The 265,407-nt window shown below is 40.1% G+C and overlaps 2 protein-coding genes and 2 long non-coding RNA genes across 7 annotated transcripts; 3 read left to right on the forward strand and 1 right to left on the reverse strand.

The window, feature by feature from the left end:
- Positions 1-14,665: 14,665 nt before the first annotated feature.
- LOC133170643 (plexin-A1-like) lies at positions 14,666-178,895 on the forward strand. The gene is made up of 33 exons (XM_061303721.1): positions 14,666-14,829; positions 43,333-44,624; positions 61,136-61,318; positions 102,747-102,878; positions 113,695-113,795; positions 113,918-114,041; positions 114,503-114,656; positions 115,115-115,214; positions 121,497-121,611; positions 131,417-131,617; positions 139,320-139,416; positions 143,279-143,502; positions 146,561-146,712; positions 147,707-147,827; positions 148,251-148,387; positions 149,835-150,002; positions 152,858-152,951; positions 153,422-153,658; positions 154,342-154,485; positions 159,664-159,898; positions 160,820-160,968; positions 165,710-165,807; positions 165,916-166,074; positions 166,592-166,658; positions 168,989-169,135; positions 169,467-169,626; positions 170,192-170,295; positions 170,380-170,476; positions 171,950-172,140; positions 172,825-172,994; positions 173,756-173,968; positions 175,483-175,633; positions 176,555-178,895. Exons 2-33 carry the CDS (start codon positions 43,470-43,472, stop codon positions 176,648-176,650), a joined length of 5,676 nt encoding a protein of 1,891 aa, XP_061159705.1. The 5' UTR covers positions 14,666-14,829; positions 43,333-43,469; the 3' UTR covers positions 176,651-178,895.
- LOC133170650 (uncharacterized protein K02A2.6-like) lies at positions 66,110-70,673 on the forward strand. 2 transcript variants are annotated; one of them, XM_061303742.1, is made up of 2 exons: positions 66,110-66,343; positions 66,665-70,673. In XM_061303742.1, the coding sequence occupies exon 2, from the start codon at positions 67,077-67,079 to the stop codon at positions 70,314-70,316; it is 3,240 nt and encodes a 1,079-aa protein (XP_061159726.1). In that variant the 5' UTR covers positions 66,110-66,343; positions 66,665-67,076; the 3' UTR covers positions 70,317-70,673. The 2 variants fall into 2 exon arrangements, with proteins under 2 accessions (XP_061159726.1, XP_061159718.1); XM_061303734.1 differs by lacking the exon at positions 66,110-66,343 and having other exon boundaries at positions 66,355-70,673.
- A 20,531-nt stretch (positions 178,896-199,426) lies between the features above and the next one.
- Positions 199,427-202,383, reverse strand: LOC133150355 (uncharacterized). The gene is made up of 3 exons (XR_009713758.1): positions 201,214-202,383; positions 200,673-200,816; positions 199,427-199,850 (listed from the first exon to the last, which is right to left on the reverse strand). It is a non-coding gene; the product is annotated as an uncharacterized LOC133150355 (long non-coding RNA).
- A 48,297-nt stretch (positions 202,384-250,680) lies between these two features.
- Positions 250,681-257,436, forward strand: LOC133150457 (uncharacterized). 3 transcript variants are annotated; one of them, XR_009713773.1, is made up of 6 exons: positions 250,681-250,792; positions 252,554-252,629; positions 254,124-254,194; positions 254,318-254,517; positions 257,042-257,095; positions 257,300-257,436. It is a non-coding gene; the product is annotated as an uncharacterized LOC133150457 (long non-coding RNA). The 3 variants fall into 3 exon arrangements; XR_009713772.1 differs by having other exon boundaries at positions 254,318-257,095; XR_009713771.1 differs by lacking the exon at positions 257,042-257,095.
- The last annotated feature ends 7,971 nt before the right edge of the window (positions 257,437-265,407 follow it).

Raw genomic sequence — 265,407 nt, forward strand, 5'->3', positions numbered from 1 at the left:
GGTGGACTGTTGAAGCACAGTGCAAGTTTCCCCTGTTTTGCTGGCACATTTCTGTGACAATACAAAGAAAAAACAATACAAAACAGAAAAAGCAAAGCACAAAGCGACATGAGATTTGCCAATGTCTTGTGCTTTCTTTTGCTGGCTATTTTTTTGCCCTCCCCTGCTTCTGGTTTCCTGCACAAGGTTGAACATCACTCTGGTTCAAAATGAAGGCATTGTTCCAGAAAGAGAAAGCTGGCTTTGCGAAGAGGATTACATCTCAGTGTTGAGCGGTGGGATTCCATTCCTTCTGGCTTATGGGCTGCATCACTACGCTTTTATGATTGTTTCCGGCACAGGACTTCTGAGGGGGAAAAGTAAGCTAAATAGAAGGAAGTAGGAATAAAAAAAAATAACAGAAATGAAGTCGAACTTAAACTAAAAGAACTCTGAAGCAAATGATGCTGTGATTATTTAGTACTGCAAATATAATAATGTCAAGGAACGACCATTTCAATACATTTCTTTATTGCCAATAATTGCATTAATTATTTAAAGATATGATTAATCACAATAAATTCCACACCAATTTCTGAAGGATATATTAATCCATTATAATGCCCATCCCCGATTTAAAGTAGCAGTCATTATTTAACGATGTTAAAAAAGAATAAAAAAATATACATATGCGTGAAAATAAAATAAAAATGTGATTGGTGCAACAACACCGACAAATAAATAAAACAATATACTGGTAGTTTTATTTCTTTACTTTTGTTGTTTTTGCAGTTGTCACATTTTCAAAATTGCATACCTATTTATTTTTGCTAGCTTTCTGACAAACCTGCCGAAATTCAAGCAGATCTGGACAATAACTCACCTTTTAGAACATCACAAGCTTAGTAAATCAGAAAATGCTTGGGGAACACAATAATAGGCACAACAGCTTGGGTCAGACTCACATTGACTCAATGTGAGCAGTAGAGTGGGCAGAGCTCCCAAAATATTTGATGAAATGTTGTTAAATTATCATGCTGCAAAATGATACTGAGGTAAATGATGTGCATTTGACCGTCGGAGCGGTTGGCCGGTGGACTCGAGTGCTGCTTTATTCATCCTATTCCCGCTCCAACCTGTCAGCGGTTTGACTGGAGCTGCTTCAGGTACTGTACTGTGCTGACACTGATGGCTGCACCATGCACCTCCCATCCACTCAGGCTGAAAACACAACCTGGCATTTTCCTGGAGCTAATGGGAGACAAGGAAGACAGAGCTCTTACCTATTTTGACAGGGCGCCTCACTGCCTTACTTAACAGTGGCAGTGGAAATTGTGAGGGACTCAGTGCTTGGGAAGTTACAGCAACATTTTCATACGTGTGTTGCCCTCAATGTCCCTAGCGTCGGAGAGTGGCTTGGTTTTAATTCCCGGTTGGCATTTTGCTAACCCCTGCTCGCTTCAGGTACTATTTCTAAGTCCAACTTTCGGAACGAAAGCTTTCATTGTGCACTCTTTGAAAACTTGAAGAACTGTAGTAAACAAGAATAAAAGAAAGAAGTGACTCGAGTAGGGCTGTCACTATCGAATATTTTTGGACTCTATTAGTCCATCAATTATTCCACTGATTACCTAATCAAATATTTGGATACAATTTGTTTGCATTAAAGTGTAGTAAAAAACACTCCCATAATTGAGCAATAGATCACTAGATTTTAGTCGATTACATTCCCTTGAAATTTGAAAATGTTTATGCACAACTCATTGCATGATGTGGATCTAAATTTCAGGAGCGTCATCCTCGATGCAGTTTGCAGTAAGTAAAGTTCAGTAATGCTTTTTCTCAGGATCAAATCAAAAGAGGAAAAGGCCACATATCTCCTCCAGGGCAATCGCCAGCCACATCGAACAAGGTTTAAGATAAAGTTATGAGCGATCTGCTGTAGTGCACTGGAAAACCTTAAGCCCCTGACCCTGATTCTTTGTCCGTGAAAGAGTTTGATTAAAAAAAAGATCAATGTCAGAATGTTTGTATCGTTCAACTTCTGGACTGGACTCAATCTTCAAACAAGTTATATACGTAGCTTCTCACCAACCCCTCTTTTTTGCGTCTTTCATGTTCATCACCTCTACAACCAAATCTCCTCACCTCACCTTCAAGTTTTCTCTATCTTTCCACTTCCTGTCATCTCTCATCTACAATCTTGCTCTTGGAGCACACTCTCTCTTGTGTTAATCGTGGCTTTTCCTTCTCGCCATGGGGGAAATGTCCATACTGTAGCTCATCTGGAATTAATGTGGAGTGTCGCTGAAGGATCGGGGGCCTCTAAGAATGGTTATTGTAGTTGGTGTAATATAAGGGAGGGCCAATTCTACCTGTGTCCTGGATTCTCGGAACCACAATATTGTTAGAGCTTCACTCTTTGGTGAGCAGGCAAAATCTTACATAAAAATCTCCCATGATTTTCAGAGGAGCCATATCATACCAAATCAACTTTTACACAAGTTTAAAGGCACAAACTGTAACCAATCACACCCAGAAAGTATTTTGCCATCTCTACTTGTGTCTCCTTCAATCTCTAAAAATACCAGACAGATCTCCCTTATAGTTAGGATATTATAGACAAAACGTTTTCCTCATTCACTTAACATTCACAAAATCAAGAATATTTTAAAGGTTGACGCAAGATAAATTGACATGTCAATATGAATTTTGGTGACGATTGGTAACATTAGGTGACATGTTTTAATTACGATAAGTGTTTTAAGACGGTCCCTGGCACTATCATGTGAGTCGGTAAATGAGTAGTTTACACTAAAAAGCCAATTGAACCCATTCCGTGCAAAAAAAACAGCAGGTGCTTTTACAAACCCTTTTGACATCTAAATTGCAGATTATGATTATTTTCCTTTTTTCTTGTTTTTATCACTGCGGCAGACCCAACATCACCCAACACGCCGCCTGGGTTTTCCGGGCAACATGTTATTGTGTATGTCATATTGGATGTGTCCTTCATATTATCCATATAATTTGTAAATTATATTCATAAAATTACGTCATTCCTTTCAAACTCGGATGGCGAGTCTGGACATGACGTGAGGACATTTTATTTGTTCTTCCTCTCCTTTGCTAGTTGAGGCTGATCTTCCTCCTTTGTGTGACATTAGGAGTAGTAGTGGTTTAAACACGCAGGCCAATTTTTTTCGGAGAATACAACTTGTACAACTTGAGACAATCCACGGTACTACTTGCTTCATTTCCTAAGGTCCCGATCGTCATTTGCGTCCGTCATACTCCTTCCCCATCCACCACCTATGCCATCCTCCCCTCATCTTCCTCACGTGTAAAAAGGGCAAGCCTGTCACAATGCTTTAGCCGCAATGCATTGTTTTCTCTAAGGCACAGACTGGGTCAGCTGATCTTGACGCTGCACTCACTGTCAGGCGGAAAAGTCCTGAAACAAAGATCCAACAGTGGGCGACATAAAAGTGGTGGAAAGTTCTGAATGCTTGTTTGAATCTTTTCATGCTTAAACTACAATCCGGAACAATAGAGCGACCAAAAGAAATGAAAAGAAAGCATTGTCAAAAAAGGTTTGAGGAACAAGAGGCAAGGCAGCAAATGTAAGACATTTAGAGAATAAAATATTTTAAGATGTTTAAAAGCAATGTAAAGAAATAGAGTAGATTATTAAAAAAATCGTATAATGCAAGAATATAATTTGGGAAAATGTTATTAATAATACAGATGGAAAATAAAGAAACTTTTTTACACAAACCTCACTTGTGTTGGAAGCTTATTTGATATTTGTGCAGCAGAACAGCTAAATGCTGCTTCACCAAATCTTCGTCGAACTCTGTGCTCTACTAATTGACGCTCTGCACCCTACTGGGTTTACAATGTATTCTATAATCATTATTTTAATGTCTTCAGGACCTAAGCCATTAAGTGATTTTATGGACCAGTAGCCTAATTTCAAAATACATTCTACAGCGGACTGAAATCCAGCGTGAAGTCTTTTGGACCGGACTAATATGTTCTAATGTCTTTGTTCTGGTAAGAAGCCCAGCTACAGTGTTCTGAATGAGCTGCAGCTGTTTGATGCTCTTCCGAGGCAGCCCAATCAGAAGACCACGACAAAAATTAAGTCTAAAAGCATGAATATGCTTCTCCTGGTCTGCTAGAAGCATGCAAGTTTTCAGTCTGGATAAAGGTTTCAGCTGGTAAAAGGCTGTTCCAGTGATTGATTGTGACTGCTGAAAGACAGATCTAAATAAACCAGCACACCAAAGTTTGGGACTTGCTCTTTAGTGTTTACTAACAGCAGTCCTATTTTCTTTATTGCTGAAAACAATTACCTTAGTTTTGTTTTGGTTTAGTAAGTTCACCTTGGAGTTCACCTTGGCTTGTTTCTGTCCAAGGCTTGGGCATCTTAATTGAACTGTTGTCATTGTTAGCAAGATATAAATCAAGTTTATCCGTCAAGGTTATCTTATCTTCTAATGTTCATGAATGTTTGTGAGTAGTGAAAACATCTTGAAAAATGTATCTGTAATGAGAAGAAGCAAGAGTATAAGTGTAACTCTGTTCAGTTTGCAACTGATTCAGTGCACTGGGGCGCACTATGGCCTGTGCCAGAGCTCAAATCAAGCTTGTCCTTGTTAAATTGCATAAGAGGCTGAACTGCTTTTTGGCTAAATTAAGTCCCTCTGTTGCGCTGCAGTTGACTGACCCAATCCTTTGCCGCCTTGTTCACACTCAATCCTATGATTCTGTTTCCTTAAGGCACTCTCTAGCCCAAATGCCGTTTTTTCCCTCCCTTCTGGAACAAAATGTACTCGCGACGAGCCAAGCAGGGGCTGTCTTGGCCCACCTGCTTGCTGTGATAGTAAGGGCTTTAATGAAAACACAGTTTGAGGAATGTGAATTGAATTTCATACTTGGACGCTTCAACACTACATGTGGTTCTCTTTAATAAAGACAGGAGAGCGAGCGAGAGAGAGAGAGAGAGCGCAGAGCCACTCGGGCAAGGGAAGATATGCTGAGGCTTTTCTCATTGCTGCTCCCATTCCTGCATCCTTAAACTCGGCTGTGTGCTTGTTGTTGCATGGACGTAGGCGGGCCTTGTCAATGAGGGGCAATTCTACACCTTTTCAAGATAACACTGACTGTTCATCCGATTCCAAACATTCCTCTCTCATTTATTTCCTCTGTCCCTGTCTGATACCCTTGGAGTCATCTTAAAATGACTCGAGCTTTTACAATCACACTTTCCAAAGTTTGTTCTGTTTTAGAGTGATGCAAAGCTTTAGTACGGTTTACTGGGTCTACAACCCAGGCAAAATTGACTCAGCCCAATTCCTTTAGGGATTATTTGTGTTGTCATGTTACTGGTAATTTTTTGTAATGAACGGAATAGATTTTGTTGTACCAGTAAACAAAAAACTGAATTTACCTTATTGTCAGCTGCATGATAAAAACAGAAAATCCATTTCTAAACCATGTCTGTCTGGGATAACTGCATGTCAAATGTGCTCTTGCTCCTCGCAGCATGACATTTCTTGGAATGATTGCGGTGGTGGTGGTTCTGGTGAGGTGTTGGAGTGGGATAGATTTGTTTTTGAAAATACAGTTAAAAAAAAAAAAAAACTTCACTCTTATTCACCCCGGTTCGAGTTTTCAAAAATGTATAAATTCCAGCTTGCATTTCCAGAGAAGGCCAAATTATTTCAAAACAAATAAAATACCTTGAGATTACTGCTTATGATTTAGAGCTGTATAAAGAAATGATGGATTTTAATTTCAGCACACATTAATGTTTTTTATTTTTTTTATTTAGTAGTTGTCTTTGGTCATCCAAAGAACTTCCCCATACACATTTGTGAAGAAAGTTCATCCCATATTTGAAAAGATATAATTTTGATCGAGTTGATTAATCACCACTTGTGAAGGACACAGGAAGCGATTGAATGGATATTTATGAAATAGGGAGTAGTCAAAGGGGGCGGCTCGGTGGGGCACTGGTTAGCACGTCCACTTCACAGTTAAGAGGGTGCGGGTTCAATTCCACCTCCGCCTGTGAAGTTTGCATGTTCTCCCCGTGTTTCCGTGTTTTTTTGCCGGGCACTCCGGTTTCCTCCCACATCCCAAAAACATGCTTGGTAGGCCGATTGAGCGCGCTAAATTGCCCCTAGGTGTGAGCGAGAGTGCGGATGGTTCTTCGTCTCTGTGTGCCCTGCGATTGGCTGGCAACCAGTTCAGGGTGTCCTCCGCCTACTGCCTGATAACAGCTGGGATAGGCTCCAGCACGCCCAAAGCGGTACAGAAAATGGATGGATTGATGTAGCCAAAGGAACTTGAGCATTTTCCATATTTCATGACAGAGGCAGACAAAAAGAGACTTTGAAGGAAAAAAAATGCAGCAAAAGAGGTCGTGTCGACAAATTGCAAATGTTCCCTTGCAGCTCTGACTGACAGAGCAATCATCTTGCCGGCGCATCTTGAGGCAACGCCTGGCTGACTGTTGTTAATTGAAATGTAATTGGAGAAGAGTGTGTTGCTGGGATGGCCGTGATCCGCACATCTTATCCACGTCAGAGCAATTAATAACACATTCACTCCTCTACTTGTCTCGCCACTTCCATCTGCATTGATATTTCCAGTGGGCATGAGGAATTAGAATGGAGGAAGAACTAATGGGAAAGGGATTATTCCAAAAAAGGAAGCTAGGGGCAAAGCCTGGAATTGGGCAAAATACCTGTGAGAGGATTTGGTTTAATTGTCTTGGTAAAACTTTGTCTTTACTAGTTTTGTGCACAGGGAAGCATTCGGTTTTCAAAAGTAAGAATATAATACACAATAATTGGCTTAAAACATTGCAGGAGGATGTCACATGATATTTTGTGCCAAATTTGCATCAATTATAGATAGATAGATGGATAGATAGATGTAATTCTGCTGCTCTGTAATGAAAGACATGCATAGTTTATTTCAAACCACCACTGTCAAGTGTCAGGATAATCATCCAGCATCATTAGTTGTCAATGTTGCATAGTGAAGCATTGCTGCAAGCGTAAAGTTCCAATTAAGAATGCACAGCAGGGTGAAAAAGTGAGATTAATGGCTGCCAATGACTGAAGCAAATCAATGTGCCCAAGCACACACGCACACACGCGCACGCATGCACGCACACACACGCACACACACGCACACACACACACACACACACACTATTGAGTACAACATATCTTAACGTTCCTCAAAGTGGCATTTAAGGAAACTAACCTGAGTGAGAGCTGTTTGGGTTAAAGTCAGGGAGGGGATTTGCCTCTAAAATATATGCCTAAACCTATACTGTATGGAAGTGATCCCTAAACATTTTATAGAACACAAATAGACGAGTGACTATTAGCTTTAAAGGACACTTAAATGTATTGGAGAATAGCTTGTACTTTTATTTTACATTTTTTCTTTTTATAAAAAATGTATTATGCAGACAAAAAATGATACTGGACCTAAGATAACGTTTTATCATGGCAAATGTGAGCCTCCAAATTATGTATTGCAATGACGGTAACATTTTTCTACACAGTTGACGAGACTGAGAACTCTGTTCCTTCTGGTACTGTGTCATCATTGGATGAATGAAGGTAGCGTTCAAGTGCTTTTGGTACCTTGGGAATACAGAAGTGCTTTTCAAATGAAAACCCATTTTCCATTTCTATAGAGGAATAATTGTTAGATTAATACTTGTTTAAAAACAACCTAATGAGACATGTTTTCATTTGTTCATTTGCTGCATAATCTTTACAGGACATGCCACATTATTTCATAAGTGGATTTGTGTCATCAGATAGCAATGGTTGCTTTCTGAGCTAAATAAAAGCACTAAACTAATTTCCACAAGACTGGTAGCTCACAGATGAGTCACTTTATTATGTTGATTTCCGGGGCTTTAAATACATACAAAAAAAAAGGATGGGAGGAGCTCTATACGGTATACCTGCACTGGTACCTATAATGGTACCAGTGGTTTTAACTGTAGATTTGTTTGAATTCACTTTCTATGATTTCCCCAGCAAACCAGTTGATTTCTTACGTTCTATCCTTTCCTTTTGTTCCCCTGTCTCTCTTAGTCTTTGCCCCCACCTCCATCACTTCTCCTGTCTTCTACCCATCTTCTATTCCGTTTACCTGCCGTTTTGCTTTCATTCGTTTTCCTCCCTCCCCCTCCCTTTCTTTCTCTCTTTCGCTCATTTTTGCTTTTCAAAAAAGCCCAATCTTCTCTTTCTCCGTATGTACATGCATCCCATTTCCATCTCCAGAGACCCCTCCTACCTCCGAATCACCCTTCATCCTCCCCTCCATCTCCGGGTCTTGCCAGGCATTTATGCCTCTTTGGTGCATGCTATTACAGCATCCCTATTACAGCATCACTTTGCATTTAGATAACCATCGCCTCGCCACTAAATTGGTCCAGAGCAGGGGGGGGGGGGGGGGGGTTAGATTAAGAAAGGAGGGGGGGGGTTAGATTAAGAAAGGAGGATGGAGACAACGAGGTAGAGGAAAAGGAAGAGTAGGATTTGATATCAAAGTTCACCCAAATCCTTTCCAGAGAGATAATTGCAGATGCTGAGCCTTGACACCTAAGGAAATTTCAGATGAAATACACACCGGCAATTTCACAAGCAATTATGATCAGCAGTGTCTTTTTTTTTTTTTTTTGCATTCACATTTTCATTCAACTCATCCACACCCACGCCACCACCAGCTGTGCCAACAACATCTCGAGCGCCACGGTGATGCATTCATTAGTAAACGAGTTGTATCCCAGACCATAGACGTAATTGCGTTCTTAAAATAGTAGCCTTAACTCAAGTAAAAACTCTGGTTCGATCGGGTGCCAGTTGGGTCGTTGACTTGAATAAATGATGCTACTGGCTAGCTGGATTGTGTTTACTGTAGCCATGTCTCCACATCACAGTTTTTTTTGGGTTTTTTTGGTACGCTGGAGTGTTAATGTTTGCATTTAAGCTAAAGAACAGTCAACAGTTGCAAAAGTAAGAGGATATTCTTGAAAAACAGCAGGTTTATGTGCATAATATAGCCAATTTCAAATATTATTTTACTACTGTTATTTTGTAACTATAAACCACACCAGCTAAAATCGTTTAAAAGTGTTTTGTTCATATATAAACCGCACTGTAAGCCGCAGGGTTTTTTAAATGAAATATCTTCATTTCTATTACCTGTATTACCAAAACAAATCCTCTTACAATATCACAAAAATTATAAAAAAAATTAGACAAGCCGCACTAGACCATAAGCCACAGGCTTGTGCAAAAAGTAGCGGCTTATATTTCTATGCACTACTTGACATAGTGGCGCAATTAATTCTTTGGTTGCTTGTCCAGTTGAATCAACAAACACTGGTCCTCAAATATGCCTCATTTAATTATACTGAAATCCAGAGACATTACCATGTGTCTTTTTTGGGGGGAGGGGGGCTGTCAATCAATTTATATGAAATATAAAATATGTAAAATGTATTTTTAGACTTTTGGACATTTTGCCAGAGGTAACAGTATAGTTTTCTTTATGTACTCAGTAGTTGTTTTTTTTTGTTAGCGTAAAATCCTCACTACATGCGCACACACACACATGTACACACACACGCACAAACACACACACGCACACACACACACACACACATTATTGCACATTCAAAGGCCAAAAGCCCACAGCATGCTATAAAATTAGGAGCTTCCCCCTGTGGATCATTAAGGGCCGAGCTGTAATTACGGATGCATCCAGAGGAGACGCAAGCGGAGATCTTAAAAGAAGACGGGCCTTTCATCCCTGTGTGTGTGTGTGTGTTTGTTGCACCTTTTGTTAGATGTGTGACAGAAAACAAGCAGGGACAAAACAAGTTCAGATGACTAGATGTCCCTTTTAAGCTGCAAAATACAAAAAAAGAAACACATGGTTGGCTTTCTTGCTTCTCTTCCAATCATCCGCTCCTGCTTTTTTTCCTCTCTTCCGAGCATCGCTGCTTGTATCAGTAATGGTGGGTTGGGGCAGTTGCTGTCAGAGTTTGCTTCAAAAACACAAAGAACCCTCTGATTTTGTCATTGAGCCCCCCAAAAGGCTAGTTGTGACCTTCCTTTAGGGTTTTTGACAAATGCATAATATTGTTTTAAGACCAATATTAGAATTAATTGAGTTTTGAAAATAATCAAAATAAAAAAATGAATTACCTTTTGGAGTGTTGGGAATTTGCGATCTGGTATCATCAGGTGTTTGTGAGATAGAATGAATGCTGTTGGTTAATATTCTGTCCACTGTCATTTTGCCTAACTACCAACCACACACATATGTACACTATTGGAATGGCTGGTTCATGTTTCAGCCAATCAGATTGTAGATTCACCTCCGGAAGGTCATCCCATGCTCACCATTTTGCCTCCTGTGTGTGTAAATGATCCTCTGCGAGGTGACATTCTATATATTCAAGGGGAGCTTGTAAAAAAACATGTTATGACATGTTAATCAAAAAGGGACGGAATTGTTTTAATTGGTATTAAACTGTTAAACTGTTGGCCGTGGAACAGTGGAACAGTCCACATGTGTTTTGTGGACTTGGAGAAGGCGTTCGACCGTGTCCCTCGGGAGGTCCTGTGGGGGGTGCTTCGGGAGTACGGGGTACCGAGCCAACTGATAAGGGCGGTTCGGTCCCTGTATCACCGATGCCAGAGTTTGGTCCGCATTTCCGGCAGTAAGTCGGATTCGTTTCCAGTGAGGGTTGGACTCCGCCAAGGCTGCCCTTTGTCACCGATTCTGTTTATAATTTTTATGGACAGAATTTCTAGACGCAGCCGAGGCGTTGAGGGTGTGCGGTTTGGGGACCTCAGCATCGCGTCTCTGCTTTTTGCAGACGACGTGGTGCTGTTGGCTTCTTCAGGCCGTGATCTCCAGCTCTCACTGGAGCGGTTCGCAGCCGAGTGTGAAGCGGTCGGGATGAGGGTCAGCACCTCCAAATCCGAGTCCATGGTCCTCGATCGGAAAAGGGTGGAATGCCCTCTCTGGATCGGGGATGAGGTCCTGCCCCAAGTGGAGGAGTTTAAGTATCTTGGGGTCTTGTTCACGAGTGAGGGGAGGATGGAGCGCGAGATCGACAGGCGGATCGGTGCAGCGTCGGCAGTAATGCGGACTCTGTACCGGCCCGTCGTGGTAAAGAGAGAGCTGAGCCAAAAGGCAAAGCTCTCAATTTACCGGTCGATTTACGCTCCTACCCTCACCTATGGTCACGAGCTATGGGTCGTGACCGAAAGAACGAGATCCCGGATACAAGCGGCCGAAATGAGTTTTCTCCGCAGGATGTCCGGGCTCTCCCTTAGAGATAGGGTGAGAAGTTCGGTCATCCGGGAGAGACTCGGAGTAGAGTCGCTACTCCTCCACGTTGAGAGGAGCCAGATGAGGTGGCTTGGGCATCTCATCAGGATGCCTCCTGGACGCCTCCCTAGGGAGGTGTTCCGGGCATGTCCCACCGGGAGGAGACCCCGGGGACGACCCAGGACGCGCTGGAGAGACTATGTCTCTCAGCTGGCCTGGGAACGCCTTGGGATCCCCCGGGATGAGCTAGATGAAGTGGCTGGGGAGAGGGAAGTCTGGGAGTCCCTCCTGAAGCTGCTGCCCCCGCGACCCGACCCCGGATAAGCGGAAGAAGATGGATGGATGGATGGTATTAAAGTGTGATGGGGAGACTTAGTAAGTGGAGCGCTTATTTGTCCCCTCCCCAGATATGTCCCTGCAATCATTACCCTAGCAACGCTCAAACTCTCTCTTTCTCACATTACATTTTTTTCCTCGCTCATCCCCTCAATGCGACAGTGTGAAAGTGGCCAGACTCTGCGACGCACACATTTATTATGAAAATATAAAATGAATATTAGTAGTAATATTTAGGCACGGTAGTTTGATCTCCTATTCAGTGACAGTGTGGATTTGGGTGACAATTATTTGTCTCTACAAGTGCTGTGTGATTGACTGGCGACAAGACCATAGTGTCGTTGACCTTTCACTTGTCGGCTGTCAACATGGGGCACAATATCAATACCACAATACACAATATCGCTTAATAATGGCCCCTTACCCCCTTATTCAAAGAAGAAAACTCATTATACACTAGCAGGCTTGACTTAGCATCCATCCACAAATAACAATAGAAACCTAAAGCATCTGTATGTTTAACTGTACATGTAAAACTATACAACAAAAGGACATGTATATTACATTAATGATTTGATGCATTACAAGTGTGAAAAAAGGAAAATTATGTCTTTTGAAAAGCTTGTTTTATGATGCCCACAGTTGATATGACAACACAATGTTGTACCGTATTGCCTGTCTGTAGAACGAACGGTACAGTATTAACAAGATGTTATTGTGCTGGGACTTCCCTTAAGGAATGTGCATGATAGAGAGTGAGCAGCAAGGCTCTGAGACTCTGATTTACTGGAACAAGCTCTTTTCTGTGTGTTTTATTCTTTATTATTTTTAGAGCTGGAAAGGTTGGTAGATACTATGAGATATTACCTACAGCGTCAAGTGACTGTCACATGGAAAAAATCTCCATCTACCATTCAGTAAATGATTAAGATGATGCGAGAGCAGATAACCCATCCATCATGCTGAAGAACTGAATGAATTATTCGTACGATTGTAGCTTCAAGGTGCAGATTGGAGTTAATAAAACAGAACACTTCGACTGAAGATGTTCTCAAATAAGACACACAGGTCACACGCTCACCAGTAGGGTATCACCCGCTTACCACATCCTCTCTCTTCTTCCCAAAGAGGAGGAAAACTGTAGAGTCATCACTCTACATCGGGCTTGGATATCAAGATGATATCCACATGGCGGCCTCAAAGGTCATTCCAGGATCACATGATGGGTGAATCTTTGACCAATTCAACACAGTATGCAATTTATGTTTGAAGAATGTGTCACAGCACATTATTATGGGTTTAATTCTTTCATTGAACACGCAAAGAAAGAAAAACACTTCAGTCTCAAATTGTCTTTACCCATTGAATGAATGACAATGCCATGACTCTGTTCCTCGGTATGCGCCCTGGGATTGGCGTGTTGGGACCTGCAGTTACGCTTGTACTGAGTACTTCTCGCGTCTGTTGTGTGCCACCGGTCGGTGGTGTGAGTCTGACGTAGTTTGTGATGCACTTAATACCTTTCAAAATGCTCACGGGGCCTGGATTGGTGGGTGGGGTGTGTTACTATCTCCCGCGTTGGTATAGCAACACGCTGGTGAGAACTTGGGGGAGTGTCCATCAATTTGATGTAGTTAAAATCACAAATGAAAAATTCCTGCCTTTTTAGGACCAACACATTTCAGGATAGTTCTTGCATTTCACTCTGCGGAAAGGGGTTACCAGAATCTTGCTTCTTTTTGTGTTACAAAGGAATGGCCAGACTGTGAGAATAATAATTGAAACAGCTCCTATTATGATGAAGTGCGGTTGTACACCTCTGCAAACTACAACTACAAAAAATGAACATAGCCTTACATTAATATTTTACGTCTGCTTGGTTTCTTTTTCACATAACCTGAGGCAGAGTCTTTTGTATAATATCTCATGGGACTGTGTGGATATAAAAGTGAAGTGAAGCAGTTTTATATCAAGTCTATGGTAGGAGTCAATCAATGTATTTTCTGTTGGGCTTGTCCATGTTAAGGTTGAAAGTGGATTGGAGGCTACCCCCTGCTTTATAAATCTGGACTGGTTGCCGGCGAATCAGTGGGCTCACACTTATTGACAAAAACAATCATGCTCACATTCCCCCATATGTAAAATTTTGTCTTAAATGATGCAGGATTTGATATAATATGGGAACAAAGCATTCTGTGGAGCATCCTTATTACAGAATGGGTGTTGGAGGGGATTTTATATTTTCATACTTTACTGTTTGTATGATCATAAATGATTTTTATTAAAGCAGAATGTCAATTTCATTTTTGATCAGGTCATAATTTAGTTTTCCCCCAAACGGTTGCGGTGATTTTGAAGAATATTTTGAAGAACAAGCACATTTTAAATAACCTTATCATAAGGTGAATTATACACATATGCATAATTAATTGGATTGTTGTACTATATTCAAATGTAATATATTTAAAGATGAAATGAGAAGTCAAAGGAAAATAGTTTCAACCAAATTTATATAAAGAAAGGATTTGTTCATAAAGTGTTTGTAATGTCTGCTAATTAAAATTTTGCTACAGATTTTCTCCAAACTGGAGAAAACGCTTCTAGTCTGAACTTGCCTGTATTGGCTCCATTCTACCTGCTACCCAAACCAGGACAACCACTGTAGAAAGTAAATAGCTGGGTGAATTATACTAAAATCATACAATTTAATGTGCAATTTAAATCTAAAGCAGACAAATGTAGCAAATTGATTCTATGGGTCCAATGCTGCCACTCTCAGGCCTAATAGAGAGGCGCGCCTGGCAATGCGCTGTAACACAATTCTGACGCCAGGGGGCGCCCTTCTCTCTCTCGCTTCCTCCCTCTTGTTTCTCTCTCTCTCTCTCTCTCTCTCTCTCGCTCTCTGGATTATTGGATGTCTGAGCCGAACAGCCTCGCTCTCGTTCATGTTGACTGCTGCTCTCCTGTGCGCAGGAAGCCGCGGAGCTGAGCTTTAGGACGGGTGCTGATTCTGCTGCCGCCTGACATCTCGGCCGGGAATTTAAACGACGGCACCACCGCTGCCTCCTTGACACCTTTTAAAGAGTTTTGTCTAGGCAGAAATAATAAGGACTGTGTTAACCAGTAAGTACAAAACTTTTCCCCCGTGCTTGTTCCATCCATAAACCCATCCATGCATTTAAAGTGTGCACGATGGTCATTCCAAATTTCCCGAACCTCTTCTCACATTGTCCGGTTTACACAAATGTCGGGTCTGCGGATGAGCCATCCCTTCTCTTTTCATCCTCTGGATCAAAATGTGTTTGTGTGTGCGCACATGAGAACGCAAAGGCTTATGCATCGACTGACACTCCGTGTTTCTGCACAAGTTCTTTTAAGGCGGGAGTTGGCTTCAACGCACCAGCGCAAAGGCTGTGTGTTGCGTCTCGTACATTGCACTTAGAAATATAAGAATGTGGAATTATTTCATGCACTCCTGCAACGATTTCCACAAAGGTTGCACTGCAAAGTCTCATCTCTCTACGCACCCACCCACTGGCCACGGTATTAGGTACACCTGCACTGTCTCATGTCATCCAATGCAAGTTATGAACAATAAAATATATACATATATATATTATTCATAACTTGTAATCATATAATAATAATAATAATAATAATAACACGCGAATATTATTGCTCACTTCTGAATGACACTGCAAAGAGGTAAATGATTTAACAAGCTACTAATGTAGTGCAAGGTGGCCAAAATGCATAGTGACGCGTCTGAGTGTGATGCAGTGCAGCAACTTTAACTGGTGGATGTGTTTATTAGGGTTCACTTGCTCATAGGTGTCTAACTCAAGGCTTGCGGGCTGGATCTGTCCTGACATATCGTTTTATATGGCCCCTAAAAGCTTTCCGCAGTCTTACTTTGACTTAGAAATTTATAACTCACCATAAGGAATTTAACTAACAAAATGCGGGGGCAATTATGAAATATGGGATGAGTATTTGGGTTTGTGGGTGGGCATTCTGGTCCTCTTAAAACAAGTTTGACACAAAAAACACTGGGGTATCTAATGCTATGGCCACTGTGCATATGTAAAGCTTGTTCACGTGAAGAAAAAAACTATAAGTGTTTCCAGCACACAGACACATTTTTTTAAACTTGGAAAGTGAAAATGAGGCAAGCACTTTTCATGTGCCAAGCCTGCTCGAAGGTAAGTGTGTGTGTAAGTGTGTGCTTCTTTTTGCAAATGTACACAGAACGCCACCTTGGCATGCAAACTAGTGTTGCATAGTGATGTAGTGATGCTGATACGCCGCTGTTAGACTTGCAGTTGTGCGCACAAAGTGAGTCAGGATCTGACTCTGATTTTGCGTCTGCTTCTGGCAGCCTGTAACCTAATTACCTAATTTAGTCCCGCAGTCTTTATTATTAATTTGATCCCACTCCTTTCTAGTAGTGTGTGAGTGTTTGGTGCCATCACAGTTCAGCCTTTAGTTAAAAAACGGGGCTTTGAGGATCTTGTCGGTGGTCTCTAAATTCAAGCCCTAAAAAAACTTTATTTTGCCTTGGTTACATCAAGCAGCCAGTGTTTCCAATCGTATGAGTTTGTTAACAGGATTTTCCCAAGAATAATTTTGCATCAACGTTTATTGATCTCCCACTCCTTTACGCATACATCAAATGCACTTCACTTTCTTGCTAATTGCTTTTACTGTTAGAATTCTGTGATTTCTTTCATTCTTTATTTTTAGTACTGTATTTCATTACACACTTAGTCACAATAAGCAATGTACATGACTGCCTCCTACAGGACAGGAAAGGAAGTGTATGGCCCCTAGCCCTCATGGTCACAGATGTGACAAATGTTTCCGCTTTGGTCCTCTTGTAAAAGAAGACTGGTCAAAAGCTATTACCCCCTTAGAATACCCAAACATAATATTTTTGTACTTATGGCATACTGTATTTGTGGCTAAATGTGACTGCTTCGGTGTGGCATGTGGGGAAATTGAATCAGTGAGTCAGTTATTTGGAATGGGCTCGGAAAATCTCTGAAGGTACTGAATGCTGTATAGAATTGCATCTTTGCCAATGTCATTGGAGGAGTTTAATTCAGTGTGGATAAAGATAGACTTCCCACAGCTGACGTCACGTTGTTCATCTTCAGAATGCAAAGTAGTTGAGACTGAATTGATTCCTTTCTGGCACAGGTTATGGGCTTTGTGACATTAATGTTTATGGTTTGAGTATTTTGGAATATCATTAACAGTTTCCTTGATTTCCATTGACAATGACTGAACAAGCACATGGTTCAATGTTGGCTCCTCACCACCTTGCTTAGCAGGAACGTGCCTTGTTTTGACCAAATCACCAACTGCTTCAGCTTTGGTGTGTCTGCTGAGGGAGGAGGGGGGTCGGCACTCTCTGCTGACACTCGACCACGCACCCTGCGGTGTGTGTGTGTGTGTGTGTGTGCAGAGCGGCTTCAGACTTGAAGGGCCTGCAGCGTGTTGGACGGCAATGTCGCTGCTCGATAAAGCCGTGGCGGCGTGTGCTCCTTGTAACACGTCGCAGGATGTCATAGATGGAACGTTTTCAGATTTGACATTAAAATGCGGCTTGGGTCGCCGCAGTGGCAGCTTGCTCACCATGCGGTTCTACTCTTCAGCTGAGATGTGAACCCACATGGCCCTACAAAACACCAGTTGAGGTCACAATTGGAACAAGATGTTTGGAGGACATTGTTTAAATCAAAACTTTTATCACCCAGTCTGGGTTGACCTACACATTCCATTTAAATGTAGGCTATGGAGGTTAAGAGATGGCCTTTGATTGAGATGTCAGTGGTGGAGTAAAAATGAAGTAATCGCTTCAGACCCATCATTTTCAGGCCCAATTACACAACGTGGTTTTCAACTAAAAAAAAAAAAAAAGGAATGTGTTTTGTGGACTGAAGTCTTGTATATTTTTTTCTACATTTTAAAACGGGTCTAAAATGTGGAGGTCTGCCATTCCTGCATTTATTACCATTTTTTTGGGGGGTGAAAACTGTGGCTTTTACTTGGTTGTTACCATGTAAGTTGTGGATGGTTAACATAAAAAAAACTTGAATTTATTCAGTTTTGTTTAAAGTAGGGTCTGTCTGACAAAGATCTTTTGAAACAAATTCCAATATTTGGCAGGAAAAAAGTCCCATGATTATTTACCAAAATATATTTGGAAAAATATAGTTTTGGTCCCTTAATACCTAAAACAAAGGCATGAATTAGGCGGAACCATTAGTATTTTAGCTTGATATTTGTGCCATAAATGTATGCTGCACATAAGCAACATCAGTGACGTCATTGCAAAACGCGATTTCTGCCTGAAGCCCTTTAATGTTAAATCCCATTCTTTGAACTCCAACTTTGGCAAAATATAATAATTTCAAACTAAAAAGCAGATGAACCTTTGTCACATGCCATCTTTGAGAAAGATGCATCTGAAATGATGTACACAGAAATCAACTTAAGCGAGAGCCAATTTTATCATTAATAATGCACACCAAGCATGAATATATTATAAACCTTATCAACATGTATACTTACAGACTTTGCATCTTAATGGCCATGTGGAGATTGGAGAAGGATGTTTGGTCCAGTTTTTACTGGATGGGACATGATGAGTTTTCAAGGAATGCTGTAGATGTAATCTTTTGAAATTTTGAATACTGGCAGAGATGCATAAAGATAATGACATTTGTTGATCATTTTCTTTTTCCTCATTCATGAGAACTCATTAACATGATTGGTGTCATCTGATAAATTAATTCATTATTCACAATAAGATTTAATCATATCATCAAAAGGTAATTTGAGTCAATTGATAATTGTTTGATATAGAAGAACCAGTGAAGTAATTGAAAAAGAAAAAACAAGATGAACCTAGTACAACTATTGAGTCAATTCATTTCAGAAGGGTGTATCAAACTGCATGGTAGCACTTCACATGAATTTGTGCCCAAGAAGTAGCTGTCACTTTCAAAAATGATAGTGACCCTGCATGGACCCTCCCTCCTTGGTCTTTTTTTCTTTTTTCGTTCCTCCAACTTTTCCGATCATGACAGTAACTACAACGCTCTACTTTAATATGAAATAAACAGGAGACAAGGGCGAGGATAAAATGAAGTAAAAAGAGCTTTTTAAGTTCTTGCTATCATTTTGCTGAAAGGTCGTGCACATCAAACAGAGCGGCCAGATTGAAATAGTTCCTCTTGTAAGAGTAGACGCGTGCTCTGATGTGACTGCTCAGTGCAAGACCCTTTTACTCACTTCCAAAACGCAAACACTTCCCAAGATGAAACTATCAACTTGTAAAGGAACCTTATGACGTTAACACCTGCTCTGTAGTCAGATGAATGGTGCCTAAACTCTTGTCCTTGTGTTTGATTCTGTTTAGACAGTTCCACTGTTGTTTAGTCAGCGATTAAAATAATTTTAGCTTCTTTTTTTTCCATCGGCTGAGCATACAGCTTGTGCTGTGAAGTCCCTTAGGACCAATTTAGGCCTTATGCTCTGCGCAGTCTGAACAGTTGAGGCAGCAGAATAATCAGTGCAGCGAGGGTATCTATGCATGTGTGTGTGTCAACGCTTGCATAGACAACAGTATAGTGTACCAGTGGTCCCCAACCATTTTTCATGGTAATACAGATCTTTGTGCAAACTGGCAAGCCTATTACGGAGTAGAAATGAATTAATTGGTAAAGGTGATATTGGGAAAAAAAAACATTCCCAAACATTCGAGGAATATACAATAAAAGCCACACATGCGTGTGTTCTGTTCGCAGGGGTGATACGGGGTCACTCCTCACTTTGTGATGTCAAAAAGTGAGAACCTGGTTGGAATGAGCAGGAACACTCCAAGATGAGTGGATGGATGAAAACACCACTCTGAGGGGAGTTTTAGTTAACATCTTAACATGGCTGAAAACTTGATTTAGCATGATATGCCTCCTTTAATGATGTTAATTTAGTTTGACACCGTGGTATTAAAATATGGTGGTTATCGTTTGTAGCACTGTACTGCAGTCTTCTGAGAGCTGCGTCTCCTTCGTTGCAGCCGAAAAGTTGTGGCTTTTACAATTTTCTGTCTAGGCCTATTAATATGAGGTTAGGTAGAGATTTTAATGATCTAGCAGGAAATTCTGTAGTCTGTAATGACATATATCTGGCATCACATATATGATCCAAGATAAGGTCACTAGAGCTTATTTATCCGTTTCAGAGGGAGAGCCCAACTTATTCTAAAAGATAGCTGATCCAGGATTTGCGGTAGCTGAGGTCATACAGTTAACATTTTTGTTGGAGCTCTAGAGGCGTACATTTTCAACACATACTTCGTCTTAATTCCTCAGCGCTTCCTCTGGTAAGGAGAGAAGCGACGGTAATAATTTTGTCTTGCAAAAATATTAGGTGGAATGTTTTTGAAAACATCCACTTGTGCAACTTAAGAATTTTTGGGAAACATGTTCAGTGTAATAATGCCCACACATCTAATTACACAAATGCATGACCTCTAGAAATTATGCAGGTCATGTATTGCTTGTGTCGGTCCTTTCTTCTCCTTCAAATGCAGGTGTTCAAATAAGTGGCCGGAGAAGTATGATTTCCTCAAACGAGCAACGTCCTTGAGGAAAACAAATGAGGCGGGAGATGAGGAAAAATGTGAGAAAGTGAAGGAAATGATATAGGAGGAGGGGGGAAAAGCATCTGTAAGGAGTGAGGCAAAAATGAGTGCGTTAAGATGAGTGAATGGGAGCATGGTGACAGTGAGTTTTGTTGATTTAGTCCTGCACAAGCCCGTTATTGTTCCTGTTCTAGTTGTGATGGGGGGGCTCTCGGGAGTGAGTACAAGAAGGTGCGATGCAATGCAAACATCAACATTGGATTGCATGCGGGATGACATCATGTCAGTCAAGACTCAAGAAACATTTCAGGATTTAGATTGGAGATTTATGATGTGGTGTGCATTAAACATTGGCAATATTAAGCTGCTAATATAATTTAACATTCACACCAAATATCAACTTTCTATCAACATTCAAACATTTGTCAACTTTTAGTCGTGCAAATTTTCGACCATCTGATTAGTCGCTGGGAGAATAAAATAAAAAGTTATCTCAACATGTATTAAATCAGCTCCAGTGCACTGCATGCTCTCTGCTTGACTGGTCCTTAACACAATGCTAAATTAGACCAAACATTGAAATGTGGCAACAAGGTAGATGGAGCAAAATAAGTTCTTTTCCTCATGTTGAAAGCCGACAGAAGCTCACTTTGCAGTCAATGTTGTGTTTTAAACATCTGCGAAAAGCCTCCTGGCACTGGCCCACTTGGCTCAGTGTTGAGGATGAAATAAATGAAGGTGCTATCATAACTGCTGAGTCAGAGAGAACAGTGACCCGCCCTCTGATCATCTCACACACAAATTGAGGCTCACCTCATTTTGTTGAGTGCTCACTCAAACAAACGTGTGTGTGTGTGTGAGAGAGAGAGAGAGAGAGAGAGTGAGAGAGAGAGAGAGAGAGAGAGAAAGAGAGAGAGAGAGAGAGAGAGAGGTGACTGTAAGGTTGTGTCTTACTTTGAGGAACAGGATTAGTGAACCGTGGGGTGCATCCTCTCATCGCTCATGAAAAGTGGAGTGTGTGGGTTCAGCGTATTACACAAGGACAGGCAAGAAGGTATGCTCTCGAACTCCCTGAAGCCGCTGACTGCAGCATGCGGCTTAGGTTCTCTGGTCTGTTGTCAGAGATGGTGATGACTTATGAACTGATTTATTCGTTGGAACATTTTGTCAAAACCAGTAGTTTTATCTTGGCACACATCTTGGCTTCTTCAGCACATTTGACTTATACATGTACAAAAGTTGCTCAACTCTGTGCACCACCACAGTAGTTGTAGAACACATTGATGACATGAGACCAAGCAAGCCTCGTGATGAAAATAAGTTCATAATGAGCAGGAACTAATGTATGGCCCAGCAGCACTGTGGACAATTGCTTAGCACAGCTACCTCAAAGTTCTGAAGTTCAGGGTTCAAGTCTTGGCCCCATATGTACACACGCACAAACACACACACGCACACATATTTGTTATATATACATAAGTAAATATCATAAATATTTGTCAATATGGCCTCATCCAAATTCCCGCTCCTTTTCCTCTTCTGCCATTATGTGCGATTCTGTCACCTTCAAATTCCCCAGCACGCAAGGATAAAGGCAAGGATATGGATGATGGAGCACATAAGCGTTGTGCTGTTGATAGTAAATGCTTCCATTTCTACCCCTGAAGCAAAGTGGAACAGTGCAGGGTCAGAAAAATGATGAAACGTATCCAATGCACCTTGAGGTTTTCAGCTGGAAAGTATTGCGACTTGGACGTTGAAATTGGCCCATGAATCACTAACTTTACAAGCCGGTGATGCATGGGGAACCATTGTGAGGTGAGACGGACATGGTGCTTGCAAATGGATCAGAAATTGGAGTGAATGCGTCGAGTTTTGTGGAAGTGGCACCAAAAGCTTTTTTTCCCCCCCCAAGTGCAACGAAAGCCTTCAATGAAGTCTGCCTAATGGGGCTTACTGTGATTCCCTTTTTTCTTGTCCCGATTTGTCTTTCTTCTTCCTTTCTCCACACTCGGAATTGAGTGCCATTATTTGGTGTGGGTTTTCCTCCCTTGTCTCTGTATTCTCTGTCATATTCTCTGTTGTATTTGTCCCTTAGTCTCTATACCCAAAAGAATGAAAGGAATAGCCGTTTAAAAGTTTTACTTTGATTTTATTGGTCTCGCTCTTCCCCTCAAGGATGCAATATGAGGGACATTTATGAGACTAATATTTCATGGTAACACATGTTAAGTGATGGGCCTCCACAGGATTTGGGTCTGGGCTGCCGCGTCAGATTATTGTTCCGGGTTCAAGCAACTGAGGATCAGTTCATTATTGCTCTACCAATCATTTTGAATCCTACTGTTGAAATACAAAGGAAACTTTCCACCGCTGAATGAAATCAAGGAAATAGAATAAACATTTTGCAAACTTTATTACTGTATATAATATTCAAAATTATGTTTTAGTGTCTTTACACTTGAATCCACTCATCCATTTTCTTTAGCGCTTATCCAGTTCAGGTTTGTGGGGAGCTGGATTCTGTCCCACCATGCACCTTTGGAAAAAGACAGATACACGCTGGGCTGCTAGCCAGTCAATGGCACGGCACATATAGATGAGGACAAACATTTATTTTCACATCCTCACTGTCATTGAATGGGAAGGAAATCCACGCTGCCTACACCAAAAACAGGCAAGTGAACTATGACACCAAACTTAACCACTGTCAATGAGCACAAATGCCTTTGTTTTAACTTTTAAAGCATAATGAAATATCCGTGTAATTTTTCCAGCTCTCGGAATGGTCAAAGTATGAAAATAAGTTAACCATTTAATTAGTAGTAACAACACTTTTGCTTCACAACATCTTTCACTACGTATTTCTAAATGTCAGACCGAGAAGCTTCTAAGTTTGAATGTGTGACTGACAGCTCGGACTACTTTACATCCTGTGTTTATTTGTCTGTGTGGACTGATTGTGTGTGTGCAGAACAGCATGCCCGTGCGTGTGTATAAAACTGTGAAATTGTTGATGTGACTATAACGTGTTTGAGTCAGCGTGTTTGTGTGTTTAGCCATTGGGGTCACTGGCTTGCTTTAAGCACATTCTTTCTTCTGAGCAAATAGCAGAAAGGGAATTGTTTCAACGTATTTCATTTTTCCTTGTGGACTTGACTGGCTCCTGCAGGAGTTCAAGCCATGTTTTTCTTAAGTAGCATAGATTTACTGTGGAATATCAAACATTCCAGTCCTATATTTAAAAAGGGTCAATTTTACTGCCATGAGAGGAATCTGGGTTTGGTTCTGGCGTGATTGTAAGTGGTAATGGTGCATTAGGATGAAAAAAAATATCTGGCCATGATGCCAACAGTGAAAATGAAAAATATTTCCTCAGCGTGGATCTGAACTTTCTAAAATCTTCATCTTAAAGCAGTCGTACATTTATTAGCGTAATGCTGCACCTTGCAAAAGACATATTTTTTGTCATGACAATTTTTGTAAGATTTTGACTTCAATACTGTAAGACAAATGCAGCTTTACACTTGTGGCGATAAGGGAGCTTTGTTGAAGAGGTTCACCTGTAGGGAACGATAGCGGAGCTACATGATGTACATTTACCTTGACCTATACATCAAACACATTGTCGTGCGTGTCAACATGAGCACCTTTAAACCCGGGGATGCGTATTCTGCATGTTATTGTCTATGTGCGTGACCTATAACTACCATGGGGGTGGGAGAGGAGGCAGTCGATGAGATTCTGGCTGCATGCTGATGCTCCAAAGCATGACAGGAAACATTGCAGAGGGTGGAAATGACCATCTAGATAGGATGGCAATGCAAACATGGAAAAGTGATGAAGTGCCACTCAATCTGTGATTTAAGAGGGACTAATTGGCAGCACTCTGTGGATGAAACATCATCTGCGACTTTGTGACATTAACATTTTATGCAGTGCGTATAAAGAAAATAAACCAAGTGTACTGTTTGTTTATAGCAAGCCTTGCCTTTCACTTTTATAGTGAACATTTATATTCCCTGACAGAAAAACAGGAGTCTGATTTTTATCTTTTCATCAACATCACAGTCATTTTTTTAGGCAGCCCTGTCTTTTCCAGTGGCTCATACCTCTTATCAACTTGGGACCCACATTTTCTGATTGTTGCGGAGTAGTGACCCATTTTGTTAAGAACAATTGCGCATTTTCCTTGTTTAAAAATAACATCTGAAAAGACATCTACAGTATGTTACATTTATAAACACAGTTCGGACTGAGATTAGCACACTATCAATGCCTATAGCTAGCTATGACATCTGTTAGCCAAAGGCTGAGACGCCCCATAGTATTTGTTTATGGAGTAGCTAGAGCACATTTGTAAAATGGGTCTCCAACCCGCTTTTGGGTCTTGATCCACCAGTGGAGAATCACTGGTCTAAAAAATAACCAAGATCGAAAATGATCTGTCCATCGAGCCCTCCATTTATCCGTATTGATCATCTCTTATTCACTCTCCACCAGTCTGTATTGTAGCAACATCAAGATTTGGATTTCACCGTTCACTCCGTATTCTGTTTGTTCAAAATGAAGTTTCACCAAGCTTGTTGAATTTCTGTTTCAATTTCAAGTAGTCAGGCCTGAATTCGTTTAGTAAGCATCAACATGGTGTCTCCATTAGATTGTCTAAGCTGGAGTTTTAACACAGACAGCCTGTGGAACTTCCAAACAATCTTGTTTCTTGAGCGCCATTCGTTCCCCTCCATTCATTCTCAGTGACCCTGTTTGGGTTCTGGAAACGATTACTGTGCCAGACGGCCCAATCAGATAAGGCAGCAGCAACTGCAATGGGTCATGGGCAAGGGTTATGGGTCGAATTCCTCGCTCCCTGATTAAAACCACCCTTTGCTGTGTTACATGCTAAACTGTCACTGCTGTGTGGGAGCGCACAAAACCGAAGTGTTGCACTTGGAGGATGATGTCACATTGACTCATTCACTGTGTTGTGTGTCCTTCACTTTTGTTCAACAGAAACAAGAAGGGATGTTTTGGGTGTTTTTACTGAACCACAGAAAATTGCAATTTTATTTTCCAAATTTTCAGGGTTGAGCGATTCTTAATGTACTGCGCCCTGTTGACATCAGTTATTAAAAAATAAATCTCTAGGCTGTAAATGTGTGCCAAAGCAACAGGTGTTGCTAAAACTCTGACCAAAAAGGCTATTTTAGCCCACCAGGATGATGCAGAAAGTCATTTAAGAGAAAAAGTGTTATTGCTTGAAGCAGAAAGTCACTTTCATAAAGACTGTGAATTCAAAATCAAGTTCATAAAACAGTAAAAACATGTTTTAACAAAGGGGGAAATGGTGACGAAGAAGGCATGCTCTTCAGAACAGTTTTTGTTATGCATAATTTTTAAATATCAGTTTTTGTGTAGCCATCCTGACTATGCCTCATATGTAGCTGCTTTGCTCTCAATGTCAAAACCGCCCTGGGGCAGTTGTAGGCCAAGCCAGAACATTGGTGATGCCTATTTATATAATTCCTGTTTCAATATTTCTGGCACTATCTTTTACACTGGGATCCACAGCTCTGGTTTTTTTTCTTCATATTTTGTGGCTAGGTAAGAGCAGCTCAAGAGAGCCGGGACAAGGAGCACATGCCTCATTCATGTCTGGGCCTCAGGTTGACGGTGTTATCTTAAACTGTATCACCTTAAATGTTCACACACCCAAAACCATTTGTATGTTGATGATGTGTGGACTTTTAAGTCCTGTTTAAAAGAACCAAGCCTGTGGTGAAATCTTATATGGGCTACATTGAAGGGGATTATTTCTCAACTGCAATGAGTATATCAACTATGCTTAAACATCTGCGCGTGTGTGCGCTACCCTACTCCAGAAGTCCTTTGGGGAAATGAATTGGGCTGATGCTGAGAGGGGCCGGATTAACTGATTTTATCACCACAAATGGGACTTGTTTTCACAATCTTAGGTGATTTCCTTCTCATTTCACTCACTCGCTCTCAAACACATACACACAAACACATGCACAAACACACACACCATTATCATGCATGAGTGTGATTCTACCTGTTTACATTTTGTCACTGTTTAAGGATGCACCTTTTTAGTTAGATGTTACGAAAACGGTATGTAACATTTGTCCTAGGCAATGGAAGTCTCTTGTCCATTTTCCCGTCATGAGTAGGCATGCATCTGTTCTAGGTGGTAGGCGATCCATGAGTAATGACATTGGATATCATTCTTCAGCTCCTAAAGGAAAGAATAGTCAGTGAAGAGATATACAAAATTGCCAGGTTGACCAGAAATTGAAAACTTGACCTATGACTCAAACTGAGATCTGTAAAACTTGCAAGAATACAGGTATGCAATCTCACAAATCCTTCTTGCACACTTGGGACTACTACAATTGCAAGCTTCCATAGGTAATAATGATAGATGGGTAAAACAAGGGAAGAGTGTGTGTGTGTGTGTGTGTGTGTGTGTGTGCGCGTGTGCGTACGTGCGTGCGTGCGTTTGTGTATGAAATGCTCAACCAAAATAACTGATCAAGATGGAGCTTGATGGAGCTGTTGAGCGCTGTCAATCTTCCCATGTGAAGTGAAGAGTTCAGCATCCCGTGGGGCTTTGTCTCCCGGTTTGAAATTGACATCATGTTTACAGTATTAGATTGCTGCCTCCGAGCAGACATGCTGAGAGACATTCTCAGTCTTTCTCTTGGCGCGAGGCCTTTGGATGATCTCACGGCCCCGCTGACCTTCAGGCCCACGGGTGCTCTCTCCAAATGCCTGAAGGAAAACCGTTTAGTGGCAGAACTTTTACAAAGACTGAAGCCTTGTGTGACTAAATATTTCTTCAGCGGCAGCAGCAGCAGCAGCAGCAGAAGGTTTTCAACTGTGAATGAATGATATGACATATGATGATGATTCACGGTAGGGCGGTATTTATTTGTTTTCTCGCTTGCCCTTGGCAAGAACCACAGAAGCCGGGAAACATCAGCAGCACCTTGGGTGTGTTGATTTTCCCCATCTGTTCATCATCAATATGTTCCAAAATACAGATTTATGCTGAATTCCTGCTGCTCACCTCATTGAACCTGTTATTGCTTTTCTGTACTAAGAAAGTATTGAGACTAGTCTTCATCGTACCAATTGTGTACTTCCTGCTTTCATTACAGCATGACTATGATCAAATGCTAAAAGAAGGTCCATAAAGGTGTGCTTGTGTGTCTGACTTCATAACACCAAGTCGGGTTGTTGTGATGCGTCTAGTGTGTTGGTGGAGTGCCCAGTGCATGTCACTTCTCACTGTCAACCCTCACCGCTGGCTAGCAGTATGCGAACGGGAGAGCCGAGTGCGTAAGTCTCTCCCTGCCAGTACACAGCCTCTCTAACAGCAAGCCCTATGTAGTGCCTCCACGCGGCGACACATGGTAACTGGGTACAACACGGACCCAGGCTAAACTACAAGGGACTCGGAGGAGGTTTGGCCCCTAGACGTGCGGCACGCAGGCCCACCGGTGTGTGGACACGCCCTGGTGCCCACGAACCAGCCCCCAACTATGGGTTAAATAGTACCACTGCCCAGTGGGTTCCTCGGGAGAGGAATGGGCTAAGGGAGTCAACCCCTACAAAAAATCAATTTCCCCTTGGGTTGGTGTCAGGAAGGGCATCCGGCTGTAAAAAGTTTTTGCTCCAAAAATTCTCAGTATGGCTAGACAAACACAGGAGAGGCGGGGTACAGCCTTAAGTACTCCGTGGGCATTTTCATCAGCCTACGACAAAAAGAATGATGGAAAAGGAGGCCAAACCGCAGGTAGATTATATGACGGCCCTCAGCCCGATGGACTGCGGGGAGGCCTGAACCGGAAGAGAGAGGGGCAGGAGGCACGTGTTAGGGTGGCTACATGGAACATCGGCAGCATGTCACACCGATCGGGGGAGGTGGCTGATGCTCTACACAGGAGAAGGGTGGATGTCTGCTGTGTCCAGGAGTCGAGATGGAAGGGTGGTAGTGCAAGGATGCTGGGTGCAATCGGCAGAAGGTACAAGTTCTTCTGGCAAGGCTGCAACGAAGGGACTGGTGGTGTTGGTGTACTTATTGCTGAAAAGTGGATAGATCAAGTGCTAACTGTTAGCAGGGTAAATGAGCGGATCATCGTTGTGAAGTTGATCGTTGGGAAGCGTCTGACAAACATAATTTCAATCTATGCCCCTCAAGTTGGCAGAAGTCAGGACGAGAAGGATGCGTTCTGGGACAAGGCCATCATGGTGCTGTCAGGGATCCCCCAGAATGAGGTTATAATTCTGGGAGGTGATCTGAATGGACACGTGGGGAGGGAGTCAGATGGCTTTGAGGGGGTACATGGGGGACAGGGGTACGGCATGCGGAACGCAGAGGGAGAGAGGATCCTGGAGTTCGGCGACGCACTGGAGCTGGTGCTGTGCAATACGTTTTTCAAGAAGGACGAAGCCAAATTAGTAACATACAGTTCAGGTGGCTGCAAGAGCACAATAGATTACATCATGGTCAGAAAGGAGGACCGCGTCCTGGTTAGGGATGTCAAGGCAATCCCCGGAGAAGAGTGTGTATCTCAGCATCGCCTAGTCATCGGAGACCTAACTCTGTGGATCAAGTATGTGGGGGCTAAGAAGTATCCTCCCAAGTTGAAGGTGTGGAAGCTTCATAGCGGAGGGAATAAAAACGAGTTTAGGGAGAAGATTGAGTATATAGCAGAAGAAGTGGAGGAGATGATGGAGTCGGGTGGTGTGGATGGCAAGTGGCAGGCAATAAAGAAGGCTCTGCTTGAAGCCACAGAGGAGGTGTGCGGATGGTCAAAGGGTAAAGCAAGACAAAGAGAGACATGGTGGTGGAATGACAGCGTCGAAAGAGCGGTGAATGAGAAGAGGAGGTGCCATAAAGTATGGAAGAAATCTAAAAGGGAGGCAGACCGAGTGCAGTATGTAGAGGCAAGGAGGGCATCACGGACAGCGGTGTGGGAGGCTCAAGAGACCAAGAGGAAAGAATTTGCAAGTGAATTGGAGAGTGAGAGAGGACAAAAGAGCTTCTTCAAGATAGCGAAGCAAATGGTTAAGGAGAGGCGTGATGTGACCGGTGCAAACTGTGTGAAGGACGAGGATGGCAACATCGTGACAGACAACAGAGAAGTGAAGGAAGTATGGCGGAGGTACATGGAGAAGCTGCTGAATGTGGAGAATGACTGGGATGGTGAGACAGGATGCGACGAAGTGGAGGGTGAATGTGACCCGATCACACGGACAGAAGTGGGAAAAGCCATGAAGGCCATGAAGGATGGAAAGGCAGCTGGACCATCTGGAGTGGTGGCAGAGATGCTAAAGGCAGCAGGAGACGTCGGTGTGCAGTGGATGACCGACCTGTGTAACAGTGTCATCGCTGAGGGGCACGTTCCGGAGGAATGGACAAGAAGCGTCCTGGTGCCTCTATTCAAAGGGAAGGGGGACCCACTCGCATGCGGGTCATACAGGGCTATAAAGCTGCTGGAGCATGGAATGAAGTTATTAGAGAGGGTGTTGGAAAGGAGGGTGAGGACACGGGTAAAGGTGGACGAGATGCAGTATGGCTTCATGCCTGGTAAAGGTACAACAGATGCAATTTTTGTCATCCGACAGATGCAAGAGAAACATCAGGCGAAGAGGAAGAGGTTGTACTTTGCTTTTGTCGACCTGGAAAAAGCGTTCGACAGGGTGCCAAGGGAGGTGGTGAGGTGGGCCCTAAGGAAGTCGGGTGTGGAAGAGGGACTGGTAAAGGCTGTGATGGCTCTCTATTGCAGAGCCTGCACAACTGTTAGAACAGGAGTTGGCGACAGTAATGGGTTTGAAGTAAGGGTAGGGGTGCACCAGGGATCAGTGCTCAGCCCATTACTGTTTGCTATCGTGATGGATGTGGTATCGAGGGAAGTGAGGGGTGGACTACCATGGGAGCTGCTCTACGCGGATGACCTGGTATTGATGGCTCACAGCCGAGAAGACCCAGCTAGCAAGCTAGCGGCTTGGAAGACATGCCTGGAAGTGAAAGGAATGAAGGTGAATGCGGCAAAATCAAAGGTCATGGTCGGTGGTGCTGGCCTGGGAGTGATATCGCAGTCAGGAGCATGGCCATGTGGAGTTTGCGGGAAGGGAGTGCAAGCTAACTCTATCCGGTGCAAGGGTTGCCAGAGATGGGTACATCGAAGATGCAGTGGAGTAAAAGGCAGCCTACTAGCTGCAAGTGAGACCTTCCATTGCAAGCGGTGTAGGGGAGAAGTCGCCCAAGCAAACCCAGCTGAGCGAGAGGGGCTCGTGGTAGATGGGGAGATGTACGAGGTGGTGGGCAGCTTCTGCTATCTTGGAGACATGATTAACGCTGATGGGGGGGTGGACCTAGCAGTGACCACAAGGGTGAGAAGCGGGTGGAAGAAATTCAGGGAACTCATGCCCTTTTTAACATCTAAGGCCCCATCCCTGAAGATGAGAGGCCAAGTGTACTCAGCCTGTGTTAGAGGTAGTATGACGTACGGAAGTGAGGCATGGGCCCTGAAAACAGAACACGAAGACAAACTAAACAGAGCAGAAATGAGAATGATCAGATGGATGTGTGGTGTTTCAATGAGGGAAGAAAAGAGCAGTGCAGAGCTGAGACAGAAGATGGGAGTGGAGGCCATAGTGGATGTGGTGAGGAGAGGCAGACTGCGATGGTACGGACATGTAGTGAGGAAGGACGAGAACGACTGGGTGAAGAAAGTTATGTCGTATAACGTAGAGGGAACAAGACCCAGTGGCCGACCTAAAAAGACCTGGCAGGTGACCGTGGCAGCCGACATGGAGGCACTCGGCATCAACCACGAGATGGCCATGGACCGTTCCCGGTGGAAGAAGGCCATATCGAGAACCCAGTCCAACCCAGCGGCGCCTGGAAAGCGGACTTTAAACCGATGATGATGATGATGATAAAGGTGTGCTTGGGAGAGTTTGGTGTGGAAGCACTTGTGAGCCCCGACCTAAATCGGATCAATCACATGTCAACAAATATTATGCCGACTGACTGTATTGTCAAAATTTGTACAGACACACTCTAAACTGTTGGTGAGTCTTCTTAGAAAAGAGTCGAAAGGTGAAGTTTGACTTTTCTTTCCACTTCCCCAAGCCGGAATGACCAGATGTCCAAATGCTTTTGTGTCCAAAATGATTAACATTTCTGAGAGATCTCCTATATTTACCGGGACAGCTAAATCACTGAGGTCATAATTTCAGAAACTCTTATGGCCTGCCAAATTCTGGACCACGTTCCTGCCCCCACTCAGCTGAATTATTGCTTGCAAGCATTTGCCTCAAGGTTTACAACAGCAGTGAATGAATATCTGTTACATAAAAAAGATGAGAGGAATAAATTCAATAAGTAACATAACAGAAGGAACTGTTTCATAATCTACTGTAATAATTGTCTTCTCTTCTTATTATTAAACATTGATGGGCTTCAGAAATGAAAGTCACACTTTTAGTTTACTTTTACCTTAGTTGACATATCTATGAATGTATGTGTTAGGAAAGGCAACTCAGAGAAGGGAAAGATCACTAAAGAAAGCAATGTTTTTACAAGGATAAAGGTACAGGGATAAGAATGTGCTGCATTTGTGGACCAAAGTTGAACTTGTCAAGATTTATTCCCTCTACCCCCTCTCTGCTATCTTTATTCCTAACCTCACCTTGAATGTCCATCTTACAAGGATTTTTCATCACACATAACACATCACATTACAGTGGTGGATGACAGCCATCAATCAATGATGTGGAATTTTAATAGATTGTCGTAAAACAAAGTACATTATTAATACAAGTTTAATTTCCATTAAAAATAAAATTCAGCTCTGGTACTAGAAACAGACACCAAACACCACCCCTGGTCATCAGTTTAACGCAAGCGGTACACATGTTGGCACACACGGCAGGAAACAGTCAAAGAAATTTCTCATTTGCTGATTACACTGTGGTGACACTCTTGTAATAGTTTGCCATTCCTCAGAGGGAAATTGTCTTTGCATTTTTGCTGGCCTACAGGGAGGTCAGAAGTTAGGTTCAACTGCAGGCCGCCTGCACACATAAGAGGCGGGTTAGACCTTCTTCCCCCGCCCACCACCCTCCAAGGCTGGGGCCTTGTATGCTGTCAGTGCTAACGCTTGTTAATCACAACCAGAGTCAGCAAGCTGCATCATCCCATCCAACTGCAAATGGTAGGGCCATAACAATCTTCCCTGTTCCTCTGTGACCAACCTTGTTTTCACATTGGGTCCAGCTTTTATTAGCTGTGGAGTTACACCATATAACCAAAGCATGTTGTTCATTTAGTATCATGTAGCAATTCTAAGTGTCTGTAATGTCTAGAGGAGAGGTTATTGGTGAGAGACAACCTCTTCAGAAACATTACAAACCGGCTTGCATTATGATGAATGACATTATTTTATTTTTTTTTAAATGTACTGCCAAGTCATCAAAAGGCCTTTTATTTTTTTTTTACCACAGATACATACAAAGCAGTCATTGTTAGTTAACCAGATAATTCTTTGTCCACAGGGATTTTTTTGGAACTATGTATAAGAAATAAATTCTGTGAGGAGATACCAACAGTTCAGCTTTTATTTCATGACACATATTAGTAGGAATCCTTATGCGCAGATCCAGGAAAAGCAAAGGTGGTTGGTTTTAAAAGCAGCCAAGGAGAGGTGTGATAGGTTAAACACTTTGGATTTAGTCAATCTGATCTTAACATCGGCATGAACTTTAATAAGCACTTTCATTTATATTAAAGATGCAAATGTAGCCTTTGCAAAGAGATTGATATGCATGAAGGAAAGTGTGTGTGTGTGTGTGTTTTCCTGTGTGTGTGTCAGGGTCCTCTGTTCATTAGCCCAGTGTAATTGTGTTAGCAGTGTTGCTTGCAGGCCGGGAAGAAAATATCTGTGTTTAAAGGTCACATCAGAGTAGCTATGACATACGAATAGATGACACATGCATTCAAACCCGGAGACATTGTGGCACATGAGCGTGCACGGGCATAAACACACTCGCACGCACATACGCCAACACTGTCCCTCCCTGTGATGCACATGAAGACACATTTTACCAAATTTGTGAGGGTGAGTGTGTTGCATATGCCCCATCTTGCCTTAAGGTATGCATATGTATTTGTGTGCATGTGTAGGTGTGCGAGGGCCCGATTGGAGCGACACTGTTTAATCAAGTGTAATATGGCTTGGCATCTGTGTTAAGGCCGCTGAAAGAGCAGTTGCATTATCTCCTGTGTACGTGTGTGTGTGTGTGTGTTGACGTTATTGCTCTGCATGTGCTTTGCAGCATTTGATCTTATAACAAGATGAAGGCAGGATATGCAAAGAAAGCGCTCTGACATACAGGCTTTGAAGAGAGATTAGAAATAAATAGCAACATAAAGCACTGCAAAGGTACATAAATACCTAAACTGCAGTTCAACGTCTGCCACACTGGAGGCATGTGAACCGCTTGCTCCTCATTGACAAACAATTTAACAATCTGGTTTGAATAACCGTTGACTTGTTGCGGTCATGTCAACCTGTGCTTGTTGTTTTGGGTTAACGTAGGGTACTCGTGATGAGAGCTGCTAATTATAGCCCCCTAGTATTTTATTGTTACAAATTATTGCATCAATAATCTGATGCTTTATATACAAATACAGTGATGGAATCGCTCCATGTTTCTCTCGTCATTTTGTATTTGTGTTTGACTGTCCCATTATAAACAGCTAAAAGTGCATTGGTGCGTGGGCCGCTTCCCGTTTTTTTTTTCTTTGGCATATTCGGAGCTTGCTTGTAAGTCAAATTTTAGCTCACGACACAAAGCTATAAACTCACGAAAAACTTGCAAATAAATAGAGAATTTTCATGTGTGTGGCAAGATGGCTGAAGGAGCTCTGAGGTCAAAATGGGGTCAAGAATAGCTTCTTGTTTTATTAAAGGCTTTATCACAGCAGCAACAATAAGTCTCCTGTAGATGTGATCACTAAAAAAAGTTCTGCTACTTGTATTGTGTACATATCAGTACATCATCCATTTTATCTGCAAGATTTTTATTGCTATTTATGTCGCAATATAGCTTGTCCTCATCCGGCTCACGTGATTTAATCTGATGTCGTAAAATGAGAAGGATATTGGTCGTTAAAGGCGGCTTGGCTCCAATGTCTCGCAGATCAGCCGTTGTCAAATTAGTGTGTTTACGTCTTCGCCTTCCTAATGGTGGCTGAACATTTGTACTGACAGCTCACTTTACAGCCAGCATCGCCGCCGCCACAATAAAACAGGCATCTAATGCAACTCCACTATAAAGATGGATGGGATGGATCGCTAAAGCCTCCAAATAGGTGGCCCTTGATTTTCACGCCGTTTTGGAATTTTATTCATCAATTTTGTCATTGTGTGTTCTGGTATTGTTATTATTTTTCTGCATTTACAAACATACAAACAAAAACACTGTGGAGTTTAATGCAGATTTAGAATAATGGACTGCCATTTTTTCCCCCACATCATCATCCCCCAATGCCCCCTCCTAGTACATCCTTCATTGTTCCCTCCCTCTCATTTTCTTAAACTGCGAAATTGCTGTTCTGTGGTTAGCAGCCAGCTTCGATTATCTACGCCAAATTCCCTGATAAAGAAGTGTGGTTTTGGCCTATTCAAGCACTTAAAGCCCCGCTAAATGGCTTTAGCTCCAGGGTCCCTGCTTTGGAGACTCTACACGCACACGCACACGCACACACACACACGTATCCACACTCATTTCGACACTCCTCATGGGAGCTATTGCTGTGTTGATGATTTGTCAGCACATATTTAATATACAGTAGTGTCAGTTTTACATGTGCAATGTGTCTAAAAAGCAACAATAACAACAAAATATATCTTGGTCTGCCCCAGGACAGCTTCAATGTTTAATTTACTTTTAGAACAATGACAAAGGTGTACTTGGTTTCAGAATTTGAAGCTTACCTGAACGAAATGTGCAAGCCCAAATATCAAGTGGCTAGGAAGCACTCTCTAGTACCACAAATGTTTATCCTAACAAAGGGGAGGAAGCACTAACGTGGACAAAAGTTGCTATTGACATTTAGATAAAGGACGCAAACAACACCATCAGCCACTCAACACCACTCGTGAATTTAAGGTCTGAGGCAGTTATTAGACACGTTGTTTTAGCACTGCTGTAATGACTGTAAGCAGTTTATTCCAGAGTGATTCATTCCCTGGCCACATTTTTCACTAAAGTGAGCTAAAAATCATATAAGAAAGCTGCAAAGGACCTGACAAACAAGGACATGTCAAAATCATTCATGTCAAAGCTTAACGCATTGTTTTCTTCCAGTGTTTATTGAGAAGCACATTTTACGTGTTTAGGTTGCTGAAACATACTTAACCCTTTATCTTCTCCTTTATAATTCCAAACCTCGACACAACAATATCAATTGGAGCAGTTCTTGATCGGTATGAATATAAAATGACAAAATCCTGAAAACTTCAAATACAATACATCATACTCACATACAGAGATTATTTATTGACACTTGTCCCTCCCTTTGAGCAAGCTGTCTACTCTGAAGTGTCAAATAAATCCTTTTCTGATTGAAACAAGCCTGCCACCAAGTGTTGGCTGACCTATGCTCACAATGGCCACGGAAATGAGTTTTTAATAAAAGTCTGGCTTACATGTTAAGAGCTCTTACACATATAATTGCTGTCAGGATTGAACTGTATCTATTAAATCCTTAAATCCCTTTCCTGATGGAGGTCTCTGAGACGGAATGAGTATATTGTTGGGGAGACTCGCTCAGATTACAAATGATTAGGACTCAACTACACAGCTCTCTGTGAGTTAATGATGAGTTCACCTATCCTCGTGGGCGTGCGTGAACATTATTGGTCTGGAAACGTTATTACTACTGTGTAGGTATGTCATCTAACTAGAGAATACAGGATCTAATATGAAGGTCTAAAGAGCAGGTGTCCACCTGAAGGCCACAATGTCATGTAATGATACATGGCTAGCAAATGCTTGGGACATTTTCCTTTGACTTCTGTTAAAAAAGTACAAGTAGAAATCATAAAAATGATATTTATCAAATGCAAGGCCAACAAAACTAGCATTGTAGACAAAGTCAGAGCAGCTTTGCTTCTGGCAAGTGAACATACTGAAATGGGTGCATAGAAAATGAGATTTTTGTTTGGATTTTGTTCCATTTCTGCACTGATTTTTGGGGTCCTCTTACACCGCAAGCAATTTTACATTTTTACTGTTACAACAGGTCGTCTGAGGGCCGCCGTAACTCCGATATAGCCGATGAAAACAAGTTTGAAAGCCCTGTTTTGACAGCTGCGCTGTCATCACTTCTCCTCTTTAGCCAATACAATGAGTTGCAATAAAAGTGTGGGCGAGTGTGCAGTAAATGTAAAAAGTTTAAATCTGTGTGTTTGTGGGTTGAATGTTAAACTGCTGGTGTATTCATATGGTGGAATATGACCGTAAAGGCACCACTATGTTGCAGCCGCGTGGTACAGAAGCCCACGCCAACTCAAACACTCCATACCACATTCCCTTTATTACATTGGACAATGGAGGAGTTATTATTGCGAGTATCGTATGATTACTTTGTCTGTAGCATGGAGGTGAAGTAAAAAGTTGTGAATGTACTGATAGAATTTGCTGTACAATTTTGGTACGACACAGGGATGATTAATTCACTTTTAAGAGGTAGACCCACCTCTAGAATGCGCTGATCCAATTTAGGATGTTTTTCCAATGGAAAAGGTCTGCATTCTCCTCAGTGCCATTGCAGTTTATTAAGCTTTCTTTCTAAGTGATGAAATTATGACAACATAATTTCATCAGTTTTGAGTCAACATAATTTCATCAGCCACAGAGACATTTTCACTTCACAAGACCACAAAACGGCTGTAGTCATTGCTGCTGAAACAAAGAAAGGACTATTGCAAAGAAGATGCATAGCATTATTTCTGATAAAGACTATTTAAATTTACTTTCTCACCTTGTCCATTATCCTTCCTGCTTTCAATAATCAACTAAATTTTTGTAGGCAGTGCAGTGCACTCTGGCTTTAAAAGCTGCTGCATTTTGATTTTTGGACAGGTGCAAGTTTCCTTTAGCATATTTGAGAATTTGTCCCCATGCCAGAGTAAGCATTTTTGTGGGCAGAGGGTGTTTTCTATTACTGACACCAGCTAAAGCATTGTAGCATAATTTTGGTGGATTTTATTGAGATGCAGACATCTTCTGACATGTGTGGTGGATGTCATTGAATTTCATTTGATTCACAAATATGACAATAGTATTCGGCAAAACCCTCTGATTGAGGATCCGCTTCCACTGACCTGGAAGCAAGTCGACTGTGTTCACTCCCACCATGGTGCAAACACCCGTTTCTACCTGCACTCTAACTCCACCCATGTCCATCCACCCCTGTAAAGTAGTTGTTTGGGAGATGCAACAATTTCTCCCGACAGGACCATTATTCGTGTAATCAGTCACATGGCTGATTTTGCGTTTATAGCCAATGTAGCTAGTGTAGGCTTGATTCGTGGTCAAGACCCCAATACCTTTGTGACTCACTGCCGACAAGTCGACTTGTGCAAGTTAACGTAAGTAAGCTGGGACTTCATCAACCCTCTCCATGACTCTCAACATTATAAACAGTCAAGAAAACGGATAGCTATACAGACAGACAATGCCTAAATTCTCAGGAGAACACACTTGTTCATCAAATTATTTTTATTTATTGAACATACATAGAACGACATAAAATATTACGGTAAAGTGTGCAGTAGGAACTGAGGCCCTTCATTTTGTCCTGTGTATGCGTTCATGACAGGCAATCCAACATTATTTCATCATAAGACAGCGTTAAATATGAAGGACATCGGTTAAAGTTGTCTATGTCCAGAAAAATAGCAGCTTATGGTCACTGGTGGAGTGGTGGTTCATTCATCTGACTTCCACTCAGGCAGCATGATTCAGTTCTCATTCAGTGATAGCACGGATGTGAGTGTTAATGGTTGTCTGTCTCTATATGTTCCTTGTGATCGACTGCAACCTGTCTAATGTGTCGTCCACATTTTTCCCCACAGTCAGCGAGGTAAGGCTTCACCTCCCATGTGGCGCTGAACAGTACAAGTGGTACAGAAAATGGCTGAATGGCTAGATGGATGTATCAGTACGTCTAATCATGTTGGACAAATGTTCAAATGATGTTTTTGCTGGCAGCTTGTGTGACTATGGAGCTATTCAACAAATTCCCCATCCATTCCGTCTCTCATCCAGAGAACCAGAAGTGGAGGGTGTGAGTGGACTCCATCTAGCCGTATTAGCAGCTAGTCAAAATGTCTTTTCAAAAATGGATTCCAAATCAAAATCTCCTCACGTTCAAGAGTCTGTACGCTTCCAGTGCCTCTTTGCAATCCTCTCCTGACCTGTGCTGTGACTTTAACTCCATCTGTTACACGGTGCATGATGTTAAATAAAACAGATCAGACTCAGATATTGAGTGGCAGTGCATGTACATTTTTTTTTAAAGTGATAAACCTTTGCAAGTGCCCCAAAATGCATAAAATGAGCAGAGCAGCACGTTTCAGAACAAGCGCACCAAGCAAGCATTGAGTCCCACTTGTGTCAACTATTTCTTATGCTGCTGATCATGTGTTGCAAGCTTAAGGGTAACTTCACGTGATTCACATTCCGAATGACCCATGACAGAGCAGTTGCTAAGAGGTAAATACGGTTCAATCCGTGTAGGAATTTCATATTTAAGCCACAACATCAGAAAAAAAATTGCAATGCATAACATACTTTATTTGGTCTTGTTTCGATGTTTTTACAGTTCAATTTGTCAAGACAAAGTGGAAATGTTTGCAATGTAAGCTTTTATGCATCATGTGATAATGTTACTTTAAAAATTCTGCTTTGTGTTGATCAATATCAATGCATGGACTGATATTGAGATGCGCACAGTATAGTAAACAAGATGGTGTGTAACAAAAATTTATTTTGAGCCAAATTGTAACATTTATGATTCACCTCCTTGAATTGTATCGCACCCCGTGTGTTAGGGTGGTGCTCACTCCAATTTATTTTGCAAGAACCACACTGGAGACAAGTTAGGCACCCCGTGTATTGAGATGCGTATCAAATCATAATTTACGAGAATTGCGTTCCAGATATAAATCTGTTTCACGTTGATAATTTGTAGTTTCCTTGAACTAAACTTGGACAGACTGGATTTCGAGACCATTTACATATTGCTGCATATTAATAACCATGACAAAAGCTACAGCCGTACCATATTGAATCCAATCTTAATCCCACTGAATCAAACCGAATCAAATGGTTCCATTTTAAAATCTTTCTATCCTTGGATTATGTAGTACCCCATGTATCGAGAATCATATTGAATCATCTAATGTGGAGAGATGCACAACTCCTAGTAAACAAGATTAGATAGAGGCAGGATGTCCACTCACATGTTCGCTATGATTTTCGAAGGTAATGGATGTTGGCTTCATGCTCAAGAAGTGCTTTGTATAAATTAGTTTAAGTGTTTGGCTAAGGTCAGACACTCGCTGGCAGCTATTAATCAACATTGAACAGACTTCAAGTGTTCCGCAGCTTTATTGAATGTGTCAGATGAGTTGCGGCATGTCCTCGCATGCGCAGAAACAATATTTCAAGGTGGAGATCACGTCATTTAAAATTTGATTACCGTATTTTCCGCACTATTAGGCGCACCGGATTATAAAGCGCACCCTCAATGAACGGCCCATTTTAAAACTTTGTCCATATATAAGGCGCACCGGATTATAAAGCGCACCGGATTATAAGGCGCATAAAATAGAAGCTATACTGCAACAAACTGAGGTTGACTAGGGTTGCGGTATGCATCCACTAGCCAATAACCAACGAGCTCTCTGTAAACAATCGCGTTTCTCAAACGATCTCCTGTAAAATGATCGGAACTGACTAAAGTTTGGTCTAACGCATTGGTACTACTTACCTATGTTTCCCTTCCATATCGATCCGTAGACTTACTCGAAACATTAACAGAGCAGTCTATTTTGACATGAAATAGCCTCGCGCGTATAGCAGCTATCGTTATAGCATTAGCCATCCGCAATTTCCCATAAGCCTCAGCTCGCAATCTCCCATGAGCCTCAGCAAAGTGTAAACAATCGCGTTTCTCAAACGATCTCCTATAAAATGATCGGAACTGACTAAAATTGATCTAACACATTGGTACTGCTTACCTATGTTTCCCTTCCATATCGATCCGTAGATTTACTCGAAACATTAACGGAGCAGCCTATTTTGAAATGAAATGGCCTCGCGGGTACAACAGCTATTCGGTGACGCCCCCTGACTACAGTTGCTGTAATGTTGGGAAGCGATGCGACCTTGTAATTTACTAGTCGTACTAAAACGTACTGAAACATTTTGGCAGAGCACTGTGTACAACCAGTATGGATCAACAAATTCATCAATTGATCCATATATAAGGCGCTCTGCATTATAAGGCGCACTGTGTTTTTTAGTAAAATGTAAGTTTCTAGGTGCACCTAATAGTGCGAAAAATACGGTAATAATGACTTTAAGAAATGTTAGCTTCAGGTTCAAGAAAAACTCTAAAACTGAGTCAAACTCAGAACGCCTGTGCATGGCAATAATTCTCTCACTTGAAATGTCATATAGCTCTGCAAAATATTGTTGAAATTGTAAGATAAATGCTATGGCTAACAAACATGAGGGAAATCCACAAATATTCTCATTTATGAAGTCAATGACCGGGGGTTACCATGGCTACCGCAGGTATTTTATTCTGCTTATCACATGGCCATACTGCTATTTCATTTCAAAGCTAGTGCTGAAATGACGCTGAACTGATTTAAACTAAGCTAAAGAGCAAATGCAAGTTTTGCAATCAGTGTATAATGTATCTTCTTAAATCACATACAACACACTATTAAGAAATATTCTTTATTATTGACACAAATGAAGACATGCAATTGCTGTCACTTATCTAAAAGTTTTTTCTTTATTTTTATCTGGAAATCTTGTCCCATTTTCTCTGCAGCAGTGTTCATATAGTAACTACATCTGTAAACTCTGTAAAACCTCGGTCTAATTTGGTCATTAAACAACTTTTAAATTAAAAACTTCTTTTGTTCTACTTCATAGACATTTCAGTTTTCTCTTCATCTTCTTGTCCCACTTTTGTCAAACGTTTTACTCACATCTTTTCCTGTACGTGTGCTCCGTTTTCATTTATTTATAGAATTTGTTGAGGACAAGATGATGAAAATAGGTATCCTGTCAAATAATTCTTAAACCTGCTATTTGTTTTTAGTTTTGTGAACGTGCAGGGGACTTGTGGGCAATAATGACGCATGAGTGAGTGCGCGTGTGTGTGCACGCGTGAGTGTGTCTGCGCGTATGTGGGCCGTGTCGTAATGTCACATGTGCATATGATTGACTTAGTTCGTGTCAGAGGATTGTGAAGTCAGTGGGATGGGTGCGCGTGATTGTGAAAAGACGCTCCCGACCACATACTTACAGTATGTGTTGTCTGCTCGCATTTTGTCTGTGTGTTTGCCAGGGACTCTAAACAGGGTCTGTATTGTCCTGATAGGGTTGGCAACAGCGCGGTGATCTGGACCACTGTAATCACGGCTGGGCCCGGGATGAAAGACACTATTGACAGAGTGAAGTGTCTGAAGGGAAGCGAGAGAAAGGAATGTGTTGAATTAGAGAATGGGAAGCACCGAGTGAGAGAAGAGACATTAGTGCACTTTATGAAATTCATTTTGGCTAGCAGGTTTGAAATGATTTTCAGCCAGGTTTCCATCATGTGTTACAAATCTATAAAGATTAGTGTGCAACAGTTTGGAATAGTAAAATTTGATTTGCTAGCATTATAGCTATTTAATTAGTTTAACATCATAGCGACCTAACAGTGTAATCAATGGATAGTAGTAAAAACATTTTTTGTTTGTCACCTTCCTGGTATAATCGAAATAAGCGTGCTGTTTGTTCTTTACATTCTGCTGCATTTTCTTATCTGTATGCCTCTGCACACATTAATTCATTTTATATACACACACAACTAATCACAGAGTACAATATTGAGCAACAGCCTAAACATTTAGACAGCCTGTGAATATGCAGAATTTCAGTTGATTTAAGTGAAGGGGATGAAAAGTTTCTTGACCTATTGCGGTGGAGACAAAGCAGGTTGTTGAGGTGGAGGGAGATCTGTATATGGAGCAGTTGAAAGCTATGCTGATCTGGGTGGGTGGAGTCAGATAAGTTAGTTTATTAATACAAGTGTTTTCCCCCTGGAGATCCGATAATGATTCGTCAAAGTCCTTTTTTAGTTCTTGGTGGTCAGAAAGCTTATATCAGATGGTTATGGAGAGAGTGTAATAGTGTTTCTTTAATGTAGAGAGGAGGAGACACATTTTTATAAAGGATAGTTTGAAGATTTCTTGGCTGTTTTGGAGATGATATCTGTGTTAGCGGAACAATTGAGTATCCATTCCCGGCAAGAATGAAATCCTCCGTGCCAAATGAGATAACTATGCTCTGTCAGTCTATCAACGGGCGGAAATGTTTATGGTGACATCCCATTCGCTCAAATAATTTCATTATAATTTGGTTGCTACTCAAATGAAAGAAACATAAAAACTGGGTTATAATATGGTATGGATTGTTGGTGAAAAGTATGGTTACTTTGAGTGGCAACTGGAATTCATCAATCACAATTCATTATGTTCTCTTCTTTAACCCAAGAAATGTATCCGTTTACCAAGAAAAGTGTGTGAAAAGTGCATCTCATGATATTTTTGATAATAGTGGTGTTTCTTTCTTTTTCACAGACCTCGAGGCGGTTGAAGTCAAAGAACAGGCCATGAAGTTGTAAAAAGCGACCCATATAAGAAGAGCAGCCACCTCCGGTTCTATAACGCCTGGAAGAGGCACGAGGAGACTCAAGGCCTCCTTTCCCATTACAGTCATGCCCTCACCTCTCATCTTCCCCATTTCCCTCATGCTCCTCGCCTTGTCCATGAGCTCCTCCTCTTCGCCCTTATCGCTTCTCCAATCTTTCTCCCCACCAGAAGGTGGGCTTACACATTTGGTGGTTAATAATAAATCAGGCGAGATTTACCTGGGCGCAGTCAACTGGATCTACAAGCTGTCGAGCAACCTCACCAAGCTACGGAGCCACGTGACCGGCCCAGTGACGGACAATCCTCGCTGTTACCCTCCGCCAGGTGTCCAGTCGTGCCCTCATGAGCTCGTGCAAACTCCCAATATCAATAAACTTCTGCTGCTTGATGATGCCCACAACCGCCTAATTGCCTGCGGGAGTACTTCGCAGGGAATTTGCCAGTTCCTCCGTCTGGATGATTTGTTCAAACTGGGCGAGCCCCATCACCGAAAGGAGCATTATCTATCCAGTGTTGCTGAGGCAAGCACAATGTCCGGGGTAGTGATCTCCCCAGATGCTTTTGGCGGGGGTGGGAAACTTTTCATTGGGACTCCCATTGATGGCAAGTCAGAGTACTTTCCAACACTGTCCAGCCGAAAATTAATGTCCAACGAGGAGAATGCGGACATGTTCAGCTTTGTCTACCAGGATGAGTTTGTATCGTCACAGCTGAAGATTCCATCGGACACACTCTCCAAATTCCCGGCATTTGACATCTACTACATCTATGGCTTCAACAGTGAGCAGTTTGTCTATTATTTCACTTTACAGCTGGACACAAAACTCACTTCGCCCGATGCCGGCAGCGAGCAGTTTTTCACCTCCAAGATCGTACGGCTTTGCGTGGACGATCCCAAGTTCTACTCCTACATTGAGTTCCCTATTGGCTGCACCAAGAATGGCGTGGAATATCGCTTGATCCAGGACGCTTATTTGGCTCGACCGGGGTCCCGTTTGGCTCAATCACTTGGTATTCAAGAGCACGAGGAGGTTCTTTTTGCTGTATTTGCCCAGGGCCAAAAGAACAGAGCCAAGCCACCCAAGGAGACGGCTTTGTGTCTCTTCACAATGAGACAGATAAAGGAGAAGATTAAACTAAGGATTCAGTCGTGCTACAGTGGAGTGGGCATACTCTCCCTGCCCTGGTTGCTCAACAAGGAGCTGTCCTGCATCAACTCGGTAAGTGTGTGATCCTGACTGTTTCAGCGCTGCCTGTTTGCAGCTGTGTCCACATGTGTCTGTTTGATCAAGCTGCTTCTTAGTTCCCGTATCAGCTTAATGGAGGTTCTACAACACCGTTGAAGTGGTCACATATCCAAGCATAGTGTTTGAAATAAAATTGGGCATCTTAAGTGGACGACAAATCATGGGAAACTTACTATAAAGTAAAGTGGGTATAGAAAGTATACCACCTAGATCCCTTTGTCTTTCACCAATGTTTTTCCAAGTACTAGTTGCTATCTTTAAGCTTCTCTAAAATAACTGATGTCAACACTTTCAGTGCTACTTTGTTTACAATTTATCCAGAACCAGAAAGCCAAGTCCGACTCAACAAAAATAAGTTGTACTTTTACGTCTGGATTGAACTATCAAATGGAATTGTGGCTATGATTGTGAAATTTGACCACTGTTCCATTCCAGTGGTCTAATTTAACAACCATAGCCACAATTCTGTTTAATAGTTCAACCACAAGCCAACAAATGCCTTACATTCCCCATAATTGTATGCTTCAAATATATAGAAGTAAACATGCAATACAGTGTCATATGCAACAAATATGCTATTAGGGATCATTTCATATATACGTATATTTTGAATGTTTTTCAGTAGTGTCTGTAGTCTCCCTGACTCTTGTCTAATTCATGCAGTAACTTGCACGGGACCTGCAAAAAAAATGAAAAATAATAATAGTTGTAATAGAGTATATTATGGAGAAGAAATTTGGGCCGCTGTAATCCCTACTAGGAATATTCCACACAATCCACAATGTCTTGTCTTGCCCTTTCCTCATAGATGAGCATTATGAGTGCCCTGTATCCTCATGAATAATTCAACTGGTTTCACCTCCTGTTATTCAGTCGATTCTCCGTAACAGCCTGCTATAAATCTCTGAACTATTCTCCACCTCTCTGTCCCCATCATATCTTTCCTCCTGTGCTCTTTTTGCCCTCCCATTCTCTTTAGTGTCTTCCAATCCAGCCTCATTATTTGCATGAAGATTTCATTCATTTAACCAGTCTCATTCAACACTTGCCTGTTTTTGACCTCCCCAATTCATCCTTTGACTTCCTCCATCTTTAATATAGCAAACTTAAACATCATTCATAGCGCCTTTTACTCCTTTTGTGCCTGTCTTTGTCGTGCTGCTACCACCGCATCCCCTCGTTTTATCACCTACTCGTTCTGACCTCGTCTTGACTTTCCGCTGAGTGATGAGGTAAAGAGTGACTTAGTGCGTAAGCCGGCGTGCGAATGTGATCTGAAAACACAATGCAGGGAGAACAGCTGATGCAATGAAAGAGGGGAGTGGGTTGATAGAGACTGATGGAGACTGAAAAGAAGTTGATAGAGAGGGATATCGAAGGGGAAGAGGCTACAACTGCTGAATTATTATTGAGATGGTGCGTGGAGAACAGAGTGAAGGATTGAATGTTAAATAGGTGCATGAGCATGTAAAGACCAGAAAGGACTCATATTATGCCATTTCTTTAAACGAATTAGAACTGTTCCCAGATGTCTCTCGAGGGGCTCTCCTGTCATGCAAATGAGTCACTGCTTACCCCACCCTCTTCTACTGCGAGGTGTGCCAGTGCTACTGTAGATTTTTCTTACTCTAACAACTACATGAATCCTAGGAAAAACACTAAAGAGCGTCACATACACAAGAATGTCATTGAATGTTCAATTACTTTGAACTTTGTCGTTTTCCAATTGCTTTTTTGTTGTACGCAGGTAAAATAGTCACGCGTTTCTGAGAAAGAAAACACATTACAGCCATAATATATTTGTAATGTTGCAACTGCAAGCTACGGTATAATATATTCATAATATATACATAGCTTGTGTTGGGTGGAATCCTCGTACACTAAAAATGAGACCCCGAAAATGGCATGTTTGTTAAACTATCAATATTGCCACATCAAAGAGAGCAGGTAATTTTTTTAATACATACAATACAACATACCGTTATTTATGCAGTGCTTTCACACCAACTTTGACTGTAACAAAGCACTTTACAAAAACATAAAATAACAATGCAACAATCCCATAGTGCTTAATTTCTGTTTTATTTGCTGCAAAATCTTCCACTATACCCAACAGGTCACATTTGTGTTATGTGGTCAGAATATTCCTGCTAATTTCATTTACATTTGAAGAGCGTCATGGCTGACACAGGGCAATAAATGCTTTACATCTCTGTCACGAGCTCATTGGTGATGTGCAAGCTCCATGTGGCCTTGTAGTCTGAAGCGTACTTGTATGCTTGCAATTATGCAAATAAGCTTACAGTTACATGATTGTCCTTTATGGCCATCTGTCGTTTTGCCTGCGATCGATCAAGGTCATGTCAGACGCACTCGCTCGGGGACACGGCTGTGACAAATTTATCATCTTAAAGGCATGTTCAGACATTCCTGAAGAGAGATGCTAGCCTGACAGCTCGTTGCCTCTGTCGTCATGCCAGGTGGAAACTTTCAAGCGGGCCTTTTTCAAGAGACAAGGTCGTGCTCAGTCAGATAAAAATCCTCCCTCTTCACAAACTGGTCCCCATCAAATGCAATCAATATTATACATACTGTAAGACATTTTCTACACAACTCATTTTATTAGTACCATTTATCTGTTGGCACGAGTATTGGTGTTCTCAATAAGTTTTATAGTCCCTCAGCAAAGCAAAACAACAATAAAAACAACAAAAACAACAAAATAATAAAGATATAATGTAATTTTAACAATTTATTGAGCAGATATCCAAACCTAAAATTGAAATTCGACACTCTTTGGTGTCAAACATAGTTTTGTGATGGGCCACTTAATAGTTATGGCCTTCCTCATTGAGCCCTCATCAAGGTGAAACCAAATAAATGTTTAATCATCTCATCCTATTATTACATCTACACAACAAATTGATGGCCTAGTTGTTTTGAAATCAGAAGTCAAGAATAATTGTTTGATTATTGTACAAGTTACTCTAAAAAGGCTAAGAAAAAGTTTTTGCAAAGTCACAATATCGTTGTTTATTACATATGAGAGTTCAATATTTTGAGAAAGAGTTTAACGTGAGTCATGGAAGTTGACACACACAATTTGCTTTTGCTGGCCACATAAAACTATGTGGTGGGCTAGATGTGGCCCCTGAGCCTCGAGTTTGACACCTGCCTCCAAGAACATGTCAATATGTCAAACGTCCTTGATAGACACATATTGTAAATTACATTTTTCTGCTCACTATCCAACTTCTTTTTTTTTTAAATCGAAAGCCCGTCCAAATCACTGATGCAGCAGGTGCTGGCAGCCGCTCCAGCTCCATGGTCATGTGCTTTGAGCCATGGTCATGTGCTTTGAGCCATTTTCACACTGAGGCAGTAAGCAATAAGCATGGTCACAATTGAAAAGGCAATATCAGCTATCCCTTTATTTGTCTCTGAAATTCCAGAATCTAGTGTCAGTACATAAATTGGGTACTGTTGCGGACATGCATTTGAAAAATAATAGAAATAAAATGATGATATAGTAACAGTATGATTTGTAGATTTAGATTTTACTGGATGGAGACAAAAGTGAGTTCAGCAAATTCAAAACAGTTTTTGTCCCACAGTCTGGCAAAATTAAGAATGGCTTGGTCATATTTTTGGAAATAGCTCACAGAAGATTTATTTGGTTCTAATTGGTGATTGGTTCTAATTGGTTCTAATTCTACTTGGTCTAGTTTCACACTTGATAGGCAGGCAGGCACACCAGAGTCCCAATATTTTTTATACCATCCAATCAATAAAAAAATAAATTAAGATAGTCTACTAAGGGACTTTGGATATAAATTAGAAGCCCTACAGAAAAATATACACAAAATTGGAGACTGGAGAGACTCTACATTACTATTGTTGTCCCACCTACACTTAACCGTACAGAACACACAGTCAAACATGTATGATCTTTAATAATGTTTGTGTTTATCGCATACTTAAGTTTTTTAACCTTAAAACTAATTACATTTCACAACCTAGGGGGAGCCAACCCACAAAACAACCCATTGTCTGTTGCCCTTTCCCGAGGTCTCAACGGACGTATTTTTGTAAAGGCTATTTCACAAAGCTATAGGGTTGTGTCTTTCATTTTTCAAGGACAAATAAAGCCATTCACATCACAACGCTGTGAGAAGTAATGATGCTTGTGATGCATTCGTATTACGCTTCTCAGATTGAAACCTCTCAGTGTAGCATTATCTTCATTTTGAAGGGCAGCCTGCTCTTGGAACTACTTGCTGACTGTTCACTGAACTTGTTTTTGAATAGCGGCTCATCTATTGTTTTGTTTTAGTGATGAGTTCCCCATACATGTTCTCTAGTGAGCTGTAACACCTTGATTACACCCGGGGGGGGGGGGGGGGGGGGGTTGTCCATTTAATTAATTGCATCCATTCCATTTTGGTGACCTCACAAATTTAATCAGTGTTAGTGGTTATCAATTACCGTATGGTACTCTCGCTTACAATAGGCTGATTTGTTTTTGTGCTTTTTTTTTTTATATGATGTCATTTACACCACATTGTCACATAATTATTGTTAAGTGATAGATACTTTACTTACACTTTATTAATCATTTGTCAGTTATGTTCCATAGGAACGTTTGCGTAACAACGGCTCAGTAAATTGTGCTCAACGTCAACGAGTCAACCCAAACAAATTTGTTGGAAAATCTCGACTTTTCTTTTAAAATCACGAGATACTATATTACAAAATACTCTTTCAAACTCCACTGATTGAAATTGGCTATGAGATTTCTTTTAATGATCAAAATAATTCACAAAGGTTTTCATAAATCTTTTAAAATTTGTTATAAAATTTTGAAAAGAAGAATGTGCACTCCTCTATGTTGAGTTGTTAAAAACATGCTGCAAAAAACATGCAAGCTTACCCCCTAAGTACCAAATTTGATACAGAAAAATTATGAGAATTTTATTTTAACCAGCTTCTTCTTCTTCCAATACTCGACACAATGAATTACGATTACTCTTGAAAGTATCTCTTGTTTGTCAAGATATACAAACAACAATGATCTGAATGATGTACTAACTACAGTTGTAAGGGCATTGAACTTAAGAGTTTCAGTGAAGTTGGTGCCCTAATGGGTGTGGCTCAAAAGGCAGGTCTGTCCCTTTTGCCTCCTCGTGTTGCCTCGTTATTGAAAAGAGGCCAGTGTTGCTCTGCTGGGAGTTAAAGTGCCGGGTGACCTTCTCCGGCTGTGGGCCGCCATCCAGCTCTACAGCTCTTTAAGCGGGCAGACGCGGCTGCAGCCAAACCCACTCAGAATGTCAAATGAGACGTATTCAGAAATGGCGATGCTATCTTTTTTCTACGTATTTGCTAACGGTTGTCTGTACCTCCTATTTTGTGTGCCTTTTAAAGAGGCCATGTGCAAGACAAGCAAGAAAACAAACTATCATTGGTTACTTCCTTATTTGCTCTGGATTAGTTTCCTTCTCTTCTACTCCTTCTATTAATATTTATCAGTGTTGATTACTGTTGTTCAAGATTACCGTCTATCTTAATGGCCTTTTTGTATATGCCGCCTTCCTGGCAGCTGACAAGTGTTTATGTGTACAAGAGTGCACGTCAGTGTTTGTTTCCATCTGTTTCATGCTTCGTTCTTCCCCTGTAGTTCCTACTTTATCTTCGGTCTCATTAGAGTTGTCTTGTGCCGCAAAGGATGGATCACCCACATTGCATCATGCTTTGGGCCTCCTGGGTAGGGAATATCATGGCTCCAATGGCTGAGTTTACATCATGCGGGCTAATTTTAATTTTGATATCTCCCACTGCGATATTGTGTTTATGAGTTAAGTTACAGTCCAACTTGTGAAAAATTTAAACATAACAGTGGAACACCTTCGAAAGTGACATGTTTTCCGGTCGGCATTGTTTTCCCATCATCAGCAGACGGAAGTCAGTAGTCCGTGGGCAAGATGGGGAAAAATGCTGAATGGAAATAATGCAGTGCAGACATAAAAAACAAAATGAGGGAAAATAAACGTTTACCTAGTTTTTAAACGTATTGTTATAATTTAACGGAAATGACAAAAAAGCGTGCAGTCTTTGTTGGGTGAGTGATTTGAAATCACCTTTTTGTGCTTCCCATGTGGCACTTCACACATTTAGATAAAGATTTCAGACAAGATTCCAATTAATTTTCATTGGTCCCATATAATCTAATCCATAATTTGTCTTGCGTCAGAGTAGGGTTAGGTAAATTGTCAAAACATTTCTATAGGGTTCTATATGTTTTAATGAGATGTTGTTTTCTCTTCATTGTCTTGAGGGATATCGCAGCATGACACTGCAAAATGTTACACAATGTGAGGCATTCTAATGATGTCCGCTGTGACATGCATGGGTTTCTCTTGTGATTTGCGTATTTTGTGTGAAATTGCCCCCATTTGTTGGTGATTCTCGATTGGACCATTTATGAGTAGCGCCTGTGGAGCAAATGTTTGGCACACTGTTGTTTTTTTGTTAACTCAAGCACATGACAGCATGGATTAATGGCCACTGTTGATTTACAAAAATCTCAGCTTGTTGTGCATTTTGAGTATTTCAGCACTTAGAAAGTTAATTACACACGAAAAATATTTCTCTCTCGAGATTGGTAACTCTGTAAACATAACGACCTTTTCTAAACTTTCTAAATTATTGAATAATGTGTGATGACTAATACAGTGTATAAACATTTATTGACAACTAACAGTATAAAGTGCATTTCATATACAAGCTTATAAACAACATTAAAGGCCATAAACAACATTTAAAGGCAAAATAATATAAGATATTTAAAAACCAGAAAGACTTAAGACATTTAAAAGCAAAGTAGAGGACTACCGTGACTAAAAGACCATACAGCGCAAGAACATGATTTTGGAAAAATAGATTAGAGATGTAGCCTATATCATTCAAGGAAATGGCACCTTTTAAGGACTGGCAAGTTCATTCATGTGTATGTAAAATGACTGGTACTTCTTGCATCATACCATGTCAAACTCGGCCATACCATATCAAATTGAATTTAATCCCATTGAATCGATCAGAATCGAGTCATTCCATTTTAAAATCGAACTGTCCTTGAATCGATCACATTCCGTGTATTGAAATACGTAGCAAATAAGCTTATATTGGTGAGATGCACAGATGCTCTGCTCTGATGTATTACTCACAAATTAAGCTTTTGATATTCTGTAATTGAATCACACTTAATCATCTTTTAAGACTGGTGCAGACAAGGCGTTGTCATCAGCGCTCGGTACCATCAGCCCTGGTCAGCATTGGCCAAACGATGTTCTACAAGGCCCTACTTAAACTGCCTGCAGCCCCTAGGGGGCGTTTTTCCCTACTATCTTGTCATTCTGCTGTGTTGAGGGAAATGCATTTGTGATTTAAAAAAAATAAGGCATTTGCCTTTATAAACATAATAAATCCGCTAATCCTTTTTCGTCTTAATCAAGTGTGATCCCAATATAAGAAATAAATAGACTTTCATTCATTAAACATTTTGTGGTTATAGGTGCAAATGTACCAAGCTGCAGAGTTGTATGTACCTGCGTGTTAAGATTGTCTGTGGAAACTCTTCTGTGATTGCAGATTTGAGCCTCACACTTTTGGGTGAGCTCCCGTAGTGGTCTGTTGTAGTTGTAATTGGATTATGGCTGTCAGGAATGGCTTTAGTTGCGATTACACAGATTACGCTCTGCTGTGCTCGGATGGGCAGCACAACTTTAAGAGCATCATCTGGTTCGTGTTACAGTGCATAGAAAGAGCAATTTGGCTTAAGGGAAGCTGTAATGCAAGACGGTATGGAGTGTCATTTCTGTTTCTACTCTTTGCACGAGACAGCGTCTGGCTCAGTTTTTGTTGTTGAATTTATCCCAAAGGTTTTAGACAGGATGGAGGTCAATTTCTTTGACACCAAATTAATTCAAGCATGCCTTTAAGGTTCTTGATTTGTGCGCGGGGTCACAGTTGTGCTGGAACAGAAAAAAAAAACTTCCATACCTGTTTTTTACACTTGGAAACTGGTTTAAAATATTATAATAGTATCAAAATATACAGAATAATTATTGATTATGATCTAGTGTATAGTTTCCCATTACTTTTGTCCATATGATTCCATTGTTGCAACTCCAAAGATGATGGCCACGCCTGTTTCTAGGCAAGAGAAAGAAGAAGGAATTGAAGAGAATAGAAAGATTGTGAAACAATGAAATAGATAAAATATGTAAACACTTACATCACGGCTTGAAAACAGTGGAATACATCAAGCTGCAAAGTAAATGCTGAAATGCTCTCTCGCACTTTTGCCTGCAGCTTTTTATGTCCCGCCATAACTCTCCCGATTTGACTCAAAACAAATCAACCAAAACAACTTGCTGAAATGTCATTGTGCCTTCCTTTTAGTCTTGAGCTATAATAAATTAATAAATATGTTCTTTCCCAAATTGGATGGCACCACTGAAGTACCTACCTTATTTCACATTTGTCAGCCTCCATGAACCAGGAATCAGCCACCATTTGAGAAAATAATATAACGCAAATAAAAATTCTCCAGTTGTTTTTCCCACTTATCTTCTGTTTGACGAGCACTGCATATTTTGAAAGTCAACCAGTAGACTTTTAAAATATGCAAGGTATTTTTATGCAACACACCAAGTGAGGGCCCAAGGATTTTGCACAGTACTGTATGTTATGTTGCATGCTTAGTAAATATACTTCTGCTAATCATGTGCTTTGGATGCCCCGATAGCATTAAAACGTCAGTCAATTCACTTGGTGTGCACAGAACAATGGTTCGCTAATATTAGTTAATTAATACAAATCACTGTTGATGTGCGTTATCCGCTGCTTGTATTCAATATACGAGATGTGCATGTAATGTGTAACGTAGCCTAGTTTTAAGATGCAGACACATGTTATATAGATGTGGATATTAAGTTGAAGCAATACACCTTTGTCTATTTAATTCGACACACTTCTCTTGGACATACTCACAGGCACGCACACGCACACACACACACACGCACACACACACACACACACGCACGCACGCACGCACGCACGCACACACACACACACGCACGCATACATTTTAAAGCGCGTGTGTGAGTTGGGAGCTCAAAGCCTCAAGTGCCCCCCATCTGTTAGACAGATGTTTAACATCCCTGCTGCACCTCCTGCCCTGTCACACATGTGCAAACATACATAGACTTCCTTTACACCGCACACGCACGCGTGCACGCACGCATGCACATACTTTCTTCATCAGTAACCAATTAAAGAGTAGATCTTGGCTCATTGGGGCGAACCGAAGACCATCACTTCAGTTGTGTTCTCCACCTGCAGTGCCAGGTCACAACAAATAGCTGGACAAAAGTATTTTGTATGTTTGCCCGTGTGTGTGCACGTATGTGTGCATGTGCATACTCATGCGTGTGTGTGTGTGCGTGTAAGTGTATTTGTTGTTGATGTATTTATCCAGTTTGTCAGCACACCCTCTTCTATATTAGAAAGGAGGAATCAACATACCGTAATTTCCGGACTATAAGGCGCACCAGACTACAAGGCGCACCTTCAATGAATGGCCCATTTTAAAACTTTGTCCTTATATGAGGCGCACCGGACTATAAAGCGCACCATTAATGCATCATGTCAGAGTTTTAATCCAAATCAAATCATTCTCCATTTTCGCTTTTTTATTTCAACTTCAGACGCAACAAATTACTTAATAATCACAAAATAATGATCCATAGTCTTTTTGATTCATGATTCATAGTCTTCAGCGGGCCACTTATGATTGATTTCATGACACAATGCTTCGGGCCAGTTTAAATTTAGGAATTTGGTCCATATATAAGGCGCACCGGACTATAAGGCGCACTGTCGGCTTTTGAGAAAATTTTCGGGTTTTAGGTGCGCCTTATAGTCCGGAAAATACGGTATATTGAAATGCATAATTCAAAATATAAGTCTCATAAAATATGCCAAAGTCTTGATTTTTTTTTCTGAAAATAATATTCAAATTCTGATTTGTGTATGCATTTTTTTATGTTCCCTCCTCTAATACAACTGATTCAAATCAATTAGCCAGATATTTTACATAATACATTGTTTATTTGTTTACTGACGCTCTGCTTTACAAATGACACAATTTCCAAATCCTCTATGGTTGGATTGTGCAAATATGATTGTGCACAGTACTGGCCATAATAGATCTGATGTGTTTTGCGCAGAAAACTATAGCAAGGTCAGTGCTGCAGGCAACTCTTAGGACTAAATCGAAACTCTTTCTTCATTGAATCTAATTAGCGACGACAAGTGCACTGTTGGCCCTTCGTCTTATTCCAGGTTTCCCCTCCTTGTTTCCCGTCTTCACCCACTCTCAGTCTATATCGCAACACACATTCATCATTCAAGACTTTGGTAAAGGCTCTGCGCATGTGTGTGTTTGAGTTTGTGTGCGTACGAACCACGTGTGTGAGAGAGATGCCTGGGGCTACGCTGTGGCTACATACAGCAGCGGTCTTGGGCAAGGACAACACGAGGGACTCTGTCCTTGTGTCACCAAAGGTGTTCTTGGTTGTAATAATGCTGTGTATGGCTAAAGCTAAAACTAATAATAGCACCATCAGCCCACGGGGACAAGTGACATAACATAGGTGGACACTACAGTTTTTAATGGGTAGCGTCCTTCCACTGGGCGAGGTTGGTGGTCAATTCAGTTTGCATGTGAGTGAATGTGAACATCGATGTTTGCCCAAAGAAAGATCACCTCAAATCTGTCAGCATCTAGACTCTGTTTACAGCAAGGGTTCTCAACCTGATCTTGGGAGTATGCAAAATTAGTAAATAATGAATAATTATGTAATATTAGTTAAATAGGCAGACTGCCAGTCAAACAATCAGAAAACAAACCTTACTCCTCCCTACCTTAGCTTTGGCCAATTATAGGCTGATATGTACATAATGTCATCACATAAATCTAACATCCCTGCATGTACAAAACATTTTTAACTAGTAATGATGAACAAATATTTCATAAAATTCAAATGAATCTGAATTCCCTTTCTATTAAACCGATAATGAATATTGAGGATGAATTAAATAATTCAAATTCATTTCAGGGGCGGCTCGGTACGGCACTGGTTAGCACGTCCGCCTCACAGTTCGGAGGGTGCGGGTTCGATTCCACCTCCGGCCCTCCCTGTGTGGACTTTGCATGTTCTCCTCGTGCCTGCGTGGGTTTCCTCCGGGAACTCCAGTTTCCTCCCACATTCCAAAAACATGCTTGGTAGGCCAATTGAGCACTCCAAATTGCCCTGAGGTGCAGATGGTTGTTCTTCTCTGTGTGCCCTGCGATTGGCTGGCAACCAGTTCAGGGTGTCCACTGCCTACTACCCGATGACTGCTAGGATAGGCTCCAGCACGCCCGTGACCCCCGTGGGGACAAGCGTTACAGAAGATGGATGGATAAAAATTCATTGCATTCATTAGTCATTTTTCAAGAGTGAAAAGAAAATGTATAGTATTAATATAAAGTGCTTTTGGGGCATTTAACAAGAGGTGCATTATTACGTAAGTTCATTTTTTTGGGGGGGAAAACAAAAGGTGCTTCTTTGTTTGTATGTTTTGTTTGATAAGAATATACACTGTAGTAATTTTTGGAGGCTAACAATGTCCTTTTCAGAAGAATGTATTGTAATTTTATTTTTTTTCTTGAAAATTGGCAACTTGGTTGTAGAATGTTTTTAGCCTTTTTTTTTCTTATTCCCATGAGAAATATTCAGTTTGGCTCTGAAATATTGGTTAACTTCTATTAATTTTTTCCTAGTCATCTCCGGATGTTTTTGTTTTTCTTGCTTGACTCCAGTCTCATGACCAAGCCCACTTGATTACCATGAAATTCTGACAATGGCCTGCTGAGTTCACACATGGGCTTATAGATGTTGAACGATGAAGCTGGCAGGGTAAAGTTTGTTTTATGTCTGATCCTCCCGGTTCTCTTTACTGCCTCAAAGTACAGGCGGATTCTTATCCGTCATCTCATCTCACAACATCAGGGAGACGTTTTACCATGCCAAATTCATTCTGGAGCATGACAATCACACTCCAACAATGCTGCCAGAGTCCTACAGTACGATAATCGGTGAGAAAGAGAGCAAAGGGTCCTGCAGCAGATGGTGGAAACCCCCCCCCTGAGCCTTGATCTCAACATTGTCCTGCCTGGCAGATTATAGGAGCACTTTTTGGCAAACGGATATTTTTGTAGGCTTTTTGCACTCTAGAACAAGCATAACTAATATTTCACACATCCATTCTTTATTCTACTGATTCAAAAGGTTCATGCAAATGTCTTCCAAAATGTTTAAATCGATTCCTGTTATAGAGGTTCAAGCAAAAAAAAAAAATCAGTATTCTCAAAGCGTGCCTCAGTAGAAACTGTTAGCAAGGATTGATCACAAGGTTGTGCATTGCCTAATTCTATAGATACCTACTAACCGTGTCTTTGTTAGCACTATCATATCCCTCATGAAATACCATAAAAACAAACAAATTAAAATAATGATTATAATGTAATTATTGATCACTTTATTTCACACGTAGAGTTGAATGATTGGTTCAACGAAGGGTGTAGATGGTTTTAGCAGCAAAAATGTGAACATGTATGACTTACGCCATTACTTTAGGAGGGTGACCATGTTTACATTGTGGTCATATTTTCACAGTTTATACTCAAAAGTTGAGTACATGCAGGGGATCTGAAAATATTTGTGGGGGCTTCTTTCACTGTCTGTTGTTCAAATATTACCTGAGGAGTCAAGTAAGGGTTGCTGCTGTTCGCCTTTAGCGTCATTTGCGAAACTGCATTCGGTGTTTTTCCTGTATGTTTTCCCCACTTTTGTTTGTTTTGTGAATAAAATGAGAGAGTGGCATTCCGATTTTCACTTTATTCTCAACAATGAAAACTTCAAATTTCTGCGCAATTGAAAATCTTTTATATTGGAGAGACTAACACACTGAATTTTTTTTTTTCATCACCTTGAAATTAATATTACTCCTGACCAAGGTTAAAGCAAATGGAAGACAGTAAAGAGAAACAAAACAAAACAATTAAAGAGAAGCTAGGGACAAATGAACCGATATTATTTTAGTAACGCAAGGTGTACACCAAGATCCTTCCATCTAATTTCTTTTCCACTCAAATGCTTTTTAAAACTTGTATCTCACTGAACAGTGAAGCTTTGCACACGTAACAAATGTTGATATTCCTTCAGGGTTCTTAAAAGCTTGATAACAATTGCAAACAGATTTTGTTGAACTTGCATAAAGATTTTACCAGAAGAGTTGGCATCACCATTCAAAATCAATCATTTTGTTTTTGAAATCCCAAAACAAAAAGGCACTCATTTGTTTGAACTTAAATCTACAATCTCTATCCCCAAACAATTACAATAATCCAAGAAATATGACATTTTAATCCACATCATGATACACACAATGATAATTGGTAAAGTGACAGTGGTCTAATGGATTGTTGTGACACATGACATGCATCACATGTAGGATTTGATTTAAAATAATAAAATTGACCCTGGTGGCTGAAAGTGTTGCAGTATGTCCTCTGTGAGTTAGTGAAGGGCTAATGATAGAGCGCGTTGGCTACAGGAATTACACGTCTACACGGCCCACAACTGTGAGCAGATGTCAGGTCTGTGTGAGGCCACATTTGTCTGCAGACACGATGCCTGAATGCTCCGCTGTGCCTCGGTCTGAGCTGTTGACTCTATGGTAATGATGCAAGTCAGTCTAAACATAACAAACCATTAGCATCCTCAGCATGCCGGCCAAAGTGCTGTGAAGATGGCGATCGCACTCCTGTGTGTGTGTGTGTGTGTGTGTGTGTGTGCGCGCCGTTGTGTGAGTGAGCACGACAGACACCGGGAATGCAGATTAGTTTACATGTCTGGCTCCCTGCAGTTCATTAAAGTGATTTTATAGATGCACATACATAAATGGTTTGGAAAAAAGGTTTGGAAAAAGGAGGCCTGGGTTTAGAGCTGCAGACTCTTTATTTCAATACATATTTGTGTGCATGTAGAGACAAGCTCTCAACATTCAAATATACATCCAACAATGTTAGTCTTGTTGCTGGGATTGTAGGGCACACTAGAACCAGCACCTTGAAGAGCCCTCTGCAGTTTCGTTGTACCTCCAGTTTGTTGTTGTACAATGATGATTGACTTTTTGCTTGGGAAAGAGTCTGTGCTGGCCCGTGAAGAGTGCAAATCCTCATATAAATGAAGTGCATTGAAATGCATTTGAGGAACTGAAAATAATGGGAAAATTGGGATGAATTTAGAACTTAGAAAACCTTACCCTAACTAATAATAATAATAATAATAATAATAATAATAATAATAATAATAAATAAATCAGTAAATTTTTATTTTTTTTAAAAGTGATTCCGCTGAATCCTGCGGGCTATGTGGAAAGGAGACATGACAGCCGTGTGGAGAATACTTTAAGCCATGTATGGGAATTATAATTGCCAATTATGTTCCCAAAATGGATTATATACTCTGGCTGCTACAGAAGCTGCGGGCCTACGAGTTGTGCTGGAAGGGGCAACCTGCAAGTTTCTTGAGGCCTGTTGCTGCTGCTCGGCTTCGTCTCAGCCAACGGCACTCCCGTCAGGAAGTCGCTATAGCGTAGGACGTTGAGTAAAGTTCTATTTCACAACTTTCCAGATCTATTTTTCTTTTTACTCACTTTATTTTGTAGTTTAGACACGGAGATCTGCCATCCAAAGGAAAAAGTCAAATATAAGTAGTTAGAATGAAAAAAAAAAAAACAGTAGTGTGAATGTGAATACACACAGTATTCATCCTACTACTATACCAGTTTAAACTCAGTATTCAATATTAGATCCTCCTTCAATAGTTAAATCTGTTCGAGACAGCCACAGTCAAAATAGCACCCATCTATCCATTTTCTTCACTGCTTGTCTTTATTTGTAGCGTGGGTAAGGTCAAAACTACAGGGTCGGGCAAAATGATTTGACACATTTGTAGGTTTAATAAAATGCAAATAAATTAAATAAACAAAAACGTTTTTTTTTTTTTTAAAGTTAATTTATTTCCATTTTATTAAACCTACAAATGTGTCAGATCATTTTGCCGGACCCTGTAGATCAGTGACTGTAAGTCAATCACATATTGACAAATAACGATTCACACTTGTGTGTATAGGCAATTTGGACTCTTCAAAAAACCTAACGTGCATGTTTTAGGAATATGGGAGGAAGACTCAGACTTGAACAAAACCAACACAACCACAGCAGTGAACATACAAATGCCACACAAGAAGGCCGGAAATGAGCTTCAAGCCTTGGAGTGCTCATCTGCGAGAGAGCTGTGCTAACAATTACCTCAACCTGCTGCCCAGTCCAAATAGCAGCATCATATATGTTTTTCCTTTTGGGAAATGTTACTTATTCATGTCTTGCTATTTATACTTTCACTGTGCATGATGTACGTGCTCGCATGCCATGTGTGTGTCCACTATAACTACCAGAATAAATCCAATTACCATTGTATCACTGTTACATTTGTCATTTGTCCCCACGAAAACACCGATACAGTTGATTGTCAATTACTCATGTTGGAGTCAAGCAAACATCAAGCTATCACCTTCTTTAAATGATATGCCTATTATACACATGCCCACATGCCAAGGTACGCACACACGCACGCACGCACGCACACACACACACACACACACACACACACACACACACACACGCACACGCACACGCACACACACACACACAATCTTTCAAGTAAATCAGCTGTGACATAGCATCGCACTTCCCCGTCAATGGACATATACATGTCACACTGTGATTATAATATGCTAATTTGACCTACAATTTTACTTCCTGTCATTTGCACCTCTCTTGATTGTGTGTTCACAGTTGCCCTTTTATTTCATGCACTACCAGATTGGCTTGTTTCTTACCGAGAACTACATTGCCAATCCAGGGTACAAAAAAATCAATACAACATAAAGTAATTTCTTGCTAATGGCACTTTAGTTGTTTTGACATGTTCATATCACTGACTGCTAAAATACTCAAAATAAAGCAGGCTAGACTCCCCCCATCAATAAATAATCACAAAATTAATTTTCTTCATAATTGTCTTTGTCAATACAAGAAAAAAAAAGTTAATTTTACTAACAATGATTTTTAAATTCACATTGCTCCTCATTAAGTTTGCCATGTTTTGCCTTTGCTCAAGTTCTATAAAATGCCTTGTAGGTTCTGGCCACACTGAAAGGCTCCTGCATCGTTCATAAAATGTGTCATTTTAGTGAGACAATGGAGTTAAAAGCATGAGTCGTTCATTGGTCTTTCTTTCTGTCCCACCTAGCCGTTGCAGATTGACGATAATTTCTGCGGCCATGACTTCAACCAGCCTCTAGGGGGGACCACCACCATCGAGGGCGTTCCACTGTACGTGGATAAGGATGATGGCATGACTTCAGTGGCAGCCTACGACTACCGTGGACACACCGTCGCGTTCATGGGCACTCGTAGCGGGCGTATAAAAAAGGTAAGCCCAGTAGGTAGGATACAGTACATGTCATCATTTCCCCCCAAAAAAACTTTGGGTTAGTACCCAAAATGTGATCCAAGTAAGTTTATATTGGATTCTTGACTGTCGTATGCATGACACTATTTTTATAATAATAATGTTACATGCTGGAGATGCACCAAATTGGTTATTACCATTTTGGCACAGTGTGTGGAACAAGCGATAAGAAGTTTTGTGTGAAGTAACATTATGTTGGGAAAAGTGTGGCATGTTGCCAGGTGAGAATGTAAGCACTTTTTGGTATTTTTGTAAGAGTGTTATCATGAAGAGTTTTTGGAGCACTGCAGGTAAGTAGACCTATTTAATGTGTTTGTGCATGTGTGCGATTTGTGCCTCTAAATCTCTCCTCGGTCCCAGGCAAGCAATGACTTTTCATAATAATGCGCACAGTGTGGTACCTTAAAGTTTGTGTAAATCTTGTTCACATAGCTTTATTGAGTAGATGTCACGTTGTGAGTGCCAATCAGCATTTTATTTTTTCATCTTATATCCAGCTGAGCTGCCGCTGTAATGTCACATTCCTTGGCAGGGCTCATCTATTTTGGTGTCAAGACTGGAAAATTTGTGGGTTAAAATTCCAAAATGTAGCTGCTGTTATTTGTGAATATGCATTCTACTGAAAATCTTGAAGGAATTATATGAAAAGTTAAGTCAAGTGCTTTGTGTACAGCTGGGCTGTTTTTGAGAGTGATTCACACCCTTCGCTTGCTGCAATGCGCTGGACGAATAATTGCTAGTCATGCCACAAAAATTGCTATGTTGAAAACGTTTGTCCATAAGAGCGTCAACATCTCTCTATAAGTGCAGGTGTGAAACCTATTGATGGTAAAGTCACTAGGTTCCCAGAATGCACTTGGCTTGTAATCCTTGTGAAGGAACACATTCTAAAAAATGTGGCACTTCCCATCTAGCAGTTGGACATGTGTCATATTTAACTTTCACTTTTGTTTTTGAACTGTTTTTATTTTTTTATTTGTAAATAAACCATGTGATAAGCGTGTGTGAAAATCCTGACATCCAGGTTAATTCCTACTAAGCATGATACTTAACAGAAATTGCATCAATTGGTGCGATGACCTGGTCTCATTACTGTCTGGCTGGTTGTTTGTCTATGACTACCCTGCCTTCTGCTCGAAATCAAAACAGGATGTAAATAATGAAATCAGGAGTGTAAAGATCTGCAAAATAACCTGCACTTTTCACAAAATCTTGCTAATCTAATGACACACATGGTTCATAATTTAATAAATCTAACCGTCAGTGCCTCAACAGCCATGAACCTAACCAAACGTCACCGGACATAACAGAGAAAACTAAGTAGACCAAAATATGCCAATTTACTGCTTGTTACATGTTATTGTTTTAATTTGTTATTCAGAGACACCTGACAATTTAGTGGTTTGGTTGGTTAACAATTAGCCCTCTGTGAACTACGGCCTAACTTATTAGCATTTTTATCAGCATTGAACACTGAATTGCCCCCCTCGTCGCACACGCACGCACACACGCACGCACACACAGGCGCACACACGCACACACACACACACACACACAAACACTAACACAAACATGCCTCCTTACAGTGTTTCCTGTCTCTCTGGGTTTTGCTAAGTCGACTGAAACCTTGCCCACGAGTCCTTGTGCTTGACCCTTTGGTATGCGTCTTTGTGTCTCTGTCTACGCACATAAACACACATTAACACACATAGATAGCCACACAGACACACACACAGACGTGTGTATATGTATATATATATATTACAATAATATATATTGTATATATACAATAGTAATATTGTAATATTACAATAGTAATATTGTAATAATATTACAATAGTAATATTGTAATAATATTACAATAGTAATATATACGGAAGTATATATATATATATATATATACACGTCTGTGTGTGTGTCTGTGCATGTGTGTCTATCTTATCTATCTATCTATACACATATGTATATATGTGCGTGTGTTTTTGTATGCAGACAGATGATCTATGTGTCTCTGAAGAGTGAGAGGGGCCAATAGCATGATATCCCATTCATTGGAATCCTATTTCCTCTCATTTGCTGCACGTCTTTGCTTGGTGCTAGAGGGATGCAGGATGTGGTTGCTGCCAATGTTTTGACGCACATCAATGCAACTGGATGCGCTCACGTGCTGTCATCTATAAAAGAGAACAGAGCTGGCAAGATGGGACACCAACTACAACAATTCAACCAATATAAGATCACTAAGCATAACAAAAGATAAGGAAAAAATAGTCCTTACGTATGAGAAATTAATAACTTTGACTTAATTTCGAAGAAAATAAGTGTATTGCCATCAAATGTAGAACTAGGAAATAAAAGTAAGATGCAATATGTGGGAGACTCGCTGGGATCACAAAGGAAGTGAGTTCTGCAAAGGTGAAGACAGATTGCATTGGTTGAGTAGCGTGCATTTTAATTGCCATTCATTGGGGGGTTAACCTGTGCTGCTAGGCTCATATATGCAGCGCTGCGGTGTATCGATGTCTACACGTACACTAGAATTCATGGTGTGACGGACTGTGCATTTGACTCCATTTATTGATCAATCTGTGAATACATAATCACGAGTTGATCTTAAACTAGATAGTACATTAGAGGCAGGAGGTGTCTGCTGCTTAGTGAGGGTGTTTGCGTGTGAGGAAAAGATTCACTGATGCATTAGGGAAATCTCGCAACGATACATTCTACAACTGGTCGAATCAGAATTCCAAGACTTCACAAATTGTATGGATATTATTTGTAAAACAATTATGGGCATTTCGTTTCATGTGCCGCTCACTTTGATACATTTTTCGAACAATTTTTCAACAACATAGCACGTCACTTAGCATAGAAACTAGATTTTGCTAGTGTTCCAATCGTATAAAATTACTCAATTTGTTGACTTCCGAGCCATTTGCCAGAAACATCCTTCGGGGCGAAAAGCCCTCAGATCTTAGTAAAACCCTGAAAATCCTATCATACGCTTCATTTCATCTACTCTTTGGTCTACCTGGGAGAGCAGGACACTCATGGCACATCAAGCAAGATGAAATGGACCACCCACCAACCAACGCAAGTATTTGAGACATTTGGAAAAAAAACAAGGCTGCAAGTAAGAAAGACCAAAACTGATGAACGTGTGCACTTAAGGTGTGTAATGGGTGATGTGAATGGTTTCACACCATTTCATCATTTTCCTGTGAACAGGAACTGAAGTTACTTGGGCTTTTTTTCTTTCTATTTTCGAAGATACGCTGAACGTAATGATTGGCTGGATTACACTGATGGTGAGGTAACCATGGCAATCAGATGATTGACTCCATGCTGGCACTACAATACTCAGCAGCAGGGGGACTATTCAGAGCTCCAGGGCATCAGAGGTGGATGTTCTCCTGTTAGGACCATGACATGTATACCCTTGCTTGACTATTCTGGATCAGGTTAAAACTTTATCAAGTATATTCTCGTCCTTTTGTAATCTTGTTCGTCTTTCCGGGTACAATGTCTTATTCATCATGTCAACATTTTTGCAATATTCCTCTCATCTTCTCAACGTGTCAGTTTCCCATTTCAAATCTTTCTCTTTCTAATCGCCTTTGATAGACTCTGAGCTAGTGGGCACTCGTAGCTATAAAACTGGCTGTCAAAATGATTAAGCCTAATCAGGGAACACGGGATGGGAGGTAATTTAGCATGGGAATGCTAATTAGCACTAGCATTTAGAATGTCAGATGATGATTGAAGCAGTGTAACGGCAGCTCAGTCTGCTTAAATGGCAAAAACGCCAGCCGGGCAAAGATGATTGATCATTCTGAGTTGAAACTCTGCTGTTTTCCATGTTGGTATCTTGAGTGGAAGCGACCCATAGTGTCTCTTCCATGTGCAAACTTGTAATGAGCAGATGTGCGCAACACCTGAGCACACTAATTCTACCTTGATTGAAATAACTGATTAGTGGGATGATGTCCTATTACTTTCATGTTTTCAGTATCCCTGTCTCCGCCATTTTCATCAGTAATCACATGATTGGTAGGTATTCTCTCAAGGATGTCCCCAATAAATGTTTCCATCATGCCATTTAAATACAAGAGTTTATACAAAATGATATGAAGTAGTATTTTTTCTGGCATAAATATTCTTGAGCCCCGATACAGTCATTCCGCTTTCAGAAGCAGGAAACCTCAGGACGGAGGTTAATTGGATGCAGTTACTGTGCCATTGCGGTTGTGGGTTTAACTCCCAAGTGGGCTATCACTTCTTATGTATTACCCCCTGTGTCCTTGAACGAGGCATTATCTCAGATGTCCCAGTGGAAGAATATGGAGCAGTGTTAATGGGGGGTACTGATGTGCATGGAGAACTGGATGGATGTGTTAGGGAACTAATGAATCTTTGATAAGTTGGAAGGCATCCTGGTGTGATGGGAGGCAAAAGGAGTCATCACAGTTTAACCTATCCGATGTTAGGTGGTGGTAATTCACATGATACACATGAGATTTTCCACAGCCTTCTTCACACTATTCGTTTACTGTTTCATCGTGAGTCCCAAATCAACATACACATTTATTTGCTTTTGTCAATGTTATGTATTGACTTGGAAGTGTTGTTTCTCGTTTGCATATTGCATTGTTTGGTATGCTCTACTTTTTGTTGCCCCTCTCCGTGCGGTGTGGTGTGATGGGTCAGCGGATGAATATCATTGTGATGAGGCTTGTTCAGGAAATAAAAACACGCTAACAAAAGTAACGTGAATCTGTGCTCTTTACAAAGGTTATGTAAGAGAATAAACATAACAAAATTGGCGACGAGACTTAAAAAGGACCCTACAAATGCGGAGGTGGACCGGACACAAGTGAATAGTGCTTCATGGACTTGGTTGTGTGGACGTAAGTTTCGTCTGCTCGCCCCGAATTCTGCTCTGATCAAGCAAGCCGGAGGTGAGGACGGGTGTCGCTCAGGACCAAGGTAAAAGTGAACGGACGCCAAGAAAAGTGAAAAAAAAAATAATAAAATGTCCGGAATCTTGGGAAATATGGACATATTTGACAGTTCGGTAGAAGACTGGACAACTTATGTGGAAAGAGTTGAGCAGTACTGCCTAGCTAATGAGATACAGGACGAAAGAAAAGTAGCTGTCCTACTCAGTGTCATGGGCGCCAAAATGTATAACTTACTCCGCAGCCTGGTCGCCCCAGCTAAACCGGCAGACAAAACATTTGATGAAATAATGCAGATAATGAAAAGTCATCTAAACCCAGCTCCATTGGTGATTGCTGAGCGCTTTAGATTTCACAAGAGAAACCAGTCAAGGACGGAGACGGTGTCAGAGTACATCGCAGAACTGAGGAAACTGGCCGAACACTGTCAGTTCAGAGACGGACTTTCAGATGCTCTGAGGGACAGGTTCGTGTGCGGGCTGCACAACGAGAGCATTCAGAAACGGCTTTTGACGGAGGACAAACTCACCTTGCAACGAGCAGTGGAAATAGCTGTTTCAGCGGAGACAGCAGCAAGGGATGCGACGGAGCTTCAAGGTAAAAACGCAGCCACAAGCTCTGTGTTTAAACTGCACACCAAACGGCATAATACCAAAGCAAAGCCCTGTTTCAGATGCGGTAAACAGTCACATGACCCCGCAGAGTGTTGGTTTAAGGATAAAGACTGCCGACAATGTGATAGAAGAGGGCACATACAGAAGATGTGTAAATCAAAGTACAGTAATGCAAAAGATAAACACAATATAAGAAAAGGACAAAAATTGCACAAAGTAGCACAGACAGATTCTGACAGTTCAAGTGAGGAAGAATTGGCTTGTTTAGGGCTGTGTGCTACAGAAGAGAATGACGGTGATGTGATTTGGCTGACACCAAAAATTAATGGAGTGCCATTAAAAATGGAACTGGACACAGGGTCAGCACTGTCGATCATATCATTCAACGACTACAAGAAAATGTTCCCAGACACTAAACTGTCACGCACCAGTGTAAAACTGAAGACATACACAGGAGAAAAGGTTGCACCACTGGGAAAACTCAAAGTGAAAGTGAAATACAGAAACCAAAAGTGCAATCTTGAGCTGTTCGTCCTTAAAGAGGGAGGTGTACCACTATTTGGTCGTAGATGGCTACGACAAATCAAGCTTAACTGGCATGAAATAAAGTCCATGCACATAGCCTCCAAACAGCTCACAGACATGAAGTTAACTGAGATACTGGATAAACATGCACATGTGTTCAGCGAAGGCATAGGAACAATGAAACACATCAAAGCACGTCTCGAGCTGGAAGAAGGTGCAAAAGCAAAGTTTCATAAAGCACGCCCTGTTCCATATGCGCTACGCCCAAAAGTTGAAGCTGAGCTGCAAAATCTCATGGATCAAGGAATAGTATCCAAAGTGGACTGGTCTGAGTGGGCTACACCAATCGTACCTGTTGCCAAGAAATCTTCAGACAAAGTGCGCATTTGTGGTGATTTCAAAGTAACTGTTAACCCTGTCATGCATGCAGACCAGTATCCACTCCCTCGCATCGATGACATTTTTGCATCTCTAGCAAATGGTGAGCACTTCACAAAGATTGACCTCGCACAAGCATATCTACAGATGGAAATGGATGAAAGTTCACGCAAGTACCTCACCATAAATACTCACAAAGGACTATACCAATACAACCGGCTTGTATTTGGTATTACAAGTGCCCCTGCGATATGGCAACGTGCAATGGACCAAGTGCTACAAGGAATCCCAGGTACTCAATGTTACTTGGATGATATTATTGTTACTGGTTGGGACAAAGAGTCACACTTGCAAAACTTGAATGCAGTTCTAACGAAACTGGAAGAATATGGTCTAAAAGCAAACAAAAAGAAATGTGAGTTTTTCAAGGAGTCCATTGAGTATTGTGGACACAAAATAGACAAGCACGGACTTCACAAAACGCAAGACAAAATTGAAGCTGTAGTAAATTCTCCACAACCAGAAAATGTCACCCAGTTACGCTCATTTCTTGGCCTTGTTAACTATTATCACAAGTTTTTGCCAAACCTTTCCTCTGTGCTGCACCCACTGAATGCACTACTGCACCAAAAGGCAAAGTGGGACTGGACTAAAGACTGTGAACAGGCATTTACAAAGGCAAAGGAACTCATTATTTCAGACAAGGTGCTCACACACTTTGATCCAAAGCTTCCCCTATGTCTAGCCTGTGACGCTTCACCTTATGGCATTGGTGCAGTTCTATCTCACAAAATGACTGATGGCTCTGAACGCCCCATTGCCTTTGCATCACGCTCTTTATCACCAGCAGAGCGTAATTATGCACAGATTGACAGAGAAGCTTTAAGCTTAGTGTGGGGTGTTAAGAAGTTTAACCAATACCTGTATGGAAAACACTTCATGCTGATTACAGATCACCAGCCTCTTGTTTCCATTTTCAGTCCAAAGAAAGGTGTTCCTGCTATGGCCGCCGCTCGTTTACAACGTTGGGCTCTCTTTCTTGGAGCACACACCTATACCATAGACTATAAAGGGACGAAACTACACGGAAATGCAGATGGTCTCTCTCGCCTTCCTCAACCACTGACAGAGAAGGCTACTGATCCTGCTTTAAATCTTCACATGCTGCAAATGGAACCACTTCCGGTGACTTGCGCTCAAATAAGCAAAGAAACAAGAAACGACCCTCTGCTATCTCGAGTGTATGACTTAACTGTTAATGGCTGGCCAATGCATGCAGATACTGAACTTAAGGACTATTTCACCAGAAAAGACCAACTTACTGTGTCCCAAGGATGTGTCCTGTGGGGGTCACGCGTTGTTGTACCTCCCAAACTGCGATCCAAAGTTCTAAACTCGCTGCATGATGGGCACATGGGGGTAGTTAAGATGAAGAGTCTTGCTAGAAGTTATGTGTGGTGGCCTGGCCTTGACAACCAAATTGAAACTCTGGTCAAAACATGCAGAGGATGTCACCAGACTCAGCGCTCACCTCAGATTGCCCCTGTCCACACTTGGGAATGGCCTGTTGCCCCATGGCAACGCATTCACATTGACTATGCTGGACCTTTCATGGATCACATGTTCCTTATTGTGGTCGACGCTCATTCAAAATGGCCCGAGGTTTTCACTGTAAAAAAAGCAACTACAACTGTAACAGTGAACCAGTTACAGATGCTTTTTGCACGTACAGGATACCCTCTTCAGCTTGTAAGTGACAATGGTACCCAGTTTACTAGTGAGGAGTTTCAGATCTTCCTGAAAAGCAACGGAATAAAACACCTTACTTCTGCTCCTCACCACCCTGCGACGAATGGACTTGCTGAACGTTTTGTACAAACTTTCAAACAGTCGATGAAAGCCAGTAGGAGGGAGGAAGTTCCACTACAGCAGAAAATCGCCAACTTTCTGCTAGCCTACAGAAACACTCCACATACTACTACTGGACAGTCACCTGCAATGTTGTTCATGGGAAGAAACCTAAGATCTCGTTTAGATCTCCTGAAACCTGACATCCGAGAACATGTTTCAAACAGACAATGTTCACCAACTCAGTTACAAAGGAAACTAAGATCATTTGACATCGGACAAAAAGTATTGGCAAGAGACTATCGTAACCAAGGCGACAAGTGGCAACATGCGGAAATTTTGACACAAACTGGACCACTCTCATATACAGTGAGTGTTGAGCCTAATGTCGTCTGGCGCAGACATGTTGATCAACTTTTGGACGCATCACCTGGAAATGCCGCTACTCAAACTACCACACCTACTGTCCCACAAAACCCTAAGGACAGTACTCCAGCCTCTGACATCACACCTGAGGAAAACATGTCCACACCGGAGATAATGGACATACACAAACCAATGACAAACCTACCTGATCCTCCTGGACGCAGATATCCTGAGAGGGTTCGCAAACCACCAGACAGACTTGATTTATAAATGTTGAAAGGAAACAAATGTTCTTTAAAAGAAAAAAAAAAAAAAGTTGTTAATATTTGATGTTGAAAATTGTTGTGAATTTTGAAATGCCTCTAAAAAGAAAAGTATACACTTAATAGCACATAGAAACATAGTACTTATATTTTTTTTATTTGATGATTATTGGTGCATCAAAGCTGGAAGAGAGGAATTGTTATGTATTGACTTGGAAGTGTTGTTTCTCGTTTGCATATTGCATTGTTTGGTATGCTCTACTTTTTGTTGCCCCTCTCCGTGCGGTGTGGTGTGATGGGTCAGCGGATGAATATCATTGTGATGAGGCTTGTTCAGGAAATAAAAACACGCTAACAAAAGTAACGTGAATCTGTGCTCTTTACAAAGGTTATGTAAGAGAATAAACATAACAGTCAATTAACCAAAGAAGTCGTGCAGGGTGCCATATTTGATTGAATAGTTAAGTAATCATAATTTATAAATGACATTTCTCTTTCAAATAAACTTAGCAAGAGAAACAAAAGAAATACTGCTGCTCTTTTAATTTCATATCATGAGGATATATTATTTACATTATGCATACAAAAATTTGCAAGATGTGTAATGGTTGTGGTTTTCCACACCCCTGCTGTTCTTTTTAAGCAACTCATATCAACTTCATCATCGTTACTGCAACCAAACAACCATTTGAGACCATGAGCCAAAACAACCTGTATAAGAACAAAACAATATTGTTAGTAACCCGTCCGAATAACTGAAGGAAAACTTCACTGGGGCATTGTCAGGAAGAGCTTTGTTTCATTGTGCATTGAATCACCCTCAATCACAGATTTCTGTTTTGTGGGCCCGGTCTTTCTAAAATGATACATGTTTAAAAGTGTTTGTATCATGAAGGAGTAGAAAATTAAAATACCTTCTGGTGGTTTAAACCATCAGCCACATTGACAAACTGGAATTGTTTCTGAGGCAGTGCGTGTGTGCGCGCGTCTGTGTGTGCATGTGTGTGCGTGTGTGTGCGTGTTGCTTAAATAGTACTGAGAGGTCTTGTGGGATTAACTCACATGACTCTAACTAGCATTAAAGATTAGATTACTGTCAAAACAAACTCGCTCTGTCCCTTGGGCTTTTTATCAGTTAACAGTTAATTCTTTCCCATTATTGTCCTGGATGCGCTATCATATTTTTATTGGGTTTTGGAGCCCAACTTTACTGTTCTTTATATTAGTTCAAAAAGTTAATTTTGTTTGTATGGAATCTCATTGAACCAATGGGAGCAGATGTGTGCAGCATAGATGTGTGTTTTTAAAATCCACACGTGGATTGACAGGCTCGGTTTACAAATAAACATGGTGCCAATATAGGTTTTGGTGTGTCTTATTTTGATTGCTGCAGAGGGGAAAAGAAAGGGGCAGCTGCAGTCTAAAGCCTTCCTCAACTGTTCCTCGAGACTGCCCCATCTGTCTCCCCATTTATTCCTACACATACACATGGTCCGTCTGTTAAACACACATGGGGTGCTTCAGTCTTTTAGAACAAGTGCGTGGTGTCATTTATTTCTCATCAAGGCTACAGCCTTCACACAATAGTAATAATTATACATGATAAAAATGTTAAAGGCAGAGAAACTATATTAAGTTTATGTCAAGGTGTTTGTCAGGCAGATAGAGTCAATTGATTCTACAACTTTGCATTTGCGTTGTCATGTTAATGACACAAAGACACTGGTAATAATGAATGTTCATTCAGATATAATAAAATATACAAAGGGTCAGTGGAATGCCCTTGGTTATGTTTATACGTAGTATTGATTGGTTCATCCCCAGAAGAGATCTACTATGGACACTAGCGATTGTGATTGCACCAAAGAAGATCTAATGTCTTGAGTGGCCTCTGCAATCAAGGACAACAACACTCAGCGGCACTGTATTGCACAGGCTTCCTCTTTCACACACATTTAGTTGTTGGTGTAAAATTGTGGTCTGCAGGATCTAGCATTTAAAAGAGAACATGACCATGACCCATCTTGACGTGCTTCAATTCAGGTGATGAAAAATGAAAAGAGAACTACAAGATGAGGGGCACCCCAAAGATTAATTATGATCTCTTCCCGGACAATAATTAACCTGCCGTTTGTTTGGATTTGGATATATTTTTCCCAACAACAAAAAAACATTCAAGGATCAAAAGTTTGTATCACAAAACCTTTAATAACTTTACAACTGTATTTCAATTTTCAACTTCAAAGCATTTGAATATTCGTATCCATAATATGACTGTAAAAATATGTTAAGCATGGTAACTGGTAAATTGAAATAAGACAGTCACACTTTAACTACAGTTATGTAAAGGCAACAGATACACGTCAGACATTCTTTTTTTCTAGCATTTTAATGTCAAGTGTAAATGGGATGTCAACCACTGTTAATACTAGGTGAGCGTTAAACAATAGTACACTTTAGGGGTCACCAAACCTTTAGAAATTTAATATCTAAATATCTATGAATCAGGCCTATGTTACTTAGGTCCTATGTTAAGGAACCTTGCTTTCCATTGCATGGTGCCTTTATGCTGTTTATTCCTTTTTGTTTCTTCTCCTCTTTTCCTCCTTCACCTTTCTCTTCACCTCTGCTATTCTCACCCCTCATTTTCCTTCCCTTCTTTTGCTGTCCCCAAATCGCAGTATCGCACAAACATCAGTCTTTGTCTCTTCAGGCTGTAACTGTCACATCGTCCTTGATATTAGGTGTTCCACGTCTACTAATTTTGTTTACTTACTCCTTTGACATCTTGTCGCTTTTAAACTATTCAACTCCTTATTTCCTCAGGGTCTGCTTTCCCCCAACTTTAACTGATTGGGAACACCAGAAAAATCCTGATTATTGTTTGAGAAATTGCTCGACTGCATGCCTGGCGGGCAGCTAGCTATCACAGTAAAAAGTCTGACGTTTTGAAAGTGACTTTTTCAGTACTACAACAAACACAACAACTCTATACACACACACCCTCACACACACACACTCTCACACACACTCACAAACACACACACGCACACACACACACACACACACACGGGCACACAAACTACATGAAGACAGACGTACAAGTGAATACAATGAATGGGGCCAAGCACCCTACTGCAGCTGGCACATCTGTTGTATGTGAAAGACTTAACTCCCCGAGCCTTATATCAAAGCTTTAGTTAAGGACAGGCTCCATTCTCAGGCTTGCACACATATGAGCATGGTTTTAAACATGAAACTCATGGACAGGCAAATGTGTGTGTTGAGCTAATGTAATTCTAATTGTAACTGACGCATGCTCCCAATTGGCAGGGTGCCTGATCTTTAGAATCACACAAGGGGGAGAATTTAAGACATTAGGGAGAAACGGGCATACCAAGGTAGAGCTGAATGACTTGCAGAAGCTTATGATGATGGAACTGTGGAGAGAAAAGAAATATGATGATGGAAGTGTGCAGAAAAAGGAAATGTGAATGTGAGTTACGTGTAGATCTTTGGGAGATGGAGGAGAAAGTGAATAAACTAGTGATGGAGAGAAATTAGTAAATTGAATTAAGCATTGTGCTAATGATTCATAAGGGGGCCCAATTCTATTTTTTAATATGTTGGAATATTATCTGTGAAAATGGCTCAGACGTGTTGGATGTTTTAATTTCTTCTATCATTGGGTCTCAGTTGCTTTTCTGGCCACAATTCTAGCAGGATGGCGAAGAAGTAGGTTCCTTCATTAAGAATGCTGAGCTGTATAAGATGTGCACCATGTGGTGGGATACATTGACCTCACAACTGGAAGAGCCTGTGATGAAAGCCATGAATGTTAACTGATGATGTAAATGGGTCACATGCTAGATACGGTCATGTATGAAAGTAAGGAATTCACAACAAAACGTTTTTGTTTTCAGTTTTTGTCACTTCTGTTCCAATACATTTGCTGTTCGCTGTGATAAGACTACGTATGTTGATTCAGGACAGAGGTGTCAAACAAATTTTTGATGCGGGCCACATCGTCGTTATGGTTTCCCTCATGGAGGCAATAATGACTTCTATGATCGCATACACATAATAAAATTCAATTAAAAAAAGTTCACCAATTTTGTAATTCACTTTGAAAGTGTGGTTTTAACAAAAGCTTATTGCAATATCTCAGTTATTAAAAGGGAAGACAATTTACAGTTTTGGTATTTTAACAAGAACAATTAAGTTGACAAATTTGTTGCTTTTGCGGGCCACATAAAATAATGTGGCGGGCCGGATCTGTCCCCCGGCCTTGACTTTGTCACCTGTGATTTAGGAGAAGCCTTTGATTGATAACCCATTTAAAACAGATTTACTCATTTTTTTTACTGGGTTGATTTGCTAAATTCATAGTTGTTGTCATAATTGTAAGGAGATAAATGAGGTTCAGTTGACCTTTATTTGTCAACAAACAATTTTTGCTAATATACAGCGTTTATGCACAGAAAATTGAGACATGACTTCGGAAAAATACTACTAATAATGAGTTATAATGAGAAGTCTTTAATTAATGCCCAACAAAGGCCAATTCTTGCAGACAGTCGTAATCCTGATCACCTTCTTTGCCAAGCAGGAGTTATTCAGCTGCGAAAGTGAACATGATCTTAATGGCAAGAAACTAAAGGGCTAATTGCACTGCAGAGGGCAGGTGGGCTGACTTCCAATGAGCCCAGCAGAGGAGCGCTAACATAAGAGCAGGGCAAACAGAACACCAATATCTAAAGACCACAAAGATGACTTCATAAGTAAAGAACCCAATAAAAATGCATGATGACCATCTTTCCATTCATTCATGGTCAATTTAATGTTGACCCTCTAAAAAATGTTCAAGTCATCATTTTGCTAGGACAAAACACTCTTGGAAAGACTGGGACACCAAAAAAGAATATAAACTTAACAAATGTTATTTTTGCTCAATTGTAAATGAATACGTTTGAACAGTATGAACAGACAGATTCTGTGACTGTGGGGATAGGAGATTAGAGATGTGAGGGCTGTCCACAACCCCCTGCATCGGCCCAAACACCCTATACACGGCCGCCAAGAGTCTAAAATTCTCTCCTTTTCCATCTCCTGCCTTCTCTCCCTTTGTCTGACTCTGCCAGACAGATGACAGAATGTGGAGAGAGGGATTATGGAGGAGAGTGAGAGACAGAAGGACAACAGATTTTTGGACAGCATGCATTTGTACTTGTGCCTACGAGCTGGTGCACTTTAGAACCAAAACTCTGTGGACACCCAAACATAACCGCCCACATTCAGTGTATAAAATTTAATTTTAGACCTGGGGACTTTATTATACACAAGTGAGAGCTGATGAAGTTTGGATCGCAGTCCACATTCCAGTTTTTCCCCAAAGGTTCTGCTTAGGGCTGAGGTCAGCGCTCTTTGCTGCAAGCAAGTACTGCAAGAACCTGATGAATCATTTGTTTTGGGGCTTTGTGCAAAGATCTTAAGAGTACTTTTCAGCGTGTTGTTTATGACTTTGACTTACAATAAGCCTTAATTATGTTCCCATCCAAAGGTGTAGTTGTGAGGAAACACCTTGGCAAACTCATCTGCTTAAGTCAGCGAGTGCGCAGCGACGTGCTTTTTTGGCTGTGCTGGTCATCAACAAATGATTCCCGAGCGCGGCACCGCTGCTGCTCACTGCTCCCCTCTTCCCCAGGGGATGGATCAAAATCACACGGGGCTGGGTGAAATCCAGAGGACAAATTTCACCACACCCAGATGTGTGTGTGACGATCATTGGGACTTTATTATTATTATTTTATTTATCCATCGACTTAAATACCAATGTATCGTATCGACATTTGCACCTTAATGAAGTGAGGGAATTCCTTGTCAAATTTGGTGAAGTGTGCAGTCTCTCAGAGACCCAAGAAGTTTTAATAGTGGCGATGACGATTTATATTTTGAATATGTTTTTTTAATTTGATCTATTCAGCTCAGGGATGGCGTGACAACCAGGCTAAAGCGCTGTCAAGCCTGGCAAGAATCATCTTCAATCATCAATTTTGAAAAACAAATATATATATACTGAATATAATTCTAAATACGGCATGGTGAGGCACTGGTTAGCACATCCACCTCACAGTTCTGAGGGTGCTGGTTCGATTCCACCTTCAGCCCTCCCCATGTTCTCCCCGTGCCTGAGTGGGTTATCTCCGGGTTTTCTCCCACATCCCAAAAACATGCATGGTAGGCCGTTTGAGCACTTCAAATTGCCCGTGAGTGTGAGTACGAATGGTTGTTCCTCTCTGTGTGCCCTGCGATTGGCTGGCAACCACTTCAGGGTGTCCCCTGCCTACTGCCCAATGAGTGCTGGGACAGGCTCCAGCACACCCGCGATCCCCGTGGGGATAAGCGGTACAGAAGATGGATGGATGGATGGATGGATGGATGGATGGATGGATGGATGGATGGATGGATGGATAGATGGATAGATGGATGGATGATTCTGAAGACTGAATGGTGCACCATTACGTTTCCCCCTTGTAGTTGCTAAGTTAATTCTTGGTGTTTGTACATCAACTTACTATATGTTGTTACACTGCAGCACCATTATAATTCCAGTTCGCTTAAGGGGAACACATTTTATGCCAAAGCGCAAATTGGCCGGCAAATCACGGAGTGGAGGAAATGTGACTTCGACTACTTGGCATCAAGCTCTATTAAAGCCCGTAGGGGACAGCAGTGGGTTTGTATGTATAGCTCCCCCGTCTGATTGTTTATTCGGATTGAATCTGCAATTTGCTGTGTCGCTCCCAGGTCGGTCATCATGAGTTGTTTGGCTCTGCAAAGAATGGAAAAAAAAAAACGTTATATTTTTTTACATTGTCAGTTAGCCTTAGGGAAAAAAACTTTGACTCTGCGTTGAAAAGGGAAAACAAAATCATTTCTCCATTCTTAAGCTCCCGTAGAGCTGGGAAAAACGAGGTCAAAGGGCAACAAAGAGGAAGTTTAATAAAGCAAGAAAGGGAGGGAAGAGGGGTCGAGTTTGATTGATTGCTTCCTGTCTTTTCCTTCCTTGCCAACTCTCTCCATTCACTCATAACAGACTGCACCGCTCATTTAACTTGTATTTTTGGCTTATTTATTACAAGCCATATTGTCACACAGCAAATAAAAAGCAATTGCAACATTTGTCATTCATCACGTTCTAGATGTGGATTTCAGGTTGATTGCCATACAAAGAGTCGGGCAAATATTCTTTCATGTAATTTTTCTTTTTTCTTTAGTCAGACTTTATTATGCACCGTTGCCGAGTGAAATGATGACAGCTTATCGGATTTTGGATCACTGGATAATAAATAACCTTGTTTGATTTCTACACTCATAGTCCTTAAGTTGATTACTGCTCACCAATGGTGGCAAAGCGTCACATTACAGCACATTGCATCGCTCTGCAGTTATTTGTACAGTGATGTCCAAGGGGACAGATACAGAGATGCATTAGCGTGTCACTGTCTCCTACTCTATTTCCGGGGACTCATGAAAACTTTTTGCAGTAATGTGTGAGAAGGTACTTGCTAATGAAAACATAACATTGTGTTTTATTCTTATACTTAATTGATTCAAAAATTCATTTTCCCAGTGCTGTATTTGTTATATTCATTCAATGCCACATCCGCGTGTGTGTGTGTCCACAGTATGTATTGTATGTCATTGTTGCACCGTTCCAGCCAAAGGGGAAGTGGTGACCCGCATGAATAAACGACATCATCCCCACTAAGACCTAAAAACACATTCTGTGTGTTTGCATGGCTGTGATATGCACTATCATTGTTTCTCTGACCACGGTGACACTGACCAGATGCTACGACTATCTGTATGTGTGTGTGTGTGTGTGTGTTTGTGTGTGTGTGTGTGTGTGTGCGTGTGTTAACGTGTGCAGCAAGTATAGTTTATGTATAGTATCAGTGTGTGATTGTACTGCATATATAAGTAAAGAACATAGGGGTGGCAGGCACTTTCTGAACTCCTGACCTTGTGGTGAACTTAGGCCCATTGCCATTCAGCAAGCATCACTGTGAGCCTGCTAGCAATGTTGGCTAATTACAACTGTGATGCTTGTTGCGCCCTGCACCCCCTCCTCCTGCCCTCGATCTCCTCAGAGCCCTTGTGCAAATGCATGAGTGTGCGCCTGATGCCTTTAGCAGGACTCAAAGGAAATAAGGTCTAGACAGACACCATCTCGGATAATCTCATGCACAAACTCTTTCTCAACGGAGAACTAAAACCTTGTCTGGCAAGCACAAGTTTCATGCTCGTCTAACTCCAAAGTTTTCACGTTTCGTTTTTAATCATGCTCGTTCCAGTTCTAGGGAATATGCGTATAATGAGTGTAAATGGTGTCAAGGGGTTGTCCTGTCCGGGAAGAACTTCTTTTGTGTGGCCAATAAATACTGTATGGAAACAATTATTTTAACACATAACATGAAAGAAGAGATTACCATCTACTCTTCTGGTAAGATTTGGAAGATTCTCAGATTTTTATTTAGTTTTTTGTTCATTCATCCAGACAAATAGCAATAAGGCATTACACTCTGTTGTACAGGACATAGTTGAGGTCAGGATCTCCACCTGTGATCTTGTCCAAAATAATACAATGTTGTCATGGTATTTTCTTGTATCGACTGTTTTTTATTTGTCTTTAGCCCCCTGAAGTATAAATATAGCGATAAATGTTTTTTGCGTCATTGCACTGGTGAACTGAGTTCAGTTGATGAATTTTAATTCGCTATGCTGAAAGCACGCTGAGCGCATCAGAAGTATGGTAAACAACCTTGTTGGATGGGGCTGCAAAGCTAACTGTGAAAAAGAAAGCTCCTTGTTGCAGTCCAAATGACCAGCATTAAAATAAATAAATAAATACATTTGGTTCATGTGTTCATCATATTCCCTTATGCTAATATTTTGCAAGAGGTTATGTTTTTTTAAGGACACGTCTCACTGTGTCCTATTCTTAAACCTGGCACAAAAACTGTTCATGCATATTGTTTCATTTTTAATCATACATTTTTTTTGTGTGTCACAACCTTTACTTAGAAGCTACTTATATTACATATGTCCAAAATAGTTTTGTGTTTTGGTATGTTTGATGTATTTGAACCTATCAACCCGTCTGCTAACATGATTAACCCCCAAGCCTTTATACACACACACATGCCTGGCTCCACTGGCTGGGTGTCCCAATTGGAAGGCCCAACAGGAACAGACAACACCAGAACATCTCTGCAGGGTCCCCATGTCAACACTAGCAGATGCAGCATTAATTCAATAAGCCATGCAAAGTCACTAAGCGGAATGGCTGCGAGATGACCAACATAGCAGAGCTGCAGTGACACTTTTTAGGACACTTGAGGCTCTGAATTTTTTGGGGGGGGCAGTAGCCTAAAAAGGGCAGTCATTTTAATAAAAGCAACCAGATACTATGACCAGCATGCGGATTGTTTCGCAGCCCAAACAGTAGTGATGATGTTGCAACATTTTATGCTTGCATTGTCTTCCACAGTGTCTAACTTAAATAGTTTTATGACACTGTGATCTGTGAAATATGATCATGTTGTGAGATTTATGATCGCAAGGGAAGAGCACTTGACAGAAGATCAAAACTTGTTTTTTACGGAAATTAATACTGCTACAGAATTTTCGGGCATTGTTTTATTCAATGAAGAAATAATATTCCAGCAGTCCTTTTCATACAGCACACTTAAACATTAAGAAATAAAACTGCTGCAAATGATGTAACATTATCAACATCAAAATGGCCCCACAGCAAACATAGCCAAACGTAGACATCTCTGTTAGATTTATTTCTACATTGGGCCAATTATTGAACAGACATCTGGACCTTAATTTAACTGACAGGGTGGTGCCACGTTGCGGAATCTATTCGTGCTTACATTGTTTTATTTTACTTATAAAATTAAAATAATAAAAAATAAATTGTCCTGTCTGCCTTATACCAGACGTGCCAGTAAAATATTAATACTAGTAGATTAGAGAGATAAAAGTAGTTACTGAGCTGACACCAAAACATGTCTCCTGTTTCTCCACCAATTCTTACCCGTTATCTTGCCTTCTCTCAAGGGATTCTAAACCGGCTTTAATACTTGCACAGGGAGTATTTGATGACCCGTGACATAGAAACAGGTTGTTCTGTGTTTGTCCAGCTAATCTGTGGAATGGAGACCAATCTAGAAGCAGACTAAACAAAGTGCACAGGCTCTACTCTGCTTCATTTTTAATGTATGAAATGTGCATTGCTGTTTTGTAAAGCTAATGAAAGAACAAGTTCAACTATTCTAGGCTTAGCCATTTTATTTCTATTTTATACTACAACCCATTTTGAAAAGTGCTTTACTTGCTCCAAGTATAAAGAAACAAACAATATACAGCTAATAGAAAAGAAACCCAAACAATGACCTCTTCCTGGATGCCTGCCTAAGCAAAATGCCAGCAAGATAGCTCTCAGTTAAAATGGAGGCAAATTCCCAGGCTCCTTCACCTTTCAATTTCTATTTTGTATGAGATTGTAAAATTCAACCCCTAAACCACCATGATCCAAATAACTTTGTAAAGGATATTGTTTGAACAAAAGCATTCATTTTAGAACAAAAAACACCAGTAACTGCCGGTATCTCTTAAGCATACAGCATACTGTATTTTGTAATCCCCTTTCATCCTTATGGTGCCATTTACATAGAACCAGTAGTGCTGTATACTGAAATTGAGCTGACTTCAGCATATGCTGCCATCTAAGTCCTCTTCTTTACCTCATAACTCACGACACTGACATGGAATGAACCACTGACATTAGATTTAGTAGCTTTACAAATTTAAACAGAATGGTGTCTTTGCCATTAAATTAGCAGGGTGACATTAAAAAACTGGCAAATTGGTATTCCCTCATTAATCAGTGATGATTAATAGTCCAGTGTTAGAAGATTTGATACAATACCTCTCATGTCCGGGTTTCATTAGAGCAACAATTTTAAAATCAACAGACTGCAGCTGCGGCTTCATTTACGTATCAAAATAGTTTCAGATAAAAATGGGGCCTTGTAGAGAGGTGACAAGGAACGTACACTAATTTGAGTGTTGACATGTACCTCAGCTACGTTGTGTTGAATATCCCACAAAACTAATCGAGAACATCAGCAAGGAGAATGTTTTATTTACCCTCTGCTTTATCAATCTTAGGTTAGATGTTCCCTTCAAAAACCCATAGAGCCCTTGCCTTGACATTGAGAAATAATCCTTGAGACTTTATAATGTTCTAAACTTCATAAAATATCACTTCAATCTACTATTAAATATCCCTACAGTTGAGTAGCCGGGTTTGATCACTACTTGGTCAGTAGTTCGCTGCTAGCACAGTGGACAATGAAACGTTGCTGATTATCACCGAGCTTCACTCCTCCCAGGGAGAAGGTTGTAATTCCAAGCTGCTGAGCTAAATGCCTACAACGTACAAGGTTGTGATAAGGATAAGTGTAAGAGGATGAGGTCAGAGGGATGAATGGTAAAGTGGAGTGAGAACGAGGAATTGAGTGGCAGTAAAAAAGCTCGAGGGAAGATCGGGGGATAAAGGCACAGATTGAGAGATGAAGGGGGTGAAAGAGGCTGAGGGGAAAGGGGCATGAGGAGGCGAATGGACCACTAAGCTGCAGTGGGATAAAGAGATGGGGGACCAAGAGAGATTCCTGGAAGAAAAAAAAAAACTGATTATACAAATCCTCCAGGACCCCCTCATCGTAGATTTGTGCCGGCACAAATGGTCACGCACACACCTTCTGTTGCCCCAACACATGTTGATTTGCCCTGCTCTTTGGCACCCCATGGCCAAAACCAAATCCCACACAGATTGGTCAAATTCACAGCCAAGACGGGAGAAGATTCTGAAGTCACTTTTCTGTTCAAACACAGCTTATTCTGTGATGCAATTTATCAAAATCTAGTTTTGTTTTTAAATGACATTGGTCATTGCTGCTATAAAAATCATTGCATGCATTGATACCATAATAGTGCTACTGTCAATGAATATACTGTCGTTGCTTGTCATTGCCATGAGCCACAATATTCTCCACTGATCAGATTCAAAACCATCAACATGAAAAAACGTTTGACTTTGAACACATTTGGATGAAATTTGGTGTGTAGCTCCATGATATCCAATCAGCTGATTTGATCATGATCTTGATGATGTCACCTGGTATGAGATCAATTCCTGCTTAGTGACTGGACTGTACATAGGTGTGATTCATAGCTAGCCAATCCTGGATTTATTCTGTCTTTCTGGAAATATATCTCATCACGGTTGTGACCCAGAACAGGATAAACAGTAGAAAATTGATGAGGATTTGGCTCAGAATACAATATATGGACCCAAAATATTTCTGCAACTCCGCATACTAAAATTTGAGAATGAATTTGCACAAAACTTCCAGTGTCAGACGAATTAAATGCACTTTTGATCATGATCTGAATCTGAGTAGTTTTATGATCTGGAAATTATACACTTCTCAAGATAAAAAATGTAGTGTGTAACCTTTGGAATATAAATAGAGGGCACTGCAAGTCATGGTCCCAGTATGAGAATAAAAGTGTAAAAAACGTTTAACCCTATGTTACATTTCAAGATGGTAAATTTTCCAGTGCTGTGACGCGAAAAATGATCTCACCAATACACTTCATTAACTTGGCAGGCATTCTGTGCAGAAAATGTCTGCGTTCACCTCCAAAACACTTTTTGTTAAAAAAAACAACAACAACAACAAAACATGATCCAGGAATTCATATGGAGGTGAATTCATTTAAGGGGGCATTTGTTCAGTTTGATACCCTCCTGTGTTCCTTTCCCAATCTATGCAGTATATCTTTTAAAATGATCCAATATATCCCACCCACTCATCCATGCGTCTTACTCCCTCTGTCATCCACGTCATTACTTCAGACCCTGGGCCTGACACTATAACTCACCTGAAACCTTTTTAAATACGATCACACAGACTGGCTGTTTTGCGACATTAAAAGTGAGGCCACCCCAAAAAAAGTCTCCCACCTTAAGAAAAGGAATCACAAACCATATAGCTACACTCATACATACATATGATGCTTACAAGACACATTGAAGGATGGAAATTGTGTATTTATTAATGTATTTATTGTTTGTTTGTGTATGTATTTATTCATTTATTTCAATTATTCATTCATTCATATAATTTGGGTGATTATTTGGAATCTGTTTTGCTTAATGTGAGGCGATTAGGAGAAACTGGAGTGCACCCCTTGGCTGTAACCAGCAGAGGCATTGGTCATTTAGTCTAAAATACAAGTACTAGTTGTGACAAAGAGAAACATGACATGTCAACTCAGAACAACACACTTTCTGAAGTGTCTTTTCTTATTTAATATGAAATGTTTAGGTTACATTCACTTGGAAAATTGTACCGGGAACCTTAAAGAACAAGAATGAACAATTAACCAAGATTACTAATTTTTCCAGTAGTCAACCAAGAAATGTAGTCTGGTGCTCGTCCCTACAACCAACCCAAACTGCCAAATTTGTTCTTTCTCCCTCTCTCACTAAATGGCACAGACCTGGTGTTGTCTGTCTCCTATCCAATACACCCATCCCACTTGGACACTTGAAGGGAGAATAACGATACATTCCTTGAAAATGTAGGTAAAGGGAGTTTATGGAAATGCATGAAGAGGAGGAGGCAATGATAAAAGGAATGACAGCTCTTCCAAAAATAGCAACAGAATGCGTTAAGAGAAAGAAAGGCATGTTAAACCTTCTTTTTTCATCTTACTCTTCTGTTTAGATTTTGGAAGAAAAGATTCGAGGCACAGTGAGAACTCATGATAAATAAAGTTACGTTTGAATTCACAGAAGTTTACTTAATTTTCTTCATTTTTTATGAGGTGAAAATATATAATCTCACCAAATTTACTGGAAAAGACCAATGAACAATGTTTGAGCATTGTGCAAATCTATGCATGTGTGTGTGTGTTTTGTTGTGAGGGTCAAAGCACTGAATGTGTGTGTTTGAAGCCTTGGTGTTTTTCACATGCAGATCAGCCACATAAGCCTCTTCACACATGCATTCATGAGGACCTTCTATAGTCTTCAGTGGCTCAACACAAGCCATTGGCCCAGTACAGCTGGCTGACTGACCACCAGTTCCTTTCAGTGAAAGCAATGCTAGCGGGTGTGCTTGTTGACTCACCCGATAGCATTGTGTGTGTGAAGCTTCAAACATGTATTCACACTTTTCAAAAAGCCTGTTTGCTTCAAGTATACCCTCATTTCTGGAGTATAAGCCAAACACGAATAAAATCCTGTTTTTATATTTAAGCTGCACTGGACCATAAACTGCAGGTGTGTTAATGTTTAATTTCCATATTTAGGAGAATATGCACAAATCATACAATATGATAAAACTTGAAAAATCCATAGATAAACCGCACTGGACTATAAACCGCAGGGTTCAAAGCTTGTGCAAAAAGTAGCAGTTTATAGTCCGGAAAACACGGTATATTTACCCCATGCAGTTTTTTTCACCACTGATTTTTTGATTTTAAAGGAAGTCCACAAAGTTTGAATTTTTTTGTTCATGTTACTTATAACTAATGAAATGGAACAAAATTAAGTCAGTTACAGTTTAGTATCCAATTAAATTTGCACTTTAAAAATATGACGCATACTGTACAGGTATATGAATAGTATATCGGATGGCCGCAAGTTCTCTCTTCCACAGCCGACTTACGTTTAGTGAGTTTCCCCTCAGTGACAATGTATGAGTTGTGAATGGTCCGTTGTCTCTGTATGTGCCCTGTGATTGACCGGCCAGCATCATGCCTTCTGCCTGTTCTCAGGTGGGAAAAGGCTCCAGCTTCCCGTGACACTGAGGAGGATAAGGGGTGTTCAAAATAAACAAATGGCTCATTTTAAATTGATATTATCATTCTTTTCACGTCATCTCTTATGTACTTTTTGTAGCCGGCATTCATATTGGATAGATTGTACTGTCTGTCCCCTCAAGCCACAGGCTGCAAGTAGGGCTTGTGACATTCCACTGGTGAGTTTTTTTTGGTTGGACCACATGACTAGGCTTTAGTTAAAGTAAGCTTTTGCGCTGACTTTGGCTTGATAAAATCCTTGGAAATTTAAATAAACTTTGAAGTAACCCAGAAGAATAATGGCTTTTGATTTTGGGTTTATTTTTTTTCTCATATTTTCAGCATGTTGAAAAGCCAATAATTTACTGCCCATAATTGTACTGGTGACCAAGCAAGATTCTTCATCATTAGCTCACGTCATAAACGTGCTTATTTTATTGTTGCCAGTTGATCTGAGCCTCATTAAATTCCCTTACAGGGTCATGCTGGATGTGTTGGCAAGAAGAAAAGTATAATACAGCCTAATATGCCGACTCCAATCTTTTTCAACTAGAAACTAAACTTTCAGCTAGACTCCTGTGGACTCCTTAGATTGAGGTCTCACTCCTCTTCCTCTCATCTCATTAAGTTGCTGTGCCCGAGCTGTCCTTCCAGAAGTATAATTGAAAGCAGGGAGAAAGGCAAATGTTGCTTTAATCTCATTTGCAGGGGAACAATGGGCCGGGGACTATGCGAGATTCATAAAAGTGGCTTTAATGCAGTGGAATTTAATGAGGTAATTTGCGACAGAGCGAGGTGGTGTCCTGCTGCTCGGGAAGGCATACACAAACATATATACACACACACACATGCGCGCACACACGAACGCACACAGATACACACAACCACACGTAAATATCTGGTGTAGAGGAACATTATTACACCCAAAAGAAATAATATTTAGTGGGTTAATCGTGTAAATTTCAAGGGCAGACTTGTTTATGTTATTCACGTCACAATGGTGTCATGGCATGTCTTTATTATAAGCTTAATACATTCAATCCACTTGCTTACTGAAACCTATCGCAAATAAAATGTGGATTCAGTGTTTAAGCACTTCACTGCATGTCATTACTCCATTTTCTGTACAGCTTAATCTTACTCTGGAGTATTTAGGAAAAGAAGTCTGTATCCTAAAGGCAAACTACCAACTAGACAGTTCGCTAGGCAATCAGTGACTCATCTTTCCTATGTCGTGGCTACCAAAATATATGCTTTTATGACACACTCAAAGCAATTTAATTTGGATGGAGAGATATTAGTTCATCATAATGCTTGTTGTGAATTTAGTCTGCAGTAGTGTAAAATCGCACTACATCATACTGTGAGCTGATTATACAGTAAGTGTGTTTGTTATGATGATGACACAATTCATCCTCTTTGACTGAATGAATGGTTTTATTTAACTTCTGTGTCAGTGTTTATAGCCAAAATCCCTGGCGCACTCCTATAATAAATGCTGAAATCTTAACAACCGCATTAGCCAATGGCGGCCTCCGTTGGTAGAGTCATATGACTTAATTGTGAATGACTTTGTAGAACAGCAAGACAATGGGTCTCCTGTGTGGAACATGTGCCCATGTCCATGAGGGGTAGGTCTAGCGACAAAGAATGGAGTTACTACAGTTGTGTTTGCAATCTGGCTTCTATGTGTCATGGTTAGATTCTTCAACCCGTACGTAAATAGGCTCTAAACTGAGGTTATGGGTTCTCCTCTCTAGACTTTTGTGGCACAATCACCAGCAGAAACTGCTTTACAGAGGCGGTGCTGCTTCGCTTCCTGTGCAGAAGCCAATAAGAGTTTAACTGTGCTGTCACTCAGCCTTGGCCAGCTGGAGGGAGGGATAAAAGTGAATACTGACTGGGAGAGAACACAAGGAAAAGAGGGAGAGATTAAAAGCAGACGGATGGATGAGACAGTGAGGAGAGGCATGGGAATGAAGTAGATGAGAATGCCGGAAGAGAGACAGGTGTGTGTGTTTGTGTTTGAGAGAGAGACCTCTAGCTATGTAGCAGTGCAGCTTTACATTAACAGGTTTAGTTAGCTCTTGAAGTGTGGCAGTTATCCTTGCATTGCAAGACACCGCTGGCTAAAAGTACCTTGCATGAGGTTCAGCTAACTCCCAAAATCCACTTGGATGGTAGAAACTTAGTGATGTCAGGTCTTATATGCATCTTCCTCAAGTATGACCAATCATTATTCTAAGTACGTTTTTATTGAGCTAGAATTCAAGTAGGTCATCTGGTAAAGAGGGATTTTTATTCCTCAGATTTAATATCCAGTCGTGCATCAAGCGGGCGGGGCCTCACGGTTTTATTAGCTCAGAGATGAGCTGACATTAGTTTGACGGAGGTGACTCACACTTCCCGCCAGATCCATGGGGTTAACGATACTCCCGTCTTTCCAATAGCATGATGTACATCATCTGAGCACACAGATATGATATTTGTGTGTTCATGCATGGCAGGCCATCAGTTGGAGTCACTCTGGGGAGCAACCGAGCAGTAATTGAAATCCCGTGCGGTAAATTGATATTGCGCAGTGGGGCGTCGTGTCAGTTTCATAAATGAGGATTTGTTTTTTTGTGATACATGCAATCAGTCTGTTCATGTTATTGTAAGATTATCAAATCGATCACTTTTGTGGAGAGATAATTGACAATTACAAGAATATGATTAGGTTGATATAATTACTTAATTAAACAAAAGAAAACCCAGAAAACATATGCTTCTGTTAATAATTAAAAACCTATTATATTACAGTTCCCATTGAATTAAAAAAAAAGTGTGATCATGAATAGTGTCTGAAAGAAAATAGACTTGGATGGGTGTAAATTTGGCCTAACTGTCAAGAGATTACCGAACATTTAGCACAGTTGATTGTCATGTATGTACTGTGCAAGTGTAAGTGCAAACATTTTTACCCAATCACTTCAAAATTAGAACCAATCTAATCTTTACTGACTACTGATTCTTTGATCAGTTCCTTTATTGAGTCTAATAGTAGTCCAAAACATGTTCGTATAAATATATAACCTTGGTCTTTCACTGTAAACTTGACTACCTGACAAAAGTTGCCTGCACTTCCCTCTTCAACATCCCCAGTCGAAATCCTTGCAGTCCATCAGCGCTGAGGCCCGGGTTGTTCCAGACACCTTTTTCCCATTTAACTGACTCCGCCGCTGATCTCACCCACTGATATAAAGTGAAGCTAATGGAGCGTTCCATAATCTGCTCCATCCATCTATCTATAGGTAATAAGATGTGCTATCAATCCAGAGCAGTTGAGAGGAAGTGATGGGAGAGAAGAGGGTGGGGGCGATGAGAGCACCTCAAGTCATTTTCCCCGCTCACAATTCCTCATAAGGATTGGTAATAACCATTGGCATGAGTGTAATCTTTGCCGTGATGAGACAGCCTACAGCCAGCCTTGACCCCTGCGACCCTACCGCTGCCACTGCTGATGATGTCATTTCCTCAAATAGGCCTTTTGTCTTTAAGTGGATGTGTGGGTTTGGTGAGTTGGAGGTCAGAGCTCGGATCTCATCTGTCTCTCAGTACACTGATTGAATCCAATGAACGAAGTGTGTTACAAGCGGTCTTCAAAGTTGGGTGAGCCTTCAGTGTGCGTGTGTGCATGCGTGTGTGTGAGTGTGTGTGTGTGCGTGTGTTAGCAGGAGATTTCAGCTCCTTCCAGGTTTTTGGTATTAATGAGCGGGTTCCCGCGGGGAGTGCCAGCAGTGTTGGCCAGCTCGTTTTTGACTGCAGTATTTTATCATCTCAATAATGCAGACGGCATCCCATCATCGCTCAGTACACAAGCTTTTGTCTGCTTGCTTCATTGGATAATATGTGCCTCAAGAAACTCTGAGCAAAGAAATAAAAGATGACATCCTTGAACTTTGCCTTTTTTTCCTCTGCATATATGAGGAACCACAAACTATGTTCCCTAAACACATTAGTGCTGGATGTATAATCTCCCACTGTCCTTTCTAATATATTTACCAACATGAGTAGAGCAAATATTTGAAGCAACAGTCAGTGTGATATAGTGGCGGTGTTCAGCCTTGTTTAAGGATGATACTGCAGATATGTCTGAAAGTAAACATTGCTCAGCGCTGTTATGGTTGGAAAGTGATGAGATGGTGGAGATATTCCTGGAAGTTAAAATTAAACAACTCCTTTTTTTTTTAACTATGAGTCACTGTGAGCTCTCAGTTTAACATTCAGTCATGTTAAATCAGTTATAAAGTTGTTGACTGAAAGATGATATATAATGACAGTGTTAATGTGCTCACTCTAGCTTTAAAGGATTTTCCGCCTTCTGCGCAGTTTACAAATTGAATGCAATCCAAAGTCTAAATACACTTGAGATGTGTTAAATAATGATGATATTTTTGTTTAACATGCAGTGCTTTTCAACTTTTTGGTCTTTAGTTTTGCCCAATTTCACAACCTTGGGGTCATTTGAATTTTTAGGCTTCACTACACGGTATATTTATGTTCTGCAATTTTGGACACACACTCATAGTGGAGGGAACGAGTGACAATAAACACAATGTTCCCTGCAGCAGCGGTGATTATTTATTTAAAGTAGAGAGGGCTTTTTTGCGTGTGTGCGTGCTCACCGCTGGCGTCTGCATGGTGCCAGTGAGAGTGCTGGATGGTCGCACCTCACTAATCATGACATCATGGTTTCCACTAGGTCGTTTCCATCCTAAGCTTGTTCAAGCTTTTGTCCTCCTCCCCCTGTCTCCTTATTGCTCCGCTTGATTTCTGGTGACTCTAGAGTCAGATGGGGAAAAAGTAGCTGCACACTTTTTTCTTGCTTAATTCGTTTTATTTGTCACAACAAAACAAGGAGAAAAGGGAGGGTCGAAGTGAAAAAAATAAAAGGATGATGGAGAGATTAGAGCAAAGTCCTGAGAGCAGGATCGGTGTCTGTTGATGCCAGGCACAGCACATGCTATGGGGCCCACCCACAGCAAAACATACCCACATTCCTTCCAAGCTTACTAAGCAAATTAAACCTGTCGTGTTATTGCGGTGTTTACCAAAATGTGTGCACACATGTACATTTTAACAAGCATATTTGTTTCTGAGAACCTCAAAACATTAAGGCGTATGACACAAAACTCATGAATTAACCGGCGGGACAAAAACAGCTGCAGTTAATTGTTGAGACTGGTCATGTGTAAGTCTTCAAGTGGTTTGCTACCAACCCCTCATTTGCAAGTTCAATCCCCAGACTTTGTTTCCTGTTTGTTTCATCCTCTTACCGACTTTGCATTCCACCCACTAAATATCCTTTTCTGTTTTCTGCTAGCTCACGATCTGGCACATTAAACGCTTAAGACTCTTAGTGCAGCTTGTCTTTTAAAGCAACAAAATGTATCTGTTTCAAAGCTTTCCATCCAAATTTAACATTGAATTAGAAATGTGAAGGAGAGAGTTTTTGAAAGTCACACTCGGGTGACATTCATTTCATTTCATTTGAGTTGGACTATTTGACACGAAATATTGCAGTGGTTTCTTCCCCTCCTTTTCATAGTTCTTTATTCCTTCACCCAGTCAGTCTTCTTGTTGGCATTTTCTCTGGTAACTTGCAGTAATAGGGTCCTATCTGGGACTACATTCTGTTTAGATTTTCCCATCAAGTGTTGAATGTTCTATGAAAACATCATGTCGAAGCTAAAACTGTTTTGCCATTATGGGGTTTATGATGCTTTTATTGTGTGTGAAGCCGATTAACAGTGGTGAGAACACATTTAACTGCACTGAAAGCGAGTGGCGGTGAACATTCTGCAGAGCCGCACATGGCATAGGCAGCGACCAATAAAAAGCTGTCAAAAATGAGCAATGGTTTGTACTCGTTTCAGACAACCGCACTGCATCTGGTATTTGTGCACAAATCACAACAGAGTGCGGCAACAGTTTACTGTATCTCATTTATAGAGCGCATATTCACTCCTTTATTTGGAATGGGTCTATAATTTCAGTTGTTTGCCTCCAACATGCATTTATTCTCATGTTTCATGAGTGCATGATGGCAAATTCAACTAATAATTAAACCACCACTATCTTTAAAGTCATATTTAGAGACAAATTCAAGATCTTATTTGTCTCGCTTAATTCCATTGATTAAAACAAAACTCTCGGTTTGGTTTCCTCAAGGTTTGTTTATTTGCTCACGGCTAACAGGGCGCAGACAGTATTGCGTCTGCTGAATAAAATGGTGCATAGCTTATTTTGCGCATCTCTGGTGAGTAAATGATGGACTCTATTAGAACAATAATGCTAAAATATAGAACCTAAAATGAGACTGATCAAATCTGAGATGGATTACAATGATTTTGCATCTTTAAATTGTGAATATGAAAGTCATATTCAGACTAGCATAGTGAAGCTGTAGGTAGAATGAATGTTTTCTGCTCATGTGCACATTTTTAAAATGCCACAAACAAAAATTATACCTTGAGAGCCGACTTAAACTCACTTGCTCAAGCACTTGCGGGCTCAAACTTAACACTTGCATGAGGCTCATTTTCATCTGAATTTTTTTTTGAAACAAGACAAAACTCACCTTTATTCCAAATCCCACCAGCGTGTGAGCAGTAATAGTCCAAAATAGTAACACAAATCTATGAAGGAAAATCAGTGCAAGGTATCCATAAATAGCATTGTCACAATGATGGCCCACCTTTAATAGTATCACTTTATGTCCATTCCTGAGGTTTAGAGTTACCCATAATCTGCAACGATGTTGCAGTGAATAAAAAAAGATAATAAACTATTGCAGATGGCTGCAGTATAAACAGAAATCAATTTTCACAGAAACATAGACTTTATTTTGCCTCTAAACATATTTGTCCTCGAATAGCTTGCGTCAGCTTCTGCTTGAATTTTGTTTCATAGAGATTTTTAGGTTGCTAAAGGTTGCTAACACCCATGTGTGCATTAGGAAAATAAAAAAAAAAAGAAGAAGAACAAGAAGTTTGATAGGGTTAACGCTGTAGGAAACATTGTTGTGGCTAGAGTCTCTGGGACCATAAAACTTTACAACAGAGTTGGAAAGTATTCTGGCAGTATTCACTATTGCTTAAGTGGAAAGTTTTGAACGTGGGTGGGAACCCAATGCTTTGTGAAAGCTAACAGTCGAGCGTTCGTAGTACGGTCTGCGACTTATACTCTGGAGCGACTTATATATGTTTTTTTTTTCACATTTTTGGGCATTCTATGGCTGGTGCGATTTATACTCCGGAGCGACTTATAGTCCGAAAATTACGGTACTTATTTTCTTACAGTAAGAATTACTATGATATGTTGTAAAGTGTCCCATACCTTTCTGCCAAAAAGAGAAATGATCTCCTGGGACCTAATAAATAAACGTTCATAATTTGTGGCTTAACTGGACATTAGGGTTAAATATCATAAGTACATTCATTACAACAAATATGAAGTCTTTAATTAGTTACATGAATTTTGATCATCAGTTTCATCAGAAAGTTACATTTCTTATTTAACAAGGTTGTTTGTTGCATTAGGGGCTGAATTCACACTGACAACATAATTTCTATGCTTGCTGTTCTCAGTCATGCAATTTTCCCAGCATGCAAATGGTTGTGTTCTGAGTGCTACCTGCTGTTGGTTACAGATACAACTGGTGGCCTGTTACCTCCCCTGTTACTCACTTTACATTGATGGACCGGAGTCCGTCCCACACTTGCCCGCATTCATGTCTATCTCTTCATCCATCCATACATCCATTCATTATCTGAACCGCTTATCTGATCCATGATGGTGTTTAATTAACAAAAGTTCCGGGTTATGTGTACCCAGAGGGAGCCTTGTCAAGGAACAGACTCAAAGTTGGGGGCAGAGGAAGGATAACAAACACGCACGACCGCAAGCACACACACGCACGCACACACACACGCGCACACACACACACACTCTGAAGCAGTTACGAGGGAAAAGGGAGCAAATGAATCAATGGTATTTTGAGAGCATTTACTATTTACTTGGTGATTTTGAATAACAAATTTCTAATTGCGTGAAGGCCCAAGGAAGTGCACAAGAACTGACTTTACACCTAAAGTCGTGCTGTGGGAGATGATTTTAACATACTGTCTGTACAATTTTCTAAAAACATAACACTCCATTTTATAGCATAAGTGTCTCATGGCAAGCCATCTTTGTTTTAGGGGAAAAGAGAGGACAATGAGCCCCCTCGGTGTGTTTAAAGTTTAATTCCTGTGTGTGTTGGCAGCAACCCTTCTGTCAAAGCACATTCCACCACAGGCCACAAAATCGCTTCTTGTCCTTTCTCTAGCCTTTCCTTGGACTTTCTCTCATCATATTCTTTTGCCTTTACGAACATTTCTCTTTTATTACCAGCCAGTCTCCACTTCCCAGCATCAACCTTCTTAAACACAGTCTCTCAGTCTTCACATTGCCTTCTGTTTTAAAAGTAGAAAATGTATCTGACTTACTTGCAATAATTGTGTTTGCTTTAATAATGAAAATGGGGGTTTCAAAAACTTTTTGATGTATGTTTATTTAAATTTAACATTGAGGCTGCCTTTCTTCTCTGAGCTTTTTTTATAAGGGTATTTGGGTTGCCAGATAAATAAAAGCACTGCTACTTGTGGAAACTGATTAATTTCAACAGTGTACTATTAATATGACTCACATGAACAACATGGTACATATAACTCAACAAAAAGCAATGTCAGTGAAATCTGTTATCTTCAATCAAATGGATGGATGGATGGATGGATGGATGGATGGATGGATGGATGGATGGATGGATGGATGGATGGATGTTTTAGAAGCAGACACACATGCAAATGTTGTGTTTCCTGTACTGTGAGACTTCTTTGCGTTCACACTTTCTGCACAGCAATGACACACCACCAAGGGCGTTTGTTATTGTCTTCCACCGTATGGCTGTTTAAATGGCAATTTGAAGCTCGGCTGACTCTATAATTAGCCGTGAGCTCCCACAGGATAAGAGTACAAAAAAAAGTCTTATCATATACCCCTTGTAATTACATATCCACAGTAGGATGGCAGACTGCACAGACAAACTGTAGGATGGTTGTTAATGCCTTGGCATCTACGTGTACTGCTGTAGTTACACACCACCTGTGACTCCTCAGACAACGTCAAAGATAAATAACAGCGCAGCAGAAAAGAAAGTCCAAAATATGAGTTCTCTAATTTGTTCTCTCTCCGTGATTTATCCCACACTGCTGACATGAAGCTCCAATAAAGCAGCAGACTGATGTTCAGAGGGAAGCGGTGTGCGTTCGAGGGTGAGCGAGATCATAAATCTAACTGGCCGTCCTTTGTTCTCTTTGCACCAGACACAGCAGAATGTTGAGAGGGAGCTGCTGTCCCAGAGAGACCCTCTTGTACTTATCAATGGAAGGCTTTCTTAAAAAAGGTTTCTTGATTCAAGTTGTTTTGGTCCTGTGCAGCATTTGTCAGGCTTATTAACAACACACTTTCCATGATCTTTAAAGGTAGTGCTAACAAAAGAACAAAACATTAAACTCTTATTAAAATGAGCTTTAGGGAGAAAAAAACCCACCCCTCATTGGCCTCATCTCATGCCTCTAATTTAGTTTGATGAATTGTCACAGTGTGACAAAACTATCCAAGAAGAGACTGAAGGGACAGGGGTCGTGACCTAAGTCTATCATTGCTTCCCGTGTGTGCACAAGACGTCATGCTGTCTGCTAGCTTCTGCCGCAAAGCGCCGTCGTGCAGATTGTTCTCTTGGCTGAATTTGTTTAATCCCTTGTTAGCAGCTATTAGTTAGCTGTTAGTTAAAAAGAAAAAAAAATGTACAATGTATGTGGACATGTTTGTCAGGGGTGAGTTTTAAATCTTGCTAGGATCTTGAGCAATCCATCAGTCATTGCAAAGTATTGACTGCATTCTAATTTTAATTGTGATTTTACTGCAAGCTTGCAAAATATGATGCTATCATGTCATTTGGAAGTCATAGGATCTCTGTTCTCCAAACAGGTCATCTGGTGTTTTTCCGTTCCCTCTCTTTCATAAGGCCAAATGAAGCAACATGATTATTTGATGCCTTCACTCATACAGCTATTGTTAGCAGATGAATGAATAGCGCGTGAGTGATGTCCCGGTATAAATATCACGCGTGTGTTGTTGTCTTACGCTTGTGGCCTTTGACGCGAGGCTGTCCAAGATGTGTCCCGCTCATCAGTCTCTTGCCCTCTCCTCTGCAGCCAAGAATTAATAAACAGCGGCAATTCACCACAGAAGGAAAGCGAAAGGCAGAGACATTTGTCATTCACTCAGTAAATTCAGCTCAGTGGCCTAGTGGTAGAGTGTCCGCCCTGAGACTGGAAGGTTGTGGGTTCAAACCCCGGCCGGGTCATACCAAAGACTATAAAAATGGAACCCATTGCCTCCCTGCTTGGCACTCGGCATTAAGGGTTGGAATTGGGGGGTTAGATCACCAACTGATTCCCGAGCGCGGCACCGCTGCTGCTCACTGCTCCCCTCTCCACCAGGGGATGGATTAAAATCACATGGGGATGGTTAAATGCAGAGGACAAATTTCACCACACCCAGGTGTGTGTGTGACGATCATTGGGACTTTAATCTTTAATCTTTTTAAACGTTCAAACCGTCGGACGCGCCAAGACATTGTTTTCTTGATCTGGCTCGTCCGGGTCAGGTTGCACTCATTCTGAGGCAGAGCATCTTTATTAATGACTCGTCGTCCAGTGGGGCGGTGCCCTTGTTTACTGACACACACATTAATTGCTGAGTCAACACAGAGGTCTTGACTGCACTTTATCGACACTCACAAACACTGAAGGAGCATCATTCCATTCTCGTATTTTCTTTAATCAACTGCATAATGGGATATTGGGAATATTGGTATTGACCAAGTGTGTGTATGTGTGCGTGTGAATTCCCCTTCTTTTCCTTTTAAACCTTCTCTTGTCGCCTTGTCGACAGCTGTCCGTGAGCCCTCGAGGGCCGCACCTTTCTGCTTTTGACAAATTGAACTCGTTTAGTTGTACTTTCACCACTCACTGCAGGGCAAAGGAAGGAAAACACACACAAACGTACTGGGGGAGTACACGAGCTGCAACGCTGCACTATACACAGCCAGTGTGTTCTGCTTGGCTGCTCATGTGTGTCAGCTGTGGTGGTGCATCAAGGAATGCAAAAGAGCAAGTGACAAGTAGAGATGGATAAAGGAGTACAAGAAGAGAGAAAGAGAAAGGAAATAGATTTACACAAAAGGAATTCGAGAGATGACCATTTTCTTCGAATGGTCCTCATTCATCTCAGCTCTGTCAGCATAAAGCCGTTATGGCGGCACTTTGAAAACAATAGCTCAGGGCTTTGGGTCCAAGTGCCTATCATGTCATTCACTTTGCGTTACCCTTGAACTTTTTAGCCCGACACGCTGCAGTGTATGATTTTCTACATTGTCGAGAGTATTGCATGCCTCATATGTAAGAGTGTCACTGTGGAATATTTTTAAAGCTATTATTCTATTAATTATTTCATTGATTAATCAAATAGATTTATAATACAATTTTGATTGCATTAGTCTATTTAAAAAATCTGATTACTGATTATTAACAATATTTTGTCTATTTGGTATTATTTGTGATTAAGAAAAAAAAAAACTAACCAGGAGATAAGCAATATCACACAAAAAGTATAGACGGTCATTTTTTTTCAAAGTAGATGTTTGCAAATGCCTTATTTTGATTAAACACAAAAGATAAGTCTTCTATCACAAAGGATCTGAGAAATCCACAAATTATTACTTTTGAGGACCAAGAATCAGAAAATTTTGGACAACTTTTAGTTAAATATATATGTGACGTGTGTTTGTGTTTAATAAAGGGGCATTATTATTGTTGAGATCGTTGCTCTTGACAAATGCAAAGAGTACCCTGTAATGTACACACAGAAAGATGTTTTTCTGAGACGCAGGTTACCTTTTCCCAGCAACTTTCTCACCAACTTCCAAACAATTACATGAAATTTTGCAGCAAGTGTGTGGATTTCATTATGGCCACATTGCAGATTCTGTCTGTGGGAAGAATATAGAGCTGCTGTTTTAGCGTTGTCTGCCTTAGTTGTATCTCCACACTGAGGGGTGGAAGGAAGAGGAGCCTTAAAAAAAGACCTAATTGAATTTAGTCTCAACCCTAACATGTGACAGTTCCACTTGATTTAAATTCAAATCTACCAATATCAAGACGTGAGTGATTTTTCTGTTTTGTCACTTAATTAAGTAGCACATTATGCAAATGTGGTCTCTATGTAGGAGCCCCCAAAGATCCCACTACTCAATTGTAAATGATTAAAATTTGTGAAATGATAATAACTGATTAACATACAGCACAAGAATTGGCAAGTTTTAGGAACGATTAATTGTAGGAAATGAAGGCGTCGCTATACTTTCGTAGTCTTTTACACAAACAGATATCAAAGGAACGTTTACATTTTTTCACCAATTCCAAACATAACCCAGATTCTTACAGCACATTTGAATGTGTAATACAAGGAGAAAAGAAAACAAACATTTGTTTAATCCCAGTCTCGAAATTTCCATCTACGGTAAATTGTTTTCCTCAAGGATGAGTGACAATACTAGAGTTGTCTGTCATATTGCTTCATTTGAAAATCCTAAAATAAACTTCTGTCACTGTGCCTCTGAGTTAAATACAAATGCATCGTTCCCATTAATCGACTCTGTTGGGAAAGTGTCATCCCGTGCATGATAGTTAAGGGAATATGTAAAGGGATAATGACTTAAGCTCCCTTAAGTTTAAGTGACAAACTTTAACAGCGCTAATAGTCTGAGTGAGGCATGCAACAAAAGGATAAAAAAAATCCTGCCAGTGTAATTGTATCACCTTGAAACTGAAGCAAAACATTTTTCCTCATTAATAAAATTAATCAGTGAGTGTTTACAGTTTGTTTTGATGCTACAGTTTTGAAGTTTTTAATTGTTTTCCCAAAAATATTCTTGCCCCAAATCATAAAGATTTGTTTCAGCAAAGCAGATTATTAACTGTTGTCACGGGCCAGCTGTTTGCTTGTCACTCTTTTGACTGGAAAAAATGTGTGCACATTTGTGTGCGTGCAGGTGTGTGTCTCACCGTCGGCTATCTTCTTGTGAGAGCGGTGGTGCGGCAGAGGAACAATGATTAATTTCACTACAAGTCACCTGTGTGGCCAGTGCATGTGTGTGTGAGAGAGAGAGGGCTGTGCAGACATGTAGTCAGCAGGTATGCTGTGATACTTTGGATGCCCTCCAGTCAGGGTTAGACACATGCGCACTTGCACACACACTTAAGCATTCAGACAGATCTCTGGCTTTTGATTCTAACTTTCTTCATCCAGCCATTTTCAATAGTGCTCACCATGGCTGGGCTAGAGCCTATTCCAGCTAATGGACGAGTGGCAGGTTATACCCAGGACTGGTCACCATTCAAATGCAGTTCACATACAGGCAACCATTTTCATTTGCACACTGACAATTTAGAGCAGTGTGTAAAACTCATTTTTGTTGCAGGCCACACTGTAGTTACGGTTTCCCTGTGTGGAATGATACATCTGTGAAATCATATAAACGTTTGATTGCTATTTCATGACAATTGGAATTGCGGTAGATTTTAGCAAAAAATGTGGAAGTTGATGCACAAGATTTCACAGCACTTACTCATAGAATGGTGTGGCAGGTGCGATCTGGCCTGTGATTTAGTCTTCGATTCTTCAAACTGACAAACAACATGCATGTTTTTGAAATTCGGTTTTGTTTGTAGTATTCTCATAGATCACCATTGTGTGTGTGTGTTTGTGTGTGTGTGCGCAGACATGAGCATTTACCAAAACCCTCATCAATGGATAAGCGCAAAATCAATTTTAATAGAGATCACGCATGCATGCACGCACACACACACACACAACACACACACACAAACAGCAAATTTCATTAAGCAAGTGCCTCCTTTTGTTCGCTCCATCATCAGAAAGCTACTTGAATATTTTGGACTATGCATCATTACTCTTCTTCACTGGCCAGTTTAAACATTGGTTTCCATGAGAAACGCTAATAAGGTTAACAAATACTGCGGCTCCTATATTACCTTCCCCACTTTTCCCTATTCGCCATCACAATCCCTTCACCGCCCTTTTCCACCCTCTACTTGTCCAGTCACGTAATTAAGTGCATAGTTCACTGATAAGGTCACTAACATATAAGTGGGACAAAGAAGTGTGTGACTAACGGGGGGAAAAAAAACAGATGAGGAGATATTGAAAATGAGGCGTTAGTGATGCCACAAAATGGGCTATGAAGCGTGGGCTATTGATTGATAATGTTGAATATGAATAGGTAAATTATGAAATATTTATTTGGCTTCAAAACCTTTTATTACTTTCAAAAATGAAATAAATGAAATCATCATGTTTTGATGATTTACAGAGGGGAAGTTCAGGTGTTTGGAAGTCGCAAAAGCAGAAACAGAGCAGATTGCTTCAAATAATGATTAAAAAAATGGAACAGAATAAAATACAGTGTAAAAAAAGTGGTATATGTAGTGAATCACTTCAATGTTTTGAGGTTGGTAGTTCGAATCTGGGCATCGATTTCCCTGTTTGAACTTTGTATGTCCTTTTTATCCTCTGGCTTCCTGCTGCATTTAAAAAAACATGCATGATTAAATTTCTAAAATTAAATTTAAGATTGTAAAATTGAGAATGAATGTGAATGCGGCTAGTTGCTTGTCTTGCCTCTCTGGGCCTTGTACGTTGTTATGCACAAAATCATTTGGGCTGGGCTCCAGCACACCCTAAAATGGATAGAGGAAGTCGTGTTGTAACACAATTTCAGGCACAAACAAACGCAGATTGCTGATCATAATGTAGTGTTTCTTTTTCATCATTTTTCATCCCACATTTTCACTGTCGCATTCATGACACTCCTGCAGGTATTGCTACCAGATTTAAAAGTATGCCAACCCTGTCAGGCTGGATTTGGTTGCCTTTGATAATGGCCCTCAAAATAGAATGCTCGAAAGATCCACATATCATTTGTAGTCTCTATTTGGCTGCAAGCAGAAAAATAAGCTCTCTTGATGACACGCAGCATGGCTCGTACATGAGTGGTGAGACGCTTTTCACGCGGCTGCTTCAGTATGTTAAGGTGAATGAAAAAAAAATCGTTTTGCACATGTGTCTCAAGCGTTTCTACAGAGGTTGTCAAGACTTCTTACCTGTCCTCTAATAATTTACTTACGTTAGCTAATTTCCCCAGACCTGTGAAGGTATGGAAGCATCTCGGGGAGACGTGGTTGTGGAGTTTTTGACCAGAGTCCAAAATAGAATTCTACAGGGTGAGAAGCCTGATGAATATAGGAAAGGTGTACTGGTGCCCATTTACATGGGTAAGGTGCAGAGTTGTTGGAACTACGGAGGAATTAAAGGCATGAGACACACAATAATATTATGAGAAAGAGTAGAGTAAGCTAGACTCAGAACAGAAGTGAGTATTTGTCAACAACAATAAGGTTCCATGCTTATAGGAAGAGTACTACAGATGCAGATTTTGTCAGATGGAACTGCATCATATCTGTCTATCTAGAGAAAGCCAACAAGAGTGTTCAAGGAGGCAGAGAAGTGTTAAAATAGTCCAGGACATGTGCGACGAGAGTATAGCAGTCATGCGGCGTACTCTAGGTGTGACTGAGGAGTTTAAGGTGGATGTGGGGTTGCATCAGGGATCAACTCTAAGCCCCTTCTGCTTTGCAATGGTGATGGATAGGCTGACAGATGAGGTTAGACTGGAATCTCCATGGACCATGTTTGTAGATGACCTTGTGATCTGCAGTGAAAGCAGGGAGCAGGTGGAAGAATATTTAGATAGGTGGAAGCATGCAATGGAAAGGAGTGGAATGAAAACGAGCAAAAGTACTGCGCGGGTTTTCTCCAGGTGCTGCGGCTGGTACATCCCACACCCCACGTTAGATTTGATGAGGATTTGATATCTTCCCTAAATGTGCTCTCTGGGTGACCAGTCCCAGATGAGCATTATCTCTTGCCCAATGTCAGCTGCGCTTCAGCTCATCCGCAACCCTAAGAAAGTAAAAGCATTATAGCAAATTGTCGGACCTAAATTCATCAAAAACTGAGAAAGAAAGATGAATAAAATAAAGAGTATTACAGTTTGATGGAAATGGAGCTTAACTAGATTTCACAGGTCGCAAGATGAGAGCAAAAACCTGCAGGCTATTGGAAGAGATGAGAGCGTACGCTCACCTGTGCCCCTCTGCGTCCCTTCTGTGCCAGCTGACCTAAATCCCCCTCCAACTGCCCTCTGCCCGGAGCTGTAGGGCAACTTGCCTGTCGGTGATCATCGTTCCCACATAACTTCACTTCACATAACTTTCTTTTACCTTTTTTGTTCGTTGCACGTCTCTCTAGAATGTTTATGAGTATTCCTTCCAAAAACATTCCAAATCACCATCAACACAATAGGCAGTTTAGTCTTCAATGAACCTGCGAATTTCCATAATGGCCATCTTAAAAATGTCTGAAAGTAAGGTCAACTTCTCTGCCCCTCCCTTCTTTCAAACCGATTTATTTTAAGAACAAAAGTGAAGCGAGTAGCTGTCCTTGTTCAAGCTTTTCTTCACACGAGGCATTTGATTTCATTTTGTTGTAAACTCAGAGGCAAGACATTTTCCTTTATAGAGCAAATCCTGAAATTATTTTGATAAAACATCCCGCTGAGAATCTTCTCAAGGCTGATTCATCATCAATGCAGTTCTTACCTTTTATACAAAAGTGGATTTCTGCTCTCAAGAAAGATGCTCACCGACTGTGTTGACAGGCCAAACCTTCTGTTGAGAAATATAAAGGCAATGCTGTTGTTGATTTGGCAGATAAAAACTACCCAGAGAGGGAAATACTGAAATATTTGAATGTGGTAAAAAGTTTTGAAATGCCTTGGGAAAGGTTTACGTGATAGATCAATTTCACATTCTTTGGAGCTCTGCTTTCAACTCTATCAAGTTAAATAAAATGTAGCTCACTTCAAACATGAATATGTATGACACATTTTTTGGTTGAAAGTAATTAAATAAATAAAAAAATCCAACTGTATTGGTAGAGAAATCTTTGAATTTACCATAAGATATTTTGTGCATCACTGTTTTTGATTGAATTTTGATTCATTTGTTGTTTATTGTTGACTCACAATTAGGTGTCTAAATTCCGTGATTGGGGACAGTGACACATTTTTGCTATGGTCAAATACTAGTTGTATTGTGGCAATCATACCTGATGGAAATGTTTTCTGAGTGCTTGTTGAACATTGAGATGGCTTTCAAATTATAAAATACATTGTCTTTTTCTGCTTAACCCCTCCTAGATCCTTGTCAACTCGGTTTCCCAGCCGGCTTTGCTGTATGAAAACGTCCTTGTGAACAACGGCAGCCCCATCCTGAAAGATTTGCTCTTCAGCCCAGATCACCAATACTTGTACACTCTCACTGATCAACAGGTAAAGTGTGACCATACTTACACTCTCAAACATTTAACAGCTTTTTAAGGAGCTTATCGACATTAGAATACAGTTGCCACTGACAACACACAAGTCATGAATAAATATCAATATCGGCCAGTGATACATATGATACAAGGATCCGCCTGTTTGTAAACAGTGCCAAATACATGCAACATACACATTTTCAGAAAGAATGACGCAAAGCAAAGAGGAGGAAACGCACAAACAATAGGAATATATTTGATCTTTTGAGCATGAACATGAATATATTGCACCTATATATTTTCATCGGAACGTATTCATATCATTAAAAATACCTGCCTCAAATGTCTTCAAAGACCACCCCTAATCTATACGCACTCAAACAAGACTATTGTAATCATTTCAAAAACAATGTGAAAAAGATTCTGCTCAAAGTGTCTGCTTTGTAGAGGATTTAAAACTCCTACACACATTCCTACATGTCTTTAAAGACACAGAATTTCACCATATTTTATCCCCAACATTAAAAAAAACAGAGCAATCATTGATTGAAACACTTGATTTTTCCTATCTGACTTGTGAACAAAGGACTGATGTCAAAGCACACAATTGCCCGAGTGTATCAGAGCATTATCATCACTACGTATCACATAACGTATGACCCTTTGCGTTGCTCTACTTTTTGTCCTCTTCTCATTTCTTACCTGCAAGACTCTTATCTCATAGCAGCTAATGACCACACTGTGATAACCTTCAGTGAGATGTTCCCGGCGCATAGACAGAACTGCCTCGTGAGTGCTGTGTAATTTACCAAAGATTAGACATAATTGACTTCCATGTGTCTGGATGAGCACAGTGAAGAAGTCTCGTGTAATTGATACGAATGGACAGTGTTGGCCTGACTGAGGAATTAAGCTTGTCCATCAAGGACGGCAGTGCCAAAAAAGAGGCTTAGACTATACCAAAGAGGAGATCCATGAATACAAAGTCAGTGCAAAGGGAAGGCTACACGAGGAGGTATTGCATAAAAATGACCTTCAACTGATCAAAAGCACATCTCCAAAGATGTCTCACATGAAACATATCAACGAAAAAAAACATTTTTAATTGATAGCCACACAGCACAAACATTTTTCTCACTCAAATTTCCATAAGCAAGAAAAACACAGATGAGCTAAAAACAATTTATAAAAACAGTTATTAGAGATTCTAAGGCTCACCATTATCATTCCTTTTGTTTCCAAGAAGCATCCTGTAATGCAAAGCTAGTATTGCTCAGCACTTTTCTCAGCAATGTTAAAAGCTGACAAGTCATTCATGTTTCAAGTGTTCCCATAGGTTCCCTCTCATTTGCTGTTATCTACATTAAAGAGATTCATTCTTGGCACCAGAAAAGTCATTCTCAATTATTCAAGCCAAGTGTTTTATTTTTTGATGAGCACCAATATGTCTGTGAGGGTTAGCGCCGCGACTGTAGGGAAGACAGGATAAAAGCCTTGTAAAAACCACAATGATGGGCCGCAGTGATACTCTCATGTAAAGGTCAATATGCCTAAGTAGGAAGTACATGTATGATCCTATTCATCGCGTCCTAGAAGAGACAGAGTAAAAGGATTTTGTTTGGGAAGCAAGTAATTGCAGTTTCCCTCTAAAGCTGGAACACTGACGATTTTCACAACCATTATCAGAATCCGTCAGAAATCGAGGTGTGAGTACGTGTGCCAGAAAGGTGGAACACTAAAATTGCTTTGTTGGATTTACCCTGTTTCCTTTTGTAAATCATCTTGTGGTATTTCTTCATTTTGTTTTGAATCTACACGAGAGTCCAAGAACAAGTGCTCTCATGGAAGGGGCTTCAGATAGCAGAAGATCTCACTCTCCTACTTAATGCATTCATCATGAAAGCGCACCAGAAGCCTCTCTGGAGCATTGTCTGAACCCGAGGCTTTTGGATTATGTGTTAAATAATTTGTCCTAGTTTGACAATGGTGACCAAGCCTATTGGTGATGACAATATTTCAGTTTCTGAAGCCGTACACATCTGAACTTTGCAAAAAGCAATTTCCTTCTGCAGTCCGTGTTTAGCTTAAGTAGCAGAGTGACCTGACTGTATTCAGCTTACTTTAGCTGTTAGAGTTTATTTGATGTTTTTATTCAAATCAATCTTACTTACTTGATATCGAACTCAGATTATGCATGATTTAGCACAAATTTTGAAAATTGACATTCAGCCAGCATTTTTTAAGTTTATCCCACGTCTTTGAGCGAGAGGTGGGGAACACCCTAGGCTAGTTCCCAATTAAATGCAGAGCACATAAAAGACTACCCAACAGAGGCATTGGAATGACATCCAAATCCTATACAGGAAGGCCATAGCTCAGATTCAAACCCCCAACCTCCAAATTGTGAGTTGGATGTGCCAACTACTCTGCCATTCAATTAAAAGTAAAATTTAGCATTCCCATTCCTATCTGATACTTTATTGTACACAAACATGCATTTATTACATTTTAAAAAAGCTAAACTAAACATCCATCACTGAATGGACATTTAATAACATTGCTACCTTGACAGCTATCTTTGCCTATATGGAATACATAAAAAAGTAGATGAAACAGTGACTTTTGACTTCAATGTTTCTCATCATTACATATGAAAACATTTGGCTGTATTAAAATGCAGATTTCAATCATTCATAGCCCATTGCAAAATTTGTATCTGGTCTGAAATCAAATAAATAGAGCTGAGCCGGATTTGCAAAGCCACTGGTACAGATAGTGATTTTGACTTTATTCAAGCACCAAAAGACTCTTTGATATATGTCACTCTTATCTCGCAACAATCAGTGCATACACATGGACCATGCAAGTGTTTGCCAAAGACATTTACTTCTCTCTTCTTATCCCACTTTTGTATTCTAACAAAAAACAACCATGTTCTACTTTGGAGGTTGTTAAATAATTTATAATGACCTCAATTTCCTTTTGTTAAATTAATAAATCAGTGTTATTTCAGACCATGGGCCATTTTTCATGATTAGTTGGTCAAATTTGATTGGACTCATGTCCCTAATATAGACTTACCGGACAACACTATAGAAATAGGCAAACTTACTGCTAAAAATCAAACTACACTTACAACAAGTTCATTGCTGGTCATTCTAAGACTAGAAGTCAGTTGAGAGGAATCTTGTCAGCTCAGCCAAAGAGTCCTAGCAGCTGCTTTTACGTTGTTTATTCAGCACTTCTTTTTTTATTGTACATTGTAGTACAATGTACAATGATTGTACTGAACGGGGGGTTTGCATGTTCTCCCCGTGCCGGCGTGGGTTTTCTTTAGGCACTCCGGTTTCCTCCAACATCCCAAAAACATGCATGGTAGGCTGATTGAGCACTCCAGATTGACCCTAGGTGTGAGTGCGAGTGCGGATGGTTTTTCATCTCTGTGTGCCCTGCGATTGGCTGGTAACCGGTTCAGGGTGTCCCGCCCGCGACCCCAGTGGAGACAAGAGCTACAGAAAATGGATGGATGGATGGATGGATGGATGGATGGATGGATGGATGGATGGATGGACTGAACAGCCAAAACAGACGCATACACAGAAGTTCCATTCTTGCTGCTTGCGTAATAATCACTTGTGATCATCTTTTACAAGCTCGCTCAGACGAAATGTCACAAAACAGCAACTCAAAGTCTCCATTTTGATGTGATTTTAAGGATTTTTTCGACCTTAAAATGTTGGTAGTATTATAGCAGCTTTGTTGTAGTGACAATATATAGAAAGTGGTCCTTTCAATCCCGCCACAAGAGTCAATCTTTAGTGTCTCAACATGCACTTGCCAAAGTCCTGTACATACAATCATCTTTTTTTCTCCTCCGCCTTCCTTCTCCTCCCTATTCTAGCCTTCTTCTCTCCGTGTTGAATAATAGAAATGCCAAGTGATGAGAGCTCAAACATAAAAAAAACCCATTTCCCAGCTTGACAGAGCAATTTACCTTTCCCCATATTCACTCGCTCTCGTAATTAAAAGTGTTGGATTGCACTATCTTTGTCCCAGAGGTGACTCTCCTATCCTACACAGGCACCCATGCACAGACACACATCGACACACAGACACACACATTCACGCAACGCACACATACACAATGCACAATGTAAGAGTGCCTGCTTTGTGATGAGAAGTGCATTTGTGATTAGCTAATGCAAGATTTAAATACTATGGCTATCTTTGTCTGATACATATGTATACTGTGCTGTCTACACACACAAGCGCGCACGCACACACACACACACACACACACACGCACACACACACACACACACACAATGCTCAAACAATGTTTATAGGTCACTTCCAGTAAATTCAGTGAGATCACATATTTTTCACCTCAATGCCTAAGTCAATTTTGCCACTCTAGTCATTTTACCATTACATGTTTCAGTTGTCCCTAACAAAAAACATTTTTCATCATGTCATCATGACCCTCTGTAGTTAATGTAGCTGATGTAGCAGTTTACTCAGACTCTGAATGCTCCCATGAATGACATCATGCAATTTGTCATGAACCAGGAATCTTGCTATGTATTGATTTCAGGTGTAAATTACCCTTGTCTCATATAATCGCTGGTCATGATGCCACTCTTACTTGATGTGTTTTCATGAAAAAAATGGAAAATGTTACAAAATATAAACAAAAAAAGAAGGCAATTTTCCATCAATGAGAGTGCTGCTCTCCCTGCATGAGCACAAGTGTGGCATCACTCTCCAATGAAAATACAGATACAAAATACACAGTCACAGATATATCATTATCGGGATATTTTTTTACGATTATTCTCCTCATAATTACAATATATTGTGTCATGCAAATGCTTTATTTTTTTTCGATTTCTATTTTAATGTAATAGATTCAAGATTCAAAGCGGTTGTTGTCATATGTACAATGAAAACACTTTCTTTGTACAATGAAACTATTTCGCTGTCCATTAGGATGCCAGTGAAAAAGATAGAATTGAAGAATAATAATTAAATAAAATAGAATAAAAAAAACAACACACAAAAAAAAATTGGTTTAAAACTGTAAATAAACTCTCCATATTATATTCAGTTTCTAAAAAAAGACTATACAGCCATCGTTAACTAATTAACACAAAGGGAAAGGTCGTGCTTCTTTTCTTGTAAAACAGATTCATGAGGCAACCTCTTGGCAGCTAATGGCTTCACCTCTTCCTCCATGGAGATGCTCAGACAGTGACATAACGGGCTGATGATGCACCTCTGTCTATCGATTCGACTAGCCTTCAGAAACATGTGGAGACGTGCAATACTGCACAATGGAGAAATGGCAAGCCTGGCACCACATTAGAGGGTCTTCGTATTCAATTAACTCAGCATTTACTGCCCTTAGAGATCAGTGGGAAAAACTACACTATATTTCTTAATAAAATCATCTTTGGTATTTTGTCAACTTTGAAGTTGTTTTTAAAAAGCTGACAAAGGCAGTATACAAGTGGAAAGATGTGAGGATATTGAATTTTGTCCCCCTGGTCCTCCTGGCTAATTAGTGTTTTGAGTTTTGAAAATACCATCTCAGACAGTGTGGGCAAGCAGAATTCCACACTGCAGTGGTCGTCAACTGTTGGCCCGTGGGCCGAACCCGGCTCACAGAACTCTTCTGTCAGGTCTGCGACTGGATTCTATAATTATGAGGATTAAAGAGAAAATATCAGTTTCAAGAAAAGCTTGACTTATAAAGGCCAAAAATGCCTTCAGTTGTTTTAATGAAATGCAGAAAAATAAACGTCAAAAAATTATTTTTCTGCCAAATTTGGATTGGTTTTAGTTCAGGGTTTGGTCCCCAAGGCGACGCGCCGGTAAAATTCTGTTTCTCCGACAAATCGTATATTTGGTTACCCCTGTGTGTAGCAACAACCCGCCTAAAGATATTACTGTTGAAGCTGATAGTAATTTAGTGTCTTCTCACAGCAGTCATACAGTCCCATCAAGACTTCTTGTTGTTGTGACTATTCTATGCAAAGCTGATTTTCAACTTGCTGCATGAAACAACATGAATGGTGTCCAGGAGATGAAACAAAAGAGTCAGTGCAAAACAGTTAGGAAGGAGTGTCAAAGATACCAGCATTTAAACCAAGGGTGAGAAAAAGTCAGTCCAAGTCAACTAAATATTTAATATTGCAGCCTTTTATTATTTGTTATTGAGCTCTTCTGTTTGATTGTGTCAACATTTATGCACATGCAGGTTTTAGTGTTTATAATAGGTAAACTTTAATCATTTTAATAACGTCTATAGCACGTATCATAGTGCACACTTCACTTCCGGTCCAATGGCTCTGTGGTTGCTGTACGTCTGATAAAGTAGAATTATGAGAGTTGATCAGAATTTGATTTGTGAGACAGTCAAAGAAACAGACTGCGAGAACAAGATGTTTTCATAGTGTTGAGAGTAAATACGTGACTAGGATAGGAAAAAGAAAACGTGCTCAAGTGTGTGAATGGAACAAGCAGAGAAAGAACATAGATCGAGTAATTGCATTGCTTTTATATACTTAATAATACAGTAGAATTGATGTTATTTCTGACAAGCAAAGGGTGTTTATTGGATTTGGTCACAATCTGCTAAGTCTGTAGAGGATTTGTTTTCAAAAGCTTTTCAGGTGGCAATTTGTCTTCAATATTTCTACTACTGTAAGGATCAGAACACATTAGCATCTTAGAAGCCTAGTTCTGCCTCATTTATGGTAAAAATAAAACTCCCAAACTTTCCCTGCTGTGGGTTTAATAGATAGACATAACTAATACCTGATTAGATGTCGGCCTTGGGTGGAATAATGATTGAGAGACCCTCTCGTTATGTGGCAGCCATTTCTTGTTTGTCTACCTCCACCAAGGTTGACTCTGCCTGTGTCCACCTTTGATCTCTGGCTTCATTTGCAGTGTTTTTCTGTGTAACTAGACAAATTTAAGACAGATGGTCACAGAACATAAACACAAACAAAGAGGCGATGAAAAGACATTGTATTGAATGAAGGAAATATTAACAATTGGAAAAACTCAACCAGATCTATTTTGTTGTCTATTATATTTATGAGGCATCCTTGGTTCAGTAAGTTATGTGGATGCTCAAAATAGACCCAACACATGTAAGGTCAACATTGTGTTAATCAGACAGTTTGTGAAGACAGTTTAATGACACAGACATATTACGTATGATCCCCCTCACCTTTACGAGGTGCCTTGTCACATACAGTTGACTAAATGAACATGCTGGCCTCTAATTGGAAAATGCACTATACAATACATTGCTAAATAAAAACAATCCTTTAATGGCATTTCTTGTGGAGAGTTGCTTCTCCGCATTAGAAGAAAACAGTCCAACCAGTCTGGGTTTTTTTTTTTGGGGGGGGGGGGAATGAAAGTCTTGATTTTGGTGTTACCTCACAGAAGCCATTCATCGGTTTGTTGTGGGGCAGATGATGAAGTTATTTTTTTGGCCAATAATTGTACAATACCGAACATGGCACATTCATGTAGAGTGAGTCATTAAACGCAATCTCTCATGTGTTCTCCATCCGTCTACTGCTGCATTCGTTCATCACTCCTCCCCTTTTTTTTTTCCACATCTACCACTGCAACACTTACTCACCTCTTATATCACAAACAAAAAAAGGCTCATTTGAAGCTGTTTTGTATTTCAAATACCTAATTATCACAGATCTCAAGCTGTTCCTGGACGTGTCTCGCACCGGTGGTGTCATTCCTTGTATCCACGGCTACCTGATCTTCTAATCCTCATTTTCTTTGCACTCCCCTTCTTCTGCTATCCACAAATGAATGTCTTTGCTGTGGCAAATGGACCTGGGATGGAAATGCCATATTTGATTCAACAATGGTGGTTCATATTTACTCTGTAAGACACAAGGCTCGTGCTTTCCCATCCTATTATGTGTTTTCTCAAACTCAATGAAAGAACCATTTCATCATCCACCACCCGGTCACTAAATCTCATTGTATTCCATTCTCTTTCTTTTGCTATTGTGCTTGAGTGTGACATGTTTTTTTCCTCCTCCCATCCTTTTATCAGACTGTAATACTAACATGATGTTTGTCCAGGCGCCAAATAATGACAGTAATCTGGTGCTATTTGGTGTGCTGTGAAAAGGGACATGTTGGTAATGGTTGTATTATAATAGTTATCAGGCAAGGGTCACTATGAATCTGCTGTAAACTAGTGAGTTCACACTGTTCAGTCTGAGAATGAAGAGAAAGATGCATTAGTGGCATTTAGTTGAGATATGTGTTGTTTGTGTGAAAGCCATGTGAAATAGCATAATGCAGTATTTGAAAAATACCATTCTAGGCACATATTGCAACCTGAAATTTCAGATCTATATATCTGCGTTGAAAATTACGGGCACAAACATTAACTGGACAATTTATTAGATTAACGTTCACAAACTAATCAGATGACAAATTATCCAAATATGTGCACTTTTGTGGCAACAGTGTAGAAATGCAGTGCATCTTCCAGACAGCTATTTGTTTTATGGTTTTTTTTTCATATGTATGTGCAAATAAAAATGGCTGCTTATTTACTAGAAACAGGTCTTAGTATACACACTATTTGATTATTTACAACTAGTAGTAACATATCACTACCAATATTATCAATAGGTAAAGTGCGAGAAATGTCGACTGAGATTTTCAAATAAAAGTTTTTTCAATACATAACTTAAGTTCTCTACGTATTTTGTCTGTTTTTATCCTTTTTATTTATTTTTCAAATAGGGCTCTAATGTTTGATCATTGTCATAGTCGTGCACAATGCTAACCTTCATCCAGCAGATTCCTTGACGATGTCAGTGATATATTTTTAATCTGACTTTGCTCATAAAACCACAAGTTCACCAACAAAAGGATGGAGACAATTGAAAGCTCATAGAATTAAAGAATAGCTGTTGTAAAATCCATCCATCCATTTTCTGTACCGCTTAGTCCCCGCGGGGGTCGCGGGCTTGCTGGAGCCTATCCCAGCCGTCATCGGGCAGTAGGCGGGGGACACCCTGAACCGGTTGCCAGCCAATCGCAGGGCACACAGAGACAAACAACCATTTGCACTCGCACTCACACCTAGGGACAATTTGGAGTGTTCAATCGGCCTACCAAGCATGTTTTTGGGATGCGGGAGGGAACCGGAGTGCCCGGAGAAAACCCACGCGGGCCCGGGGAGAACATGCAAACTCCACACAGGGAGGGCCAGAGGTGGAATCGAACCCGCACCCTCCTAACTGCGAGGCGGACGTGCTACCCAAATGCGCCACCGAGCCGCCTGTTGTAAAATTTGCTGTATAAATAATGTTGTATTGTATTGTATCAAGATGAAGACTACATGAAGAAACAGACTCCACTCAAAGGATAGTCTTTTATTGTTTTTCCCTTAGGGCACATTTATTTGGCTGCTGTTTGAGAGGCAAGTCTATTTGCACAGCTTTATATGATGTCCTTGTTAATATCCAAGATCTCAGGGCTCCTCGCAGAAATCGTTCAACCTTCATCTTATCGTAGACTCGCAGACACACAGATGCCAGACAATCGAGATCTGCTTGACAAAATGAGTTATCTGAGATGTCTATCTGAATGGAGCATTGTTTTGTATGGCATCCATGTATGTTGAGTAAACATTTTCTTCTTGCTGTGCTTGTGTTCAGATGATGGCCTTATCGGAGTGTAGGATTCATTTAAATAACTGGCTGCAGGGCAAATGCTTGCCCGTACTGCATTTACTATATGTTGTAACTGGTGTTCAAGGTTTACTAGGCTAATGACATCTTGACTTCTGACCCATAGTTAAATTCAGCCGGACTAACAGGATTAAAGAGGATTACTACTACGAAAGATACTGCCACTGTGACCTCAGTAGACAGATTTCATGGCCAACCAATTCTAGTAATAATTCGGTTCTGTAAACATTCCCAGTGCAAAGTCTGGCGTGAAGTGCGCAGTAACTGTGTGCAGGGGTGAGCTGCACCAACTGTCGGTATTTTCGCTAACGCACACAGCTTGGAGCAGTTAGAAACCGGAATTTTGCACCACTGTGGACGTGAAAGCAACCGACTTGATTCGCAGCCAGATGAAGCAGCTCGTCTACTCTTTTTAAAATCAGCGCTTGTGAGGCGCACAGTCCTTAGTATAGTCGAAACAGAAGCTGAGTTGTTGGAGTTCACGCGGGAGGTTGAAGCAGCAAAGTCCTGCCAGCAGACTTCCAGGGACAGATGATGTAAAGTTGGCCAGATCACTGCCATGAATAGGGCATTTGGAAACAGCCCTCCACCCTGATGGCCAAATTCTGTGTTTGCATCCTGGATTTTGATGGTGATTTAAGTAAAAACTGTTGGACCTCAGTCGAGGTCTGCACTTTACCAAGTTTGTTATCAGCTTCACTGGTGTAACAGTCTAGAACTTCTGAAAGCCAAATGTGTTCCTGGATCTTTAAAATGAGTTATTAGTTGCAGAATACGACAGAGAGATATCCGTGTAAGCATATGATTTTAATCAGCTTGTGTGTGTTTACATAAGTTGGAGTCAGCAGGTCTCCCCCTCTGGCTTACATTACAAATATGCAGTGGTAAGACATTGCAAGCAGCCACCTCCACAACCATTTAACTCGTATAGTCACAGTGGACTTGTTCCTTTAATCTCAGTTTTCAGGCACAGACCCCTGGTGGGCATATCCGTTCCCATTTAATATTAACAACTCTAAGGTTTGTATTTTACATCAGGAATTGTTAACCATGTATGTATCTTACTCCTAGGTTACTCGAGTACCGGTCGAGAGCTGTGAACAGTACACTTCCTGCGGAGATTGTTTGGGATCAGGAGACCCTCACTGTGGCTGGTGTGTGCTGCACAATATGTAAGTGTATGCATGCACAATATGTAAGTGTATGCATCCACAATTTTTTCGTAATCGAATCTGCCAAATTTTTTTATTTTTTTTTATGAAGGTGACACATGCATTTCTTTCTGCTTTGATAGATGTTCAAGGAAGGATCGCTGCGAGCGTGCAGAGGAACCACAGCGTTTCACCACTCGAGTGGATCAGTGTGTCCGACTCTCTGTCCAGCCTGACACCATCTCGGTCACTGTGTCAGAAGTGCAGGTATAATGTTGTGTTGCAGTAACTGTGGGGTTTTGAAAGCTGTGGTGAGGACATAAATATATGTATATACATATATTGTTGCAGCAGAAACGCTTTTATTTGACGTGTAAGAAAACATACAAGCAAAGCACAATATTGCATGCAAGAAAACAGCATTGTAGTCCAGACAAGCCAATAGGACAAATTCAAAATCAACTGTCAACAAAAATAAAAAAAACTAACTAACCCTAACACCATCAAGCTGAAAAAGATCTTGTGTCTTCCTGCAGACTGTTCTGTGTTTATTATTGTTTAACAAACCAGCATTGCAGACAATGGTTAGGATCACAAGGCTAGGTCTGTAAAGTAACAAAAAGGCTCTAATCTGTCCGGGGAAATCTGGAATTCTTCCATCTTCAAAGGTGATGTTGCTCTATGGTTGTTTAATTGTATTTAATTACCCTAACCTCTCCTCCTCCCAGTTGATACTTCAGACCCAGAATGTGCCCAGTCTGTCTGCTGGGGTGAACTGCTCTTTTGGAGACTACGTAGAAACAGAAGGGCGCATCTACGGTGGTCGGATCTTCTGCTTGTCCCCCACTGCGAAAGAAGTGGCTCCCATCACGCACAACCAAGGTAAGACAGCATTCTATTGACAGTGGTACGAGGAAAGTTTCTAGGGCCGCGCCTGTGGAATAGGTTTTAAGAAACATTGTTGTTATAAGTATTTTTGTATAAGGAAAGATAATCTGTCAGGTTTCTTGCTTCACCTTCTTTTGTTTCGTAGAAAACTGATCACTAACCATAGAAATATAGACAGGTAACATGGAAGCCTGCTGATTCAGTTGAAGTCTTTGGAGCAGAAATATTCTGTATGTGAAAATGTCAAGTGTACAAAAGTGGACACATACTGTGCAATGAGGCAGTTAACATTTCTGAATATATTGACTCGGATTTGACATTAATGAAAGGTTCATGAAACAAATCACACATGCTTACTGAACTGCAAATGTCAAATGTAACAAAGGAAAACTTTTACTGTTGATTAAACATGTCATAAAACGCACGGATGTTTCTCTAACTTTGACCCATAGGTGACCAGCGTGTGATAAAACTGTATCTGAGGTCAAAGGAGACTGGGAAGACGTTTGCTTGTGTGGACTTCATCTTCTACAATTGCAGTGTGCACCGATCGTAAGTTGATTATTTATTGTTTTGTTTTTTTTACTCAATTTGTTCGGGTATGAACAAAGTAAACCAACCTTGATCAGATCCAAATGACAAACAAATCAATCAAGTTAGACTATAAATGAACAGTGGTACTCGTCTGATGAAACTGTTTCCCTTCCCCTACATGTCTTTGATTTAACAAAGGAGCACGTTTTAATTGGGCCAAGATTACTAAAATACATGCTGATTTAGAAAATGAAATATTAACGTGAAAAACCCTCAGTGAAAAAATCCAAATCTAATGACACATTTCAGGAATTTACTGGAGGTAGGTAACCATGAAGGTGCACAATGACTCAAACTAGGATTATTGGCCTTTGTGGCAATCTGGCAAGAAGGTGAGTTGTGAAAGACATTGATCCAAGTCCATTGAAAATCTTTATTAGAGCCTGCAAATCATGGAGTATGATAACGAGTGAATGGAACAGTTTGCCTGTGACCTTTGCTTATCCATTATTGGTATTCGGGTCATTTCGACAAATCAATGAGTTAATTACATTTTATGCAATGATAAGATTACTAATGGGTGAAGTGATAAATCAATTGCAGAAACATACAAAACGAAGATGCGTAATTAAGCTTGGGTAACACATTATTTGGCAATAAATGCACCCTAATCTGAATGCCATCTAAATCTGAATGCATTATTTTGTTTGTTTACTGCTATTTGAGAGTGCCAGACATTAGTGTAGTGTTATTTTAGGTCACTTTGCATACATAAGGATTTCTACTTGCTATGGCCTTAATTATTGATGGCAGTCTTGGCACATTTACAAGTTGATCCCAGTTAATACTAACAGTCACATGACTTAGGCAGAGTCACTCCACTGTCACGGGGGGGCTAAGATTGTATTGACTTTCTTCCACATCGATCAAAAACAGCTCCATGGCTGTGTACTTCATTTTTTGGTATTATTTAATTAGCTCATGTGGACCCAAGCATTCTAAGCCTGAATGCCAACTAAGTAAATTTGCTCGCACGTTTACTTCATATAAACTGATAGAAAACATCTGAAGTGACTTATTTTTGTGTTTGAGAAACCCTGAAGTGAATAGTAGATGAGGAAAGACAGTTAGATCATAAATGTTCATGGTCTTAATTGAACTGACCTGCTAGGTAAAGGGTAAATAAATATGAATGACAATTCATGAAGCATTGCCTCCAGGCTGCCCCCATGTGTGACTTTCACTGTGGTGTAGTTATTGCATCCTTCAATGCGTAATGATTCAATGCTTGAATTAGTATGTGCAGCTCATTTTTGTTTCCCAACAATGGAAAAGATACATCATTCATCTGACAACGTGGGGTGAGCGGATTTTGTCTTTGACAGCGCTCACACACACACAATTGTTAGGCATAAATATTATTAGCATGATTATTATATATCATTCAAATCTGTGTGTGTGTGTGTGTGGGGGGGGGGTCTTGGTTTTGGGGATCAGACAAGAACACAAATGGTGGATGAAAGGCAGTCTCCAAGTACCCACTTCCCAGATCTGTCATCTCCCCAGCCACATTTACATTAGCAGCCTGTAAAGGTCTCTTTGCAGTTCCTTGTACACATACTTGAGCGTCTCAACCTTCCCCAGTGGAGTGTGTTCATGCCCACAAAGGCACAAAACACCCTTTTATAAATTGCCCACGTTTCACCCACTTAAATGTGTCTGTGAAAATACCAACATTTCCAACCTGCCTGTGTGCAGAATTAGACCGTACAAAAGTAGAGACTTATATCATAATCACACTGATAGACTTGCACAATCAAAACAAAAGAAAAGCAAAAAAACTAATTGTTAATAGCACTCCCCACAAAAAATGAACACACATATATACAGTCTTTGTATGTATGATATTTTGGAAGTCATTTCTAAATATTAAATTGCATAGGTATATTAATCTTGTGCCAGGCAGTATCCTACCCATCCACAATAGCACACTTCTTATCTTGTCCGGCTCCAGGACAGCAAGTGCAAAGTGCCCTGTTCTCCTTCTTCTCCATCCCACCATTCCCTTCCAGACACCCATTATTTCCTTCCTGCCTTTTCCACCTTTCCCTCATCTCACCCCTCCTTTTCCTGACCACGACCCCTCTTAGCCATCCCCTCTATCCTCCCCACACTTCATTTTTTGTGTCCTTCTCTCGTTCATCAAGCCTATTTCATTGCCTGCACTCTGCTCTTGGCCCTGCATATATCTGCATAGTAATTGCCCGTTAATTAGCTCTAGCTGGTCTGTCTTTGCAGCATAATGGAGTGAGCTTGGTGAGAGGGCTCACCTGGGCCTCTCGTCGGGGCTTCTCGGCCAAGCTGAATCTTTGATCCATTATGTCAATGTGTAGTGTTTTGTTGTTTGTTCCAGCTAAACTGTATGCTGCTTTTTTCCCCCCTCCTTTGACGCTGCTCCCCTGAGGACTCCCATGGCATTGTTAACCTACACTGAAGTCACTACCACAGCAGCTGTAACATAAAACCACATATTATACACCCCCACAGCCACTCCCCTCCCTCTAGTATCATCTTGATACTTTTAATCTTTGACCTCGCCTGTAGGAAGCCTGGCACAGAGGCCACAGCTCTCAGTGGTAGATAATGGAGTTGCCCCCCATGGGCATGTTGGAGGATGAGAGCGCACAGGCTCACAAAAGCAGACATACAACAGCTGACGCGCAACGGCAGGCGCGCGCGTGCGTGCGGCAGGCTCAGATGCGGAGCAGCCCGCAGGCAAGCAACCTGGTGGGGCTCGTGCGTGGACTCACACAAGGCAAAGCACACACTCGCCAGTGTGTGATGCATTTCACATTGCGCACAAACAGGTGCGCTCTCAGTCAGAAGGCCCTCAAAGAGACAGAAGGCACAAAGTTGGCACAGCAAAGGAGGCTGCTGGCTATTTACAGTCTTTTACCATATTAGACATTTGTATTAACAAGAGGCTTTGTGTAGTTTAATTTAGCATGCAGGAGGAAGAATATTGCATGTTTAAAAAGCAAGAGGAAAAAACAATAACGAGTCCTGAAGGAGAAAGACTGGAGCGAGCAGGAAATTACCCTTTTGAGAATCAGACAGTTTGCGTTGAATGATTCTAGCCCTTTGGCTTTGGGAAGGCTATGTCTAAAAACCTTAGACAAGAAAATTCAATATCAATTCAAATTCAAAAAGCTTTATTGTCTGTTAAAAGAAACATTTATTTTTCTTTGGCGTGCTCCATAAAGCATTACTGTCACAATCACACACATACTATAAAAGAACAACAACATGTCTAAAAATCTCAATAAATAAGTAGCTAAAATTTAGTTTGTTGAAACTGTTAAAGCAGAAGGAACAAAATAATTGTTGGAGACGGTTTTCGCGGCACGAAGGTCCCTGTAGCGAATAGTACATAGTTGGTAAAATGCTTGTCTGCTTATTGTCAGGGTGGCTTTGAGCAAGGCACCAAACCACCCTTATGTTATGTCAAGGAGCCTTCACACTGGCAACTCATGGATGCCTGCTTGCATGTAATCTGCTTCTGGCGCTGTGCGACAAAATTATGCATCCATATATTCATCCATGCCTGATACAAGGGTTTCTAATTAGGGTCATCGGTGACCTGTAACTCACACCAGATGAGTTAAATATGACTCATCTTTTTTTTTTTTTATTCAGAATTAAAAGGGGAAACAATTCCGAATGGAATCCGTCAGTGTCAAACTATCATTAAATATATACGTATTTAGCCAACAGGCATTAAGAATAAAAAATAAATTAAAACATTTTTAATGGTCATAAAAGTGTAAAGTGTATCACTATTAATATTACAGTGTAACATGCTCAACTTTAATGCTGAATTAAAAAAAGAGAAGATCCAATACTGTTTTTTACATTTTTTTAATGTCAGAAAAGTATAAAAAGATGTTATGCATTAAAGCACACAAGTTTGACAACCCGTCAGGCAGTGATGTACTTTGAATATGAGTTTGCTCAACATTTCTTGTTTAAATTCCTTCTTCATTTGAAATTTATAGTACAAAATAGCACCCCCTCAAATGTTTGGTTTGACTGTATTAGAATATGAAAAAGCTGAAACGTGAAAAGGATCACTGAAGTGGGGGCCCCACACTCACGCCACCCAACATGGGCTCGTATGTGAAGAATAGCCCAATGTTGGGAGGATGCCCCTTAGAACGATACAAGTGTTTACATCATTGGAAACTGTTTATGAAGTTTCCTGTTAAGCCATCAAGTCATTTTTGTTTGCTAGCGCTCCAGTTTCCAATATCTGTGACCTGGCTTAATTAAACTGGGGTTTGAGACCTTCATACTCGCTGGTTTTGGACTTCACTGTGACAAGATGCAATAATATCTTCTAATGAGTCTCAGTCCCCTGCTGAGAATCTTCTCATTTTCTTCTATAGCTGAAGAGCTGAGAGCCCAATGCATCATTTCATGACCGCTTTGGATCCTCATTAGACAATGTCAAGTTTTACTGTGTATTACACCGATTTGCCTGTCTTTCTCAGGAGACAAGTTTCCTTCATAAAGAAATGAGCTCAACGCAATGGCACTTTTGACCTTTACCAAGAAAGTCACATTTTAACACTTACTATTGACTGGAAGAAGTCATCATTTACATACAGTGCTTAATTTACTGCAGTGACTCATGATAAGGAATTACATTTTCATAACTCTATTCATAATCTAACTTCATAATTAAAAAATGCAATTAGCTCAGAGACGATGGAAATGTGTTTGACTTGACTCTGTTGCTGAGGCCTTGTAAAGAGCGCTGGTAATATTGGCCCGGTGTGTGTGTGTGTCTGTGTGTGTGTCTGTGTGTGTGTCTGTGTGTGTGTGTCTGTGTGTGTGTGTGTATTTGTGTGTGTTTGTGTGTGTGTGTGTGTCTGTATTGAAGGGGCGGGTGGTATTGACTCTAGTAGTTTAGCAGTGCACTTATCCAGGCCAGTTGTCCAAATCATTGACAACTCCACTCTCGGATGCCAATATCCCGGTGACCCAGAGGAATACAGCTATGCCAATGCAGGTGCATCAAATCGTGTCTCTGTGTTCTGTGTATTTGTCGCTGGCCACACACACTGCGTGCAAGCAGACGAAGCAAGGAGAAATCGATACAGCCCTCTGGTTAATAATGAGGCGCTTCTGAGTCACCAGCTCAACTATAACAAACCTCCGAATGTTAGCATAACCTCGGTGCACCTCTCACCCACCCTATGGTAATCCGCGACAATCGATCTTAAGCAGCAGCTCAGTCGGGCCTCAAGAACTTATTGCTGCTTGTGTCTATCCTGCGATAGCTACTGTTTCTTTAAATCAACTAGGTATTTTTTAATCCTCCAAAATAAGATGAGTTAAAAATTCAATATTGTTCTTAGGTGCCAATGTGAGTATGAATAGTTCTTTGTCTATATACGTATGCCCTGCCATTGGCTTGTACCCACCTTTAGCCCAAAGTCAACTGGGATATAAAAACATATTCAACAATGGAATAGTTTGGTATCATTTCACTTTGCTTTCACCTCATAGCATTTAGTACATCAAATTGTTTAGAATCCTTGTTTACAACACCACTTTAATAGTTTTGCACAGATTTCTCTCACATTATCAAGCAGTGGGAGCCATGATGTTGGTTTTTTGTCAACTAATCAGCTTCTGAATACTGTATGTATTTTTATGCACTTTCCTTACTGATTTTTTGCAAAAGAAGGACAAGAGGCATTCTGCAGAAAACGGCTTATCTTCGACTGCCAGCTTATTGCACTTAAAGCCTCCAAGAATGGAGCATAAGGAGAGAAGAGTGGATTCCTCTGGTTTTTCTCTCCCTGTGATGTTTTCATCCTCCACTCTGGTCTTGCTGACAGCCTGGATAAAGTCTTAATACGCAAGACCACAGTCACACTTGTCATTTCAATGTCATCGCTACTTCTGCAGTGATGCACATCCACACATTCATCACTAAATGATTATTTTTTGAGGCTCAAACTTGAATCATTGTAGAAATCAATTGTTATTATTATTAATTATTTTTAATTTTCTTATGAATGACAAGAGCTGATGATGACAATACATTTCATGATAATTGTTTGAGAAAGATCCTTCTGCTTTCCACAAATATAAAATATGAGCCAAACAATATGACAGTCTGTACTTAACAGAATTATTTGATGGATATTGTTTTGTTCTGAAATGTGCTCTCATGTGTTGGCTTTATTTGTTTATTCCATCAAGATTGCCCACTTTGTGTCACACATGCAGGTGCCTCTCATGTGTGGATGGAAAGTTCCCCTGTCACTGGTGCAAATATCGCCACATGTGCACACAGGATGCCAGCGACTGCTCCTTCCAGGAGGGACGCGTCAACACCTCACTGGTTGGTAGTCTACTTTTTCACATGCAAACAAGAACCAAATAGGTCTATCATCATGTTGTATGTATTCTAATCCAAATGCAAAAATATTCAAGTAGCTTACCATCTGTCCATGTGAATGATTCCTCCTTTTTTTCTGGATTTGCCATTGATGTTGCTGTGCCTTTTCTTGACAGCCAAATTGTTGAGGGGTTATAAGGACACCTGTTGCTTGTCTTGATGCAAATGTTTCCATGGCTACCAAGACACTTGTACTATCACTTGATACACATAACATATAATCTACAGCCGCGTATTGTTGCTGGGATTCTACTTGAAAACTTGACATAGAAGGAAAGAGGAAAATGCAGTATGTATGAAAAAGATGACGCGTTCTTTTATGCATGTATGTGTTGAAGGCAAAGCACACACTAGTGCGGCAACAGGAATACTACTTCTGCAGCGTGGGATTTTTAGAATTAAGTGGTTAAAGAAAGATGTCAAAAAATAAACAACTTTTAGCACAAAATCCATAAGCACCACATTGTTAGCTCCCACGATGTTGTGCACATGTGCCATTGTGTGGCCATTGATAAATGTCACATACAGTAGACACATAATGCCTGGAAAGGTTTCCCCATATGTCATTAGTCGTCACATGCCAGGGTGATTGAAGTCACACTACACTGCTTGTCCTCCCAAAGACATCTGTTGATGTTTCTCGGACTGACTTCAAATCATACCCGTGTTGAAAGAGAAAGAAATGCATTTATCTAAGCCACAGGAAATTACTAATTGTACTAGTACCCCAACCTCACAGATGCGCTTGGCCCCTTAAATTTAATTCTTTCCTGTCTCTTCTTGGATCTGTAAATGTATATAAATCCACAATGGTGTGACAGCCGATAAAGAGCGAAGCACATGAGAGGCAACCAGGCAGAAAATTGCTAGTTGGAGAAACACTCGAGCAGGCCATCAACAACAAATGTGCATAAACACAAACAGCGAGAGAAACAAACACCAGAAGGACAAACAAACACAGAAACAAACAAATTGTCTTTGCTCCACTGATTCCAACATTTAGTTGGTGGATCTGACTGGGCCTGGGGGTTGCTCGCTATGACTGCATTCCCATTCTGAGATATTAGCGCAATAGGGAAATCATATGAACAAAACCATACATAACATTTCCTTTCTTGGTGGGGTCGGGCCGGGTGGATGCGACGATGCTTCCATCATGGCTCCACAGGCAAATGAAAAATAAATCCCTCTATTGGCATTTTTATCCTTACAGGTTCTCCACAAAGGTTACTGAAAATCAAATCAAATGTAGTTTATGCTGAAATCTGCTCACAAAAATAATTAAACAACCTACAAACTTTATGCTTGGCAAGGAAAATTATTACTCATTGGGGTGCACATTGAGCCTGTTAAAATGTGAGATGCGCCACACGTGTGAACTTGGGCTTCCCTAAAGTGACCAGCATGCGCAGAAGAAATTTTAAGACTCAAGATAAAACAAACCCTAAAGTGAGATTCTGAGTGGTTGTTTGTTTCTTTGATTGAATGGTGACCAGTTTAATGTGTCTTTTCTTGCCTTAGTCAGTCAGCTAGGATTCCATCTGTCATTCCTGTGACCGTAATGAGGATGAACACTATAGAAAACAGGTGGATGAGTTTTCACTGTCATACCATTGAAAAATGTGTTAAACCATAAAATATACGAATCACTCGTGCAATAATGTCTTGTCACACACGTAAATGACAACAACTGGGGAAAAGCACGCAGTTAATCCTTTATTCATACTGACTGAGGTAATCGTACAGAACGCTGAAGTTTGACAGCAATATTTTTAAGGAAATTTTGGTTTAATGTAATATTGAAATATTACTGGGAAATTCAATTTTCAATGTTTCTCTATAATTTGTGTAAAATACTGACATAACTGTCCTTTTTTAAAATTATTTTTTTATCAACGACAGGCATTGAGGCACATTCCAAAAGCCTGACCTAATTCCAAATTATAAATAGACTACAAATCAGTCTATAATGCATACTACACAGTGGCTGCTCCATGGGGAGTTGAACCTGCGGCCTCATTGATAATCAAAAGAAGGCCATGTTGGGCTCCAGACGAACAGCAGGTGAACACGAGATATGTGCGCCAGTGCTCCTCTCCGTCTTAATTACAGAATAAATCAGTATGATAAGTGATCTGGCTCTGCGTTCATATGTTTACGTCAGCTTACTGCTCCAGTCGACACAAAAGTATGCGTGCGTGTGTGTGTGTGTGCGCCTGCATGTGTCTATGTACTATGAATGTGCACATGTGTGCATCACAACTCATAGTACGCCATGCCAGCACCCGGTTTTGATCCCTAACAACCCCTTTCGCCCCTATCCTCTTGTTCCCGCCATTAGCGGCAACATGTCAATTAGAAAGAGGCAGGCATCCTCTTTTTTGTCTATTTGCTTCACAGCTTTTTTTTATTATTATTGTGTGCGTCTGCTGGTGCTCAGGCTGCCACACAGCATTGGGCAGCCTGACTCAGAGGCTGTGTGTCTGAGGCTGGCACCGGGTGAGCTTCCCTTTTCCCCCTGGGTCCGTCTGCCACCGATAGACTCACTCTGTGTGCGTCCCGTGTGTGTATGTGTGTGCTGTTAATTATTCAAAGTATATTAAAGCTTAAAGATGCATCTCCAGATGCTTCTCTGATCGTCGTCGTGTTAAATGGAGAGAGACAGATGAGATGAGAAGCGAAAGGTGGAGCATCCGCCGTAAAACATACGGGGGAGGAGTTGCAACGGTGGCCTAGTTGCAAACTCATACAAACCGCCAGGGGACTTCATATAAATGTGCAAGAATTCTTTCTGCAAATTAATAAAAAGAAGACAATAATAACCCTAACCGTCACAATTTCTAGTTGTCCAGCACACCTTTAAAATGGCTATGGTCAGTTTTCTCTCTGCATGGTAAATGAATTTGGAGTTAATGGTAGTCTTAACGGCAATCTCAAACATGACATATTTTTCAAACTTATTGTCATACTTTCACATTTATTTTCCATAAATCAAACTAAAAAATCACAAAAGCCAGCTTTGAATTTCTATACTAATTATGTTCAGAGTCACGGCAAATTGGAGCCTATCCCGGTGGACTTTGGGCTAATTTAGCAGACAATATTCTGAACTAGCCAGCAGGGTTATACTATTTGTTTTATTTTTTTATTATTGGCTATTTTATTTTAATTTTCATTAACTATAATAACCTTGTTACCCAGTCAACCACATGGGTCATTTTAAGACAGACAATGATTTACACATATACACTGTCACTGAACAGTCGGGCGAGCGAACCACCAAAGTGGCACAAATCACAATAATGTACTGAAACGAACCTTTTGATCTTCAAAATAGTCTCATAAACAATATCATTACCTAAATTGCCATATATACTGTGTAGATATTTCAGGTTTTGAAAGAATATAATAAGCAGCATGGAAGTCACATTTGGTGGAAGACAGGTGTGACAGAGGACTCGACAAGTTCAAACAAATATCAGAAGAAATACCTCAAAATGGCAAGAACAAGATTGATGTTGAGGAGATTATAAAATAGATGAGTGGGAGGCAGATGTGAGGCATGTTTAAGATTGCAGGAGTTGAAACCTGACTTCATGGTCATGACAAAACCTGTGCCTTCGATTCCTCAATAACCGCTTAATAATTCTCTGTTATTTATACCTGGCTTACTTTCTTACTTCTCGGCGAATGCTGATGATTTGATTCAGAGTACTGTTTCTGCTGAGACAGAAATGATTCATTTCTACATTCATACAGATCATATAAGTAAATTGCTTTTTTTGTTAAGTGTTTTCAGGAAGTTTGTTGGAATCGCTGGATCCTTTCATGACTTCTAATTAGCCACGCATTTTAAGTGTCAGCCTCTCAGCCTCAGATTTTCTGTTTTATCTTGACTGCTTTACTGCCTTTTCCACCTCACTCTCTATCCCCCATCGTCAGGGACCGAGATGAGTGGGTGGACTGTGTAAAAGAGTTCTTACAGTTCAAAGTGTCTTTCATTGAATGCAAGTGCTCCTCGTCTGGTGCGATGGGGGCTGGCCTCCTTACACCTGACACCAGTCGAGGGAATCGCTTCATTTGAGCAAAGTAGATGAAAACTTTTCTTATTGAAATGGAGCACAGGGGTAAGTCTCAGAGTTAGAATGAAAGGGAACCAATAACTTTGTTACATTCCCTGGTAGATATTCCTATTAGATACAACAGTTCCACTCTGGCCGCTGCTGCATAGTATGTATTAAGAATCTGGTTGTGATCTGCACAACCAAAAGGTTAGAGGCTAAAGTTCACATTGACTAATATTATACTCACTAAATTATGGCAATCATTGATGGAGGTCATTGTTCACAGTAAAAATGTGAATAGGTCAGTTTTGTTAGCACGTTCTTGTTAACCCACTGCATATTTTGAGTGGCTCCTATTGATCCACTAGCTGATAGCAATCACCAACATCCTATTCTTTGACTATCTGAGCTTTGATAGCATCCAGATAGACATGCAATCACACTTGGTCATCAGAGATACCACACAGAACTGCAGCATTCTAATGGAGATGTGTGGGAAGAGGTCTGTACAATCAGCACTGTAGAGGTCAGATGCATTATCTTTTCTCCAGCCTTGGTGTGAACCACCTCAGACAGAGACCACTATACAAAAGATAATGGTCTTGAATCAGGATCTTTGAACCCAGAACATCTGAATATTTCAGCAGCCATTTCACAGTAGTAATTAACATGTGGCGTTACATGCAAATAATAATATTAGTACTACTAATGATAATAATTTGGATGGGGTCCAGAAAACACTAATCAATCGGCAAGCATAGTTGTGTTGTTAGCACCGACCCAACTCTGGGGTCTGACTGTGTGAGGTTCGCATTTTCTGTACGGGTTTTCCCCCCACAGATAAATGCACGTACTGGACATACAGCTCTATACTATATACGTCCACTGTTCATCCAGTAAAGCTGCAGGTCAGATTAAAAATCACTTGTGCTGAGTGAAAAATCTACGTATATAGTTAGGTAGAATATATAAGGGGCTTTGTGTGAATACAACCCAGAACTGCTCTATGTATATTAAATGGATTCATCTATTGGGATTAAAACCGCGCATTGTCGCAGTTTCTTGAGATATGATGTGTTGAGCATATCGTTACTTTCAGTTCCACCTTGTCTCTAATGATGTCTGGTTCTCCCTCTCTCTTGGGAGATGTGGTCATCATATTGCTACCTTTTCCTTTCCGTGTGTGTGTAAAATAAAGGAACTGGTCGATGGGGTCTTGTCCCCTCCTTTCTGAAACAGTTCATTGGACTGTAACGCTAATCCATGGGGACCCTCTTCACTATGGTGACCCGGTGACACACGCGCACGCACGCATGCACACACACATACACAGAGATACATCCTCATCTATCATACTCACAGAGTGTCAGTGCTGCTGGAAGGTGGCCCCCTGGGTGATGGCCAGGAGCCAATCAGTGCTCTTGCCTCATCTCTGACATCATCATGGTCAGGACATCTCCTTGCTGATAGTAAATGTAAATTGGGAAGACAGCAAGGAGATGATCTAATAGTTTTAGATTTGTCAATTACATGAAAATGAAGTAACTGTTGTTTTTTTCCTGCTCTACATTCTCCCACTTACTATTTTCTTGTGTGCTGTGATGAAAGTCCACTGTTTGATTCATATGTTTATAAAGCTGTATATGTGTTTTATATTATACAGTATACGGTGATAGGACACTACACAGCTCCTCTAAGAGGATACCGGCCAATGCAGAAACAGTTGGCTGGTCTCACTTCTATCTCTGAATTCTGAGTTTGCAGTGAGAACTTTAATCCTCTTCTGTAGCTCTTAAATATTAGAAGAAAAATTACCAAAATAATGATTCCGTTAAAATAGAGCTATTACCGCGTTTTCCGCACTATTAGGCGGACTTAAAAACGTACATTTTACTCAAAAAAACACAGTGCGCCTTATAATACAGACCGCCTAATATATGGATCAATTGATGAATTTGTTGATCCATACTGGTTGTACACAGCGCTCTGCCAAAATTGTTCAGTACGTTTTAGTACGACTAGTAAATTACAAGGTCGCATCGCTTCCCAACATTACGGCAACTGTCGTCAGGGGGCGTCACCGAATGGCTGTTGTACCCGCGAGGCTACTTCATTTCAAAATAGGCTGCTCCGTTAATGTTTCGAGTAAATTTACGGATTGATATGGAAGGGAAACATAGGTAAGCAGTACCAATGTGTTAGATCGAACTGTAGTCAGTTCCAATCATTTTATAGGAGATCGTTTGAGAAACGCGATTGTTTACACTTTGCTGAGGCTCATGGGGGTCTGCGAGCTGAGGCTCATGGGAGTTTGCGGGTGGCTAATGCCATAATAATAGCTGCTTTACGCACAAGGCTATTTCATGTCAAAATAGGCTGCTTTGTTAATGTTTTGAGTAAATTTACGGATCGATATGGAAGGGAAACATAGGTAAGCAGTACCAGTGTTAAATCGAACTTTAGTCAGTTCTGATCATTTTATAGGAGATTGTTTGAGAAACGCGATTGTTCACAGAGGGCTCATTGATTATTGGCTAGTGGATGCATACCGCAACCCTAGTTGTTGCAGTATAGCTTCTATTTTATGCGCCTTTTAATCCGGTGCGCCCTACATATGAAATAATTTCTAAAATAAAAAATGGAATGAGGGTGCGCCTTATAATCCAGTGCGCCTTTTGGTGCAAAAGATACGGTACACATAAAAGTTTGATACACGTTGATTTTTGAACTTCATAAAGATCAAATGGAAATGCTTTTTCAAAACTTAAATTAAACTTAAATAAAAACATAAAATAAAGCTGTACGTAAAAATATATGTTGTTGTAAATATTGTACATAATGTAAATAATGTACCCTACATGAAAACTAAAAAAAAGTTCTGTACTGATTTAAAATAACGTTTTCAACTGGCTGAATTTATCGTTAAAACGCTTCATTTGAATATGTATTTTTATCTTGCGACACAAACGTGAGTCTGGTTTTCAATGTGCAATGGGAGACAAACTCAATTCTGCTGAGGTTTTACCTTCACAACTTTGATCAGAGTGTCAGTAGTTTGCCCTGTGGCTAATGTAAAACATTCCCCGCAACTAAGAGTGTGTTCACTGACTTCACAGTGCCAGAGGGCAAGATTAACTTTAGCGTGAGATGAATATGTGTGTGCAGGTAGTAAATGTGGTCGTACGAGTTGACCATGTGCGAATTAGTTTAGCTCAAAGCAATGTGGTTGACTGCCATGTAGCAGGGCTCCAACTTGCCCTCTTCAGGTCTCATCTCCCACTTAAATAAATGAGTCAATTGCTCCCATGAAGACAACCTTGCTTTTTTCCCCCCTCTTCTTCCCTCTTGCTTCACCTCTCGTCACATTTTGCTCACCCACTGGTTTAGTTATACCAGTGGTGTCCAAACTAAAGCCCGCGGGCCGCAGTTGGCCCACTGTCCAGCTTTTATTGGCCTGCAGCAAATTCTGAAAACATAATTGAATATGGCCCGCACAAGAAGCTTGAGATGCACTTCTCAGTTTCAACACTAGATGGAGCCCGCCACACGCAGCGTTTGACGCGAACCCCCCCCCGGAAGAGAAGCGAACACGCAGCATTTGACGTCCCATTAGCAACCCCCCCCCGGAAGAGAAGCAAACACGCAGCGTTTGACGTTACTGAATATGGCCCTCCTTGCAAAAAGTTTGGACACCCCTGAGTTATACTATCCCATAGTTGATCTTTTACTATAATTAAATCTGGAATTATTTGTTGATTTTGGTACGATTTTCCAGGATTTTTCCAGGACCGTGTTTGTTTCACCTGTGACAGTGACCGAAATGTCTGTCAAGGCTAAACGCAGGGGAATCTGTTGCACTTTTTGGGAGCAGTAAGGCAAAGCTCATCAACATCATCCAAAAGTAAAAAGGATTGAGATTACTTTAAGGGCAATAGTGAAAAGAACAAAGGGGGGGACATCCACAGAACTGAGAATTGCCCCATGAGGAATCCCCCAGTCAGAGGAGAATTCTGTGTGTCTTTGCGTGCTCCACTATGCTCGGACACCTGTCACCACTCCTAATGGAAAAGGCCCCCACAATCCTCTGCTGCCAGCACTTTTTTGTTTTGTGTATGAATGTGTGTTTGTGTGTGTGTGTGTGTCTACCGTGCAGGATTTCCGTGTTGTAATTGGAACAGATGTTTGAACATGCTCCTTCAACGTTAACAATAGCTTCTACTTCAGAAGAGACACTTCACCGTCGAACCCACGTATTTGGTCATGTGCATTCACACCAACCAAACACAAACACACACACACAATCTTTTTTTTTTCTTCTATTAGAGCCTTGAGGCAGAGCGGCAGTCCATTCCTGTTCTATCACCACCTGTGAATACTTCAGACCCGAACAGTCGGCCATTCTTGTTGACAATCTGCTTCACTTCAGCTACCGCATCGATTTGTTCTCCTTTCTCTTTTTTCTCGACTTCCTCTACTCTCCATCAAATACAGGTTATCAATCAGTTGGGCTAAACCTCATAAAAAAGTTACAAGGAGCAATTGAAACAGTTAAAGATACGTATTTGAAGGTAAAACGCGTGTCTAGTAATTTTGAAGACAATTGTTATGTAGCAGGCGGCTCGGTGGCGCACTTGGGTAGCACGTCCGCCTCACAGTTAGGAGGGTGCGGGTTCGATTCCACCTCCGGCCCTCCCTGTGTGGAGTTTGCATGTTCTCCCCGGGCCCGCGTGGGTTTTCTCCGGGCACTCCGGTTTCCTCCCACATCCCAAAAACATGCTTGGTAGGCCGATTGAACACTCCAAATTGTCCCTAGGTGTGAGTGCGAGTGCAAATGGTTGTTTGTCTCTGTGTGCCCTGCGATTGGCTGGCAACCGGTTCAGGGTGTCCCCCGCCTACTGCCCGATGACGGCTGGGATAGGCTCCAGCACGCCCGCGACCCCAGTGGGGACTAAGCGGTACAGAAAATGGATGGATGGATGTTATGTAGCAGAGTGGAAGGATCAGTTCATTATCCATTTAAGATGGTATCTCACTCAGTAAATAAAGCAAAGTTTTGATTGTTATATCATAAAATAATATTACAGAGTCATGTTTTTCTCCTAAAAAAGGTCGAGATCAACAAACTAAACGCACATCTGCACCTTTCTCCAGTATAATGGTGGTCTCTTCTACCTCAACTATGTTGAAGGGCTGGTAAAGCTCTAAGTAACTACTCTAAGGACTCGAATTGTCCTTTTATCTACTTATATGTAGGAATGTATAGGGTGACCATTGGGCCATATTAAATGTTGATTTACAGCAATGTTTTCTTTCATTTAGGCCTATTCTTTGAGTGGAAATACCATTATTTATGCAATGCAATACAAGATAGCAAATGTATTTATTTATTTTTTCATTCATTCATGATTAAGGGGTGTATAAAAAAAAAACTTTACTGTTGGCAAAAAGATGTTTGAATGAATGAACGGTCTCAGAAAACATGACAGACTTCCCGTTTTAAGTGATGCACGAATGTCCTCAGAAAGTACATTTTGCGACTATCAGCTCTGCATTTGAATGTAGCACCATTACTTAGCATTATGTTCAGAACACTTTGTCCATCCAGATTTGTATCTTCACGGAGAGTGCTTCCTACTTTTCCGGTCACATCTCAACCTCTTTCTTCTCAATTTTCCCATCTGCAGGAGTGTCCTCAAATCCTGCCCTCCACTCAGATCTATATCCCTGCTGGAGTTATGAGGCCAATCACGCTGCTGGCACAGAACCTGCCCCAGCCACAGTCCGGACAGAGGAACTACGAGTGTATTTTTCACATTCAAGGCAACACGCTCAGTGTCCCGGCCCTGAGGTTCAACAGCACAAGCATCCAGTGTCAGAAGAGCACAGTAAGGCACCACACGCCATTTTATGTGGACATGCCAAAATCCACAAATCTATTCTATTTAATAGAGACAGCTTCCAAAGTATGTTGAACTGATTAATGGCAGCTTCTTTATTGGCTGTGGAGTTTGGGGATGGTGTTATTCAGGCGACTGAGTGATCATTTTTCCAAATCAAGGTCATAGCTGGTTTCGTTTTTAGTGTCCTTGAGAAAGTTACTAAAACCACAGTTGCCTTTGATGGTGTGGATGATGTATTATACGTAGAATCCCTTAGATTTTATATATAAATGGATAGTGGTCAATTTTGCCGTGTTTGATAGACGTTTGTTTATGGACCACATCTGGAGCATTCTTGTTTAGTTGTAACTGTGTGAATGTTTATCATTGCTAGATACTATTTCTACCAAATCTTATCAAGGTTAAACATATTTGTGAATTCTGGTAGGCTGATCAAGCAAACATTTTAAAACAGTCTATCCGAAGCTGATCAAGTCATTTGACAGCAGGAACTTCTTTATCCACTTTGCAGTGTTACAGCTGTGAGTTGCGTGCGTGTGTGAAGTCGCGTGTGTTTATGTGTGGCCACAGGGATTTCATGTTTCAAATGCCACTCTTTCTTTTCATTCCCACTTCTCCATCTTTGCTTTCAGTCAAACTCTCAGGGGGTAGCAAGCAATAGGCGCAAACGCTTTAAGTTTCAAGTTGATTTCCTGTGCTCTAATCGGGGTGTGAAGCAGACGCCACACCAATTATGACATATTAACGCCAAGGCACTGAATAGCAGATAGTGAGTACTTGAAGCCCTGAATGTGACAGATGTCTTTCCTTGTGCTTGTCACACTTTTCCCCAGCTAACTGTACTCCCACCGCATTCTTTTGCACGTGCTTGATTTACAGGCACTTATTTTCCTTACTTTTTGTCACCTATAATCTTATTTTATAACAAGAATATTCATTTATTTTTCTTATCAGGCAAATGGAATCATGCCCCCAGGTCTTTTTAGCCCACACAAATTAAAAAAATTAAGAAACAGAAGAGGAAGCCTGTAATGTTTTGCGCCTGCAGAATAAAACCAGCAGGTCAATGACAACATGGACAGAATGCAAATTGCACTTTGTCTGACCCCCTCAGACCTGTTGGAGTTCTGTATTCCTCGCTGTAGAAGTGTGCACATTCAAAAGGAGCAGGGAGCAAGTGATTCCAGATTCTATAGCGCTAAAGATGTAAGTTGGCAGAACTCAAATTGTTTTTGAGGAATGAACAGATGTCTGGATTTGATAAATTTGGGCGAATCCATCTTTCAAACCTGTTTGTTCAACATAATCAAATAGTATATAACGGCAAAGACAGTTGCATATTTATTTAATTCATGCAAGATTTACCAGACTGTGGGACCCAATACTATCACTTTAGTAATTCATTTTATTTTGCTTCTTTTAATAGTTTGTTTGATTCTCCAGCACCTGGTTTAGACAGCAAAATAGTCATTTGTAGCCCTTTACAAGTTACTACCAATATGTGACATCCTTTAAGCTTTGCCCAATGTTGTAAATCAAAGTTTTTATTTATCTCTCAATCTCATGTAATTTTACAATAGAAATGATTTCATAAATACAAAAAAAGTCTGAACACAGGGTATCAAATAATATTTTATTGATGGGCTTATCTATTTTTATGTACATCTGCGTGTGTACATAGACCACATGAGAACAGCAATGTGGTTTTATGAGCCTCCTCGTCAGGTGGGACTGTGATAGTATCCAATTAAGGGAGCTGTAGATGAAATGATGATGAATTGCCGCACTGTTGTCGACTGACGGAAGCACACACACATACACAGGACAGAAAAGCAGCGAGATGGAGCAAACGATGACAAAGCAACAAGGGCTGTGATGGAGGAGGTTGAATGAGTACAGACAGACAGAATTAAAACAAAATAACCAAAGATCTAACCTCAGCAAGCAGATGTGCAGAAACAAACAAATGAGGCAGGAACGTTTTGGATGATTGGGCAGATATGTCTTCAAATGAAAGATGTGCACGCTTGAGAAAGTCATACTGATGGAATAAGGAATCATGAACGGTGGAAAAGATGAATGAGCTTTATTTGCTGTATTCATACAAATATTGAGGAATGGCATGTTTTCCCACCATTAAAGGCATATTTTTGTCTTGGTTTTTAACCTATAGGGCGGCACGGTGATGCACTGGTTAGCACGTCGGTGCACTGGTTAGCACGTCCGCCTCACAGTTAGGAGGGTGTGGGTTCAATTCCACCTCCAGCCCTTCCTGTGTGGAGTTTGTATGTTCTCCCCACGCCCGCGTGGGTTTTTTCCAAGCACTCCGGTTTCCTCCCACATTCCAGAAACATGCTTGGTAGGCTGACTGAGCATTGCATATTGCCCCTAGGTGTGAGTGCGGATGGTTGTTTGTCTCTGTGTGCCCTGCGATTCGCTGGCAACCGGTTCAGGGTGTCCCCCACCTACTGCCCGATGAGTGTTGGGAGAGGTCCGCAACCCCCGTGGGGACAAGCGGTATACAGTAGAAGATGGATGCAAACGAAACTAATGCGGGTGCTGTGGGAGTTGGTGTGTCTTCTACTTTCTAATTCCAGTTTTTTTTATGTGTGTATGCATATTAAAAGGCAAAATGAAAGTGAAATATTTGTTATGCAGAGCACTAAACAGGCGGTATATACTAATATCCATTATGATTGATAACCTGCTCACTTTTACCATTGTGTTTAGTATTCTCGTGAGGAAAGTGTATGTATATGTATGGCAGCAGGCTGTGTCTGGGGGAGTCACGTGCAATAAATCATTGCAAAAATTAGCCGGCAGTGGATGTTCCCCTGTCCATTCAATCTTTCTGTCTCATTGTGCATTACTTAACCCCTTGCCAACACTCAGGCGTCCAATCTACATGTACACTGGGGATCCAGACGATGCTTGCATGCACACAAACAGGGAAATCATGTGCACACTGAGAGATAGGGTGCACACTTGTTGTTTAGATATTTCAGAGGCCAACCTAGCACATGGCTGATTCGCCACATGCCCCCCCCCCCCCCCCCCCAATTATGCAGAATCGATCGAGACTGTACTATCAGTAATGACACGTGACCTGCTTTACATGATTTATTATATAGACACCTACTCTGTGCCTGTATGTGCATGCGGGCTTGTATGCGTGTGTTTGTATTTGAATTTTGGCTTTGTTAAATGGAGGCTGAAGCAGGGTGTTCCAGAGTTAATATTTATGCTTATATTTCATAATTTTCATCATATTATATGCATAGTTGAATATTATGTCCACTCCATCATAAAGAAATCCAGTTCCAGTCACGGAAATCTTTCTGAAATTTGAAATATTTTTGTGAAACAGTCCACAGTCAGCATTCTAACTTAATCGTGTTGTGAAGTGAAGGTCCACTGTGTGCTCATAAAATGCAAACTTTGTCCAAGAAGATCCATCCTCAGTTGCTGTTTTGCTGTTATAGTGCACATTGTCTGCTTGCAGTTCATTGATCAAAAACATTTATGGAAGCCTGAGCAATATGCATTTCTAAGAGCATAACATCTACTTCATGCAATGGGTATGGAGAAAAGCCTTTATTAATTGTAGAGATTTTTTTGAAGTAATATTTTAACATCCTCAACCACCATACAAGTGCAAAAATCTTATCTACTGTTGTTTGTAAAAACTATGAAATAAAAAAAAAAGAAATGTATCTTAACCTGTTTACAGTCTATACTCATAGTGCAAAAATAATAATTAAAAAAATAAACACAAAAAGGACCCATTCTCTAAAATAAGTTAAAAGCCAAACTCACTAAGAATTGATCATTTCAGATTCGCATTGTAACTCTTGGAACTTGAAAATAAAAATAAATAAATATATAAATAAATAAATAAATAAATAATCTTCCAATATAATATACTAATCTACTAATCATGTCATCATAATCTGTCATTGCATTAAATGACCTACAGGGATATTATGCAAAGCTAAATCATGAACAAATATTATGATTGCAGGTACAAAATGCCATATTTAAAACAAAATCTCAGTAAATTTTAACTGTCAAATTAAAGAGGCAAAAAGTCCCTGTGAAGTAAAGAGACACAAACACTACTTGAAGTCTATTTCGAACATACTCTCTAGGTATCTGCCAAGATGACTAATTACATGAGGGCAACCTGAGCATGCACACAAACTCAGCTTTTTTTCTTTTACCCTCCTCATCAGCCTTGGTAAAAATCTGCAGTTCTTCGTAATCGACCAGATATACACACACATGCACGCACACAGAAATACACACAATATCTATCCCCACATTCTGCAGAGACATGCAATCCATAGAGACGATTCATGTCGCGGGAAAGTAAACGAGTGCAGGAGCAGATAACGAATGAACCCGAGCCAACTTGCAGTGTTACTGTAATGAGGCCGGCGAATGCTTTCTGCTCACCTCGTACTTTGGGTGCCCCAACGTAACATCTCCTGCCTCCTCCTTCCCAGTCCTCCTGTCACCTCTAAATGACTACTCGCCTCTCTACTATACTTTGCTTCCTCTGCCTTTAAACACTTCATATTTTTTGGGACAGTCCCAGTGGTCGTTGTTCACTTTGTACCCGTTTTCCATGTGTTTGTCCTTTGTTGCTGTCCTCATTGTTTTAATGTCCTCTCTGCATAGTTCGTATTCCGCAATAATTTGCTCTGGAGCTGTCCCTAAGCTTGCCTCACCATTTCGCCACATTTCTTTCCCACCAACCCGCTCTCCTCGAGTCTTTTCCCTCAGGAGCCTGGCTACTGTATATGTTGGCTCAGGTAGATTAATTACATGTAGTGACATGCAGGCGCTGGCCAGAGGCTCCGGTAATGAGTTTGATTACTCATCTCCAGCAGCACTGGGGACTCAGGGGAGTGAAGGAAGGACATATTGCCGGGCAGAGGGGGCTCTCATTTGGGAGGGACGGGGTTCAGAACTGCAACTTTTGCCTCGCTGGGTTCCGCCACTCAACTTTTAACAGAATTGACACCGGCACTCGAGATCAAAGCTTAACCACGTCAAGTCAGTGACCTGCTGATAGCCGATAGCGGCGTACGAGGCTAAGTTGATAAGTGGTTTTATAGCGATGACTGACTACAAATGGAAACAATAATGTCAAAACAACTGTAACATGAGTGTGAGTGTGACTATATATATAGTATATATATAAATATATAATGTATATATATATATTTTATATATATATTATTTATATATTATATATATATATATATATATATATATATATATATATATATATATATATTGTCACACTCATATAAATGAGATAACAGCCATCCCTTCTTGTTCAAACAAGAATGCAAAGAAAATCCCCTTTTAAAATGAAACATGCTTTTTCTATCAATATTTTCTAAAAGTGAGTACCGTATTTTTCGCACCAAAAGGCGCACTGGATTATAAGGCGCACCCTCATTGAATTTTTTGTTTTAGAAATGATTTCATATATAGGGCGCACCGGATTAAAAGGCGCATAAAATAGAAGCTATACTGCAACAAACTGAGGTTGACTAGGGTTGCGGTATGCATCCACTAGCCAATAACCAATGAGCCCTCTGTGAACAATCGCGTTTCTCAAACAATCTCCCATAAAATGATCAGAACTGACTAAAGTTCGATCTAACACTGGTACTGCTTACCTATGTTTCCCTTCCATATTGATCCGTAAATTTACTCAAAACATTAACAAAGCAGCCTATTTTGAAATGAAATAGCCTCGCGGGTACAACGGCTATTCGGTGACGCCCCCTGACCACAGTTGCCGTAATGTTGGGAAGCGATGCGACCTTGTAATTTACTAGTCGTACTAAAATGTACTGAAACATTTTGGCAGAGCACTGTGTAGAACCAGTATGGATCAACAAATTCATCAATTGATCCATATATAAGGCGCTCTGCATTATAAGGCGCACTGTATTTTTTTAGTAAAATGTACATTTTTAAGTGCGCCTAATAATCCGGAAAATACGGTAAATCCAATTTTAGTAAGTAGAGCAGCAGCATTGAGCATTTATTGGGTACATCAAGAAGACTTATCTTTGTTATAAATATTGAAAAATATCACATTTTGAATAATGTGTTTTTAAGATGTGAAATTAAATAAGACAAACGCATGCATCAGCTTGCAACCTGTTTTACAAGTACATTAACAGTGGAATCTCATAGTTTACAATATTTTAGCTGTCTCTTCTCTTAGATGACAATTACATATGCTAAGTGCATAATACATAAGTGCCATTACAAACTTTCCCCCCACTTTATTTCAACGTATTGAAAAAGTTCAGTTACAACCAGGCATGAATTAATGAATAGTAATAAGATGGAATGAATGAAACTGGAATGAAGGGTGAAGAGCCACTTTGAACAGATTATCTTCAAGTTGAGCCAATCCATTGTACTTCCACATTAATTATTATCATCAGCTTTAATGCAAACCTGCACATCATAACTTTGCTTTTACTTACTTATTTATTATTTATTGTTACTCTTATTATTTATTGTTTGTGCCTTCTTGTTTTTTATATTGCGTCGTTTACTTGTATGTCTATCGTGTAATATGTCTTGTCACCGTGGGATAGGGAAAACGTAATTTCGATCTCTTTGTGTGTCTCGGCATGTGAAGATGTTGACAATAAAGCAGACTTTGACTTTTTTTGTATGCCTATTTTTATCTTCATAAGTACCCTCAAGAAAGCTGATCAGACCTTGGGTGATTGCGGCCGTGTGAGAGGGTGTCACGGCGTGGTCTGTGTTGGCATTTTAAAGCATGTGACCGTATGAATAAAGCATGATGTGGCGGGCCGCCGGGGTGGGCAGGAGCCGACTGGAGAACAAGTCCACCCAGTGTTTTGGAGACAGCAGACAAGTGAAACCCCTTAAAGTTTAATGGGGGCCTGGCCTCAGAGGGTCCTATTGTTTCACTGCTGGCTGTCAGTATTTAGGCAAGTATTTAACTAGTGGGACATTGTGGCAATGCTAATAAAAGCATCCCGCCTCGTGTGAGTGTCCTGGATGAGGGTCTCCACTGGATAAGGTTAAAGAGGATATGGGCACAAAGGCAGATAGTGTGTGCTGGAGGAGAGGCACTTTTAGTCTGCATCATAAATGTGCTACAAGCCCCACCGCACGCACGCACATTTGAGGTGGTCAAGTTCGGTCTACCAAATCAAGTGTGTCAGTGAGCAAATGGGAAATGCCAATTTCACTTTGCAATTTCCCTCCCTATCGCATCTCTCACTCCTCTCTCATGCGGCCGCTGTATCGTGTGAGTGAATATATCTCACACGTTTACCACTGTTTGAGTCTTGTCTTCACCTTCTTTTTCCTCTTCTATCATTTTGCTGCTGTCTATGGCCCTTTCCTCCAATTCCCATGACAGTCGCACATGCCCATCCAGCTAAACCCCTTCTGTCATTTCCTTGTATGTGTGTGTGTGTGTGCGTGTGTGTGCGTGTGTGTGCGTGCGTGTGTGTGTGAGAGTGAGAGTGAGAGTGTGTACTATTTTGGTCACTCTGCATGGGCATGCTGGATGACTCGCGCTCTGCCACAACAAGCCAGGATGAATCACAATGGAATTTGTTTTTTTATTCACCTGTTTAGGTGACTCACTCTGTCTATCTTTTCTGTTTCTTAGTATGACTACGAAGGCGGTGATATCAGTGACCTCCCAGTTGACCTTTCTGTGCTTTGGAATGGAAATTTTGTCATCGACAATCCTCTCAATATCCAAGGTAGAACGGCATTTTGTTTTCTTGAAATTTGTGTGATTTGTTTTTTGTTATTTAGTGAGAAACAATGGCAGGTAAGTGACTCTTAAATTGATGTTGAATTGTTCTTTGCAAATTTCCATGGTAGTCATTTTGTTTTATAATGGTTAGGTAATCCACAGATATTCACTTTATATAATACAGCGTGATTAAAAAAAGAATTCCCTATTTGTATGTTCATATTTTAACATTCTTACAAGAAATTGAAATGATAAAGTGTGGTGCATGAAGTTTTTTTGATTCTGTATTCATCAGTTTTAAGTATTGACTCACAAGGAACTCTCGTAGAATGGAAATTAACTTTTTGTAGTCACTTTTCAAGATCTTGTTAAGTTGTTGGTATGGTAGCTTACGCAACCAACTCCAAAGAAAAAATAAATGGTTGTTTAGTCAGGACTTTTGACTAGACCCTCATGGAGTTTGCATGTTCTCTCCGTCCCCGCGTGGGTTTCCTCCGCGTACCTAAGTTTCCTCACACATTCATGTGATTGTGAGAGTGAATGAATATGATAATGATTACAATCAGTTCAGGGTGTGCCTTGCTTACTGCCCCAAGACCACTTGGCTAGCGCACCCTCGTGAGGATAAGCGGTTTGGAAGAAGACAAAGAACAACAACTAATTTAACCAGATATATGTGACATAGACAGATCTACAAATGAAGAAACCTGTGAAAAGTAGAACAAACAATGGGTGAGCATGATGGGTGGACAGCAACTTAATGAATATGCTGTGCAATGGCAGACGGGGAAGATGAGGATAAAGGAGCTGAGAAAGGAAAAGGAAAAGTAACACACAAAGATGACATTTATTATTTTAATGACTCTGCGCATGGAGAAACAATTATGCATTCAGAATTTTTTCTCAAGTGTAATATATTGAGCTGGGGAGACTAATGAATTCCGACGTCCCATTACACAAGATAACATAAGTCAACCTCTCAAGTGTGTCCCACGGAAATTTGCTTAAAATTTGCATACAGATTCAGGTTTACAAACATTTCTGTTGCTTTTTTCTGTCATTTCCATCTTCTCGTCACTATTTATTTTCTATTTTTAGATGAAAAAGTGCCCACTATGCGTTGTGTCTGACCCACTTCTGAGAGAGGTCAAACATGCAGTTTGTCTTCCAGATAATTTGCAAATGAGTTGCTTAGAGGTTACAACCTAATTATTCTGCTTGCACAATTTCATTGAAAACATGCTCCTCCGAGGTTTGCTACTGTTGTCAAATCTTAATTGGTTTAAAGTCTTGAATTGGACTTGTGCTCGTCAATAATTCCATCCATCTATTTTCTGAAACCGTTTCTTCTGACGAGGTTTGCAGGCGTGCTGGAGCCTACCCCAGCCGACTACGGGCGGTAGGAGATAGACACCCTGAACTGGTTGCCAGCCAATCGCAGAGCACACAGAGAGCAACAACCATTCGCACTCACAATCACACAAACGGACAATTTGGAGTGGCCCAACCAGCCTACCATGCATGCCTTTGGACTGCCGCGCAAGCACGGAGAGAACATGCAAATTCCACACAGGAAGGGTGGAGCCAGAACTGAACCTCACATCTCTGAACTGTGAAGTGGCATGCTAACCAGAGCTTCACCGTGCCACTGTAACTAAATAAATAGTGAGCCACATGTTAAACTTCACAAAGCTATTTTGCCAAGACTTTTGTAGGACTCTAATGCCTATGACATGTACAAAATTGTCATACAATACTTATGTAGTCGGGCTTCTTGAAAATCAAATTCCCTCATTATGATTACATAAACCTGTAGAAAAAAAAAACATTAAATAATTGTCCTTGCTCGCACAAAGCTTGCATAAAGACTTTCTCCTCCTTGTCTCCTTTTTTCTACCCATCCTCCATTAATCCCTCACCACTCCATTCCCTCTCTTTCTCTTTCAACATCCAACCCGCATTATTGTATTATCCATTTAAGGAGGAGCATTATGGCGCTTGCCCAGCTTTGCCCTAGTGTGAAGTGGAGATGTTAATTAAATCATTCATTTGCTTCAGATTAATTAGTGTTATGCTACTTTTAAGATAAACCATTGCTAATCAGATTAGGGTGTGCTAAGGCCAAGGCTGAGGCAGATGGAATCAAAAAGCGCTCACTTTGAAGTCTTGCACTGTTTGCGAGGAACAGACGGGGAAGGAAGGTAGACTTTCTTCTATGCTCAGGGCCACTTTTTAGTTCCTTTTTCAATGCGTTTGTAAAACACCACAAAATGTTCAATTTAGTAGTGTTTGTATCCAATATAACCAGCTCACTCGCACACACACACACACACACACATAGCGCATAGTGAACACGGCTGGTAAGATTATTGGCGCTTCGCTCCCCTCCTTGAAGGACATTTACACCTCCCATCTCACCCGCAAGGCGACCACAATTGTGAGGGATGTGAGTCACCCCGCTCACTCTTTGTTCGAGCTTCTGCCCTCTGGGAAGAGGTACAGAAGCCTGCGCTCCCACACCACCAGACTCTCAAACAGCTTCATACTCCAGGCTGTTAGGATCCTGAACTCGCTTCCCCGTTCTGCGTAGCGTCCTGTGCTTTTACTGTCTGTATGCACACTGGCTCTTATTTGTTGTGTTATCTGTTTATTTATCTGTTTATTTCTTATTTATTATTACTCTTATTATTTATTGTTTGTGCCTTCTTGTTTTTTATATTGCGTCGTTTACTTGTATGTCTATCGTGTAGTATGTCTTGTCACCGTGGGATAGAGAAAACGTAATCTCGATCTCTTTGTGTGTCTCGGCATGTGAAGACGTTGACAATAAAGCAGACTTTGACGCACACGCACACGCACACACACACATACCCACAAAGGAGTTAATGGAATACATTTTTACACAATGAAGGATCAATTTACTTTCTCGTTAAAAGCAATTAATTTACTTTCATCATCACAACTACTTTAGGCGTTAAATTTATATAAATAAGCATTAAATATATGTATTCACACTTTCTTGTGTAACTGGATAATTCAGAAATGTTCTTACCACTGAATGTTTTAAACTAATCATTCAACAACACTAAATTAATTTAAAATAAACCCTACAACAACCAGTACTTTACTGATGAAACAAGGATTGGAAATTTCTTGTGATGAGACGTTGCCTAATAGTAACTGAATGACTGATGGATGTAACAAATCAATGCAATTGAGAGTCCAATTATCTGTTTCAATTAATGATCAATTACAAATAATTTTCTGTCATCACTGATCAATGAAGTTATGTTGTTGTTTTTTGTCAAATTTAAAAATTTTCTTTCATTGAACAAATCTATTTGCAATCTTCTATGTGACCAAACTGGAAGTACGTCATTGTTTTAGATGCCAGGGATTAACAAGTCCATTTTACTCGTCAATAACTGTAAACTAGTTGTCCTGCTCATCAAAAAACAGATATACTACATAAACAAATTATATTTTTATTATTATGATGATTATTTTCATTATTTATTTTGTGTGCCTTCCAGCAACGACAAGCAAATTCCTTGGATAATTGACTTTTGCTAACTCTAAATTACCAAAGTAAAACTTGAAAGTGACTAAAAGTGAATTTGAAACAGACAGAACAGTCTTGTATGAAAGCAGGCACAAGAAACATCTGACAACATCTGTTTGTTGAGTTAGACTATTAGGCAAGATACTTTACTAATGACCAATGATCTGAAGTAGTATTTTCTATTGAATCAGATGAATGTAACAATTTTTTCAAAGCATGATTTACAGCACACGACGAAATAGAAATGGATCTCTTAATAACTGTTTTTTGTAATGTTTGCCTTTCACTCTGTTTTACTATCCAGCCCACCTGTATAAATGCAGGGCACTGCGAGACAGCTGTGGCATGTGTCTGAAGGCAGACCCCCGGTTCGAGTGTGGTTGGTGTGTCCAGGAAAAGAAGTGCTCTCTACGGCAGGAATGTACAATTGGCTTCAATTCCCACCTCCCCCTGCAGTTGGTTGATGGAGGAGGCTGGATGCACGCTGCATCTGGAAACAGCCGGTGCACCCACCCCAAGATCACGAAGGTAAAATATAAATATGCAAACGATATGACTACAAATTCAAAACCTTGAAAAAAAGTCACGCACTTTTCTTGCATTTCTTACTTACTAAATCCTCTTGAGACCTAGACAGACTACAGCATTTTGAATTGCCTAAACTTGGGTGGCCCTTCATTCAGTATATACATAACAGGAATAAAAATAAAAAAACTCATTGAAAGACATAAAAGCCAGGCTCATTCAGTGCCACATCTTAATCCCATCTCCATCGTTTGAAGGGTGTATGGTTACCTGCAGAGATCCAAGGCTGGGCAACATTGATAGGCCATTGCATCATCTCTCTTTGGTGAACCCCTTAGGTTACAAAAACTCCTCTTGGTGTCCTTCACAGAAGAATGAAAACTGTTCTGTTTTAACTTGTTGCTATTAAAACAAGTGCATGTTAGCTCCTTGGCTTTGCCCTTGGAACAGAAGCTGTATCATTACTCACTGTTACGTCAAAATGGCACTGCCAAGGGAAAGACCGGTTGATGTTTCTTTGATTGTGATTTTTGTTAACAATATTCTTCCTTTTTGGAACGGTATGGCATTTTTTGTCTATTTACTTGGCATTCCAGTCACTGTACAGAAATAAGGAGGAGCTAAAAACACCCCCGTCTGTTAATTGGTTGAATCATCTGTGTTTGAATAGAATAGAAGAACAGAATCAGAAGAAAAGTACAATGGGTTGCGACGGAGAGGATAGAGAGGTATCTGTCCTAGATGTAAAGAAAAAGCACACGGCAATGTTCTATCGTATTGTCCACTTGCTAAAATCACAATTGAATTATACTGTGCATTGTACCCAATATAGAATGTACTGATAAGATCTAAATCCCTTTTAACAAGCTCAGGGCACCCAAGGGATGGAAATGACAATAGGCTTATTTTTTTATAATTTATTTTAGGTAGGTACACTGGTGGCGTAGGTATAAGTAAAGTACAGTGTATGGGTACAGAAGTGAAGGTGTCCTACCCGGCTTTGTTTTGGGGCTTCCTGTTTTGCCATTCGTCCACCGCCTTCACCTCTTTTTTGCACCGTCAGGATGCTTTTATGTTCTGGAGCATAGACTGCATCCTCAGCATACAAGCTGCATATGATGACGGCTTTGGCTGAAGAGTACCCGTGATTCCATGAAGCAAGAGTAATGTGTTTTTATTTGCTCGTAATAGTGCAAGTAGAGTGAAACTAGGGGCGATAAACGCTTTGAAGAGTTATGACAGCAAAAAGTAACAGACCTTTTGCTAAGGGAGTAGTAAATATTTTCTTGATGTACTGTTTCTTATGAAAACCTTTGTTCAAGAAGTAGTGCTGTAAAATACTGTCAATGTTTTATATTATCTCATGTGATTTTTATGTCTACAATGAATGACAGACAGTCATCTAATGATGACAGGTATATGTTCTGATTGTTTACATATAATGTAAGACTCAAATATGCAAATCGAGCAATGAGTCGTGTGCTTGTCCTATACATGTTCTTTTTCATGGTGGTCAATTCCTCTGGAAATGTCACTTTGACCTCGGCTGTAAGCTTTTATCACCGATCTATAGTGCATATAGTAATAATGTGATTATTCCGTTTATTTCTTAAAACTGGTAGCATTTTAAGAGGATACATTATAAACGTGATGTTGTTTGAGACAAAGCAAATTCATACTTAATTTCACTTCCGCCACGTCTTCTGCCATTTCTCTGTGCCAAAATTAGCATCGCCAGTTTGCAGTTTGTTCTGGCAAGCATGAGTGACATACAAGACAATGTACAGATAACACGTAATTACCTTTTGATGCTTGTTAAGGATGAGGCATGTGTAAACATGCTCCTGGTTTAGAGTGTGTATGTGTTGGCGATAACCACCATGCATCCGTCACTCTATTTGTTTTGTCACGCCACACCTGCCCCCGTTACGCATCATAATCTGGCGTGATAAATCACATTATGGTCTCAGGAAGCATCTCCGAGCGTTATCCCACTACAGCCCGACCGTGTAGACTGAGGCTTCCTAATAACTTTCACTGAAGCCCTGAGATGTCACTTTGGTTTTGTTTTGCGTTGTATGCCATAGACTTGTTTTGTCTCTCTCTATTATAAATTGAGATTTATATTAATAGCATCTTTTTTTTTGCAAGATTTAGTTCTAGTTTTCAATTGACATATACTAATAATACACACAAATAAACAGTATAAAACAACAACACTTAGATAATCAATACAGAGACCTAAAAAAAATAAAAACATAAACAAGGTGCACCTAATGGCGATTGTAAAGATAATCAAAGGACAGGTGACAATTCCAATTCACAGTTCCAGACCAGGTAAATTGTCCATATAGTATGTTATTAGAGAGTCTCAGGTTTCATGGAATTTGTTGATGGATCTAATAATGGTGCATCTGATCTTTTTCAATTTGAGATTGTACATAACATCCCTAATCCAGTAATGATGAGAAGGTGGGGTGGCAGCCTTCCAGATGAGCAAAGTTAAACGTCTGGCTAATAAAGAGCAAAAGGCAACAACCTTCTGCAAATGAGCAGTGTCAGTAAATCACCCAAATACAGCAACTAATGGAGATGGTGAAATGTGACAAGCATAGACATTGGAAATCACTTTGGAAAAGAAGGACCAAAAAGGAAATAGATCGCATTCTCATTGTTCACGAATATGCACGATGGAATAGGCACGGCAGCCCATAATATGAGAATAAATAAATTATACCCAGCCTTTTGTCTTTTTATTTAACAAATAGCATCTTCTATCAGGTATTTCCAATCATTTATGGTGTGTGTGCTTTGGATCGATGGGTCAGTCCAGAGTGTGCTTAATATGTGTGGCCGTGGGTGAATTACTTGAAAGGTTATCTTACAGGCATAATTGGAGACTAAATTGGAGTATTTTAACACTGAATTGAGATGAGAATGAAATGCAATGAGTTAATCTCTCTCTCTTCTCTCTCTTCTCTCTCTTCTCTCTCTTCTCTCTCTTCTCTCTCTTCTCTCTCCTCTCTCTCCTCTCTCTCGCTCGCTCGCTCTCTTTCTGCAGTTGTTTCCTGACACAGGACCCCGCCAAGGGGGAACCAGGGTGACCATCCTCGGAGAAAACCTGGGTCTACACTTCAGAGACATACAGATGGGTGTCAGGTTAGGCAAGGTGCCCTGCGTCCCCATCGAGACAGAGTACCTTAGTGCCGAGAGGTAAATTGGAGAATAGATTCCTACAATGTATGTATTCAGGTACAATCTTGAAGGTATATTTGGCGAGGCTTAATTTTGAATTGGTCATAAGTCATTGCATTTTCCTCATGGATTCATCTGTATAGATATACCTGCAGGGCTGGAGCGCTATCGTAAACTGCTATACGTAGATCTGGTCTCCAGGCAATCAGAGGATACAATTACACAAACAACCATTCATACATTTGCTCCTATTAGCAATTAGGGGTTTTCAGCGTGTTTTGCGAATGTGTTCCAAACAACCATGAGCCGGATCCAGACTCCACATTGGAAGGCCTTGAACCCAGACACCACAACGCAGATATGCTAAACATTTCTGTATCTAACTGTGCTTCCCTGATCCTTGATTTAGAATGATCTATGTTTTTAAAACCTGCATAATGTAAAATTGGACAATATAAATCCTACAATTCCCCCTTCAATTCATAACAATTTATTAGTTGACCAGACCGGGATATATGCTATGTGATACATCCGATTTTTGTGTGTGACGATAATAGGAGTCCATCTGTTGTCCATTACTCCCTACATATGTGCTTCCCCTTACTTTGCCATCCTTTTATCCTGACATTTACTCCTCTGCAGGGTCCTGCACGGTTGAGGAATTGAGTTCAGGCAAATCAAACCATCTCTTGCTGGTACAGTTAGTCGAGAAAGGAAGCATGTGGAGATAGCAGAGCGCGTTTCAATTTGAATAGAACACACACTTGAGTTAATCTCCATATCTTGACATTCTGCCACCCCTTCACATACACAGTATGTTTTTGTCTTATTGTCCCTTCAGTCGCACAGTTTGATTTTTTTTGTGCACACATGCTCAAACATTGCAGAAGTAATTTACTATACAGTGATATAATGCGATCAGCTCTTTATTGTGTATACAAATGTTTAAATCTTGATTCTTAATTTCACTGTGAGCTCTTTCTCCCTCTTGCTGTCATCCCTCCACCAACAGAATCGTGTGTCTGCTGAATGATGCAACAGGATACAGAGTACAAGAGGCTCAGGTGGAAGTGTGTGTGAGAAACTGTGTAAATGACTACAGGGCCCTTTCCCCGAGGCCATTCACGTTTGTGGTAAGGACCGCACAATAGACATTGAGACGGCTTTACCATGAACACCTTTATTAATTGTCATTAAACCTTAACCCTTTAAACCTTCATTGTTCTTCTTATGTCTCAGCCTGTTCCTCTTTTTGAAGAAGCTCTCCAAACTCATTTGTTTTGTCTCTCTTTTTGTAGGTGTATATGTGTACTTTTTCCAAATTGAGCGTTTGAATAAGAGCACAAGTGGCAGTAGCTTTTTAGGTGTTTAAAAATTTAGGCACCAAATAACCTACAGTGTCATACCAGTCCACAGTCTGATGGTGGGGCACACCTGATCAATGCAGAGGAGGGATGATGTGTTAATTTTTTTTTATTGTTCTATTTTCTTGTTAAAATACATTTTCTAGATCTAAATAAAAATCTGTGTTTGTTTGTTACGTGTCGCTTCTCCAGACACCATTCTTTACGGGCATCCAGCCTTCTCAGGGCCCGATATCTGGGGGCACCCGTGTTACCATAGAGGGGAGCTACCTCAATGCAGGCAGCTCTGTCTCTGTCAGCATTGGACCACAACCCTGCCACTTTAAAAAGTAAGACTATATCTGTCACTCACAACAATACAGACATTTTTGCTTCCTTGCAACAAACGTTTCCCTGTTTGATGTTCAACGAAAGTCCTTTTGACATTTGTTGACCCAAGAAAAGCTCACTGGAGATGATACATTTGGAAAGTCTGGGAAGAGAGCAGAAAGAATGTCACAGCCAACACATCTGTTTAAGTAGTTGTTCATGTGTGAGAAACAGCAGTATCAGCACCATGAAGGATGAGCCATGCCTGTGTACCTTTGCTGTCAGTTATTTCAGGTGTATGTCATATGTGCATGCACAAGTATTCTTCACAGGCACACAGCAGCACTTGCCCTGAACTCACGTAGGTTTTTTCTTAATCTCAAGCAAGAAGAACATTCCTGGCTATCACAACAGTGGCATGCATGTCAAACGTGGGGATTAGCCCCTGGGTGCTAATCTGTGTTGAAGCAACTACTGTGTGTTAGCTTTGATGTTACTGCAGTCATTTCTGTCGCAGCCTCCTCACGGTAAATCCAGTTGATTCCACTTCACTGCAACTCCGTCTTTATCTGTCAGACTTGAACTGTGCCACCAAGTTTGTAGCATCTTGTCAAGGTTGCTGATGTACACTTTTAAAAGGGGTTGCTATGGTGACAACACGACAAGGATATTATATATTATTTCGCCACAAAGGTAAATGGGGAGCGAGAGGGTCTTAGAGTTAGAAAAACAGGAATACATATTCCACAACTTGCATCACCAAGGTATGTACACTAGCCTCATTTCAATGACGGTGACTGAGAGTCAACTCACTGAAATTGAAAACATACATAGACAGATGCATGTCCATACCGCATTACTGTTGTGTAGTCATGTCCTAGAAAAGCAGCCTAGACGTAGCTGTACCAAATATATATTTGATTATGTTAGCTTGACAGAACTCAGCACTCATGTTAACAACATAAATAGTTATTAACCATCCACAGTCCACACACGGTATTCACACTCGCACACACTTAGCACTTTAGCCGTCTGCATCATTCATGTATAGCTGCAGGAATTCAATATGGACCCATAGTAGAACGGATACACTCTGTTCTGCGCTCATTAGTACATTTTAGCTTATTATGTTCACGTATTTCCAATACTTTTTGAAGGCATTGACATTGAATATTTTTACCTTAATTTAACACGCTCTTCCCTTACTGATGACAAAACTGAATGCAGTTTGACCCACATAGAACCCCCTGGGAAGGAACTAAGAGTTTGGCGTAGCTTATGACCTCCAAGCTAAAAATGACATTTACTTTTAAGTATTACAATTAATGATTATACTTTAAGGACAGTCATGTAAATTGTTCGGTATTTGATTAAGTCCTAGGATGTAAATTGTACTTTTTTGGTGTGAATTTTCCATCAACTTTTGTACATAACAGTCCAAACAGAAAATGTTGTTTGTCCATCCAGGAGGAACGCCCATGAGATAGTATGCATAACACCAGCTGGCCTAGCTCCAGGAACTACACCTGTCTTGGTAGACATAGATGACGCTGAGCTCAGAAATCCAGAGGTCAAGTTTAATTATACCGAAGACCCCACTGTGCTGAGGATTGAACCGGACTGGAGCATTGCCAGGTGAACTTTTGTTTCATGAAATCAATTGTCATTGTCAATCAGTAAATTTTATTCAGCTACAGTTTGCTACACTTATCACACAAAGCAACAAGGCAAGCAAAGACTGCCGGAAAAAAGCATTACGCACTAGATTGTTTGTCATTTCATCCAATTGTTGCAATAGCTCGACTACCCAATTATAAAGAAAAACATGTAGTTAGGCGTTGACAGTTTTTACCCTTTCCCACCAAGATGGCAGTGATACAGTGATAGTGTGAGCACTTGAACAAATTGAATGGTTAAGTTGCTTAGAAACAGACAGCTATTCAAACTTGTATTCACACCTAGAAGCAGTAAATGGTCTCAAATTAGCTTAACGAACAGCAAATCTTATCTCTTAATTCAATCCTTGCCATTAATATTGACTACAGGTTACATTATCACTTTGGTAGAGTGTTAAAATTAGATTTTTTTTTAGTTTTGTATTGACTAAGTAGCTACATAAATTTTCAAAGTCAGGGAATCTTTCTGCCTGTTATATCTGGACAGGGCCAGATGTAAATTCCAAATCAGAGCTGACACTGGCTTCAGACAGAGATAAATTGCTGGTGCCTTCAGAGATTTTTCATCATGGTGAAGTCAGTTTTTACTCTGAAAGAGATCAATGTTAGAGAGTGGGGTTGTCATAGTCAATTGGCCATTCATGCTTTGACTCTGAGTGTTAATTAAAGAGTCGACTAACGACAATCAAGTTTCTACGTTTACCTCAGCAAATTCTTATTGCACAACTTTATATAATGGACTGCTGCAGTGCATGTCAACTAGTAATTAAATAAATATATACTCAATACGCCACATTGAACATGAGTAAAGCATTACCTGAAGAGCACAGTAAAAAAACTAGCCCTAGTTTGAAACCCTAACCCTAATTTGAAACCCTAATTTGAAACCCTAATTTGAAACCCTAACCCTGTCTTTAAACCCATTTGAAACCCTAACTCTAGTTTTGAACCTTAGTTTGAATCCCTAACCCTAGTTTGGAACCCTAACTCTAGTTTTATATAGTTTGAAACCCTAACCCAAGTTTGAAGCCCTAGTTTAAACCCTAACCCTAGTTTGAAACCCTAGTTTGAGACCCTAACCCTTGGTTGAAACCCTAACCCTAGTTTGAATTCCTAGTTCAAAACCCTAGATTGAAACCCTAACCCTAGTTTGAAACCCTCACTCCAGTTTGAAGCCCTAGTTTGAAATCCTAACCCTAGTTTGAAACCCTTACCCTAATTTGAAACCCTCACCCTAGTTTGAAACCTTAGTTTGAAACTCTAACCCTAGTTGTAAACCCGAGTTTGAAACCCTGACTCGAGTTTTAACCCTTAGATGCATACGTGGGTAAAAAAAAAATGAACTGCGTAGGGTACAGTCACTTGAGCCTCTAAGGGTTAAGACAAGGGCTGGGTTAACATCATATTATATAGATTATTATTATATAAGAATAAGAAAATGTGTTTATTTACTGTGTCATTATATAATTCTTACTAAATGAAGAGAATTAAGGTGTAATCTTATTGAGGCTCTCTTTCTAGAGAGCCGGCACATTAATTAGGTAATATCATTAAACCTAGTATTTAGTAAGCTTCTTGTTGCTTCGCCATATCAATTGTGTAATATCATCGGACATATTTGTTAAACTTCTTGTTGCTTCCTATTTGAAAATATCCAACGGGTGAGTCAAATTTAGCTTGTTTTTATTTTTGGAAGAGATACAAATATTGATAAAATTCTATTAGACTATTCGTGGAGAAAATGAGGAAAAACATTCAAACAAAATGTTTAATTGTCTGTGAAACTGCGCAAGAAAAAAACCCACCTACATTAACCTGAAGGTAGAAAATTACAGAACACTTTCATTTATCTGGCATGTTACTGACAATGTCACCGTCACACCTCAGCTCAAACAGAAAGTATGACGAGATGATTCGACGTGAAATCTTATTTGATCATCTCAGCCTCATTGTCTGCCTGTGCGTGCCATCAGAGAATTGGCACTTTAACTCAAGCGGTGGTAAGTGAGGGAAGGCATTTAAAGGGAGTATTAGGGCATCATCATTGTACAAGTCCGATGACGATCAATTTGGATGAAGGCAAAGCACATAAAATGAGTCAATGACAAGTGTTCATCTGGGATCCAAAAAAGAGACCAAGCTAATGGTGGAGGTTAGAAAAGTCTTCTCGAAAATGTCGTTGGGGGAGCGGTTACATATAGTCTCATATCAGAGAAACTCATGGAATGTGTTGGCGCTATCAGGAAGTGTCCATTTACTTTCTACACTTGAACTAAATGCAACGTCAGTAGCTTCTATTTGATCGAGTCATCCGTAGTGGCAGTGCCAATGGAGCAGCTGAATGCATTATCAATTATAATTGAGTGTAGAGACATAAGTGATGGATGCAAGTGAGTGTATAGTTTGTAAAGCAGATGAATTACAGCCAAGGCAACCGCCGGTGGAGGACTGGATCATTTAGCAAACTCAATCAATAATGGGACATGCTCCATGATTTTTACTCCAAAACAATCTTAGTGGAAACAGTTTAAAATGTATGGAAATACATCACACCTAGTATGCAACAATATAGACAACAATATTCTCTATTATGATTTATTCATCACATATATGCACATAACTACAGTATACGCACACATAAACGTAATGAGGAGGAGTAGAGGAAGAAAATTACAGCAGTGTGAGATCTCATAGTGCTAAACTGAAAACGTGGAATCTGTTATATGTAACTAAAAAGGGGGAAGAACTCAAAAGCCTAATTTCTTGAGGTTGTTCTTGCTGCTGAAGTATAATTGACGTTTTTCTTCTCTGCAGTGGTGGAACTCTTCTGACCGTGAGTGGGACCAACCTTGCGACAATCCAGGAACCAAAGATAAGGGCCAAGTATGGGCAGGCAGAGTCTTTTCATGTAAGTATTATTTGGACACACACAAACTCTCACTCTTTAGAGTTGACCATTTTAATATTTTTCTTTTTAATATCGATATTTATTTAAAAGATTAGCAGCAATGTGATGGTTACTGTTTTGCTGCATAACAAGGGAAGCTAGTTTGAATATACTGGGAATGTTGAATATGAACAAGTCTATGTGGCTGCAATTATTGACTTTATCATACATTCTAACGAAAGTTTGAATTCTGAATTACAATCGAAACGTACACAATCCGTAAGATTCCCATAGCACAAACATCATTCTCCAACGTCTTCTGCTTAAAGTGACAGAAAGTATGTTGATTGCTTGTCCACTTCTGTCTAAACCTCTGACCAAATTTCAAAGGTCAGTGAGCCACGCGACTGTCACAAAGAAATGGACAGAACAGCAATGTTACAATGGTTCGACTCACTTAACCTTTCGTATCCTCATGCTCTCATTTACAGAACTGCACAGTATACAACAACTCAATCATGGTCTGCCTCGCTCCATCTGTGGCAGACTCCGAGCTGGGCTTTTCCGAAACCGGCACCGGTCCCGATGAGATTGGATTTTACATGGACAATGTGAACTCCTTGGTAGTGGTCAATGAGACTTTCAGCTATTATCCGGACCCCGTGTTTGAACCCCTCAGTTCATCTGGCATAATGGAGCTTAAACCGACATCGCCGCTGATACTTAAGGTCTTTGTTTTTGATGCACATATTTAAATGTGCATGTCATTTTGCATTGCAGAGTAGTAGATAGATCTAGGTTGTTTTTTTATGATGCATGTGCGTGCATAAGTGTGTGCATGTGAGTGTTTTCCTGGATGTTTACAAAGTTGTGAAGTGGGTTATGGTCTCCTGCAGGGACAATGGAATTACAAAGGGGGGTAGTATCTTTGTGTCGCACTGCCAACGCAACAAGAGACACAGAAGCCATCACCTCTCACTCACTTCTCTTGACTCCCACATATTTCTTTTATAGACTCTCTTCACTTACTTTCCTGTAGTTGCCAAGTTTCATGTTGTTTTGCAATCATCTTCCTCCAGTTTGTCTGTTTCACATAGCTCACTTCCCTCCTTCCATCAGAGTGTAAATTTTAAACAAGAAATACGTGAGACTTCTCAGCCCACTCGTGTTGTATTCATAGAAGTGGTGTGAAACAAAAGCCCTAATGTTTCATTTGTATGTGCTGTGATGGGGACACAAAAATAGTGGATAGTCCTTGTTAGGTTCATTGAAGACCTCAAATCGTGCTCACTGTTTGTGCGTTTGACTTGGTTTGTATGTTGCCTGTGATTAGTCAAATGGTCTGACTGATGTTCATGACTGCAATTGGCAGTTTTTTATCCTCAATGTAATTGTCCTTGCCTTCGTTTAGGGTCGCAACCTGATCCCAGCAGCCCCGGGTAACAGTCGTCTGAACTATACGGTGCTCATCGGAGAAACCCCCTGCGTTCTCACCTTGTCGGAGAGCCAATTACTGTGCGAGTGGCCCAACCTCACTGGACAACATAAAGTCACGGTCAGTGCAACTTTCGAGAATACCATATGTATTTTTGTGTGGCCAAAGAAAAAACACAGAATGTTGAAAAACAGGGTTTTCAAGTCTTCCGTTCACTTTCCTGGAACCTTTGGGTTTGATTTTAAAACAATTACAGTACTGTAATTTTCTTTTATTTTGTATGGTGAAATAATAATGATCTTGAGTCAATAGAATCACATAATGATTTAGCATTAAATCCGGATCTGTTTAGCTGAACAAAAAGCGGATATACTCGCAGGAACTCATGGCTGGTTCTATTTTCTGAATGTTTACAGTTTACAGGATTCCTTTATTTATTTATTTAATTATTTATTTGTACTTGTAAATATCAACTATTCTAATGATTTACGTCAGATGGGGCTCGTATCAGAGGCAACAAGTTCACTACATTTTGTGCAAAATCTCTACATTGCACCATACTTTAGTGTTCTCTATTACTTCATCGCTGTTCTTCTCTGTGACACCTGCTTGAGGTAAGGTATGTTAAAAGTGACCTCGTTCATGTTTATGCGTTTGGAAATATTCCCATCTGACAATCTCACCAAATAATTTGACTCAAACCTTCCTTGCTGTTGAATTATGGGACTAAACCCTTGTGGCTTTCCTATGACAGATCCAGGTTACGCTTCATTGAGCTTGCACACCAAGGTGGCTGTTAATGCTTAATTAATATGTTTAACTTCTTCACAGGTTCTCTCCTCGTCTGTTGATGAGCATCACATCGGCCTTGTGGAAGTCTTGTGTTTTCACAGACAAAATAACTTTTCACTTGGTCTTGAAAGGAGAAAAGTGCCACGGTGCCGCTGTACATATTTTATATTGAGTTTAATCTGTTAGGGCTGAAGTATATGACATGTCTCATTGAATGAACCTTTCTTCACGCAGGTGAAGATTTTTCTTTTTTTCTTTTCAGTGAAGCGCACGCATCAGCAAGTCTTTGCTGCAGGTGCTGCTTGTTGTTAAGTCCCTCGCTGCGCTCTGTTATTACAACATTTGTATTGGTTTTAGTCCGTGTTAAATAGTATGAATAAAATGGGCATAACCCTGAAGAAGTTTTTTTTTATTTCTATTCCAATTGCTCCGACACATTCTGTAGCTTTGCTTTGTACCCAGACTGCCATTTTATCACTTTGATCGATTCCAGCAAACTGGCCCTTTAAGCTCCTTGCCCCACACAGTACTTTGAAACCCTACTTTGAAACCTTAACCCTAATATGAAACCCTACTTTGAAACCCTATCCTGAGTTTGAAACCCTATCCCGAGTTTAAAACTCTTTTGTGAAACCTTAACCGTAGTTTGAAACATGCAGTAAATGTATAACCCTACCAATACTTTTAAACCCCAGTTTGAATCATTGAACCTAGTTTGAAACCCTAATTTGAAACCCTAACCCCGAATGCAATCTGAAACCTTACTGTGAAACCCTAACTTCAGTTTGAAACCCTACTTTTTTATTTTAAACCCAAATTCCAAATCCTAACCCTAGTTTGAAGCCCTAATTTGAAACCCTATACCTAATTTCAAATCCTAACCCTGGTTTGAAACAGTGACTAAGCCAGTCAAGAGTGTGGAGAAATTCTGCTGCAGTGGTACAAGAGAGATTGTCCTCATGAATAAGGGTGTTTTATAAACGGTTGACAGAAGACAACTTAGCAACGTCTTTTGTATATTGTCATTTTGTTCTCTTAGCATCCCTTAAGGTTGGCCTTGCTTGTAGAGGTTGTTCTTTAAAAAGTTGGAAAAAGGAACTCAGAAATGTACTAAAACAATTTCACTAGATGCTATAGTCTATCCTACTGGAAAGGTAACCTGGTGCTGTGGGTCATTTTAGTGATAATGAATGACATACTGCGTAGAATAATTAATACAAGCACTGGTAAGTACCCACGACTGGGTGATGGAATTGACTATCAGGTTGCTGTTACTATTGATTGATATGTGGTTCGGCCAATGGCTTGAGCAGTGAGTGAGATGCCAATCAATGATGGTATAGACTCTCTTCCATACTATAGAGTTTTTACATTCAGAGACTACAAGTGGCCTAGAAGTCTGAGTCATAGCATAGCATAGCATAGCATAGCATAGCATAGCATAGCATAGCATAGCATAGCATAGCATAGCATAGCATAGTATGAATGACATATTTGTAGAAAATGAATAAATGCTTTGGGGGGATCCTAACTGACATGATGTGATGGAGGAATTATCAATCAACATGTCATCATTTTCACACATTCATGTTGAATCTGAACAGTTATTTCTGTGTCAAAAATCAATGCACCATTTTTTCCCCAAGCATCCGACAGTGTGAATGATGTCAATGCCACTTTCGTCATGTTAGTATCAGAAAGCCAACATAAACAAGCTTAGTAAGTGCAGCCCACAGCAAGCTTTGAGCGCTACTTGTTTCAAACTGTCACCAGACTGCAGAGGGACATCTCTGATTCGCTCTGACTGCAGCAGACTTTTAAAATCACCACATCTCGCACTGGAGAAGGTCAACCTCAGGCAGACGACACAGCTCTCGCTCTGAATATATTTGGATGTATGTCTGAATATTTGTTCCAGTGCACCCACTCAAAACCCTCTTTAAACTTATAGCCAATGTCCTCTCACGATGGCCTTGCTTTATCTTTTTGACATTTGTTCCCTGGCAGCGACAGCCAATATGCCTCCGAATTCAATGACAGCACATCCGTTTAATTCAGCATGATAGCTCTCAATGGCATCAACCAGCCAGCTTCAAGGTGGAACAACTTATTAAAACCCTTGCACGGCACACCATTGCATTAAACCAGAAAATGTCATGCTGAATAGAATAAATGATGCAATATGTTGTGGTTTGAGTTTGACAGTTTTTGACAGTGCCCAAACCCCCCCCAAAAAAGCTGCTCCTTCACTTATTTGCATATAAGCATCAACGTTTCAGGTGCTTATGTGCACTCATGAGTACTTATGTATGTATATGTATTATAAGTGCATATTTATATCCATGTGTTGCATGTGATACAGAGAGGGACGCAGCTGTTGATGTTCCCCATGTAGAATGACCTACATACAGGGGACCCCAATGGGTGTCCAGAAAATACACAGTTTGTGTGGGTGTTGAGAGGGCCCTACAGTGTGTGTGTGTGTGTAGGGGGGATGTCAGCCAGCCTTTGCGTGTCCCCTCTGACGCTCAGCTGCGTGTTGGCAGCTGCACGCCTCCCTCGAGTTTTTCGAAGAAACTCGTTTGTTGTTTTGGCCTACAGCTTTTTAGTTCTTCCATCAGTCCTTCAGTCTGTCACAAGGGTAAAAATAGACGCTCACTTTGAAAATGTGTCACCAACTTCTTTGAGATGCCGGCGCTCACACAGTACTTGTATCTTCTGAGCATGGACAGCATTGTCAACCACTTTTAATCGTGAAACGATAAAACGCTACTTTAACGTTTCTTTGTGAGAAGACACTTCACTTGCTTCAACTCCCATTACATTGTCTTCTCTTTCCACATCCCTCTAACACCCCTTGTCGCGGGTGCTCCCTCATTTGGCATATGTGTAGAAAAAAGGACAACAAACACTTAATTGCTCACTCCTGTAGTCTCTGAAAATTGAGCTCAACATTTGATACAGCGACAACATTCTAGATTGCCCATTGTGTGATGTGAAAATTAGTTTTATTGGGTGGTCATCATTTGTTGATACTATTCTATTTTAAATCAGTTGTGCTCATCTAAGATCTCAAATGTGTTCTCTTGGAAACTTTGCATTCCTTAAATGCTTCCAAGAGTTCTAAAAGGATTTCATTGTGTGCAAATTTGAAGCTTAATTTTCCCATAGTAATGAATATTGCTCAAGAATGGGCCTGCGTCCTGCAATCAGTCCACTTTTTTTTTCACCGCAGGACTTGAACCATGGCCCACATTCTTACAGTGACTACTTCTACTCAATATTTATATTTGTATATTTTTATTTATTCATTGTGTAATTCTACATCAAAGTTCACTTCAAAGTGTGTAATCATTATTCATTTGAGTCGGGTAGCAACCCCCCTGGTGCGTCGCTTGATGTGATGGATTCCCATGCTGTGTGTCTTTATTTACTGAGATAAACTTCCTATGCAAATGTATTTACTGAGTGCTAAAACAAATACATGTGTTTCACTTTTCTTAATTGCCACGGCTGCTTGGGGAGATTTGTAGAAATGTAGCTAATTACTCTGCTTTATGCAGCATATGGGTGTGCTTTTTTTTTTTTTTACAACTCCATACTTAACATCTAAATTATTGCTAATGACAGAGAGGAGTGTCAGGTTGAAATTTAACATTATCCATGGAATACATTGCTGCAATATCTTTTGTACGTTTTGCAGCCATATATGTAAAACACATCAATAGCATTGTTTATTTATTAATTGTGTTTGCAACATTGATCATTCTTCCAAAGCCGACTGCTGGAGGACTTAGCTCATCCTTCAACAGCTCAGATGATAGAAAAGGGAGAGATGTTTCTGCAACTAATAAACTACATTATCTGGATCATTATCATTTTGGTTTTTACATATGGTCTAATGTATAAGCAGTGGTATATTCCGTCTTCAATAGCGTAACAGTTCATGATGGGCTTTTTAATTAATATATCTCCAGACAAGAGATCATAAACAAAGCAGCAAAAGTCATCTTCGAGGTCTTCATCTACCACAGCCTGAAGCATCTACCTTGCAGGCAAAACAGAAAAATCAAAACCTTCCTGGGAAAAAAAAAGTTCTCAGTAATTAAGGTGATGTAAGGCTCCCCAAGTGCACCTGTCAACAATGACTATAGAGGAGATCAAAATTTCACGGTTCTTGCACTAGAAATGGGTCAAGCAACTTCACTTTCATCAGACCACCAAGTTTCGATCTCCTAAGACCAACATGTTTTCTCCTTCAACCATCTGCTGCTGTCAGATGAACTAGTGCCTGGCACTGTTTATTTCAATCTCGATTAATTCGAATCCCAAGAGAAACGTAAAATACACCCATGGAAAAGTAAATATTGAGCAATGTGCTTTCTCCTAATCATCCTTTGAGCATTACCCTGAAAATTCAGCTCTGAGAAGTTAGCATAACATAGAAATGTGGCTAGACTTCTGCGAACATTTCAATCATTAAAAACGCTTTCTGTGTGTTTTCAGATCCGAGCCGGTGGGTTTGAGTACTCCCCAGGTACTCTTCAAATCTACTCGGATAGTTTGCTGACACTGCCTGCCATTATCGGGATTGGAGGTGGCGGTGGTATGCTGTTATTAGTCATCATCGCTGTGCTCATAGCCTATAAGAGAAAGTCAAGAGACGCTGACCGAACCCTCAAACGTCTTCAGCTACAGATGGACAATTTGGAGTCCAGAGTGGCCCTGGAATGTAAAGAAGGTATAGGCAGCACACAATACAGCTTTGCTTAAAGTGGAATTGTCTTCATTTGCAGTTTCAATCAATTCATTATACCGTAGCGTGAAAGGTGAGATGCATTAAATTCTGGGAGGTTCGCTTTAGATTTCAGGTGGGAAAAAAATACCCATAGAAAATAATGGAAAAAGAAAATGCTGATAAAAGGAAAAATGATAGAAAACTTAACTCGAACTAGAGTTATTGATTACAAGTAATAAACAGCATGGACTTGCTGTAGTCTTACAACTATAACTGTGGGTCTACTTATTGTACATACATATATTCTTTATTTCCAGTCATTCCTCTCTGAAAAAATCTCATTTAACCTTCTTCTTGATTAAGTGTTCCAAAAAAGACAAAACATTTGCGGCAATGGGAATTCAAATGTCGGTGCACTTATTCCCACATCCTAAAGAGCCCATGCTGCCTTCTGCTCTCTCAGCTGTCCTTTAGAAATGTAAGAGTATGTGTGGGCGAAGCATATAAAAGAGGTGACATGGGTGCTGAGGGGGCGGGGCAAACAGGGTGTGTAGTTCAATCATCAGCCAGCCATTATTAGAGGCAGACATCACAACATTGACCATGTACAAGTAGCATATGAATAGACATGAATAAATAGTTACACATACGAAATGACAAAGGCAGACCATAAATTACCATATTCAAGCAAAGATAATGCAGATGGCTGTTTAAATTTGTTCATCATCCAGCAGATGTGACAAACTACTGTCAATGCATAACACATGAAATGACTACAAAACCACTTCAGAGACAAAATACTTATGCATTACACTTGTTCATTAATCATTGATTGAATTTACCATTTATGACATTTAAAATGCATACAACCCACTGCAACAATTTACTGACAATGTTTTCCTTTTTTTTTTTTTTACCCTGAAGCTTTTGCCGAACTCCAGACAGATATTCATGAGCTAACCCAAGAACTGGATGGAGCCGGAATTCCTTTCTTGGACTATCGGACGTACGCCATGAGGGTGTTGTTCCCGGGTATTGAGGACCACCCTGTGCTTAAGGAGATGGAGGTACGGGTCAGTACACCACCATCTGATCTTCAAATAAAACCATACTAACATGGGGTGGAAACTAATTATTGGCTGCTGCACAGATTAACTAACTAACTGATTAGCATCATTTAGCAATATGCTCGCTGCATGCATAATAAAATACACTTTTTTTTTTTTTTTTAAAGACGATGTGCATAGTAGCAATTATCCAATAAGTATATAGCAGAGAAGGGCAAATCTGAGCTTTGATGCAAGATGAAAAGTCACAATTTGTTCATCTTAATCACATATCGTCTACTTCATCTTAATGTATTCAGTTTCCTCTGTGAATGCAAATATGTAATCTCATCATTAGTAGGATCTCATGGGACAGACGCACACCATATACTGCCGCCAGCAAGGGTTGCCAGCATCTGACAGAAAAGAAAAATCAATAAAACTATTGGGGGAAAAAAAAAAAAGAGTATACACTTTAAAATTCGAGGTGTAATGTGTATGATAAATCACACTGTCGTTATTAATCAAGTCATTATGTACACTCTAACTAGGTCACTGAACATGCATGCTGTCCCATCCACGTATTACTTCATTTACGGAATCCTTTGTGGATAGACTCAAGAGTTTGTAATCAGTGGCATGAAGATATAAAATCTTGTACTGCTTCATCAACACTGCCACATGTTGCAATTTTCCAATCAACTGTGAATGAAACCGCTTTTTTTGTTTGTTGGTTCGGCGGTGATAATAGAGGAAAATGTTTCACTATGCAAGGCAAATCTACACACATATATGGAAGCACAGATAATGTACGCAAGTAGGCCTACCATGACCTCGAGCTGAAGCCTGACACGGCTGTTGAAAGACTTAATGACTTGATTTATTAATGTATTTGTGTCAATCATGTAAAGCACTAAAGCTCTTGGCGAAATTAATTTTCTCAAAGCTGCTCTCAGAGTGAAAAGGTTTTAGAACTCTGGTTGCATTCATTTAGTTCACTTCATCATTTTACTCTGTCATCACTCGCTTTTCTCTCTTGAATAGTCAACAGATGTGGGCTTCTTAATTATTGAATGACACATAAATATGCAGTAAAAAGCATTGTGCCTCATTGCATTGTTTTCACTTTGAAGAGGCCAGGAAAAAAATAGTTGCTAACGAAGCAGCTTTATCTTTAGCTGCTTAGCACCAAATACGTTATCTATCCATCGTCCAACTATAAAAATCACAGATCACTTTGGAAATAGTGGCTCAAGTGGGTGTTTAGCCAATATTGTAATATGCATTTCTAAGAGAAACAGCGCCAGAAACAGACCATTTGGCCACTTGCTTGTCTGTTTAAAAATGTTGTCTGGTTGTAAAATTGAATGGTGGTTCATTGTAATTTATAGTCTTCCACTCCAATGCTGTAGCTGTCCACATATTGTGTATTAATGAGTACATTTGAATTGACAACTGAAAGAAAAGGCCTGCCAAACTAAACTTGTAAGGTTTTATCTCCTAATTATATGTGTTGGTACGTCTAAAATTGCAACCTGGTTTTCAAATGGAAAAAAATCCAATAAAAAAAAATCTAATAAGTAAAAAAATCTGGCAACAGTTTCAGTGATAGAGCTGTGGTGAATTTAATACGGTCAGTAATACGGCTACAATTTCAATTCCCAGTCATGCTCAAATCTTAAACATTCCGCTTATCTTTTTGTTTTACTTCCTCCAAAATGTATACGAGACCACCACAATTGTACTAATCTCCGCCCAAATAACAACTGTCGGCACAGATACCAATTTTAGTAACGTCAAATACGAGCCACGTGCCCGAGGTGACGGCTGCTAGAAGTGAAAGCTACAATTACTGAATTGATAAGAAATAAAGCAAAACATTTTGCACACGCAGAGCCCGGAATGGTCTGAAGTAAACAACCATCAGCATTTTTGTACACAGCTTGACAGGCGCTAAATCCCTCGATTCGAACGTGAAAGTAGACAAGTAGCTATTAAGTTGAGGTATATAGGAATGCTACATGCTTTCCACTTATGTCTAGACTTGCTTTCCTGTGTATTTCCCAATGGGTTACGTGCGTAATCCAGTGGCCTGTGGAAACCAACGCCACCGGCTTTATTGCTGTGTGACGTACTCCTCCACAAAGACACACCAGCTACCTACATTACACCCATACGCAGATAAACACAAACCTTTTCATGCTCAAGTTAATTTCTTTTTGTTGCTAAAACACACCTCACTACTCAGTCAAGACTTACAATACATACCGTCGAGGGCCAGAAATCTCATTTAGCACTTTGGAGACAGGCCTCGACACTTCATTATAGCACATCGCGGGAGAGAATGCGACGCCAACAGGATGGCGATAAAGGTTGAATGAGTGAAAAATGCACAATAAGTGAGAAATTAAAACCGATGACCAAAGAGACCAGCAGTGAGAAAGGAGGAGCCGGTGGTTGACAGACAGGCGTCTTTGGGGTGTTTAGTGTGTTGTGCCTGAGTGGTGACAGGTGCAGGCCAGAGGGACGAGTGAGCGTGTCACCATCTCTGACACAAACACGTACAATCACGTTACGCCTCAATGCCTTTTCACTCCTTTTTGCTTTCATGGGAAGCTGGTGGGACTGTTGATGCGTTATCAAAATTCAACATTTTTTTCAGTCATGCCATTTTAGAGAAAAAGATTGCTCATTCCTCGCTTATATTTTTCAGCACATTAGAGTTGCCCGGCAGTCTTTTTCCTCTATTTTCTTGACCCTACTGTATTTACCACGGTGATTTACTCTCTCCCATCTCCCGTTTTCTGCATCCTCTGCTTCAACTCCAGCTACAGTATCTGCACGTCTTACCCGCCTCAACACATTCATAAATCTCTTCTTTGGTCTTTGCCTACTACCTGACAGCTCCATTTCCAGCATCCTTCCACCGATAAATCCAGCGTCCTTCCTCTGTAGAAACATGTCCTTCCTCTCTGTCCAAACCATCTCAATCTGACCTCTCTCGCTTTGTCTCCAAACTTTCCAGTCAGTGCTAACCCTCTGATGAGCTCATTCCCGATCCTATCCATTCTCATCCCAAGAGAATCTCCGCATCCTCACTTCTGCCACCTCCGGCTGTGGCTCCCGTCTTCTGCCCATTGCTACTCTCTCCAGACCATGTGACATGGCTGGTCTCACTGCCATCCTTTAAAACCTTTCCTTTCACTTTAGCTGGTGCTCTTCTGTCACGCTTGACACTTTCCTCCACCCGCTCCCTTCTGTCTATACTCTCGTCTTTGCCTGTCTTCCACACTGTAATTTACTTTGAAAAGATGATCCCAATTATATATTGCATATGATAGTGCTCTAGAGCCCAAGAGTGTTCAGGAATAAAAAAAATGTCCACAGAAATGGACACAGTCCTTTGCAAGCTTGCATTTTTTTCAAATTTTGAAAAATCATCTTTGAGACTTTCCAAATGGTTGTTTTACATTGGCAATGCCTTGACATTTATTCTGTCTTGTTTCTATGATGTCATTGTGTACAATCTCACCTTTTAACAGGGGATTGTACAAATAGGTTTTGTTATATAGTTTATTAAAATGCGGTATGAGTCTGCTATAAAAACAGTTACTATATTTCTGAGTCCCCTCTATCTTGATTCTCTGTTGCTGTAATCAATACGTTTCCAAAAGTGACTGTCGGCAGGCTTCTGGTTTAATTGATTAGCTGCTTGTTTGTTGCTTTGGCATGCGCCTGGCAGCTTGTGAGTGCATTTCTCTGTGTTTTAAATGATCTGTGTGGCAAAGGATCTGTTTTACACATAGTGGTCAAAATTGTGCAGGTACAGATATAGCTCGGTTTCTACTTCTCGGTTCATATACTACATATATGATCAGGACATCAGCAGTGTTTCAAAGTCAAAAGTCAAAGTCTGCTTTATTCCCACTCCATTTAACATCTACAAAATCTCACGGCACCACCAATAAAAGCTCACAAGATTTCTAAAATCTGTTCCCATTTAGTTGAACTCAAAGCTTTTCTGTTGGATGAATGCCAATGGGTGGTTAAGTGCATCTTCTGCTATCTAGTAGAAGATAATGTAATTGTTCTCAATAAATGAACAATGATACATTAGTTGGACCACAGAGTATATTGACACTAATTTTCAGACCAAATGACTGAAATGAGATGTTTGGACATCACTACCCTACAGAAAATTCATTGATGCAGGGGATGTTGAAGTTGGGTTGCTCAAGGGCGCTGAGCAGGTAAATTGGCATTTCTCCAGCAACTAGTCTTGACTTGAAGCTTACTGTCAGCGTGTGTTCAGGTTTCTCGACACTGGTGACAACCATTCTTTTCTTGACAATTTTCTAACAGGAGCCATCCACCCTGTGATGCCAGAAAGGCAATTATGTCAAATTGTCTGATAAAATCATTTATCTGGTAGAGAAAAAAAAATCAGCAGCACAGCAAGAGATTCACCATCACTGTGTTTGGAAAAAAAATCAAAAGTGTTTTCTCTCTGTTCATTGCTCATTGCTCTTCTTCTTTTGAATTTTCTTTGCACGCGTTTATGCATAATGTTATTCATTGACTGACACAAGTCAAACATTTAGATTTTATTACTTAATGAGTTAACAGTCAAACATTTAATTTGGTTTGTTTGTTGTTTTCAAAAGTCTTTGAGACAGGACAGAAATGACAGAAAAGTCTGTGTGGTCTGGTTGCTCATCTCTTCAATGATTCCTGTAATGAATCAGCTTCTCTCTCTTTTTTTCTTCAGGTCCAGGCAAATGTTGAAAAGGCTCTGACTTTGTTTGGCCAGCTGCTCACAAAGAAGCACTTCCTGTTGACATTCATAAGAACGCTGGAAGCACAGAGGTCTGTTTACTTGTTAAATAGAAGATTGTTGAGGATGTTGTACTAGCATGACAGCCAAAATCTAAATATTTGTATATTAAATTATCAACACTCGCACTGTATTTCCAGGTCGTTTTCGATGCGGGACCGAGGGAATGTGGCGTCCTTGATCATGACTGCCCTGCAGGGCGAAATGGAGTACGCCACAGGAGTCCTGAAGCAGCTTTTGTCTGACCTGATTGACAGAAACCTGGAGAGTAAAAACCATCCCAAGCTGCTTCTCAGGAGGTGAGCAAAAAGACAAACAGACGCTCCATCAACTGGATAGATCGTGAAGCTGGAAGATTGTGAGAATAAAGAAGAAAATTGAAAATGTCCGAGGAAGGTTCAGCCAAGCAAAAAACGGATTTCCTGATGACAAAAGATCGACATCTAAATCCAGATCCAGATGTAGATGTAGATCTATATCTACATCTAGATCTAGCTATATGAGCTAGATCTAGATGTAGATCTATATCTACATCTAGATATAGATCTATCTATATATCTAGATCTAGCTATAGATCTAGATATAGGTAGTGTTTGTATCTAGATGTAGATCTATATCTACATCTAGACATAGATCTATCTGTAGATGTAGATATAGATAGTCATGCATTTGTCATGGTAGTAAACTTCATTTCTTCTTTTCACAGCCCTCCAAAAATAATATAGAAACGTCTTGTGTATTGCAAACATGCTTACTGTTAGTGACAGCTGAGGTATTTATTTTTACTTTGTCTAATATGTTTGTTTTGTTTGCCAGAACGGAGTCTGTTGCCGAGAAAATGCTGACCAACTGGTTTACATTCCTTCTGTATAAATTCCTCAAGGTAAGGCCAACAACTTTTTACTATTTTTTTGCAGGATTGCAGATTGAAATTGTTGTACTTTCACTTTATTTTCACTCTAATTTCACTCTTATAGCTTAAAGACCACCATCTGTTGCCGACATATTTTGGTCCTTAAAACATTCTCAAATAATTTCTGTTATGTTGTGCCCAGCGTCAGATGTGTCTCGATGATTCTACAGTGCCAATCAATATGTTCACACTAAGCTTTTCAGTCTCTATTTTAGTAGGAATTTAAGTGTCTGTTTTACTTTAATCCTATCACATTATGATGCATAGATGCCTATTCAGCAAAAACAAGTCTGTGTCTTTTATGTGGGGGAAAACACATCAAATTGCCTCAAGTAGAATGCGATAGATTATTAAAATTTTTAAATGTACGTAAACTGTGAAGTGTGACCAAAATGATATAAATCGGTGATCGTATTGCTGCCGCTGGTTGTTAGCAACATGAGGGAACTTCTTTCATGCTCGCATTTGATAGAGCTGCCACCATCATTATACCACTAAATTGTAAATGTCAGCGTACAACGTAATGAGGGCAGTATGTGCAGCAAAGGCAAATCATGTGGCAAGTCATGGAAGTGTAGGGAGGCGAAAGCTGAAAGGACAACATAACAGTGATATGTGGTTCTTCTTGTTACCAGCTGCAGTCATAATTAGCTCAGATGCTAATGAGGTTCTTTAAGCACATGACAGGAGGTAGTTTGGGAGATGAAAGATTATTGGCCAAAGAGCAAGAAAGGAAGAGACAGACGGGTTTTCATGTCCATCGTAGCTGGAGAACAGAAGGAGGCATGACAATTAGGATGTCTTTTTGAAACTTGCTTTTGCACTAGGGCACAGTCACAAAGCTGTACTCATAAAATTGTTCAAAGGGCCTTGGAAGAATGAAATATTAAGAGTGAGATCAATAAAATTTTGATTGTTTGCCACTAGCTGTAACTTAGTTTCTATAGAGGTTTTCATCTTCTTTATCAATGTACCAGCACTTGGAACTTTCTTTGACCCCATGATGGCATACGTAACGGTTGCACTCATTAAACAAGCATGCAACACTTCCCATGAATGCGAAAGAGACGCTGACTTCACAAAACACTCAATAAACCTGTGTATGTGGATGGAACATTTTGTGTGGTGCTAATCTCCAGGTGGCCAAATCAGACAGGTAGGCCACGAAATTTGTTACGGACCATTTTCAACTGTACAGAAGCTGGGTCGAAATGTTGTTATAGAAAATACACAGAGTATATAAACTGAGCTAATCAATATTGGAAAGTTATCCAGAATGTAGTATGTTAGGATTCTAGGTCAGAACTGTCAAGAGGATTCGTTACATATAAAATAAGGTTCATGCTCTGACCATAAATGATCATGACATGTCCTCTCCTTTCATGTCCACCTGCATGTTTTAATAATGACAGAGTCGATGAGCAATTTTCTATCATTAAAAGAAAGTGTGACTCACCTCAGATATTGAAGTGATAGGGAAAAACAATGTTTTCTCTTTAAGATCATGCTTACTGTATACTATATCTTTAGTTGTAGAAATCTGGTACTTTAATCTGCTTATAGTCACAGTTTGATTAAAATCATGTCAGCGCAAGTAATGATGAATAGCAAGCATCACAGTTAATTGCTGTTGAAATGAGTATAGTGTATAGTTTTTTTGCTAACTTCATTTGCTTTGTTCTTGCAAGTTAGAAGTTTGATTGAGCCTAGGTGAGAACAAAAGGAAGACAGAAAAATAGAGCACTTTTGTTCACAGTGCACACAGATGAGATGCGAAAAACGCTGTTTTGTTTGGATGTCACAGTCTTTTTCAAAGGCTCTTTAAATAGTCTCATCACTCATAACTGGACACTAATAAAATGTAAAACAAACTCTAATGTGTGCCTTCACGGAATGGTCACGCATTTAGACCCTAATTAAAATGACAAATCTGACTGTGGCGTTATTCACAGCCATTAGGTCTTAACCAATGTCATGCTAATAGAGCTTCAATAGGCAGCGTGAAATAGAAAGAGGTTTGATGTAACTTCAAGTCTTGGAAGGTTAAAACTCCTTTAAGTCACGTAATGCTTCCACAAGACCGTTTTGTACTACACATGTAAAAAATTAAATTTTGAGCTTCTGTGAACAGTTCGTGGTAATTGAAAGCAATGTAAAAGTCAAAGGTCAAATAATTTATCATTCAATGTGATGTGAACTGAAGGTTGCTTTCCTTGCAAAGTGTCTTTTTTCCTGACTATTGCTTTTGCAAGTTTAATTACGCTGTATATTCTCTTTATCTGTGTTCTCCCCTTGACCAGGAGTGTGCAGGCGAGCCTCTTTTCATGCTTCACTGTGCCATCAAGCAACAGATGGAGAAAGGACCGATAGACGCCATCACAGGAGAGGCTCGTTATTCTCTTAGCGAGGACAAGCTCATCAGGCAACAGATTGACTACAAAACGTTGGTCAGTAAATTTAATGTGCCTGTGTATTTTGGGTTTGAAACACCACCATTGGGGTTTCATCGGCGTAAAAGTTAACAAATCAACAAACATGGGAAGAATAATTTCTTTATTTCACCAGTCATTTACAGTGGGATCATTTGTCTCACGTAATCTTGAGGGGTTCATATGGTCCAAAATGTTATCAAATGCTAAATTATATGATTTATGGTTGCCTCGGCAACCAAAACGTTATCTGTCTCCCCCTCAAATCAAACTAACATTTACATGATTTTGAAGCTGTTATTTTATGCATCTTGTGACTGTTTCCCCCTTCCTTTGTTTCATCTGCCAGACGTTGCACTGTGTAAACCCAGAGAACGAGAACGCTTCTGAGGTGACCGTTAAGTGTTTAAATTGTGACACGGTCACTCAGGTCAAAGAGAAGCTGCTCGATGCCGTCTATAAGGGCAGCCCCTACTCTCTCAGGCCCAAGGCTTCGGATATGGACTTGGGTAAGACAAAAGAGCAAATTATGTACCTATTAAATACACAAGATGTCCAGTGCTGATTGTTTTTATCAAAAAGTTCCCAAAGGTGAGGCTCCGGATTTGCAATAATGTGAAATCCAAGCAAGAAAATTGTTTTCTCTCTAATCTAATATCGTAGCTTGGCCAAAGTGTTTTGATAATGCTTACTTACAAGGACACACGTTTCCCTTTGGATATAATAATGTAATAATTGAAATATTGCATCCGTCAGAACAAATATAAAGTGTTATATTATATCTTTCCAATGCACAGCCTTTGTATATTTTTTGTGTATACCGGAGATGTTTAGTCGTCTGTTGATATGCTTTAATGTACTTTAGAAAGCAGTCATTCGTTACACGTTAAATTTGAAGGGAACTTTAAATGATGTCCCCCATGCGCCATTATGACATCATCGGCCTTGCAATGCAACCCACACTTTCTGTAATTGTTTTGCAAGAGTAGGTTTGAAAGTCGTTGTCACAAAACTTGACAAAGAAACCTCGTTCTAACTCCATATTCTCTTCCATTTCCATTGAAAAATCTGAAGAATGGCGTCAAGGCCGCATGGCCCGAATTATTCTACAGGATGAGGACGTCACAACAAAAATAGACAATGACTGGAAAAGACTCAACACTCTGGCTCACTATCAGGTACATAAGCATAAAAATTGGCACAAAATGCAGCTTTGCTCATGGAGGAGTAATAACATTTTGGTGGTTCCATTTAATGTGTAGGTTACAGATGGCTCAGTGATCGCACTGGTGCCAAAGCAGAACTCAGCCTATAACATCTCCAACTCATCCACCTTCACCAAGAGCCTCAGCAGATACGGTACTCGCCTTCTTATTGACTTGATCCCCATCTCTGCCTCCAACTCATCTCTCTTGGGCTGCCTCTATTTATGATGGCTGCAATCATAGCCTCCATTCTTCTTTTTCCTCTCAATGGCAATCCTTTTCATCCAGCGCCATCACCTCAGGCCAAGGCTGTTTAATAGCTATTTCCAAGCAGTCTGTAATGAAAGGCATAAAAGAAGACAGCTGACAAAAAGGTGAGGGCGAGTGGGGATGAGTGGCAGTGATAGACAGAAGCTCCACATCAGAATGGTGTAAAAATGAAAAGACAGATAAAGGAAGTGATTACTCTTACGATAAAATACAAGGATAGTTAAGTGTAGTAGCTATTAGAACCTGGTGTCACGCCCAAATTCCTGCTGATGTTCATGTTGAAATTGACAATATCCGAAACAATTCATATTGTGCAAGCACTTTAAATCCACTGAAAGCAAATTCTGGGGACGGTTGTGATAGCATGACTGAGAGCTCCACTTTGTGCTGTAATCATTTTAGAAAGCTGTGAGAAAAATAGGTCATTATCCTTTTTCATAATTTAATATTTTATCTCATTAAGGGTGAGGTCGATGATGGTGTGTGAATAAGGGCAAGATTGTTTTTCTCATCTACCAACCAACTCATCAGAATGACCTCCATAGTAGAAGTATGAACCATTCATGCAAATAATCAAGATCAATATGTCCGACTATTTGGACTTTTTTAATTACTCCTGTATTTCAGAATGTGGTAACCAAGAGTTCACTTTGAGTCACAAATTAAATAATAACTTTAAGGCAAAACTGTTGGAAATATTTCCTCACGAGTAGGGTTATAATTGGCTCATGTCTTACTATTTCATGGTGATGCTGTGGAATGGTTTACTTCATGTTCTGAGTGTGCATGACAGATAAATATGATGGGTTTGGAATTAAAGTCAGAAAGAACAACAGACACCACTCCAGCAAGCATCTATCTCTTTTTGAGCTTGTGCCCTGCTATTACCCTGTTACACCCCACCCGCATCCCTCTAACATATATTACTCTCTCATCTCCAGCATCCCCATTCATCTATCCCCATCCTTTTTCTCCGATATAGGATCAGCAGCATCCTCTGCAGATCGTCATATCTCCCGTGTACACTTCACCTCTCCATTTCCGTCTCCCTCGCTATCTTTCAGAACAGAACAGTTGCAGATGCACATCTCCTTGCTTAGCACTAATAAACTTTGACACTCTTACCATGAATAATAAAACACACACAGAGGACAGACAATGAAGGAGGGAGAGTGCCATACTATAAAAAGAAGATGAAATGAAACCACTATGCTTTCTGGTTGGAGTTCAAGATACCCATCAGGGAATGGTTATCTATTCTCTTTAAAACCTTTATGCATAATGTGCAAAGTAGAAGATTGAACTGGAATGAATGAAAGGTCCCTAATATCCTTTGTACTTGCATGTGTGGTTCTAGAGAGCATGTTGAGAACAGCTAGTAGTCCAGACAGCCTTCGATCCCGAACACCCATGATCACCCCTGACCTGGAGAGTGGAACTAAATTGTGGCATCTCGTAAAGAACCACGACCATTCGGACCAAAGGGAGGGCGACCGGGGAAGCAAGATGGTGTCTGAGATCTACCTGACCAGGCTCTTGGCTACTAAAGTAAGCGACAGCAGAACAAATGCAAAGTACACTTGGTTTTGGTTCTGTTGAAACCTCTGGTGCAGTTCATTAGCTCAAATGTACTAAGTATGGGATTTGGCATAGCTGTGGAAAAGGGAGCCTTATGATGATGCGATGCACAGTCATTGATCTGTAATCTTAAAGTTCATTCAAATCAACACATATCCTATTTGTATCTGGTTGTCATCCACAAATACATACAGATTGATCTGAGAATATCCAATTACCATCACCGATTGGGAACAAATTGGGCATCACGTGATTAAAAATGGACTCTGGAACCATGTTAAGTAAAACAAAAATAATAATCAACCCAAGACAACACCAGAATGGTATCATGACCTGCCTCAGCTAGTTAACCGTTGAGGAAACATGTCTCTGAAGTCAGCAGGAAGCATAAAGCAGCCTTAATATCACATCCTCAAAATTATTTTCTTCTTGAAAGCATCATTTGCCAATGTCTTTTTACTTGACTTTAATGCTCAGATCAAAGAGGGTGCAAAGAGGATGTTGCTTCCCAAAATTTCAGGAGATGTTATTTGTTGTAAAACGGATGATTTGGTCATGCATGCAGGGCAATAAAAGTGGATGACATAGGCTCATCTCAGCTTAGTGCATTTGTTGGTTTTCATAGCTTATCAGGGTATTGACCTTCTTCTTCAGGGCACATTACAGAAGTTTGTAGATGACCTCTTTGAGACCATCTTCAGCACAGCCCACAGAGGCAGTGCTCTGCCCCTGGCCATCAAGTACATGTTTGACTTTTTGGATGAGCAGGCAGACAAACACTCCATCACAGACTACGATGTACGACACACCTGGAAAAGCAATTGGTAATTGTCAATTATTGTTTTGCTTTTTTGCATGTCCTATTTCTAATCTAATAGCCATCATGAATGTCAAGTGAAAGAATGTGGTACGAAAGCAAAAGGAAATATTTTCTATAAATATCCAGCACCAATAAATAGGAACGGCAATGAAAATTGCCATAAATGTGTTTTTGTTAGAGAATATTACGCATATGTTCGAGTGGAACTCTTCCAATATTTATTTGTTTCTTAAACATGTCTCGGTATGCACATTAGCTACAACACAGTCATATTAATCAACTTAATGATTACATGATGGTAAAAAAATATTCCCAACGGAATTATATGTTGATTAATGAAGGCGAGGTATAGGACTATTTGGCAGGCGGCAGTAGAGGCGCTGTTGTTTCTGTCTCAACTAGTGGTTCAGTAATTCTCTCCTTTTGTCCACCAAGCACCACTTAAAACAATACTGAACTCTCCAAGTGCCACCATCATGATCAGCATTAAGTGGCCGAAAGTGTTGTTACAGACCTGAAAAGTATTGAATATTTTTGTAAATCACTGGTATATTTATGCGCAGAACATGAACACTGCATAAATATAGGATCATATACGAAATAATTAAATAATAATTTATTTGAAATGTATTGAACATGAAAGTTAAATTTAAAAAAAACTTTACTTTACTCAACACTTTAGGACGATGACATAAAAGCCAATAGATTGGGTCATTATTTCCATGTTAATGTTTCTTTGTTTGTCTTTCTCTTGCTTACACGCAGCCTCCCTCTGAGGTTCTGGGTGAATGTGATCAAGAACCCCCAATTTGTGTTTGACATCCAAAAGAACAGCATCACGGACGCCTGTCTGTCTGTGGTGGCCCAGACCTTCATGGACTCCTGTTCAACATCTGAACACAAATTGGGAAAAGATTCACCATCCAACAAGCTCCTCTACGCTAAAGACATCCCCAACTACAAGAATTGGGTAGAGAGGTAAATCTTTAGTTGCATTCAGTCCAAGTGGGTATGAAAGCTGCAATATAAATTCATATGCCTCCTGGTGATCAAATGCTGTCTTAAATTTTGAGTGAAAGGTTGTTTGTGAGCTGTTGGGTGAGAGAAAAAATGTTCCTCAAAGAGACTGAAATTGTTTGTTTGTGGAAGTGCAAACAGGTAGCCTGAAGTCAGAGTACAAAGTCGGCGAGAATAAATGGCGAAAACATTTTCTGCTTTCTTGCATCTTTTCAAATCAGCATCTTGCCTCCCAGCTCATTAATATACAATATGCAAAAGGCCAATTCCCTCAGATTTTTTTTGTGATCCTCTTCATCAAGAGATGGAAACGACAAAGGTGATAGGATGATTTGAGGCAACCGTGACATTATTTACTGCTCAGTGAAAACAGCCCCTGGTTCACCCTTCATCTTTTATTCAGCACCGAAATGTTACTCGGCGTCAGATAAGTTATGCACCACCGATGCTCGCTGTAGTTGCCTTTCATGGGTGAGTCTATTAATCTCTAAGTAGCTTTTCAAGGCTGCTTCCTCCTTAACTCCAGGCGAGACAGTGTGAAGTATTGCGTGGTTAATTTTTTTTTAGCACGACCAAGTCAATCTATGGCAGCCCAGTTAGCATGGTAACATTGATACTGTTCATAGTTAGTAGGCAAATTACAAGACCATAAAACCATAAACACACAGCCAAGGCCTTCAGAGATGAGGTAAGATGTACTGGAGAGGGTTAATTCAGCTGCACTGTAGTTGAGCTGCATTTCTATTGCTGCAGTTAACCTTCTACAATGTTGAAACGGTGATCCTGAAAACAGTTATTAGTTCCAACTCAATGTCTGAATGTTCAAATAAATGTATTTGTCATATTGACATGGAATTATTTCAAGCTCCCCATGACCCTGAACAAGGTTGGATGGATGTTGAGGATGTGTTTAAAGCAAACCCACTTTGAGAAAGTGCAAGCAGTCACAGTTAAAGCAACTCATTTGCGTCAATTTACCAGTGAATAACAGGTCTTGTTAATAACAGGACTACACTGTCTTGTTATGAGTGCTCAAGTTAAAAGGAACTTGAGTTTGAGTACACATTAGACACATTAATGGCCTGCCAATAATGTTTTGGTTACCTGCAGCTTTAGGTTTTTCCCCCATTGTATACTGTCATTGTATATTAGAAACTAATAAAGCCTGAGAAAGTTACACTGGAGTCTCTGATTTCAATCTAACACAACTTCTTTGCCTCTTTTGCAACTTCAGCTCAAAATTTGGCCAGGGTTCCAATACCTTAAGACTTAATCTGATGTAAAAAAATCCAATTAAGTTTGATCATTCTTTTTTGCTGTTGAAGTAGCCAAATTTGGGTTAGTGGTTTTGAAAACAATATTTTCCCCTATTGATCTGAAGATGCTACGTACACTTGTTAATTTTCTTCCTTTCTTCTCTCTCAAGCAAAGTGAAACCAGATGACAATAATGACTGTGCTGATCCCATCCTCCAGGTATTACTCGGATATCTCTCGTATGCCAGCCATCAGCGATCAGGACATGAGTGCCTACCTAGCAGAGCAGTCCCGCCTGCACCTCAGCCAGTTCAACAGCATGTCTGCACTACACGAAATCTACTCTTACATCATCAAATACAAAGACGAGGTGAGGTTCCACTCTATTATATTTGCAATTCATTCAACTACACGGGCAAACTCTCTTCATCACGACAGCCTTGGTAGCCTGTTAAACAGCACTTCATTAAACCCGCACATCTTCACATCTCACATTTATCAGGTGAACAGTGTAATATGAAAACCCCCAAGGCTACTACGTTTCACAATATTGTTTTGCAATCACAGATGGTCAACAACATTTTTCCATGGTATATATATTTTTTAAAATGTTTCTCTCTTGTCCTCTGCTGATTATCACTGTGTCGTTTTTTCCCCTCTCGCATGAGTCACCACGATTCAAGCACTCGACTTTTACTTGCCTCCCGTGGCTCGTGACGGACAGCTATTTATATTCTCATCAACCTTTGATTTCCTCCACTTTATCACAGTTTTATGATGAGAAGTCCCCTTCCTTCCTTCCTCTCCATCCCCCTATTGAAATTACTGTAGCTGTGTTGGCTGCTTGCAGCTGGCTGCATTCAAACATTTGCTCCCCTTCATTACGGTCTATTATCAAGGCGAAGGTGGCTGTACAAGTCCCACTTAAGATGCATTTTAAGAGCATGTTCCACACAATAACATGAATGTAGATGCAGAATGACGCATATGCATCCCAAATCACCCTTATTCATTACACAAGTTGTTAACATCAGTTTCCAAACATAATCATTAGCAGGGAGCTTTTTATAAGCATTAGCTCATGCCTGGGTTAAGGAAGATCAGTATTTTTTCTATATCTCTGGGCAAGTAGTGTTTATAAATAAAATTTAAAATGTGTCTAAAAATAAGTAACCTTCCCACATGACAGACCCTTCTTCTGAGTCCAGTTAGGTAACGCTAAACTTGTATGTTTTCAGGACAAAAGTGCAGCAGGCAATAACAACAATAATATTTTGTCTCTCTTCATCAGATCCTGTCAGCGTTACAGAAAGACGAGCAGTCGCGGAGACAGCGGCTACGTGGCAAGTTGGAGCAGGTCATCGACACCATGGCAATGGCTAGCTGAGGGTTAAAACGCTCACTCGGCCAGGCAAGACGCCTTCCCGTAGACAGCTTTGCGCTCCCAGACATGTGAAAACTGAGCTTGGCACCGTTTTGAACAACAAAAGACAGGCAAAATAAACTACAAGCTTATGAAGAGACAGCAAAGGCTGGAATTAATTGATCACCTTTTGTTTGTTTTTTACTGAGCTGAAAACCAAGCCTGGAACAACCAAATTGAGCAGTTACTCGTAGAGGACAGTGGTTGACTTCTCTAGACGCAATCAGGACTACGACCGAGGTGCAAATTCAACAGGCTCAAACTTGAAGACAAAAGGAACCAGGATACCTGATCCCAATTGGGGATTTTCCTTTCCTGTTGCCATTTTCCAGTGGGAGGTCATGCCGATCCAGTGTGACTCTTCATCAGGGTGGACACTGAGGAGCTTTTGCTGTGGGAAAATTCTTCCTCTGGCAAACTCTAATACCTACCGACAAGGAGTCATTATAGTCAAACAGTTTTATTTTTAAATTTTAAATCTCTGCTTTTGGTCCAATGCCGCATTTGATTCCATCCCCACCAAACTGCCTCCTCTCCTTCGTGCTGTACGCCACACGTGTTTCTGCTGAATTTGCACAACAAAGCTAAATCAAAAGAGAGCAAACGATATATGAACACATTTATAGCTATATAAATACAGACCTTGTTCTTTGAATTGACAGAGCTGTTTTGCATTTAATGTACAAATGATAGGTTTGACTGGATTTGATATTTCAAAGTGAACAAAAAAATAGCAAGGAAAAGTCGTTACGTGCCATGTTTTACTTTGAATGTTGTTCAGTGCAAAGAGACTTCTTTTCTTTAGATGAAATGTGTTATGAAATGTTGTCATGATAGTGAGACTTATAAAAATAGGTACTTGGAAAAATAGATATATAACTTGCAGAAACGTTCTATATTTCATCAGGTTTCCATCGAAATGCCAAACTTGGTATTTTTAGGAACCAATTTGTTTTACACATCCTGCATACGAGTCGACTCGCAGAAGGCCCCTCCCTTTCCCAGTCAGAATGTTGGCAGAATGACTTGGTTTCCCATTCTGCGACCGTCTAAACAAAATAGTGGCAAAAGGTGGATAAAACTCGCCTTGAACAGGCTGTGTCAAAGAGCTTTTTCATTTTGGTGCGCTTGTTTTCATAAAGCGGATTAGTGACAGGAATTTGGAGGGAATCCTGGCGGTCTTGGGCAGATACTCCAAAACATTAGTGGTACATTTCAGTTCAGTTCCTTATATGCCTTTTATTGTGTTTCCATTGTAAGCACCCAACATTTCAGATCATTTTAGTGGGCTGGGTGGAGCTATAAACGCTAAAACTGTGACTTGCAACAGGCGGTGGAGTCCCAGTCGCATTTTAAAGTGTTGCACACTGTACTGTAAACCTTCCTTGTTGCTAGTGTTGGATTTATTTATGTTTTTTGCTCAATTAAAAGTTCATTTATTAACAGAAGCTGACACCCAGTGTTGGAAACGCAAGCCTCATCAAAGTTTACTGAATCTGAACTGTACCGTGTTGGACTGAACTCAAGTGTACCACTTGGTAGACATCTTATGGACCTCCCCTTTCTTTTATAACATTTGACCAAGTTTCATTGAAAAACAGACCTGTTTTGATGAGCTGAAAAGGTTAGAGAGCTGTGTAGTTTTTGTACTTTTATTCCAATCTGCAGTCAAAAAAAGGAACACTATGATTCCATCCTTAAAATGTGAATGTGCTTCGTGCTTTCTAAATTGTATTTGATTTTATTTATTTTTGTGAGGTTTGTTTTCAATGTACTGAAGGCCTTTCTCTTGCTTCATTTTGTGGTTTTATGAGGGTTGAAAAGAAAATGTCCCAATGGATTTTCTGCATGGGGCCACTTCTCTGTGGAATTTAGTGGGATTTAATTTGAAGGAAAAAAAAAAAGAGAATTGTAATGATTAGAAACCTGTTACTTTAAAACCACTGTTACTTAAGATATCATATCAATTTCATATCAAAATCTAGTGTTTCCAGTGCAGCATGTTCTTCATGACAATCATGTTGCTAACAATTGTCCAGTTCAAACTTTTGTCCTACTAAATTTTGCTGAGAACACAGCTGGTTGGTCTGGTTATGGAGGGGACGAGGCTACAAAAAAGATAAACGCGAAATAATTTATGTAAAAAGGGCCAATGTAAATCCTATGATTGTTTTGCTGAATAGAGCACAAGACCAGACTGCATCAACAACCACGTCTGATGAATTTTTGAACCAATGGAGAAATCCTCAGAATGTTTAACTTGATCAAAGGCACAGTTCTTAAAATGACTTTGAAGAAAATGAGAAATGCTGCAGTGGATTCTTGTTCTTATTTTATAATGTGTCTTTTTCCATCACTATGGCAAAGCAAAATAGAAGTTCTATAGAAAACAACTTTGTCAGATGTATCGGGAACCTTAAGCAAAGCGCTAGCCCAAAATGTGGTTTTATTGTTCAAAATGTTTTTTTAATAAGTATCAGAGTGACCTTGTCTCCTATTCAAGACACAACACTCTCAGAAGCTGAGGGGGAGGCGTTATCTTGGCAAAATTGCATTATTGGGAGATAGCTGCCTTCAAATTACATTGGTGATAATGCTTTAGCTATTCCAATACACAGTTACACATTAGGGTTACTGAAAACACAAACCGCTACAAACTCAGTTCAATTATCACATGTTTCAAAATTAGACAAGCGATAGGCGGGAGCTCAAGCTCAAGTCAGAAATCTGAGTGCTTATTATAACTTTGGTGAAAATAATGTGTATCTCAAGTAACACACAAGAAAAAATGAGCTCAGTTTATTGGGATGAAAGTTCCACGTTTTTTTTTGCTTCCTTTGCTAAATACACTTAAGCGATTTAATCCATAAAAGTTAAATTAAGGCAGCCGGGCTCTTCTTGGTTGTTAAAAACGTGAACAGTTGAATTTCAAGTTCCCCGATTTCCTGCTCCAATAGATGTGTCTCATGGGGGTGGTTATGTGTGAGGTTGTTGTTGAGTCCAGATGTGGCTGTTGAATGACTGTTTTTCCAACATGATAAAACATGATGGGCATTGTTGTCCTCACAGAATGGTAATGTGTGTGTGTGTGTGCGTGCGTGCGTGCGTGCGTGTGTGTACGTATGTCATTTCCTCAAAAGGTTGCCTCAACCCTAGTAGACTCCATACCTCAATGAAACACGGTATGCATCGTTCATATGAACGAGCACAGTACAGATATGCTGCAAAGCTGGACTTCCCAGTGGAGTTTAAAGATAAAGGGCTCTATTTTCATGCCCATTGTAAGTCCAGCTGTCTAACTGCATGAAGGAGCACTCAACAAAGTTTTGATGTGTTTGCAGACGTGCGGAGCTTGTCACTGTTGGAGACGAGCTGTTTGCGTTGTTGTGGGCGTAAAGACAACTTGATTCACCACCAATCAAAGCTGCTCCTTTAAACCCTCTAAAATCAGCATGTGAGAGCCATAGCCCTTAACATGGTAGAAGGAGAAACTGATATGCTGGAGCCTATGCAAGAAGTCAGGGAGCACAAGCAGGAACTACAAGCAGTTTTCCACAGGCGGATGATGTAAAGTTGAGCACGGCGGTCACAAATGTATAAAATGGGCACTTGTAAACCGCCTTTAACCCCAATCGCATGCTTATCAACTTATGATCTTAGCCATCCGTAAAAATGTCATATAAATCATTAATTTGATTTTGGGGTTTTTACGCTATACACAAATGATTCCTCTAAACTAAATGTGAATTCTCACCATATCCAAATGCCCATCTCAGATGCTCTCTATTACCAGCTGGAAAATGTAACATTCAAAAACCCTCAACCTTTTGGGAACAAGTTTATTTGACAGGCAAGCCATCAATCAAAATTAAAAATTCCATCGTGAAAATATTAAGGGAAGATAAGGACAGATTCAGACCTCCGGAGAGAATTTAGCCTGAATATCATAGACTGTATTCCCATTCGAAATGACCTGTCTTCACAATCATCTATGCTTGTTTTTAAGAACCAGTTGAGATTCACTCTACCACAATCTTTTCTACAAAATTTCTTTGAGATTATCAAATATACAGAAATAATCATAGCCAATTGTGGCTCCTCTTCCTTAAGTGTAGGTGAGTGAGCGAGTGAGTGAGTGAGTGAGTGAGTGAGTGAGTGAGTGAGTGAGTGAGTGAGTGAGTGAGTGAGTGAGTGAGTGAGTGAGTGAGTGAGTGAGTGAGTGATTGGTTTATTGATTGATTGATTGATTGATTCTTAATTTTAAACATCTCAAAAAGATAAAGAGATCAAGCAAACAGAAAAATAGACAAATAAAAATAACGTACAAATTAAGTTAGATTAAGAAATGAGAAGGAGTAAATTGAAGTAAAAACAGATTCACTCCTGGCCTCTCTCTGCTAAGCATATTTCTTAAGAGTCATCTTGAGAATACCAAGCTGTATATTTCATTTTCAGACAGAAGTGTCTGTGTGGTCCAGTAAAGTTCAGATGTCCTTATCTACCTTATAAACAGACCCCTAGATATAACCTTTCACACTTCTTTGGGCTGAAAGCAGCTTGAAGTCTTCCTTTTTTCCACAACTATTCTATGCTAAAAGGTCAGGTTTTGAGAAGTTTTCTTTCTATTTGGTAGACAGATGATGGGGGACCGTACACAGGAGTATGAAATATTAAGAATATAAGCATTTCACTCACATTTTGTGCTTTCAATGACCTGCCATTATTATTTACATAGGGTCAACCTTCTTTGTCTTGATTCGAATGACTTTTTTCTTATTATTTGTCTGCTAGTTGGAAGCGCAGCAGCTTTACGCTGTCTCCCATCGCTTGGAGCGGTGGCTAGGCCTTCAAATATCTCAAGGCATCAGATTACCCTGTTCATCTTGCACTCGTGAAAAATCACTCTCTCTCTTTTATTTTCCTCTTTGCTTTTCTGCGCCTGAGGGCTTTTCTGGCAGTTCAATCAACCTGATCGCGCTCAACACAAACACTCACTCTGTCCTCCGCTATGCCCTGACTTAGAATAAACGACAAAGTCTGGATTTGGCTCCGGTGCTGCAAGCTCTCAGCTGGAGATTAAACTGTGCTAAGACTCCCTCTGTTACTCCGGAGACGAGGAGCGGATGACATGGGGGAAGAGGAGAGAAAAGATGAGAGATAATGAGAGAAAAGAGGGAGGGGCTGTCGGTGAGATAAGCCAAATGCAGGAAAGCAAGTTGGCCATTGGCCGAGATCTTGCTCATTCTGTCTTCGTGCAGCTTCAATAAATGATGGCCAGCAGGGGAAATAAGATGGCACTCACTTTCAGCCTGCCTGGTTTCTCACCGTCAGCTGCATCAGGTGCGTCAGTGCTAAATTGCTGCTGATAAAAACTGCTGGTGTCCAGGAGGTCTTTCACACTCAAAGGAAGTTGTACAATAATCAGTGATTAAAATACATTTACATGAATTTCAGAGGCATTCATCTTTTATTTATTTCGTTTAAGAACTGGCCTAATTTGAGGTAAATTTATTTTCATTTGTTACGTAGGTATCTTTTAGCTGGAAATTGAACTTGAGACAACCATGAACAAGAGCAGGGGTGTCCAAAGTTTGACCCGGGGGTCATTTGTGGCCTGCCATAAATTTTTAGCAGCCACAGCATATATACTACTTTGGCTAAATCACAATTGGCACAACCCATATTGTTTTCCTGGATTGAAGTATGTAATGCAACTCAGTGGCAAAGCAGGAGAAGAGAAAATAAAACTGAAAAAAAAAATCATTCTCGTCTTTTAAAACACAACACTAAAAGAGTGTTTGTAACAATGGGCTGGTTTTATCAAGTGAAATTAATTAAAGGTAAAGAATGTCAATGTGACCCTTGCATCCTTTGATTTTTCTGTATGCGGCACTTGGAAGAAAGTTTTGGACATCCAGCTCTTTAGCAATAATGTTTCAGTATCTGGAACTGTTAAAGCACTAAAAATGAAATTTTTAACAAATTACCAATTTAAAAACCATGTCAAATTGCTAAAATCCAACAAAAGGTAGTAAATACTTTTGTCATTTTTTGCTTTGAATTAGTTTGATTTACAAGACTTTCACAAAGAATGCACCTGTTGCCTAGCAACCTCATTAGCTCCAATTGACAGTTGTGCTTTATGAGAAGTGAGAATCTTTCTGCTACCGTTTCTCTCTTTAGCTAGTTGAATCAGACGAATGCTTACATTTAAATGTATGCTTCACTGGCTCGATAGCAAATCCTCTAGGGTTTTTTTTTGGGAGGGCGGGGGGGGTCATCAGGGCTAGTGGTAAGCCCCCCTGCTTCACTGTTCTGAGGTTTGTGGTCCTAATCTTGGCTCCAGCTTTCCTGTGTGGAGTTTGCTTGTTCTTAGCATGCTTGCCTAGGTCTTCTCAGGGTATTTTGACTTCCTACCACTTTGTTCAACTGAAAACTCTAAACCCTTGAATCAGGACAGATCCTACATATTTTACATATCTGGCAGAGCTTGTGATATGTCTACAATTGTATTATGAACACACAGTAATCCACAGTAATCTTAATAAAGTAACTTACTTTACTGACTACTTGCTGTTAAAAGTAACTTTACTGCTTATGTAATTTTAAAAGTAAGTTAAATATCCAGTTACATTAATATTTACATTCAGTATCTGTTGACAACACCGCTCAAAATAAAAATAATAAAATAATGGTGGCTGTCTTTCTAGATATCATTTCACCAAATATGATTTAGAACATCTGGCTTCTGAGCTGTTTTCAGGGACCTCCTTGAGAACTTAAGTAGAGACCATAAGGGAGTTTTTGAAATGCATATAAGTTGGCTTATAAAGAGTCATATGAAATACGTAACTGTCGAGTCAGCTAGAAGCAAATCGGTCATTAGAAATTCCGCTTTGGGACCATCTGAGGCAATTTTCACCAACTCAATCTGAGGTAGCTGCTCTGCTTCTCACTGCCTCAACAGGACCTCACCTCACCTTTGCCTGCACAGTCGCTGCACTTTCATCTCTCCCTGTGGCTCAGCAGGTGGAGAGATGCACTGAAAAGCTGGAAGATGAGAACAAACCTGAGGAGATATAATATACAATGCTAGTCATCTTTGAGGTGTAAATGTTCAACACACACACACACTGACACACGCATACTTCCATCCCCATCTTTTGCTCCTTTGCTCCACCTGTCATCCTCTTATCTCTTCCAACCTCACATGGTCACCCTTCCTCTCGCCTAGTCTTCCCGTTCCCCTTGCTCCTACTCGCTCTCTGTATTACTTTTGGCTTAGCTCCAGGCAGCGCTGACGTATTGAAATCAGCATGGGGCTAGAAGAGTCATCTGGTGCTAAGCGGAAGATGCTCCGAGCTTTGGAAAAGCGTCTTAACATTTGGTCTGGAGAGGCTGACAAAGACGATCAGGCGATAGAGCAGTCAAGCTGAGCACTGGGCCTCGATTGCCTCTCGGTCAAATACGGTGAGATAACGAAGCAAACTTAAATCCAATGCCAGCCGTTTGATCTTAAGTTAAAAAACGATTTTCTTCCGGAACCTCAATGAAACCTGCCGCTGTACCGCTGGAGTACAGTTTGGAATTCAACCACGTTTCTCAGTATAATTATCCCATTAAAGCGAACATAAACCTCTGCAACATCATGCCAACACAAGATGTTAACCCAGAAATTTAGCTTCTTACTGTAGGTAATTTATTGTTTCTCATCTTGACAGCAGAAGCACAAGACCCTTCAACTAAAGTTTTACAAACTGAATGTTTTCTGCAGAAATAATATTGGGAGAAAAGTTAATGTACTTGTACTTTCACTTGCCAGCATTTGCATTTAATAAGCATTTGATTTCAGACGGGAAGGCTGCGTCCTATCTGTTAGAAAAGTTTTCAATAGGATGTCCACTCACAATTTCATCTAGTGAAACATTTAACATTTTTAAAACCAAACACTCCTAAAATAACACTGCACCCTAATGCAAGAAGGTTAATACAAAAATATAGCCACATGAAATCCACTGAAAGTTTAGCCTGCCCAAATAGCTTGTTTCTACCCAGTTTGAGGAGTTAAAACATTTACATATATACATAGTTTCGTATACAGCTCACAATGGCAATGCATATTTGTGCATATCCGGTTCGTATCTGAATTTTAACCAGACGTCAAATATGCCCAAATCTGAGCTAAGGATGTCAAATTGTATGCACTCACTTTCCACAGCCATGACCTAGTATATTGTAATTGGGCCAGGTAGAAGGAAATAAATGAATTGTGTCAGTTGAACCATGTAATAATGTAAATCCTGTCAATGAACAGGAAAGATTTGGGACTTTGGGACCTCAAAATAGACTATGTAGGTCAAAGATTGGTTTTAGCAAGTCTTATGCAATTTTAAAAATAAATCAGACAAATCTGTGTCTTAGAGTCTTCAAACATTATTTTTCATGAGTGAATAATATTTCTAAAATATGTTTATAATAACATCATGGAGAACTGAGTGATATGTTGAAACATAAAATTTACAGTTCTGAAGTTCAAATCTCGGATCTAGCGTATGTGTTTTCTTGTTTCAGTAGGTTAATACCAGTCCGTGTATTTAAAAAAGAAAGAAATATAGAACCTATAAATGGAAAAGCTGAGGACAGACACTGCCATTCTTGCTGAACAATCAAATTCTGTTTTGACTATTTTTGACATAGTATTTGACAAAATGTCTTACACAGCCTAATTATTTCCAGAGTGCTTTTATCATTGAGCATGTTCACATTAGAAGCCAGAGTGGGGAAAGCGGGACAAAATCTTGTTGGAGATGACTTTAGTGCAGCAGACAAGGTCAAGGCTTTGAGGGCCTGCATGTGTCATGATGATTATCAGTCAGCAGATGCAGATACGGCATCACGGCTGACAAGAACACCAACCAGCGGACAACCTACATGTATAGACAGGAACTTAGTCCATACCAATGGTGTTTTTCCGTGTGTGTCTCGCTCCCTCTCTTTCTTTTGTTTTTCATCCTAAAAAGACATTCACTGAGTATCAAGCACATGTCAATGCAACTGGTCGCACTTTAACCAACAGCCAAAAAAGAGCCCACCCAAAATGGCCCTGTTAAAATGATGCACCTCAAAGAAAAGAGTCATTAAATCAATTTGGATCACATTCTTTAAACTAAAAATTCAGTATCGGTAAATAAAAAAACAACACTCTAAACATCTAAATCAAGCCAACAAGATCAAATTGTGTCAATCTAATCTTTTGTTCAATATCAATAATTCAAATATCAAATTCTTGTAAATGTACTTACCTTCATAATACAGGGCAAAGTTAAGTTATTTTTTGTTATAATTGGATTTACTAAATTTGGATAAGTGGAAGCACACATTTCCATTCCAAAGACTTGTCTTTCATCTAATAACTATAACAGTACAGTTTGCATAACAGTGTGCCAAAAAGAGGTATTTTTGTAGTGCCAACCCCTCAGTGACACCTAAAAAGAATATCAAGTAGAAGAAGATGTTCCCTTGGAGCAATTTGCAATCAAATTGTCAGAACAAATGTACAGGTTTTGGCATCGAAGTACATACAGTTTGGGATATGGACAGCCAGATTAATAAAGTTAGCTGCATCTGTAGAAAAGGCAGCAGCTGGTTGGGTGGGGTGCAGACAGCAAGCGCTCCGAAAAACCTCGTCTGTGCTCTTTTGCTGCAGCAAACTGACACCACAACCTCCATGCATTTTTTATGAATCATGTTGGCTGACAAGGCTCTCCCGCATTCTCTTTGCCTTCAATAACACGCACGCACACACGCATGTACGCACGCACACACACACACACACGCACACGCACGCACACGCACACACACACACACACACATACACACAGAAAAACATGCAAGCATCATCTCCACATTCTACCACTCTCCTCGTAGCTTTTTACCAAAATTTAATAGTCCTCTTCAAAATTCTCTCGAATTTCCTCACTAATACAAAATTACTCTTCATAATGAATATACAGAGAGGTCAGATGACCCACGGAATTAAAAGTTAATACTGGAGAGGCATTAACTAGTAATATATTCATGCTTTGCAGAATAATAATAATCGATGTTAGGATACTATTTGAGATGACTAACACTATAATTGAGGTTACAATCATACGAGTTTTCAAGTTTTCAAAGATATATATATATATATATATATATATATATATATATATGTGTACATTTAGTAAAGTTACATATTGAAAAACAATCAGCAATTCAATTTTTTTTTCATGTTTTCAAAAAAAGACCACAGGAATTGAAAATTGGGGTAGTAAAAGATGGATGCAAGACAAGAAGGATCAGTCAGAAAAAACAAATGAAATTCTCACCCAAAGTTTAATTCCAAACTCCTTGGCAGGAAAGGGATAAAAAGAAAGACCAGACTCCCCCAGGAAGAGGGCAGGGTGGATTACACCTAGTGAAACAAACAACCAGACAAGAGTGTGCAAATAGAACTTGGAACAAATTCCACAACAGTGTTCTCTGAAAAAAATGGCAACCACATCATTAGAAAAAAAATCAAATGCAAAATGAATACAACGAATCGCAACTTTCCACTTTGAAATATCAAATCATCTTTTACGTGAGATATATCTTTGAACCAAAAGCCCCATTTAAACTACTGACAAGTTCATTTATCTGAATGTAAAATGATAACACGAAAGTCACCAAATACCATATCAAATGAATGTACATGTTCAAAATAATGATAATTAATAATACAAAGGACCTGTGTGAACGTGACCTGCGAATGGGCACGCATAACCCTCACCCTACACTAACCCCTAACTTACATTACCTTAAATTTTAAACCCTACTTTGAAACGCAAACCCTAGTTTTAAACCCTACCTTGAAACCCTATCCCTACGTTGAAAAGCTAGAAAAGTAGGAATGTAACCATTACCCTCAGCCTAAACCCAACCCTAGCCCAAATTGAAACCATAACCCTACTTTTAAACCAGTGAAACCCAAACCTTAGTTTAAAACCTAACCTCTAACCCTTACCCTAGTTTGAAAAGCTAACTTACTATACATATTATGACATTTAACCAATAACCCTAACTTCTTGCCCTAACCCATTATCGTAACCCTAACCTAACCCAACTTAAAAACCTAACTTTAATTTGAAACCCTACTTTGAAATCCTACCCCTAAATTGGAATATTAACCCTAGTTTTAAAAGGTCATTTAGTTTATTTCAATGCAATTCACTTTGGAATTGAAGAGAAGGAGCAAATGAAAAAGATAAATGCTGCAGTGGACTCTCACTCTAGTTGCACGTATACAGTCATACATGTAGGGCTACCATGCATGAAACCTACGCAGGCACGGAGAGAACATACGAACTCCACACAGGAAGGGCGGAGCCAAAATGAAATCCTCGCATCTCTGAACTGTGAGGTGACGTGCTTCACTGTTTTGTTGTAACTAACTAAATAAGGACAATTATCTTAAAATTGGCCAAAAATTTGTAGTTATTATTTTGGGGCCTGACCAAGAATAAATATTGAATTTACCACGTTTGGACAAACAGTAGAAGATTGTCCAAATTGTCTATGCTGGTTGTCCATGATGCTATAGAATTTGTGAATGCTTCTTTCCATCACAACTCAGTTTCAATCAGGAAAGGTATTAGCAATATTTCATTATCATGCTGAAAGCATGTTTTGCTACCGGGCATTTGCATTATGACAATGCTGCACCGCTTTGTCGTAGTGTATCAAACCGTACCAATTTCTACTTGAATGACTCCCATAAATTACTTGTGGACACTCATTAGACATTAGAGATCGTTCAACAATTGTGTCTTTTACTTATGGGTGCACAGATGTTTGTTTGATTGGTGTTTTGTGGTCTAGCCCGCCTGCACACATTGTCATCTGCAAATGCTTTGTGTCTGGCTTTCACAGACTTAATTATGATCATCTTTGTATTAACCGCCTCCTCCTGATAGCACCTGAGGTGTTTTGTTAATTGGGTAAACACAATTTGCTAGCACCAACCACTACATATCATATTTCTCTTTTTTTCTTTTTTTCTTTTCTTCTTTTCAAATCAAATTTTGGAATGGGCCGCATCTTCATCCAGAGTGGGCTTTGTTAAAGCCTTCTCACGTGCTGTGTAGCCCACAAGGCACATCAAAATTAATCTATTTAGGCATCTGGAGCTAACACCAAGTGCTTTCAGTTTTCCGACTCCAATCAATAGCACAACCTTGGTTCATTTGAATCATTCATAGTCTAATCTAGAAAGTAATGGTTGCTTCAGGGCATGATATGCCGTTCACACTTTGTCTATAAAAGATGGTGCGGCATTCATGAGTGACAGGGAATCTCTGCAGAGGCCGCCGTCTCAAATGAAATAGGATATTTGACCGCTTCACTTTAAATTAATGAGAATGTTAACGCTCATGATGACATGACACATGATTTACGAAGTTCCACTAATTAAGTAGGAAATAGATGTAATATTATAAAGTACATTGACAAGCTTGGACAAACCACTGGATACAAATGTGACATTGTGGTGAATACTTCACATATGTAACATGCTAATCTAAAAACAGGAACATTTCTCGTTTTTTGGTACAGTGTTAATAAATACATAAAATAGTGTAGAGGATTCAAGTATAGTATTTTCTAAGTACTGTATGTTTAAAACCCTAACCCTAATTTGAAACCCTAGTATGAAACCCTAAACCCTAGTTTAAAACCCTAGCTTGAAATCCTAACCCGAGTTTGAAAGCCTAACCCTAGTTTGAAAGCCTCACCCTAGTTTGAAACCCTAACCCTAATTTGAAATTAGTTTGAAACCGCAACCCTAGTTTCAAACCCCAATCCTAGTTTGAAACCCTTACCCTAGTTTTAAACATTTGTTTGAAACCCTAGATTGAAACCCTGACCCTAGTTTTAAGCAAATCATGAAAACTTGTTTTGTCCAATGCATAACGTGTTTTTCTCATTTAAACACATTATTGGGGTTTGAAAAATACAGCGAAGACCTTAATCATTGGTATCAAAATGCATAGGAGGAGAATTATTTTTCCTTGAAAAGTCAGGTGAGCGGCATCTATTCTGAACATTGATTAGTCAAATCAAAGGATTATTGCACAATAAAGTACTCAATAGGTATGTATTAATAGAAAAAATGAGGTTGCTAAACATTTGTACTATGTACAAAAAACAAATGTTTACTTTTTTTACAGAATCATTCTAAAGTGTTGCAAGAAAAGCACCCGCACAGTACACATACAGAAAGAACTTCTATCATATAGATGAGTAGAAGTGAAGCAGACGCATTCACTTCCAAAATTCCACCTTGGAATAATCCTTCATCAGCTATTCTCCTCCTCTGTAATGTATAGTGCATGGAGAGAGAAGCCTTGAAAGAGTTTCCATGTATTATTGAACAAATCAGCTGCCACTGTGTGGATATGCTACAATTCAGTGGGAGAGCGTGTGTGTGTGTGTGTGTGTGTGTGCGTGTGTGTGTGTGCGTGCGTGCGTGCGTGTGTGTGTGTGGGTGTGGGTGTGCGTGTGCGTGTGTGTGTGTGCGCCCCCACTTGCGTTAACCTACTGGACGACCAGCTCTTCTGTCAGCTTGTGATGCCCTGTTTTTGCCTGAGAGCAAAGAGTGGGTTATTAAATACGACTCCCAAGCAAACTCACACATTCGCACACACACACACACACACATGCACGCACACACGCACACAAACACACGCACATTAACTTTTTGGACAGCTCATCTCGGTAATTAGTCTCTGGATAGGTCCATGGTGCACAAAGAAAAAAATTCAAAGAGATAAATCAGTTTCACAGGGAAAAGTGTGCAATGTTTAGATGTTGGACTCTCTGTTTTGTGTTTTCGTTCTATTGATGCAGTAAAAATTTGTTTTAAATATCCAACCAAAACAATTTTCAAAAGAGAATCTCAAAAATGATTGTCCACAAACATCAATGTTTCACAAAAGTGGAAGCAAAGACAAGGTAAAATATTGAAACTGTCTCTTCCCATCCCTATGTTTAAGGTCTTTTAAAGCAGTTCTATCTTTTTTTTGCCAAATCATCTTCTAGTTCTGCACGGATTTTGTAATTTTTTTAACTTATTTTTTGTATTTCTTTACTTTGATTAGAAATGTCTTAAATTCTTCTTTTGTAAAATTTTGTATTTTTAACTGTGTGAACCCCGTTGTGTGTTTGTTTAGACTTTTAGACCTATTGTTTCTTTATGTGGTGCTGGCCAGCCCAGAGAATGAATGGGCCCGGGGTACACCACAACAATGCAATGATGGATGAGGGCAGCCATTGTAATTATATGAGGACCAACAGGTAACGCAGAAAAGAGACAGAGAGCCCTAGCCTGCCAGGGTATGATAGTACATATAGGCTCAGCTCTGTTTTTTTTCTTTTGTCGTATTTAAAGAGCAGCTTGGCTTTAGATAAAAATGCATTCCCATGCAAAATAGGCATTTTTTTTTAATGAGTATCAAACTATCCATTTTGGTTTTAGATCTCTGTAAACTTTTTGAAGGTGAAAAACAGTGGGTGAAGGTTTCTTCTGGTTTTTTGGTTGGTTGGTTGGTTGGTTTGACTGAAATCGTTGCAAGACTTTGTAAATTGCGTATTGACTTGAGCACGCTGTTGGTGATCTATTAAAACTAAGAATTCAATCTTTTACTGAAATCTCAAATAGTGGACACTAAATTTTGTGTTCACTCAATCAACAGATTGTGTGTGCTGTTAGAAACCGGTGGAAAGGTGGTGGAGGCCACCATATTAAAAAGAGCAATGCTAGACCACTGTTAAATTGTTACTTTGGATTACAAGGTGAGAGAAACAGTGTGGAGTATGAAAAAAAACGTTTTTTTAATAGTGACCTGTGCGACTGTCCGATTCCACCAAACAAGGTTGTCTCTTGACAGAGTGCAGTTTATCATCACGCTTATAATCTACAAATCAAGCAGTAACATAATAAATGAGCTGGATAGCCTCACCTTCTATCTGGTTGTGTGTTTAAAAATGAATTAGGGAAAAGGTGTATAAAGGGGAACCGACTCCTCATGCATCATACGGTAGCAGGTGGGTTCACCCACCGTTTCCCGCACAATAACACCACCCACTGGGGAAGCAGTAAGAGGTCAGCCACCACAACCCATCCTCCCTCAAACACCCAAGAGTCAGCGGGACTCACATACATACGCACACATAAGCACAAGTACACGTTGGAGGACGACAACCCCTGGAGCGTGCGACCTACATTGTGTGTCCTCCTGCCGCAGATCAATTCATCACCACATGGCAGAGGCCCCCTCCGTGGTAAGGATGTGGGCGAGCATTGGCTTGAGAAACCCTGCGGGTCCTATACACCTGGAAGAACAATACTAGCTCACTCAATGTTACAATTACAGGTTTTGTACACTAGCGAAATGAAAAGTTATTCAAATAGTGTAAAGCATACGGTCTAATGTTGCGCACCTCATTTCAAATACAGGTTAGGTTTAGCCAGTAGATTTTTTTAGATCTTAGATCTATTTTCTTAGATTTTTTGTTATTAATTTGGAATTTTATATTATTTTTCTTTTTTTACGTGGTACATTGCTCCACTCTCAACACGTAACCGGTACAGGAAATTGAAGTTTCATTCTTCCAAGGTGCTACGAAGAACGTCTGAACATGTAACACACAACAAATTAAATAACAAAAGAGGATCCTGGTTGTACATTAAAATGCTTGCTAAAATGATTGAATGAATGAATTTCCAGTCTACAACCAAAATGAAAGAAATGGCTTCACTGTTCAAATACTTTTGGAGCGGAGTGTGTTATTTCTCTTTTGGTGCCAGACACAATCCCTCTCCTCCTGCTCCCTCTGGATGTGAAGAGGAAAAAGGAGAACAGAAAAGATTTTAATTGCTCTCCTCTCATCCACATCTGCCCCAGCTCATTCATCAGTTCAGCTCACCTCGTACAGAAAAGGGCTTGGGATATATAGATATTTTTCTCTATTTTCGGGGGGGACTCTCTCATGGGATGGGGACCCGGCTGCTGAATAAAGGGTTGCGGTAGAGCTATCGCCATCGTGTCTGTGTTTGAGCCTGCGTATCCTCATGGGGGCATGAATGGCCTCAAAGCCTTTGGGAGTCTGCGATTGGGAGGGAAATGGGAAATTGGGACTCAAGGAATAAGAAGAAAAGGATGGGTGAAGGTGGGACGGCTGTGAGGCATAAAAACCTACAGAAGGACAAAAAAGGAGAGAACTGGACCAATACAAGGACAAGTTATTTTGCAAAGTTGGAGGAAACAAACGGGTAGCTGAATGTTTTAAAAAGTACGACAAAGTTTGTCAAATTAACTTTCAGACTCTTTGAGGAATACTTAACAAAATAATTTCTTGGACCACTTTTAAGCAAGCAAAATGATACGGTGAAACCTCTGAAGTTGAATGTTCCTGCCATCAGACAAGTTGAAAACAAATATAATGTTTTTTTGTTTTTTTATAAACATACGGATGCCTCTGAAGACTTTGGCGTTGTCAAACTGTTTGACATGCAGCACCTGCACCGTCACATAATTTATTTGTTTTGCTTTTTCACTTTGTGCGAGGCCTTTGTGCTTTGTCATCACTGTATTGCAGTGTAGTACAACTAAGATGAAAACTGAATAATGACAAGAAATTGTTTGAAACAGGTGCATGAAAGTCTGACAAATATTCCAAATCAAAAGTCTCTTTCAACTTTCAATGCTCGACTTAACAATTTACCTGTTAGAATATGAACTATTATTTGTTTGTAAAATTGCAGGGTGAGCCACATCAAATTTGAATGATAAATGTTTTCCACCACTGCTTTGACCAAAGCGGATTTAATTTGCACCTCAAAAGTATAACAGTTAGGACAACCGCAAAAACCATGTATTCCGATACAGTACTATACTATATGATACAGTTCCGAATCATCCAATATGTGGATCCACCTGACACTAATATGAATTTTAAGGTCAAGTGCTTCCAACAACTGTTCAATGACAAGGGATACATTATATATGATGTATGGTATCATATACAAAAGAGGTCCATTGTATATACCAGGTTGAGGAGAGGAATGAGAGAAGAGGGAAAGAAAAGGAGCCAAGGTCCCAGAGGTGGAGTCCCGGATGCTGAGAGGCCTCAGAGGTACCGTGGGATGATTGTCTGTGACCTCCCCCCAACCTGAGCACAGTTCAATGTCATAGTCTGTGTGTGATTGTGTGTGGTTTAAACCACTTCATTGTTTCAATTCCCCATGTATCTGTATTTGTTGGGAGGGTTCACTCCTTCATTTTTATTCTTTCATCTTACAACTAGCGACAGTGGGTTTTATAACTTTGAGAGCCACCCTGATATGTTTACATGTTTAAACATTGCCTGCTCAATATATAACAGTTATCTGCAAATAGAAATTTCAAGATCCAGATTAAAACATTGGTGGCGATGGGCAGAAACCTTCCTTCGAACTAAAAAAAAGCACCTTTCCAATCTGGCTCCAGTCAGTCTGAGTGGCTCCCGCCTCTGGTGGGAATTTACCCCACCCAATTTGGCCACCATGTAGCTGTTGCTTCATTTTCATTTATTGTTTTTTTGTATCACACACACACTGACACCGTCTAATGCGGGGATTGAACTCACGGTGTCGGCATACAAGTGTCCCCCTACACCATCAGCGACTCCTGTAGCTGTTGCTTGTTATCTAGTCTTTCTTTTCATTCTCAACTCAGTGCATATTTTGAAAGGAGAGCGAGGAGCATTGATGATACGAAAAAAGCCACTTCATTTCGCCAAATTATTATACATTGGTCATTAGTTAATTTTAATCGGAGATGGCTTTAACCCTATGCTTGACACTCATTTACCTTTTTCAAATTTTTGACATATTTTTATTTTTCATTATTACAATTCATAATTAAATCCAATGCTAATTTTTCAATTATTGTTTTTTAATCAATTATTATACCATTCAAGTTTGTTTTCATTCCTTCCTTAGTATATACCCTTTGTATAAATTTTGTGTATAGGTACAACATTTTGCGCGTCTTGGGAAAGATAGCATTAAAGACAAATCAAAACTTTAAAACCTTCCTCTGCTGTTCAAGGCCCAAAGCACTGCTATATTGCTCATCAGCACAGCCTCCATATTTGTGAGCACTTCACTTTGTCAGCCCAAGGTCCATGTAAAAGTGCAGTAGTAGTTATCAGTGTCCAACACCTTACTAAAACCTTGTTTTTGTCAAACATGTGTATGTGTGTGTGCGTGCGTGTGCATGTGTGTATATAAAATGTGCCTGTAAATGCTAATAATTTGTCCACGTCCGGATTTCTCGTCCCGCTCAATTTTTTCTTAATTTCATTGAACCAACATCTCATAAATACTTTTGCAGCTGCACCTTGAGGCAGATGAGTCATCCAGCAATGGGGCTTGTTCAATCTTCCCCTAATTTCTGCTCATGCGACTTATAGGTGTGTCTTGTAGTCCAGAAATGATGGTATTTCTCATTATGAAGCATTCATTTTCTTTAATCTGTTGTTAATCCAATATCTTTACCAAACCTCAATAACAGGCAAAATGTCAGGGCTGGATTAGTGTGAAAATTCTGGTAGCAAGTCGCTGAGGGGAAAAAAGAAATGGGTGCTAAAAATCACAAGTAAACATACATGTCATCTTCTTTTGACAGTTTTTTTATTTTAAGGTTTGTCTTTCTCCAAATTGTGGCAAACAAGAATCTTTGTATGTCATCAAAAATAATGATTTTGTATAAAATGTACTAAATTAAAATATATGTAATTGTGTTGATGGGCTTGATTAATTACATCGGCTCAATCTTCTATGAAGTGATGAAAATTGCAGACTAAATGAAATATTTAATTTACAGACTCTGTAACCTCTTCCATCACAAAGTGCATTGATGATGTGACCCACACGAAATACATCATCACTCCGGCTAACTGGAAGCCATGGCTGCCAGGCGATGTCCTCAGGCTGCTGAGGGCCAGAGACAAAGCCTACAGAACTGGGGATGAAGCTGGCATGAGAACAGCGAGGGCCAACCCTAACCCTAACCCTCCCCCTCCACACGAGCAGCCCCTGTGCCTCTCTGCCGATAGCGTGAGGAGGACACTTGCTGCTATCAACTTCCGTAAGGCGGCAGGCCCAGACAACATCCCAGGTCGAGCGCTGAAGGACTGCGCTGAGGAGCTTAAGGGTGTCTTCACAGACATCTTTAACACTTTCCTGCAGCAAGCCATCGTCCCATCATGTTTCAAGGCTGCCACCATCATACCTGTGCCGAAGAAAACTGCTCCATCCTGCTTCAATGACTGCCGCCACGATTGTGAGTGATGTGAGTCACCCCGCTCACACTTTGTTTGATCTACTGCCCTCTGGGAAGAGGTACAGAAGCCTGCGCTCCCGCACCACCAGACTCACCAACAGCTTCATACGCCAGCCTGTTAGGATCCTGAACTCTCTCCCCCCTCTACCCTCGGCTGCATAACGTCCTGGCCTTTTGGGCCACGTTGGCTGCCTTGCACTACTCCTCCTGTACTTTTGCGCTATATACTGACTGTCTGCTGTATGCACCATTGCTCCATTTCAACCATGATGCTCTTATTTATTTATTTATTTATTTATTTATTTATTTATTTATTTATTTATTTATTTATTTATTTATTTATTTATTTATTTATTTATTTATTTATTTATTTATTTATTTATTTATTTATTTATTTATTTATTTATTCATTGCTCTTATTTATTCATTGTACGTGCCTTCTTGTTTTTACTTTTTGTATTGTTTACTTGAATGTTTTGTTTGTTTGTGGACCAATATATATGAACCTATATATATATATATATATATATAATATGTCTTATCACCGTGGGCGAGTAGGAAACGCAATTTCGATCTCGGTGTGTCTTGACGTGAAGAAATTGACAATAAAGCAGACTTTGACTTTAATTCTCCTTACCCATGATACCACTTTTACAGAACTGTAATCTGTCTAATTTCAGAGTGAGATAATTGCTTTTATAGTATTACATAAATCAGTGAGGTCAGGAAACCAAATACACGCAGAAACAATGAATGGCAGTTGACATTCATAATGTTTGCTCAACGTTTTGTGGTTCCTGTTTTATTTACTTACTCTACTTTCTCGTGTGTTTCCTGCTAGTTTTATCGTGTGTGTGTGCGTGCGCGTGTGTGTGTGCGTGCGTGCGTGTGTGCGTGCGTGTGTGTGTGCACGTGTGTGTGTGCGTGCGTGTGTGTGTGCGTGCACATACAGACCTTTGCAAAAAAAAATGTGCCAATGGCTGTGGTTAAATGCCAATTTGCACATGCTAATGCTCCCCTGTCTTTAGCCACATTTGAACCTCCTCCAGGCAATGAATGTGACTGCTGGCACTATTAGTGTTGTTTACCATAAAGTCTTTAATGATATTAAATGAACTCGGATTCTCTAACATAATAAAAAAACATACTGAAGTACGTGCACGGAATTTTAAACACAAAGTATAACCATAACAATCCGGATGTATAGGAATAAGCAAAAAAATAAATAAATAGACGTCATTAAAACACCATCCATACACACATTTAGGAAGCGGCATCAAGTGATTGGAACCTGAAGGTGTTGCCAAGGCAACCTTGTTGTTGAGGAAGGAAAGTCCTGCAAAGCCTCCATAATCAAGACTGGAAAGTCAGTTAGACTAGGACTTTTATGCTTCTTGAAATTCAGTGACAGCATTTGTGAAGGGAAAAAAGGGGGGCTCCATAAATTATTGTGTGATTTCGTAAAAATAATTGGGACTGAAATTTCCTTTTCTTTGCGTGTGCTCCAAGAGCGAGTGAAAAAGTGAGCCAACATACTCTTTATGCACTAAGAACAAAGATGCACAAAGAATAGGCCACTCAATAAATTAAGCGGTTGACTGGATTTCTTTCTTTGTTATTTCCTCATGCTACCAAGGTATTTTGTATGCTTCCATTTTTTTGTTAACAGTTTGGGGAAGGCCATCTCTGTGCCAGCATGACCACAAAGGAAACTCAATATATTGCAGAGCTGTAATAAAATAAAAAAAATAATTTGCCTGGATTTTTCAAAAAAGGAAACAATCATTCGTGGGCATTGTTTTTAAATGAGCTCACAGTTATCCATCCATCCATTTTCATCACCACTTATCCATTTAAACCCTTTTCAACCCTATCTGAGCTGAGTTTGAGCAGATTAATTTTTGTTTCCTTCAAAATACTGTAATACTTGATATACTGTAACTAAATACTAAAACATAATACATCGGGATTTGTACTGACTGATATGCCGTTATACAGATGCGTAAAGATATTTAGTGAAATGTAGCATAAGCTTTGAGATTTGTAAATTAATGAAGGTTATGAAGGTTTGCTGGAGGTCCACACGTGTTGTGCTAAACGAGAACAACATACAAAAATCAATTAGAATCAGCCATCTTTTCTGTTTACATTAGTCTCAAACGCTTTGAGTTTGAAACTGGTCAAATCCAAGTGGGATAAATTCTACTTCCCACCTTACTCGAATGCAACATGAGAAAGGCATTGGCTTGGTATTGTGTACCGTGATTGTAAAGCGGATTGACTAATTCCCATGGCTTTATTAGTGAATTAGTTAGTCGGTGATGATTTCACTGAGTCGAGTCCCAGCTGGAGTAACGTGTGTCTGTTTTTGGCTTTAAAAAAATAATCTTTCTTAAATTGAGTGCCCTGTAATAATTTAGGTAAAACTCAATTTTTATTTATGTAACGACGGCTGTAAGAAAGTGGTGCACAAAAATGATTAGAATTAAATTTAAAATATAATCATAAGTAAGTAATTAAAATGCTATCTTCTATTTAAAATATACAGAAGCTCCCTAAAGCATTAATTCTCATTGTATACAAGCATGTTATATATTTTTCACACTTGTTAGTAAATCTGTATGTAAATGTGAATGCAAAATGAGGTGAGAGTGATTTTACAAACCGCAACAAGCTTATAAAATGTGCTTCTTTCCCAACCGGCACTTTGGAAGGAGCAACCCATTGGTGCATTTTCATCGATGCAATGTCCTCTGTACCTACCGCGAGTGTTGAGCGTGGGTGTCAAAGAGGTGGCAATTTAGCAGAACCAAAGCAGAAAAAGAAGAGGCTGCATAAAGGTTGTGTGTAAAGACGTTTTAAAAAAAAATCTCACTGTGGCCACAGCAGTGCGCCACCAATAAGCAGGTTTTAACTCAAAGATGAAGATAAGAGGAGCAGGCAGGGAGGAGAGCAGCCAGAGATGCATGCTTTTGACAAGGCAACCAAGGGACAGAGTGAGTCTTAAACTGTGATAAACTGCACACTGTCATAACATTAGCATAGTACGGAGACTTAATGTTTGCTCAATTAACATGAAAATGATGAAAAATGGCGATGGATTAATGTAAATATTGGAATTGCATGCATCCCAAAATTTGGCACCCTGATATTTAGAAAGTGCATTCAGTGGCTGCATAGTTGTTTGAATTTGTAAAAATGCCAGGGATCGTCATTTACAATTCGGACGGGTAGGGTAGTAAGGGATTTCTCAGGGCAAAAGTCTGGACCTCAAAACGATTCATAATTTGCATAGCCAACTGATCCAGCCATCCTCCGTACCGTTTATGCTCATTAGGGTCTTGGGTTTGCTACAGCCAATCCCAGCTGACTTTGCAGGAGAGGCGGGGTGCAGTCTGAACTGCATGACACATATAGACCGACCAGTCACACGTACATCCACGCCAAGGGACAGTTTTGTCTTTCCAATTAACACGTTTTCAGAATGTACAAGGAAAGAAAAGTACCTGAAGAAAGCCCACTCGAGCATATAGAATCTCCACATAGGAAGGCCGGTGTTATGACTATCATGGGGTCCCTCATGTTGGCAGATGCTATGGTCCTTTCACAGAGCTGTGCATGGCCTGGTTTAAGCTCTGGTTGCTCAATCACACGTTGCCATATTTTGTATCATCTCATCCCTCTCCTTCGGGCGCTCTATACTGCCACATCCAAGCCTGTTCTTTGTTACTTTGGTTGTGCTGAATAGGTAGCACTCACTGAAAAAGATAAAACAACTTTAAGCATGAGTGTTAAAAAGTATGTTGATGATTTAGGTTGTTGCACCATTTTCTATCCATCCATCCATCCATCCATCCATCCATCATCTGAACCACAAAACATCCCCAAAAGCAAAATTCTACAAAGCCTCAAACGTCATGCTTTATTTCGTTTTGTATGCCTGGCCTTTAACACGCCAATTAATTGCAGCACATACTGTATGTAACTGGAATGTCAAAATGGAGACATGTCCACCAGAGAGCTGAAGATCATAAAAAAAAAACTAAGCACGTAGAGTTTATGCTGAAGCTTATTTTCTTAACCGCTCAAAAGATGACATAGAGAGCCTACTTAGGAGGGAATTGCTAAGAGTTCACAGACAGCAGATTGAGAGGAGGGGCAAGGTCTTAGCTTTTGTTGAGAAAGTTATCAGGAGTCTAAGCTAGAGAGGAAGAGAATGAGGCTGCTTTGACTTTGGAGGACAATGGCGTTGGCCTTGATTATTCTTTGGAAATTTTCACTTTTTGGGAGAAATGTGATCACAAGTGGGTTTTTTTGTGCTCTGCTAACTAAGAGGGGCCAGTCTCGTCATAAAATGCCATGGCTATTTATTTGTTCAAGTTCGGCCTTGCCTACAAGGATGGTCGGAACGAACTTTTACTCAGACACATTTCTCACACACATGATTTATTAGAGCTATTTAACTCCAAGCACAATAATGAACTTTGTTAAATGTTATGCCATTGTCGAGCAAAACCATCACATCTTGTCTTTTCGCGCAATACAATTGAGAAATCTCCACTGCAGATGGCATTGATCACCTCTTTCAATTCCCAAAAACACTGTGACGCATGGAGAGTGGGGCTGGGATGCGTTGGTGCTGCATCTTTTGAAGGACTGTGACAAGATATCATGGCCACCAGTCTGTCCGTCTGGCACCCCACCTGCTTTGTCCAAGTGTCCATCTGCACATCACACATGAACCATCCAGCAACACTCCTTTTACAGTAAAGGACACTCACTCCATTAGTGATTTGCATGGTGAAATGACAAAGTAAGAATGACTGTGCTAGTTTGAGTACTGCTCATATTGCTTCAGGCATATCATCAAGAAATATTCACAAATTTGCTCTACACATCTCATCCATAACAAATATTTAATACTGTTGAATACTTGCAGACACCAAACTGCCACTTTCAATACTTTCTGATTCAACTCTTTGATGCCTGTAGACACTTTGGGGATCACAATGTCAATTCCAAGTATTGATTAGGTTCTCAGGGCCGTAGAGTCTAAGAGGTTACATTCAACTATTTTTGTCTAATTTTCTTCTACGCTACATCTAGCTTGAATGCACTGACCTTGTCTTCCCACAATCTCAGTGGGTGGATGCACCGACGGTCACGTTTGCAGCGCTGACATGACCTTGGTGTTGTCTCCATTCAGATACTGTCAAAGCATAGAAAGTCTCGAGGCAATTGGAGCCGCCACACCTCATAAAATATGATGGGGAATGAAAGGGCCAAGCAAGAAAATGAGTTACTCTCTGCAAGAAGTCTATACGCTGACTTATGTCAACTATTGATTGAGTTTACTTTTTCACCAAGCAAACTAAATCATACACTAAACTGTCTGCCTGTGTTACTGAGGATTGTGTTCTCACTGCAACTAAATCTTAATTTACAAAAATTTCAAAGCACTTCTGGCAATGTGGGTGGAACCATTTTAAAAACTAAATGCTAATGTTTTAGTTTTAAATCAATACAATATTAAATGGAAAATCATATTTTTAAATTACAGTACGCTCTAGGTGGCTTTGTCACGTGGCACAAAAAATAATAATCAGTTAGCTCAATTTTGCTTGCTGGCTTGTGGCCATTTTTCTTTTGTATCACTTTTCAGTAGGGATCAGATCTGGAAGCTAGGATAGGCTGGCTTTGCTGTCCTACATCCACATGTTCATTTGGCTATTGTCCTGCTGGAAAAAAACATACTCAGACTTGGGGAATACTGTCAAAACTCAAGGAGGCCAGATGTCTTCCAGGACAACTTGACATGTACATATATGGCTGGAGTTGTGCATTCTTCACAAAGACGCTTTGCTGAAGGACTCCTGGAACATCTGTAGAGCATATAAATTCAGGCAAAGATCTAACGTATATGGATGCGGTACATAGTTTAAAAGGCATAACTATCCAATAGTTCAGTGTACTGCATTATCCTTATTATGTTTGTCATCTTGTAGTTGGCCATTTTGAAAAAAATATATTTCCTACCAAATCCCTCCATAAATGAAGGGAGGTCTCTTGTTTTCTTTTCTCAGCTAGTGACACTCCTTTCTGAGCAGATTGCAACGGTTCATTCTCCAGGTTGGGAATCAGATGGGAAGGGATACATGTCAAACAACTATAATCTGTCTGTATTTGCATCTTCAGCTTCCATCCTGCTCACTGTGTGTTTACCTTGGCATGGGCTGTTTTGGATCAGATTTGTGTTGGCTTGGCCTCTGCCCCTTGCTCAACTCTGCCCACTCAGGTTGTTTTCCAGCTTGTCAGCCACAGAGAAAAAAACCAAAAAGGGATAAATGGAAGCAGGAGACCAGAAACGCCTCGAGATCCAACTAGCATGAAGTACCTTGATAGCAGTACTGAAATGATACCCCTGCAAAAGTATGAAACAGCAGCAGTGGAATGAAAAATCGGAAAAAAATAAGCTAAAAGTAAACTTGTATCTATTCATTCAATTGATGATATCTGTGCTTTAACATTATCTCAGTTACTTACTTTTTTTTCTTTCCCATCGCTAAAATATTATTTTTTCCAATTTGAATTGAGAGAGAGAGAGAGAGAGAGAGAGAGAGAGAGAGAGAGAGAGAGAGAGAGAGACATACACGATACACAAACACACAGACAAATATCACATTGCTCACTTTCCCCCAAAACCAAACTTTGTTGCGGCAGTGAAACAGCAACGCTGTCAAATGCTTGTCAAGTGTAAGTAAGTACACATTTGCATTTGTTTGTATCTGCATGCATGCTGTTACAGCAGGTTTAACATTCAACACATGCCTGCCATCTTCATCACAGAAGCTCTCAACCACATCCCGTTTCCATACAAGGCTGAAAATTGACTAGACTCCAGCCGAGTTCCTTTGGAGTACACTCCGCAGGAGGTATATTTCAACACTCCACATGAATGATAGCACCACTTTGTACACCACTGAGGGAAATATTTTTCTCACCCTTTATGATGGGCTCTCAAAAGTTGCTGGCTTGGTCACAACAGGACAACTTTTCTTTAAAGTAAACACTCTGATCCTACCTCGACAGTGCTTTGAGTGACTCATTAGGTTATCAAGGATTTCTCATCATCTTTGGCACTAGCATTTCCCACAAGAAACATTACCGGTATATACTATTTTACTTTTGTGTGAAAATATTTATTTGATGCCTGCTTATACAAAAAGACATTGCTTAAACAGAAAATGTTTTAACTGTTATTTTTAAACTTGCTGAACTTGTGTCTGTTGGTATGATATGCATGTCAAGGTGTAAAATTCTTTTTTTTTAAAGTTCTGGGAGACTGTAGCCAGTCATTTGTTAAATGCTCGCATTATTACACTGACAATAACTAGTACCGTAATTTTCGGACTATAAATCGCGTTTTTTTTCATAGTTTGGGTGGGGGGGCGACTTATACTCAGGAGCGACTTATATACATATATATGTTTTTTTGATTGATTGATAGGTAGATAGATCTTTATTTGTCATTGTAACATGTACAACGAAATTTAAAAAGTGTCAACCGATCCACGCACGAGATAAAAAAAATAAACAGAATAAATAGAATGAATAGAATAAAAGATTTAAAAAATACAAGCTAAAACCCACAGAAGAAGAACATACACAGGCATAATCATTTACGTTTAGCTGCATTCAATGCAACTACCGCTGTAGGGTAAAAACTGTTGGCAAATCTGCTAGTCCTTGACCTAATTGCTCTGTAGCGTCTGCCTGATGGCAACAGTTTGAAAAGGGAGTGGCCAGGGTGGGAAGTGTCCTTCAGAATGTTCTGTGTTTTTTTGAGACAGCGGGTTCTGTGTAGCTCTTCCAGTGTGGGGAGAGGGCAGCCAATGATCTTCTGTGCTCTGTTGATGACCCCTTGGAGTTTTTTCCTCTGAGCAGCAGTGCAGCTGGAGTACCAAACACATATGCAGTATGTTAAAGTGCTTTCTATGGAGCAGCGATAGAAGGACACCAGTAGTCTTTGTGTAATGCTGTGTCTCCTCAGCACGCTTAAGAAGTAAAGTCTCTGCTGGGCCTTTTTAAGCAGCTCAGATGTGTTCCCGCCCCAGGTGAAGTCCTCCTCGATGTGGACACCCAGGTAGCGGAAGGAGGACACCCTCTCCACACAGACCCCGTTGATGATAAGTGGTGGAATGTCCGTTTTATTTTTCCTCCTAAAATCAATGACCAGTTCTTGGCTTTTAGCCGTGTTTAGGAGCAGATTGTTCTCTCCGCACCACTCCGATAGCCGGACCACTTCGTCCCTGTAGGCAGACTCATCCCCCTTTGAGATGAGCCCCACCACGGTTGTGTCATCCGCAAATTTCACGATGGTGTTGCTGCGGTGGGCGGGGGTGCATGCATGTGTGTAGAGCGTGTAAAGCAGTGGGCTCAGTATGCAGCCCTGTGGGGAGCCGGTACCAAGACTGAGAGGTGTGGATGTATGACGGCCCACTCTCACCCTCTGGCTGCGACCCGTCAGGAAGCTCTTAATCCACCTACAAGTATTGTGTGGAAGTCCCAGGCCCTCCAGTATGTCCATCAGTCTGTGGGGGAGGATGGTGTTAAAAGCAGAGCTAAAGTCTACGAATAGCATCCGCACATAGCTCCCCGGCTGCTCCAGGTGGGACAGTGCAGCGTGGAGGGCTGTAGCTACTGCGTCCTCTGTGGATCTATTTGCCCTGTAGGCAAACTGGTGGGGGTCAAAACTTCTGAACAGGAGTGCTGTGATGTGACCCCGTACCAGCTTTTCAAAGCACTTCATGACCACCAGGGTGGCCGGTAGTCATTAAGGCTGGTGATGTGACGTTTCTTGGGCAGGGGGACTATAGTGGAGGATTTTAAGCAGGATGGGACGGTGGACTCGGTAAGGGACTGGTTGAAAATTTTTGTGAAGACTCCAGCCAGCTAATCTGCGCAGTCCTTCAGAACACGCCCAGTGACGCGGTGGTTTGAACGGCCGCTTCCGTAGCCTGGTTAGCGCGCCGGCCCTGCAGCCTCGTTTCTGCCTCCTCTCTCTGCGCTGCCTTCGCTTCCTCCCAGCGGGGATGGTGATCCAAGGGGAGCCGGGGCGCCTGATGATATCCTCCGGTATGTTTTGCGGGCGGTGAAACTCCGCTGCGACACTCAACTCGCAGCAAACACCTATCTTGAGGAGCTCCTGCCGTTTGTAGGTTGTGTATAATCAACATACAGTGGGTACAAACACTAACAAAAAACAAACAATGCGTAGATCGGGAGAGCACTGAGCCGCTGCAACTGCGTGTGCCACCATCTTGTCCGCCTTCATAGACATTAAGACCAGATTTTTTCACTTTTTTGGGCATTTTATGGCTGGTGCGACTTATACTCCGGTGCGACTTATAGTCTGAAAATTATTACAATTAAACTGTATATTCTCAGTTGAACTATTCAATGGATGCCAGAAAAATCTGAATACAGTTTATTCTGAAAGATACAGAATGAAATATATTCCCAGAGTGGTTATCACTCTCACAGTGTATTTATTGGCTGGGCCCTCACAGGAGGATAACTTTGCTTGGCCCATGTCACTTTGTGGGACTCGATGGTCTTAACTGGATTTTGATGTGTGCCACAGAGTGCCATAGTTAAGAAAGCCAAGCGAGAGAGACAGAAATAGCGAGAGTGAGTGCGAGAGAGAGGTCAGATTCAAGAGCAATACAACGGCCTCGCTCAAGTCACCTATCTATCACCTATCTAATCCAACACGCTATTGAATTGAACACAATTACCTGACTAAAAAAACAGGTCCAAAGATACTTAGCTACTTAAGGGGACACAGGATGATACAACTGCAAGAATTAAAAGCAGATAAAAGTGTTTATACATTGTTGGCTCAACAACCGTTCCTTAATACAGCAAGAATATAAAAGAGAAATCATCAGAAGCATCATCATTATCTGATTTTGAAAGTAATTTGGCAAGTGATAATGGAAAACAGCAATCATCTGTGTTTTTTTCAAATGTTATGGATACACTACGTCCGTCTTCTATTATTATTCCACTTTCATGCACTTTAATTTCCTCACCTCGCTGGCCGTGCTGTAACAGTTAAAAGGGGCAATGGTTGAAAAGGACTACACGAATACAGACACCTTCCGAGACATTGTAAACGATGACATATAGTAGCGGTAAAACTGACACAAAATGCCTCCTTTCTATCTCAATCGACACGCTATACTGTAAGACCACATCTATCACAATATCTGACAGTTCTGCGATCTCTTGTATGCTACCATAGCTGTCATCCTTATATGACAGATTTTAATGAAATGTCTCCCACATCAGGAAGATAGGAAAGCTGTCAAACATCTTAGATCGACGCTGTCAACGCGAATTAGTGGTCACATTCACCCCGCCCCCTTTGGCATAAAAACTAATTTCATGTTGATGAATCTTGACATGACAATAACACATACACTTAAGTCACTCAACTTTGCCTCTAAAACTGCAATGTGGTGTAACTTTTAACTTCCTCAGAGAAGGGCAGCTGAGGTACACTTGGTGTTGGGGAGAGTCACCTCACCCCAGGGCCAATCTTGGGGTTAGTGTGAGGACCCCTGCTACTGACAGGGTGTCAATACAAAGCAATTTCCAAGACCTCGATGAAGAATCGACCCCACAGCTAACAGGCAATTTCTCTGCTCTGCTGGCCACTGCAACCTGCTGACGACCAAATCAGAGCACAGAGGTAAACAGAGACTGAGAGATTAGAGGACAGAAGAGATGACTTTAGGCTCTGGATTCCATGTTGTGTAACAACAGCACATGCCTCCAAATGCTTTGAAAGAAAACGGTTCCATGCAAATGCTGGTGCATTACGCATGAGACCCACAGACGCACTAGCTGGAGACCAACAGAGAATCATTCATCGTTCTTTTGATACTGCTAATGTAAAAAGGACAAAATGAGTTGGGAATTCAACAATACAACATTCAAGACGTTGAGGAATCAACAAAAGCTAAATTAAAACTGCCACTTATCAGGAAAAAGATGCTAAATGGAAAAAAGGCAATGAAAAAACTGATTGGCTATGACCTAGACAAGAGAAAGACTATCTGACAAGATTAGAAAAAAAATACTAAATGTCAACCAACTTGACAAAAGAAAGATAAAAATCTTGGAGTACCAAAATACACCCTAACACCTCTGAAAGTGCTTAAATAAATAAATAAATAAATAAATAAATAAATAAATAAATAAATAAATAAATAAATAAATAAATAAATAAATAAATAAATAAATAAATAAATAAATAAATAAATCCTTATTGTACTTGCTAATTTTCAAAATGAAAGACTCACTTTACATGGTTATTTTCAATCCTCTAAGTGCAAAGGGTTTTACCAATATAATTAAATATAATTAAGTGCCAATTCTAAATAATTTCATATCAAATTCATTTACATCCTGCAGCAGTCAACGTGATGGTAACACAATCTCTCTGCTACACAATGTCATTCCCAGTAAGTCCTTGGTGGCACAATGAATAGTGTCGATCAGTGGTCCCCAAACTTTAAGGCGCCACGGACCGGTTACGTGTCAGAAATATTTTATATGAATAAATAATACATTTATATAAATAAATAATACATTTATAACAAAAGTGTAAATATGATGAAATAAAATGATATGGTCTTAACTAGGCTGGATGTATTTTTTTTTTGTTGGCGTTGATTTCTCCGACTGCCCGTAAAGGCACCACCGCGATCAGATGAAAAGAGAGGAAAGTGACGTGCGGACATGTGAAAAAGGCGGCTCTGTATGGGAGAGACGTTGAAGAGGAATAAAAACACCCTTGGAAACCAAAACTTGCCCCTCGCCGTGACAAATGTTTCGGATTTGTGTAGGGTACATTGTGACAGCAAACGAGCAGGTGATCGAGCAAGCGTCTGATACGAGAGCATTGCGTTCGTATGGAGCGTGTTTGAAGTGAACAGCAGAGAAGAAAGGAACAAAGCAAAGTGTTGTGAAATAAAATATTACCTGTAATACGCATTTTGTTATTTGCTGATTGAAACTGCTAATTAAACTGTGAATTGAAACTAATGGGAAGAAAACTGATTTCTCACTCTTTATATAGCTGACGTGTCTTGCGCATCCGTTCTGCGCATCTGTAATGGCGGCCTCCGTATGATATCCGGTTTGCGATGGAGATTAAAAACCAAACAATATTTGACAATAACACATCATCAAGGATTGCACCATCGCATCAAACGATGTGTCGTCAATTATGAATTTTACTGACTAAGTGTGTTGGGCAGGATGGCTGAATGCGATGCGCGATTGACAACAAACAAGAAGAAAGGTGATTTCAAGTTTTATTTCGAGGGAGATTTGTCATGTCTTGTCCCCAATTTTGCTATGTGTCTAGGTTGCCATAGTTTCTGTTCGCGTCGCCCCTCCCTTCCTGTGTCACCTCAATCAATGTAACGTGTTTTGTATTTAAGTTCTGTCTGCTCCTCGCTCACCGTCGGATCATTGCATGTGTTACTGTCATGATGTCTGTTTGGTTTCTGTTCCTGTCTTTGGTAATGTCACCCTGTATTTCTGTTCCACGTCTTTGTCGGTCAGTCCTGTTGTTGGTTTTGTTAAAATAAAAAAAATTTTAAAAAAATTGTACCATGTATAATGCGCACCCCAGATTTTAGGACAATAAATTAGTTAAATTTTGCGCATTATACACGGAAAAAAACGGTAATTTCCATTTTCCCCTAGAATCTGATTGCAGGAAAAGAGGGATACGATGCAGGCTGCCCTCTTCCAAAAATCCAAATGAACTTAATCGACCGCACTGCACAATCTGATTTAAGCCTCTCCTTGCTCATGAATTAAACTATTGCAGAAACCTGCTACAGTCCAACTGCTGCCTACTAAATCACAGCAAATCGCTCTAATCCCTGTACGTAAGAGGGGTCTTGCAAATGCTCCCCCCAGCCTGATCCTAAATCAACGCATGGCTTAACATTGTGTTTAGTGCTGCGTGATCATTGCAAATAAAAGGAGGTTTAACTTCCATCTTCCAGATTGCATTGCTTTTACCTTTGGGGGGTACACAGTGTTTCACTCTAATGTTCACATCACTCCGTTCACCTGCTTCCCTTCTGACGCCCCCAGCCAGCTTTGTCTCAAACAAAGCCTTCTTGGCTCATTATACAATTTTCTGCTCCGTTCTTCACTGAAGGAAATATTGAACATCCCCGACAAATGTGGATCCAAATGGTTTGGTGTTGAAAAGTTTTTAAAAGTAAAGTGAAAGTTGGTTTAAAGTGTGAAGGAATTTACTGAATGCGTTTTTATGAGTGCTTGTGCCGACTTTTCATACGAGGCTGATGATGAATCCCCACTTCCTTTCAACAAACAAAACGTAAGGCCAAATTCAGTTACAGTATATGTGGTAAATTATACCGAAGTTGGGTGCATAGTTAAGATCCGTTCTAATTCACTTGCTAGTTGAGCTGCTCATTGCATTACTTCTCCATGATATGGACATAATTTCCACCCAGGCAGTGCGTGCGTGCGTGTGTGTGTGTTTGTGTGCATGTGTTTGTGTGCATGTGCGTGCATGTATGTTTGTGTGTGAGCGTGTGCGTGCGTGGTTAATTGCAATACAGTTTCATTTACCCCACTCCCTTCATCTTGCATTCGTCCCACCCTTTTTTACATTTGACCCCATCTCTTCATCACCTTCATTTCCAAGTTGCCCTTTCTTGTACGACATTCCTCCTTTACCCTTCCCTTCTTTACATTCCTAACTACATCCCAGGTCCACTGAAGCCCGGTTCCCCAAGCTCCTTGTTAGGACGGGCTCAGGTGGCTGCAAATAAGTTGAGATGAATGAGGTGTCATTGTAACGTGCCCTACATGGCATCATCAAGGACCAGAGCCTGAGGCCAACCTCCCATCGTTTTTTCAGGTCAGACCAAGACCACAACAGTGCCATCCCATTGCTTGGCTTTGAATCATTTATTTTATTATTATTATTTTTAAATTTTAATTGCCTGTGACCTGACATGGAAAGAGCAACTAGCCTCAAAATATTCACCCTTTGTAGATAATATTAGAGTCACGTCAGAACCACCACAAAGGCAGAATACCGATGCTATTTTGCAGTATCAATCATAACACCACTGCTAGAGTGGCTTCATTCTGTTTTAGTTATGGGCCTTAGCAATAGTTAAATCACTGTTTATAAGGTTGGATGAGTCCAGCATCTAACAATAAAGCTGTGTTGTAGAATAACCTTGATTTTCCATTATGATACTGGAGTAGAGTCAGCACAGTGCAGTGCGGTGGAAAAGGTGGCAAAACTTTACTGTTTAGTGTAAATTCGGGTTAAGGAACAAATAAAAGTGACAGATGACCCAAAAAAAAAAAAAAACAGTTCGAGCTTCAAAAGTTGATCCCATAATTCTTCTACTGTTTGCGTGAATAATTACTGTACTTTTACCCATCTGGATATTTTAAATAAGTGCCCTGATACAAACAAAATCAATGTTCCATTTTCCACTGCAGTGCTTTTGAAAGCATGGTTGAATTGTATTGTAAATTAGCATGAGCAAAAAAAGAAGAAGGAAGAACAGAACAGAAAAAAAGTTCGATACTTGTGCTAAGAATATAGTAGAAACAATGCTGCCAGCCTCACTTGGAAAATAATGATGTTTAACCTCCCAAGAAACCACCAGCTCTAAACAGCTCTAAATCGATTGGCTAATTGCGTTCACTTTTGATTCTAGTGTTGCCTAAAGTAGTATTTAACCCCTGTGACATGGTGTATTAATAGGGAAATCAAAGATGATTGTCGGCTGGAGTCAAAGCCAGAATAATTGGGGAGGAAATAAGAACATATACGTACTTTATGTTGATTTCCTGTAAACAGTACAACTGTAAAGCAGAGGCGTAGCCAGGAATTTTTCCAGTAGGGGCGCGCGCCCACAGGAAAAAAAATCGAACATCACCCACGCCGTTCGCTGATCGCTAAAACAACATCCGGGTCCGGGAGGCAAACGGTGAATGGATAACATCGCGCACATAGAATAGCGCAAGCATATTCGCGCAAAACGGAAAGAAAAAAACGGCGTGAAAATGAAGAATCAAAAAAGCTCGATTTTTTCAACCGGGGCGCAGGGAGTCCTAACCGGCTTGGCTACGCCTCTGCTGTAAAGTATTCTTTATTTCTCGGTTGTTAACTTATCTAAAAAAATGCTGAATCGTTTTTGCAAAACCACAGTACCAGTGAACAAAGCGAAACCATTTGTGTTTCTCCTACAAGCTATCGAAGCAATGTCGACGTAAATATGATTTAACCAAGGGCAGGCTCCAACACCTAGTAAAGCAAATTTATGGAGATTAATGGTGTCTTGAATTCACCTTTTTGACCTTCATGTAATTACACCTTTAAATGACTTGTTAAGGTTAGAGTATACAGATTAAACTGTTTTTCTTGTTTTCTTTTTAGATGGGCAACCTTCAACTCTCCTGATCAAATAATTTGAGCAGCATTAGCTCACAGAGATGCTGAAGCAGGGGGAAAGGTGTCTCCCTGAACACATTAAGATGAATGCTATTACAACAACTCATTTAAAGGCTAAGGCCTAATCAATAATCACTCTTTAGTACGAGGCTTTATTCACCTGCAGGTAATTCAAGGCTTTGTATAACATTATGTTTGATTGGCAAATCCTAACTTTACTCTTAGGTCGCATTTAAAATTATTAAGAGAAGAATGCAGGGGCGGAATGTATAAATACATAATTTGGAAATTGCCATCTTCTCACTGAGAATAAATTAGAAACACACAAGACTGTAGAGACTCATTTTGAACCACAAATTAGGCGTGATATTTTAATAATAATTTTTTGGAGCATAGGTTTTATCTCACACTCACAAAGGTAGTTTGCTGAACTCTAAAATGCTCACAGTGTGTTGACTTTGATGTCTTAATGTTTGTTTTTGGACCCCCCCCCCCCCCCCCCATTGTGGTTGAGCATAAAAATAAACCGAAACATTGACCTTGATCAACACAACCGGCAATAGACTAGTTTTTATGATTCGCATCATGATTATTCTTTATTTTTGGCAAAAGATAAAGTGACATGTCACTCAAGTAGTTTAGTTTGTAATTTGAGCACAATTTTCTGAAAAACTACATTTCAAATTTTGGACATAACTGCACCCTAATGTAGGGCAACATTTTGTGCTTGGAGCACTGTAGCCCCTAACCTTAAAGATTTAGGAGGGCTGGAAGAATATTTAGAGGCACACATGATAAATTTAATTGCAAAGTAAATATTTTCACCGTATAACTGATAAGTGCTGCAATGTTTTCAATTGACATATTGTTGACCAATACATAGGGAGGCTGAGAAAATAATTCATAAATGTATTTTAGAATATCAGATAAAGTGTCGGAGGGTCGAAACTGGGGCTAAAAAGATTTCTGACGTACATAGCCCCACCTCAGCCCCAATGTAGCGCCACCACTGGTCCCGACTTTGCCCCTCCCTGACCAAGAACGTCAAACACCCGGTTCTCTTCTGTCTCATCAGATTGACTAACATTATCCTTCTCTCTGAGGTGTGTTAATAGTTCTCAGGATAAAAGGCTATCTTGTCTACTACTGGACAAAGTTGAATGTTTGTGTGTCTAAATATTGCAATATCATCTGCTCAAAACAATCCTGGTGGATATTTACCCACACAAACACCAACAAAAATCTCAACTTTAACATGCTTCAGTCTTAGTTTAACATTTCATTATAACTTAGATCAGATTGGACTGCAACTTGGAGCTCATTGATCCCGAACAACGTAGAGGCCACCCAGAGGCTACTGTACCAATATGGGACTTTTCTCTCCCCACACTGCAGTTGAAATCAGTGTCCCTCGGTGTTAATACCTCTAGCATGAACCTCAGAGTGACCCATCTCTGCAAGCAGCTGAGGTTATCGCTCATAGCCCCCACCGAGAGACACTGTGGGGATGCGTTGGTAGGTTCAAGTATGCTCTAATCCTGCAGGCTTGAGATGGATCCAGAGCCTTATACCAGGGCTGGTGCAGATGTTAGCTGGCTATCAAAACTATGTGGATGTTATCACTGTGAATACACAGTGAGACCAAATCATCAGAGCCACTATAAGCACATCAAATGACTGAGGTCTGGCCATGTAGTAAGTGAAAACAACACCATGGAACAGCAGTCAATCAAATGACAATCACCTCTTGATGTGATCCTTATTACCCATAATAATCCTATACACAACGGGCTTTTGTAGTCAAAGTGAAGAGTAATATTTTGTCTCCACCTAATAAATGATAGAACAGTTTTGGTCCTCAATCACACCTATGATGAACATTTTACAGTAAAATAAAAATGAGTTAGGAGACACTTTGTGAAAAGCAGAGGTGCGACCAAAATCTATTGCAAAATATTAATTATGTTATAAAGTAGCCAGTTCTCTTCCTGTGAAAGGTCCTTTTTTTAATCTTTGAACATCAAACAGTTTTTATTTCTGTCATAAAACCGAGTGTGAGACTTTAGAAGAGAGCTACAGCAGGTTGCTCTGATGTCTCAAAAATGTAAAACTGTTTTAATGATCAACATAAGATCATTTATGTGTTGGACATCATTCAAAATCATTACATAACTTATGTGTTGGACATCATTCAAAATCATTAACTTTCTTACATCTATTAATTCAATCCTGAAAATGTGAAGGAAGAGTAATTCACGTTTGTCATTGCGAGGTGTCAAAAAGTAAGTAAGGCAACTTTAGGGGTGAGTTTAGCCCAATAAGCAGGTTTTCCGCAAGTAGGACTCATCCTGAAAACAATGGATACTGTTCCAGGCAGGACGGTTGGTCTACAAACAACACGTTATACTTGTAGGATTATATTCGAACGAGTCCCAAATTTAAGCCAGTGACTTGCACAGTCATACACGAAAACAAAAGCAGATGCACACCATTACAGTTTTGACTTTGTTTGTCAAATTCAGTTAGTTTATTTAGTTATTAGTTTTAGTATATACACAGTGTATGACGTATATTAGCATTGTGTAATAAGGAAACTATGATTTGCAAATAACTCCTTGACCTTCTTTCTTCCGTACAAATGCACAGCAATACCAAAATAAAACATTTAAAATGAGACCTGAAAAGCTCACGTATGGTATTAGTGACAAAGGCAAAAACATTTTTGCTTGAAAGTTCTAGTTAATTTAGTAAATGTAACATGAAGTTTCAGTTTTCATTTTTAAGTTACGAAAATGTTTTTTCAATTGCAGTTTTAATTATTTTGTGAGTTTTCAATGACTATAATAACCTTTATGCACACGCCAGTAAATCCCATTCATTCAAGCATGTGACTGTGCACATGCTGCTTCTGTATTTGTGAACATACAAATGCAGCATGTGCAAAGTGTAATGGAATGCTAATGAATGCAAAGCCCTTGATGTTGTGGCCAGCAGACGGCCATAGGAGGAGCGCCACAGGGCTGACAGGTACATGCACACACACTTTCTCAACATACCTTGTAAAGTGCATTCCGTCTTATATATTCTGTGCTTTTTTTAAAAAAAAATATTTCTTTACACATTTCCATTCATGTTATGCTCTTTTAGAAGTTTAAATGTCTTCTCTCCCTTTCCCTTGTTGAATCTCACCATTTCCCACTCTTTCATCACCATGCCCTTTTGGTTTATTTTTCCTCTTTTTCCATTCTTGAATTTATAAACCATCAACACCATGTATGGTTCTAAGAAGCGAACAGCGTGAACTCAACGGATTTGACGAGAGGGGGATAAAAGGTGCAACCTCAAGCCAATAGCTGCAATGAATAAGACTCGTTTTGTTTTTGCCTGAAAACAACTTCTTCAATCAATGCACATGTTTTTCAAACAAGGTAGCAACAATCTTGACAATGCATGGCATGATTCATCTCAAGACTGATCAATACAGAGTGACTCAACTAAATAGCTGATACAGTGTAATGACTGTATAGCATTGCACCAAACCAGAGACAAGGCAAGAAGGAAGGATTTAGATACACAATCTAAAAACCAAAGTAACAATAGGAAATCTCATGCAGAATAATTCCAATTATAAAAAACAGATTTTCAAGCAAGGGCACATACGGACCCTTCTGAGTTTCTGCTCCTTAACTTTACATGCGTGTGTATGTGACATTTTCGTGGTCGAACTTTATGATCCCATCTGAATGATAGACTATAGCATGTATCTCGGCGCCCTATAAGCAGAAGGACTGTGCTCTTCACCATGATACGGAGTGGAATGCACATTTAACGCAAGATATTAACATCACTTCAAGCAAATATGTCACTAGTATCGACTCTTAAATTTTCATCAGATTTCATACAAATCCATTACAAGCTTTTTGACTTTTATCACCACATTTTGCATTAAAGAATTATTATCTAGGCAATGATGCCTCATCTTACCTTTGCAGTCCTATTTTAAAAATGATCAAATTTAGTATGTCATTGCATGGAACACTAGCCATGAAACAATGGTGACTGGTGAGTCAAATGTGTCGCTGGAAAGTGATTATCAACCAATTATAAACAAATCAAATTAAAGCTCACTACACAAGTAAGCCTGGTCATTAAACATTAACATCATGGGGGAATATAATTTGCATCTCTCATATACCCCATAGAACCTGCCAGATTATGATATCAACCATACAGGTGGGAAGAGCGTTGCCAAAAGAAAAGCATTATTTGTTATTTGGTAGGCAGGAACCGTCTTCATTAAATGTCCAGGATATGGTATTAAAAAAGAAATAACAATGAATAATTAAATAGAGTGATTCAGGGCGACACGGTGATGCACTGGTTAGCATGTCGCCTCATAGTTCAGAGGTGGTGGTTTTGATTCTAGCACCGGCCCTTCTGTGAGAGTACTCCGGTTTCCTCCCACATTCCAAAAACATCCACTCAGCCGGGATCACATTCACACTAGCAGTAGGAACCTTTTACAGTCTTTGGTGAACCCAACATAAATCTTTTCTACCCCGGACTGGTCGCCAATCAATTGTAAATGAATGAGATATAGATTATAATACTACATTTTTCTATGTTTAGGGAGACTGAGCTGACTTTAGTGAGATGTAGATTTTCTGTATGACAGTAAATCTAACCTCTCTTGGTCAACTAAGGCCAAAACCTACAATAATGTTGCTGTAGCAGCAAGTCAGATATGCACAGAGCATGCATAAAAATATGATTGATATGTTATACTTATCACCCTTATAGCTTTCTGCTGCATTGCAATTTTCATATTTCCCCATGTGAGCAGAGGTTTCCTCAGACTTAAGCTACGTCATGACATTTCCATTTAAGCCCCAGTCTCGTTACCACAGCGGTTAAGTATCTAATGCGTTACGTAATTGCATAAAATAGCATAAGAGTAGCAATGAGGTGTCTCGGTGGTTAATTCGCTTTTATCGACTGTTATAGGGGCATAGTTCCTTCTCCATTGGCTCATTAATAGGCAGCCACATTTAGATGTTCAGCCTAACCAGTCAACTTGAAGACCTGAGATGATGATGATTATGACTATTGATGAATATTATTATTGTTATGATTAGTTTCATTAGTTGGGGAAGCATTAAATAAACAATCCAAAAAGCCATTTGTTGGTTGTATTTCGTCCTGCAAAAGTACAAACGACAATTCTACCTGTGTCCATGAAGGAAAATACTAAAAGAAAGAAAACTCCACCCACGAGCACAATTAGACTGCACTTTATGCTGGAGTGGCACTGGACACAAAACAGGGTCTTCTTGTGTCACTTTAAAGCTTTTACTTAGTATTAGATCTATCAGCAGTGTGCATTTCTTTCTATCTATGCTGCCTCCTAATATGAGGTTGAGTCACAAGGCGCTCTGCAGGTATATATTGTAATGTCAGAGCTCGTCTGTGTAGGCAAAGTAAGGCGTGCCGTTGTGACGACGCTTACTGCCGAGCACCATTGCAAATGTACACCAAAAAGATATTAGAATGACCTAGGAATGTTTGCACATCAAGTAAACGCTCCAAATGTATACAAAATCTGTTTAATCAAACTTTATTATCAAAAGTGCTGATCATGCATCCAAGCAATAAAATGCACAATGCTATTTTTTTTTCATTAGGGACAACTGGATCAGTGTTCCACGAGATGTAACAGGTGGCGCTGTAATTCCAAAATGGTTTGTACATTTAGTACTGAGAATTGCATCATATGTCTCATAATTCTCATTGTGCAGTTACTATTATCTAATCTAATGTGATTATTTTCTAAATTTTATTTTTCCTTTTCTTGCTCTTCTTTGCGTTTTTTTTACTAATTGCCTCTTCCTTGGTTATTGATAAATAAAGCTTTACTTGACCCACCGGACATTGTCATCCATTATCTTAGCAGAATCCTATTTGGCTGGTGTTAATTAAACAGCGATGGCTGACTAAAGAGCCGAAACGGCATTCAGCGTAATTTGACTAAGGCACATTCACTTAAGCGCTGGTAACTTTTAATCATTCACAGGACAATAGAGTCAAACTCAGCCGGTTAATTCTCATTTTGTTCACAAAATTAGCTCTTTCTTAGAGTTACAAATCAAAGAAAACAGCAAATTAAATCTAACCAAACAAAACTGACTTCAATTCACTTGCAAGCCCCTAAGATACACACCAAGTTGTGCAAAAAATGGATGAATGGTAACAAAAATTCACATGATTCTCTTAAATAAAAGACATTAAAAATCAGATTGATATCAAATTACAATAAATTGGATATCAATTATCAGGCGTAGGTCACTATCAGGCATGTTATTTATTATTACGGCGGACCGGCAACTGATTGTTTTCCTTTTTAAAATATTCACTATTTTTTAACAAATATTTTGTTTTGTTCATAGAATGATTTTGTTTCATTGAACCAGGCCATTAGTTTAAAAAACAAATGGTGATATTGTCCTCATTTTGGTTAAGTTGGGTATACCTGCAACGGAAAACAATTCTTCCAAGTCCACAGGGGTCTGACTTTGATATTTCAAACCACATTTTGGAGAATGACTGAATGCCACTCAACTGCTAAAAATTCTGAACTAGCTTTAAAAGGTTATCAGATATTGATTACCAGGGGAGCCGACATTTCCTGGGTGAACCAGTACCTACATGTGATGTGACTATTTGCGTCAGTGGTGTATTTAGGATGTAAATTCCATATTTATTGTGTGAAGACTCCTCATAGAGGGACAGGTGGTATAGTTGAGCCTCACTTTTTCTTGCCTTGGGCCTTAGCATTGCCGTTAAAAGGGCAAACTGCTTTTTTAAGATCTCGATCGTTTGAAGAATTTTGCTGTTGCTAGGTAACACAGACACGAGTGGATCTGACTGAGTTAGTAAGTAAACAATATCTGATGTCAATTATGTGAATTATGAATTCAAAAAGTAAATAAAAAAAGCTTATTATACACTTTATATTATACACTTTAAGAGAGATGCTTTAGTTATTCTGTAACTTTTGTTTAATTTCTATTGTGTCTATGAAAACAAAACTCTCAAAAGTCTCAAGTAAATGACCTTGACATGAGCTCCTCAATACTTGAGATAGAGAGGAATTCAATAGAGAACACTTTAGAACCATCAGTCATTAAACATTTGACTTTGCCATTCAGGGGAAACAAGCGTGTAATCAAAATATAGTTCAGCAACACCATAGTCAAGCTTGTCAAATTGTCATCATTTCCAAAGTGACACATGACACAAGAGCCATCTCAGAATGTAGAGTGCTTCACATCATCTCAAATTTGCCAACAACTACTGCCCTTTGTCTGTTTCTGAGGAAATCTCCAAAGCAGCATTTGGAGATGAGTCAATGCAGTGGCCAGAATTTAAAAACTGTGAAATAAGCACAATTATGATTGTTTCACTGAACATTCAAAACTTTTCGACTGATACAGAGAAAACAAAATATGAAGAATTACCATTTCTACACTGGTCATCAGTCACACTTGCATAATGGGCAATTTAGAGTCTTTGATGAACATACAATGTGTCATGTTTTGAGATTAAAAAGAAAGCTAGAGAACCCAAACAAAAGCCTCCAGAACCAAGGTGAGAAATTCACCTGAGGTAAGATTTGAACTGAGAACTTCTCAGATGTGAAGCAGACGAACGTGAAACCACCGTGCTGCCTTAAAAATCCTTGTGGCAGAATCTGTTGCAAGTACAGTCAAAGTCTCAAGTCACACTGCAACCACTGCCAAATCATAGCAGAATACATTTATGGCAAAAGGATCATGTTCATTTGAAATATACAGTGCTTTGCTTTTCACATAATTTAGTAAATTCTTAATTCTTAAATTATTACAATGGGCAACTCGGTGACGCACTGGTTAGCACGTCCGCCTCTCAGTTAGAAGGATGTAGATTCGATTCCACCTCCGGCCCTCCCTGTGTGGAGTTTGCATGTTTTCCCCGTGTCCGTCTGGGTTTTCTCCGGGCACTCCAGTTTCCTCCCACATCCCCAAAACATGCTTGGTAGGCCATTGCCCCTAGATGTGAGTGGTTGTTGGTCTCTGTGTGCCCTGTGATTAGCTGGCAACCAGTTCAGGGTGTCCTCTGCCTACTGCCCAATGACAGATGGGATAGGCTCCAGCATGCCCGCGACCCCCATGGGGACAAAGCGCTACAGAAAATGGATGGATGGATGGATGGATGGATGGATGGATGGATGGATGGATGGATGGATGGATGGATGGATGGATGGATGGATGGATGGATGGATGGATGGATGGATGGATGGATGGATGGATGGATGGATGGATGGATGGATGGATGGATGGATGGATGGATGGATGGATTCTTACAATGATGTTTGCGCTCCATTGAATGATACAAAATTGTTACTGAATTAATTTTGTACATGTCGCTTATCAGTTGGAGCTTACGCAAAACGGGAAATGTGGCAGTAAAGTTTACAAATTGCAACGGTTTTGACATCTGACAATAAGCTCTGTCAATTTTAATACCAATCGTACGTGTTTGCTCTTGCTTAAATGGTCATTAGATTTGATTTGGAAGCGAGAAGCCCTTGGCTGCACCTGACCTCATGCATGAGATTGACTGTGCAAAGGAAGGCAGGATGATTGTGTCTTCCTTTTAGCCAGCTCTAATGAGAAGCTTTTAAGAAGGATGAGACACTGATTAGTGAAGGGCTGAGGTTGAGCAGTGAGATGAAGATGGGCATACAGATGACAGGATGGGAAGGAATTGAGAGGAGGAACAAATACGTTTAACCGGAAAGAGGCAGAGAAACATGAAGGCTTTAAAGACGATGTGTGGGTTGAAGTGGAGATGTGAGGTGAAATCAAATCAGAATGAAGAGCAGATATGAGGAGGAGGAGATGGAGGAAGGATTTAGAGTGGTCTGGATGGACAAAAAAACAAAAGCAAAGATTGATGAAGCATGTATGTGATTACTAAGTTTAAACAAATATCCAGCTGGTCACTAATTTAATTTATAAAAGACTTTTAGCGGTTTATTGTGCGAAGGAAAACAAGATTACAGGAAGTAGATTGAAATCATTTAAGTAGGCTACACAACTTTGCAATTACACAGTTTATGTTTACAATTGCACAATCCAGCCATAAGTCCCTGTTTAAAAGATGGTACAATGGCTTGTGGACTCAATCTTACCATTAATCTATGGAATGCGCAAGTATTTTTCATTTGTGGTACCTCAGCTTGACATGTGAATAGTGTTTACTTTGGCGTTTGTTTATTTCAGAGCTCCTTCATATATATTTTTTTTGTTCCTGGATAGAGTTTCTAGAGTTTGTTTCAAACTATAATTTGCCAAGGCTTTGTGTTAACATGCAGACAAAACTTGGTAGTGTGCCTTTCGAGTTCGATATTTGAGTTGTCCAGGTAACAACAGCAAAAGAAATTCTGGCAGCAGATCAACCGAATTGCCTGGATTTATTTTACTTTCTTGATTCTGACATTTTTTAGACCACCTGTTGCTTGGCAGAGCAAGTAAGTTAAGGCATGTAAGTGCTAACATAACATCAGTTAACGAATGGGGACAGAAGCCTCATGTCACAATGGAAACAAAAATATTAAAAACAAATTCAGCTTTATCTGACATCGCAGCTGCTATGGCATTTTTTGTGTTGTATTAGTAGTTTTTGTGTACTCCTGCTAACTATCAACAATCATAACATAGTGAAAACATGCTCCTTAGCAAATGTTATTAATGCTATCCAGAAACAGGTTTTCTCAAGTATTGTGCTGTGTTTAATTACTCCACTGCCATCCATACTGAGCATCTTATCTGACGATGATGACTATCTGATTTATTCATTCATGTAAACGTCACAAATGCGATTAATTGATGGGCTCTAAATTAAAGGAAGGTAGTTTTTGACAACACACTGAATAACAAGGTAACAAGGCAAGTGTAGAATACTAATTCATTAAGTTGAACGGCAGTAGAAAAGATGAAGTTAACTAAATATGTAAGTAAATCAATGATAAAGATCGTCCTTATTAATTAGAATATTGAAGTCGAGTGCAGAAAAATTCCCATCTTTCAATATGGTAGTAATTTGCATATCTTGCCAGCCAACCACATGCATATTTGCATCCAGAACATGCACAGCAGCATATTATTATCATCTCCAAGGCAACACATTCAATGGACAATGCAAGTTCTACCTTGACCTTCTGGAGCGCCTCCCTCTTCTTCTCTACCTACCTGGCTCTGTCAAGCTGTCACTCATAAACCAATCAAAAGCTAACATCTCCCTTCTCGAGTCGTCGCTCACCTTTGACCCAGCTCTTGAACCCGGGTCCAGTCCAATAAGGCTCCATGTCACACCGAAGCGCTCACCCGTGGCACGCAGACAGAGCCGCCAATCATCCAGGATAATCCAGGAAATGGGCTGGCCCGTCCTTGCGGAGGCACGGACAGGATGAGGGGCGAGGGAGTGGAATTTACGGGCTATTGTCATGCTGTCGCAAACACACACAGACATTTTTATAGTGAAAGCATATTAGAGTGTGAAAATACTTGTAAAACTTTTTTTAAGCAGATAGCAATGGGTAGTTATCACCAATAGTAGTTTATCTCAGGAGTGTCACAGTGTTTACAAAGTGGCTTACTCAGTATTTTTTATTTGCACTCCGCAGTTGAAGTGTTTCTTGTGATCAGTTTGCCCTTGAGAAACAGCAAGCACTGTGATGATGAGATTGTTTTTTTTTATATGATGTGCAACAGTGGAGCCATTGGCTTGCTCCATTAACCTTTAACATGCTGCCGCGTGCATCGTTCAGTCATGCCACCGGAGGCTACTTGGAAGAAATAAGTAAGAGGCAATACAATAGAAAATAGGGTACTCTCTTAGTATTTGCAAATCACCGGTGGAAAACTCACATTACATCTAAGCTGTTTCAATCTTTCAGAACAGCTGCTCCTCCATGCAATGAAATATAAGTGGAAGTTGAATGGGACCTGAGCATTTTCTATTGTGACTTCAGACATGTGGGACGAAATTTGCACGTTTGTTTTTTTTAATCTAAATAACACTTACACTTACTAGATTGGCTCATGGGGAATGTAGTCTGATTAGAGGTGCTATTTGTAACATTCATTAATCATTTCACAATGTAAAGAGAGGCTTGATCAGTAAGCTCATCCCTGGAACCAGCGCACTGTTAAAGGTCATTTACGGTATTTTTGAAATAATATCCCTTTGACTATAATCGCATCCCTTTTGTCTCTGAACTAATACTGGAAGGTTTGTTAAGGATTAGTGTAACCTTTTATGAATGTAACAAATATGCTTTCTCTCCACTCGCATAACCAGACAATAACACTCATTTTCTGACAGTGAATAGACTTTCTAGTGATTTTCGTACACAAGATAACTCAATGTGTGTTACATAGAAGTACCACATTTAAAAGCAGTAAAAATCAAAGGACTAAAGACAGTTTAAAATGAAGTGCAGAAATCAAATAAGGTTTACTAAGACTTCTAAATGAACACAGTGCCAGGAAAGGGTTTACAATAAAGCTTGAAAAGTTCTCAATCATAGGCATGGGAAAAAAAAAACATAGTTATTAACCTGGACTTCTGACTGCAGCATAACAGCAAAATGTTGCTTCACCATCTGTGCTTTGAACTCAGAGCTCCACTAATTGACCCAGGTCTACAGACCTCAGGGCCATACTGGGGTTAAATGACATTAGCGTTTCTTTTTGTATCCAGGACCTAAACTATTCAGTGTATAGTCCAGTAGCAACTATTTTTGCCATACTGAAACTGGCTACCTAGTAACTGTCCTGCTCGTTCAATTAGAAGATGGACTCGCAATGTATTTTTTCTTTGCCACACTAACAGGATGAATTACAAGTTGCAAAGACTATAAGAGTCGCTGCTAATAACAAGTATCCCATCCTCTTTCTTTTGAATGCTGCAGTAGCAAAAATGAAAATTAAATTATTCATCCCGCAGAAATAATAAACAACCATTGCGATCCTAATGGGAATGTCTTCCATCTATATTTCATAAGCGAGCAAAAGATTTAAAACAAACTGCTTCATTATAAAAACACACGCACTGTAATTGGTATGATTGCCTCCCCAAACACCCTCAGTCAAAATCTTCAAACAGAAGTCCAAGAAGTGTCTTATCCTAACAAATATATTCCAGCTACACAAATGATGCTGTTGTCTTCCTCCCTTTCTGTCTGCTGAAGTGATGCTATGCATATTCGCAAAGGCTAATTTTCTGGCATTCCCTTCCAAGTCACCCTTGTGTGATGTCTGTTCACTGCAGGGAGCAACCTGACTGCATGCCAAGAGCAAGCACATACACAACAGAAAAGGGTGACAGCAAGCAGCACAGTGGAGCGAGAATCCAGATAGTGATCAGGGATGAGAAACTCAAACCAAATTTCAATTATTTTGTTGAAACTAAAGAGACCCGTACTATGGATAAAATGCCGTTTATTCTATCTCGGACTTATTTGAATCATTTCATCATGTCCTCACTTAGGTTCTGACTCCTAACCCGATCCATCCAAATTGCATCATTGCATCATGGTGGATACCGGACAGACATGTAATGATGGGAAATGACGCTTCAAATTTGCTTCATGAACCAGTTATATTTTTTTACGGCACTTTATGTTCAATATTTGGCTGAAAGTACACCGACTTGTCATTTGTTGGACCCCATTCAATCCTGATCAGTCAAAAAATACAATACTGGTTCATAAAGCAAGTTTGAAGCAAACACAGTTTGACTGATTTGAAAGTTTCTGTATGCAACCGAATATTTGAGAGTAAAGCATTGTCACATTTCAACATATTACAAAAAACAAAAGCACAATTTGAAGTGGACAAGGAGAGTGTGCCAATTTCATTTTCATCCCCTCCAACAAGAAAAAAAAAGGTTGCATTGACCACGCTTTTGGCTTTGCGAGGACCAATGAAATGAGAACTAATTATACTTTGTGTAGATACATTAGTATCCATCCATATATCCATCCATCCATCCCTTTATCAAGTTATGCCCTCACCCCCTCATTTCTTCGGCCCAATTTTTTCCACTTTTTAGTTCTATCTGCATCATCATCTCTCCCTCCATCCAGCAACTTTCACACGCCACCTTTTCCCCCCACTTTCATTTATTTCAATTTGTCATGCTTTCCTCTCATCCTTGCTTTCGAGCAGCCTGAAAAGGAGCACGCCAATCAGAGCATGCCGATGAAATTTTGGTGTCTTCGGCCTTGCAGTAATGAAACATTTAGATGCAGGCTCAGCGATGACTTTGCATTAATGTCTTGTGTTGGTGGAGAAGACAGAAAGAGTGCAGGAGAGAGGGGACACTTCACCTTAATAACCCTTGCAAATCAAGGTCACATACCAGGACGCCCAGATAATCAATTTCCTCAATGAGTTGCTATCATGGCTTCAAAAATGTTCAACAGTATGCCCATTGGCATTTGTGTGCATGCGTGTGTCTAGATCATGTGGGCACCAAGAATTCTGATGTCATGTTCTGTATCCAGTATATGAAATTAATGACGACTGACATGTTTCATCTGAAACCAAGAGTGTCAAGGAAAGTTCTTTAGGATTGTTCCATATTTGATGTCATACTAGACATCCAATATATAATGTGGCTAAGACATTATGTGAAAATGATGATTGACTGGCTGAATTAGCCTCCTTGGATTGCCCAGCTTCCATTTTAATGCATTCGCAAGAGAGAGAAAATGGAATCATCATTGGCAGAATAAAGCAGGCCTTGAGAACTGGAGGCAAAAAGATTTTGCCCAATACATGCTTTCTCTTTATTACCTCCACCAAGGTTATATTTTCATTAGCGTAGGTTTGTCAGTTTGTATGCTTTGATTTGTGTCTGACTTCACAAGACCAAGTCGGGTTGTTGTGATGCGTCTAGTATGTTGGTGGAGTGCCCAGTGCATGTCACTTCTCACTGTCAACCCTCACCGCTGGCTAGCAGTATGCGAACAGGAGAGCCGAGTGCGTAAGTCTCTCCTTGCCAGTACATAGCCTCTCTAACAGCAAGCCCTATGTAGTGCCTCCACGCGGCGACACATGGTAACTGGGTACAACACGGACCCAGGCTAAACTACAAGGGACTCAGAGGAGGTTTGGCCCCTAGACGTGCGGCACGCAGGCCCACCGGTGTGTGGACACGCCCTGGTGCCCACGAACCAGCCCCCAACTATGGGTTAAATAGTACCACTGCCCAGTGGGCTCCTCGGGAGAGGAATGGGCTAAGGGAGTCAACCCCTACAGAAAATCAATTTCCCCTTGGATTGGTGTCAGGAAGGGCATCCGGCTGTAAAAAGTCTTGCTCCAAAACCTTTCTCAGTATAGGACTCTCCACCACGAGATGGCCATGGACCGTCCCCGGTGGAAGAAAGCCATATTGAGAATCCAGTCCAACCCAGCGGCGCCTGGAAAGCGAACTTTAAACCGATGATGATGATGATGATTTGTGTGCAACTTTTCACAAACCTTTTTAAAAAAAGTGGGAGCCAGTTCTACGGTAATACATCACTATTATGAATGATACAATGTGAAGGGCTACCAGTTTGATACACATATGAAACAGCAAATGAATCATTTTAATATTATTATAGATTTTTAAACATTCAAATTTCCTCATAATGCTGATTAAGGTCGTCCAAACATTCCAAAATCGTTTTGTTTTTTGCTTTATATAATTCTGATGAGCTACTTTTGTTTTCTCTGGTTTGCTTTTGAACATCATTAGTGGGTTGTGCTTGTAAATGCTTTTAGGTGCTGTCATTGCTTGTGCGAAGCATATTGAGTTGCCTTGGGTATGAAATGTGCTATTGCTATTAAAAAAAAAACAGCTTTGCCTTGCCTATTGCTAAACCTATTTCTACCATTATAGTGTGCAGTTCACGAGCCAGCTATGCTTTCACCCCAGATACGTACTATGAACATCTTGATGCTCTTATTTCAATTCTTAAAGAATGGGGTGACAGAGGAGACATTGTGGGCAAGCCTGCCGTCCATGCGCTGGTCTAGAAGAGCCCCAGAAATCTATTTGCTAATGAGTTAGGTCATGAGCCATCTGATGACTTGGGCGTCTGGATTTGTGGAAAGCACCAATATAACATGGTGGAATACATTCCCATTTTAAGCAGTTATACTTAAACACAGATTTATGTGTAAGCAGAAGAAAGTTGCTACATAAAGTAACATCTATTTTTAGCAGGGGCGTAGTTTCAAGCAGTCATCAGCCAAATTTGCCAGGATTGTTAAAAGTACTTGTCTCTGTGCTGTTTCAATCAAAGGCAAGAATCTGGCAGAATATCACAATTGATTTTCATGACCGTTATATTATTGAATGTAATTTAGCTATATGATATTTCAGTTTATTGGTAGCCTCCTATGTAGTATTTCACGAAAGAGAAGTGGCCAAATTTGGTTGTCTGCCCGATGCCGCAGAGAGTCCCAACTTTGGTGTTTTTGCACCTTCTAAGGGTGCGAGATAACATTTCAAGGAGTGTGAAACTGTTCAATTTAATATAAACATATATTGTTTTCTCACCTCTCATTTGAATTTTCCTATTTATCTTTGTACACTTCTAAGCTGGAAGCAGGTTTTTGGCACTAGTCTCAAGGCATCCCACAGCCGCATGGAGACGATTTAAGTTAGCACCACTTTTTCACAGCTCAGATGTTGCATATTTTAGGAGGGCTATTGGCATTTAGATAGGCCATTTGTTAGCGTTGTTGTCTTTTGAGATGCCTTTGCCTAACTCCAGCTGTCTTTTGTCTGTAAATTTGCAACAATGAGCCCGCTGACTGTCAAGCGCACTTACCAGGAATCTGTCCTCAACACTTGTCACTTCACATCAATCGCTTCATGTGTGCTGGTGCCGCTTGGAGGCTGTGCGCTATTATTCATCCCCAGTCAGTAAGTGAGTATGACATGGCGAGATAAAGGCTTATACCCTTATGCGGGTCCGTGCGCAGATGCAGGCCCTTGCTTACCCCGATTACACAAGAATGTAATATAGTCATGGGTTTAAAAATTTAAAAAAAGAATATCTGTCCAGACCCAAAGTCAGCTGCGATAGGCTCCCTCACACCTACGACATTATAAGGATAAGCAGTACTGGAAATGTCACCAGCAATAAACATATGGTACAGGAGTCCCAACTGACATATGTAATTGAAGGATTTGTTCTTAGAGACTGAACCAAGTAAATCATTTTGTGTGTCATATTAAGTTGAAAAGACACACCGGAGAGATTTAGTTGAAATTGCTCATCAGCTTTTTCATGAACATTTTTGGGGTTTGCAAAAAATATATATAATATATATTTTGTGGACCGCCCCTAAGATAGAAAACCCCCACGGAATAAAAGTCTAGCACCGCAACTGGAGCCAAGGAAAAGCAACAGGATGATCTTAATGCTCATTATTCATTATTATTATTATTGTTTCTGGCTACCAATGTCCAGATATTTAAAGAGTAGTGGTAGTAGTGCTAGTAATGGTAGTTAGGGTTTACCTCATTACTGTCTGGTTGCAAATCTTTTCTTATTTGAAATGACCTTGCATTCTATCTTCTTTTGTTATTGCCTCCATTCAGCCTACTATCTAGAGAATTCAAAGCTCATAGAAATTTTATCATAGTGGCATAGTATTGCTTTCATCATTTCGAATTCAGTACGATATAAGAACATTATACACAGGCACAAAATACTGATTCGTCATAAAAGACAGAGGTAGAAAGACACAAAACTTTTTTGTGACAAGACTCCATTTAGAGTGAAAGCAATGGCCCAAGATGCGCCTGTGTTATGCCTGAAAATGAGCTTTTTCCATGTAAATGCTGTTTTAACTCATCCCAGTTTTGCCATCTTTTGTCACATGCTAGCTGTAAGCCAGAGCTCAAATGTCTAAATAACTCTTCAGCATGAGCCATAATATTGTGCAGGCAAGGTCTTATTAATTCCCCATCCCCAAATCAATGCCATACGGTTATATCACTATGAAATTCTTGGACATTGTATTTATTCTCCTTGTAGTATCTCATCATCACTTTCTCTCTCGCTCCATCTATAACTTCCTCATCTTTCCTGTTCTGTCCTTAGGGAATGCGATGAAGATGAATGACAACAGGGTCATTTTACCACCAGCGGAAAATGTCCCACTGATAATAGAAACAGTCAGTGTGTGTGTGTGCGTCTGTGTGTCTGCGTGTGTGTGTGTGTGTGTGCGTGTGCGTGTGTGTCTGTGTGCGGGTGTGTGCATATTGCGCACTTTACACAAGAAAACCTAATGCACGTACATTTTTTCAACGTCCCCAAGATTATATTATATGTGGAATGTATACAGCCTTCAAGGAATTATTAGAATGTAGGGCAACATCTCCACAAATAGTGGCACAGCCTTCAACCTTGTGCTGGCACTTCGAATTAAAATCACTAGTTGCGACATCAGAAAGGAATAGTTCACTGCTGGAATTTCCCAAGACCTTTAGACTAAAATGCCATTTAATCTTACATAATTTGGTGGAAATTACTGATATACCATATTTTCCTGACTATAAGCCGCTAATTTTTGCATTAACTCTGTATTCTGCGGTTTGTAGTCCATATTTTAAGGATTTGGGGGAATAACATGGTATTTGGCTTTGTCAAGCTAACAAAAAAAGTCAATGTTCTTGTATGACACTTGATCATGGTTTGTTGTACATTAGTATGTATAATTAGCATGACTATAACACTACATAACTGCGTTCCACAAAAAATGGCAAAGTGGCACAAATAGAAGCAAGGATATATCCAAGCTGACTTTGGGTGGAGAGGCAGGGTACTCTCCAGTCAATCACATGGCAGGTGAGATCAAAAAGGAAAGTCCACGATAAAAATGCCACTTGAAAAAAATCCCCTTAAAAGTGCAGGCGCATTCTCAGGAGAGTTGTCTCTTCAAAAGCAATACGGACAGTAAACACAAAATGATGAAGGAGGTTGGTTATTGCTATCAAAGTGTATTTGGGGATGATAATCTTGTATGGAGCAATAGCACCTGCAGTTGAACTCTATGGCATGGTTATTAGATCCTCTCCACACGAGAGCGACTTGGAAGTCTGGAGGTTCTTGCTGTCTACTTTCACACATTCATAAATTGCTTTCTCCAATTCTCAAACCATTTTTTAAGCTTGAGCCCAGTCTTGAAAGGGACATACAGTTGTATCAGATAGAAAAAAATGCTTATTTAGCTGATTTGACTTTTTCACCCCTATGTTATCACTGAAGTCAGTGGGAGGTTTTTAGTGAAAGACAACAGAACCTCTAAAGTCAAATGCCGAATGAAAGACTGGGACTTGCATCTTCCCCGATTCCCTTAAAAGCATTATTTTTGCTTGCTTTGTTTAGTGCTCCTGAATATCCTGCAACTAGTACGGTAAGCTAGTATGCATATTAGTCGACTATATTGTCATATTTTCTGTGGTATGTAAGTGTAAAGTTTAGTTTCTGTTAAGTATGTCAAACTCAGCCTCTCTTTTGTAATGAGCAAGTTGGAAAACTTGCTGGGAAACTTGTCAGATCTATGTAACTTTTCCTCATTAAAGTGGTGACTTCTCCAAAACTGCACACACTGTGCCCAACACTGGCAACATTTACTAACTACACAGCACTCCAATTAATATATTTATAGCACTTTATGTGTCATCCATTCCACTGCCTCTTCCTGACTCTGACCTGGTGGCTCACCAATGTCATCGTCATAATTACCATGATCACATCCATCGTTTAATTGGTCTTATCTCCTCGTTTGCTGCTCGTTACCTCATTGACTCACTTCACGCAGTGAAGCAAAAGACAACAGACGGAGATCAAGAGCAGACATGTGCCCCTGTAGAGCAGAGGAAAATAGCGACAGCTCATCTGTCACGGCAACGATTTTCTCAACAACTGTATGAGGGAGAAACCCTTCTGCTGCTTGCAGTGACGTGCAGTTACACACATGGTAGCACACAGACATAAAACAAAAAATATTCTACCGTTCATGCCGCCACAAGGCTTGGCCAAAATCAATGTCATTTAATTTTTAGCACAAAATAACAAAGACATTAGACTTAAACATACGGGCATTTCTTGGAAACTCCACAGGAAAGCACAAAAATCATCATACAGATCGTCCATCAATCCATGTTCAAAAAACAGTAAGAGATCATTATTTCTCCATTATAACAATGCTCATTTCTTTCTTGGTCTGCTATTTTTAATTTCATTGCCTTTACCATAAAATGGTCATTTCTTGTTAGATTTTTTGTATCGACCATTGCTTTCTGTCACTGTATCACTGCTCTAATGTGCTCACTCCCTCTGTCATTTGGCAAGTCGAGCCTAGTGGTGGTGTAACTGGTAATAGGGTCCCATGGGTGCTTGCTGGCTGTGGTCTGAGAACTGACTGCATAATATGTAATGGGGTCTGCTTTTAAAAGGGTCCATGGGTGGGTGCTTTGATGCAACCCTGTGCAAGGGGAAAATCTTTAAGAGAACACAAAGCCCCCAAGAGATGTTTGCAATTGAAGTTGAATATTGTTACATGGCTTTAAAGGGTCTGACAATTAAGAGGTCTTAATTAGCCCATTACCTCTTGGTTAAATGGTTTTAGAAGGGGGCAGAACAAAAATTTTAAATCTGGGGATAAAAAAAAAAGGTATGATTGGAGCAAATCAAGTAAATAGTGAGGGGGGAAAAGGATTTGGTGCCCACAGTCACCTGCATTATCATGGAACCACATCTAAGTTTCCTATGACGGTTAAAAGTTCTGACATGTTGATCCCTGGTGATTGAGCAGTGCCGTGTTGGTCACGCAAACCTGGCCGGTCTGGTGGATAAAGATAGCAGCGCTCTGTATATTTGTTTTGCAAGGTGAGGTTGGAAACTCAACCCTTTCCAGGCTCTCGGCAAGGGAAATGCGCCTGGCTGGGGGCCGCCATGCCCCGAGGCGTGGGTCACCGCGGCACACTGCACCCGCCAGTAGCGTCCTGTACTTTTACTGTCTGAACTGTCTGAATGCACACTGGCTCTTATTATTTATTATTTGTTATTACTCTTATTTATTGTTGTGCCTTTTTGTTTGTGATGTTTTTTACTTTTGCGCTATGCTTGCTGGCTCCGTTATTTCTTGTGTTATCTGTTTATTTATTATTTATTCATCACTCTTACTATTGCTTGTTTGAATTTTTGCCTTCTTGTTTTTATATTGTGTCGCGTACATGTATGTCTATCGTGTTATGTGTCTCGTCACCGTGGGATAGAGAAAAACGTAATTTCGGTCTCTTTGTGTGTTGTGACATGTGGAGAGATTGACAATAAAGCTGACTTTGACTTTGACTTTGACTTTGAATACCCCGTGCGGACTGCGCGCACGCGGTTTCGCGCCGTCGCAGGTCTTGCTACAACATTTCCTGAGATTTTACAGGAAGTACATTTCACGAGCTGGGATGTTATGACAATGAACGTCTCAAAAGTGAAACATTCTTCAATGGAAACGCCAACTTGTCGCAATAGTACTTAAGTGAAATTCTACAAATATTGCTTTAATTTAGAGAAGTCTGACATCGTTTATGCTAAATTGAAGCCACTCCTAGTATACCTACAGCATACACAAAGGACAGAAAACCAAGAGACCACTTTATAAGTGATGACAAACATTTCAAAGATAATTTTTTTACCCTTTGATAGCCCGAAAAAGATTAATCAAAACTGCCAATATTTGGATGACAGCCCGAAGGTATTTTGATCTACTATACATTTCAGTCAGAATTAATGATGCACCACACAAATTGTGCTTTTGTGAAAATCTGAACATCTTTCTGGATCAATTAAATTCACAATGTATGCAGCTCTTAGGTTGCAAGACAAGGTTGTAATTCATTAGGTTATTGGCTACATCTGACATATCCAAATAAACTTGTCATAACTCTCTAGCTGTCTATGGTCTACATTTATAATACATTTTGAGTGACCTTTCTGAACACAGCAGCAGTCGCTCTTCAATGGATCAATGTCATGCTTCATAAGGTAAATGGGTAGACTGTGTCACCGCATAACTGTCCCTTGAATGTGCCTTAAACATTTGGTGCAACAGGTACGCCATAGTGATGTGTTTTTTTTTTTAGTAGACTCCGATCCACTGACACTGACAAGTACTGTATTGCAAAGAATCAAAAGGACCTACCTTCTTACCAGCAGACCAAAACCGAATGAAATTACCAGCTCTGTGAACAGGAAAACCTCAGGGCTATGCATTAAGCCCCCCAAAGTTAATGTTGGTCAAATTCATGGTTATGACTTAATATATTAAGACTTCAATCATATACTGTATGTATCAATAACTTGAGTTTTTGTCAAGGTTCATGGTTTGTGTAGCGGTGGCAAAAAAGGAGGGCACAACTGTAGGGAAGCAGAGAGGCAAGACCGGTGAGCACGAGTAATTGAAAAAAAAGATAAATTAATTTCAAACAAACGAAAATGCAAACAAGATACTGAGATCAAACAAATAACTAAACTAACAAAGTCCAGGGCAATCAGGGAACAAACAACAAATGGAATCAGGATTACTAATACTGAGGCAATAGCAATATACAACAGAAACAATGAACCAATAAAGACAGAAAGAAAGGGTACTCATTTATTAAAAAGTGTGTAGAGTAGGTATTTTGGATCTGTGTAAAAATCTGCATGGTCAGAGCTGTGACAATTTTACAAACATCCTCACACACAAGTTGAAATTCATAGAAAGTTAAAAAAAAAGATTTAAAAGAAGAGAAAATACTCAAATAGCCATCATTAAGCACAATTCAAAAGCGTGTGGGAAGGAGTACCCCTTACACTATCAGATTATCCATAAAGTGTATCTTAAATGAAAGAAAAAAAATGTACCCCCACGGATGATCATATTCATATACAGTTTCAACATATAAATTGACACGTATACATGTAATACAAATGCACCAGTGCTTGTGCATACATATGCCGACAGCATGTGTACATTTGATGCATTATGTAAACACACATTAATGAATCATGTCAAATTTTATTTCTGACATGAGCATATTGAATGGTAATCTATTAAGTAGAGTCTATAAATGCCAACACTGTTGTGAGGCTTCATTGGGTAAGGCCGGGAATCAAGGATATTTACCTTTCAGAATTGAAAAGGATGTTGCAGAATAGTTTGTGCTTAGTTTCATGAAGGGCTACTATACAATGGAATGAATGTTTTCTCAGTTTGAGTCAAGGTAGGTGAGAACTGTGTGACTTCAGCAATGTAGAAATGTTATACAATATATGGCATCTGTCATAGGTAAGAGCGTAGAAATATAATTGGAATTGGATTCTATCTCTAACGGCGTTTTCCTTCTTCCTCACTCATTCATTCCCACAGGTTCGACTTTTCCGGACATTTATCTTGAAGTTAGTCAGTCAGCCTTGACTTTGGATCTTATCTTCAGGAAAGTTGCCTATGATTGGCAATTTATTTTTTAACACCTGCAACCACCAATACACAGATATTGCCATTTGCTTCCTCTCACACTTGTCCTCACACAAACGCAAGCTGTGAACGTGTGTTTGAGAGAGTGTGATTACTGGCGAGCGTGTGCCTGCATCTGAGTCACTCTTTATGCATGCATCGGTACATTTTTGTTTATATCTTGGAAAGCAAATGTGCCTGTATGTGGTGATTCTGTCTGCCCAGTGCACAAGATGGTAAGCAGTGATTACATAGTAATGCCTGGGTTGTCAGGAAGTCAGCAGGCAGCCAGCTTTTAGCCACAGTGGGGGGTGGTATGATCATCACTATTATACCAGCCTCACTTTCCTGAAATGCAAACTTGGAAAAAGGGAACGGGTACACTCTACCAGACAATTACTGACAACGAAAGCAAGCAAGAAAGAAGGCAAGAAAGAAAAAAAGAAGCATAAACAAAAAATCTCACTAATACATCTGGCCCCTGTGCACGCATACCTGCTTTAACTGGCACAAATTCAAACTAAAGCTGTTTAAACAGTTTTACTAACATGAACCCTTGTTATCATTGCACTTGAGAGATGTTGAGAGATGCACAAAAATAATGTTACTCAAAGGGAAGCCAGCATTGCGCTAGCTGAGAGATACATTATAGTGCCAAGTAGCGGGCAAATTTAAAATTAAATAGGATGCATGAGTTCATTGCATTCCGAAACATTATCTGTGGCTTTTGTTATCTTCTCACTTCATTCTTACATTCCATAGTGACAGAGAAAGGATAAAAGACAGCAATTCTCCATTTCATTCTTTGAAAGCATCTTTTACAAAGAAAATGAAAAGTTCCCTGTGACTGAGATGACCAGAACAGGTTATAGTCTATTTTTTGTTCAGAGTTAGCTGGGATAAACTCCAGCTTCCCGTGATGCAGGACAGGATGAATGGTAGAGAAAATGGATGAGTAAAATGAAAGCAGCAGGAATAAAAATGGCCAGACAGCTGAGTTGTTCTCTGCTAGGAGTTGAAATTATCAGTGAAGAAAAAGCAGAGGCTACTATAGCAGATCATTAATAGTCAACCAGGATGTACCGCAGGGGGAAAGGAGGCAGCTTGATAATTCAATCTGTCAAGTCGCCAGCTACAAGCCAGCCCAATTAACTGCAGAAGAGGCAGACCCAACCCTAACATTCTTTACTTGCCTCATCCTTTCTCAACATTTCTGGCACATGTTATGTTACATGTGCAGTGGGGGGAAAAAGAACTGTTCACCCATGTTCGATTGCCAGTTACAAAGATAGATAGATAGATAGATAGATAGATAGATAGATAGATAGATAGATAGATAGATAGATAGATAGATAGATAGATAGATAGATAGATAGATAGATAGATAGATAGATAGATAGATAGATAGATAGATAGATAGATAGATAGATAGATAGATAGATAGATAGATAGATAGATAGATAGATAGATAGATAGATAGATAGATAGATAGATAGATAGATAGATAGATAGATAGATAGATAGATAGATAGATAGATAGATAGATAGATAGATAGATAGATAGATAGATAGATAGATAGATAGATAGATAGATAGACAGACAGACAGACAGACAGACAGACAGACAGACAGACAGACAGACAGACAGACAGACAGACAGGCAGGCAGGCAGGCAGGCAGGCAGGCAGGCAGGCAGGCAGGCAGGCAGGCAGGCAGGCAGGCAGGCAGGCAGGCAGGCAGGCAGGCAGGCAGGCAGGCAGGCAGGCAGGCAGGCAGGCAGACAGACAGACAGACAGACAGACAGACAGACAGACAGACAGACAGACAGACAGACAGACAGACAGACAGACAGACAGACAGACAGACAGACAGACAGACAGACAGACAGACAGACAGACAGACAGACAGACAGACAGACAGACAGACAGACAGACAGACAGACAGACACAGAGACAGACACAGAGACAGAGACAGAGACAGAGACACAGACAGACAGACAGACAGAATACTATATATAGCTTTTTCATCACTAATGTGACCCATGAGATTATTCACTGGGGAAAAGACACTAAAGTATTATAATGAGACAAACTCCGTACATTATGTTTTAATAGAAGTATTTATTTGTATATATTTATAATTATATATACCATAAAGGGAATGGCTATTGCCTGCATTCAAAAATCCCATGGGGAAAGGAGTCAAGGTTTAGTGGAATGTTTCTGATTTAAGTCAAAGATGTTCTCTTTTTTTTTAGGCTTGTAATGAAAAGTAATGGTTTCCAGTTACGTACAATACTTAAAAAGGATTTTTTATCAATTCAAAATGGTTTTCAAAAAACAAATAAAAAAATTGCTGTCCCTTGCCTTCACGGCGCTGGTGTATGACTTGTAGAAACATTTTATTTTTGGAAAACTGATGTATCCCTTCAAACATATTGGCAAGGCAAGGCAGCTTTGTTTTTAAGCACATTTCATACACAAGGCATTTCAATGTGCTTGGGAAAAGAAGTGATGGAGGCATGACCGTTTTGAAAATGATACAGCAAATCTGCAACTTCTCTTCATATGCTGACAATTTTGATAATCAGAAAGTACTTTCATGTGAGAATTCAACGTGTACCAGCAGTGCTCCCAGTTTGATGGGTAAAGTCAGCAATATCGATAAAGTTCGATAAATGTCCCCATTTTTGTGTCTGGTCTTATAGTAGCCAATATAATCCTCCTGGTTTACGTATATTAATGACGGTGCCATGTTGGGAACGAATGTGACATCAAGTCATTGACCACTTGCTAACGAGTGATACGCCAGATTGCTGGCCTATGGCTGTAAATCTGCCTAATTTTTTTTCTAATTGCGAGGTGACCCTAATAAGCTGCCGTAGGGGAGGAGGGGAAGAAAACAAGCCAAGCCAAGGACACCGCATCAGTCTCGCCTGCTTCCTAATTTGACAGCTGGAATCTGTTATAACTGTTTATTTACCTTCCATCAATATTGATGCTGGAAAATCACAAGTGACTCAGATTTATCAGAATCTGACCAAGAAGATGCCAGGTTGTACTCAGATTGGTCGGAATCAAACCAAAAAAAAGCTGTGCTGTTTTGAGGAGGCGGCCGAGCCAAGATGGCTGTCAACGCTGCTGCGTCAAGGCTCTCCTTCAGCTCCCCTTCTTTCAGGCAATATAAGTGTGCCCAAGGCGTCACGACAAGTACAACCAGTGTAACCATGAGCGTGTTTGGATACAGTTTTTTAGGGGGCTTGGGGGGTAAACCTGATACCTGAGGGACTCCACAGGTGGCATTACAATACTCAGAGGTCACATTGCCATGGATTATACACAGTACCAGTACAACACCAAAGGAGAGCAATATTTCAAATAGACGTGCCCTACGACTAGTTCGGCAAGTAGTCTGCTTTCGCCCGATGTCACCTGGTAGAGGCTCCAGCAACACCATCAGCAACTGTACAGGATAAGCGGTGTTAAGAATATCCCAAACGGGTATTTCTTTTTTTTTTTTGGATACCTCAACTTTTCCATTCCTTGATTCCACTTGTCCCAGCCTTTTTGTAACATGTCATAGAAGAAATTAATGAACAATAGATATCTTGTAGTGTAATCAACTGATTATAGGAATAGGATTTGCAAATCACTGCATTCTATTTTTGTTTACTTTTTACACAACCTCCCATTTTCATTGGAATTGGGTTTGTCTGGCAGCGCAGGAAATTACCACATTGTGTCGCATCAGCATCTGCCTATACGAGGCGAGAAGATGCTCTTTGTGGACAGATGGTGAAACAACAGCGCTGATAATTGACAGCTAATTGCAAACACTCAACGGCTGTTCAAGCTTTCGAACAAATGGAATCTGAGTGATATTTCACTTTCACTTTTCACTGTGAAGGCGATAAACAAAAGATAAGCAGTCCTGTCTTGTTGCCCCATCCCACACACCCTTTTAACGTTCCGCTGCAAATGAATGCTTTCACCACATATTAAAAATCCACTCATCAAAGCATCTGAAGGAAGCCAAAGCAAATGCAAAAACTGTGTGTGCGTTTGTATTCGTGTGCACGTATGTGTGCCGAGCATGATGAAGGCGGCAAATCAATTGCGGCACAATGTTGGAGAAGCAACTCTTCATGCTTCTGAAAATGATAGAAAATGGAAGAGTTTGAAAAGAGTGATTGGAAGCAAGGTCACACTGAATTATAATGAAAAGCATTCCAGCAAGCCACAAAGAAACAGTGAATTATAAAGAAAAGCATCAGCGTGAGCCACAAAATCTTTGTCTGGTCTTTGTGCAACGTTTATTAGATTTGAATCAGGATTCGGTTACAGTAACAAGCTGAGAGAGCATCTCACCGACTGTCAGCGAGCCAACAAGAGATCAATTTTCACTTACCCGCTAATCCATCAATTTAATCAGCCATCATTTGACATCCATCAGTGTTCTTAAGAATGTTTCTCAATACACCTATTCAACATTCATCCTTCCGCACACCTAAGCATCAATTTGCCATTCATCCATCGATCCATCCAACCAACCACCAATTCCCCATGCATCCATCCATTCAACCACCCACTGATTATCAACAGGCCCATCAGAAATGTCCCCTTTATTCTCTACGAGACTGTCTTGTTTGAGCACAATGCATGCCGTCTCATCTAAGAGAGGTTTCAAGTTTCTGTATGCGTGTAAATTCTAGCTGTAATCATATATTTATTTGAAACATCTCACTTTGATAATCCTCCACTGAACAGCCCTCCCCAGTGAGATCTTCACGTAACTCCAGACTACTTCTATGAAAGTTTACTGTAACTCTGTGTGAAGGGAGGGGGAGCTATAAACGCATCATCATAGAGGCTCCTCGTTTTCCCCTGACCATTTGAGAAATTGTGGGAACTCTCTGATGAACATTTCTTCACAGGAATAAAACAAGACCAACATGGTGCGTGAGAGTGAGAGCTGGAGTGTGTGGAGTGGAGGAGATGGAGAGAAGAGCTAGAGGTGGAGATGGGAAAGGGAGCGGGTGAGATTAAGAGAATGAAGCAAAAGACTGGTGGTGTGGAACCAAATCTGGCTCTTCGTCATTGGGAGAAGCTGCCTTAGTGATGATGACTTTTTGGGGTTAGTACAGAAGGGACCTGTAACTGGTGCACACGTGCGCACCGACGTCTGCGCACAACCGCTTACAGCCGAGGGAGGATTAAATTGTAAAGAACATGCACACAAACAAGCTCCCTGAAACACAAGACAAAATAGCAAACAGTAATCGCATCAGAAAAGTCTTGAGCCTGCGCCTCCCGGTGAAGAGGTGCTTTTTTTCTTTTTAATAAATTGTCAGAGGGCAAAGGGAGCGTTGTTTGATTGTGACGGCTTTACGGCACGTTTGCTTTCTCTCTGACTCCAAACAAGTCTAGAGTGTCAATTAGTGCCAGCAGATCAGGAATGCCTGGCAGTGAGAAAAACAAACGATTGTCTTTGTGCGAGCAGGATTAAAAAGAATGCGAGGTGGAGACAAAGGGACATGCGTGTTGTATTAACACTGCAAACTCATGATTTGTTTGTTAGCAGCGTCACTGTCAACTGGTTCGGAAAAGTTTGGAAAATGTGTCAGTATGTGCTGCGTATGTGTGTTTATGCAATCAAGCCCCAAATTATTCGTATCCCAGCACTGTGCATAATTGTGGGTGTCACTCTATTGAGCCTAATTGCAACAGGGAGTGGCCAACAGTCAAAAATTTTGAATTTGGACGGACGGACGGACGGACGGACGGACGGACGGACGGACGGACGGACGGACGGACGGACGGACGGACGGACGGATGGATGGATGGATGGATGGATGGATGGATGGATGGATGGATGGATGGATGGATGGATGGATGGATGGATGGATGGATGGATGGATGGATGGATGGATGGATGGATGGATGGATGGACGGACGGATGGACGGATGGACGGACCCAACGGATGGACGGGCGGGCGGGCGGGCTGTATAGCAAAGAAATGGCGGACGCAAGAGTTGTCCTCCCAAATTCTTTGGACTTTTAATAGAATAAAACAACAATGTGACATTCTAGGGCTGCAACCACCAGACTCAGAATTATCTGCTTATTTATTGGCAAGAGGGCTCAAGTTTAAAATCAAACATGCACACATTGACTAGAACTTCTCTGGAAGACCAGCTGAAGCTGAACACCACAGCGATCTGATTAACAACTGCCTCCTGAAACACGTGAGTGTACTGTTGCGTTGTCCGCGTGTCACTGTGGGTGTAGTACATTTTATATATCAATATAAAGACGCAAGAGTGTGGGCATAGACACTACATGTGCACCCAATCCGTAGCATTTCATTTTACATGTCTTTGAACCTGGTGGCTCGGTGGAGCACTTGGGTAGCACGTCCGCCTCACAGTTAGGAGGGTGCGGGTTCGATTCCACCTCCGGCCCTCCCTGTGTGGAGTTTGCATGTTCTCCCCGGGCCCGCGTGGGTTTTCTCCGGGCACTCCGGTTTCCTCCCACATCCCAAAAACATGCTTGGTAGGCCGATTGAACACTCCGAATTGTCCCTAGGTGTGAGTGCGAGTGCAAATGGTTGTTTGTCTCTGTGTGCCCTGCGATTGGCTGGCAACCGGTTCAGGGTGTCCCCCGCCTACTGCCCGATGACGGCGCTCCAGCACGCCCGCGACCCCAGTGGGGACTAAGCGGTACAGAAAATGGATAGATGGATGGATGGATGTCTTTGAACCCGTTTTCACCAGGATACTTTGTGATCTAATAATGAACCTGTGCACTGCCAAGCACTCATCCCGAGTCACACCATGGAGACGTGCCCAGCATCTAACCTCGAACATCAAAACACAAAGGACAGCAAAAGTGCGCTAGCCGAGGAAATGGCATGAAGAAAAACTCACTATCTGCCTGCTGACAGCTCCCAGGAACGCTGCAGGTAACAAATCAAACAAGGAAGTCAAAGCTCCAAAACATTTAAATGGAAGTGAGGCACAGTCTCACAATGGTCCTCCCCTTATCTCCCCTCAAACACCTGCCATGTCGCCTGCGACTTATCCTCTGATTAGAGCTGTAGTCATTTTACTGTAATTCACACACACACACAAAAATGATTCCTGAAATAAAAAGATTTTATGCTGCAAGTGAGTGTGGGAGAGTGTTGAAGCTTGAAGAGAGGAAATGAAACATTCAAGTTGTAGGTGAACATGATTGGGATAATGAAGTAGACATGGAGCAAAGGGAAGAGAAAAACTGGGGGAAGTCCAAAAGGAGGTTTGATGAGATCTCTGCTGCATAGTCGCCTTTGTGACACTGCTGAACTCTACTTCACACACAACTCGGTCTTGAGTCTCTAGACGACACCTCATTGTTTTTTAAATCTGCCAAAACATTGTCAGTGCCTAAATAACCACATGGATTCCACTTCATGACATTATTTGGCTTATACTTTCTTTCTTTAGATCTAATGCATGATAAATGCTTACTCCAAAAGGTTGGGAAGTACATGTGGTGTTACGAGAAGACTTTTTGAGGTTCGTCTAAGAGGTACTGTTCATAATTTTGTACATCTTGGTCATAATTGTCGTGGTATTAGATTTTGGGCTTCATAGAGAAAAGGGCGATGAAATAATAATTTTCAACAGCATCTATTCAAGTAAAGATTTAGCGCATAACTAAAAGTTCACTATGAGACGAGCGCGCCCATAGCTTTCCTCCTGATGGTTATGACGCACAGATAATGAAACACAGTGACTGTGAATGTAACACAAATTAAATCAGGCATTTCAATTTTAATCTTGTGACTCCCCGAACAGTCGTGAATCACAATGTTGAAGTCTCTCGCCCACCCCCTTCCCATCTGTCAGTCATTTTATTGTCTTTCTTCCGGTTATCCTCCTGTCACTCTTTCTCCTCATTAAGACAGCCCCAGACCCCCCATCTACCCTAACTCTGGGGCTCGGAAGTGCTAAATCACTTGGAGCGCAGACAGTTGGAAATTACGTCAAAGAGAAAGCAATGCTGACCTCTGGTGGCCATTCATATGGGTCAAGGTGTGTTACAGCATCATATGGCGGTGTAAATCCAAGTTAGGGTGTTGTTGAAAAACGTCAATTAAATGGCTTTTTTGACTGTTGCACACAAAAGCATACAGTAATCATTTTTAAGCACTTAAAACAAGAATTGCATTTTATAGAATGCAAGGCCAAACAATCTCAGCTTTGCTTTCTCTTCGATTCGTTAAAAATGTAAACAGTTCATTAAAAATGTTCCTTACAGCATACATTCAAGCTTGTGTATTACTGAGACTGTGTGATTTGCTCCAAATGTTTCTGTTTATTCTTTAAGCAAGGTTATTCATTATTACTTGGGTGCTTTGGCTATGTGAATTATTTGGATGCCTGGTTATTTTTATTTTGTATTATAGAGGAATTTGGGAATGACAAATTGATGGGTTATACAAGATGTTCAGCAGGTTTATAATAGTTTTGGATGTTTTCGTCAGTTTTGACATTTGGTTTTTAAATCCTGCTAGTTTGAACTAGTTTTTCCAAAATGCTTTGTATTATTTTAGTTTTTAATTTGTTTTAGTATTAGTTTTAATATATAGCGAGTATTTGTCGAGTGCAAGATAAAAAAAAAAAGGTCAGCAAGTATTGTATAATAATTGTAGCTGTGGATGAACGGCAATACAGAAATAAAAATGTTTAAAATTAACCACGGAAACTTATATGTTATTCATTGACAAACACTAAGGACATTTTCACATCAATTATATTTAGTGGGCTTTGCAAAGATAGAATGTAGTTTCGGTTATTTTATAGTGTTATTATTTTTTATTTCATTTCATTTATTTATATTTTTAATTTTCATTAGCTATAATAACCTTGATGTCCGGGCTGGCACTGAAGCCCACCTCTTCCAACTGTGCTGGAGAGCGAGAAGTATACGTTGCTTGAGCATGGCCCAGACTGCTCACACGAGCCAAACCAGACTTTGACTGGGTCTCAAATGCGCCCCAAGCAAGGTGCAACTTGCCAAATGTATGCTAGCGCTTAGGGGGCCAAAGTGTTTATTGCGTGGGTGAAGACACCCACAATCACACGAAAGGGCCACAGCTATCCAAGTCTGCCTGAAACTGCACATCAATATTCACATTGCCAATCAGACATAAAGATCTACATGGAATAAAGAATCCACCATGGGAAAAATAATTCTAGTCAAATCTAAAGAAACTACCACATGTCTTGATTTTTGACCTGCTGCCATCATCGGGCTCATTTGATATCTCTTTGTGCATCTGTTGCTAATACTTGGAGCACATGGAGGCAGAGTAGCCTTTTGAGAGACCTGTGAAGACAGATGGGTAGAATCTACAAATGGAGGGAGAGCCAGCAGCTGAGTTGGCAGTGGCACACCTCACAGAGATTCCCATTCTCTGAGGCCTTCTTGTCTTCATCAAGGTTGGCATCATGGCGTGAGATTGTTGAGAGAGGCAATATTACAACATCTGCTCTGACTGCAAGCTCTATAGACAGCTATCAACATCAAAACACTATTGATTAGCCAATTTGCAATTTATTTTTATTTGGTGTATATGGGGCTTTTTTATGCATCAACTTCCACATTAAAATAGATTAACGTTTATGTTGTCCCATCCTTTTCTCCTCTCACGGTGAGAGGCGGGGGTGTTTGTCGAGAGGTAAAAGGCTGTAATTCCACAACTGAATGGCTTCCTAATCACATATTACTGATCTGGCTTCACTCTCCTAACACTCATCCAGCTCGCCCTTTTGTTTGCTAACGCATTAGAGGCCTTGTGGATAATAATGTGGACCATTGCTCCAGTCACAATGAGTAAACGGATCCCAGCTCAAATCTCATAACCTGAACGTAGCAACTCACTATTGATTTCTTTCATAAACCACGCGTGGTATCCCCCTCCCGTCCTTTCCTCGCCATCGCGACCCGTCAGGCTGTCGTCACCCACAAAACAGCACGCAATGTGCCAAAAAAAGAGCAATTACTCACTCTTTTATTGTCTCCTACATGGCTCCGTATCAGGCTACTCATCTCTGACAGCGGTGCAGCTCAAATTAAATTCCCCCATCTGATAATGAAAGTCATTAGGTCCCTCTGGAGCCTTTTGGAGGGCCGAACAAAACATGGTGAAGGTCCATGTAATAACCTCAGAACTGAAGAAAAAAAAAAAACTTCTCAAAACTAAAATATATATACGTTGGTGGGCAAAGACTTTCTGGTGTTTGTTATTCTCAAAAAGTCAGATTTTTCATTAAAGTAGTACGAGTTGTATTGAGTTGAATTTTCATGACAATTAGATAGAGGAAATTGCACACAAAAAAGTCAGCACAAATCTTACAGCGTCAATAAAAATGCAACAGAGACATGACGGATATGTTGAAAACGTTATAGATTCTCTTGGAATGGTAGACAATGAAAAACCTCTTAAGTGGAATGCAATCAAAATCAAAGTTGCCAAAATCATGTTCTTGTGCTGTCCTGCATGTTTTAGATGTTTTCTTTCTCCAACTGTTTAACCCGGATCATTTGACTCTAGTGTATTGGAGGAGGGAAACATCTAAAACATGCAAGGTAGCAGCCCTTAAGGCAGTGCTTCTCAAATAGTGGGGCGCGCCCCCCTTGGGGGGCGCGGTGCTATTCCTGGGGGGGCGCGTGTGACCCTGGGGAACAGGCTTTTTTTTTGGCAGTACTAGAATAAAGTGTAATTGCGCGTTTACTACAGCAGGGGGCAGTGGCGCTCTCATTGTTACTTCTGTCACGTTTGCGACAGTGCAACATTTTACGACTTACAAGACAAGTTAGGATAGTCACGGTGGGGAGGGGGGGGCGCGAATAGTTTTCTTCTTGCTAGGGGGGGGCGTAACAGAAAATAATTGAGAAGCACTGCCTTAAGGACTGGAGGTTCACACCTGTGCTTTATCCCAAGTAAGCTTGTGAATTTTGGTGAGATCATGTATCTCCAACATGTGGCAAGGTAACCACCTGGCACTGTAGCAGAACTGGCATAAGCTTAGTGGGGACATTTTGGGAGCATCCCTTAGTATACAGATGTCCAACTCAATGCCTGAGGGCCAGATCTGGTCCGCCGCAACATTTAATGTGGCCCGCAAAAAGAAATTTGACTCCCTGTTTGTTGCTAAAATACCAAATTTGGAAATCGTTTTTACTTTGGAAAACATTTGGATATTGCAAGCATTTATTTTGACCAATCCTACTTTTACAATAAATGTAAGAGTTTTTATATCCTTTGAATGTAAAACTAGCTCTGTCAATTTGTTGTGTATTTTATGCAGTTGGGTTCATAAACACCATCCAAAGGAAACAACTACAATGTGGCTCCCAACAAAAATGAGTTTGACTCCTCTGCCTTAGTGGTTTGTGGTTGTGTTCACGGGTACAGTATGTTCAGTAATGTTATCTATATCACTAGCTGCTAACGTTGTAAAACATTAATATAAGTAGCACATGAACGTGATGCTTGCCAACTTAGCGGCACTGTGCATGCTTCAGAGAGTGGCAGAAGTAAAATGAGTGCAGGACATAATAGTTTTATAAATGACTTTATTGTGCACAAAATCCCCCAGAGTGCGGGATGAATAATTTAACACATTTCTACTGTTTCACACATTTAACACCTTCCACGCAAGATACGTGTGAAAACCACTTCGGCGTACATTTTAATTAGCAGGGTTACATGCTTCAAAGTGACCCTACTGTACTGCATGTGTTCAGTATGATAAAAGAAGCATTATGCCTATCTTGGTGCACATCTTGAGAGATTCTGTAGATCTGGAGATGGTGGTTTGAAGCTGTAATGAATAAAAACAATGCAAATGGATGTCACGCGTATTCGCCAGACCAGGTGGTGGCTTGCGCCGTTACAACACTTAAACCATTATGCTGATTATCCCCACAATTACACATTCATGAATTTGCTGTTAAAATGGCATTTGCTGCCCTGTGTGCACCAGCTCCTGTCAAACTACAACGCCGGCTAAAACACTTTTAATTGGACCCGGTCTTTCCAGCCTGCTTGATTATTGGGGCTGGTTTACTGTGAGTACAGTTGAAAAGTGGAGGCTAAAAGGCTCCAAGACAGGCAGTGGGTGTGGATGGGGAGGGTGAACGGGAAGGAAATGTCAGAGTAATCACCTCAAAGGTCACCATGGAAATAATTATAGAGAGAATAATTTTCTGAGATTTGTTTACTGCACGTGTGACTGTGTCTGTATGTGGGTCGTACGTGTGACTTGGAATTTTTCACTGGTTAAGAAATCAAATTAGTTAGATGCCATGATAAATTTTGCATTTTTGACAATTGTCCACCCAAACTGCTAACAAAAGTGGGGAAAAGAAAGTTGGAAGATGATAAACAAATGAGCAGTACCTAATTCTGAGGGGTGATTAGTTCCATTTTTGTTATAGAAACTCAAAACAAAAGGCACCAATTTTGTAGACAGGTACATGTGCACTCTGTGTCAAAACAGATGTTTTATATTAGGGTAACTCGAGTTTACTGTTTTGGGGAATTTGGCAGATCACGTTACGCCTTGCCGGACCAAGGGCGTTCCAGGGGCGTTTTTTATTTAATTCTCCCAGTACACCTGACGATTTGGTGAGAGGAAGTAGACGATAATTTAGAACAGCTAAATGCAGGTCTAAATGGTGGCGCAGGTGGTCCAACGCAATTTTTGTGGGTTTTATCGAGGCACCGGCATGACAGCACGTCATAGTATTTCATTCATAAATATGACATCAGTGTAGGATAAACCCTCCGAATCATTATAGAAATCAGTTCATTTATTTCAGTGCAATTAATGTAAGTAATTCACGTGCAAAATCTGCAAGTTCATCCACAGATACATTAAAATGGGAAATGAAATACAACCAGTGAAACCGAGAAATGCTAGATGTTTCTGAAGCTGGCTCTTGAATACAAGATGAGACCAGCCAGAGAGAAAAACACACGCACAGCTTCCACTCCTTATAACCACTACCTGCAGCATATTGCTGAGTTGCATTTTGAATTGTTCAGTTTTTCTGCCAGTTTGCCAAAATATGTCTTTCACTAAAACCAGTCAGTGGTGTTAAATAGGTATGGGATCACTGTACTGCGCTGAAAATATGTCAATGATTTCATCTATTAATCATCTCTGACTCTTCTTTCATCACATGGAAGTTTATCAACCCTTACAGAGCACATACCACAAGTTTGACTGAATATCAATAATCTGTCCGACTTCAAGAAGTTTTCTTTCCTTCCTATCAAAGGACATTATCTGATGTCTCCATAAAATGATACTGAATGATACTCTTGTTATGTGGCCTATGTTAAGAGTGATTATTTTACTCTTCTCTGAAAACGGTTGTGGTCAACAAGGGTAAATGACCTGTAACATATTTACAATCATAAATGCTTAGTTATGTGGTCACTGGTCAACTTGGCGAGGGCACGAACACCGTGGTTGTGAGAGGTTACAAACAATAGCCAATTAGGAAGCAAGCTTTCGATGTTGATGTCACATATAGAGAAGGAACTGGGGGAGTGTTCATTAAATGTGTCAATAATACTGAAAATATGGCAGAGATGTGTTTTCAACAATATTTTTGTCAAATAAGCACACTGTTAGTCTAACTTGTTTTTATTCTTTTTGGATTTTTCAGCAATCTGGGTGCCCCTGGGGCACCATGGTGTCTCTCACAGGTCAGTCTTGGCGGTATAACAGATTACCTGCTTTGCGTTAAAAAACACGCCATTGTCAGTGGCGATATGAATATTAAGATTAAAAGATTAAAGTCCCAATGATCGTCACACACACACCTGGGTGTGGTGAAATTTGTCCTCTGCATTTAACCCATCCCCGTGTGATTTTAATCCATCCCCTGGGGGAGAGGGGAGCAGTGAGCAGCAGCGGTGCCGCGCTCGGGAATCAGTTGGTGATCTAACCCCCCAATTCCAACCCTTAATGCTGAGTGCCAAGCAGGGAGGCAATGGGTCCCATTTTTATAGTCTTTGGTATGACCCGGCCGGGGTTTGAACCCACAACCTTCCAGTCTCAGGGCGGACACTCTACCACTAGACCACTGAGCCGGTCTATATGTGTGTTGTGTTATGTCAGATAGTACACATTTTATAAGTCACGAGTGACATTTTTTTTCTCATGTGTGGTGTCCCTTACATTTTGAAAACATGGTTAAAATGATAAAAACCGGACACCTACAGCTTCGTGCTTTATGTATTAAAACGAATTGGTTCTTATTGGAATTTTAGAGCTGCATCTAAATATACTGCGTGTGCTATGCGAGGCTCTTTGGAAGAATGACACATTTAGTGGACTAAAAAGGAACAATAACACGGTACCCTAACACCCCCACAATACATGCTACAATAACTAGCTTTATGAGATGGGAATCAGGGGCATGCTAATGGTCAGAGGCGTAGTCAGGAATTTTTCCAGTAGGGGCGCGCGCCCACAAGAAAAAAAATCGAACATCAGCCACGCCGTTCGCTGATCGCTAAAACAACATCCGGGTCCGGGAGGCAAACGGTGAATGGATAACATTGCGCACATGGAATAGCGCAAGCACATTCGCGCAAGACCGAAAGAAAAAAACGGCATGAAAATGAAGAATCGAAAAAGCTAGATTTTTTTTCAACCGGGGCGCAGGGAGTCCTAACCGGGGCGCCGCCCCGGCTCGCCCCGGCTTGGCTACGCCTCTGCTAATGGTTGAAGGCAATCAATATCCGTGTGGCATTCAGTCAATTCCAAACAGAGAACCACACTGAAAACCAAATGCTATAAGGTCACAGTGTTGGAGTTAATTGTTGGATACTTGTGCTAAATTTTGAAGGGCTAATTAGCCCACGGTGCCTAGACAGAGATCGGAGGTTGAATCAATATTAACCAATGGAAAGTATGGTGATATACGACATACATACACTGGTTGTTTTCTCCCCTCTGTGAGTGGATATGAATTAATTAGATTCGTCTCCTTTGTAGTTACCAGTTATAATAACAGCAACCTAGTGATCAAAAGCCGCTCTATCACTCTCTGATGGGTTCTTTTAAAAGTAAAGTTTATCCTCCACAGTATTCTGTACTCTGTAATAATTTAATGTTTGAGTCTATTTTTTCTTGTTTATTGTTAAGTCTTGTTGGTACACAAATAATCAGGGGTAGACAATGGAAGGAGCCACTTTGATTAGCCATGGTTACAGTCACTCCCACAGTGGCGCAATTGTGCCTCTCACAGAACTTGTGCTTGTCTGCGATATTCCAACAACATCGGATCTCAGAAGAGCCTCTGCAATCTGCAAGTCATGGGTCACTTTCGTGCTCATCTGGTCATTTTTAAGTTCATTCTGCCCTCGGGTGGGTGCTATAACTGCTGGGATTTTTTCTGGCATTTTGCACAGGTTAAAATAAAATAAAGTTAATGTTTGTAGCGTTAAATATATGGACCAGACTATTTATCCACCAGCACTGCAGGACAATTCCCATCTGTTGTCAAAAAGAATGGCACTCACAGATAATGTCTATAATCAGCCTACTTAATGCTCTCAACAGAGCAGCAGATATGAAGCAGATGGTGAATCTGCAGGCACGATGTGCTCCACAGTAATTGACTTCGGCTGCTGTTGGAGGACCACTGCATTGAAACGTTTGTACCCTGGAGGGGCTGTGGATGCCTGCATTGGTTAAGAAGGCCAACTGACATCCTAGGCACTCCAATAAATCATTTTTTCCCTGACATGCGAGGTTACCCAACCATGTCATGTTCTTTCTTACAATCATTCTCAGACATGTGGGCCTTAATATGTAAGAAGCTAGACTGCAAGCTTTGCGGTTCTTTTCAGGCTAGCTGAACGGAAACCTCACACCACCACCACCACCACCACCAAGCATGCTGCAGCATAGATTTGATCATCGGCCCCCTGTTGTGAATCATGGTAATAGTCCTGCTGAACACACGGCAAACACAAACACTCCATCGTCTTCAGGGAAGCCGGTGGTTTGGTGGAAAGTCTTTAAAAGCCTCGGACAAAAGTAATAGCAGGAGCTTAGAAAAAAATGGCGCTGGCTACAGACATTTCCGGTGAAAATGCTGCTGTGAGCAGTTTGTCAGTGTAAGTGCACACTAGGGAGCTGACAAACATACAGAAAATGTTCTCCTCGGATGCTCATAGAGAGGTTATAGCTACAATCAGAGCTCCTGGTGGAAATTGAAATAAAGCACTCATTTAGAGCTGTGATCGGTCACAATGCATCCAGGCAGTTTTTGGCCATGATAGCATCTGGAAATGTGTGTAATTCCTTTCCTGGGTGTCATTTCATCAGCTTAAAATGGAACATGGCCACCCTGGATGTTCTTTGATAAATTGCAATCTTATTTTGGGACACCAGTTGACCTTTTTTGTTCAATTTGGAAGCAACTCCAGGGTCAAATCCTTTCAGCATTTTAACAGTTCTTACAAAGTCATACAAAGGTATGTTAATTGTTGTGATAGAAACGATTGTTAAAGAAATACCAGAAATTGTGTGTGTGTGTGTGTATGGGGGGGGGTTAGGGTTAGGGTCTTTTGTAGAAAATTACAAAGTAACCTCAAATTTATAGGTTAGCTGGAACACACCACAATCCACACAGCCTGAAATAATGAACTAATGATGATGGACTGGCTGGCCGGGCACTGGCGATTGATAAATGAGGGACCGGCAAAATTTACTGACCGGCCCACTGGCAAACAGTAAGGAAGTAATTGAGGGTGCGGTCTAGTGCTGTTTGATGACTTATTCTTACATCGCTGCACAAATATGTAGTTCAGTGTTCAGCCATTCGTAACCATGAGACATTGTCTGTCATTGCCATTGTAACCCCAACACCTCCTGTAAAACTCTCAATATTATTGTCATGGACTTAGATGTGTGATGTGAGCATGTGACAATCACAATTTCAGATCAGTGCTTGTAGCTAACATTGGTGTTTGACCATTGATATAGTAATAATCCAAAGGTGAGGTGGGTCGCAGATATGTCACAAATACAATACTTTGCAGTACTAGCATGATTTTTAGTTTGACCATTTTCAGAGCATGACGCAGCAGCAAGGGTGTGTGAGTGAGACAGACAGACAGACAGACAGACAGACAGATTAATAAAACAATTGCCAATCCTCAAGCAAACGTCTCAGCCTTTTCAAGTTCAGACAAGCTAAAATCAGAAACTGACTTTGAAAATATGAGACCATGCGACCCCAGAATCATATTGGCCATCTCTGTCCACCAATAACCAAATTGTAATCTACTCACTAAAAAACAAAAGGGCAAATACAAAACCATATGAAATTGTTTTCACTGGTTGTTGAAATGTTTGTAACAGTTAAGCCTTGGCAAAGGTCTGTGTTCTTTTTGTTGGCCTTCTATATATGATGGTATTGCAAAAAAAGATTTCTAGGCAATTTTTACTTGCCACAAAAATGTTCAATGAAATGAAATATATATGAAATATAAAATATGTACACAATCACAGTATAGTGTATCGTACACAATAATCGATGCAATTAGTTCCTACAGTCAGTCGGCTTTAGGTCATGGTATTTGATCTTCAGAGTTACAGGAAACCTGTCATTGAAAATGTCCTTTAAGGTGACAAGCTGTCATTTATAATAAATGGGATCTGGCCTTGTGGTGGCAATATCTCGGCTCTGCGCACAGCCCAACATGCACAGTGGAGGGGAAGATAAAATACAGGCAAAAAAAAAAAACACTATTGTAATTAACATCCCCAGTGACCCGAAAATAAACATTTATTTTCTCATCTCGTCCACACAGCGACAGATTTTTGACGCTGTCCTTTGATAGCTTGATTTCCATTTTCATCTGAGTTTTTCTTCGCTATGCCTCATCTGTAATTTATGCATCAAATTCATGCATAATTAAATTTGAATTTGCCACTGTATAAATATTGAGGCACCCAAACAAATTCTCTAATAATTGAGGTGGTTGAGGTCTCTGCCTTTTTGAATTGATAACTTCCGCTTTACCCATCTCCTCTTTCTTTGACCGCAAACTCACGAAAAGAAAGTTTAAATAATCATATGAGGGCAAGAGTTAAAAAAAAATATAGCACCAGTGGCACTCTGAAAAAAAACAAAAAAACATTGTGAGCTGTCAAAATGTGAAACACTGCAAAAAATGTGAGCACAAGGCCACATGAATGACGTTACTGAATATTATATGTATGCATTTCAGAACATAGTCAGGCTATCGGATGGAGTGTCTTTGAGCTGACTATGGACAAAGAGAAACTACATCTACCCCAAGACTGGTCAGTAGTCAATTACAGGACACTTATGTATGATAATAACCAGCCATTCACACTCACACTAATGAACCAATGCCAACAGCCCGGAAGTCAGGCAAGTGAATCTACATCGTCAGTTACCATTATCTGAACCTTCTCCTCGCAAGTGTCGCGGGCACACCGGAGCCTATCCCAGCAGTCTTCGGGCGGTAGGCGGGGCACAGATAGACAAACAATAATTCACACTAAAAATCACACCTATGGACAAATCAGAGTGGTCAACTGGCCTAACATGCAAGTTTTTGGAATGTGGGAGGAAACCACATGGGGAGACTATCCAAACTCTGCATAAGAAGGCCGGAGGCAGAGTCAAATCCGTACCTCTGTATTGTGAGGTGGACATGCTAACCAGTGTTACACTGTTCTGCCTACCATCAGTTACTTCAAAATAAAATTGGTAATAATTTGTATTGTGCGAATATCAGGACATTTTTTTTGTTACCAAACGTTATCATTGTCGTGCGCTTGAATGCTTGAGTGAGGCTGTGTTCACATTTGCAGCAGGGATGAAAAGCTTGAGTCATGAGTTTCGGCAATATGTTGTATTTCTTTATATGGCAGCTTCCAAAGGGAAGTAATTTGCAAACACTAGCAAAAGCGATTACAAATACAAAGCAAATACATTTTTTAATCATATTCAGATCCCAAACTGGCATCAGTAGTCATTTGATACGTTCCTGTTATGGAGGTTGAAACCTTCTATGACCAACTTGTGCTGTTAAAGAAAGTACTGAATAGCACTTCAAGAAAAAAACTCAAAATTATGTCATGTTCCCAAAACATCTCCATCACAAGGAAAAAGATAATTATAATAAATGAGAAACAATCAAACGGTGAAGCTTATTTTCCGCATGACAACTCTCTTCCGAATGAGCTTTTGGAACACTTCTGAAGGAAAGACGCTAAAAAGTACACAGACGGATCATAATTAGGTAGGGGAAAAAGCTTCAAATGTCGGTTCCACTAGCTTAGTCTTCCAGCACATCACGCAATCTGCTTTTGTAATTCCCCAAAGCCCTCCAGGCCAATTTTCTGCAATGCTCGCATTATCCTTCGAAGGAATTGCTTATGTTAATGTGTGGTTGAAAGCAATTAAACAATTAATGTGTCAGACATTTACTGTTGTTGTTTACCACCTTTAAATATTGACATTTTCATGCCTCCTCAACCATATCAGTGATTACATAAACAATTAAAAAACAATTCTTTTCTGAGAATCACACTGAAGGCAACTGGAGCAGGGGGAAAGGGATGTTTGAGTTCCTCCAAGATTTTGAGCTAACTGGCTAAATCTGTTTTTCTTTTTCTTTTCTTTTTTATAACGTATGCAAGAGATTGCTGGTGGGGAAAAACTTTTTTTTTCTGCTTCAACACTGAAACAAGAAAACAAATCCTGCAGAAATGTTATATGAGCATTTGTTTACATACAACCTCACATTTTGCAATTATACCCAACAGGTCATTATGATTGGAAGAATTATCCCTGAGGTAAGGCAGTTCCAGGGTGGCCTCTGCTCCTGTTGTATACTGTAAGACATTTTTGGTGAAAGGCGCACACACTTCTCAATTGTTCTCCCTTGAAAAACATCCAAGAAGCGCAACACCTGTATGCAATTTGTACGCACACATCAATGTTTCTTTCTTGTCCTCAGTGTAGCAGCTGAAAAAGCAAGGATGGCGATAAGGGAGGAGGAGGGGAAGCATATTGAAGATGAAAGACCACCGACTGTAGAATGGGCATGAGAGCGAGAAGGACTATTGCTCATCATAATAAAACCCTTGCAGAGCCGAGGACAGGGCTAGAAAATGACAGAGGCCACTAAGTGCACTTTGTGATGCTGAAAGCAAAAAGGTAAGGCTCTTTGGAATCAGTGTGTGTATGAGGTTTTTTTTTTTTTGCTTTTACATTGCCGCATGCACGATCATGCGGGCATGGGTAAATAAAACCTGCACTACTAATGTACAAAAACTCCTACAGTACATCAGATAGTTGTAATGTTTGTGCTCATTCGATCTCAGAATGTTAATCTGCTGGAGTTTTACTTTGAGCAAGCAAGCAACCAGGCAACAAAGCTTCAACATTTAGCGTCCTCAGTTCCCAAACACATACAGAGTATTGTTAAAAGGAAAGGTAATATAAAACAATGGTAATCATCTCTCTGTGCCTGGACCAGTGTTTTTGTGCAGGCATCAAATTCCAAATAGGTGAATGAATGAATGAATGAATGAATGAATGAATAAATAAATAAATAAATAAATAAATAAATAAATAAATAAATAAATAAATAAATAAATAAATAAATAAATAAATAAATAAATAAATAAATAAATAAATAAATAAATAAATAAATAAATAAATAAATATCCTTCCATCTGTGGTCCCTTCTCAAGGTTTCTCATTTTCCCCTGGCAGGTTTTTTTTTTTTGAGTTTTTCTTTGCCCTTTTGGTTGCTTAAGATCAGGGCATGCTTTGAGAATAATTGTCAATTTTTGTTTATGTGAAGCCCTTTGAGACTGCTTGTGATTTAGGGCTATACAAATAAACTTGACTTGACTAGAATTGGGGTTTGTACAATTAGCCCCTATACACCAAGATAGGACCCTAAATAGAAATAAAAACTCAGCGTGGAATAATTGTACCCAGAATTAAGCATACATTGTTGAAGGCTGTCACAGTTTGTTGTCATGGTTGGTAACTTTCTAATTCTCTACAGGCTTCTCCCGATAACACATACTGTTTCAATTGAGAATCAGACTGACAAGCTAAGACTGGGGTAATTTTTGGTCAATAGGCTTTCTCTAAATTGCTGGAAAGATTGTTCCTTAAGGGCAAATATGTGTGTATAAAGACTGCTGATGAATTTTATTTTATTTTTTTACCATTTTTTTTTTAAACTCTGATTGGCTCATGGATTTCTAAATTCACTAGCCATGAACCAACGGCTCCTCTCAGTCTTTCATACGCTCTTATGCTTAGAAATTCCTTGAGCTACTCTTTCTTTACTTTCTCTCACATTATCTCTGTGGGTATAATTTTTTCTTTCCACTCCTGCCACGTTATAGCACTCAACATTAACGATCAATTTGACAATGCACTTTACATCCAGCATTATTGCCCAGGAGAGACTAGTAGTCAAACACCATATTGATCCAGAGTGTAATTCTCCTGCTTGCTTTGAGTGTTGGAGCTATCAACACAAAGTGATTAGCAGAAACGTTACTTTTGTGCAAAATGTTGATCCTGTGGACCAGAATGAGCAAATCACAGGACTGTTGCATGCATGTCTTGTTCATTCACTTGCAGTACATGTCTGAACACTCATTCACCGTACATGTCTATAGGCAAGAATGTATGGGCGTATGCAAAAAGACCAGAACCAGATTTGACGCAATGCCTCATCAAGGTTTTTTGTTTTCATGACCGTACAATTGGATATTGCGAGCATGTGGGATAACAAGATTCGTCACATAAAGGCTGGAAACTCTCCTGATCAAAAGTTTTTCATCACATGATCAGTATTTGTGTGTGCGTCTTGTTGGAGGGTCAGATTAGGAGGATAAAGACTGAGTCGTGTTTGTCCACATTTGGTCGTTTTTCTCCTCTATAACACCATTTAATATCAGCTATGGGATAAATTTTCAATCATGTATATCAGGGATTGTCAGCCGTTGGTCAGTGCAAATAAATAGCCTGTATTGGTCTAGCCTCCTTCAGTGCTAAATAATATAATATTCCACCAAACCAGTGGTCTCCGAGTTGCTTCTTGGTCCCTTGGAAAAAACAGTTGAAAACCCCTGATTTAGATACACACATAATGTAAACATCAATGTGTCCAAACACCTACATACTGCAAATACAAGTCTGTCCATGAAAAATTAGAGGTCTGGACCTTGGTAACCACATAGGGCTGACTTTCGTCACTACAAAAAAACAAACGAACAAACAAACAAACAAACAAGCACAACTGGCAGGGTTCAAAAATCAACTGAGACTCCATGACGGCACTAATGGAGCATGCATCGCATTCATATTTACATTGGGGACTATTTAATTCGTTTATTTCCGTGTAATTGTGTCTCAGAAGACCTGCGTGTGATGTGGATGCGAGTGCATCTCTGCATGACGGGTTTGTTTGTTCTCTAGTGAATGCAATCACAGAGGACTTGTGTATACAACACACATTGGATATTTTTTGCAATGTTGTTACTCCAGTAGCCAAGCCCCCATTGTGAAGGCATGGCAGGAGTTGTACTGCTCGTCACACGGATGCAATATTTTGATCACAAGATTAGTCAACCGAGACTTGGAATTGAAGCTTGTTGACTAAAAGCAATGTTGAAGGTATTTGTTTATGTTTATTTTCTTTTTCTTTAAGTATACATCAAAAACTTGAGCTACAGCTTGCAATTTATGGATTTGAGTTGAGCATGTAGTAACTGTATTCCGCCGACACACTCCTCTTAAAGACACCTGGTTGTCTATTTTTGTACCCATGTACAAAATGCTTTAATCTTTGTATGTAAATGGATCATTATAAAACACAGAGGCTCAACAAATGCCAATGTCCTGCTCGATTAAACCTAGACATAAAAAAAAGGAATATTTTGATATATAAGTGTCATCTCTCTGGCAGAAAAACTGGAGAATCTCTGGAGTATCATCACACTTCCCAGGTGGCTTCACCATTCCCGCCTGCCAAGCTACAAGACCTCAAATCCCAGTTCCTTCACCATAACAGTTTGAATAAACAGTGGCACTGATTCAAAATTATTTTGTATCGAGTGGATTTAGCTTACATCAACCTCCTTTTTACGTGTTTTATATTTTCATCTTCCTCCTGCCTGCTGTCTTTTACTCTGACTGAAAATACTTTGTTTTTGCACCTTGACAGATTAGCTTCTCGTGTTTGTCTTTCAGAGTGTAGTGACAAAAGGCAATCCGTGTTTGAGGCAAAATGATGCCTAGTTTCAGTAGTTGGCCAGTTTGGTTGCTTTGATTCCTACTCACAATAGACATGCTTCACGCAGCACAGTTAGTCATGCACACACAAGCAATATACGTAGACGTGTCATACAATTACTGTAATACGATCATTCCGAGCCATATCAATTCATTTTCTGTATTGCTTTTCTCAACCGGATCACGATTGAGCTGAAGTCAATCATGACATTGTGTGCGTCATCTGGGACGTGAGAGACCTTGATCAGAACGTAAGAAATGTAAGGGACCCCATCAGAACGCAGAGATGGGCATCATCCTCCATCCCTAAGTTTCTATCAGTTTTTCAACCTCACCCACCCAAACGCAGTCGAGAGCGGACTTACAGGTATTGCGTCATACGCAGGTTCTGCTCACCTGACATACAGTAAATAATGAAATAAAGGAGTTGTATACCTTTTGGTTCCACAGTAGGATGAATACCAAGAAGACTGCTACACGGCTGTGAATCATTTTCTGCCAGATACGGAAGGTCTGCCTTGCCCAAGATAAGGGCTGACTTTACCTCTAGCCCATGCGTCAATTTGCGACTCCAAGTTTTTGACAAGATTCAACTAATAAGCGCGCTAAAGAGCAATAGCAAGAGAGGTCACTGCAATACGATGACCAAGTCACCTATCAAATTATGTGTGCAAGAGAGGCCTAAACTAATATACCGTAATTTTCGGACTATAAGTCGCTCCGGAGTATAAGTCGCACCAGCCATAAAATGCCCAAAAAAGTGAAAAAAAACATATATAAGTCGCTCCGGAGTATAAGTCGCATTTTGGGGGGCAATTTATTCGACAAAATCCAACAACAGGCTAAACGATACGGTATGCTAACGTGACAAACACAAACGAGGAGCTGAGAACGGACCTGACGTAACATTCAGTTATTTAGAAAAAACTATTACATAAATAACACGTTTATAAAACCATCTGTGTCACTCCAATTCATTAAATCCATCGATCGTCCTTTGTCAACAATGCCGTTTGCCGCGCCGCAGTTCAAATTATTCCACAGGCCCATACAACGATATATAAATTATATTTTAAATAACTATCACATAAACAACAATATTATCAAACCATTTGTGTCATTCCAAATAATTAAATCCATCGATCAAATTTCTCGTTCTTTATGTCATCCTGGTGACAGAGGACATGGCCAGAGGATATGGTGTTTTAAAGTGTTAAATACTTTATTTGATTTTCTATCTCTATTTTTCATGTTTTGAATATGTTCAAGATCAAGATATCAAAGCATGGGAAGGGATCAACTATACTAAAAATAACATGTAAAGTGGTCAACTATACTTGTAAGTAAGTGATTTGTTAATGATCAAGTAAATATTTGTGAAAAAAAACATATATAAGTCGCCCTCCCACTCAAACTATGAAAAAAAACGCGACTTATAGTCCGAAAATTACGGTATTTTTTTCTTACATGAGTAATCCTTGTGGATAATGCAGCACTTGGAATAGAAATTGAAGCAGTTTCTTCAGACACAGGCGCTTCCCTAAGTATGAACAGCTTTCAAATTGAAACCTCATTCCTTGTTTGCCTTTAAGGCTCATGAATAGCCAAGAATTCAATAGCAACCGATTCATTGACAATGAATCGGTTGCAGAACAACCTTGAGCTATCGCATAACTTGAAATGTATTGACCTGATACTAAATGGAAAAAAGAAAGGGGAAAACAACTCTTTAACGTGTCCTATGTGTATTTGGTAGTGAAGACAAATGTCAATATCTGAATCTGAGACCTCTTGATTGTCAGGCAGACATAGACACCATGGTACTCATCAAAACTGCCACACAACCCAAATTAAAGTGGTGAACCCTGCATTGTTTCGATATCCCTAAACCCACTACCCAAATACGTTCAATGCGAGCTCTGAATGTCCACTTGAGATTGAAAAGATGGAGGACACAATCTGGCTTCTAATAATCTTCCCTCAATACAGCGCTGATTTATATAAACCTCAATGTTCCTTCTGTTGCTGAAAGGGGGGTGTTTCAAAAGAGGTCACACTCGGTGCAAGGCAATCAGATAAGAGGAGAGTTTTAAACAAGCTGAAGGTTCCACTTCTTTTGCCAGTATGTTCTTATCTTCATTGCTCTCTCTTCTGGATCTTGTTCAGTTCGACAAGATGAGGCGCCAAGATAGCCTTGTCCATCCTTTCTTTGCACCAATGTGGATTTCAACATGAATTCCCTCATCTTAGGCTCCACGCAGGAAGCCAGGCAAACTTTGTAAATTAAGTACAATGGAACCTGAATGAAAAGTTGAATTTGAGCTACCTTCATGCCCGATGTCAAATGAGATGGCAGCATTTTGCACAAAGACGTCTGCATCTGAAGGCATGAATCGGACATTCATGAATTGTCCCAAATTGACTAGATTCCAGATAAAAAGGTCAAATAATTTTGACATGATGCAGCGGGCTTTTATTGGTTGTAAGCTTATATGATTCTTGTATCTGTTATGTGATTTTTTTGTCCATATTTGAGACACAACTATTTCACTGTAGTCATAGAATGGAAATCAAATGATGATTCAGATCAGCAGCATGATGAATGGGCAAAAATGAACCGTTAAAATCTGGAAATTGCTATCCAGTGTTTAATTACGTTACACACATCTCAATAAATCTGAATGTTGTTGTAAAGTTCATTTAATCCAGTAATTCAATTTAAAAAGTGAGTCTTGTTTATTGCATATGTTCATTGAGCAGACGAGGAAGAAGAATTTGCAACTGATTTATGTATTAGAAATCAATTACTGTTTCTAAGATGGTATTCGAATTCCTTCAGATGGTGATATTTGGCTTTTTAAGTGGCATTACGTCATTACATTTTGAAATAACTTGAAATATTTTTCCCATCATTTTCTAATTAAATGCACATGTATGTATTGACATTATTCCATTAGGTTCTTTTCTTTTCATTTTTTTAGTGCGACACTATGCCCGTCAACTCAATTATATTTGCGAATTGTGACATGTCTGTTCTCATGCAGCTCCATCCAATGTTTCCATTACAAAGGAGTGCAGACATGCTTTGATAGTGTGTTTTCTCTCTCACTGGCACACTATTAAATCCCAAATAATTATACCTGCTTCCAGAGTCTGTTTCATACACATCAAACGGTTCAGCTAGTGTCCATGGCACCATGTGATTATGCATGGTGAAGTCTGGTCGGAGGTTAACTCCCAATATTACGAAGAGTGTTTTTTTTGTTTTGTTTTTTTCTGCGCCGAGGTTTGACTTATTGGATTTCAGGTGGTTTGCAACACCTGAAGAAATGGCGCCATCATAAGGACATAAGTGGTACAAAGCAGGTCAGGAATATAATTTATCAGCATTAAAAAACAACAACTGATAGCCAGTCAAACAGGCAAAAATCAAAGCCATGCATTTGTTGTTATTGTTAAACAATAAAACCTGTAATTGGAGCAGGTACAATTACATGCTTCCATCGACAAACAAAACAGTTCAAATAAATGGTCATATATATATATGCTCAAGTTACTCACACCGATAGTAAATAAATAAACGCAATCGCCCGCAAACACTTGAGGAAAGGACTTGCCGAGTGCGTCAATAACTCGAGTTTGTGTAAAACCATCTTGCGAGGCTCCGTCCCTGCAGGAAGGCCAAAGTATTTATCTGTTGCCAAGCAACCACTATCATTTCATTAATTCATATATATATATATATATATATATATATATATATATATATATATATATATATATATATAAAAATTCCCCTCTCACCCTCCGCGGGTGGTCTCCCACTCCAAGCTCGGGTCCTCTACCAGAGGCCTGGGAGCTTGAGGGTTCTGCGCAGTATTTTGGCTGTTCGTAGCACTGCACTCTTCTGGACTGAGATGTCTGATGTTGTTCCTGGAATCTGCTGTAGCCACTCCTCCAGTTTGGGGGTCACTGCCCCAAGTGCCCCAATGACCACGGGCACCACCGAGGCCTTCACTTTCCAGGTCTTCTCAAGCTCTTCTTTGAGGCCCTGGTATTTCTCTAGCTTCTCAAGTTCTTTTTTCCTGATGTTGCCATCGCTTGGTATTGCTATATCCACTACAACGGCCTTCTTCTGCTGTTTGTCCACCACCACAATGTCCGGTTGGTTCGCCATCACCATCTTGTCATCAGCATATATATATATATATATATATATATATATATATATATATATATATATATATATATATATATATATATATATATATATATATATATATATATACACACACAAATAAATCTACATTGAACAACATTAAACAGTTTTGTTTATTGTGGACGATGCTGCCCTCAGGCGGTAAAAATGGAGACCTGCGTCTCGGATTATCATCTACCAATGTACGGTATACTTCATTGACCACAATAAAACAAAAATCTTGTTGCATGTGGCCATATTTGTCTAAAAAAGTTGTATGGTTTCACGTGTACGTAATATTCTAGTTTCCTTCATTTAATGGCCAGCTGTGGTGATAAAGAGTCTTGGTTACCAAAGGTGTTTGTAAAACGTTTTCCGCCTGACCTCATTGATGTAACTTGCATTGTTTGATGAAGACGTGTGAAAAGGTTTAAATCTAGCATCATCGCAACATGAACATGGCTGTAAAAAAGTTGAGGTCATCTTTTAGCACCTTGTTGGAGCGATTCACCAATTCAAGAAGGCTGGCTATTTAAGAAGGCTGGCATGGCATGTCATCACTATTCTAACTATTTTCTGTCATTTATTACGTCAGTCCAACAATACGTTTGCTTGTGTTTGTTAAGCAATATAACACCATCCAATGCAGGGGGTGCAAAAGAAGGTGAACTGTAGCGCAACATCAGTGAATTAAGTGAATTTATATGATTAAATGTTCAGTGTAACAGACTAACACAGTATTAACAGAATAGAAGAGTCATAAATATGTGTGTGTCCCTTCTTCTTGCTCTTTGACACTGTCAGAGCAGGGCAGGGCTATTGTCATTTCTTTTTCAAATGCCTTATCTGAAGACTTTTAAAGAAGTTATTATAAAATCCGATGAATCATCTACAAATACAGTTTACTCATTTGAGACCTTTTGCTATGATGCAGTCAGTGTATTACAGCCTGGAGTCACAGGCTTGTGATTAAACGCTGAGATTTAAAAATAGTCTTGTTTCATTTACGGGAAAGACTCCCTTCATGTTAGTCAGTATGTTTGAAGGCCCTATCATTGTCCTCCAGCTTTGCCGGTCGCGTCTAAACACTGGGCCAGCCATCTCGGCCCATCCCGGAACCACAAATAGAAAACCATATGAGATCAGAGGGTTGTGCTGGAGTGAACCGCTAACTGCTGCGTATAACCTGTGCATCCCACAGGAGAAACTGCACATTACCAGCCAAAAATTCCATCACTCACAAATGACTTAAAGGCTCCTCATTACATGTCTTGATACGGAATCACGTCACTAGTATGGGCTTCCTACGACCCAACCCGCCTATGTTTACTTGACTTCTGACCTTATTATAAATACAATTTAATTCTTTTGATTGTAGAGATAACAAATAATCTTCTAACAGTCATACAGGGCATACTACCAGTCTGAAATCATGTCCAAACCACATTTCTATGTCAATGTGTACATGGTTTTTTTTGTTGTTGTTTGTTTTACATGATCATAGTCTTGGAGTTTTCCTAATTATCATTACAAATCAAAATAAACAAAGCGCAAAGACTGGACAAACGATGTCTAACATTTGTAGTGTGGTCACAAAATATTGCTGAGGACAAGATTGTTAGGACTGAAGTCTTAGATTGTTACTTAAGATGCATTTACAGTTATTTAATGAAGTGCTCAGTATGCATTATGCCGGTTAGGTGATGAGATATGAAATGATAGTGACCTTCCTTCTGGAAGTAACTTAAGAACGTGGCTGACATGCATCTTTCTCTGTCTGTCTATACTACGATTACATCACAGTGTACGTTATGGTTAGGATGGTATTTCTGTTGTGAAATTTATGAATCACAAACTATATGTGGTATTCATAAGATATTTTAATAAACAAAGCATACAGGAGGAGTCGATATACATCGCTTACTGTAGTTGTAACGTTTCAACAGTACGCCATGTAAAAATAGATTTCTTTTTTCCTGTGCCACAGTTAATAGTACAACTGTGCCTTTCAGACAGAACTCACCAAAGCGGGACATTGCTATGTCTGAAGTGTGCATTCACACAGCTGTTGCGGGTTGCCATATTTACATAATTAGCTGTGGGTCAGGAGAACCACACTTGCTTTCAACACAAAGGGGACAGTCAGTCTCGTGCGTTTACGCTCACACTCTGGGCGTGCCTGACAGCGTTTCATCTCTATTTGGAAAACAACTAGCAAATTAGACTTCAACATCACAACCTTTAGTGATGTATCCCCCTGCCCCCGATTTTGTCTAAGGCAGTGCTTCTCAAATAGTGGGGCGCGCCCCCCTTAGGGGGCGCCGTGCTATACCTGGGGGGGCGCGTGTGACCCTGGGGAACAGGCTTTTTTTTTTTTTTTTTGCAGTACTAGAATAAAGTGTAATTGCGCATCTTCCCAGCAGGGGGCAGTGGCGCTCTCATTGTTACTTCTGTGACGTTTGCGACAGTGCAACATTTTACGACTTACAAGACAAGTTAGGATAGTCACGGTGGGGAGGGGGGGGGGGGGCGAATAGTTTTCTTCTTGCTAAGGGGGGGCGTAACAGAAAATAATTGAGAAGCACTGGTCTAAGGGGAGGGCGTACTTATTTTGGTGGGGGGCACCTCCATTTGCCATGGAACAAATGCATTTCAATGGATATCAATTATACATAGATTTTTTTGCTATTGATGGCCAAGCACTTACAGTATTTTGTCCATATTTAGATTGTCCTTTTTGTCATACAACTGGGAAGTGTATTATTGTCAGCAATATTATATTTGGCTATGCTTGAAGTCAACTATGCTCACTTCCAAAGAGGCGCAGACCTTCCTCTTGCAGATCCCCCTGCATGCTCTTGTCTGCGAAATTACCCGACCTCACACCTCAGTTACATTATACCGCCTCTGAGGGCTGCGTTGGTCACAAAAATACCACCTCTAGGTTTATCCTGTTGTTGTTCTTATTAATATTATTATTATCTTTTTCAACTATTTTCATATTTTGACAACATTAGTTGGATGTTAAAAAGAAAAAAGTTACTAAACTGCTTGCAAAGTTGATCGAGATTTTATCATGGTCAGTGTGGGACCTTGGAATTTGGTGGATTTCTTTTTTTTTGTGTCCCTATAAAGTCAAATTAAGTAGCAGTCAACAGAAACTAATTGGGTTCATTCAGCCTCGGGGGTCCTGCCTAATTTCTCTCTGTGATGGTTGTGAAAAACGAAATTACACAACTGTATATCATAAAGACACACACTGAATACGGGAGGGTGGGGGGTGGGGGTGAAATAAGGGTTGTTTGGACACTTGTGTATCAGTAAGCTATTATTACCGTTTTTTTCATGTATAATGCGCCCCCATGTATAATACGCACCCTAAAAATGGCATGTTGATGCTGGAAAAAAAGCCTGTACCCATGTATAATACGCACCCAAATTTTGACTCCTACTTAAATCGGTTAACGTAAAATTATTTCAGAAAAAAGATCTTTGGGAACAAATGGATGTTATTCTGCCGGTCAGTATCACTGCGCATGCGCTAGCAAACTCGATAGCGAAGAAATGTTTCGGATTTGTGTAGG

Source organism: Syngnathus typhle, linkage group LG2 (assembly GCF_033458585.1).
Source record: "Syngnathus typhle isolate RoL2023-S1 ecotype Sweden linkage group LG2, RoL_Styp_1.0, whole genome shotgun sequence".
NCBI lineage: Eukaryota > Metazoa > Chordata > Actinopteri > Syngnathiformes > Syngnathidae > Syngnathus > Syngnathus typhle.

Bases quoted from the DNA above. Each gene is read 5' to 3' on its own strand.
- LOC133170643 (XM_061303721.1), top strand. From the start codon at position 43,470: ATGCCCTCACCTCTCATCTTCCCCATTTCCCTCATGCTCCTCGCCTTG. The intron at 169,627-170,191 runs GTAAGACAAAAG...AAAAATCTGAAG, and splicing joins GGCTTCGGATATGGACTTGG to AATGGCGTCAAGGCCGCATG. The intron at 172,141-172,824 runs GTAAGCGACAGC...CTTCTTCTTCAG, and splicing joins CCAGGCTCTTGGCTACTAAA to GGCACATTACAGAAGTTTGT.
- LOC133170650 (XM_061303734.1), top strand. From the start codon at position 66,390: ATGTCCGGAATCTTGGGAAATATGGACATATTTGACAGTTCGGTAGAA.